General features: G+C 37.4%; 9 protein-coding genes and 1 long non-coding RNA gene across 15 annotated transcripts; 3 read left to right on the top strand and 7 right to left on the bottom strand.

Moving 5' to 3' along the window:
* Positions 1-63,922: 63,922 nt before the first annotated feature.
* On the bottom strand, positions 63,923-122,537 carry LOC140138419 (uncharacterized). The gene is given in 20 exon segments (XM_072160317.1): positions 63,923-64,456; positions 85,441-85,561; positions 89,609-89,717; positions 90,800-90,934; positions 101,065-101,183; positions 101,971-102,062; positions 102,065-102,113; positions 102,115-102,195; positions 107,799-107,885; positions 108,397-108,578; positions 110,071-110,296; positions 111,857-112,006; positions 114,284-114,423; positions 114,857-114,937; positions 115,201-115,387; positions 119,539-119,660; positions 120,126-120,252; positions 121,063-121,194; positions 121,927-122,034; positions 122,511-122,537. Coding segments are annotated over 20 exon segments (2,508 nt in total). The 3' UTR covers positions 63,923-64,223.
* A 2,398-nt stretch (positions 122,538-124,935) lies between these two features.
* LOC140135459 (uncharacterized) lies at positions 124,936-129,817 on the bottom strand. Its single transcript, XR_011856517.1, has 3 exons — positions 129,614-129,817; positions 126,846-126,999; positions 124,936-125,028 (listed from the first exon to the last, which is right to left on the bottom strand). It is a non-coding gene; the product is annotated as an uncharacterized lncRNA (long non-coding RNA).
* A 116-nt stretch (positions 129,818-129,933) lies between these two features.
* On the top strand, positions 129,934-146,841 carry LOC140145925 (protein PAXX-like). 5 transcript variants are annotated; one of them, XM_072167653.1, is made up of 9 exons: positions 129,934-130,022; positions 133,904-134,318; positions 137,627-137,751; positions 138,420-138,480; positions 139,915-139,964; positions 143,489-143,679; positions 144,254-144,322; positions 145,017-145,101; positions 146,331-146,841. In XM_072167653.1, the coding sequence occupies exons 2-9, from the start codon at positions 133,908-133,910 to the stop codon at positions 146,362-146,364; spliced, it is 1,026 nt and encodes a 341-aa protein (XP_072023754.1). In that variant the 5' UTR covers positions 129,934-130,022; positions 133,904-133,907; the 3' UTR covers positions 146,365-146,841. The 5 variants fall into 5 exon arrangements, with proteins under 5 accessions (XP_072023754.1, XP_072023758.1, XP_072023757.1 ...); XM_072167654.1 differs by lacking the exon at positions 129,934-130,022 and adding an exon at positions 131,166-131,733; XM_072167655.1 differs by lacking the exon at positions 129,934-130,022 and adding an exon at positions 132,181-132,423.
* A 9,535-nt stretch (positions 146,842-156,376) lies between these two features.
* Positions 156,377-164,259, top strand: LOC140145924 (uncharacterized). The gene is made up of 3 exons (XM_072167652.1): positions 156,377-156,455; positions 161,540-161,818; positions 163,578-164,259. Exons 2-3 carry the CDS (start codon positions 161,593-161,595, stop codon positions 163,700-163,702), a joined length of 351 nt encoding a protein of 116 aa, XP_072023753.1. The 5' UTR covers positions 156,377-156,455; positions 161,540-161,592; the 3' UTR covers positions 163,703-164,259.
* Positions 164,260-171,399: 7,140 nt separating this feature from the next.
* LOC140145921 (vitellogenin-like) lies at positions 171,400-181,613 on the bottom strand. Its single transcript, XM_072167650.1, has 10 exons — positions 181,547-181,613; positions 180,833-181,026; positions 179,864-180,046; positions 179,295-179,423; positions 178,697-178,859; positions 178,068-178,336; positions 176,715-176,907; positions 175,366-175,500; positions 174,555-174,745; positions 171,400-173,660 (listed from the first exon to the last, which is right to left on the bottom strand). The coding sequence occupies exons 2-10, from the start codon at positions 180,893-180,895 to the stop codon at positions 173,496-173,498; spliced, it is 1,491 nt and encodes a 496-aa protein (XP_072023751.1). The 5' UTR covers positions 180,896-181,026; positions 181,547-181,613; the 3' UTR covers positions 171,400-173,495.
* Positions 181,614-187,057: 5,444 nt separating this feature from the next.
* Positions 187,058-234,683, bottom strand: LOC140145920 (vitellogenin-like). 2 transcript variants are annotated; one of them, XM_072167648.1, is made up of 14 exons: positions 234,578-234,683; positions 231,354-231,454; positions 206,530-206,729; positions 205,613-205,777; positions 198,779-198,895; positions 197,467-197,649; positions 196,630-196,778; positions 195,831-195,966; positions 195,306-195,463; positions 193,543-193,711; positions 192,004-192,327; positions 188,723-188,812; positions 188,027-188,245; positions 187,058-187,149 (listed from the first exon to the last, which is right to left on the bottom strand). In XM_072167648.1, exons 3-13 carry the CDS (start codon positions 206,617-206,619, stop codon positions 188,102-188,104), a joined length of 1,725 nt encoding a protein of 574 aa, XP_072023749.1. In that variant the 5' UTR covers positions 206,620-206,729; positions 231,354-231,454; positions 234,578-234,683; the 3' UTR covers positions 187,058-187,149; positions 188,027-188,101. The 2 variants fall into 2 exon arrangements, with proteins under 2 accessions (XP_072023749.1, XP_072023750.1); XM_072167649.1 differs by lacking the exons at positions 198,779-198,895; positions 205,613-205,777; positions 206,530-206,729; positions 231,354-231,454; positions 234,578-234,683 and adding an exon at positions 198,446-198,505.
* LOC140135456 (uncharacterized) lies at positions 222,167-226,810 on the top strand. The gene is made up of 3 exons (XM_072156954.1): positions 222,167-222,386; positions 223,495-223,770; positions 225,932-226,810. Exons 2-3 carry the CDS (start codon positions 223,501-223,503, stop codon positions 226,535-226,537), a joined length of 876 nt encoding a protein of 291 aa, XP_072013055.1. The 5' UTR covers positions 222,167-222,386; positions 223,495-223,500; the 3' UTR covers positions 226,538-226,810.
* A 3,580-nt stretch (positions 234,684-238,263) lies between the features above and the next one.
* LOC140171279 (vitellogenin-like) lies at positions 238,264-243,717 on the bottom strand. The gene is made up of 5 exons (XM_072194512.1): positions 243,706-243,717; positions 242,991-243,189; positions 240,950-241,084; positions 240,493-240,683; positions 238,264-239,417 (listed from the first exon to the last, which is right to left on the bottom strand). The coding sequence occupies exons 1-5, from the start codon at positions 243,715-243,717 to the stop codon at positions 239,256-239,258; spliced, it is 699 nt and encodes a 232-aa protein (XP_072050613.1). The 3' UTR covers positions 238,264-239,255.
* LOC140145923 (uncharacterized) lies at positions 243,058-248,019 on the bottom strand. The gene is made up of 7 exons (XM_072167651.1): positions 247,819-248,019; positions 247,425-247,622; positions 246,272-246,454; positions 245,765-245,893; positions 245,456-245,618; positions 244,136-244,403; positions 243,058-243,189 (listed from the first exon to the last, which is right to left on the bottom strand). Exons 1-6 carry the CDS (start codon positions 248,017-248,019, stop codon positions 244,174-244,176), a joined length of 1,104 nt encoding a protein of 367 aa, XP_072023752.1. The 3' UTR covers positions 243,058-243,189; positions 244,136-244,173.
* Positions 247,889-281,505, bottom strand: LOC140145919 (vitellogenin-like). The gene is made up of 19 exons (XM_072167647.1): positions 281,261-281,505; positions 280,185-280,342; positions 278,309-278,473; positions 272,474-272,590; positions 271,325-271,501; positions 270,396-270,547; positions 269,432-269,567; positions 268,453-268,610; positions 267,969-268,140; positions 266,879-267,208; positions 263,722-264,038; positions 260,549-260,640; positions 258,811-258,935; positions 258,360-258,521; positions 257,649-257,838; positions 254,462-254,636; positions 253,245-253,433; positions 249,785-249,891; positions 247,889-248,025 (listed from the first exon to the last, which is right to left on the bottom strand). Exons 1-18 carry the CDS (start codon positions 281,325-281,327, stop codon positions 249,852-249,854), a joined length of 2,922 nt encoding a protein of 973 aa, XP_072023748.1. The 5' UTR covers positions 281,328-281,505; the 3' UTR covers positions 247,889-248,025; positions 249,785-249,851.
* Between the last annotated feature and the right edge of the window lie 6,853 nt (positions 281,506-288,358).

Here is a 288,358-nt window from a genome sequence, read left to right as displayed (position 1 = left end):
ACGCCAGACAACTTGTTACAAAAGGAAGGATACAGACATCAACATAGGAGGCGGACGCCAAAAATATCAAAATTGGCGCCAAAATAGAGAGAATAGCAGGAATTGTATCGTCTGTCAAAAACTTAAACACCTGGTGTCCATTTTGATGAAGGCTATTGTGCTGATCTGTAAATGGGTCTGGATAAAAAAGAAACTAACCTTGAAAACGCACTTTTTCGTCAACATTTTTTCAATCTTCTTTCAATAAACTGAACTCCGCTTAGTTTTTTCGCTGTTTAGTGTAGTTACTTTTTAGTTCAGTAAACATCTTATCAAAAGTAGAATTAATTACATAACTGTATCAACAACGTACTTTGTCAATGGCACGGACTTAGTATCACCCCAACCAAAAACAACAAACAAACAAATAATGTGACAATTATGAAGTTGCGATTTGCACAAAATCCATAATTTGATCCAGACATAAGCGCTGAGTATACGAATTTGTGTCCAGCTCCAGACGAAGTTTTTTTTCCTTAAATTCATTACAGGCATGAAAGGTTCATCTACCTCTTTTTACCAGGAAATAAGCTGATCTCTCATTGGCTAACTTAAAGTAAGTAGGAAATAAGGTGTTACCTGATTGGCCAGTGACCTTGGAAGGAAGAGGCGATACAGACCAATTAGGAGAGGTGTCTATACCGACTGGATTTCATCCGCTCTTAAGTTGCGGCTGCATGCGTGAGTGCAAAACACTGACCCGCAACATTAATGGTTACATTCATGTTTGCGGTTCTATATGCTCGAATTCAAAACTATGACCCATAATATTAATGATTATATTATACCCCCAGACGCTTGATCTTTTGAGGTTTCAGAGACAGAGTTCAATTAACAAAGTGCAAGCACCCCTCTACCCTAACCATGCCAATTCAAACCTTATGATGTGCGCTTATTCTGTAAACATCGTTACAGCAACATAAGATTTAATGTAACCTGCTAAATTGATGTTGTAGTTCCCGAACCCAGGAAAGTATAACAAAGTGCCTATAAAGAAACACAAAGAACCCACACAATGTGCTAAATTCTATAAAATGGCACAAATTACCAGAATTAATATGCGACAATTTGCCAATGAGGAAGAATGTCGCAACAAATTCCCAAGCCTTGCATTCCTTTATAATGTTTATTAGAAACAATGTTTTTCCTTCATGGAAATATTTCAACTTTGGCATGATCCTTGACATTTGTTTCCTTACTATATTTTAATTGTTATGTTTTGTTTTATGTACATTTGTATGTATTTTAATGCCCCAAGAAATAAAGAAACTAAGAAAGAAAGAAAGATGGTTTAGCAATGTTTCACTATGTCTAATAAATTGTCACTATATGTCTAATAAATTGTCACAAGGTGCAACAATGTTCTACATCGTGCAACAAAGAGCTGTAGATCACCAGAACGTGCCAGAATATTCCAGAAATCGTAGAAATGTGCAACAAGGTGCAACAAAACCTCACAGACCACCAGAACGTGCCAGAATATTCCAGAAATCGTAGAAATGTGCAACAAGATGCACCAAAACCTCACAAACCATCAGACCGTGAGAGAATGTTCCAGGAATCGTAGAAATGTGCAACATGATACAACAAAACCTCACAGACCACCAGAACGTTCCAGAATATTCCAGAAATCGTAGAAATGTGCAACAAGATGTAACAAACCCTCACAGACCATCAGACCGTGAGAGAATGTTCCAGGAATCGTAGAAATGTGCAACAAGATGCAACAAAACCTCACAGATCACCAGAACGTGACAGAATGTTCCAGAAATCGTAGTAATGTACAACAAGATGCAACAAACCCTCACAGACCATCAGACCGTGAGAGAATGTTCCAGGAATCGTAGAAATGTGCAACAAGATGCAACAAAACCTCACAGATCACCAGAACGTGACAGAATGTTCCAGAAATCGTAGTAATGTACAACAAGATGCAACAAACCCTCACAGACCATCAGACCGTGAGAGAATGTTCCAGGAATCGTAGAAATGTGCAACAAGATGCAACAAAACCTCACAGACCACCAGACCGTGAGAGAATGTTCCAGAAATCGTAAAAATGTGCAAGAAGGTGCAACAAAACCTCATAGATCACCAGAACGTGACAAAATGTTCCATAAATCGTAGAAATGTGCAAGAAGATGCAACAAAACCTCACAGATCACCAGAACATGACATACTGTTCCAGAAATCGTAGAAATGTGCAAGAAGATGCAACAAGACCTCACAGGTCACCAGAACGTGCCAGAATGTTCCAGAAATCGTAGTAATGTGCAACAAGATGCAACAACCCTCACAGACCATCAGACCGTGAGAGAATGTTCCAGACATCGTAAAAATATGCAAGAAGGTGCAACAAAACCTCACAGATCACCAGAACGTGACAGAATGTTCCAGAAATCGTCAAAATGTGCAAGAAGATGCAACAAAACCTCACAGATCACCAGAACGTGACAGAATGTTCCAGAAATCAATGTGCATCAAGATGCAACAAACCCTCACAGACCACCAGACCGTAAGAGAATGTTCCAGAAATCGTAGAAATGTGCAACAAGATACAACAAAACCTCACAGACCACCAGAACGTGACCGAATGTTCCAGAAATCGTAGAAATGTGCAGCAAGATGCAACAAAACCTCACAGACCACCAGACCGTAAGAGAATGTTCCAGAAATCGTAGAAATGTGCAACAAGATACAACAAAACCTCACAGACCACCAGACCGTGAGAGAATGTTCCAGAAATCGTAAAAATGTGCAACAAGATACAACAAAACCTCACAGATCACCAGAACGTAACAGAATGTTCCAGAAATCGTAGAAATGTGCAACAAGATGCAACAAGACCTCACAGATCACCAGAACGTGACAGAATGTTCCAGAAATCGTAGAAATGTGCAGCAAGATGCAACAAACCCTCACAGACCACCAGACCGTGAGAGAATGTTCCAGAAATCGTAGAAATGTGCAAGAAGATGCAACAAGACCTCACAGATCATCAGAACGTGACCGAATGTTTCAGAAATCGTAGAAATGTGCAACAAGATGCAACAAACCCTCACAGATCACCAGAACGTAACAGAATGTTCCAGAAATCGTAGAAATGTGCAACAAGATGCAACAAGACCTCACAGATCACCAGAACGTGACAGAATGTTCCAGAAATCGTAGAAATGTGCAGCAAGATGCAACAAACCCTCACAGACCACCAGACCGTGAGAGAATGTTCCAGAAATCGTAGAAATGTGCAAGAAGATGCAACAAGACCTCACAGATCATCAGAACGTGACCAAATGTTTCAGAAATCGTAGAAATGTGCAACAAGATGCAACAAACCCTCACAGATCACCAGAACGTAACAGAATGTTCCAGAAATCGTAGAAATGTGCAACAAGATGCAACAAGACCTCACAGATCACCAGAACGTGACAGAATGTTCCAGAAATCGTAGAAATGTGCAGCAAGATACAACAAACCCTCACAGACCACCAGACCGTGAGAGAATGTTCCAGAAATCGTAGAAATGTGCAGCAAGATGCAACACACCCTCACAGGTCACCAGAACGTGCCAGAATGTTCCAGAAATCGTAGTAATGTGCAACAAGATGCAACAACCCTCACAGACCATCAGACCGTGAGAGAATGTTCCAGACATCGTAAAAATATGCAAGAAGGTGCAACAAAACCTCACAGATCACCAGAACGTGACAGAATGTTCCAGAAATCGTCAAAATGTGCAAGAAGATGCAACAAAACCTCACAGATCACCAGAACGTGACAGAATGTTCCAGAAATCAATGTGCATCAAGATGCAACAAACCCTCACAGACCACCAGACCGTAAGAGAATGTTCCAGAAATCGTAGAAATGTGCAACAAGATACAACAAAACCTCACAGACCACCAGACCGTGACATAATGTTCCAGAAATCGTAGAAATGTGCAGCAAGATGCAACAAACCCTCACAGACCACCAGACCGTGACATAATGTTCCAGAAATCGTAGAAATGTGCAGCAAGATGCAACAAACCCTCACAGACCACCAGACCGTGAGAGAATGTTCCAGAAATCGTAAAAATGTGCAACAAGATGCAACAAAACTTCACAGACCACCAGAACGTGACAGAATGTTTCAGAAATCTTAGAAATGTGCACCAAGATGCAACAAGACCTCACAGATCACCAGAACGTGACAGAATGTTCCAGAAATCGTAGAAATGTGCAACAAAATACAACAAAACCTCACAGACCACCAGAACGTGCCAGAAAGTGCAGAAATGTGCAAATAGGTGCATCAAAGAACTATTGAGTTCCAAAAAGTGCAATAATGTGCCACAAAGATTTTTTAAATGTGAAATAAAGTTCCAGAAGGCACAAAAATGTATGTGCAATAAAGTACTACCACTACCAGTGTATCAGATGGTACATCAATATGTCATTAAGTGCTAGAGGTATAACAATGTACACAATAAAGAGTTTCATTTGTAGGATTGTTTCAAACGATTAATGATTTTTTGGTAGGCAAATCCAGTAAAATAGTACTCACTTTCTGAGCTTTCGATGACCGGTTATGTCATCTTGATCACAGATGATCAAGAACCTGTGGGAATGAGACTACCAAGTCCCACGGCGGGAAGTGCAGTGAGCCTGGACATCTGTGATCAAGATGACATAACCGGTCATCGAAAGCTCAGAAAGTGAGTACTATTTTACTGGATTTGCCTACCAAAAAATCATTAATAATGTACACAATGTTGCAACAACGAACCATCCAGTGCTACAGGGTGCAAAAATGTGCCACATGCCAATTCGATGGAATTATGATAAAAATTTCTTCTCAATATTACTCTTTTTCGAAATTACAGTGGCCCTTCGGATTAACCTTCGACAATACTGTCGTGTGAACGTGTACGGATTCGACATTATCAAACGCTTCAACAACAACGGTGCCTGTTACTTTTGTAAGAAATAGTACATACTTTAGTGTTAACTTGTTGGTTTCCAGGTACATTCTAATGGCATATGAAATAAGTACATTGCATACAGTTTTTCAATATAGAGTTTTAACCAATGTTTGACCATGCATATTGATTTATCTATTCTACGTTCTCGTTTATCTGGTCATGGTGTCCTGTTTTAGTTTGTTTACCGCTTCCTACTGCATTTTATTCGTCGTAAAAACCAGGTCTTCTTCATGTTCTTTGAAAAGTACCTGCCGATTGGCCAAAAAGAAGTTTTCATTATCAATTGGACCAATCAGCAACATTGTTAGAATAATTTCACTACGCAAAAAAATTAGGGTGAATTATTTGCAAAGCTCCATTCTGATTGGTGATTAAAGTGAAGATATCATGTAGTTGACCAATCAGAGGCAATATTAGATCGGCAGGTAGTGCTCAGGGGGTTAAGTAAAAGAAACGTTTGATTTCTCAGACCATGTCATGACAGTGCTGAAATTATGACGCCACATCGAGCTAGGACCTCATTATATGGTATGACAGGTCTTGTTATGATGGTATCACCGCTTTGTACCATGTTCTCTCGCAATAACATCATTTTCTCCAGTGATAAATATGTCGTATCAACACAATTCACTCTTCCGATTTACTAAGCGCATTGCTTTGCTGCATTAGTGATGGAGCGATTAGCGTAGTGCCCGCTGTCCAAGGGTCGAGCCATAGCTCTTCCCAGGTTCTGCTGGCCTGGGTACTCCGGTTTCCTTTTGCATCTGAACTGGGCTTTATTCACTGAGTATTTAGTGTTCCGCTGATGAAATAAAACCTTATTACGTAATTTGTCTGAGTTTGTCTGAGTAACAGATAAACCAATAAAACCAAGCATCAACCCCAATCCGTGCGCCTTCAGTGGTCCTTAACCACTTGAGCACTACCTGCCGACCTAACATCCCCTCTGATTGTTTAGTTACATGATATCTTCATTTTAATTACGAATCAGAATGGAGCTTTGCAAATAATTCACCCCAAATGTTTTACGTAGTGAATTTATTCTAATAATGTTGCTGATTGGTCCAATTGATAATTAAAGCCTCTTTTTGACCAATAGGCAGGTAGTTCTCATGGGGTTAATACATACTTGCTCAGAGTGTTCTTCCTTCAGCATCTTCATTGGATGTTGTTTCTTTGAGATATTACACTGATCCCGACTACATACCAAAATTACATTCTCCTTTTATTTGCCAATCTCTACCTTTTCTGCGACAGAGTGAAAAGAGTAGGGACGTTATTTTTGTCTGGTTGTCAATTACTCTAAGCATGCATGCTAAAAGATATGAGAAAACTGTAGATTGGACTGAAATGTCATCGCCAGAAAATTAAAGTTTTCTCTCCGCACTGCTCCTAGTACTCCAAAACGAGTGGTTTCTCATTCTTATGCATTTCTCGCTTCAAATAAAACATCTTAGCACAACTCGGGCAATTATCATTTATTTTAGCTTCTGAAAAAAGCACAACTCGGGCAATTATCATTTATTTTAGCTTCTGAAAAAAACCCACATAATTTCCTTTCTTGTCATTGCTCTTTGATCATGTGAATTTGGATATTGCCTCAAATAAGTATATAAGTAAGCAAAATATGCCTATACTGACCATACCGATGCATGACATTCAATAGAAACCATTTTATTGCACATAATTATCAAGCAAAATCAGTCTGAAGTCGGGCATATTCAATTTTCCTTTTTTACATGATTTTATAAAACATTTGCAAAACTACATTTTGCAGAAAACCCCATTAAGGGTAGACGAGCTATAGACGAATCCAACGAGCCAAGACATGGGCAGGATTTGGTCGGCCATTACTGGGTCCCCGCAGCACCAAACTGGTGTTGTGACTGCCCAATTGGGTGGATTAAAGCCGCTTAAAATTCGATGTTAGATTCTTTTGTGTTGTAAATTGTCATCATTCTTTTGTCTACGTGTAACACGGGTGATAGAATGCAGTTTAAAATACCCTCCAAGGCCGCATCATTTCACATTTTACTGTTTTAGGTGAGATGGAGCCGACGGGGACCCAGCTATGGCTGCCATCGAGGTGTAGGAATGCGTGAAATTGGATTCGTCTATTGTTGGTCAAAACAGATTTTCATTATCTAAATCAATAACACTTTGATATTTGTTTACAAAGGTTCACTCTACAAATCATATACTTAAAAAAATTGCTTGCTATATTGCTGTGAATGAGTTTTACAAAAGTGTTGTTGTTTCAGCCCTCTTAAGAACATAACTCAAGAACCACAGGACCTACAAAAGTATATCTGTGATATTTGAATTCTTCTACATGTTCTACACATTCGCTATAAAATGATCAATGCAATTTTTGCCAAAGTTTAAAATAGTTATAATCTTAAATTGAACATTTAGTTCCAAAGATATGAACAGTTGAAGTGTTTCCAAAACAATATGCAACAAAAGAAATTACTGTCTTTGTTTGGCTTGTTTATCTTGATCACATCACAGTTATACATGTAAACACCATAATGAATATGATATTCTTGTTGAACAGTAAGAGAACGCACTTTTCGTAAAGGTGCGACCCTGCAACATTTTCATTTATAGGTGTAACACTTTGATTTTGGATTACATATATTTGCCATATTGGCATGTGTTGATGGTTGGGTATACATTTTCGACAGATTTTCGACAGATAACACTCTTCTAACTAAACCTCATATGATCAGTGGAAATGCATATTAATTTGAGATATTATTACTTTTTTTAAAGTAAATAAATCGGCGGATATCCAAGTCATTCTAAAAGAACACCAAATAAGGCGTGACATGAAGTGATGAATGTTTCAATCAAGTTTGTTGAATTGATGAATAGAATTAAAAGCTTTTTGATCGCAAAGGCAAAATCAGTAGAGATCCATTCATTTTATTTTCGCTCAGTATTCTTATAATAGGACTATAACATGTTTGTTTATTTGTTTAAATGGTCGCTCTGTATGGAGACAGAAATGTGGATATCTAATTAGTATGCCCCGCAGGGCTACATAGAACCACTAACCACTTTCGTTATCGACAGCCCGTCAACCAGTAGAGGCAATCCGTCACCCTAAGATTGCTTTTGCCTTCTTGCCCTGCGGGGCCTTTATGTTAAGGTTCCACTTGGAGCATTTAGTAGTCGTATGGGAGTCATGTATTACTCATGTTCAGTGGCGGCGCCAGGAATTTCTTCGGGAGGGAGAGTGGCATGGAGCAAAGTGATTTCGGTGGAAATCAACAAATTTTGATCAAAATACCGAAAAAAGTTGGAAATTTAAGGTTTTTACTGGGGAGAAACTGGGGACATTTGGCCCCCATGCCCCCACTCCAACCCGCACTGCTCATACTGCCTAGAATTACCCCCACCCCGTGTTGCATCGATGAGCAGAGAATTTCTCCATCTCATCTTGTACGTGATTTCTGCATCCGCTTACTCTATGAAGTCTAGACGCTCAAACCACTGGCCAGTGTTGCACACATTGCGATTTTGAAGCCTAGTTGGGCTACCTTTGGTGGGTTCATGCTTCGTTCTTAAAGCGTTTGCGCCTCAAAAGCAAGTTAAATTAGGTAAAATTAGTTGCGTTATGTTGTTTCTAGAGTGGAATCCTTCCTGTCACCAATGCTGAGCCTCATAGAAATATACAGCGATTTATTGTGTGCAATAATTGTATGGACTCACTCGATGCATCGATGGCACATCATTCGTATATAGTTGAACTCATATCGACATGACCATGCAGCTTCAACCATAATTATAAGCTTAGGGCATGTTTTTTGACCAAGATAGATGTTGCTGAAATAAGGAGATAAGCTTTTGTACATTGCTAGACTTTTATTGCCACTGTTTAAGTTACAAATATTGTAGTTACTCGTCCGTAACATCGCTAAAAGCAATGGTTTGACAAACTTGTAAGACTTCAAAGAATAAGTTATTTTTGTGGTATTCTGCTTTGTGTCTTGTTTTTCATAACATCTTCCCACATTGTCTAGTCTTCAGAGATTATTTTTGTGTCAAATAATAAGTTGAAGATCTTGTCAATTTGAACAGTTAAAATAAAACGGAAACTATTCATTTTGATCAGATTGTCGGTTTAAAGTAATAACATAATACCATGTACTAGTATACCTAATCAAACTGAACAGTATATCTCATCAAAAGGAATAGTTACGGAATCAAAAACAAATGAGTAGGGATTCTATTTAAAAAAAATGAATAGTACGAAATTAGAGTGTGGATGCACCTACACTCATATTAGGGATGACCAATGAACCATCAACTTGATTAGAACACTCCCATAGACATGCAGGGAGCTCAACTGTGCACTGCTTGCACATACATTTCTAAATTGATCTCATTCTTTTATTTTTCAATATTTTTCTGTACAATTTGGGGAAGTTACTGCCAATTATATTTTGTAACTATCTTGCAAATTACAGCAACATAACTTATTTTGTTTTTCTGTAAGTGCGAGTCAAAATTGGTCCATCGCCACAGTGCGCTTAATTGCCAGTGGCTGAGTTTAGCACTGCTCAAGAATGGCACAAAATATTCAAATCAGTAAGATCAGGTGAAAAACGTGGCCTACTGAGCTGTAATTTGGCAGAGTTACCAGTAATACCTCTATCATACCCTCTGTAAAAAGGTTAAAAGATTGAACAAGTAGATCTCGAGTTACAAATTAAATCACCAGCTTCCCTTTGGAATTTTTATATTCCTTTCAAATCATGTTAAGAAGACACCTTTCTGAACATAAATGTGAAGTTTCGTGCTCATTCGATGTATTGTTCACCTGATCTTAACCCTAAACGTTTTCTTATATTTAGGCCTATAACATCTACAACTTGCTGCTGGCTATACCTTGTTTAGGACTTTCAAAAGAAGTACCTGAATGTGCAACCATAACTGTTTCAAAATAGCCCGCGATAGTCATGCAGGTAACTCCGAGGTCAAGCATTGAATTGGTTTGAACAAAGATACTCATAATGTATTGAGTGCTACTTTGGTTTGAATGAGGAATACTACAGGAATACACATGAGCATGATGAGGATAATCTCTATTGCTGTGAATGAGTCAATGACCTTCAAAACTTAAGATTTTGTTTACATACACCTACTAATTGGTCATATTAAACCCAATAACATTGAAATTCTTGGTTGTGAAAAAAAGTTCACCTACTTAGTGCAATTTTGATTTTGTGCCATATCGGCTATCTTGGATGATTTTTGGCAAATGTCCTCTAAATGCATGATTTCAATGCCTTGGTTTGAAAAAATAAGTTATGCCAGTGACTAGTTAAGTGCCATTTCATAAGAAACCCCTTTGATACTTTCACAATATGCTTGTTTCATGTTTGCAAATATGTTAAAATAAAGAAATATATAAAGGTAAATATATGCTTATGCCAATTTTGCTCCCAACTGCTATTTTTGGACCTTGTCATTTTATTTCGTTCCAATGACCGGTCAGAATGGGAAACTTTGATAATTCATAATTCGAAAAGTTTTGACCGATTTTGACCATTTAACCACCAAAATACTTCTGTTGATTAGTTCTACTCAGAAAACAATATTTTGTAGCAATAGGGTCAACATGAAATTTTGATGGTTATCCCTACTCATATAAATGACTTGTTCGCCTTGTTGGCGCAATTCAAAAGGAGTAAGTTTGGACAACTCAAAAATAGTGTAAAAGTTGCCAAAACAAAATTCATTTTAGTTATCCGAACTTAAAAATGCTGAAAAAGCTGAAAAAGTTCCGTCAACTAATCAACTTTGTTGGCATTACTTAAAAAGTTGATGTAAGTCGTTGCGTCAACTTTTTAAGTAATGCCAACTTCTGAATTCAAGTTCAGGGAACTTAGAAAAATAAACAAGGTTAGTTGTAACTCAACATGTAAGTTGATGTAACTCGTTCATATTAAGTTACTGGTACTTATTGTTTTGAGTTATTCCAATTTGGTACTTTGTTACTTAATTCACGTAATTGGATCATTTTCTGCACAATTAGCAGTATTCAAATATTTATTTTTTGTAATCAGTGCAAAATTTTGTATACTATAGCACACCAAAATTATGCTAACCTAGGCTAGTTTCATTTTCTGAGTAATGAGTTGTAACAACTCAATAAAGTAAGTGCAAATGAGTGCGACCAACATAATGATATCGAGTCAGCGTTACTCAAAAATCAACTTACTGAGTAATGCCAACGAACAATTTCTATGAGTGTACCATGCCTACTCATGTTACTATCTCTGTCTGAGCATTTTCCTGGGAAATGGGGAATTGCAATGTGTGGCTTTAAACACAAAAATCACTCTTCAGGCCTTAGGTTAGTGCTTTAATATGTCACACTTGTAATATTCTGGCGGAAAAGGCATCATAAACAGCTTCTTAATGTGATCCCTATTACTGCTCAGCTTTCATCTAATCCATGCGTTGATATAAGCTTAGAGCCAGTCAGTCCGTAAGTCAGTCCGTAAGTCAGTCCGTCCGTCAGTCAGTCAGTTAGTCGGTCAATGAGTCAGTAACTTCTCACTTAAGGTTACGGAGGGTGAAAATTCCACTCAACTTGTCTTTTATTTTTTAATTTTTATTTATGAAGTATATATATATATTAAACATCTCAGAGATGTAGATTGAAAAAATTGTATCAACAAAGTATTTTTTAAATTATTTTTGTGTATCAATATTTGCTCTAGATATCCCACAGCACTAATTCTTTTTTAAAGACAGTTCTTGTTTTAAGGGGACACTACACTAAATCCTTCCGCATTTGGTGTAACTCATGGAAGAAAGAGAAGGTGTGAGGGCTATCATTTTCTTTGGAAGGGGAATCCCAAATATACATGGGGCCCGTGGGTTAGATTTTAAAAGGTATGCCAACATTTCCTGTCATCCTCCCCTGGCCCTGCTCTCGGCCAGCCTAACTTTGCCAATGTGGAAACTTTAAATGGCCTAGATATTATGATGCAGATTTGAATGTTTCTGTAGTGTTTCCTAAGCCTTATAAAGATGCACTGTAAATGTTTGCCAAAACTGCTCCCCCTCCCCATTCTACCCTCCCCAGGACTCATAATTATTATGCACCTAGTTACTTTATTGTATTTTCACATGTATTTCAATGGGACATTTATTTAGTGATGTGCCCCCTTATAGTGATTATTATTCCAGTGCATGAACTGGCAACCCTATCATTTTCATTTGATTGCTAAAATCACTGAAGCATATGCACAGTGGAGCATGAGTATTCAACCAGCACTATACTAGACAAAATCAATAAAATAAGTACTATCACCTTGGCCCTGGCAACACTAACTAGCATTGTAAACAAGTTAGCACATGGTTTGAACATGATAATAGATAGTGTGGAAGTTTTGGCAGAAATTTGTCAATTTCTGCAAGTTTTGTGAAAATCAATTGATACTTCCCATGCAGTAAGGATTATCAGTAGTAATACAGGAGCACTGCACCTGGAATATTATGGGATTGTGAATTGATACTGTGAAATAGCAGAAAATGTGAGTACTTGAAACTAAATGTGTGGATATCTCAGAACTCCATTTTGGACCATTTGGCCTGATATGCTGAGATGAAGTAAATTATTTTTAATGTTTCCCGTAGCTGATTCATAAAATTTTGATATGCATGTGTTAGCTGATACTTCACAGAAATAATGTAGGGAATAATTGTGTCAATATATTGGCACACTAAATTAATATTGTTGTTGCAAAAAAGACGACATTTACCCCATCATTTTCATTGACATTCTGTGAACATGTAAGCTTACTGTTTTAAATCAGGAGGACCTATCGAAAGAATAAATAGGTACATTATTTCATTGGTTTGTTTGTAACACATATGCGAAATCGCAATGAAATCGGACCCTCTCCCCATATTTTCCTGGCCTCTTTCCCAAAAAACCTCATGCTCATGAAATTGAACACAAATTGAAACACTTACAAAGTACATTTGTGTATGAGCTATGACGTTAAAAGTATTACAATAATAATCATTAGAGTGTCAACTTTAAGATGAAGTATGATTTTTAGGCCTGCCATGTTTATTTTTTGAAAAACAAAATATTTTAGGTGGCTACGTGCAGCCAATTTGCCTACACAAAAGTTCAAAATCCTGTATAACCTTAACGCACTTTAATATACGGTATGCTCTCCTGGAAAGCTAGACTGGAAATACCCTCTTTTTGGATTTGGCAGCTCCAAACGACCCCCTAAATTTGACCAAAATAAAGCTCCGAAAGTTACAGCTCCTAAAGACCCATAAATTGCTCATTCCGCGCATTTCTGTTTTTTTTCATTTTCAAGTGATAACCAAAAAACCAAGAAAGACCCTTGATTTTGACTGCTCGCAACTCCAAAAGACCCTATTTTACCAGTAGGCCATCAGCTCCCAAAGACCCACCACTTCAAAATTCCAGGGAACCATACCCACCAAAATGTATGATGTGCCCCCCCCCCCCCGGGGTCACAAGAAATTTACTAACATGTGGCAAGATGTACCGACCGACGAACGGAGGGACATACCCCGCGGCCCCATTTCCCTACGCCACAGTGCCCGGAGCCCTTAATAAACAACGACCAAAATTAAACAAAAACCTGACATCACAATGGCAATTTGATTGTAACTCCATCTGTCAAATAATGGGTTGTATAGAAAGGACCAATGTTTCTTTAGAAAATGGTAAGAAATAAATGTCCATATTATTCTGATTTCAATATTATTATTGCATTTTGAAAATACTGACACACATATCGCATAATGCATACAGAGGTATGACAGAGACAGCGAGGCTTATAATGTGGTTAAAATGTACTCAAATGTGCCAACCTCGCTTGGATACCCGAGCTTCCTGAATGTGTCCCGGATGTTATTTGGGGTTATTGGTTTTATTCGAGCAACTTCTTGTGCACAGTTCTGATATCGCAAATTGGTTGGTTTCGTTCCCAGAATGCTTTGCGGTACTCTGTAAGCTATGCCATTTTGAATCTCATTATTCTCATCTGTATCGGAATGGCGCCGGCGTAAAAAACAATATTACTCAAAACAAGTTGTTCAAAGTTGCCCCGCAGGGTTTCGGAAAAACAATTCGGTCGATTTAGTAATACGATGCGCCTCCAGCGTTTGCTGGGGGAGAGGTCAAAATACGCAGTGCATAATGTGAAAATGTCGACATCCAAAGCCCGCGTTATACGAATACAACACAGGAATGTCATTGTGTGTTTAAATGTCAATATAATGATGTTACACGCGAATATGCAGCAGAACAGTAATTTACAATTATAGTATAGCCATTTTCTATCTATTGATCACACGGAATCCTTCGTGGAGCTGTTTTCAACATTATTATATTATCACACTCGCGTGAAAATTCAATGTGGCTAGAACGGCGATGTCAACCCTGAAGGTCAAAAATTGGACTCGCAAGAGCAACCGCTGGCGGCGCATCGTATTGTGAATCGTCAGAATTTTGTTCCAAAACAATAGCAAACAAGCTTAAACTATACATTAGCCCCAGATAGAGGGTAGGACTTGAAGAATGAGGGAAAGCAAGGGGCAAAAGTTAAAATATTAATATCAAAAGTAGAATACATTAAGGTTACTGTTGGTCAATGTTACATTGCATACTACAATGTTACAATGTTTTTTGTTGGTACTGATTTTTTGTTGATCAGTATCAACAAAAAACATCAAGGCCGCAGCCCCGGCAGGCCCGAGGCCGGAGTTATGATGGTAAAAAATTATTTTGAAATATTTGGGAAGAAACAGGGATTTTCGGAAGATGCGGCAAAGCTTTCATTTGGTTTGTATTCACTAACTAAGGACGCCCAAGGATTTGAAGCAAGTCTATTGAGTTCTTAGCCTTGATAAAGGATTCCCCTTACCTATTGCGATGGGTTTTGGTCTACTTATTTCCTCACAGCGTTGCAGAATAAAAATAAAATAATCGTGCTGTCTATGTAATCAGGAAACTACAGAGGCGATAGTGTACATTTAAATTTGTCATTACTACTACTTCATGTTGATATTCAAACAGTGCTATAAAGTTGTCTTACCAAGGAATGTGTTTGTATTAAAAGAAATAATTGTTTTACAACTTGGATGAACTATATAGAATTACTTTTATGCAAATCCGAAAATTGCAACAGATATTTTTCATTTTTTTTAAGATTTAGCGGTATTGCCCGATTGTACGTACAGTTGGGCTACATTAATAGCCTCATTATAGTTTTATTCTCTATTTATGCCATGTACAGGACCCATGTATAATCAAGTGGTAATGGTATATCATATACTGGTCCGAGGGCTCCCTCAGATTTTAGTCAGGTCAGTTTTTTTGTGTAGGACGAGGCAGCGTGCCTAGTGGTCATTTTGCTCAAACACTACATACCATTGCAGTGCTCAGTACGCAAAGGGGTACTAAGTATAAGAGAGTCCAAGCAAGCCTAGCAGTCAAATGTCAAAAAGATTTTTAAAATGTTAAAGTTATGATGGTAAATATTATCATTTTGAAAGAATAACTTCAAAATATCGGAAAGAAACAGGAATTTTGGAAGATGCGGCAAAGCTTCATGTGGTTTGTAATCACTAACTAAGGACACCCAAAGACTTGAAGCAAGTCTGTTGAGTTCTTTACTACTGGAGTTACAATATAGAAGGGCCCCGCAAGGCAAGAAAGCACGACTGAGTTCATTAACCCATGAGAACTACCTGCCGATTGGCCAAAATGAATATTGGGTCCAATTTAGAACCACGGAGGGTATCAATAATCAAATAGGGTATTAATAAGATCATCTGCAAATGCAAGTTTGACCATAAATAGTTTGAAGGCTAGTCATAATTGGCAATTGAAATGTGCATTTCAACTTCAAGTTATCAACCAATCAGAAATGCTGTTAGATGACAGGTAGTGTCCAGGGGGTTAAGTAAAACTTTCGATAGAGTGTCGCAATGCATTATGGGACATATTAAGTTCAATCCATGATCATGATGATTTTGATATCAAATTCATTATCAGTTGTTCAATGCCGGAGTTTAGTGATTTGGAACTTTCCTTCTTCTCTCCAGGGACAGGTCCTGGAAACCACACATGCGTAGTAGCAACCGATCACCGCCATTTTATCCGGGGCTATTGAGAAGCTTGATGACCCCTCAGGGTAAGGGGAAGAAAGGACGGGCGGAATTCCGTAGTCTGGGGGAGACTTTCACCACATTGCACTGAATATATTCTGTGTACAACGCGATAAAGCACTAAAATAAATCTCTTACAAATTCATTGTTACAACTAGAGTCAATGTTCATAAAATGTTAAATTTCTTGAAGTATCTTACCGGAAGTTATTAAGTCGTACTCAATTTCAAACTTACATCCCTGCGGTTTAAAATTGTCACTATTTTTGAGAAACTTTGAGCCCTCCTTTGAGATGGTTAGTTGAAGAGGTTTGAGAAGTTAGAAATTTTGAAGCCGAGCAGACACCCGCAAAAAAGACGGGGAAACATAGGAACAATTTTTAAATTGTTCCTATGTTAAAACCTCGCAAACGACAAGGGCTATTTCTCATTAATCACTGAATCAAAATGCACACATTATTTTGTGGGTAGTGGCACGCGTTGGCATAGAGGTGGGGGAGGGGGCAAGGGGGGCAAGTCAACTTTCAAGGGGAAAAACTCTGACGAACATGGTCAAAAATGGGCCAAAAAGTACAAAAAAAACCTAAAATTGGTCAATATCAGGGCGGCCAGCATTCCACAAAGGGGGCAAGGGGGGGGGGGCTTCTCACGCTAGGCAACTGCCCCCCCCCCCTGCCTCACTTGGCTACGCCACTGGCGTACTAATTATGAAAAGGGTCAAGTTTTTTTTTTTTTTAACATAAGTATCCACACACATAATATTACAGCCAGTAAGAAATCCATTGATCATCCAGGATTTGATCCTGGGACCATATTGTGTACCAGTTGCAAAACATTAACTATTATATCAGCTGCAGTACCAGTATTTTTCATGGAGGCACGAAGTGAAATATGGCGGTGCACATTTGGCATTTTTGCCCAAAATGATGCAATTTTGATCCCGGGGCTGCAATTTTCAGTGATTTTTGTTGTGGAAAAGGCAAACCCAAGGTTGGGAACCCCAACCCCCTCTCACCACACACCCCGTGGCGCGGCTCGCGGCCACTGCCTGCTGTAATCAAGACAGATCTAGAAATTCCGAATTAAAAAACTTTGAGGGAAATTGTAAACCTTATTGAACAAATGAGTTGCTGCTACTGAGCCCTGGTATTGAGCGCATGGAGCGGGTTAGCGTGACGTTACACTTGAAGACAGCAGTAATTTCCCGGTAGCTTCCTTCGAGTTCTCCCTGACAGTTATGGCTCATAATTTGACTGTTTTGGGCGCCCTTACGGCGAGAAATCGGCGCTATTCACGGGCTATTAACGGATATGATCAGCAAAGGTGGTTTACAACTAAGTCTTGTAATTAAAACTGACAAATATCAATTAGTTGATGCGGTTATAATTATTAAAATAACTAAAACCGTGTTAACGGTCATAATTAAAACAAAGCAAGCAAACAGGACAAACAAATAAACAAGAATCGCACTGCTCACGAGGGTATTTGGCAAAAAGAACGTAACTTCCATTGTTTTCATTTGTGGTTTCATCCCTACTTCCCCTACCCTGAACTGTACCCGGGCTGCTCACATATCTGTGCTAGGTCTACTAAGTACGAGGGTTGGTCAATCCCGCAACGATTATTTATCTCCGCTTGGAAAATCACTAAATAACACTTCTTCAGATTGTTTGTCCTTGTCTTCTTTACTGATGCAGTCAATCATAAGAAATTTATAAATACCCCTGTTTGGAAAACAATCCATAAGAATTAAATATGCAAACCTATATTCTGAATAAAATAATTCTGCTCCAACAATTACCCCACCCCCATCATAAACTATTTCCTAAAAAATGGTAACCTGATGCAGTCTATCATAAGAAATAAAAGCGGTTTTACAACAATCCATAAGGATAAAATATGTAAACCTATATTCTGAATAAAACAATTTTGCTCCGCATGATCTACCATTTCCTAACAATAGTAACCGAAATGGTAACCTGAGCTTTATTCCTTTTTATTTGAAACCTATCCTCTTACCATGCTTACATCCCATGCAAACGATTTTACACCTCTCCCACTGCAATAAATAGCTTTACATTTCCAAATCTTTCTTTGATATTACATTATTGTTTTAAAGAAAAAAGTATCCAAACAGCATGAAAGCTCCGTTGGGCGCCCCATTCCTTTTTTAAAGGAATTTTTATTAATAATCAGGAGATACCCAATCAAACCATTATGTAAAGAACAATGGGTGATAAAGCCTACTCAAAATTGGAGATATTCAACACGATCCCTTATCTTTAATAAAAATGTAGGTCTAAAAAGAGTACAGAATGATTTCTATATTATTGGTCTACAAAATCGCAAAAACCGCACCAGATTCCATACTTTTATTCTCTAGATATTTGGAATTATGTAACAATACCTCCATTTGGCGCGAGATTTTCTTGACTACTTTTCACCATAAATCAGGCAGTGTCCATACGCTATTGTGTTTATGCTAATGTCATTACGTAATCAAGTATTCAACATCGCTAATACATATTTTGTTTGGAAAGACAAAAGTACAAACTTGTGTTTAGCGTAAGTAACAGTCATCCAAGTGATGCATGAGCGGAGATACACCATTGTTGCGGGAACTTATTGACCAGCCCTCGTATAAACCTATGGGCCGCTTGCTCGGATGACAATCGCCAGAACACCGCACGGTCACCCTTTTAGGATCATCGCATAGCCTATTTTTTCAATTTCCGACTACTCACAAAGTTCAAATTATTTTTCAATAAAAATTCCTTTAAAAAAGGAATGGGGCGCCCAAATTATGTGAGCTTGGACGTGATATGGTGAATTCCATGGCATGGTGTTTAGATTTGGTCCCGGGGATTTGGTATCATAATGATTTTTTCTAGGGAAGAGTAGAAGATGATCAAATGCAAGACAAATGTGTTTGATTGGGGAAGGTGTATCACAGGACCGTTTTGGATGAAATAAATTGAATTGGAATGAAGCTGTCGTGTCAATTTGCGATTATGTGAGGTGGGGGAGTTCAATTTTGGGGCATATTGTAGTGATGATATTGCTTTGGATATTGAATATTGTTGAATTTCGTTATGCAGGGGGTATATGATGGATAGTATAGAAGAGGATCTACCCCTATGTTGACCAAAAGAAAAGTTTTTATGAATGTATAACGTCTGTGATACATATACATCATAACGTCTGTGATACATATACATCATCTACTTGCTAATACACTGAAAATCTAATAGAGATGAAGGATAAAAGACAATTACAGAACATTCATTCTTCAAAAGTAGCTATATGGGTATACAATGTTTACAAGATAAGAACGTTAATGTTTTGTACATGAACGTAACATCTTTGATACATAGTTGTTAACACACTGAAAATCTGACTAGAGATTTACAATTTGATGATATCCAAAAGAATACTTACTAACTTAGCATTGAAGAATTAAAATAATTACAGAACTTTCATTTGTTAACATACACGTAGCAATGATTAACAATGTTGAAAATACAAACGTAACGTTTTGTTCATAAACATAACATCCTCGACACATCTAGGATCCGCATAATTTGTTGATTAATGTCATAAACAGTCACAAAAGATTTATGGTCTGATCATTTTATCATTTTAAGGGGGACCCGATATTGCATTTGGAAGAACCAGGCTTTTCAATTACTATCAAAACTGCTGGGTACCAAACTTTTTGATACAGCTTGTATAGTAATTTGTTCTAATTTCCATGCAAAAGGAGCCAGTTGTTTCATCCTTAAAACAAATAGGCTACACCATAATTTCCAATTACCCCATGCAGATAGATAAGACCTTGGTAAGATAAGCGTGTTAATTGTTATGTCACTATCACTATCTTGATCTTGATAAGATGCCTGACTTTGAAACTTTGGGTACAAAAACTCATACTCTGCAAGTTAGGTCAAATTTTGCACTATGATTGTTTATTTGAGCTTATTGGACTATGCCATTCGGATTAGGCTATTGTAATCCAAAGTGTTGGTCACCGTCTATCGGGTTCTAAGAGGCGGTAAACTGGTTACAAAGGTCAAAGTGGTTACAAAGGTCAAAGGTCTCGATTTATTTGGTGTTTTTACAAATCCATTAATTTTGTCTTTTAAACAAAGAATATACGCACACCATTTTATCCTGTGCATAACAGAAAACAATAATAAAATAAAATCCAAGCATATTGTGGATTTATTTCTGAGCAAGGGCATAATTTTAGCAAAATAGCACAACAATTGCGGAGTAAATCTAGTAAGACTGAAATTAGAAGCTACTCACAAGTACATGCCAATATTGTGGGACGCCTCCGTAGAGGGCGCCCCAAAAACATGGATTTTGCGAAGAAAGTAGATCTTTTAAGATCATACCATGTGAAGTTGAGTTGATGATACCCCCTCGCCCAACCACTATCACCTCTCAAATAGTTCAGTGATTAGTGTCCAAAGCAGTCGGGTTATTATGGTGTCTGTAGTCATGGAAGAAAGAGATCTCTTTCTTCCATGCTGTAGTGTAGAGGTTTAATTGACAAAAATATTTCCACGTAAAGTGACAGTCATTTCACGGTTGATAAACTTGTAAGGATGCCGATAGTGCTTGTTAATTAATTACTTCTTGATTACCTTAAAACACCATTAGCAGGTCATCGGATGGTCATCATACAGGTAATTTAACTACAGAAGATTAGTGAACACAACGGTGACACGCTTATTATTTTGACATTGATTTTGTGACGTTTTCAGAAGAACTTGCGAATATTTTCAAATTTCAGAGAAGAGCATGTCAGACAACCGTTTTTAGAACAGATATATATCATTATTTGCATTGTGCATAAAGTTCCGTTTTCTCTCGCCACCTGTCTATATTCTCACACTTTCTCTCTCCCTTCCTCCCCCTCCCTCCGCCCCTCGCTCTCAGTCTCTCGTCCATGATCACTCTCCCATTTACCCTCGCGTCACTCTTTCTCCCTAAACATGCTAAAGCCCCCGTCTATATTAGACTATGAAAGTCGATTCCCAGTTGCCCGTTAGACGACTAAAAAACCCGGTTCTACGGGCGAAAGAACCTTTTGGTTGGTCGGTCTTCTTTTTTCTTTTTTTATGACCAAAAAATCACCAAAATCTGTCAATATTTTGCAATTTGGGAAAATACCAAAGGCATGTCCTTCATATTGATTTTTTCAAATTAGCGATAATACTAGTAATACAAATTTTATGGCAAATTATTAAAATTTACTATTTTTGATCTTTAACAGTCCTCGAAGTAAACTTAGAGAGTATGTAACTGGGATGAATACCAATTGAAAATTTCGACCTTTCATATATCAAATATTGTGGACTTTGAGATGTTTCATCAATATTAAAAGCCAAGTCGATAGTAGTTAACAGCGATTCCCCGAAGTGGATTTGTTTTTGTTTTGACGGTTGATATGCTTTGATCGCTACCTGAAACTTGCAAAAACAATCATTTTCCTACACACCAGATAACTATTATGCTAAGTACGTGCTCTATCGTTTTTAATCAAGCGAGAATGGTTTTATATTGGCAGTTGAGGTGAAAATGCAATTGGCGCACCGTACCTTTACGTGTTTACGACCCCAATTGGCGAAACGTGTTTATTATACCGTATAGACAGAGTTTTAAGCACGTCGTCTGAGACCGTATATATACTAGTCTCGTTCCCAACTGACTTGTGCTCCTTCGCCACTAAAACATAATATAATGACGAAGAAGCGCAAGCAGGCTGGGATCGAGACAATGTACGGTACATTCCCCATAAGGGTGGTGTTTATGCGCAGCGAGCAAAATCTGACAATCCGATTATCAGAAGCGCATAAGCTCTCTAATGCTTTCAAGATTCACGAACATACGGTACCGCTCCAATCCTCTGGTGGCAATGCGAGCCTTTCATTTATAGATACCACAAGAATCCTCTAAAATTTATTTCTAATGACAACTTTAATGACGTATCCTTCACTTTTAAGTAATTTACCCAATTTTATTTCATTTTATGCAAATAAATATTATAAGGAATTTGGTAAGTATATGAGTGTTTTCCAGGATTTATCATATTTATGCGTTATACTTGTATTCAAAAGTAACGATATACATATAATTATTTAAGAAAACTTTGCAAAACAGAGCAAATCATGGCAATGGACCAAAATTACCACGGTCAAATATCAAGTACTGTGCTTTAATTCCACAAGTATTTACATTGTTAAAAGGCATTGCAAATTAGTATACTAATCAATTTAATAGTCATCCCTTGTTTAATTAGTTCGACATAACAAATTAATTGGTTTCAAAGCTTATAATTACAAGGTATCACAAACTGCGTGAAATTGACACTTCATCAAAACAATCTATAAGCCACTTTGGAGTCAAACGTTTTAATAGGATCAGATAGAATCTTATTATTACATCATCAATGTCATTAACACAGGAAAGCCGTACTGTCAAAATGGCCAACTTTAAGACCAGTTATCTGATGCTTTCCTGCTTATAAACCACTCGGAGCCAAGGTTCGTTATTGTCAAAGTTGTGATAGACGCTGGGCAAGTTTCTAAAACTTAGAAAAAAATTTGTAAATAAATTTGTTCTATGTTCTGTTTGGTTCAGCCACTAAGGGTATCAATTTCTGTGTTTTTAATTTACAAGCAATACAATCTAGGTAACAATAAGTGAACGAAATAGCAATATGAAATATTTATTGCAGACGAAAATCCGAAACTTTTGTATAAGTTCTAGAAATACTACGAACTCATAATAATTATGACTGGGTACAAAAACCGCGCAAATTAAGTTATCATTTAGCAAAGATTCACTTACTATTAAGCTTACTATTCCTAAGCTTATATCAACACGTGGATTAGGGGGAAACTGAGCAATAGTAGGGATCACATTAAGAAGCTGTTTATGATGCCTTTTCCGCTAGAATATTACTGGTGTCGCTTTCTGCACGAACTTAACACCTGAAGAGTGATTGTGTTTAACAGAATCCCCATGGAATCGCGTGAACGCGAAGCTAAATATTTTTGCCGTAACGCGGTACTAATACGGAAATTGCACTGAAAGCAGCACCTATACTCATTAATACATAGGGTAAATGTATGTGGGTTTTTTCCATGGAAATTAATCACCTACGTCGGTAGCTTTATTAATTTAAAGATTTAAAGTTTTTAATCATTGTTAATTGAATTTAGTTTTGTACATTATTTGAAAGAAACATTTTTTATTGCAATATTTCGAAACCACAAACCCAAACTCGGTGCAATGTCGTGACGAAATTGGGCTACGAGTACGAATACGTCAGTACATGTTGCCAAGTTGGGAATTTGCTTTATTTGAATATGCATTGCTTTTTTTGCGGCGGCCTTGAAGATGAACATTTTCCGTGGTAAGTATAGGCCAAAAAATAATAGTTTTGTCTCATGTTCCCTACGCGCATTTGATTTATGCTGCGCGTTTGCTCGAGCAAAATTGCAGAAGTTAAATTTTATTTAGTATATTATTTCTTTACATTTTAACGCAATTTGGCCGAAAATCGGCTGTAAAATCAATGTTCAATTTCAATTTTGTTTCTGTTCGCACCGGTACCGCAACTTCGAAATAGTAAAGCTAGATGTAGCCTGTATTCCAGTTAAACATAGCCATTATAGAATTGCATTTACATATATTTTGATATTATAAAATACCCAAAAATGGCGTTGTTCAAAATAAAATACAAAACCGCATATTTAGATGGGACATGAGACAAAACTGTTATTTTGTTTGGCCAAAGCACATTTAAATATATAGAAACTAAAACATTAAATTATACTAAGATTGAGTATAACATATAAATGTAGTTATTCTATCTTTTATTAACATAACACAAATCTTTTGAATACATTTATAGGCATAAAGTACTAGCAGCAACAGGAAGTTATATACCGTATTGGGCTGGCATACCAATTTCCAAGTAAATAAGTCAATTGAGAATGATTCTTGAAAGTAATGCAAAGTTTTATTTTAGTTGATCCCTCCAGTGATTTTCACAATCATCACAAAGAGGCTCTAGATATTACACTTTCATGGACTGGATGGAGTGTACTCCCCTGTTGAGTTTGAAGAGTAAAAATAAACTTGTACTTCAACTCTAATGCTTGTTTCTGTCTATTTAGCAGACATTTTTGTAAAATAAGTTCAAGACTCAAAATTAAAATACTCTTTCATGGTATTCCCAGTATGTCCTTGTTAATATTTACTACTACCAGTATTTATAGTGTAAATAACCTAAAGCATTGAATATCTTAATCCGTTGCTTTGCCTTTTTAAAAGACAGTTCTTGTCACCAGTAAAAAAAGGGATTCCAAAACAAAGTAGCTGTACTTAAAAAATATGAACCCGTTACTCCTTATACAATTTTCTCTTTTTTCTTTCCTGTTTTCTTTACTTTTCTTTCTTTCTTTCTTTCTTTCTTTCTTTCTTTCTTCCGTTCTTTCTTTCTTTCTTTCTTTCTTTCTTTCTTTCTTTCTTTCTTTCTTTCTTTCTTTCTTTCTTTCTTTCTTTCTTTCTTTCTTTCTTTCTTTCTTTCTTTCTTTCTTTCTTTCTTTCTCTTTTCTTTCATCTCATCTTATCTTATCTTATCTTATCTTATCTTATCTTATATTATCTTATATTATCTTATGATATTTTATTTTATTTCGTTTATTTTGATTTACTTATTATTTATTTATTTATTTATTTATTTATTTATTTATTTATTTATTTATTTATTTATTTATTTATTTATTTATTTATTTATTTATTTATTTATTTATTTATTTATTTATTTATTTATTTATTTATTTATTTATTTATTTATTTATTTATTTATTTATCGTTCTCAAACATGTTATGAAATGTTCAGCATATAGTTGAGTCGCAATGATGACTAATTTTCTTTTACTGAATATCAAATTATCGTTAAATTCGCTTGCATGTATAATATTCCCTATGCGACTATACATAAGGGACCCGGCAAGGCAAGAACGGAAATTTAACCAAATTAAAAATTTCCATGTACATAACCATTAATAATAAGTATCCACTGATTACTCTCGACTGAACATAATGCACGGGCTCACGAAAACTCTTATTTTTGCTAAATTCAAAGTTTTTTGTAATCTCCTCAAGAAATGAAGAATCTCTAAACAAATGAGACAATCCTAGTAGGTATATTTATATTCCTTATACATTACCGGGTATTAGTGAGAAATTTGAATAATAATGTTATTTTATAATAAGTTTTTATATTATAACAATTTATTACTTTTACAACATAGTATCAACTTTTAATGGGTTAACATGTCCAATGGAAATAGAGGCGCCGATCTGCAGAGGAAACTTGGTTAAACTTGACACTTGAAGCCTAACCGTTTATCTGGGAGATTAGTTCTCGTATATGACACGATACAACCTAATTATTAAGAAGAATTTGCGCTATTATTTTAGTTTTGACATTATTGTTGTTATTATTTGATTAAGCAATCAAGATAGGCGTAAATTTAATATTTAAAAAGATTGCGTTATTAAATATACAACCGAATACATTGATCAGACCATCTGGAGGATAGCCTGATCAAAAACATTAATAAATGGTATCAAATGCTCAATATTTGGTATCATTTATTAGAATAATTCTGGTATATCCTGCGCACAAGTATAACTCTACCCTAACCCTAAAAAAAAGGGTGCGCAGGGTAAACCAGAATTGTACCAAAACCAAAAGCAATTGACGGAATCAATTGTCGAGATATCGTTAATTTGATCGACGGTATCTAAAGACTATGCCTTAAATGGCGGTAACTCGCCTAAGGCTCGCGGAGGAAACTCGTAGGCGCGCTACTTGGCGCTACGGTCGGTATCTCACCAAGTATTATGTGACAATGTTTCTCCAAAGGTTCGATTGTCACAACTGAGATTCTCGAGTTTCTTGGTTCGCGTAGTCCGACGGGTAGGACCTGATTTTTTTAGCCATAGACCATCTTCATTGCTCTGTAAAGATGAACCGCAAAAGTCCAGCAACCGCGAAAGTCCAGCAACCGCGAGCTTTTTGTACGGGTTTCGCGGTTGGTGGACTTTCGCGGTTGGTGGACTTTCGCGGTTGGCATGGTTGGTGGACTTTATTTAGTGGTTCATCTTTATTGCAATGAGATTATCTGTGGCTGAAAATGCTAAGTTCTACTCGTCGGGCTAGATTCGCGGAGGCCAGGCCCATATTATTGAAGCACAGACCACTAGAAAGGGGCTATCTATAGTAGGGTTAGTAATAATTTTGATCAGCATCATGTTGATACCCTATTGGTTTATTTGAAATTCCTAACCGGCAACATGGAATCCTTGGTCATCCAACTCAGTGTTGATCATCGTATTAACACCGAAGCCATTGATACCTCTCACCGATGACTAGGACACCCAGAGGACAACATCAAGCCGTCCCATGGTGCATTTGCGACTTTATTTTAAACCATACCATAATTGGAACCTCTAGCTTACCAAGATAGGAGGGAACGAGGCAACGAACCCGCAGAAGTTCAAACGTTTCATATGATGGTCGGCTTTTCCTCCCAGCTACATACACTTTGAGAACATATCATTAGATTTAAAACTTTTAATATTTTACTACAAAATTTTTATTATTTATATCGCGAATTTTAAAGTATCAAAATTATTTGATATCAGAAGGTCATTCCTCGTATTCAAAATGCGATTCGGTGTATCAGATATGCTCTTAGATCCCACAAAAGTAATGTGCAAAGGTGGGTGACCCCTGGAAACAATCACAGCTATACGCCATTGACACAGATGAACCATTAAGAACATCAAACCAACCAACTTATCTTTTCAAAATTAAGTGTTATGCCCTATAATAGTCCTGTTAGATTGTATTAATAGGGCATGCCGGGAAGGAAGGTCCCAGCTCCTGTGATATGAGTATCGCCTTATGTTGTGATTTCATCTTATAATAACCAATGATAACATTTTGCCGAATCATTCTTGCAGGTGTGAGGAAGAAAAATGGCGCGAAAATGTAAAGGAAGCGAGTTTTGTCATCAGAATGACGAAGGAGTTAGGTTGAGTTGGTGATAGGGGATCCATACCGAGGAACTAAATAAACACACTTCACACAAAAAAATAGTTATAAAAAAAAACGGACAAAAAAAGTAAATCAGGTATAAGAAACCAGCAGTTTGCAATTTAGGTATTATCTCAGACAAGAATAGTTATTCCTGTCAATTCATTCCAATTTGTCTGTTTCTTTGTTTCATGTAACTTTCATTCGTTCTTTCTTTCGTATATTTTGTTTCTTCTGTTCTTTCTTTTCTTTCTTTCTTTCTTTCTTTCTTTCTTTCTTTCTTTCTTTCTTTCTTTCTTTCTTTCTTTCTTTCTTTCTTTCTTTTTTTCTCTCTGTTTGGCCGTCTGTCTGTCTTTATTTTTCTGTTCTTTAAGTAAATTTGTTAAATTATGTTTTATTTTAGTTTGTCATTATCTCTTTTTGTTCTCGCTTTGTTTGTGTGGTATGTTCTTTTTATCAAGGAAAGTTAAAGGGGCATATCGTAATTCATAGCCCCCCCCGCTTTTCTTAAAAAAGTTCAGATTTTTATATCACTCACTGGAAACCTCTGGCTATAATCATACATAACTGACTCGCAATTCGCAAACGCAAAATCGGCATTAACTGAAATTTGGGGAATAAGCTTACTTCGTGGATATCTACTGAAAAATGTCATGAAAAGAGGATGCTAGAATCACAAAATTTTAACAATATACTAGTAGCCTATGTGATGTGATAAAGCAAAATCAGTCGGAACTCGGAAATATTGTAAATGTTCTAAAAATATGAGCAATTAAAGAGTTTCCAAAACAACAGGAAACAAAAGGAAATATTTCCATATTATGGCGATATCTCAAAATCAATATTTCCGAGTTCCGACTGATTTTGCTTGATCGCATCACATATTTAAATACCAAAATTGTGTTCAAATTCAAAATACAAATACTTACAATATTGATATGACTACCTCAACAAGGGCATGATAATTATGATAATTATGATGAGTTAATTACTATTACCGCGTTCCTATGATGAGATTGATGATACAGGGTGACTGGCCTATCAAGCAGCTTTCCGCCGGTTCCCATCTATTTATTTAATGAATCCGATCCGTTGACTGACCAGCTTAGCAAGATTATATTGTTTTGAAGTACAGTCCGGTTGCTTACTAAATAATAATCATACTAATAAAAAGAAATGTGATCATTTTAGGCCCAATCTCTTGTAAGATGAATTGAGCTAGCTTGAAATTTACAAAACAAAACAAGCTACCGAATAACCTTGAACAACCTTGTTGAACAAGTACAACAGACAAAAACATGATGCACTTCTTCTACCCATGGCAAAAGATGCCTAATATTGACGCATTCCCCTTAAAGACATTAGAGATTGCTTAGAGAAATTTACGTGAAACGTGATACGGGAACGCCAACGGCAAGCTACATTAGTCGAAAATCAGTTAGTATGCCCTCTAGAGGGTGAAATCTATTGTGAATTGGTCAATCGTGGAATTACCGTAAGGCGATCACGTTGCGGTTGGTAGCAAAAAATGATGTTCCAAAATGACAAAAAAAACGCATTATAAAATGCAGAAAAATGTTATGTTTGTCGTCTTATGAAGCAAATCAAAGTATCCAAATAGAACAAGTAAAGTCCGACATGTAATATAATCCATTTTGGGGGTTACAATTTGACCTAGTATAGACAAGAAGAAGTGAATAAATTTAAATTTTTTTGGCGCGATTTCGAACGGTAAGATTGCCTATTCATTTGTGTGTGGAAAATGCCGTCCAAAAATCAGCTTGCGAAGAGGTGTTTTAGGCAAGATCGTGACGTCTTACGACATAATGCGGAAGAATTGTTTGTTTTGGACGGGTGACAGCAGTTCGTGCAACGTCATTTTTCGCCATTGCTATTTCGTTGCATTAAACAGCTGTCAAAGTGTTTTGCTTATGGATACTATTCAGCAAACACCAAAATGTTTTTAAAACATGATAATGCATTATGTTTTTGGTTTTAGTTTTAGTTTAAACAGTTTGATAACATATCAATATCGGTTTATATAAAAATCTTTTTTAAAACGTGTTATACTGAAAAAAAGATAATACAACATTTTTAACCAAAATTCGAAATGCTATAGTAAAATATCATTTGGCAAACATTTTGTGTACTTAGGTCTATTGTGTTAGAATGTTTTACAGCAAGTTTTGAACAAAATGTTTTTTGAATGTTATTAAAACCTTTTTATACCCTTGACCCTCACATACCCTTTAAGCCGACATTTAACGTTTTCTGTAATATATTTGTGTTTGCTGGGTAGTGATCGAACTAGCTACATTATATTACTAGTATCTATTTTCATTTTGCTTTAAAAGTAAACAGGATACTATTTATATGATAATGGAGTTTGTTTCTTGTTATTCCAATATATACACCATGGCGACTTCCTAGGCATCCAACCATACTGCAGTTACTGTCCGTTTTCCTATACACAATACACAGTGCTCTTACCATTGACGCGTAAACTCTACAAATAGCGTATGTTAGAAGTATGGGTAATTGCCTAGTTAACGTCGCTGTGTGAAAAATAACCGGCCAATGTCAAAAGTACTCTTCTAAAATTCTAGAAAATATAGTTTTGTAACATGTCCTAAATTTTTAGCTAATTTAGATGTTTGGAAATATTCGTACTTTGGTGTTTTAGAGTATGTTATAGGTAATAGTACATTGCCTAGTTAACGTCGCTGTGTGAAAAATAACCGGCCAGTATTAAAAGTACTCTTCTAAAATTCTAGAAAATATGGTTTTGTAACATGTCCTAAATTTTTAGCTAATTTAGATGTTTGGAAATATTCGTACTTTGGTGTTTTAGGAAGGATATTTAAACGACAGATAACACCAAAAAATATGAAGAAATTATTTCCAAAACGTGTTAAGTCTGCAAACCACCATGCTTCTCATTTTCAAGAACGCTGGTTAACAATAAGCAGAGTATTGTCTCATTTCGTAAACAAAAGCCCACACAGAATTGTTCTCTAGCGTTCGCTTTATAATCGTTCACCCAACTGAAACTATAATACCAGCTCATTGCTCCATTGTACATGTAAAGCAGAAACATATGTTGTGTGTATTTAACCAGAGAAGATGATTTAATCAGTTGAGGGTTTAAGTCCTGCAAAGGTCGTGGTGAATTCTACTGTAGACATGACTGCATTATGCACCAAACTCTGTTTAGGTTATTTAGACAAATAGCATACACGTGTTAACATAGGCCTATACTCATTTTCCAATAGCCCTCAAAACTCAAATATCGCTAATCTGGACTGAATGCTCAGAGCAATTATAGATACAGCCAGTCGTATTTACATATCAATACTACTGGTTTGATGAGAGAAGATAATCTTGCAGCTATCACGAACATACTAGGAACGACGAGCGTTAGGACCGACACAAACTGGCTGTGTAGGAGGCTAGTTTGGATGTGAACGGCATTATCACGTTCTACCGCATAATGCCGTAATCCGTAACCCGTATTGCGTTTGCAGTGAACGCCTCTTCGCAATCTCTCTATTATCTTAAAAGTCACGCTTTTTGCGGACGTTCAACACCTAGTTTAAGTTTAACTTCTCTAAGAGGCAAGGAAATAAAGAAACATCAATTTGGCCACTGGAGTGCACATGCCTTCCTTACAGTGAGTGTGATGTGGAGGTCTCCAAATTTTGACCTGGCCCAGGGCCCCCAAAAAGGTAATCCGGCCCTGACAGCGTACATTTAAATCAATGTAACCCAAGATTGGAAAGTTGCAGTAAATTGTATTGATTTTGTATTCAGTAATAATGGAAGGAAATCTGTGTAATGATAAGTGCAACTTTCAAATCTGGACCTCACTACATTAAATTGACCGGTGTTTTATTGTTTTCTGGGCTATCGTATCAAATGAGGTGTCAAAATGCGCAGAAAAAAATGCTGCTTCCAACGCATATTACAGATTTGTAATACAATAGCCCCTTTTGAATAATGGCCATTATTTAAGGGGCCTTTACAATCAACTTGCAACCAAACATATACAGTTACTCCTACAAACAAACGAATTTACGAACAAATAGATAAACACATGTACAAACAAAGACACACAAACGCAGAACACTGCAGAAGTGTACCCAAGATTTTTAGGTTAAGTATGTTAAGTAAAGGGGTCTATTTTGAATACCCCTTCAGATAAGATAAGGTACAAAAAATATACCCTTTCAACAAAATGAAAACCCTGACATACAGACAAATAAACATGATATACTGTATATGATATTATGGCACTTCTACCCACCAAACTATGGGGTCATGGTAGGAGCGTCCGCACCAATAGTTCACGCGGCCCTGGATAACCAACCAATCCTGCCACCACCAAGCGCAACTTATCATCTAGAAGCTTTCCATTATGCCCAGAATCGCCAAAGGAAGTCCAAGCAGACCTTTTCTAAGGCCTGCTTTGACAGTTACATCACTGAATGTCGAAGGATTCTCTACCGCCAAGCAAAATATCATCAGCAGAAGACAAGGAGCAAAGTTTGTTCACGAAACAACATTTGAACAAGCTCACTGGATCCAGATGGGGAGCTCGACCAGACACTCTCAGATCAACAGCCTTGGCCTTATGCTACTCTAATGCTGAATATGCCTGCCCAGTGTGGGGAAGATCAACTCATGCCAAGAAGGTGGAACCAGCACTCAACTCATGCTGTCGACTTATCACTGGATGCCTCCGATCAACACCAACGGAGAGCCTCTACACCTTAGCTGCTATAGCCCCTCCAGATGTACGTCGACAAGTGACCAGCATGCAAGAGCGTGAGCGTCAGACCACTGATATGAAGCACCCCATGTTCAACCAGACTGCTGCACCCAAACGCCTTACATCCAGGTGAAGCTTCCTAAGCAAAGTTCATCCTCTTGGGACAGTCTCCAAGGAAGCGGAAAGACTCAACCTGTGGAAAGAGAGATCTCCCAATTCACCAGCTATGGTACTGCAACCCAGTGAGCAGCTACCATCTGGAGCTGATTCCACATGGCCTGAGTGGCGGTGTCTCAACAGACTAAGATCAGGGGTCGGAAGGTGCAAGGTCGCTTTGCAGAAATGGGGCTACCTACCAGAAGGACAAAACACTACATGTGAGTGTGGAACGGTTCCACAGACTATGGAACACCTGTTGGTCTGTCCACAGATGGGGCAACACTGCACACATGAGGACCTATAGCTGAGTTCAACGGTTCTGCTCGTCACTGCGCTTGGACACGCTAACATGGCTAAGAAGACCCACCAAACCAAAAGATGCCCAATCTGAGAGCATTATGTGCAATATACATCAGGGGCACAAACAAACATGATTATCATGGCACTTCTACCCAGTATGCCCAAAAGATACCCAATCTTTTTTATTCATAGCATTCGACCGAAGCAAGGCAAAGCCCAATAGCCTCCCAATAGTGCTCTCAGAGGCTACTAAATTAAAGGGATGCCAACCGAATGACGGGATAGGGATACGGGAACAGGTCCGATTTTAGACGCAGATGGAAAACCAGAGCACGCTGACAAAAACCTGCGATGACGAGCATGGATCGGCAACCAAGCTCACAAGTGGCAACGCGGGGAATTTGAACCCGGACCGCAGTTGGTGAGAAGCGAGTGAGAAGACCACTACACTAACTGTACCCGTCCTCTGGACTGGAATCATAGGCCTATATACAAACAAACATGACACTCTACCCATCAAGCCCAAAGCTGCCCAATCTGAAAGCATAATAATTGTCTCGGAATCAAACCAATTTAAAGACAAATAGGCCTAACAAGTGCAGTTTACGGTTTCCATATTCAAAAAGATTGTCCTTAAAAGTCATAACATTTTGGTGACGTTCAACACCAAGTTTATATTTGAAAACTCTTCTGTGAAACAAGGATATAAAGACACATTAATTTTCATAAGCATTTCGTACAAAATAAGTTCTCAAGTTGTTTTTGTCAGGGACGGGTCACATTGCCTTATTTTTCATTCATTTAATGGTACTTTCAAAGCAGGAAACCGTGCAAAAAATGTTATAAAAACGTGACCACAAATTTTCCCCATTTCGATGTATTCCCCGACTGATTGACTCAAAAGGGCTATAATGGCCCCTTTTGATATTATTTTAATAAAGGCACTTTTATTAAATATCAGCATATTAATGGTATATATTATTATAGGCCTAGCCGCGGCGCCTATATACATGAGGGCAAACTGATCCCTATACCCTCCTAAAAAGAACCTCAAATGGTTCTTTCTGGCCTTTACAGAGCAGGGGCGTAGCAATAGCCTCAAGGGCCCATGGACAAGTAGCAGTGCGGGCCTTTTTAAGATCTCCATTGTCAGCCCTTATTTCATTTTCGCTTTTGCTTGGGGCCCAGTAACCCGCGGGGCCCATGGACTTCGTCCACCCTGTCCATCCGCTTGCTACAGAGCCTTTTTTCATGTATACAATGGTTCTTTCTGGCCTCCACATGACATATTAAGTTCTTTGTAGAACTATAGGTTCTACTTGGAACTTCTTTCGCTATGATTAAATCACATTTAAATAAAGATAATTATCACTCAGAAGACCCGGTAGTCGGAAGACCCGCTATTCAGAAAACCCACTATTTAGAAGGCCCGCTAATCGTGGGTACCATGTACATTTGTAATTATAAATCTAGTTATAAATTTTGTTTGACGGATTTGACACAGGGGAAGGGAAATAATTGATAAAATTAACCTCAACTTAATAAAGTTTCAACTTAAATAGTGCATCCACGACGCAGGTGCGAAGCATTTTATAGTGCCACTATTCTGGATTGTGATTCATAAAAAAGTAAAAATTCTACGACCGACCAATCAAATTATGCCTGGATTATAATAACTTAATCATAATTTTTCCGGGGGGGGGGGGTATAATTTTGTTTGATCATAAGAAGAAAAAAAAGAAGCCGGAAAACGACATCTAACTTGTCGTATATCATAACAAATTACGTGCCGAACGAATGAATGAATGAATGAATGAATGAATGAATGAATAAAAACAAACAAATAAATAAATAAATAAATAAATAAATAAATAAATAAATAAATAAATAAATAAATAAATAAATAAATAAATAAATAAATAAATAAATAAATAAATAAATAAATAAATAAATAAATAAATAAATGTACACAAAACTACATAAAGAAACAAATAAATAAACAATTAAATGAATAAATAAGAATTACGTGTCGTTAAAACAGAGTAAACTTGAAAGCGCGTATCATCATGGACATTGGTGACTCCAAAATAATTTGCAGGTGGGTGCCCCCGTATAATTCTACATAGTGACGTATTCACATACAAGCCAATCATATTTCAGTCAGGATGATGTAATCTTAATATCGGTATTTCTTTTGAAGTTTTCTTGGTACAGCTCATCAAATCGAAATAATTAACCTTGTCATTTTATGCCATTTTGGGGAAACTATTGATTAGCTTAACTAGTACATGGGCCCCTCAACATGATGCACTTATAAAACGGATCGAACTGAATTAATTTAGGAATTTCACGAATTGGGTTATAAAACGTTTTGTAGACTACTTGAGCAATGAGCATGGTATATGTGGTTGAGAACATGCGCATACGCATTGCCAAATATTAAGATATAGGCCTAGATGCGTACGTTTCATATTACGCGTTAAATTACAGAGACAGACATCATCACTTTTGTGCGGCATGTTGGTCTGACATCATCACTTTTGTGCGGCATGTTGGTCTAACTTTTAATTGTATTTAATTTAGAGTAATTTACCGCGATACTTTTGATACTCTGCTCTGATTTTCTCAAACTATCAAGAGCTATCTCAAGAATCACTTGAACAATACTAGGCTTGTTTGTACTTATTTTGATGCAATTTTCATGCTGATTCCAAATATGGTAATAAAAATTTGACATTTTTGAAAAAGCAAATGAAACTTGTCGTCTGTAGTCAACACCAGTGTGGGGAACAGGGTTAATTCTATGATACTCTTCATGCTCTTGTTCTTTTCATTTCTGTATTTTCGACGAGTGTTGTTAACTGCCAGATTTTTAAAGTTGAAGTGTTGAAAATGCGGGTTTTTTACACTTTTCCTGCCCATAATACAGAGTTGCTATCGATTGCTAGTCATGATAGTATTTTCAGACCGTGATCAGCGTAAACCAGATTGAAACAGGATTAAAACTGGAGCACAGTATAAAGTTGAGCTTCCGAGGGCTTCCGATGATATTAACATTGCAAAAACGGAAGCAAAGCTTAGAGTGCCGAGCCAAACAGGCATGTCAAATATGGCACTAGTAACTTGCCCCGTGAATTTGTTTAGGGGATTTAGAGGAAAATAAGGGGATAGTTAAGGAAGGTTTCAGATGAGGGGAAATCATAGATTATAGACTGTTGTGACAAGGATTATGTTATAACCTCTCTACACGCCAGGGACCTGAACCATATCAAGAATTTCACAAGAATTTTACACTATTTATGTATTGAAATTAAATCGGAACAAAATATTAATATAACAATAGGCTAGGTACAAACATGACCAGTAATATGGGTGTAGTTCTTGAAAGGGCTTGTAGCGTGAAGTTAAGGTGGTCTTAACCCTGGAAATATGGAAACTTTCGGGCCTTATATCTGCTTAAGTATATAAAAGTATACATATTTAGAATGTCAAAGACTTGGTAAACTCATCTGTGAGGTCAAATTTGGGCAAAAATGCTAATTTTTGGCCCAAAACCCCCCAAACGGGTTTTTGGCCCACTTCTTTTTCGTTAAACATAACAAACAAAAAATTGGGCCTGATGTTTTTTTATTAATTAAAAAAAATAGATAGGCCTAAATAGGAGCCGGTTTTTTTTATCCACTTCCACCCAAAATATTAATGTGAAATTTGGGCATTTTTATGATTGTTTTGAAAATTAAGCATTTTTTGACCATTTTTGATGCAGATTTCTCAAATTTATGAATTCGCGGAGTTGTATACTCGTATTGCCTTAGAACGCGGGAACAATATTCATCTGCAAGTATCAATGCCATATCCGAATATCAAAAGATTCTGCTTCAAAAGACTAGGCATGTTTACTCTCTTAATATTCCACGCACGCTGACTTTAGAATATAAATTTAGTTATTGAATCAGCTTCCAACATTTTTAAATAGTCTGTATCAATAACCTGTACAAAATTTCAGAATTGTACATTTTGATGACCATATTTGGAATCAGCTTGAAAAATGCATTAAAATAAGTACAAACATGCCTAGTATTGGTTCAGTGCTTCTTAAGATAGCTCTTGATATTATCTTGAGTAGGCCTAAATATCTCAAAACTTGGGGGACTTTTTATGTTGAAGCCTATGGCTAGCAAGCAGAGCAGTCTGCGCATTGAAATGGCTAAGGAAACGAAGGCGGTATACTATAATTATACTAATAGTGATCCGGCCACTGATTTGCGATATATGATTTTGATACGCATTTTATGGCAAATGATTAAAAATTTATACCTTTGAAATTTAATAGTCCTCGATGTAAAGTATAAATCTAATGATATGTACCACAAATGTATGTAGCTGGGATGAGAAGCCGACGATCAATTGAAAAGTTTGACCTTTCGTATTGAAGATATAGATTTTTTTTCCTAAAAAACTGAATTTTTTTTAGGTCTTTCGGGAAACAAATCTATATCGTCAATGAAAGGTCAACATTTTTAATTGATCGTCGTCTTTTCATCCAAGCCACATACAATCCTCATATTGGTTTAGTGGTTCTTGAGATAGCTCTTGATATTTTGAGAAAATATTTAAAAACTTGGAGTTTTTATGTTGAAATTTATGGCTAGCATGCAGAGTATTTAACCACGTTAATAAAATTGAGGTTATATTATATCGCGTGCAGCATTTCCAGTAGTCAGCGCGATGGGTTCCAAGTACGTAGTGGTGGGTAGGATTTATTCCCAACTATAAACTGGAAATGGACATCAGTTCCAATTTTCTTTGGCTAATATAATGGAAGAAAAGCACGCGATTTCGCTGAAGAGCTGGGAGATTAATATAAAATATTGAGGGGAATTTAAATTGAGGGATGGGACGAGTTCGAAAGTTGCAAAATCATACTGTTCTAGAGGTAGAAAACAACCAAAATAAACAAATAAAAAGTAAAATATATAACTTATAACGGAACATACATAATCCTGCACCATAATCTCAACATGAAAAGCTTGCAATCAATTAACCTGTTAATAACCCCAACCCAGATCATAACTGTACGCCTGTAAGAAAGAAAGAAAGAAAGAAAGAAAGAAAGAAAGAAAGAAAGAAAGAAAAGAAAGAAAGAAAGAAAGAAAGAAAGAAAGAAAGAAAGAAAGAAAGAAAGAAAGAAAGAAAGAAAGAAAGAAAGAAAGAAAGAAAGAAAGAAGTGAAGGAAAGAAAAGAAAGGAAAGGAAAGGAAAAGAAAAGAAAAGAAAAGAAAAGAAAAGAAAAGAAAAGAAAAGAAAAGAAAAGAAAAGAAAAGAAAAGAAAAGAAAAGAAAAGAAAAAAAAAAAAAGAAAAAAAAAAAAAAAAAAAAGAAAAAAAAAGAAAAGAAAAGAAAAGAAAAGAAAAGAAAAGAAAAGAAAAAAAAAAAAAGAAAGAAAGAAAGAAAGAAAGAGGAGCATGATCTAATACACTTAAAAATATGGAGACAAATAAAGCTGACACACCGTCAAGAGCCCCATTCCTTTTTAAAGGAATTTTTATTTTGTTCAACATGGAGCTATATAAAATATGGCTAATGTGAGTAATGTCATCTCATTCGCCGAAGGTTGGCAAGTATTAATCAATGATCTTCTATCCTTGACCTTCTATACAGCGGCGTAGCTGGGATTTTTTCCAGGGGGGGGGGGACCTGTATGGGACGGGGGACCAAACTGGGGGGGGGGGGGCGGGGGCCCAAATAGACAATGTTGCCAGGCTTATTGATAATAATCGTATAAGGTATTGCATATCGTATGGATTCCCCACATCTCTTTCCCTCCTCTCCCTCTCTCTCTCTCTCTTTTTTCCTCTCTCTCCCTCCTTTTCCTCTTTTTCCTTGCACTAGGGGCGGGGCCCAAATAGGCAATTTTGCCAGGGGGCGATCGCCCCCCTGCCCTCCAACAGCTACGCCACTGCTTCTATAGCATGAATTATCACACATTTTTATAAATATATATTGAGTAACACAATGGCCATTCTCAATATTCTGTAATCGCCGAAAAAGAGCGCCTTTTAATGTTCAACTAAAAGAGCTAAGACAAAATACCTATGTAGGTAAACACCTCAAATAAAGAAAGTCCGCACTTTAATGTAACCCGTCCTACACCAAAACCTGATCTTGTTATGACAATTTGATTGATAAGGTCGTGTGCAGAATCTCGTAACTTCTATTTGATACCAACTTTTCTACCAAACACTCTAAATTGACAAAGATTGATATCAATATCTGAAAGTTGGTGCATTTTCAAAAGTTGCAAATCAAAGCGATTTCATATCAATTTGTAAGAGAATTGGCCATTGCTCATTAAAACGAAGCTAGTATATGGACAATAATCACAACATAAGTGTGCTCTTTCATTTAATGACATAAATTTGAAGTTGATATCAACAGATTTACCACATTCGCCTTGCTTTAAACATTGAATTGCGTCATCTGTTGACCTAATGAAAAAAGTCTGCTTGGATGAATGGAACATTTGACGTTTCGACAAAAACCAATCACATTATGCCTATTTTCCAGCTATAAGCTCATACAGCTCTTATGATATGCACTCATCCATGTAGAGCAAACCCAGACTGTGTTCTCTACAAGGTACTGCTACTTGGACGAAATTGTGTGCTCAGGTGTATCGAGGTGGAAACTGTGCAGGGGTGCGTTTATAAAGGAATCGTTTGTTTTAAACCTTTCATGCAGTGTTTCACGAGGAATGAGCTGAAGAGTGAAGACCGTTGACAACGTTGATGACAGATAAAGGAAGCAGCAATATGTCAACAGAATTTATAAAATGTTGCTTAGCATCACCGTCACTTACATGACTTAGGCTTAGATATGATGTTAGGTTCAGTGTAAACGTATTATTATGATGATATCAAAGTCTAGTTGTGCGGGTATAGACCACTTGACATCACTGTTTATCAACAAAGGCGAGGGATTCGTCTATCGATATGCTCGAACGAGCCGCTACACTGTTCAATGGCTTTCCTGTACTATATGAAATGTGGCGGGCGATTTAAAATACACGTGCCCTTAGCAGACTACGATGCGTACGCACACTGCAGGGCAAAGAACAATTGAAATTACCATAATGCGCGCGCATACTGCCGGGCAATGACGTCAGATGCCAAGTGGTCTATAGATTTAAAGGAGTATGTTGCGATTCTAGCATCCACTTTTTTTCAGTAGATATTCACGAAAAAGTAAACACGGAACAAGGGCACACGCCACAAGGGAACAGCCTATGGATACGAGGCCTAAGAGAATCGTTTTTGTATAGAAACCTTTCCATATGAACGGCATGTGCCCCCAATCAGACCAAATGCCCCCTAAACATGCCCCCCCCCCCCCAATATGATGACCCACGCTAAGCCACTGCTGAGTGGCCCGGCCCTACTTTATGGATTGTCACCAGAAGATTTCGACCGGGACAATTTCCATATTCGTGACACCTCTTCAGAAATAATACCATTGTCGTTCTATTTCTCACTTTTCCTCATTTTGTATACCGTTATTTCTTTCAGTATGGCCTCTTCAACAAGGTGTTGTGATAGCAGCACACAGCACATCCTGCATGTCTTATAGATACGCCCAGCCCACCATTTTCACGCTTTTCAAAGTCACAATGCATAGCACAGATATACACAACAAATATAGCCTCTAGAGAAAATATCATCCGTTCTGGGAAATGGTCGTTAGTATCATAGGGCATTCTTTCTCAGCCATATGTACATGTAACTTCTACTTTATCAATAATAATAAATTGGTTTCGAACATTTTACAACAGGCTACGCTACGAAAAGTGGTTTTTTTTCTTCTTCTTTTTTTTCGAATCGGGAAAAGTCAGGGAGTTACGGCCGTCTACAAACGTCTATCCCGACCCCCAACATCCTGTTGGGATACTAACTTGTGTGTAATTGCTCAGGAAGTGGCCAGATAAAATGCAAGCTAAAATCAGTGCACGAGAAACGCGCGTTTTTAAAAATACCTGAGCGACGCGGCTTATCCGCCGGAAATTACGGTATGATTGGCTGCACCTGAGCGACGCGGCTTATTCGCCGGAAAATACGGTATGATCTTTCACGGAGCATTATCGGCACAATTTGCGTCAAGCACGGGATGTTAGTTTCTCTTCGCCTCAGTATCATTTTGGTTAACCCAGACATTGTGTAGTAAATACGCGTCTTCCCTCTGTTCCTTCAACATATTAAATTCTTTACCCGGAGTGAGAATTATACTCTTTTCCTACCCCTATGGCAGTACTAAGTTCTTGTCATCAGTAAATCCAGACCTACCATAAGCTGATAGTATCATCCTGTGGTGCTCGGTATCTCCAGATAAATTCGGTTTGGGAAACTGCCATGTCTGACCAGTTTTTAATTTGTAGAGAAGTCTCTTGTAGCCAGTGATGATGGAAGATGCAGTGCTGACTGCATCTTCCGTTTGCTCATCCAGGGATGTGGTTGCTTGTCAGATGCATGCTTAGTAACGAGGTCTTTGTTTTTGTCATTGTACCGTAAAAAATCGTTAATAAGCATACGTTCCTATTAATTAACGAATTTTTACGGTGAGGGGCTTGAGGTTTGCGTCAAGTTGGGAGGAGGCACTCAACACGTAATATGACTAAATGTGTATGCTCCCCGGTAAGACCCCTGTTTTTGGACCGCGCAGCTCCGGAAGACCCCTGAATTTTACCAAAACAGCCTAAAGCGCTAAAAGACCCTTGATTTTGATAATATCAGCTCTAAAAGACCCTAAATTGCTTACTCATAACATTTCTGCTTTTTTTTTTCAGACGATTTTCAACAAGAAAGATAAGCTCCAAAACACTCCCTTTTATCGGTACACCGTCAACTCCCAAAGCTGACACCTCAAAATTCCCTCATACCCACCAAAAACAATGATGTGCGCCCCGGTATGTGTGTCATGGAATTCAAATCATAGTGTACTTTTCTATACTACTAGGCGGTTACCCATATTTGGCGGTTCTCGGCTGGGCGCGATTACCTGGCTGATGGTGACTGTACCCACCAAGTTTCAAGCCCATATGACAGTTTTTACTAATTTGACCTCAGATGACCCCAAAATTACCTTCCAAAAATTTGGCTCTAAATGTTAACTGTATCCACCAAGTTTCATGCACATATGACAGTTTTTACTATTTTGACCTCAGATGACCCATGGGTGACCTCGGATGACCCCAAAATGACCTTCCAAAATTTTGGCTCTAAATGTTGTCTGTACCCACCAAGTTTCATGCCCATACGACAGTGTTTACTAATTTGGCCTCAGATGACCCCTGGGTGACCTCGGATGACCCAAAAATGACCTTCCAAAATTTTGGCTCTAAATATTGTCTGTACCCACCAAGTTTCATGCCCATACGTCACTTTCTAGTAATTTGACCTCAGATGACCCCTGGGTGACCTCGGATGACCCCAAAATTACCTTCCAAAATTTTGGCTCCAAATGTTGACTGTACGTACCAAGTTTCATGCCCATACGACAGTTTTAGTAATTTGACCTCAGATGACCCCTGGGGGGGCCGGGGTCAGATGACTTAACGAACATGAGCTTCATCTTGCCAGGACAGAACAACAACCACCCACATAGTTTTGGCCCCGTACAACCTACGACGGCCTCACACGACAGTTTTAGTAATTTGACCTCAGATGACCCCTGGGAGAGGGCCCCGGGGTCAGATGACTTAACAAACATAAACTTCTTCTTGCCAGGACAGAACTTCACCCACCCACCGAGTTTGGGCCCCGTACGACCTATGACGGCCTCACATTAGCAGTCACAGACAGACAGACAGACAAACAGACAGAGAGACAGAGAGACAGAGAATAGCGTATTATTATATAGATTTCGCTATATACGTAGGCCTAATACCTGGGCTCGTATGCGAAAATGCGTTATGACGAGGATTTTCTTAGGTACGGCTTGTAATTAGGTACGTATAAGAAGGATGGGAGTTTGATGCCTTCATCCTATCGTGTTTGTCTTACCCTCGAGTTCTTAGTCAACAGAAAGTTTCAATACCAGGGCCCATTAAACATCAAAGACCATATAAAACAGTTTCATGGCGATATAATTCCATGTGATTTTTGCTGTAGGGATGTCATTTTTGGAGTCATGACAACTTTTCACGTTATTGAGGAAATACTGCAGATCACTGATCATAGTCTCTCTAGGGATTTAACTCTCCACGCGGGTGTCGACTGCAAAACGATAAGTTTCATTTTTTTTTGTAAAAATTCAAAAAATTTAGAATTGTAAATTTTCATGACCATATTTGGTATCAGCGTGAAAAATGCATAAAATGAGTACAAACAAGCCTAGTATTGGCTCAGTGATTCTTGAAATAGCTGTTGATATTTTGAGAAAATATCTCAAAACTTGGGCTTTTTATGTTGAAGCCTATGCATGGCACGCAGGGCATTAACTAAACCTCTACAGCTCGATACAGGAAACTGAAGATATAGATACAAATCTTGTCAAATGTTATGACTGCATGTACATTGCCAAACTATCACAAACAGTATTGGCGGGTATTCAACAATGAGGACAAAGTTTTATCTAGGTGCACAATGTGATGTTCGTCTAACGAGACGTGACCACCTTTTCTCACTTTCTGACAAGAATAGAGCCAAGGCAACACTAGGATTTTGCAGGGAGCAAAATATATTTCAGGGGGAGGAAGGCCTCAGAGGATACAATGCCTCTAATATGGCATTTCTTTGTGCAAATGGTGGAATTTGTATGGTCTATTGCTTTGACGATAGCCGGGGGCTATTGGGGGCAGAATCCAAGTTAGTGGATGGGACAATCCCCTCCTCCTGGTGAAGCCACCATCATAGAGCATTAGAGAACTGAGCTTTGCATTGAAAATGCGACTCTTTATTCACAAATCAATTAGCATTGCTTTTTTTAAAAGACCTTCCTGGTAGGAATATAATAGGCGTCATTTCAGGCGTTTGCAGTCGATCCTTCTTTGTGAATACATATTCACGTTTTTGCATGAGAATTTTGAAGACTGATAAAAATTCAGCCCAGGTGTATTAATAATCTGTGAGAAATCTCCACTATTCCAGAATGTTCAATGTTGCCTAATGTTAACTGGGAAAACAAAACCTCATTTGCTAAAAAAGCTGAATGTGACAGAATGGTTTATAATAGTATAAAAGGTGAAAGCAGCTGGGTTTGCTCTTTACAGAATATGAAGAGAGTTTGTAAGCTCTCAAATGTGTTGGTCGTCGTTGTGCTTCAAAAAGGGGTACATTTGAACCAATTTGCATAGCCAATAATGTGGTATTTTGAGATTTTGAGTAAACGAAGGTGTTCCTCCTCCCCAAAGGATTCAAGATCTTCTGTCGACTTGCTGGAGCCTGATTTATAAAACAACACATATTTCGTTGTATTATGCATTTCCATAGTTTATTATATATGTATTATTCCTTATATCTTTATAATGTATTACTAGTATTCTTATGTATTATTCTTGTATCATGTAATGAGTGAAAAGATAATAATAAATCTAATCTAATCATATGTTAATAAGTACAGAAAGAAGCATGTTTCCTGGAGAAAAAGAGTCTTTTGGTGAAAGAGATTGTCAAGGATTTGAAGTTGGAGAAAGCAGCACCATTTCTGTGCGATGATTTTATACACAAAGGATATATAAATACAAGTGTGCAGTGGAATTCGATGAATAGTGATTTTCGCAGGACAAGTGATCAAGGATACATACAGCCGATACATACATCAGCCATCCAGAACATTGCAGCAGAACTCTATATAATCAACAAGAAGAAGACTGCCTGATAGGTAGTAATTAGTTAAAAGAGTGACTATATTGTATGTGCATTTGTTGTCACGTATATTTTGCTTTCAATTAACATGATTAAAGACTTAGATTTTGTTAACTTAATCAAACAGTGTATTGTGTATTCGTGTGAATTTGGGTGATTTTGGCCTGAGTCATTGCGGCTGGTAACACTTGTACAAAGACTAATTTCAAGTTATGATTCTGATTTTTGGAAAACATACTTTCTTAATCTTTTTCATAACCAATTATCAAAAATAACAAATATTAAAATTATGAGCAAACTCTTTGCCTGTAGGCTTCGTACTCAAGATTTAGAATGCTTAGATCTCTGTCAAACCTTGGAATTTTGTGACTACAATAATAATTATATGTTTTTGCATGTTTTTGACCCATTTCCCCTCAAATTGGCAGTTAGAACTAACTTGAGGATAGGATTTAGCTGTGTTTCATTTGGCAAATTGAACAAGATAATATTTATAGTGCTGTGTTTTTCTGGAACCAGTAGTAGATTTGTTCATTATGTATGGGAAACACAATCAGACTTGTATTGCTGCAAAGGGATTTAAGTCTTCCACTTGATTTAGGAAGATTAGTGTATATTTTGGGCGTCTCGACGATGTTTCAATTTTAGGCATACATCAGCAAACTTCAAGTCATGATTCGTTGCTTCTCTGCACACACTATGGACTACAATGGCCTCATCCCAATGGCATAGTTCAAAAACTTCAATTAAACAATCATAGTGCAAAATTTGACCTCAAGTTGCAGAGTATGAGTTTTTGTATCCACATTTTCAAAGGTCATTCAATGAATGTACAAATGTATTGGGGTTAAAGAATTGTGCCCTGATAGAGGAGCATGTTGTGGATCCTAGTGACATATTTTTATTAACAACGAGACAGACATATTAATAAGATGTTGATCCAGTATACAGAATGACACCCATGTACCCAGTGGCGCAACCTTCGCATCCATACGGGCCAGCAAGGCGGGAAATAACATGTTCAAGGAGGCGACGTTGATTGGGACGTTTACCATAATTGTATAAACTGTTGGATCATTGGAAAGAAGTGGAAGGGTTCTGATCCCGGTTCTGATTGAAGGGGAAATCCCGGGGGAAATGCCCCCTGATGTCTGCCATGGTGCAGGATCGTAACAAGAGCCTCGGGCCCATTGACAAGGAGCAGGGTGGGGCACTTTTAACATCTTCTTTATCCGCCGTTATTTCACTTCGTCCACTCTGCTCACCCGTCATATCTTGCGAATGGTAGTGAGCTTTGGCAAAAATTGCATTGATCATTTCATAGCGAGTGGGTATATAGAAGAATTTAAATATCACAGATATATTTTATAAAGTCTTGTAATTCTTGAGTTATGTTATAACATGTATAAAGAGGGCTGAAACAACAACACTTTTGTAAAACGTACATAACTCATTACCAACAATAAATCAACCAAGTTTTCAAAGTACATGATTTGTAGAATGAACTTTCGCAAAACATCAAAGTGTTATTTTTCAATAATATTTTGATTTAGATAATGAAAATTGTTTTTTTTTTTGGTTGCTTCGACCAATAATACCTCGTCTACCTTAAGGGATCCAAAATGAGCGTTTATTGCGTTTCGACAGTATTGGGACATGAGAGCACCTCAGACCTATCGAATTGCATTCTGAATACGAAGCATGTCTTTCTGATATCAAAATTTTTCATTTTTAAAAATCACAATATAATACAAATTTTATGACAAATTATAAAAATTGATATTTTCAAATTTTTGATATATAACAGTCCTCGAAGTAAATTATATGAATCTAATGATATATTCTTAAAGTGTATGTAGCAGGGAAAAAAAGCAAACGGTCAATTGAACATTTTGACCTTTCGTATTGAAGATATGGATTTTTTTCCCAAAAAGACCTAATATTTTTGGGTGTTTTGGAGAAAAAATCCATATCTTCAATACGAAAGGTCAAAATTTTCAATTGATCATCGGCTTTTCATCCCACCTACATACACTTTAAGTATAAATCATCAGATTTATAAAGTTTACTTCAAGTACTGTTTTAACAGTATATCAAAAATATCAATTTTTAATGATTTGCCATAAAATGTGTATTAAATTGCGAATTTCAAAAAATCAAAATCATTTGATATCAGAATGACATTCTTCGTATTCAGAATGCAATTCGATATGTCTGATGTGCTCTAATGTCGCAAAATAAATACTGTCCAAACGTTCATACCCCAGCCCTTAATGGAAGTTGTCCATGTTCAGTGATGTTGACTGAAATACCAAAAAGAACCAGTTCCACCGTCAATGACTGAACATTGTTGCTAACGAGCTCTCCCAGAGGACATGAAACCGTCTTGTTGATCATGTCACAGAAACCCAATAATTCAGATTGTATGTTGCTACAATTTGCAGGATATTACTCGGGATATTACTATGTCTTGCATCGCCTGTTTAGTTTCATTTCTCAACAAATTCGATGCGTCTTATAAAACCCGAATCTTCCGTCAAATTTTGATTTAATTTATATTTGATACACTTTGAAACTATTCAAACCAGAAAATCACTTATTCAAAACATATTTTATAAAGCACAGAAATAACATCTGTATGTGGAGACTCAATGACACAGTATTGACTTCATTTGTCAAACAGTTTCTTGTATCTATCAAGACTTGATCCTTCCGTCCATTTTTGAATTCAATTTATTTGATACTCTTGCTCTCATTCAAAACAGATTTTCTTAATGTGTGTGTTTGTACCGACTGTTAAACTTCACATCCCATGCATGCATATTGCACAGTAGATCGTTTTTGTGCGCTAATTCCGCGTAAATTTGACGGTATTTAACATAATTCCCGGGCATAAATCGTATTATTGAAATTTTACTGTCCCGGAAATGTGCTTCATAAAAATACGGTCTATGACGTCAACTTTTTATACGATCTCCGTTGACACTGACCAGAGCAAGTAAAAATTGAGCGTTTACAGATCACTGCCGACGGATCGTCATGAATTCGGCAGACAGCCGAATCCGTATTCGTAAGAGATCAGCGATTTCAAGAGGGCAGCATATCAATTTTTAACGGTGATCCAGGTCGACCGTACTGCGCTGCACCGTTAGCTAACCTAGTATGCCACTCTCATTCGCTTACATATGAAGGTGAACACTGTTAAAAATTGATATGCTGCCATCTAGAACTAAAGCGCTCGATTCCTTGATCTGTAATTAAAATTAATTTACGCGTAACATGAATAATTATCCAAAAGGTGAATCCGGATTCGGCTGTCTACCGAATTCATAACGAATTATGTGACAAATACAAACACACCTGCAAAACTTATGCCAACCGTGGACATTTTGACCAGAAAATACCCAACCATCCGTGGACTCCACGGATCGAAATTAACCGCCAAACTGAGGGTGCCCGCCGAACACATACATACTACATATTACGTGGACAGGGCCTTAAAAATCCGTAGCAGAAAGACAAGCGAAAAAACCAAAATCGCTGGTCATTATATCCGTCATCTTAATCTTTAACCAGTCAATAGCACACTAGCACCAAACCCTATTGGGGTTTTCCGCTGGCCTTTCTGCTACAGTTTTTTAAGCCATTGTCCACGTAATGAACCCAAGCCCCATATACCCTGACAAATGCAGACATTGGTTTAACGGAAAAGCAAACGTCTGCTTTGTATTTTGGCTTATTCCAACAACCGTGGACGTCCTCGGTCGCTGGTGTTCCGGCGGTAAAAAATCAGAACAAAATCCACATTGGCAGGTCTTTACATAGACATAGACATCTACCCCGGGATCTACACACCGTCAGCCTACACTCATACATCGAGTCAAAATGCATTGAAATTTGAATTGAATTGAAATTTATTTTGGGTGATTTTCATTTCAATGCATTGGGATTGAATTGGAATAAAAATGACTTGGTTTGGGCATGAATTGAATTGAATTGTAGGCTAATTGAAATAATTGTGAGCAATGAAGAATTGAATTGGATTGGAATTGAAATAGATTTTCTGGAGTGAAATAACTTTACTCAAAATTCATACCGGGTTTTCCCACCATGATCCATGCCATATTGGTGCCAGCACATCTTTCATATGTATCTCTCACTAACAAGACATATTGGAACACATCTTTCACAGAGAGATACAGAGATTCTTTAAGCCTGTAATAGGAAATGTGTCATATATGTGCTACAAACATGACAAAAGTAGATCAAGTAGACAGCATAAAGACTGATACAGTTCTGACTGACCCAGTTACGGTATCATCAGGTTATGTTGGATTGCTCGCGGGTTTTCAAAGCTAGAAATAGTTCTGGAAAGCCCGCAAAAATCAGTTCGTCTGTGAAGGTCGTAACTTTTAATTTCCAATTTGGAAAGGTCAAAACTTTATAACTGAAAGTTAATACGAGACTTCAGATGTAGACCCAGAGGCCAAATGAATCTCATCAGATTATATCTTGCAGTATTTGATACTTTTGATTCAAACCTCGCTGAATTGATTCAAAACTCATTTTGAAGAGACCACTTGAAGCTTTGTGATCAAAATCTGATCGCTGCTATAATCAGGATTTGCCATGACGATGAGCTACGTTGGCGATCGCGGGCACGCTGCTTCGGGATCATTTAAGAACCTAAAAATATGGTTTAGTTTTAGTCGGGGAAGGGGTGCAAGGCTGTTGGTGCAGTGGTGCTAGCTCCTATATCTATACTCTTTAGAGTGAAAAAAACAGCACCGTTAAGGATTGGCAGGCCTACAGCAAAGTGGGTTAACACCCTATTCTTTATTACCTAAATGCTCTTTGCAAATTTGAGACCGACGGAGTACCCTCAATATTTACCGACTGCAGAACGACAAGTTCCAAATTTTCTTTAAAATTTCAGTGGTTCTTAAGATAGCTCTTGATATACATGTAGTAGAAAATATATCTCAAAACTGACTTGACTTTTCATGTTGAATGGCTAGCATGCATGCAACTGTGACCTATTTGCATATGACGGTGTGTAGATGCCTATGTAAAGACCTGCAAATGTGGACCAAATAGATCAGACTCTTTTGAGTTTTTACCGCCTAAATGGGGCACCTGGAACCGAGGACGTCCACGGCTGTTGGAATCAGCCAAATGCAAAGCAGCGTGAGCTTTTCCGTTACACCAATGTCCATGTTTGTCAGGGTATATCATGTATATGGGAGATTGGGATCATGTGGACAGTGCCCGAAAAAACTAGCATAAAGGCCAACGAAAAAACCAATAGGGTTTGATGCTATTGTGCTGTTGACAGGTGAAAGAATAGGATGACCGATATAATGACCAGCGTTTTTGGTTTATATCGCTTTTCTTTCTGCTACGGATTTTTAAGACGCTGTCCACGTAATGTATAATAGGTATGTGTTCGGTGGGTGCCCCTGGATGGGGCCGACCGACAGAGTACCTGGGCGGAGTACACAGGGAGAGTGACATACAAATGTTATCAATCACAATTTGGTTTCTTGATGCGCCATTTATACTAAGTTTACGCCTATAAAATTGCAGAGAGAATGAAGACAGAAATTTGCTACGGCATTTTCCTAAACAGAATAAGTGCCACTAAATCGTGATTTCATAATAAAGTGCCACTAAATCGTGATTTCACAAATATATTGCACAAGCCTCTACAAGGGTATACATCTTGTGTTTCTAGCTCAACATTATCTATGGACGCATGGAAGGATTACGTCTAAACCACAAATTGTGATAATTCCATTTTATTTCTCTTAAAATAGCCTTAAATGTTGAATTAACACCATACCATAGCTACGAGCGCGGAGTTGCTACATTTCCGATGATGTTATGTTTGACTTGCGTGTCCAATGGGTGACGTGGGTTGATAACAGATCACCAGTGTTCAATAGCCTCCTTCACAACTACACAGTTCAGTAATCTCCAAGTAACAATCATAACTCAAACATTTCACCTCAAGTTAAGAGGGTGAGTTTTCGTATCCGATTAAAGGTCATTCAATGAATGTGTACACATATTGGGGTTAAAGAACTGTGTACTGATAGATGAGGATGTTTGATGTGTGATCCATGATTGAGCCACGAGACATGAACAGACGTCATTGTTTTAGTCTTGCATGAAGGATCCAGGTGCGATGTGATCAAACTGATCCAAGCTACTATTCAAGTTGAAAATAATTGCATGAGCTTAACTTTACAGATTTGCAGTTGTGATATTAAAAGGAGGAACACCAATGTGGCAGCGGTTTAAGGTTTTTGACTCTTGTGCAAAACAAGTGCTCATGAGTTCGATCCTGATGAAGGTAAAGCTGATAAACACACATCAAACATACAGTTTTGGTAGCGAGGAACACCAACGTGGTACAGCGGTTTAATGTTTTTGACTCTTGTGCAAAACAAGAGGTCCTGGGTTTGATCCTTATGAAGGCAAAACTCATAATGGTCACACACATCAAATATGCAGTTTGGTACTGCAGAAAAGGAGAGGAACACCACAAAGTGGCACAGCGGTTTTGGTGTTTGCCTGTTGTACAAGACAGGTCCTGGGTTCGATTCTGATGAAGACTAACCTCATAGGTCCAATTTCTCGAAGCATGGTTAGTGTTCAGGCTTGCTATGCCAACAGAATAGCCCTACCAATGTGGATCCATTTGATTGATTTATCTTTCTAGGTGATGTATGATGTGAAATTGTAAGTATATATTATAGGACTAATTGGGCTTAAGCCTGATGATTTAGGTAGCCTGACCACTATCCATGATTCGAGAAACCGGCCCCATAATGATCACACACATCACACATGCAGAGGGCCATGTAAGACCCGATGTCACAGGGGAAATTGCCCCAAATTTGGCAAAATTGTCAAAATTCAACACAGTTGCATTACGTTGCCTAAACATTTTGCAAAGTTGCGCAAACTTGCCCAAAACTTTTCATAAAGTTGCATAGGATTGCATAAATTTACTTGAGGTTAATGCAAAGTTGCACATAATTGCAAAAAAAATAACAAAGGCGAATGACAACTTTGTGCAGTTTAGAACAATTTAGTGCACTTTTGCACAATATTTGTCAATGTTGACAATTTTGGACAACTTTGGGCAATTTCCCTGTGCCATGGGGCCTCATGTACAAGGTCTTTTGGAGCTGCAAAATCAAGGGTCTTTCTTGGTTTTGTTTTGGTTGAAAATCACTTGAATATAAAACAGAAATGTGAGGAATGAGCAATTTAGGGGTTAGAGCAGAAATGATCAAAATCAAGGATCTTTCAGAGCTCTGTTTTGCTCAAATTCAGGGGTCCAAAAACGGGGGTGTTTCCGGAGGAGCATACCCATATGGTCATTTGTGTTGAGCCCCCCCCATGATAACAGAGGATCCTTATACTAGTATATAAAGGGTGTTCTGTCCTGTGAGGTTGGACTGTATATGAAGGCAATAATGTGTTTCCCTGTCATTTTGGCCCCCTCAATTCATAGTGTATGATATATAGAAGTAGTGATGTAACAGGATTATTTACCATATCAATAGATTAAAACACTATAAGTAGAATGCACTCATCACCTGTCGTGTATGTGTGCAAACATAGATTGAATACAATACTGCTCTTTTCAAAGACACTTATCGTACAGGTGTGAGTGAAACATGCATGGACTCTACATAATGTGAAATGTCCATAAAATTATGATCCAAGTCTTTATGTCTGGCTATTAAGGGTACATGCCACAAAATAGCTTTCCATAGACTTTATGTGCAAAATAGGGGTCACGTTTTAGGCTATAAGTCGAGTTATGTCTTACTTTGAAATATGTATTTGATATCATCTTAATCAGAACAAAATTCTGCATAACATATCTGAAAATGACACCATATTTTAAGTCTACTTTTTGAGAAAAATAGCGCTATATAAAAAGACCCGATTTTCCTGTGTTTACGTCCGACTGTTAACCGCGTTTTGACCTTGTGTGTTCATGCGGTCATCATCGTAAACATCACTCAAATTTTCGCGTTTTCTGTTCAAATTAGTAGAGATCACATTCACAAGTTCTAGCAAAACACGATTTGCAACACTAAAGTTGTTGATATTGTACCAATTTTGCACATTTTTTATGCAAAGTTGGGACTATAGTCGTGATTAACTTTTACCGGAAACCGCTTCACAGACGGATTTAGTGGTATGAACCCTTAATGTGTATGTCTAGTGCAGGGCAATACATTCAAAAATTGTTTTCACTTATCGATATAGTAATTAATCCTGTTACATCACTACTTCTACACTCTAAGAAATAAAGGTTCTAAATAGAACCTTTTTTGTCCTCTTAGGAGAACCCTCCCTCTTGAATCTCTAAAAAGGGTTCTTCAATTTGTGTGAACCCTAAAGAAACGAAAATGGTTCTGTATCACATTTTTGGGGTCATTTTCGATAGTTTTGGAACCATTTTTGGTTCTTTTTAGAACCTCTAAGGGTTCTCCTGATGAGAGGACAATTAGAACCTTTATTTCTTAGAGTGTACAGCAAATAAGAACAATATTAACGGAATACATCACCTGGCCGGCCAGTGATACATTTTAACACTATACACAACACAGTAAACAACACTTAATACACTATAAATACCATAGACTTAAATCGAGTTTCCTTTCATTTTAGCCTTCAATTCATAGAGTATAGAATAATACTGAATACATCACCTGGCCGGCCAGTGAGTATTACTTACTATTAATACACACATACCATATCATATATAAACAACACTAAGGTAAACTATAAATATCAGAGACTTTAAATTTAATCCCTATAGGACTTCAGTTTATAAATATATGTTTTCTTGCTAAAAATAAAAACCATACTCTAACTCTATATTTCCTATAACACACACATCAACAGCAAATGTTTTATACATTCTATATAATTGGTAATGATCAGAGATATGAAGAGATATGATGTCATTGATCAATGACATCATTGATGTCATATTAGGCCACATAAAATTAAACATTTGTTTCATGTCCCCACCCTATTGGAAAAGTGAGGAGGGAGGGAGGTGTATTTTTTTTAAAGTTTCCTAAATTAACAAAATACAGCAGTTTTCATGTAAAAATTGACATTGCTAGCAGTTTTCAGCATCTGCCAGGAAAACAATCAAGTCTTGTTTTATTTAAGATTACTAGCGGGATACCCGCGCTTCGCGCGGGTCCCCGCTAGATGAGTAAATGGGAGCGTTCAGTATAACAGGAAGAATTACTAAACAGATAGAATCATTGAAAAGGTACATTATTTTTATTTATCTAAATCTGTCTCTTCTATACATTTTCTTTTTTAGTTTCTTCTGCTTAGCTTGTGATTTTCCGTTTCCATGTTATTTATTTATTTAACCTGTTCCCATTATTTTCTAAATCTGTTCTTGCTTACATTTCCCTTTTAGCATCTTTTTTTATTTGCTGCTTGTGATTTCCCGTTTCCATGTTTTTTTACTTAATTCTGTTCTCATTATTTTTTTCTTACATTTCCTGATTAGTTTCTTTCCTTCTTTGTTTTGTTCCCGTTTCATTTAGTTAATTTAACCCGTTGGCCTAATTACTCGTACCCCTTTTCTCCTCATTTTAATTTAATTTTTCTTTATAGTACCGCTTCATGTTGTTTATACATTACAACACACATCTTTTCCCCGTATTTATTATATCCTCTCATAGCGTGTCTGCGGACGTGTTCACCCGGTATCCCGTGACCCGTCCATGTACCTTTTTGTCCTTTATTTTTCCTTCTTTCCGTATTATCATGTCCACTGGTCTCTGGGTCGCAAGTGTGGCTCTGCGCCGTTTGCGCGCGCATTGGCGTAATGCGCATTACGCACGCGGCGCCGACGCGCTGCCGGCCAGCTGCAGTGACGCGTAGGCTGGTAACCGATTTTCATAACAAAATACCCGTTTTTACCCATATTTTTACTGTTTTTGCAGCCAATTCTTGACCGTTTCCAACCAAATTTTCGCATAACCGTCTAGGGAAGTTCCTCGATCTCCCGTATGAATTTGGCGACATTTGGATCGAAACTGACGGAGCCTTTATACACGATACATGATACATACATAGATACATACAACATTCCCCTATTTATAGTAAGACTAGCGGGACACCCGCGCTTCGCGCGGGTCCCCGCTAGATGAGTAAATGGAAGCGTTCACTCAAACAGGAGGAATTACTGTACAGGTAGACTCACTGAAAATTAGGCCTACCATTTTGTGTCCTTCTTTTTCTTTTTCCCCTCCCGTACCCTTACAATTTATGTCTTCGTAGGCCTAATCTCATTATCCCGTATCGCCATAACCCCGTGCGAAAGTTGGCTATACACGCCACACCCGTGCGTGCAAGTCAAGCGGCGCGCGTCGTGTACGCCGACGCGCTAACGGCGCGGTTTATGCTAGACACGTGGACGCGTTGGTTGGCATTGGCCGTAAACAAACTACCGCTATAAATTTGCCCGAAAAACTCACTTTTTTACTTATTTTGAGGCCAATTCTTGACCGTTTTCAACCAAATTAATAACAGGACATTCTCGTATATTCCTCGATCTCCCGTATGAATTTGGCGACATTTGGATCCAAACTGACGGAGCCTTTCGATCTTCATACATAGATAGATAGATAGATAGATAGATAGTCACAACATTCCCCTATTTATAGTAAGATGAGGAGAGGTTAGACCCCTTAAATTTCGATTCAGCGTGATGCAATGCTGTGATGCTTTTAAAACATCACAGCACCGCGGGATGAAATGAAAATGTACATTTTAATTTCATCGCGCGATGCTGTGATCAGTAGCGTTGAGTGCCCCTGACAAAAAATTAAAGAAAAAAGTGCCCCTTTGACAAAAAATGAAAGAGAGAATCTGGAGGGCAAAGGAAAAGAAAAGGGGCAAGGGCACCCCGATCATGGGCCAAAATAGTGTAAAATACTAATTTTTTGCGTGCTGCGTACATCGTCACAATAAAGCCTTATTTAGAAGCTCGAAGACATGTAGTCTCTCTAAAAAACAAAACCGGTATATGTATTGTATGATGCAACTGCAATTTTCTTCGTCTGTGCCCCAACAAATTTATTTTGCCCCCTCTGACCAAGGAAGCTGACTATGCCCCTGACTGTGATGTTTTAAAAGCATGTAGGGTCTGTACCTTCCTTTTTGGTCATTCTGCCAAATTTGATTTTCCAGCAGCCAATCACAACCGTGCACGGCTGCGATATCGTAGCAAGATGCGATAAAGTTGAATAAAACCCATAGCGGACCGAATTTTCCACCACACGATGAGAATTTTCGCCGCCAAGCTTGTAAAAACCCAGGCTCAGATTTCAGTTTTTATAGCATCGCACCGTGCTGCTATGTGGAGTCATGATTCATGCTAAATAAACTTATTTATGGACATGGACATAACATTTTACTAAAGTATTAAAACTGATCCCAGAAATTGAGGACAAAGAGAAAGGTGAAACTATTTTTTTTAATTTGGCCTAGACTAATATTACTTGCCCCTCAAAAGTTCATGAAATCAAAACTTTAGGAACAGCCCATAATTAGTACAAAGGGTCATTAGTGCGAAAAGGGTTAACTTAGGGTTTACGGCATGTTAGGTAAGGATTAGCGCTAAGGTTACGGTTTGCAGGGTATAGTGTTAGGGATAGGGTTATGGTTAGAGTTGGGATTAGTGTCAAGGTTATGTTTAGGGTAGATAGGGATATGGCAAAGGTTAAGGTTATAGCAGGGTACAGTGTTTGGGATAGGGTTAGGCTATAGGGTTATGATTAGAGTTGGGATTAGTGTCAAGGTTATGTTTAGGGTTAAGGTTAGGATTAGGATAGGGATATGGCAAAGGTTAAGGTTAGCAGGGTACAGTGTTTGGGATAGGGTATAGGCTATAGTTGGGATTAGTGTCAGGGTTGTGTTTAAGATTAGGATTAGCAGGGTACAGTAGGGATTGGATTAAGTTATAGGGTTATGGTTAGATTTCGGATTAGTGTCAGGGTTATGTTTAGGATTAAGATTATAATTAGGATTTGGACATAGCTTAGGCTTAGGGAGAAGTTAGGGTGAGGATAAGATTATAACTAAGTTGTTGAGTTTTGGGACTAATAACCCATGGGAATATGGATATGTAACCAATACTTGGTCACATACACACAACTAATTTTCAGCTTCAAAACAAGAGGTTTTTAAACTATTCTTGGTGTCAAATCGTCTATCATGACTGATTTACTTCTTGATCATCATTATTCCAGTTCAACTTTGACCTAAAGAATTGTGACTAAACTTCCTTTAAACTCTAATAGCAAATTCCAATATTACATGCATTTGGTAAAATGAATTTCACAATGCACAATATTCATAGGCTGTATACCTTCCTCGAGTCAGTAAAGTAAAATCAAATTTTGAGATTGTCACAGAAACTGTTATTTTTTGCAGGAATCTGTTGTGCTAGTTGGATTCCTTGTGTTATTTTCTTCCTGCAAATGTATACTTTTATATACTTATTATCGTTATATTTAGAGATATAATAAAAAACAATATCTAAATTACTGACTCGAGGAAGGAATACAGACTATAGTATGTTAGGCACCACATCCAATTTAGTCCTATAGAACTATCGGTGCCCGGTTAGCGACCATCGCTCACTGGAGATGTATTACATTGTATCAAGCATAATAATGACCATTTGCATAGTGTTATTGTTATTGAATGCACTGTACAAACATTCAGGGTACGATAAAAGTGCCATTGGTACCTCATCAGGCACAGATAGCGCTATAGGACCAAAAAAGATGGTTTGCCTTATGTACTAGTTATTCTGTGGTAAAAAAGAACATGATATACATTCACATATAAAACATCACACTTCTATAATAACTTATCCTAGCAGTGATGGTGCCAGGGGGCATGGGGTGATTCTAAAAAAACCACCCAATCTTGCCCCCCCACACACACACTCAAAATACAAAATATATAAAATATATACAATATGGACGGAGTCAACATTCATGGACGGATCATAATTGGGACAGAAATCAGGAGTGAACCCAATCTGCTCAAGGCTTGTATTGCTGTTGGTACATAGGGGCATAGTTGGGGGTGGGGGTGGGGTCCACTTTGCGAGCGACAAAAATCCATCCCATGTTTTTTATCCTTTTTCGGTCAAAAAAGGTCCAAGTCAGTGTGTGCTCATTTGAGAACGTAGCAAGCAAAACAATTAGAAAGAAAAAAAGCAAGGTACACCAACTTGACATGGGGGAACAAGTAAAATACAGACTAGACAGTACTTGGGGGGGGGCAAAATAGGCATTAGAAGAAAAAGAGTACTAGAACAAGTGATGAAAATCACTGAGCACATAAGTAGACAAAAACCAAACAACCAATGTAGGCCTAAAAACAGGCAAAGTTAGGTGCCGAGTTCCAAAGTTTAATGGCCAAAAATTGCCAATTCCAGAACCCACGGAGGTGTCAGGAAAACAGTACAAAAGTACACTGGAGTGATGAAAATCACTGTGCACATAGTAGACAAACAAAACCTAACAGACAAAAAAATCAACCGACGTTTCGAGCAGATAAACTGCTCTTCTTCAGGGACAGACGACAAAATATTAAATTAAACAACAAAAACTCCATGCTGTAGTTTAAAAACAAGTACAAGACAAAAACTGAAGGCAAGTTGAAAGGTAGCAAATAAGACAAGCCCAGAGCAACTATAAGCTGTGTCTTTACTGTAAGAAAGCATGTTCGAACATGTGTTTTGTGTCCTCGTCCGTTGGATTTACCATTACACACTTTTTCAAAACAATTAGGTTCTTTATGCTTTCTTGGTCAAAAAAATCCAAAATTTTGGGAAAAAGACCCACTTTGGGGGAAAAAGTCCACTTTTTCAAAATCCTCCCCAAAATAAATCCTGGCTACACCCCTATAAAATATATGCTACATTATTAAAAGTACATAATGTAGAATATGTACATTCATAGATTTTACATGCACCAGTGGCAAAACACATGCAAATGTTGAACTATATACAGGGTCTCAGGGGAGCCAGCCTGCTAGACCAGGCCTATATACAGGGTTTTAGGCCAGGGGAGCTCATCATAGAGTCAGGCTGCTAGCCCCGGCTTATATACAAGGTCTTAGGCCCAGGGAGCACATCATTGAGTCAGCCTGATATATACAGGGTCTTAGGCTAGGGAGCTCATCATAGAGTGAGCCTGCTAGACCCTGCCTATATACAAGATCTATAGAGTCAGGCTGCTAGACCCGGCCTATATAAAGGGTCTTAGGCCAGGAGACCACATCATAGAGCCAGCCTGCTAAACCCAGCCTATATACAGGGTCTTAGGCCAGGGGAGCACAGCCAGCCCACGAAACCGGCCTATATACAGGGTCTCAGGCCAGGGGAGCACATCATCGAGTCAGCCTGCTAGGCCTGGCCTATATACAGGGTCTTAGGCCAGGGGAGCATGGGGGCACATCAGATTTAAAATGTCAGGATGTGGATATTTTATCCTTTTATCCTCTTTTATACTTTTGCCTTTCAATCTCTCATTTATTATATTAGTTAACTTAGGAATTGATCTTTTGAGTTGTTTTCAAAAACATATAACTATTTTCAGTTGAAATTGACCCATGGTGAAAACCAGTAGAGCACCCCTGGCTTAGGACATGGAGGATATGATCAGACAAATGGCTTAATGAATACTATGTTTGTGATGCAAAAACAACTTTTACACCATGATTAACATTTTTAAATACATTTTCAACATCAGAGTATAAAAATATTCTATTTACCAATTTTAAGAAATCACACACTTAAATGACAGTGGCTTAACTACAGTGGCGTAACTAGGGGGCAGGGGCAAGGGATGGCAACATGCCCCGGGTGCTACCACTAGGGGGGTGCCAAATCGGCCACACTTAAAAAAATATGCCGATGCCATTCCCACACCCCCACGTCTAAGATATTTTCCGGTGGGGTAGGGACGCCAATTTTATTTCTTGCCCTGGGTGCTACCAACCCTAGTTATGCCAATGTTAAATGGCTCCTTGAGAGCAAAAGCAAAGCCTACAAGAGTACCGATTCATAATTAAAATGTAGATATTTATATAGCGCTTTATGCCGTAAACAGCCTCAAAGCGCTTTACATTTATTCCGCCGTTATTAGAATATGTCGGAACCACGTTTGCTGCCTACAAATGGCGAGGGTTCATCAGTACAACGACTGTGACTACCCCTAACAGCTTCCCATTGCACCTGGGTGGGGTGAGGCAAGCGTGACAAAGCGCCTTGCCCAAGGGCGCAACACGGTGGCGGGACGGGGACTCGAACCCATGCACGTCAAGCAAGCTCTCAGATTATGAGTCCAAGGCCGTAACCACTGAGCCACCGTGCCCATAATTGCCTTGGGCATAATACTATGATAAATTTACCATATTGGCTTGTCAAGTATGGAGACCAAAGTACATATCTGTAAAATATCAAACAATAATTTGTGTCTTTAAGCTTGAGAGTTACAAAAGTTTTGAATTAATTGATTACAAATGATTATCAACACAATAAACTACTCACACAACAACAAAAAGCACACACTTCAAATAAAAGTTTACTGGGTGTATGGTAAATAATCCAGACGCACACTATTTTACCCTCCATTATGACTAGTCTTTGTCAAAGACTACTCGCTATTGAGTTGCAAACTGCGATGGCCCACGAATAGCAAGTGGTTCCCAAAGATGAGTTGACCTCAATGTTTATCAACAAAGGCAAGGGACTGGTATATCGGATATGCTTGAATGAACCCCATGCAACCACTACACTGTTCAATAGCCTTATTGTGATGTGGCGGGAGTTTTAAAAACACAAGCCCTGAACAAAATAATGATGCGCGCGCATACTGCCAGGCAAAAAACAATGGAAATTGTGATGATGCGTGCGCATACTGCCAGGCATTGACGTCAGAAGTCAACTCATCTATATGTGATATCATTGCGATTATGCTATCTTTACATGGCATATATGCAAGCATATTATGCTGTGATTACAGAGCTGCCAACATTTGAATCTTGAAAAAAGGGAGATTTCCTGTTGCAATCAGGAAGATTTGTCAAAATGTGTACATCTTAATGGGCAAAACCATTTCCTTTTCAGGGAGATGACCAAAAATTAAGGGTTCTGAAGGGTTAAAAGTAGGGAGTCTCCTGCAAAAAGAGGGAGAGTTGGCAGCTCTGTGATTATGATGTGTATTCCGAGAACAGCATGCATGTTTGAGGCTACACAGAATGCGTACACAGTGACATCACTCCAATCTTGAGGTGAGAAGAACTGCATACCTCAAGTGACTTTCTCACTCAGTGCAATGTAACCTATATAAGGTGTGGCCCACATAAACACACACCTGTGAACTGATGTACTAGAGGAAATTAAGGTTGACAATCAATAAGCACATAGCATCACCTATTAGTGATACATATGTCACAACTTACATTGTTAAGTACGACACATGCTTTGCCTTTTTGATAAGGCCAAGAAAAAAAAGTTGTTTGGTTGTCCGCTGGGGAGGCTACTCAAGTTTCACAGTGTACACATGCATGACCAGAGATTTACAAAACATACCATCAGCAGGATTTACTCTTTTGAGCAAAAAAACACCCCTAAACATGAATTTAGTACGGTTTTGCAACAAATTTTCCCTCTAAAAAGGATTGTACCTAAAAGATACCCCTAACCAGGATTTTATCTGAAAGGTACCATTACAAGTTTGTGATAAAATAAACCCTTACTATGTAACGATCATATATTTCTTGAAAACAGGTGTTTTGATCGCCTAAACAGGATTCAAGTGATTCACAGCATTCTCTGAAAAGGACCCTTAATATGTGTCTTTCTGGTCTCACATGTGTACACTTTGAAACTTGTGTGCCTTCCCCTGGTTGTCCTAAATTACCATGTAGAAGGCACGAGTCGGTCAGTTGTTTTTTATTTTTTTTTAGCCATAGCCAAAATTTACTTAAATAAATAAGGACTAAATTATGATCTTTCATTACTGTATGAATTCATTCATGTTTTAAAACAGTTTGAAGTGTAAAGAAACTGTTTAAATATCTTTTCCGGATGGCAAAATTTCTGCAAGAAAAAAAATTTCTCATATTTCCAAAATTAGGATTGGTATACTTTTGAACAGCAAAAATATTTGGATGAGGACAACCAAACAACCTTTTTTTTTGGCCTAAGGCCAAGCAAAGTTAAACACTCTCATCCATAATCATCTCATTAAATATTCATTTGACAATGCACCAATAACAGCTGGCCTTTCAGCTGCCCATGTCTTTGAACTGCATGGTGTACTACGCATAGTACGCGGAGTGCGCACCCGTGCATTTAGACACAATCAATGCATGGTTCCCATTTTTCTAACGCTTGATCTGATTGGTTATCGCTATCTAAGTATATGAATACTAGAATGTTGTCCAGTGTTGGTGTAATGGTTCTATACTTTATAAGCTTTTATACTTTACCTCAAGTTCAGAAGTGATGTCAATACTTTCCATAGGTCCACTGCAAGCGTACCGACAAACTGCCTTTGTAGGTGTATGTGCATGCTCTGTGCAATTAACTTTACAGGTGCGACTCGATACTGTGACCAAGGAAATACACACCTACGTCACTATCAAATTAGTTTTCATGAAATTTGGTAGTAACATAGGTACGTGTCACATCACTACTCAACTTGGGGTTACCCAAAGTTTAAATTCCAAAAACAAGGACTTGATCTCCAAAGTCTCCACCCATGAAGAACCATATGTGTGAAACATACACAAGGACATTTCTCAAATATGCTCATCTATGCCGACACAATCATTTAACCCCAATAGTCTTTACATGTGTTAAGACAAAAACTAGTACCCCATAACTTGAGGTCAAATTTGGAGCTATGCTTGTTACATGAACTGATGAACCATGTCCTTGAAAATGAGGCTGTTGTTGCACCTATAATATGTAATCCCTATCTGATTTGATAATCTCCTCTACAACAAGCATATCATTCTGCTGAATTGGCACATATTGTTTATCCTGACATTTTTGCCAATTCACCGTGACATAAAAAAAATCCTTCTACGCCTTGTATGCCTACAATTATGGTTCACAATTTCCAGTAATTGTAGTATTTTTGTGACAATTATCATGTCAAGAATAAATGCATTTATGTATACAACATTCTCAGGTGAAAGACATCTTGGACAGTGGACACAAGGAGCAATCAATATTTGTTCTATGAGCTTTGAAATGTTTACCTTATGGGTAACTCATTCTATTCCTCAAGTTCATCATTATACTGCCCCGTTTTTGTACATGACAGCCTAATGATACTTATATAAAGCAAAAATGTGCGATTTCAAGAAAGAATATATATTCTAAATTGTTTTCCACAAAATGTTAGTTTTCTCTGATCACATTTATATGTCCTCTTTTAATTTTGAGCCAACAAATGAGGTAAAACAAAGAAATTTCATTCCAGTACCTATACATGTACAGTCCTTATTGAGCTATATGCAGCTAGGACATATAGGGTCCACAACTTCCCCCCTAATACTTTTTTAAATAAGTCGAAAAATATTTCACAAAATGTAAAAAGGTATGTATAGCCCTATTTGTTTTACACATGTGGACCAATTTATAGCATGAGTTCAGATGCAATGGTTAATTGTGTAAGAAAAGATGCAGTTTTAAAAGTTGCATCTGAGTCCATAGCAATCAGGTTTTCTTTAACAATCACATGAATAAACCTGTCCAACTGTATTGTTTGAGAGTTAACTCCTATGGACTCAGATGCAACTTTTAAGACTGTTTAAATTGGTCTTTTTTTTGACATAATGAACCATTGTGACTGAACGCAATGACGTGTGACGCTGTAATTTGATCCATATGTGTAAAACAAATAAGGCTACCCATATCTTTTTACATGTTCACATTTCGTCAAATATTTTTCGATTTATTCTAAAAAGTATTTAGGGGGAACTTATAAGTTGTGGACGCTACATAAGACAAAAAGCGATATACACACAGTTTATATGTCACTGATTCAATGATACACATGCAGAGACATGTCAGCCATCCCTTTATCGGCGAACTCGAAATAAAACCGGAGATCTCCGCATTTATTATAAAAACTTTAATTTTACAGTAATTAAAGCACTTCAGGCTTAGACTTCGCATGGTATTTTTGTACACCATTGGGTATTACAATCATGCAAAAAATTGAGTTCATCTCTGTGGAGAAAATCACACATTATGGCTTTAACAATGGACGGATATTGTATAAGGTACAACAAAATTTATGTGTTTGTAGCAATGCAGAATGATGGTTGCGATGAGGCCCTTTTCAGGAAATTCTTGTTTGCAAAATGATGTACAGAAATTACCTTACATGTGACACAATCTAGTCCATGGGGCCAAAATGCAAATTTGAAATTGAGCTAAAGGCAAAAATATGAAGGCAAAAAACAATAAAATACATAAGAAAATAGACATCACAGAACTTCCTAACTTTCGAACCAAGTGTTCTAGACCTTTAGTGTTTTCAGTATACGACCGCCTAATGTTTGTAGAAGGTAATGATTACAGTAACTAACATTTCAAACATGCCTCCTTTGGCCCCCATGGACCAGATTGTGTCATCATTTTGTTAACAAGAATTTCCTGAAAAGAGCCTCATCCCAACCAACATTCTATATACATTGTACACTGTTACAAGCAACTTATTACATCAAAACTGCTCTGTAGTAATCATGATCTCATCAGGATTTGCCATGAAGCTTTCAGCAAACTTGACGATTTCTTCACCATGTATCTCCCTTGTAGACTTCTTTGGCATCAGTATAAACTCTTCCACAGACGGGTAAAAAGCTGCATGTCTATGGTCCTCTTCATGGATGATACAGAGACGAGGGTACACATACAGAGAAGGCAGCAGGTCTTCTGTGATGGAATTGGAGTTTTCTGCAGTGACAACAATGAAAGTGATTTAAAGAGGAATTCTTGTAAGTTAAATAGACAAAAGTAATTTTAATTTTGAACTGAACAATTGAGGTAAAAGCAAAGAAAATTGGAATTTACTACCAGCACTGATGTCGCCAATGTGTGTCACTCCTTCAGTCATGCTACATGTAGGTTAAGGTCCTTTGATGTGTGTTTGAGTGGCCTGCACGCTATGAACGTACTGTGTTATGAACATTGTGTACATATTTGACTAGCATAAGGTCAAACAAAAAATAGGTTTGTCTCAAAGCTTGCACGCGCATTTTAGTATGGTCGTTGGACATTTTGACCCGGAAAAAATTGGTAAAAAGCTGATTTTTGCACCAGATAAGCAGAATATATCATAGAACATCATATCCAAAATCCCAAGAAATCCTCCTTGGGGAATTCGTTTTATCCAAGATGGCCGCCAAAATGGCCGCCACAACATATAATTAGCTGTATCTTAGCTTCTAAAGCAGATATGATGATGATTTTAGTGTCTTTGAATAGGTTTAAGAGGTCAGAGAATTCAAATTTGTACAAATCTAACACACTGATGTCTTCAATCACACTGAAATCCAAGATGGCCACCACAATGGCCGCCACAACATATAATTAGCTGTATCTTAGCTTCTAAAGCAGATATGATGATGATTTTAGTGTCTTTGAATAGGTTTAAGAGGTCAGAGAATTCAAATTTGTACAAATCTAACACACTGATGTCTTCAATCACACTGAAATCCAAGATGGCCGCCACAATGGCCGCCACAACATATAATTAGCTGTATCTTAGCTTCTAAAGCAGATATGATGATGATTTTAGTGTCTTTGAATAGGTTTAAGAGGTCAGAGAATTCAAATTTGTACAAATCTAACACACTGATGTCTTCAATCACACTGAAATCCAAGATGGCCGCCACAATGGCCGCCACAACATATAATTAGCTGTATCTTAGCTTCTAAAGCAGATATGATGATGATTTTAGTGTCTTTGAATAGGTTTAAGAGGTCAGAGAATTCAAATTTGTACAAATCTAACATACTGATGTCTTCAATCACACTGAAATTCAAGATGACCACCAAAATGGCCACCACCACATATGATTAGATATATCTCCGCTTCTGAAGCAGATATGACGATGATTTTAGTGTCCTTGAATATATTTCAGAGGTCAAAGAATTCCAATTTGTACGTATCTAAAACACTGAAGCCTTCATTCACACTTGAACCCAAGATGGTCGCCAAAATGGCCACCACCACCACCACCACCACGTGTTATGTTTAGGTATATTTTGGCTTATGAAGCAGATATGATAATGATTATAGTGTCTTTGAATATGTTTTAGGTGACGCAGAAGTCAATTTTGTATTTATCTAAAGTACTAAGTCAATTCTTCACTCACACTGTAATCTAAGATGATCCTCAATATGGCTAAAATCAAACATGCTTAACTGTACTATATCTCAGCTTCTGAAACCAATATAATGATGATTTTAATCTTTGAATAGGCTTTTAAGAGAATGTAGGTTTTAGGGGTTGCAGATTTCAATGTTGCAATTACTTAAAACACGGAAGTAAGTGCTCAGTAACAATAGAATCCAAAACAGCTGCCACCACATGATTTTCTATATCTCAGTTTCTGAAGCAAAAGTAGCTATCTTCGACTTCATCTGCAAGTATAATCGCCTCAGCGTTTTGGCAATTTTCTCCTCTACAATCTCCACAAGCTGTGACACATTTAAATCGCTTTTTGCGACAGGAACATCCGTTATTTCCACAAGGACTCCTGGAGGATAGTTTACATTTGTATCGTACAAACTTAAGCAAGCCTTGTGGTGCTGAATCTACATCCGTAAGGACCGGTGCTAGTACGGTGTCAGAGAGTTTCCAATCCCATTGATTTGGATCCAAGTTATTGTTTGTGAGCTTTCTCCAAAATATGACCTGCAAAAGAACACTCAGACTGTGAAAATACGCTGCTCTTTTTAACTAGGTGGAAGCTTTTGTGGATCAAGTGATGCTTTATTTGATGATACAATCGCCATGAATTAAGCGAACCGCAGACTGTTTAAAGAATATTCTTCTCTGCCACCACATAAGACAACAAATACTCTGATGCCATTTGTATCTGTTCTAATGTCGCCTCAGGATCGCTCATCTAGGATGATAAGCTATGATATCTGCTGCAATTCTTCTTATCTTCTGCAACAAACTTGTCTTTCCATGTCCAAATGTTGCATAAGTGGAGTCACAACCAACCACTCCATGCATGGATAAACAGGACCTGAGATGGAATGTCAATACTTCACCAACGTTGTTAATAAGGTCTTGAACTTTCCAACCCACTGATATCAGCTATATTCTGGTCCCCAGTGGCACTTCTCTTCCTTGTCTTGAACATTGAAGGAGTCTTGAAGGGTACATTCCACTATCAATGTGTCAGCATCTCCGGTACTATTGTGCACCATCCATCGACTCAGCGCAAAATAAACTGGGATTTGTTCTTATCATATTCAGCTCACAGAATCTATGAAGGTTCTCACCATGACCAGCAGACCTTCCTCTCGAATGAGAAGAACAACAGTCAGTTTATCTCGCTGCTGAGTCGATACTTGGAAACCAATGGTCAGATCGTGCCCAATAGTACTGGAGATGCTGACACTTTGATAGTGGAATATACCCTTCAATTTGCAAGACAAGGAAGAGTAGTAGCAGATGACACAGATATACATTTGATGTACCACTGAGACCAGACTATGGCTGCAGCGCTGATATCTACTTGGAAAGGGTTGGTGGTTTGGAAAGTTCAAGACCTTGTTAACAAAGCTGGTGAAGTAGTGACATCCCATCTCTTGTTTATCCATGCATGGAGTGGTTGCGACTGAACTTCTGCAACATTTGGACATAGAAAGACAAGTTTGTTGCAGAAGATAAAAGAATTGCAGCAGATATCATCCTAGATGAGCGATCCTGAGGCGACATTAGAACAGATTGGTACAGGTGGCATCAGATTATTTGTTGTCTTATATGGTGGCAGAGATGAAGATTCTTTAAACGGTCTACGGTTTGCTTAATCCATGGCGATGGTATCATCAAATAAAGCATCATTTGATCCACAGCTATCTACAAAAGCTTTCACCTACTGAAAGAGCAGCATATTTTCATAGTCTGCGGATTGTTTTACAGGTCATACTTTGGAGAAAGCTAACAAACAATGACTTGAATCCAATTTAAAGCAATGGGGCTGGAAACACTCTGACATCGACTAGCACCGGTCCTTACGAATTTAGATGCAGCACCACATAGCTTGTTAAGCTGGTACTATACAATTGTAAACATTCCTCCAGGAATTCTTGTGTAAATAACGGATGATCCTGTCGCAAAAATGGACTTAAATGTGTCACAGCTTGTGAAGATTACACAGGAGAACATTGCCAAAACGCTGAGGCGATTATACCTGTAGATGAGAACGAAGACAGCTACTTTTGCTTCAGAAGCTGAGATATATATTCACATGTGGTGGCAGCTATTTGGGATTCTATTGCGACTTGCACTTCAGTGTTATAAGCCCGGGTTTAAGTAATTGCAACAATTCTCTGACCCTTAAAACCTACATTCTCTTAAAAACCTATTCAAAGATTAAAATCACCATTATATTGGCTTCAGAAGCTGATATATTTAGCTAATCATGTTTGATTTTAGCAATATTGAGGGCCATGTTGGATTGCAGTGTCAGTAAAGACATATACTTATGAAGATAAATACAAAATTGACTTCTGCGGCACCTAAAACCTATTCAAAGACACTAAAATCATTATCATATCTGCTTTATAAGCCAAAATATACCTAAACATAACACGTGGTGGTGGCGACCATTTTGGCGGCCATCTTGGATTCCAGTATGAATGAAGACTTCAGTGTTTTAGATACGTACAAATTTGAATTATTTGCCTCTGAAATATATTCAAGGACACTAAAATCATCATCATATCTGCTTCAGAAGCGGAGATATATCTAATCATATGTGGTGGTGGGATTTTGGTGGTCATCTTGAATTTCAGTGTGATTGAAGACATCAGTATGTTAGATTTGTACAAATTTGAATTCTCTGACCTCTTAAACCTATTCAAAGACACTAAAATCATCATCATATCTGCTTTAGAAGCTAAGATACAGCTAATTATAGAAGCTTGGATTTCATGTGATTGAAGACATCAGTGTGTTAGATTTGTACAAATTTGAATTCTCTGACCTCTTAAACCTATTCAAAGACACTAAAATCATCATCATATCTGCTTTAGAAGCTAAGATACAGCTAATTATATGTTGTGGCGGCCATTGTGGTGGCCATCTTGGATTTCAGTGTGATTGAAGACATCAGTGTGTTAGATTTGTACAAATTTGAATTCTCTGACCTCTAAAACCTATTCAAGGACACTAAAATCATCATCATAATTGCTTTAGAAGCTAAGATACAGCTAATTATATGTTGTGTCGGCCATTTTGGTGGCCATCTTGGATAAAACGAATTCCCCAAGGAGGATTTCTTGGGATTTTGGATATGATGTTCTATGATATATTCTGCTTGTCTGGTGCAAAAATCAGCTTTTTACCAATTTTTTCCTGGTAGCCACTGTTTTTCCTCTTCAACGACCACACTAAGAAATGCAGACAATTTTTTTATATAAAAAAAAAAAATTTTATAGTTTTTTCCGGAAAAATTTGGCGAAAATCAGACTTTTTTCTCAAAATACCATAAAAATACCTTGGGAATAATAATAATAAAACTTTTAAAAAAAATTGCATTTCGCATTTGTTTTCAAACCACTTGTGAGCTTTGAGACGAACCTTTTTTTTGTTTGGCCTTTTGGTTTTTTTTTTGCTTACTCACTTACTTACTAACTGACTAACCTTTTGGTCTGAAATGACCATATCTCAAAATGCCACGAAGGTAAGACCCCCCAGTAAAGTAAAGTATATTATAAAATATTTCTCCACCCAGGGTGACACTCATCATAAGACATAGGTCAATTTGATATTTGTCCTTTTCATATCTCCAAAGGCCAAGAAGGTATGACCACCCAAGTGGTTTCAAGTGAAACTGGAATTACGCGGTTTGTAATTAAGGTGACCCCCCACACAAAGGTGTGTAAATAACAAAGGTTTGTAAATACAAATAATATGCAAACAAGCTCAATAATATTAAGAAATTGAAAAATCACACCAAAAGAGACATACATGGAGAGGTTACAGATATGAAAAACCCCTAGCTCCAGGTGAATCATACTATTAGTTATTAGGTGAGGTTTGGGGGTGTTACGGATTATATCACTCCTAAACCGAATCTAATAATGATTTTATCATACCGTACAAATAATCTCACATAACGAAAAAATATATTCATGGGTGTAATTCTTGCCTGGAACAATTTTACTCATTATTATGTTTTGATGAATCCAAGTGTGTGAAAATATTGGATCCAACTCATAATAATGATAAAATTGATGCTTTACTAATATTTATTGGTTCGCTATGAGTTTTAAAATATTGGACTCGACTCACGCCTTATCCAATATTTTAAAACTCATAGCTCAATTCAATAGATATGGGCTCAATTGATCCAATTTTATATCAAAACCGTCTACACAATAAACTTCATAAAGTAGGCCTAATTCTCCAAAAAAGCTTGAGAGCTCAACCAGCACGGTCATCTTCCACACTCAACTCTGCTTAGATCACTGAAACCTGCTTTTTGTGCAAATTTCCTTCAACAAAGCTCTTTGTATTATTTGGAGTGGCAAATCTCAGTGAAATCCATGTTTCAATACAGACACACCATCATTGCATCCTATTATTGAAGCGCCATGATTGTTATGTAACAATTCTTTGCTGTGGAGTTGTCATGCAGAGCCGCGCATGCGTATGTCCTTACTAACATGATACCGTGAGTTGAGACGTGCATGTGACGCGCTCAGCAGGTATGATACCAGATCTATCATGCCAGTAAATTAAAAAGGTACAGGATGCAAGATCCTGCTTATTGCGTTGGAGCTGCACAGTGGATTAATGAATTTGCTCCCACCCACAAAACCAGCCAAACAAACAAACAAACAACCAGGCAGGCAAACGGGAAACCATCTGGATGATAATATAAGCCCCACATATGTGTGGGGGCCAAAAAGTAAAAAATATATTAAAAAGTGACACTCCTCATAAAATAATTTCCCCACTGGGCGTAACACTCCCAGGCAAATAGAAGGGGAAAAGAAAAGCACAACAAAGTAGCTAACATCGTAACTTCAATAAAATTTCATTTTTCAAACACTTGGCAGAATGAAAAAGTTGTCTGTTTCTTGATATCAACTACTAAATCTCACTTAATGAAAAGTAGTCTTTTTAAGATAGATTTCACTGGAATGGTTCACAAAAAACAGACTTTGCACTTAAGTAAAATCTTTCAAGGATGAACTGTAAAATTGTGAAATGTTTGTGTGTAAGAACATTTCACGAATTTTGCGCGTGTATGAACATTTCACTAATTTTGCGTGTGTATGAACATTTCACGAATTTTGCGTGTGTATGAACATTTCACAAATTTTGTGAGTGTATCAACATTTCATGAATTTTGCAAGTGTATGAACATTTCATGAATTTTATGCGTGTATGAACATTTCATTTAATTTTGCGTGTGTATGAACATTTCACGAATTTTGCGCGTGTATGAACATTTCACGAATTTTGCATGTGTATGAACATTTCACGAATTTTGCGTGTGTATGAACATTTCACAAAGTTTGCGAGTGTATGAACATTTCACGAATTTTGCACGTGTATGAACATTTCACTTAATTTTATGCGTGTATGAACATTTCATGAATTTTATGCGTGTGTATGAACATTTCACTTAATTTTTGAGTGTATGAACATTTCACTTAATTTTGCGTGTGTATGAACATTTCACAAATTTTGCGATTGTATGAACATTTCACACATTTTGCGCGTGTATGAACATTTCACAAATTTTGCGTGTGTATGAACATTTCACAAATTTTGTATGTGTATGAAATTTTGCGCGTGTATGAACATTTCACAAATTTTGCATGTGTATGAAATTTTGCGCGTGTATGAACATTTCACAAATTTTGCGTGTGTATGAACATTTTACACATTTGGCGAGTGTATGAACATTTCATGAATTTTATGAGTGACACAAATTAATGAAATTTGCTCGATTGTTTGGGAAAATAGCTCAATTTTGTCTAACTGTTGCCAAAAATTTTGATATTTCTTAAATTTTTGGGGAAAATTTGGAAAAAGTAAGACAATTTGTGTTAAATTTGGCTAAAAATTTTGAGTTTGCGAGTGTATGAACATTTCACGAATTTTGCACGTGTATGAACATTTCACGAATTTTGCGCGTGTATGAACATTTCATGAATTTTGCGTGTGTATGAACATTTCACGAATTTTGCGAGTGTATGAACATTTCACGAATTTTGCGTGTGTATGAACATTTCACAAATTTTGCGATTGTATGAACATTTCACACATTTTGCGTGTGTATGAACATTTCACAAATTTTGCGTGTGTATGAACATTTCACAAATTTTGCATGTGTATGAAATTTTGCGCGTGTATGAACATTTCACAAATTTTGCATGTGTATGAAATTTTGCGCGTGTATGAACATTTCACAAATTTTGCGTGTGTATGAACATTTCACACATTTGGCGAGTGTATGAACATTTCATGAATTTTGCGAGTGACACAAATTAATGAAATTTGCTCGATTGTTTGGGAAAATAGCTCAATTTTGTCTAACTGTTGCCAACAATTTTGATATTTCTTAAATTTTTGGGGAAAATTTGGAAAAAGTAAGACAATTTGTGTTAAATTTGGCTAAAAATTTTGACTCAGTGTTGGTATATCGATGGGTCCAAATTTCTAAAAAAATTGGTATTATATTGATGGGTTCACTTTCAAATCTGGACGGCTCACTAAACCAAACTTGAGTACCCCTCCCCCGGGTTCCAACGAGTGAAGTAAGTCTAAAGAGTTAGACACTTTTAAAGGACTATTAAGGAAAAATCATCAACATTCAGAAAATGTGCATAGACAAAATGGGACATTTTACATAAAATCTAATATCTCTACTTAAGGGTGGTATTAACCCTGGAATTATGGAAACCTGTGGGCCTTACTTCTAAATTGTTGGTCATAAGTATATAAAAGTATACCGTATTTAGAATAGAAATGACAAATTTTGGCAAAAATGCTCAAATGCATTTTTTTGCCCAAATTTTTCGGTCATCGTAACAAAAAATTCTTACGTGAGGCCTACAAAAAAATTTTAGGATCGCTTTTTTTATTTTTTTAATTTTTTTTTTGACCAACTTTGTCAAAAATATTTGAAATTTCAGGTTTTTTATGATTTTTTTGCAAAATTTAGCATTTTTCAACAATTTTTTTGTGAAAATTGTCATAACTCATACTCAACAACGTGAGGTCCAAATTGCGAGCTATGAATGTTGAATGGAGTCATTGAACTTTGCCATTGGAAATGAGAGTATTATGGCTTGCATGTGTTGCCATGATTTGCTTTTCGGGGTTCAGAGCAAAAAAGGTCTATCTGTAATAGCTGCCAGGTGTCATATGTGTACAATATAGAATGCACTAAGGCCAAAAAAAAAAGTTGTTTGCTTGCCCTCGTCCGACCGACCGTCTCGGCAGTCCCGACCATAGAACTTTTTTGTTTTGAAAAAAGGTGTTTTTTTGCGATTTTTCCCAAAAATGGCATGTATTTTTCGTCTGAAAAACCGATGATTTAAAAGAAATGTTGTAAAATACCATATCCTGCATGTCCTGCTTGAACCATTAATTGCATTCGCCGATTCGGTATTCGCCATGTCTGTTTCTGGGAAACGGAAAAAAAACAAAACAAAAAACTTTTCCCGACCGACCGACCCAATTTTTAAAATCCATTCGAGGGCAAGCAAACATTTTTTTTTTTTTCTTGGCCTAATGGTCAAATTGTTTATCTAGGATGTAAATGGGCAACATAATCATTTCCTGAAAATCCATGTGGTCCTTGGACAGGTGGGCGAGGGTTTACATGCAGTATTGAACATTTAGCGGGTTTGTCCGAGGCATAGGCTGCAGGGTATCACTCCCTTCCTAAAATTTTTTTTGTCTATTTTTATAACGAATTATCATCATCCAATTCCGGAAATACATTTCCAGATTTTTTTTCTGGCCAAATTTCCGTAATTCAGATAATTGGCGGAAGATTTACATCCCTGTATAGGGCAGCTATTGCAGATAGGCCTTTCTTGCAACAAACTCCTGATTTAATGAAACCAAAGTGTCTAATAGCTCCTATAACCATATGGGTTTGATTTGGTACACAGCTATAGTGGCAGGATAAGAGGGCGGGTTGCAATTATCAAACTTTCCCATTTAATTTCCTGAAATAACACAAAATCTAAATTACAGAAAAAAAGGGGCTTGAACAAGCATTTGTGAGGTATTCATGACTTTGTATAATACAAACTCCATGTTACTCTATTGCAGGCCTGTATGCGTGATTGTTGACCTTTTTGGACCAAAAAAGAATAAAAAACAAATTGGGATTTTTGGGGGCATTTTTATACAAATTGGAGGCAGGCACCCTCCACCATACGGGCCCAGCCTGACTCTTGTGTGTTTTGTTCTGGCACTTAAATTTGATCACTGTTTAAATATGCAGCGTAAGACATTTTTTATGCATAGCATTATCAGCCCGGGATTATCAGCTTGCACTACTTGATTTTTGTTACATTTGCATACTTCATTCACTGTATAAGTCTATGGCATAAAATTACTACACATTTCCAAAATTGTGTAGCAAAGTGATCAAAGCAGTCAAGTTAGCTCAATAGCAGTCAAGTTAGCTCTACTAAGGTGCGAGAATTTGCAGGTTCGAACCCAGGCGGTGCCTAGTATGCTCTCATGGAAAAAATGAGTTAGCTCGAAATTCCCCTGGATAAGGAACTTACTGCTAATTTGTCTTGTTGTAACCGTACGAAACTCAGGGAGCTGATCCTGGTTGCGAAGGTTATTTGTGGAATGTCTAGGGTGTGCGCTCTTGAAGTGGCAATGTCCCCGAATTTGATCACAATTGTTAGGATCAAGTTTGTTAGGAACAATAAAAGGTAAAACTTACAATATGTTTTATGGCAAAATTAAGGTGGTACTACGTACACCCCCTGATCAATTTTGTGGGTAATTTTGCATTTTTCTCAAAAAAATAACTCTGGATCCGCCACTGGCCAGCAGGGGGTGGGGGCAGAGTGCTCCCCCTGAAAAAAAATGAAAGACAAAAGTGCCCCTCTGTCAAAATGAAAGGGAAAATCTGGAGGGCAAAGGAAAAGAAAAGGGGCAGGGAGATCCTTTTCCACCAAAATTCACCCCAATAATGACCAAAAATAGTGTAAAATACACATTTTTTTGCGTGCTGCGTGCGCACATCGTCTCAATAAAGCCTTTTTGACTGCTATTTTTTCCATCTGTGCCCCCTGTGAAATTTCATTTTGCGCCCCCCTGACCAAAAAAGCTGGCTACGTCCCTGATGTGCTGTCATGATAAAACAGCACGTATTCCAACACTTTACTTGGAAACCCATTTCTTGTCCTTCATACAATGCTGCTTTACTTGGAATACAAGCTACAAGAGCTACAATGTACTAGTACTCAAAATATCTTAATATCATTTTGTTTTGATCAAAATTAATAGTTTGAGCCAAATGGTTCAAAATGGTCTCAAAAACAAATGACCTGCACAATACCAAATGAATACTTATTTTTTAAATGCTTTATTCTCAAGCAGCTAAATATGCATGTAGGCCTGCTGGCTATGCAACAACAAAAGGTTCTTTTGGTCTGCAATTAAAATGTTCAGGCGTTCTTGTACAAGGTATTACAATCATGCACATCTCACAATAGGCACATCAAATTGCAATTCATCCTAATCATCAAAATCAATAAATACATCTTAAAATATAAATAGGAATACTTAAATTACTTTTCAACAATTTATTGGTAAACAAATAATGAATTTTCTAACAAATTAACCATTGATAACTTGAAAATTATAATAATAATTGCAACACAAAATTGAACTCTGTACTATTAATTGCCAATAATTAATCGGAAAGAGTGATTTGGGAGGTTTTGTGGTACTCTATGCATTTACATGCAATGTACATGTTGCTGTTAAATTTGTCAACAATCAATCAGAACACAAGATATTGTACCAAATGAAAAATAAGCAAAGTTTGAATTGAAATTATGAAATTTGAGAATTAAATCTAGAAACATTTATTTTACCTATTTTTCAGTAGGCAAAATAAAATTACCAGGATATAAAATACAGTAATTTACCAATTTAGAACACTGGGTCCTTTTTCCATAACAGGGCTGTGGTGTTATTGCTTTTGCCTCTGCAGTGGACAACTGCAAACAGTTTTTGTGAAAATGCACTAACTAAATCAAAATATCATACAAGAAATCTCCCAATTTATGCTCTTGCTACGCCCCTGATAAGACCAAATTGTTAATGGACACAAATGATCCCCCACCAACGACACACCCCCCGACAGAGGATGATGGACACACAACTTATGATGCCATAAGGTCTTTCCTTTTAGACAACCTTATAATGAGTAAGTCTAATTTGTATCATGTATTTTCAGCCTCATATTCAATTCACAGGAATATGATCTTCAAAACATCGAGTGTCCTAACAATTTTCACATAAGATTGTGTGTACCAAGGGCGGATTTAGAGGGGGACACATGCGCCCCCTCTAATTTTTGCAGAGCAGCGCCTGATTCTGTGTATTTTTGCAGAGCGGCGCCGGGAGCGGCGCCTGGATCCGCCCCTGGGTACAATTGCCCCAAAACTAACTTTCATGAAAGACTCGTGTACAACCTAAAGCCACCACTCTGACACACATGAGTTGATATAATACGATTGACACAAATTTGCTGTCAAATAAAATAGACTATATAAACCAAAAGAATGAATAAATTGTTGATATCCTTGCAAGGCGCACTGATGTGTGTCATAAGACGTAGTACACTAGTGTGTCTGATGACGGGTGCACATCATAATCATATGAATCACTAATTCAACATAAATTAGTGACAAGAACAAGACACACAGTTTGTGTAATATCTGTCACAATGCATTGTATCAAATTCCTAAACAGGTTTTTTGCACACCCTGGTATATGACAGCTCAAAAAATGAAGGGTTCACACTGGTCCCGGTGGGGGCATGATAAAAATGTTCCTTTTTAGAGAATTATCACGAATCGTGCAAATCATGTTTGGGGTGGGTCAAAATGCCTTTTTCTAGCAAAATGATTGTTTTTAAACTTCTACTTGGTGTGTTTAAGGTTGTTTATGTTGGTGTGTTTATATAAGAACCCTAAGACAATGGGCAACACGTTTATATATATGTCACGTTGCAGCTGAAAGAAAGAAGAAGACATACAAAAGTATGCATATCATTCTTGTGCTTGTTAATTACACACCATGTAAGAAGCCATTGATGAGAAATTATACAAAGAGAGTGTCAAGACACACAGCGGGGCAAAATCTGTAGGCGAGACTTAAAGCCATAAAGTATGATCTTTTGTAATGAATTTGGTCAATTTTTTTCAACCTAATTTATGGCATATTTGTAATGTTTACACATGTCCTAACTTAGACCTAATTGCATTCCACCAAATTCATTGTATTGTTAGAACAATAGTCTCAATAGAGCAAGTTTGAATTCCAGTCCTGGATCCCAGTGTTATTAAAGTCATATTTTGACTTTAACATCCTAAACAGACCACCACCGTTAAACGGCGAAGATAATAACTAAGTTTCCTTTCATTTTACCTCATTAGCTTGGCTTAAACTGACCAGAAAACTTTCCTGACAGTTGTTACTAATAATATTTTATAATATTAGGCAAAGAAAAGCCAAATTAAAATTTGGCCAAAATTGTATTAAGACTTTTACTCAAGAAAAAAGTGAAAAAGGTGCTTTTTTGATCAGGCATGTAACCTGTGTTAGGTTGTAAAGTAAAACATTTTGAGAGCGTGCACAGCGTAAACACAGGAGTAGGGTTCTGATTGGCTGATTCAACTGTCTGAAAATCATAACAACAGACGCTCATTAACAGGGCGCTCGCGTCATTCTGAGCAAGGGACTGCCATTCTTCTCTGCAACTGAGTGTAGATGGCATGGTGAAACTTGTTTAGGGTTTGTTAAAAAACAATAGTCACACATGTGTAGGCCTAGGCCTACCCTATCATACTTGCATGGCACGGGGGGACTACAAAACTGATGGAGCTACAAAACAGATATTCCACAAACATATCGAAGGTTTAGTGTAACAAAGGGCTTTCTGCATTTTTGGCTATAGAGGTTTTGGTACCAAAATAATCCTGAGAACACTGTTAATATTCTGGACACAAAAGGCTATCTGCATTTGCATTTGTATTTAAATTACATGGATTTCAAAATCAGACTTCATGAGCAAAAGTGCCAGGGCTATCTGCAAAGCTTCCATAGAGTTTGTGTATGCTATGCAGAGGGTCGGGGCTATCTGACAACGTTTTTGCTCATATCTCGAAATGCCCAATTTGTAGATAGCCCTTTGTTGCACTCGATGTGTTGATGTGATCAAGCTGAATGAGTCATTTGTCGCTAATAATTAGCGTAGTAATATTGATTTTGAGGTACATCCAATAATAGTGTTCAACTTCCCTTGTGTTTTATTCCAATTGTAATCCTGGTAATGAAGTTTTCATCAATGCTCTGAAAATGGAATATTCAAGGAACTTAAAAAAAATGATTTTTTAAAATCTTTCTTATCAAAAGACTAATTTTGCACAGTACATCCCCCAGGGCCGTAGCAAGCGGGTGTTAGGTTTTTCTTTTATATCTCTATTTCAATTTGGGCATATATTTGTAATTTGGCCGCCAAACATTTGTGATGGCTGCTGCACAGTTTTCAACCTTGTCACGGCCCTGATATCCCCCACCTGGGGGTGTAATTAAAAGATGTGAAGTAAAAACAGAAAAGTGACAACCAATAGTTGTAGTGCTTCATCATTTTTGTAGTGCTTCCCATTAATTTTATGAGAACTTTACACCTGGAGCACTAAACACATTGTGAGGCAAGCAACATGTAACATCTAGACCTTCACCCTTTCCATGCAGGCAGACTACAAGTTTCAAAGTTTCTTTAAAAATACAAAAAATTCAGAATTGTACATTTTAATGACCATATTTGGAATCAGCATGATAAATGCATTAAAATGAGTACAAACAAGCCCAGTATTGGTTCAGTCATTGTTGAGATAGCTCTTAATATTTTGAGAAAATATGTCATAACATGGACTCTGTACATTATGTTGAAGCCTATGGTTAGCACGCAGAGAATATATTACACCTTTGAAGATGTGAGGAAAGTAGAAACAAATAGATGATTTGTATGGTTTCAACATAATTCATAATCATATTCCAACACATCTTGCTCATGGAATGTATGGAATGATAATAATCATTTACAGTGCTTTAATGGGTATTAACCAGTAGTAGTTCTTTTGTCGCCAAAAGGTGCTGGATTCACTATAGATACTTCCAAGACAATTTTGCTAACCACATCCCCCCACCTCCCAATGTCAAAAAGAAATCTACGCCACTGTTCCAGGGACACATTCCAGATCTTAAGACTCATCAGCCCCCCGTGTCGCCTAGTGCAGCGAGGGTGTTGACACGCTTACAAACCCAAACAGCATGAACAATGCCTGCCCCTCATTTATTATGTTTCCCCCACTTCCCCCCAAATGAAAATGTCTAGTTACGCCACTGGGTCAGAACAAATGGAACAAAATTCAACTCCACTTTTGCCAACAAGCAAAACTAAGTTAACAACATAGAATAAAACGGGATCCGTGGAATTGATCTAGAACAGGCATCCGCAAATAGCGGTTTCCGGATTGGAGCGCGGCACTCTTTAAAAAAAAAAAAAAAGATTTGATAATTTTTAAACTTGTATTTAGCTGTAATATTATGTCTGTTGAAATACTAGTAGTTGAAAACATGAACGAAAACATGAACAAAAACATGCCAAACAGGCCCTCCAATACCATTTTCAATGGCCAAAACCCATGAGCTTTGGGGGGCTCCGACCTCTGGACCCCTGCCAGAAACTTGCCCCTGGCCCCAACCATGTGCCCTTAAAGGCAGGACCCATCAATGAGATGTTATATGCTCTATTTGATCAGTGGCTCTTTAAGTTATTTCATTTTTTATGCGGCACTTAATTCACAGAATCTATTTGAGAATGTCTGATCTAGAACAAAAAATAAGCCGAGGTGTTTAGGGGAGGTGATCTAAAACAAGAGTAAAAAAATTGCTATAGTAAACTTGTCTCCATGATTACATCATTGATGAACATTATCCTGGTTTTTTTTTTCTTTCAATAATTTCATTCGCACAAGGTATTCTGTCTTTTCTTTCTAGGGTATGTGTTCACATAACACACAGACATTATGTTAGTTCACTACCAACATGGAACAACAGAGGGCTCAATTCCTATTATATATCAGCATGATGTTGTCCTTAGCTATTTTTGGTTGGGATTTCCCATCCCAGTCTGGCATGGTCTCAGTTCGTAACACGGAGGGGGGGGGGAAGTGGTTTTTGTCCCCCTCAGTCAGAGCCTGATCCCACAAATTAACTGGTAGTTTCGTTTTTTTACATTGTTTGTCTAGGGATATTTCACTTGAACCCCTCTTTTTTAAATTTAAAATCATAGGGAGGATGACCACCTAACCTAAGCCCATTTTGTGCCTCCATCTGTGGGGGATGTACTCAACATAATAGTATACGTGACACGATCTAGTCCATGGAAGCCAAAGGAGGCATTTTTGAAAATTAAGTAACTATAATTATTACCTTATAAAACATAAGGCTATCATTTACTGAAAACATCAAAGGTCAGGCATACTTGAATCTATGAAGTTTTGTCATGTTTATTTTCTTATGTATTTTATTGTTTATTTATTCCATATTTTTGCCTTTATCTTACCATCAAATTTGTCGCGTTTGGCCTCCATAGACCAAATTGTGTCACATATACACAAGCTTGACAAACTGTTTTACAAATGTGACCCGGCATCACAAATGAGCCGTAAATTCCCTAAATTGTATTCTTAGTTACGGTGTAAAATGTATACGAAGGTCGTATTCATCGGTAACTTAAGCTGGCCCGACATCTATCTCATTTTGATAGTCAAAAACTAACCAATAATCCTATTGTTGAAGTGGATAATAAGCTTCTACCTTAGATGGCTATAGAACTTTTAATAGCTCTGGTCTTTGTTTGCTTTTGCTAAATCCTGTTCAAGTGGTGGGTTACCAGGTATTGTATTTTGTACAGGTATGCATAACCAACAATTAACAATGAGAGAACTTTCTTAAACCTCGTTGACTTGGGGATGATTTGAAATGACCGCCAATTATGACTGTTTGATATTTATTGCCAGCAATGTGGAAAAAGAGACACATGTAAAAACGTAAAAAGCTATAATTTTGTTGAAGGAGCAAAGTTTAACAAACCATAACCCCACTTCTGGATATTGTTTGAAGTCAAATGATATACCATTTTTAAGTTTATGATGTTTATTTATTAAACACAAAATAAAACAAAATTGAGCGGGGGAGGAATTTACGGCTCATTCGCCGTGAACGGTCACAAATCACTCTTCAACAAGTTTTGATCTTTTCATCAAAAATAACCAGATTTAGTGCAAGTTTTGCACCACTGAAATTTGACCAGTATAAACAAGTTTGAACCTTATTGCGAAACAGATTTACACATTCATCTAGCTTGTAAAAATCAAAAGTTTTCAGGAATTTTTTTTTCAATTTTTAACAAAAATTGATGTTTGAAGACCCCTAAATTCTTTCAATAAAATATTATCATCTTCAAGTATTTTTTAAGTGTCTGAAATAACTCCAAATCTATAACTAGTTTAGAATTTAGCCAAGCCGCAGGGTTATTTCTGGTTATTTGAAGTCCCGCTGTGTTCTGACTGTGAGTTTTCAAACAAAGCCAGGTTTCATTGTTTACATATTGTCATATTATAGGCTCATCTTTATCTAAATCAACTCAGTAATAGTGTTAATGGTGTCATGGCAACAAGGTGGTATATATCACTATAGTTGTACTGGCTGCATGGTAGTGATAGAAACCTGGCATACAATTTACAAAATATGTAACCGATTCCGGGACACATTGCTCACGAAACATAGTTGTGTTAATTCTACATTTCCATTTGGCTATCTTTTAGAATACCCTAGTACCATTTTTTACATTCACAGTGTATGTGTTTGGGTCTTTCATAAAAGACCCCCATTGAAAATCTACAGTGGTAGGGTATTCTAAAAGAAATCCTTCCATTTATATATTAGCCCCCTCCCACCCCCGAAATTTTTTTGTTTGTTAGCCCTCCACCGACTGATCCAAAATCAGGGTCGGCCCTTTTTAAAAAAATTTTTTAAGTTTATAATTAGATGGTTTTTATTCCTTTTTCTGTGTGTAAATTTCATTTCAAAGCTAAATTTGGCCAACAACATTGCAGCTCTGAAAGAACCTGAATTTTATAACAGAGCTCTAAAACAACTCTAAATAGCTCATTCCTCACATTTGCTTTTTTCCCAGGCGATTTTCAACCAAAGAGTCAAGAAAGACCCTTAATTTTGACTGTTTGCAGCTCCAAAAGACCCCTTTTACTTGTTCGCAGCTCCCAAAGACCCCCCTTTTACCTGTACGCCGTCAACTCCCAAAGACCCACCACCTCAAAATTCCAGGGGAGTATACCCACTAAAGATTTGAAGTTGCACACAATGAAAGTCACTGACTTCACACACAATAAAAGTCACTGACTTCATTTGGCAAAAAGCATATGTAATGTTTACATAATACTGCCAAATATCACAACTATTCAAATTATACTTGTAACTGAATCAATCTACCCAAGCAGCCTCCAGTCAATAAGTATACTAGATATTAAGCAAACATATTAATAGCTACTTTCAATATCAATATCAATATTTAGGTGTAATATGACTATAGCAGGAGATATGATATTCTTGACCGGGTGCATGGCCGTGAAAGTACTCAGTTTATATTAATTAGGCTATTCCAGAAATTATTGGCAACCCCCCTAAAGAAGACATGTCAATTTCAAAATAAGTTTTTGGGAATTCCCAGACCAAAATTTTATCCAAAAAAGAAAAACAAATTGTAATTTTCATTTTGAAATATAAAAAAATGGTAATTCCTATTTCCCTAAAGAAGATAGGCAAGTTTTAGCCCACATTTTTGGGAATTCTCAAGGGGTTTTTTTCTTGGGAATTCCCATAATGCTGCGAGCCTGGTTTTTACAGTTACACACAGAGCTGACATATTTCCAAAATCTTCCACAGGGATAGTGTGGATTTTAAATGGAATAGCTCATTTTCCTTGGTATAAACATAAATGGTTGTACTGTGAATAGGTAATAGATAACCTTCTCCTACAGGACCAAGATTTGGTGCACATAGGAAGGGGGCTGATTTAGAACTGGTTCAAATTCTTCATGGGGAGGAGTACATGTAAGCGTGCACAACTCTGAAGCGGCTCCCCTACACACTGAACAAGTGCTATATTGATTTGCCTGTTGCGCACACCCCCTACACAAGGAGTATGAACTTCAAAAAAAAATTTTTCCTATTTTATTCATTTTGTTTTTAAACAGGACAAAAGACGAAAATCCTTAAGAAAAAAAATAAAAGATAGAAAGAAGAAGAGCAACATACACAACACAAATACAAAACCATTTCTTGCTTTATAATATAGACTTAGTTCTAGTACAATATATTGTTCATATTTTTAAATTAGTTTAAATTACTTGTTTGTCCATGGGTACATGAAAAAGACAATAATATGTGATGCGATCTAGCAAAATCAGCCGGAACTCGGAAATATTAAATTTTCAGTTCCTTATAGAATAGTAAAAGCATTTACAAAGCTGGATTTGGCAGAAAACCCCATTGAAATTGAACAGCCAGTTCCAAGGACATGAGCGATTGAAGAGTTTCCAAAACAGCAGGAAACAAAGAAAATATTTCATTTGTTTGGCTATATCTCATAATCAATATTTCTGAGTATTTTGCTTGATCGTATCACATTAAATTTATATATATTTACTTTGTTTAGATACATTTCTTACACAAAACCTTCCCAGTTCATATATGAAAGATGTTCAATTTATTTTTTCTCTGAAAATTTCAAGTGAGGTTACACACCCCCTATGTGTGAGATTAAAGATATGTCTTTTTAGGGGGTGTATGGATTTCAAATGGACTAGCCGATTTGGGTTTGGGAGGAAATGAGGGGCTGGATTTCTAAAAACTTATACAAAATATAGCATGTTTAATAAGGAAGTGATGCCAAAACATATTGTATTATACTTTGATTTATGTTCAAGGTGAAGCTAAATTTAAAAAAATTTAGGTAAAAAATTAAATTTTGTAACAAAACAATGAAAAATGACTACATTTTCCAGAAATAGCAGCTATCATGGCCATATCTGAGAATCTCAAAATGCTCTTCTCAATTTCTTTTCAGTGGTGACTACATATATTTTTGAGATATGTAAGGGTGTCTCTGAAAGAATGTTTTTTTAAAATTTTAACACTGATGACCATGATGGCAATCATATATGTGACGAGTCACAAGGAAAGGTACCTCTTGCAGGGGTGTGAATGGAGCTTTCCCAAAAACGCAGAAAAACACAGAAAAAACAACAAGTATCCATAGTGTATTCTAAGCACGCAGAGTAAGCTTACCTACCAATCTATTCAATGGCTATCCCGTATTCGTGCGTATTTCATCATAAAATATTAGAAGATTTTAAGCTTGTATTTCATTGCATAAATGTGAGTGTTGCACGACAAAATTACAATCCTGGTAGCCATGATATATCCTCTCTTAATTCCCTGTGATTTTTAGTAAACATGTCATCACATTTTGGGTGGATGGATTGGATTAAAATATCAATTCAGTTTCACTTCAGTTCGCTACACAAGGGAATCCTGGTCGCCGCCATGTTATATCATTCCGATGGGCACAGTTCAATGAGTACGGACAAGGATTCAAAGAATAAGTGAACTTCGCAACAATATGTAGGATATGTATCACATGTTTCCTACTCTCATCTCCAGCATCATAATACGTGTTTGTAGTGTGTTCTACATAGAGCTATGGGTTTCTTTCTTTACTGGAGTTGAGGATGTTGAGAAAAAGAATTCCTTTAAAAGGAATACGGTGACCAATTACCAAAATCATGGATTCGAGAAATTGAAAAAACACGGAAATGCATGAATTTAAACAGATTTGGGAATATTAAAACGTGGATTTCAAGCGTTAACGCGGAGATTTCACACCCCTGCTCTTGTCGGTTCCTACATATATCTCATTTTGGTAGTGTCAGTCAAACACCTTTTTAAGTTTAACCTTTCTATAATCCTAATGTATAATAGGATAGGATGTCTATAGAATTTTTGTTTCCTTTGGATAAACCCTGCTCAAGTGATGGACAACAAAGCGTTGCAATTTGTATAGGTACGCTGATTAGCCAACCGTTAACAATGGGAGGATATTCCTGAACCCTTGTTGTCTTGGGGATGATTTAAACTGACTGCCAATTATGATGGTCTGATGATTATTGATTTTTTCCTTGGATTGTTGAAAAAAAGATGCACGGAGCAATAACCAAGAAGTACCTTTCGTTGTGACTCGTCACATATATAGGTAAACACCTTTGTGGGACTGACTGCCATTTCCCATAATGTTTATTCCCTGGTTTAACTCACCAAATATCTGTCTACTATATCCCTGTGGTACAAAATGAGATGCCCACTGAGGGAACTCGTCAACATTGAGGGCGACAAACACCACCTTGTTATAGAGTTGGTAAGCTGAGTATGTAAGAGCCTGTATGAGAGGAAATAATTTACAAGAAATTAAAATTTGGGAAATTCAGGTTGCTACGGCATCAAACTTGACTTGGAACCAGCCTTTTGACCACTATTGGAATGGACAGTGTCAATGTCTAATTAAAGTCCAACAGGCAAGATTTTTCCACCCCGATCCTGATGTTCGCTGGCCAAGCATAATAAACAAATTTTTCACCAGGTTCGCAAACAATTAAGGAGGCAGAGAAGAAAAAGTGATCCCACCTGGGAATCGAACCTAGGACCTCAAGTTTGCGTTTAGTGCAGGAAAATATATTACAAAATGGTAATTGATCTTGTTGCATCACTACTTCTAATGGCAATTTGGCAAAGAATAATATGCTGGCAGCAAGCAAACTGATTTTAGACTCTTGTAATTTTTTATATTTGCTTACTTAGAGTCTTGGTTTAGCAGTGATGTCGCTTGTGACACCATCATGGCATCCTAGCCCTCTCCACACAGGTGTCGTCTACAGATGACAAGTTCAAATTTTTTTTAATTCAAAAATTTCAGAATTGTAAATTTTTATGACCATATTTGAAATCAGCATGATAAATGCATTACAATGAATGGTTCAGTCGTTCTTGAGATAGCTCTTGATATTTTGAGAAAATATCTCAGAACTTGGACTTTTTATATTGAAGCCACTTAGTGTTTACAATCCTCATCAGCAGAGAAGATTACCACAGCTCTGTCACCAAAAGGTGCTGGATTCACTTCAAGAACTTTTTTCCAACACCACCCCCCCCCATGTCAAAAAGAAATCTATGCCACTGACCATAAACTTATTCTGTCACCAAAAGGTGCTGGATTCACTTCAAGAACTTTTTTCCAATCACATCCCCCCATGTCAAAAAGAAATCTACGCCACTGGCCATAAACTTATTCTGTCACCAAAAGGTGCTGGATTCACTTCAAGAATTTTTTTCCAATCACACCCCCCCATGTCAAAAAGAAATCTACGCCACTGGCCATAAACTTATTCTGTCACCAAAAGGTGCTGGATTCACTTCAAGAATTTTTTTCCAATCCCATCCCCCCATGTCAAAAGAAATCTACGCCACTGACCATAAACTTATTCTGTCACCAAAAGGTGCTGGATTCACTTCAAGAACTTTTTTCCAACCCCACCCCCCCATGTCAAAAAGAAATCTACGCCACTGGCCATAAACTTATTCTGTCACCAAAAGGTGCTAGATTCACTTCAAGAATTTTTTCCAACCCCACCCCCCCATGTCAAAAAGAAATCTACGGCACTGACCATAAACTTATTCTGTCACCAAAAGGTGCTGGATTCACTTCAAGAACTTTTTTCCAATCCCATCCCCCTATGTCAAAAAGAAATCTACACCACTAACCATAAACTTATTCTGTCACCAAAAGGTGCTAGATTCACTTCAAGAATTTTTTCCAACCCTACCCCCCCATGTCAAAAAGAAATCTACGGCACTGACCATAAACTTATTCTGTCACCAAAAGGTGCTGGATTCACTTCAAGAACTTTTTTTCCAACCCCACCCCCCCCATGTCAAAAAAAGAAATCTACGCCACTGACCATAAACTTATTCTGTCACCAAAAGGTGCTGGATTCACTTCAAGAATTTTTTTCCAATCACATCCCCCCATGTCAAAAAAGAAATCTACGCCACTGACCTTAAACTTATTCTGTCACCAAAAGGTGCTGGATTCACTTCAAGAACTTTTTTCCAACCCCACCCCCCATGTCAAAAAGAAATCTACGCCACTGGCCATAAACTTATTCTGTCACCAAAAGGTGCTAGATTCACTTCAAGAATTTTTTCCAACCCCACCCCCCCATGTCAAAAAGAAATCTACGGCACTGACCATAAACTTATTCTGTCACCAAAAGGTGCTGGATTCACTTCAAGAACTTTTTTCCAATCCCATCCCCTATGTCAGAAAGAAATCTACACCACTAACCATAAACTTATTCTGTCACCAAAAGGTGCTAGATTCACTTCTAGAATTTTTTCCAACCCTACCCCCCATGTCAAAAAGAAATCTACGGCACTGACCATAAACTTATTCTGTCACCAAAAGGTGCTGGATTCACTTCAAGAACTTTTTTCCAATACCACCCCCCCATGTCAAAAAAGAAATCTACGCCACTGACCATAAACTGATTCTGTCGCCAAAAGGACTAGACCCCCATGTGCCTGGAGGATTGTAAAATATTCGCTGAATGATGCCATAAACTGGTCTATCAAAACTAAGTCACTGCTACACTAAGACTCTGAAAAAGGTACCGACAATTTTAAGCAAAATAATATGCTGTAACATGGACAATAGAATATTAACTGCTTGCTAATTAGTTAACTTCTCAACCCATCATGGAAACCCTACTGAGAGAATTGTTGATTTGTAACCATGGTAACACTATATCATGCAGAGTCGTACTGACTAATTAGCAAACCCTATCTTGTCAAATTCTGTATGTAATTAGTGTATTTGACCTAACTAGAATTACCCCAGAGGCACTTATGTCATCTGAAGGGTACGTCATATTGGAAAGTGAAACTGGACATTTTTCATGTTGTCGAAGCAATATTTTATGCTCTGCGTGCTAGCCATGCCCTTCAAAAGAAAAAGTTGAAGTTTTGAAATATTTTCTCAAAATATCAAGAGCTATCTTAAGGGCTGGGGTATGAATGTTTGGACAGTATTTATTGTGGGACATTAGAGCACATCAGACATGTCGAATTGCATTCTGAATACGAAGAATGTCATTCTGATATCAATAATTTTGATTTTTGAAATTGCAATTTAATACACATTTTATGGCAAATCATTAAAATTGATATTTTTGATATTTAACAGTACTTGAAGTAAACTTTATAAATCTGATGATTTATACTTATAGTATGTAGGTGGGTTGAAAAGCCCGACGATCAATTGAAATTTTGACCTTTCGTATTGAAGATATGGATTTTTTTCCCAAAACACCAAAAAAATTAGGTCTTTTGGGGAAAAAATTCATATCTTCAATATGAAAGGTCAACATTTTCAATTGACCGTCGGCTTTTCCTCCCTGCTACATACACTTTAAGAATATATCATTAGATTTATATAATTTACTCGAGGACTGTTATATATCAAAAATTTGAAAAATATCAAATTTTTATAATTTGTCATCAAATTTGTATTATATTGTGATTTTCAAAAATGAAAATTATTTGATATCAGAAAGACATGTTTCAGATTCAGAATGCAATTCGATAGGTCTGAGGTGCTCTCATGTCCCACAAAAATACTGTCAAAACGCATAATAAACGCTCATTTTAGATCCCTTAAGAACTACTGAACCAATACTAGGCTTTTTGTACTTATTTTAATGCATTTTTCATGCTGTTTCCAAATATGGTCATGAAAATTTACATTTCTGAAATTTTTGACTTTGACAAACTTAAAGATCAACATATTTGCTGTATTTGGATCAAAAGTTTAATAAATCTTCAATCATTAATAATATCAACTGCACATGTTTCTAAAGTGACTTTTCCCAAATTGCAATGTAATATAATACTGTTTAATGTTGATTTGAAATCAAATACACTCTTTTGGTATGGAGGGTCTGTGATATGCATAATTCCTCAGTTCCAAGAGCAACAATATAATCAGAGCCGTAGCTAGGGGTGCACCCCCCACCCAATTTGCAAAAGTACACAAAAAGTCCCAAAATGCATGAATTTACAAGCGTAGCAAGCTAAAAAAATCAGATTTTTAAAGCTTTTTTTAGTCAAAAAAGGTCCAAATTTGGGGAAGAGAGTCCACTTTTCACAAAATTACTGCCCCTTGGAAAAAAATCCACTTTTTCGAAATCAGCACCCCCCAACAAAAAATCCTGGCTACGGGCCTGAATATAATGTTAGACTTCTCACAATACTCTCAAAGCAAACTGATGAGTAGTGTCTATTAGGATCCTCCCTAATTGGCCATTTTAAAAGTATGTAATTACATAAAATAAAATACAATTTTTTTTCATTACATTTTTTTCTTGGCTCTTACCTGCATGAGTGGTGCGGTGTCTTCCAAGTCGTTATCATGTGCCAATGCTATCAATACTGGATGTCCATGGGAGTGTATGGAGCCTTCACTATGGATGTCAAAATTAGGACTGGAATACAAACAGACTGACAAATTAACCCTAACAAGGAACATGCTTTTTTGCTATCGGAAGGCAGAGAAGGAACGAAAAAGGAGAGAAGATGAAGAAAGATTTCACTTGGAACCCCCGGGAATTGACCCTGGGACCCCTCTGGTGCCACGCACAAGATCACCGACCTCATGCCACGGGGGAGTCGCTTGCCCGGCCAGCGGTTTGGTGCTCATAAAAGACTTGAGGTGATTGCGCAATGGCATCACATGGAATGCATGCATGCGCAGTGGTTTTCCTTGTAAGATTTTGTCAGATTTATATGTGTTAGGGTTAATACAATTAGGACACAAAAATATCCAAGTTGCAAATAAATCTGTACCATATTCAATACTTGTTCAGTTCATTCACTACACCTGTGCAACACCCCTACATTATTAAAATGTCATTAGGAGATATGTGACCAGTTCCAACAAAACCCAGAACAAGTCACCAGACATGTTTTTGAGTTATAGGCATATGACATTCCCATAAAAAAGTAAAATTTTGGAATTCTTAATTTCATGGTATTTGACTGTGTGGTCTAAGTGGACTTTCAAATCCTTGAAAGTACTTATGAAAAAGAAATTTAATCAATAAATACCAGTTGAACTATGACAATCCCTATTCAATCCTGTGTAAGGTAGGAAACTACTTGGCCCATTACTCAGAATAGCAATTTGGCAAATATATCAGGTATCATTTACAAAATTATCCATATCTTCAAAAGTATTGATGCTATTTGTATAATTTTGGTATCATTTTAAAGCTTATTGTCTAGTGCTTACATTCTCAAATCTCAAAAATGCAACTTATTCCTGGTTTTGTCAGAGCGGGTCACATATACCCTTAGCCCCTATGTATTTGGAGCCCTGATGTGTGATATTAAATTGCATGGTTTACACAAATTTTTTGGTCAAGCTACGAGTTTTAAAATATTGGACGAGACATAGACATCCAATTTTATCATTATTATGTTTTCAAAATCTTTTCTTGGTCAAAAATGTGATGTTTTGGTCAAAAACGTGATTGTGTGTATTTGGGCTCTGGGCTGAGTAACTCACCTTCCATGTGTGTGAAAAGATGCCAGGGTGATGCGTGTAACTGGCAATCGACTATGGTCTCTCACAAAAGCTGCTATTAGATCCGTACACATGATATGATCATCCTCACACCGCTGACTGGGACGGAGGTTGTATCTGTAAAAAATATGCACATATTGCATTTATGTATTAAAATGTGTAATAATAATACTGACATTTTATGGAGCACATAATTCCAATTTGTATTAGAATCACAAAGTAATATATCCTGTCTAAATTATTGATTTGTCACATATTTTAAGTCTTTGGGGGAAAAATGTCTATCTCAGAAAGGTCAAAATTTTCAAATGATGGTCGGCTTTTCCTCCCAGCTACATTCACTTTAAGTACACATCATTAAATTTATAAAGTTTACTTCAAGGACTGTTAAATGTCAAAAATATCAATTTTAATATTTTACCATAAAATATGTATTATATCGTGAATTTCAAAAACTACAAATTATTTGATATCAGAAGGACATTCTTCGTATTCAGAATGCAATTTGGTATGTCTTATGTGCTCTCATCTCCCACAGAAAATATGGTGCAAACTTTGCTATCCAATCCCTTAACATGACACAAACTATAATCTATTCAGTACAAAAGTTGATCATAATCTATACCTTCTACAAAGTTACAAGTTCATTGGAAATTGTGTGTAAGCTGCAGAGTGGATTACTACAATTTTAGGCAAAAGATGCAAATAAGCTCATAAAAATTCATAAATATGCAAATATCCTAATACAACTGTACAGCACTAAAAGTGATCATACTCTATTATCCTACAAAGTTAGAAGTGAATGTTATTGTGTGTAGGCTGCAGAGTAGATGAATAAAATTTCAGGCCAAATATGCAAATTAACCTAATTAATATTCATAAATATGCAAATAACTGACACAAAACTAAACTCTATCATCTTTTGTTGTGTGTAGGGTGAAGAGTGTATTAATGGAATTTCAGGCCAATATATTTGCATTGAATGTATATCTATTGTTTTTTATACCTTTTAGGTTGTAATATTGAAAAGGTACTCCAACGCCAAAAATCTCCCCTTATGATCTGTAGAAATGCTTCCTCTTAAGTGGCCCACTGTGTAGCAGCTAAAATATTGCTACAATCCTAGAAAAAAAACTTGGCACACTTTGCCTGTCTTTTGGTATACCTCTACCCCTATTCCACTATTTAATGTTGGACCAAGCCATGTTGTCAACAGGTCTGTGAGACCCTCCAACATTGAAAGATGGGGAGTGTGGAAGAGTGAGATACAGGGGGAGTCTGTGCTTCACATAAAGTGTGCACAACTTATAAGTTCCCCCCTAAATACTTTTTAAAATAAATCAAAAATATTTGACGAAATGCAAACTTGTAAAAGACATGTATAGCCTTATTTGTTTTACACCTATGGAACAAATTATAGCGTCACACGTCATTGCGTTCAGTCACAATGATTCATTATAAAAAAAGAGACCGTTTTAAGCTGTGTTAAAAGTTGTATCTGAGTCATTAGGAATCAACTCTCAAACAATACAGCAGGCCAGGCCTATTCATGTGTTTGTTAAAGAAAACCTGACTGCTATGGGCTCAGGTGCAACTTTTAAAACAAGAGCACCAATGGTGCTGTAGCTCAATTGTTTCTGGATACAGGCATGTCATTGGAACTAATATAGAATTATGTTATTGGTATCATGGTATTGTAGGTGCATAATATCACAACTTATTGTCGGTTACCATATTCAGCATTATTATTATGGACTGCGCAAATTGAAATTGGAAGTATGAGGTAGAGTTATTTGAAAAACAGCTTTCTTGAAGAGAATTGGACAAAGCTCCACCATCTGACAGCCATAAGGAACTGTCGGTAGGAAAAGCTCTACCACCTTAAAGCCCCATTTAAGGAATTGAATACCTGAGTGGAAGAAGGGCCCAACTCCATCAAAACTGTTTTTGAGATATTAAGAAAAAACTTAATATTTTGAAAAGTTTTATAGACAGAGTATTTTCATCTTCAGGGGACCTTCCAATACATGAACATACAATATTACATACATTCGAAATTATATATGATGTTTCCATGGCAACGGTACAGGTCTTAATACGAGCTGGAGTTGGGCCCTTCTTCCACTAATATACTGCAAGTACCAGTTCCGTAAGCAGATGTGTTATAAATAGCTACAGAAATCCATTAATTGTACAAGTAGAAGCACGTAATATGTTAGCAAGAAAGTTTATTGTAGTGAACATGGTGAAAAGCAGATTTAACGGATGAACAAAATTCCTCTTTAACCCAATATTTGTGGAAGAAGGGCCCAACTCCATGGAGTTGGGCCTTTCTTCTATGAAAACCATGATTAAGTGTACATGGAAGACTATTTAGAGCGTGGATTTTGGCTCATCTTTCACACACAAGGAAGAACAGTCTGCTGGCAATAAATGATGGGTCTAACTCATTTTTGTAAAAAATTGGAGTTGGGCCCTTCTTCCACTCAGGTATTCAATTGTAAGTGAGAAATGGAGGATTTATCAAAGAAGGTTGAAGGAAAATGTCAACATTAAAGCCAGGCTCATGACCTTGAAAACTGACCAACGTACATATGAACTGCATCATGGGATGAACCTTTTTAAAACACCGCTTTTCTGAAAAAAATGGACAGAGCGCTGCTGTCTGACAGCCCCATTTTTAAGAACTGTCAGTAGGAACTAAGTCCATATGGAGGAAAAACATGAAAAGGTTGGAAGTAAAGGCATCAACTTTGAAGGTTCATACCATGAAAACTGAGCCACCTGCATACATATGATCTGCATCATGAGATAGAGCTATCTAAAATAAAGCTTTCCTAAAAGAAAATGCTGAGCTCTGCCTTTAGACAGCTTCATTTAAGGATCTTTCCAAGTGGAAGATTTTTGAAAGAAGGTTGGAGTAAAACTCAAGGCTCATAACTTCAACAGCTATGTATGTATAGCCATGTATGACCATATAGCCATGCACAGTTATGTATAGCATTGCATAGCTATGTATAGACAAGTATAGCTATGTATAGCAACATATCACTATGTATAGCCAATTAGCCATGTATTATTATATATAGTGCCATGTATTGCTATGTATAGCCATGCATAGCTATGTATAGCTATGCATAGCTATGTATAGCCATGCATGGCTATCTATAGCCATGAATAGCTATGTATGGCTATGTATAGGGGGCACACCACTAAATCAATGCACCATTTGTGTAACCCTAATTAGTTCCGGTAAAATACAGAAACTTTTTGAGGTATTTTGGGCTGGTCTTTAGGCTAATTAATCAGAAAGAGTGGCGAATTATATAGCTTAAATAAAAGTGTAAAGCCTATGCATAAATTTGAGTCGCCAAAAAAGTCGATTTTATAATTATGTAGAAAATAGGTCCATGAATTAAAAAAAATGACAGAAACAGGTTTACAGTCTTGAGAGCATGTCAAAAACACTGTTCGCGGCCTCGTAGCGGGAAAACGAGGTGGAAGGACCCCCATACATTGAAACATTGAAACTTTCATCGATTTGCAATCAACTGGTTATCATAAAATATTTTAAAAAGAGCCCAAAAGGCCTCAAAAAGAGCAAAGAAAACCGGTGTTTTTACACATATTTCAATGGGGCCATTATTTAGTGGTGTGCGCCCTATAGCTATGTATAGCCATATGTATGTAACCATGTATAGCTATGTATTGCCATGTATAGCTGTGTATACAGGGCTACCAACTTTGAAAAACACATTTCAGTATTCTCAAACCTTAAAATCAGTATTTTCCATACAAAATCAGCATTTTGAAAATATACGGTATTTTAGGGTTGCTCAAAACAATTAAATACAAAGTAAGTTGAAAGCGCTCACAGGCTATATCTCAAAGTTAATATTCCTGAGAAACAACTTATTTGGCTTGATCACAGCACTATGGTGCTAGGATTAAATGTGTTTAAATTGAAAAAAAAAACTCACAAGAACTCCGCCGTTGTGGGTGCTTTTGCAGAGATGCCACTAGGTGCATGTAAAAAAGGAGGAAAATACCAGAGGGTCTGGTATACCCAGTGGGTTGTTCATACTGGGTATACCAGACCATGCACAAAGCATTTTCAAAACTTTTGCACTGGCTTTATTACATGACCTATGCATCTGATTTACACATATGTGAAGCACAATTTAAAACTTATAATTCATTGATTCAAGTGGACCACCCACCAGAAGCCAACCACCCCCACCTGAAGGGTCATATGTTTTTTCTCACATGGTTTTGTTCATCATTTCCAAAACTGAAATTAACAGTTGAGTGCCAATGTCAATTAGAAGATATTGGCTATGTATGTATAGCAGTTGAAATGCATGAAAAGGTTGAAGTAAAAGTGTCAACTTTGAAGGCTCATAACTTGAAAACTGAGCCACCTTCATACACATGAACTGCATCATTTCGCTTTAATTTAAATAGGCCTATTTTTTCATTTTTATCACCTCTGAGTGTGCATGAAAAGTCCAGGTTCCCGACAATTTTAAGGCTATACGGTGGCTATAAAATACCAATTGCAAGTGATTACTTAGCCAATTACATCCTGGTAGAGGGCCTAGCGATAGCGTATTATAATACCGCCACATTTAAGGTTATACGATGGAAAGCGTGGAGATGCTAACTTTCCTATTTTGTCTACTACCGAATCGGAATTCCTATTTTTTAAAGATTTTCTCACCAAAAGTTTTTAAAAGTAGGCCTAAATAATTTTCAAAGTCTGTATACAAATGTTTTCAGCTGTTGTTTTTTGTCTTTTCCTATAGAGAGAGACATGTAGAGCATAAGCATAAATAAATTTACATGTAATAGGCGTACCTTTTATATTTTTCACCTTGGTATAGATTTATATCTTTCTATAGGAAAAGACTGAAATCAGCAGCTGAACATATAATTTGTATTGAAAAGATAAATTATCTAAAACTCTGAACTTCCCACAATATCGCCTTAAATGTGCTGGACAAAGCATTTGTTTACATAAGGGCTGTTATCTTTTCAGCTAATCATGATTTGAGGTCAGACCTCATTACCAATGATATAAACAAAGTGTTGCTACAATGGTTCTGAATAAAATTGGGAGGATTTGAGACATTGCTTACTCATGACTGGTGCATGGCTAAGTAAGGGCCTATAGACAGCACAAGTCCAATTGGTGCTTTATCTATTGACTTGCCAAATGTGTGGCAAAGCAACACTGAAAAGCAAACATTGAAGCCGCACTGAAGCAATAAAATTCAACATCTCTTTTACAAAATGGCCAGATCAAGGAGTTTGAACAGCATGGCTCGAAAAAGTGGGGAATTGGGGAAGCTCATTCCCAGGAAATGTTGGTGTTTGGAGGGAAATTCTGGTATTTGGAGGGAAATTGTGTCTTTTTTGTATATAAAACATGCTATAAATTGTGGGAAATTTAGCTTGCTTCCCGGGAAATTAACATTTTTTCGAGCCCTGTTGAACAGTGTTTGTAATATGATCAGCACGACAAACAGTCTGCAAAGGAGACTATTCTCTGAAATTTTGTAAAAAATTTTGTAACGAAATGCTCCAAAAATCACACTTTGCGTCCGAATTTTCCTAGCTAAGGGAGTGTTCATAAATACTCTGGTGGGGGGCTGGAAAATATGTAGGGGGGTCAAAAATTTTAGGAGTTCTGAATAGGGGGTTAAAAAGTTTTGGGTGTATGAACAGGGGGGTTAAAAAGTTTTTCGGCATGTAGAGGGGGGTGTAAAATTCTCAAGGCTATGCCAGCAAATGTTCCCGTATTAATCCAGAACATTTGATCCAGTGTTAAAAATTGTCGTCTATAACTTAATTTTGAGGTTTGTGTCAGTTCTTTCTGGTCAGCTCTTTAAATCACTAAAAGCTGCATATCTTTGCTCTTCTTTAGTGTTGACAATTTTTACAATAATGTTTCATGTAGTACAGATTATTCATTTATTATCACTAATATATACAACTAAATCATGTTGCATTACAATTATTGCTTGTTGCAGGAAGCTTGGAGAAACGGGTACACGCCCTCCCTCTAATTTTTTTTTCCATGGGGGACATCCCTAAAAATCCTTCAAGAAGAAAAAATAAAGCAATAATAATAATAATTGCCATGTGCAACTTTTTTTAGCACATCGAAAAGCACCATGTTTTGGGCCATGGGCCCAAATAGGGTAAAATTGCACAATTTTGAGCTATGCGAACTGGCCCATCAATTTAAGAGCAAAACACACCATTTCGGCAGTAGTGTAGACAGGGGTGGAAGGGCCCCTGACAAAAAATGAAAGAGAAAAGTGCCCCTCTGACAAAAAAGGAGATTAGCATGGACAAATGAAAATTATACGATGCAACAAGCAATGCAATGCTATAGGGCCTAGACAATATTCCATATAAATTCAACCCGATCATGGGCCAAAATAGTGTAAAATACAAAATGTTTGCACGCTGTGTGCCCACATTATCACAATAAAGGCATTTTCATCCCATCATGGGCTTAAATACACAATTTTTGCACGTATTATCCCAATAAAGCCTTTTTTGAAGCTCAAATACATGTACAGTCTCTCTAAAAAACAAAACCGGTAAAATTATGTATTTGCAACTGCAATTTATTTTCTCGTCTGTGTCCCCGAAATTTTATTCACCCCCGACCAAGAAAACTTGCTACGCCCCTGTATTTTGGGCTAAAATACATAGGCGTAGTAAACATAAAGGCGTAGATCCCGGGGGATGGCACATTCAACCATCTCCCCAATGTTGACGCTTGTATGTGTTTCTGACCAAATTAAGCTCATATTTGGCCATTTTAGCCCCCAAAGTACAAATTTTTGCGCGCTTCGCGCTATATGTTATCCACTTTTACATCAAATTTCATTCGTTTAGCTTCCACATTTCCACATCAATGACATGCGTACAATTTTATTGCACTTGAATACAAATTTTAATACCATTAATGCCATTTGAATGGTAGTAGAATTGAATTAGTAGAATGGTACATTATGATGGGGGGGTCAAAATAGTTTTGAACCTATATGAGGGGGGGGTCAAAAAGTTTTAGGTCCATTAAGAGGGGGGGTCAAGGGGGGGGTTAAAAAAATTTGACATGAAAAAAAAAAATTTCCAGCCCCCCCCACCAAAGTATTTATGAACACTCCCTAATTAAGTAACAATCATGAATGATTATGCAAAGATCGCTCCCTCAAATTACCAGCTCCATTGCTCAAACGATGTAGCAAGAGAAAGTAAAAAACATAGAGAAATCCGGATCATGCCTATAGCTACAATTGCTGGCAATTGAGCTAACAACCTCTTTTCTTACACAATTAACCATTGTGACTAAATGTGTAATGCTAAAAATTGGTCCACAGGGGTAAAACATATAGGGCTATACATATCTTTTTATATTTATACATTTCGTAAAATATTTTTCGACTTATTTTTAAAAAGTATTAGGGATTAGGGGAACTAAGTTGTGCACAGTGTATATGGCATGCATGTTTCACTTGCCCCTCCAATTTTGATAGGGCTCATATTTCAATTGTTTAGTACAAGTGCCCCAACTATTTTTTTTCAGGATTGTAACTAACTTTGTATTTACACTTATTTTTTATTGTACCTCCCCTGAAGACCACATGCATGTGACCCTCATTTTGTTTTCGCTGATTGGAAGCCCTAAGAGTGGTTTCGGTACCATGTGCATTACCGGCACATGCCACATTCAAGTGAAGCCACTGCGGGTGTTGAATTTGGTTGGATTCACCAGAGTTATATGGTTTTACAAAAATACCTGTGAGGTTAATTTAGGAATGTCTCTTTTCAAACATAATAATGGAAGCCAAGGAATCCAAGGTTTGATCAAGGTTTGCCTTTGCTTGATTTCATTATAGCATTATGATTATTGGGTACAATGTGAGTTACCCTCACATGTCACATTCAAGTGAAGCCACTGCGGGTGTTGGATTTGGTTGGCTTCACCAAAGTTATATGGTTTACTAATACCTGTGAGGTTAATTTAGGAATGTCGTCACACATAATAATGGAATGAAGCCAAGGAATCCAAGGTTTGATTCACACATAATGATGGAAGTCAAGGAATCCAAGGTTTGATTCACACATAATAATGGAAGTCAAGGAATCCAAGTTGGTCAAGGTTTGTCTTTGCTAGGTTTCATAACAGCATTATGATCAACTATCTCATTATCCACCCAGCTAAGGTTAACTAATTAGGGTTAACTAATACCTTTGAGGTTTAGACAAAAATATGAATCAAATACTGGACTCGCCAACGATTTTTTTCAGTAACGTTGCGACCCGTTCACCGGGTCTTCATCAGACTGCGCAGAGACTTGACTGATGGTTTGGTCACGTGATGGTAATCGTGATGGTAATCGTTGGTGACGTGATGGTAATCGTTGGTCACCTGATGGTAATCGTTGGTGAGTCCAGTATTTGATTCATATTTTTGTCTATTTTACACTACTGGATGACTCAAAACATTCATAACCTTTGAGGTTTGTTCAGAAATGTATTGTTTTTCACACAAGGGGAGCTAAGGAATCCAAGTTGGTCAAGGTTTGCCTTTGTTTGGTTTCATTATTATGGAAGCCAACAAGGAATTCAAGTTGGTAAAATGCTAATTAAACCAGCATTTGCCAGGCTTCAATATGGCTAATGCTCTGCATGCTAGCCATAGGCTTCATTATAAAAAGTCCAAGTTTTGAGATATTTCCTCAAAATATCAATATCTATCTTAAGAAGCACAGAACCAATACTAAGCTTGTTTGTACTCATTTCAATGCATTTTTCATGCTGATTCCATATACGATCATGAAAATGTACAATTCTGAAATTTTTGAATTAACAAAAAATGAGACATGTCATCTGCAGTCGACACCAGCGTGGAGAGAGTTAACTAACACCTGTGAGGTTTGATCAGAAATGTCTCTTTTTTTCACACATAATGATGGAAGCCAAGGAATCCAAGTTGGTCAAGGTTTGCCTTTGTTTGGTTTCCTTATTATGGAAGCCAACAAGGAATTCAAGTTGGTAAAATGCTAATTAAACCAGCATTTGCCAGGCTTCAATATGGTTATAGTTTGGTCAGCTCATAATAGACGGGAAATGTAAGGCTTTTACCATTACGCCGAAAAGTAGACCCAAGTTAACAGTGCTATTAGTTGACCTGTCTGGTCTATATTTTGTGTGTTAAAGAAAGAAGACAAAGTATAGGACTTAATATGTAGTTATGATTATGGCAAGATGTCACAAGATAAATCTCCAAATAATCATTTTGATATTAATCCGCGATGTTATAAGGCCTGCCGATTACGAGCTGATCAAAGTATAATGCTCTGTGTGCTGGTCATAGATTTGAACATAATAAGTCCCAAGTTTTGAGATATTTTCTCAAAATATCAAGAGCTACCCTAACCCTAACCGCCTAAGGGCTTTTTGGCGACGGGAAGGGAAAGAAGGAAGGAATAAAGAGAGAAAAGAAGGAAAGAAGTTGCTTGCTCTGGGTGGGATTCGAACCCGAGACCCTCGCATGCCAGGCACTGGGTCGGCGACACTTTGCCATGGGTCTTGGGCTTCGCTGGCCAGGGAAACCGTGCCTATATATCACTTACGGCGATTGCGTCATCACACCATCGGGATGCATGCACGAACAGCTATATATATCAAGTAGTATTTTGTAGATATACCGTCCTGTTAGGGTTAAGGAAGCCTATACTGAGTTTCGATAGTGGTAACCTAACCCTAACCGCCTAAGGGCTTTTTGGCGACGGGAAGGGAAAGAAGGAAGGAATAAAGAGAGAAAAGAAGGAAAGAAGTTGTTTGCTCTGGGTAGGATTCGAACCCGAGACCCCTCGCATGCCAGGCACTGGGTCGGCGACACTTTGCCACGGGTCTTGGGCTTCGCTGGCCAGCGAAACCGTGCCTATATATCACTTACGGCGATTGCGTCATCACACCACGTGGGATGCATGCACGAACAGCGCATATATCAAGTAGTATTTTGTAGTATACCATCCTGTTAGGGTTAAGAACCACTGAACCAATACTAGGCTTGTTTCAATTTTCAATTATTTTCAGTTTCAATTAAGAAAGTTTTAAAGAAAATTTGGAACTTGTCATCTGCAACTTTCTGCAACTTTTTGTCTGCAGTCGACATCCGTCTGCAGTCGACATCCGTCTGCAGTCAAGAATGTATGTCTCACCTGTGAGGAGTATGATACAGGTGGAGTTGCTTGTCTGATTCGTCTTGTAAAGTTTTCTTCATAGTTTTACCAAGACTGAACACCATGCTTTGAACACCATCTCTTCTAAACATTTCAACCTGAAAAAAAAGCCCAAAAGTCAAGTCATAATTGTGCAGGAAACACCTAATCCAATGTATAATTCGGCAATTCCATTTGGTATCTCCCATACCCCTGTGGAAGATTTAAGAAACATCACCTACAGAGGGAGTATGTTTTTCAAATGGAACTGACTATTAAAGGTTAATTATTTTGAAATCCATACTCCTCCTGTATATATGGTTCTACCTATAGCTTTCACAACAGGAGTGAGTATTTCAAATGGAAGTTACCCAATTGCCTATACTATTTGAAACTCCCTCTGTGAAAGACTTTAGCTAAATTTTCCACAGGGGAGTATGGGTTTCAAAAAGAATAACCCATTGCACTTGTTGTGTAGGATTGATTACTAGTAATTGCTCATTATTTTCTGACAATTTCAGTAAATATTTTGTTATAAAATAACAAATATCAATAGATTTCTTTCTTGTATGTAAAATACCGTATATCCTCGAATAGTCGCCACCCGGGGCGCTGCATCTTCCAAAAGGGGGACATTTATTAGAGGTCATTTTAGAATGATAATTCCCGTTAAAATCATTAGGTAAGCTTCAAACTTATGCTGAAATGACGACCTATGAACTTAGGACCAATGACTTCCGGTTCACTTCCGGGTTTACAATCAGACTTTCTGCAACTACCGATGCCATTAGTGATTGTGTGTGTGCACCTTGGTTAGCTTACTTCTTGGCAGCGTTTAACTGAAGGGGGCGACTATTCAAGGATATACGGTAGGTTAAACACTGTATAGTACTTTTTTATACATACCTGAGTTACTACCATCCTTTGTTCTTCTTGGCTATACTCCAAATCTCTTTTCTGCAGATTTTTAGTTAAAGCTGCATAACAGGTTGCCTTGCATATATCTCTCTTGACGCCGCCACACGATAACACTCATATGGATACCACTTAATCCGGACCAGATATAATAGGAAGATATTGGCGAGCTATGGAATGGGGATACAAAGTAGCTAGAAGAACCACATCGAGTATCTGAAATGATAAAAACCGAACACACACAAACGCAGTGATATAGTGTGCTACACACAGCATTACTCGTTGATGGTCGATAAACGTCCCAATAAATCGGACTTAGTCACCGGTCAGTTCTACAGCATAGATATCCATGGCTAACGATGGTTAACTGTGGAAACATGTTAAAGGACATCAAGAAAATTTTCTAAGTTATTTATTTTGAGCTCTTTCGAGACGAGTAATGGATATATTCTGTAGATTTAGGTTTTGTCTGTGACTGCTAATGTGAGGCCGTCGCCTGGGCCGTCGTGAGGTCGTGACGGGCTCAAACTCGGTGGGTGGGTGTAGTTCTGTCCTGGCAAGAAGAAGTTTATGTTCGTTAAGTCATCCGACCCCGGGCCCCTCCAAGGGGTCATTTGAGGTCAAATGACTAAAAATTGCCATATGGGCATGAAACTAGGTCCCACGGGACTCAAACTCGGTGGGTGGGTGTAGTTCTGTCCTGGCAAGAAGATGTTCATGTTCGTTAAGTCATCCGACCCCGGGCCCCCTCCCAGGGGTCATTTGAGGTAAAATGACTAAAAACTGTCATATGGGCATGAAACTAGGTCGACGGGCTCAAACTCGGTGGGTGGGTGTAGTTCTGTCCTGTCAAGAAGATGTTTATGTTCGTTTTAAAGTCATCTGACACCGGGTCCGCTCCCAGGGGTCATCTGAGGTCAAATTACTAAAAAGTGTCGTATGGGCATGAAACTTGGTAGGTACAGTCAACATTTAAAACAACATTTTTTGAAGGTCATTTTGGGGTCATCCAAGGTCACTACGGGTCATCTGAGGTCAAATTAGTAAAAACTCATATATGGGCATGAAACTTGGTGGGTACAGTCAACATTTAGAATTATAAGTTTAGATCATTTTGGGGTCATCCAAGGTCACCCAGGGGTCATCTGAGGTCAAATTACTAAAACTGTCGTATGGGCATGAAACTTGGTGGGTACAGTCAACATTTAGAGCCAAATTTTTGGAAGGTCATTTTGGGGTCGCCAGGGTCATCTGAGGTCAAATTTGTAAAAACTGTCATATGGACATGTCACCATCAGCCTGGTAATCGCGCCCAGCCGAGAACCGCCAAATATGGTAACCGCCTAGTCTATTTTAAAACTGTTCATCATGTCATTATTGTATCATTCTCACATACATTAGGAAATGAATTTGGAGAATAGAGGCCTTGCATGTGACATATCATCCCGTAAATATGGCGGACTACTCAAATGCATTCAACAAAAGCATGATTGCAATCAAATAGGTTGATGACAACATTTGATTGAATGGACTGCACTCCGCCATAACTACGGTGAAGGACACGCTCAAATCCTTTGTTTGGAGCCAATCGATAATTTCATGCAGGGCCTCTATACTTTCTGTTAATAAAATACTATGCTGACCTCACACTCCAGTAATTTCAGATCATTGAGCTCAGTAATACATCAAAGAATGTCTTCCAATTCATGAAAACAAATAGATAGTCTGCATATCGGATTAAAAGCTTGAGGCATTTCAATTGAATACCTGAGTGGAAGAAGGGCCCAACTCCATCAAAACGGTTTTTGAGATATTAAGAAAAATAAACTTAATATTTGGAAAAGTTTTATAGACAGAATGTTTTCGTCTTCAGGGGACCTTTAATACATGAACATACAATATTACATACATTCGAAATTATGCATGATGTTTCCATGGTAACGGTACAGGTCTTAATACTGAGCTGGAGTTGGGCCCTTCTTCCACTAATATACTGCAAGTGCCAGTTCTGTGTTATAAATATCTACAGAAATTAGTTAATCACCATTATGCACAAGTAGAACTCATGTAATATGTTAGCAAGAAAGTTTATTGTTGTGAAAAGCAGATTTCATGGATGAACAAAATTCCCCTTTCACCCTATATTTGTGGAAGAAGGGCCCAACTCCATGGAGTCGATTTTGGCTCATCTTTCACACACAAGGAAGAACAGTCTGCTGGCAATAAAATGCTGGGTCTAACTCATTTTTGTAAAAAAATGGAGTTGGGCCCTTCTTCCACTCAGGTATTCAATTGCAAGGCCCATTACTTATACACCAACAACAACATAGGCCTACAAGTGTATATAATGTAGCATGTGCACACATTATCATGTTGTGGATGGTGAATCAAGCTGCAGTGCCTACCCATTCCCAAATAAATGCAGTGACCAACCGGTGTTCACTCATGATTGACTTACTGATCATTATGTATGATTTAAACTCATAGGTTTTGGCAATTTGGGAGGGGGTGGGTTCAAAATGACCCCATAGGATTATACGGAAGTAAAAATGTCAAATTGCTCAAATACCCCTTTCAAATATATCAAATTATTTAAATAAATGAATGAATGAATGAATGAATGAATGAATGAATGAATGAATGAATGAATAAATAAATAAATGAAAAAAAATTGAACAAATTGTAGCGTAGCATTAAAATCATAATAACCATTGCTGGCAGGCGGATTCGAACCAACGATATTGACATTACAAGTCTGATGCTCTAACACTGAGCTATGCCATCATCTAGTAATGAGGGTCAAGTTTTTAGCGTATACAGCGTTTGTCTGTGAAAATGCCGCCTTGTGAAATAAATAAATATAAAGTCTCAATTTTTAATTTAAATTTATTTGATAATTTTCTAACCTATATTTTCTTTAGAGCAGGGACAAATATTTCCCTTTTATCCAATTTGGCCGCTAAATAAGAATCTACTTCTTTTATTACTGATTTAATTCGCGATTTGTTCCATTCAGCAATATCAAAGATTAATGTCAAGCATCTCACGACCGATATTTAGTTGGCTTAGTGGTTTTGCACAGTGCTTTTTAACCGGGAGGTACCGAGATCGATTCCCACCTCTGCCTGCAATTTTTTTTCAATCCTGGGAAATATTAACCTGACATTCGCCGCTGACATTCGTACTGCAGAAGCGGAGTTGTAACTTGTTAAACTTTGCTCCTTCCGTAAAAGGGTACATTATTTTGGCACTACATTATTTCTTTTTTTCCACATTGCTGGTAGGCCCCTATTAAATATCAAATGGTCATAATTGGCGGTCACTTCAAATCATCGCCAACTGAACGAGGTTCAGGAATGTACTCTCATTGTTAATTGTTGGTTAATCCACCACTTGAACAGGACTTAACCAAAGCAAACAAAGACTTAAGCTTTTTTTACGAATGCTATACATAAGTATAAGCTTATTATCCTCTTCAACAATAGGATTAAAGATTGGTGCTTGACTGGAATTACGTGCTAGTGTCATTGGTTATTGTTAAAAGGCAATAAGGTGTGTAATTGCAATATTTCCTCTGAATAGGAAAGACTCTCTACATCGAACCATGGATGCTGGTGGTTCGAATTAAGCCCGATCCTGACTCCACTTACGCAGTAGTATGCGATGCTGCGATGCTTTTCAAACATCTCAGCATCCCGCGATGAAATTAAAATGTACAGGTGGAGTCAGTATCGGGCTTTAGGAATAAAAACTCAATTGAAATGATGCGCTTGAGAATTCAACAATATAAATAATGGTAGCTCTATTATAATACACATTAATGATAAAATTCCAAAATATAATACGTTTTCTGTCTTTGCTTGTCACGTGGTAGCGATTATATTTTTAAATAACTTTCAAATTAAATAACAACAAGACAAGTGGTCGAGTGGTCTAAGGCGCTAGGCTCATAGAGTACTAAGCGTTGCGCCGTGAGTTCGAACCCCGCCTCTGCCAAACTTTAAAAGAAGTAAATTAAAATTTGACTTTTTTTAATTTCATATTTGGGAAATGGGACTGGGAGAATTTATGTATGGTGTGGAGTGGTGTGATAGGGCATGTACTTTAACTGGCCGGCGCGGTCCGGTGACTAAGTCTTTATTGGGCGTTTTATCGGCAGTCAACGAGTAATGGGCACAACGCCTAGACGTTGATCCTCAAGCCTCAACACACTTTACAGGTTGTCGATGATTACTATATGGCCCCACATCATTCCATAAGGCACACCATCTTAGTTGGTCCTATAGTACTATCAAAGTGCCCGAACAAATAAGTAAAAAAAAAAGAAAAAAAAAGCGCAGTGATTTATAGTGCGCTACGCACAGGCACAACGCCTAGACGTTGATCCATAAGCCTCAGCACACTTTACAGGTTTTCGCTGACCACTACGGCCCACATCATTCCACAAACCATTAAACAACATTTCAGGGACTTTGCTGCTTCAAGAGCGCACACCCTAGGCATTCCACAAATAACCATCGCAACCAGGATCAGCTCCCCGAGTTTCAGACGGGTTACAACGAGACAAATTAGCAGTAGTTCCTTGTCCAGGGAATTTCAAGCTAACTCAATTTTTCCACGAGAGCGTACTAGGCACCGCCAGGGTTCGAACCCGCAACCTCTCGCACCATAGTCGAACGCCTTATCGATTGAGCTAACTTGACTGCTTAGGTACCAATGGCTCTTTCTATCATACCCTGAATATTTGCACAGTGTTTTTGTTTTTCATTTAAACAAAACACATGAACACTATGCAAATGTAAATTATTATGCTTGATGCAATTTATTATATCTCCAGGGTATGAAAAAGAGTCATTGGTACCTAACCGGACACCGGTAGTGTAGTGCTATAGGACCAAATAAGACATGGTGCCTAAACCATCAAACAACAACATATAGTGACTTGCAGCTAAGAAGCGCACACCCTAGACATTAAATATTACAGAATTGACTCCTCAATGGGTTACAATGAGACAATTAGCAGTAAGTTCCTTGTCCAGGGGAATATCAAGCTAACTAAATTTTTACACAAAAGCGTACTAACCACCGCCAGGGTTCGAACCTGCAACCTCTCACACCATAGTCAAACACCTTATCGCTTGAGCTTATTTGACTTGACAAGAACAAGTGTCTTGGATAATTCATTTTGCTATATTACAACTAGCAGGTATTGGGCTATTCCATTTGAAATCCACACTACTCCTGTGGAAGATTTAGCTAAAGTCTTCCACAGAGGGAGTATAGGTTTTGAATAGAATAGAAAATTGAAATACTCACACCAGTTGTAGAAGATATAAGTCAAGCCATAATACACAGGGAGTATGGGTTTCAAAACTCTGACAGATTACATTTGACAAACATACTCTCCCTTAGGAAGATATTCCAAAATCTTCCACAGGAGGGTGGATGTCAACAGGAATAGTCCATTATAGGTATAACACATGGATTCTTACATGGCTACCAATCCAGGAGTGCACCCTATTTGTTTTAAAGAACATTGCCTCATCGTATCTCACAGCACACTATCAGCACAAGTCAATATGAAGTAGATCTGACACTATCTACTTGTAGAATATCAAATTTATCCCTGGAATCTCAAATATGCTACATTTTGGAATATTTGACTGCCAATGGAAACTTCTTTTGACTTACTGATTTCCTTTGCTTGGACGACCATGTCTGTTTTCTTGTGAGGATTCCAATCATTGCATATTACTCAAGGTGTGGCCCCACTGGGACATGTCTCAAATGAGAAAACTCATTATACAATGCTGACATACCTGTTTCTTGTCTTCAAACTCTGCTAATGGGATTTTGTGTACTGCTGCTACAGTTAACTGTGAAAACCAATCTAGGATGTGAGCCTCCTGTTATAACAAAATATTAAAAGTGCAAAAAACAGCATAATTATGGCATAATTAATCGTGTCTGCAATTAGAAGAGCAGGACTAGCACAACTAGTTTAATGTTCTTTCATGCTGGCCAAAGGCTTCAAAATAAAAATCCTAAGTTTTGAAATATTTTCTCAAAATATCAAGAGCTATCTCAAGAACCATTGAACCAATACTAGGCTTGTACTCATTGTAATGCATTTTTCATGCTGATTCCAAATATGGTCATAACAATGTACAATTCTGAAATTTTTCAAATTTTTCAAGAAAATATTAAACTGAATTGTCGTCTGCAGTCGACTAGAGTGGAGAGGGTTAATAATGTGGGTGATCCGATTGCATCACACAATGTTCTACCTCACATAGAGGCCTCACATAGACACACATCTTTTCAAAAACACCAAATAACGAACATGGAACAACAATTTTGATACCGCCTGTATTAGAGTTGTGAAACCATGAATCTCCAATAGATCTAGGCACATACCTCTATGACTCCATGATAATCCATTCTCATATACTGTGACTGTTGTTCCATTGACACACATCTCTTGCTAGCTACCTGACCATACCCACGGAATGCTATTAGAGTTGGGAAACCATGAATGTTCAATCGTTGGCAGGTCTTTGGGTCTGATGTACAGTTGTGTAGGTATGTGGATGCTCCCTCTGTAATTTAAAATACATTAAAATGAAAATTATTTTTCAAATGTCAATCAGATGTGATTGTGGTGTCATTCTACTCCGTAGATATACACATTGCTGTGATACCAATATTTCAATGTTGGGCTATTCCATTTAAAATCCATACTCCCCCTGTTGAAGATATAAGTCTTCCACAGAGGGGGGTATGAGTTTTAAATGGAACAGACAGTTGGGTAACTTCTATTTGAAATACTCACTCCGGTTGTGGAAGATATAGGTAAAGCCATAATACAGAGGGAGTTTGGGTTTCAAAACTATTAACCCTGACCAATTACATTTGAAATTCATACTTCCCTGTGGAAGATATTTCCAAAATCTTCCACAGAGGTAGTGTGGATTTCAATAAGAATAGCCCATTTACTCTGCTGGCTCATGTATGCATTTATTCCCTTGCGCCTGTGTGATAGATGACCTACATTTATCTGATGCATGGTCACTATAATCTTGGCCAAAATTAAAAAGACTAATTTGCGTCTGATGTCACTATTAAGCTCAGTCAATCAAACTCACCATGACCCTTGATTGGTTATTAGCGCCTCAAAGGCAGGCTGATTCTTCTGGTGCCGTTCGGAAAATAGGAATCACAGAAAATGTAGAAAAATTTACGGTACTTTTGCAGGGCAAGAAGCAAATTTTCTAGGCATTTTTGATATGGTATCTTCATCAGGAGAGAAAATTTCCTATTACTAAGACCTAACTTTTGAGACAGTTTGGAGTATATGTGACATGATCAAGAGGAATGAGTCACATGTCGACCCTGGTCGAAAATGAGTTTTGCATGTGTTTCTAAAGAGGGCATTTAGAGCTTTCAGAAACTGAAAATCCCAAGTTTATACGACTTTTCTTTGTGAAGTTACATCAATTTATCAATCGCTGAAAACAATATAAAACAAAAGAATTTTAATGCTTTTTTTGCCAGTATCTCAAAATCAATATTAGCAACATCCGACTCATTCCCCTTGATCGTGTCACATATTTGAAGATTCAAAATTAAATTTAAAGCTGCAAAATTATAACACTATTTTACCACTGCATTTGTCAAAAACCCACTCATCATGACACTTAAAAATCCTGCCTGAGTTTGATTGGCAGATGACGTCAGACGCAAACTAATCTTTTTAATTCTGTCTTTGATTATAGCCAATAACTCATCCACAGATTACTACAGACCAATCGCAACCAGTCAAAGTCCCTGTGTTTTGTATTCTGTAAATTCTTGCATATTCGTGCGGGCTGATTGTTCCATCGTGCCATGTCTAACAATCTTCGCTTATATGCGATAGAGCTGTATGTGTCTTTGCGTTTATGTGAAAGACCGTAAAAAAAAGTGCGGTACTTGCGTAGGAGTTTAACCTGTCGCATTTCTTGGAACAATCGGTTCTCATTATCGGGTGATGCTGAGATTTTGACTGGTTGCGATTGGTCTGTTATCTTTTTCAGGTTTTTTTTAACTCACCAATAAAAGAAATCCACTCTGCCAATTTTTCAAACAATCCCATCTTTCTGTCACAGCTCCCACAGCCATCTTGAATGAACACAACCAGGATTGTGGGTGTCACATCACCTCTCCATACCTCTTGAGTAAGTTGATGTAAACTCTTAGTCCGTGTTTGAGACTGTTCTACTATGCGATACCACGTAGCATCAGTCACTCTTGATAGAACAGACTTCTTGTAGAGTACCTATTAAAAAAGCACATTGTCAGTTCAAACAGGTTCTGTTCATCTTTTATCATGTCACCTTATCAGTCTTCTATGATAGTTGTATTTCTTGAGATAAAATTTGCCACTTTGTATCCACTCATGGAAGCCAGATCTAAACCTATAGTTAAGCTGTTAAGATCCCAAATTTGGTACAATTGTGTACTTTCCGATAGAAGCATTAAGTTTCCACACATGATGTACTTGGTCCAGAGATTATTTTAAGATGGGGAGGCATTTTGGATTTGACCGCTAGTGACCCCTAGGTCATGAAAGGTCATACAGGAGTAAAATTAAAATAATTCTCAAATCTTGTTGAATGATACACACAATTATTTGCCTATGTATAGTTTGTGCTAAGTATCGGTATAACTTAGTTAGTTATACAAAAAAACCTCATTTTTGGGTCAACACATCACAGGGGTAAAAATTTCAACTTGGCAAAATAGTTCTTGATTTTGGCTGATAGATTCGATCGTTTCATCAAGGATAACAAAGTCCTTGACACTGAATTACAAAAAGCTTTCAGTGGGACAAATGTGTTGTCTCTGAAATTATGCGTCACGCCAGACTTGCTGAGAAAACAGTTCACCTTACCTGGTTTGATCTCAAGGATACTTTTGGGTCTGTTAAAAATGGCAGAAATTATTTGGAATTTATCACTGTGTGCATCAATAAAGTCCCACTTTCCACACATGTAAATTCACATAAATATGTGCCACGCATTGTGCAAAGGGTATCTAGCATAGGTGCTGCGCCCAACTGCGTGCATGCCATTTTATATAAATCCATGTTGTTATGAGCCTTAGGCCTTAAAAAAATTGTTTGATTGGCGTAACCCGAAAGACCCTAAAATAAGTCTGACCCTAGACTTTTTTCTTATTTTTTTGCAAAAATTAATTTAAAAAAAATCAAATTAAAAAAAAAGAAACGAAAAAGTTCCAAGGCCTTTATCATACACAATTTACAGCCTTAAATGTGTGTGTAAAAAGATAATAATTAAAAAAATCCCGACCGATCTACCCTAATTTTTTTATATGTTACGCCCATCAAACAATTTCTTTAGGCCTTTAATTACTGTAGTGATAGAGGATAATGGATTAATAAGACACTAATAACTGTGCATTGCTTTGAGGTCGTTGCATTGCAATCGGACGGGTTTGTTTTGGGCTGAGGTAATTTTCCAAGGCCCAACAAATAGATGGTGCAAGGTTATTCATTACCGCCATTTTACACATTTGTTTCATGAAAAAAACACAATTTTTTGCTTAAAAGACAAATGAACATATATCTTCCGTTCACTGTTTTAATGTCTGCTAATATGTGATCAATAAGTATGCAGGTTTACTTACAGTGTTACACATGCTTGTTTGCGTGTTAAGAAACTATACGCAAACACGGGAACAGGTACAATTACGCACTTTGCGGTCAATTGTAAGATATTGATGACATCTATTTGCGTTCATGATTTTACAAATACTAAAATATGATTGGATCACATGCATTGTATATATTCATGACATTATGAATGATAAATAATACCTTCTTTGTATTCAGTGTTGCAACATCACCATCACTCCCTTGGTTGGCATCAGTTACCATGGCGATATGACGATCTTGCTGACATAGTGATCCATTGATGGCACCTGTTATACAAGGCATTGAAGACCATAGAGAGAACCCATGCGACAGCTGTAGGAACAAAACAGAAAAATGCTTACTAATCTTACAAAATGCTCTGTGTGCTGGCCATAGGCTCCAACATAAAATGTCCCAAGTTTTGAGATATATTCTCAAAATATCAAGAGCTATCATAATAATTCAAGGAAATCCCGCCTATTTTTTTCAGGCGCACCACTGCAACGACAATTCACGTGTCACTGTAACGGCAGTGTAATTTTCGAATTTCGATTTTTACATGTATAATCTATATCACCATTTCACAAACACAACTAATCTATTACCATCACTGTACACACAACTACTACTGCCCTGGAACCTAGGGGAAGGGGGTACAGATACCAGAACCGGGGGGTGATCCCCTACTCTTTCCGAATAGCTCTGACACTTTTACGTGCACAGGGATGATCAAGAGCCCTCCTATACACGGGACCAACGGCTTTACGTGACTTCCGAACCACGGACGAAGCACATACACTACCTATATCTGCACGTGATAAGCAGTGTATGGGGGCGAGAAGAAATTCTTCAATTAAGTTCTGAAATTAAATTTCTGAACTGAATTGAAGGATTCCTGACCATATAGGAACTTTTTGGGAGGGAAGAGAATTTTCACCTGAGGCAAGCCCAAGGCTCGAACCCTCGTCGATCGTATCTCCCGGCCGGCAGCGCAACGCCTTCGGCCATCTCGCCCTCTATCTTAAGAACCACAAAATCAATACCAATTTCTCCTGCCAATTCCTGGCCAACCAAGGGAGAACAGTGCCAGTGTATTGATTGGTCACACCAGGTTAAATGATAAATAAATAAATAAATTTGGTCATGAATTATGATAATGTACAATTCTGAAATTTTTGAATGTTTAAAGAAAATTTGAAATGTGTCGTTTGCAGTCGATACCCTTGTGGGGAGGGTTAAATATGGATGATCTGATTGCATCACACAATGTTCCACCTCACATACATGTAGACACCTATCAACCAAACATTCTTATCTCATTAGCTACCCAAAAGGTGAGCTAATTTAGCTGTTTGAGAATAAAGATCTGTTCAATATTCTTATCTCAAATTCTGATTTATATTGGGCTATTCCATTTAAAATCCACACTACCCTGCGGAAGATTTTGAAAATATCTTCTGCAGGGGGGGCATGAATATCAAATGGAATGAACACAATAAGCAGCTCCATTTGAATTTCATACACCCTCTGAAAAAGATTCAACCTGACGCTTCCACTGAAGGAGGGTATGTTTCAAATGGAACTGCTAATGTGATCATTTCCTTTGAAGTTCATACTCCCCCTGTGGTAGATATTTTCAAAATCTTCCACAGGGGTAGTGTAGATTTTGAATGGAATAGCCCATTGCTATAACAGCAGTTTGGATTGTGGAAGCACAATTTTGTGCATCACCGTGGCCCATAGAACAGTAACTGCAGATGATTTCCATAGTTGTACATCACCAAACTATCTCAGGCCTAATAATTTCACTAGGGTTATGAGAAAAAAATGAGCTTTCATCTAATACCAAAATCTACATTTTGATTGGGTAAAGTGGGTGGAAGAGGTTGACCATCAGGTCATATACCTTAACTTATATAGTACCAGTTTATATTTGGCAAAGGTGTTATCAAATCACTTTATTTATAGGTTAATAAACGTGTATCATTTATTGGGAGTGAAATTGTAGAGCAACAATTTTCTAGAACAAATTTCTAGAGCAACAAGTGATACGCATTTATTAACTTATTTCATACATGACTAAAAAATCCTGTGATTTTTGCAATTTTTATAACAAAATTGTCACTAAAAATGTTGGAAAATGCAAACAAAATATAAATGCATCCACCCACAAGAAAAATGAACGTGTCCGAAAGCACTGCGCGTACTACACGGAGTGCGCGCCTGTGCAATTTTTATGTACGGCTAGTAATTTACTAACGCTTGCTCTGATTGGTTCTCACTATCTAGGAGTGTATGAATTGTAATCAATATAAGTCCTAATGCTAATGACTGTTAAATTCTTATTTATTGTATTCACCATGTACCACCATATTTTGTTCATGCCTGAACAAAGATATACCATTTTTCACCCTGATGCACATTTCATTGGGCACAGCTTCAAATTGCTAGCACTTGCTTAAAGTGCTGGCATACGCATGCGATAAAAGATGCTGCATAGATGCACAAGCGATACAGCTTCCTCAATTTATTGACGTCCCTGCCACACTAGGGTGACAAATGGTACGTAGCAACTCCTGAGTCATCTTTATTTCTGGCACTTCCACTTACCATATTACCTTCCCATGGGGTATATTTGATGATATTCCCATATTTATCTTGGAGTGGCACCCCTGCATCTTCCATAAACTCAGCTACATTCCATGGAGTAGGGATGGCCTTGGTGATCAACCTTTGATGTAGCTTGGGTTCTATTGTAAAAATTGTCACAGATTAACACACAAAGATTTGCACCATCATATTATGTTAACTGTTAATTAGTAGGCGTAGTTAGCTTTCTTGGTCGAGAGGGGGCAAAATACAAATTTCGGGGAAAAAGACAGGAATAAAAATTCCTGGTTGCATCATTTTGACCCAGTACTATCGGTAGGTATAGGCCTATACATGTACTGCTTTTTTAGAGAGACTGTACAAAGTCATGTAAAAATTTTGCATTTTACATTATTTTGGCCCATGATTGGAGTGAATTTTGGTGAAAAACAGGTTTCTTGTCCTTTTGCTTTTCCTTCCCATGCAATTTTCTCTTTCATTTTTTGAGAAAAAGGTCATTTTTTCTTTCAGTTTTTGTTCGAAAGCTCAAGTCATGTGAGTAAAAATATTTTTCAAACAAATGCCATTCCTTACCTTGATCGGCTTTCTCCCACCAGAATAACACAGAGAATGGTACATCTTTGGCATAAGTAGCATTGACATAGCGAGACACAACTGGAAGAAAAATCATATCAAAGAGTTACAAGGCCCTATAGTTGCTATATAGACATATAACAGAATATAACACAATAAGCTGAACCCATCATTAAAATAATGTTCTCACTGCAGAGGACACATTATTTGGGTGTAAAGGATAGGGCAGCTACCTTTATTTCTAGTTTTTAACGCAAAAATTGTGCTATTTAAGAGAATATCTATTTAAGTGCATATCACAAATAAATTTATTATTATGCTACACTCTCACAGTATAAACATACCTTCATGTTGACTTGTCAAATCTACACTCCCATATCTAAGTATAGCTCCAAGCTCCTCAAATGTGTTTGCAGATCTTTGTATAGCGCTGATGTATGCTGGGACATCATTACCCCATATGGCATAAAAACATATTAATATGGGAGGCAGGTTTGCATTGAAGGTCATGACTTCTGATTGGAAGGTATCCTGTATATTGTAAAGCAAATAAAAAAAACATGCTTGAGTTAACTAGAATTACGTGGTTCGTAATTAAGGTGGTCCCCACAAAACTATACAACACATGAGGCTATCATATACTATCACAATAGCAAGTTTGAAGTTGATCAGTGATTGCGTTTAAGCTGGAGAGTGGATTAATAGAAATGAAGGCAAAATATGCAAATGAGCTCATTAATATTCATGAATATTCAAATAAAATGACACAAAACTATTCAGCACAAAAGGCCACCATATCCTATCACCATACCAAGTTTGAAGTTGATCGGTGATTGCATTTAAGCCCAAAAGTGTCTCCTTTTCGATATACCACCTCACATAAAATGATAGACTCAAAGCCCTTGGCAGTTTCACAAACGAATGTAGAATGCAGTTTTGTTTTCAAGATTTTTTGGGTTTTTGTTAAGATTTTTTTAAACTTAATTTTGAATTAAGATGTCAATTGTGAGTATTCAAAAGTACACATAGTAAGTATTAGCCCCATCTGTTCACAACTTTTTCCAGTATTCAAATGGACCCCAATGGAAGTAAGCTTCAAAAGAGGCTCACGTGGGATATCCAGGGTTGTCAAAAACATGAACAAATCAAAAACAGTGAAATTTGTATTCAATTTGTTGTTTTGTTTAGAATGTTTAGAACATTTAGAATTCCTATGTGTCATTCAATTTCCAATTTCTAGTTAGCAGAAAATCTTAACAAAAACCCAAAAAATTTCTAGTTAGCAGAAAATCTTAACAAAAACCCACAAAATCTTGAAAACTGACTACAATTCACCTGTGTACATATAATGTGAGAACGTTGAAAGATGAAGAAAAGCTGGAGAACCTAATGGAAGATCTAGAGGGTTTCAAGTGGAATGTTATTGGTCTGGCAGAAACAAGACGGGAAGGCGAAGGACTAACACAACTAAAGGGAGGCGCATGGTTTTTCAACCATGGCAAAACAGAGGACAACGTAAATGCAAGAGAGTGGGTTTCCTCATCCACCCCAATTTCAAAGATTATATAAAGGAAATTAAAAGCTATTCAAACAGGGTGGTAGCTTTGAATATTCAGCTTGCCAGAAAGGACCAGATGTGCGTAATACAGGTTTAAGCCCCTACCACTGACTATGAAGACGTAGAAGTAGAGGAGTTCTATGAAGACATTGATAAAGCCATTAAAGACAACAAAGGCAAATACACCATTGTTATGGGTGATCTCAACGCCAAGGTTGGAGAATGTAAAAATGGAGAAGAATCAATCTTGGGCAAATTTGGAGTGGGAGAAAGGAATAGGCGAGGAGAAATGCTCCTTGAGTTTGCTGCAGAACAGAAACTCATAATAGCCAATACATTCTTCAAAAAAGAAAAAAGAGGTACTGGACATGGGAAAGTCCAAATGGAGTAACCAGGAACCAGATAGATTTTATATTATGCAGCCAAAAAGGAATTGTGAATAACTGTGAAGTTATCACCAAGGTAACATTGCTAGTGACCATAGAATGGTCAGGGCAACAATTTGCATCAACACTAAGCTTGCAAGGCTTAAATTCATCAATAATAAAAAGAAGAAAAGAATTGACATTCTAAAGTTGAAAGAGAGGAAAGAGGAATTCCAACTGAAGTTGAAGAACCGCTTTGTGGGTCTGGAGATACAGGACATAGATATGGATACTAGATGCGACCACCTAACTACATCATTGTTAGAGGAAGCAGCAAGTATAGCACCATCAAAGAAAGAGGATGAAAGCAAATCTGAGGAGGATAAAGCAATTGAAGACCTCGATACAAGAAGGAAAGCTCTTAGAAAAATAACAATCAAATCAAGAGCTGAGAAGATCGAATATGCTGAAATTGTTAAAACAGTAAGGAAGAAGAGAAGACAACGAACAAGAAAGAGAAAACATGCAAGCATACTCAAGATTTTGCAAAGTGGAAAAGGCCCGAAAACTATCATAAAACAAGACCGCAAAAAGTCAAGAATTAATAAATTAAAGCACAAAGATGGAACTGTTACATCAGACAGGTCAGAAATTCTGCGAATATGTGCAGAGTTCTACCAAGACCTGTATACTTCAACAAAAACTCAAGAGAAAGGCAAACCAAAAGACACCAATACAAGCGTTGAAACAACAGAGGTACCTCCAATTCTACACAATGAGGTAGAAGAGGCCTTAAGACAAATGAAGGACAACAAGGCACCAGGCATTGATGATGTTACAAGTGACATAATCAAAGCCGGGGGAGAAGAGGCTATATACTACAGCTAACAAAACTTTACAATCAAATACTGGAAACAAAGAAGATACCAAAGAAATGGAAAGAAGCTAAAATTATTTTACTTCAAAAAAAGGAGGACAAGGCAGATATCAAAAACTACCGCCCAATCAGCCTTCTTTCTCATGTATACAAGATATTCACAAAAATCATCCAAAGCAGATTAAAAGCTACATTAGACCAAAATCAACTCAGAGAGCAAGCCGGTTTTAGGGGAAGATTCTCAACCACAGATCACCTACAGGCGATAAATCAACTGATTGAAAAATCAAATGAATACCAGCTTGATTTATGTCTTGGTTTTATAGATTACCAGAAAGCATTTGACTCCATAGAGCATACGGATATGTTTGATGCACTGAGGCGGATCGGAATAAATGAAAACTACATCTGCATCCTAGAAGATATATACACAGATGCCATCGCCAAAATACACATAGATAATGATGTTTCCAAGGAGGTGAGAATAGAGAGAGGAGTGAGACAGGGAGATACAATATCACCAAAGATTTTCACAGCAGCACTGGAAGAGGTTTTCAAAAAGTCTAACCTAGAGAGAAAAAAAATCAACATCGACGGGGAGATGTTAACAGATCTTAGATTTGCAGATGACGTTGCACTAACAACAACATCGGTGAAGGATATGGAAGACCAACTGAACAGCTTGTGCAAAGAAAGTATACATGTGGGACTACAAATGCACAAAGGAAAAACACAGTTTATGACAAACTTTGAGACAAAAGAAACAATCACAATAGCAAATCACCAGATCAAGAAAGTTGACAACTATAAGTACCTAGGACAGACCTTGAGAATGGATACCAACACAGCTGAAGAGATCCTAATCCGTGTAAAGGCAGGTTGGAGATGCTTTGGTATGCATAAAGAACTGTTGATAGATAAAAACATACCACTGTCACTGAGGCGAAGAGTTTATGACCAGTGTGTGCTAACAACTATGACCTATGGTGCAGAGACTTGGTCCACAACAAAAGAAATGGAACAGAAATTGGTAACAGCACAGAGAGCTATGGAAAGGAAAATGCTCCACCTCTCATTGCGTGATAGAGTCAGACATACAGACATCAGAAAAGTAACCCAAGTCAAAGACATCTTGCAAAAGATTAAAGAAACTAAATGGAGATGGGCAGGTCACTTATCAAGAACAGACGATAACAGGTGGACGAAGAGACTTACAGAATGGCAGCCAAGGACTGGAAAGAGGAGAAGAGGAAGGCAAAAAAGACGATGGAGAGATGACATCACCACCTTCATGAGTACAACAGCTTGGGCATCAGCGGCTAGGAACAGAAGGAGATGGAAAATGCTGGAGGAGGGCTTCACACAGCAGTGGGTGAAACAGCCTGATGAGTGAGAGAGTGAGTGAGAACATATTTTTCACCCTGAATATGATATTTTAATAGATTACTAGCTAGGTGTCAGTCCCCACAAGACATGAAAATTCAATTACGGGGGCTGTCATTTTCTTCGGAATTGGGTCATGAATATATACTGGGCGTCATTTTATACTAAAATAGTTAGGTTCATAATATTTTTATACCAAAATTAAGGGGGTTATAAAATTATTAAGGGCTGGTGCACGCTACTCACACATTCTTTTAACTTACAATTAAAATGTGTGCACAATCTTTTGTTATGTAACAAAAAAATGGGTATGCTCTCCAACAAGAAATATTTTGTTTTGAGTCTGTGTCAGCCTGCAATAAGGGGGTCATAAAAAGTTGACTCTGGTCACCGACATATATTCATGACCTCCCATTCTGAAGAAAATTACATCCCCATAATGTGTCAATTTTCACCAAGATTTTATTATAATGTTGATACCAAGCCAATCAAGACCTACCAGGTTTAGTATACTTATTGATGACAAGTACAGGGTGATAAATGTCTCCATGTTGGTTATTATTGGCCCTTCAAATATCTCCAAAACTTTCTCATCTGTCGATCTACTCCTTTCGCTCCTTTCTGTGATATGATACAAATTTGACATGTAAATGTACTAATTGTGTTAACTCATTCCACGCAGGTATCGACTGCAGACGACAAGTTTCAATTTTTTTTTAATTAAAAGAATTTCAGCATTGTAAATGTTCATGACCATATTTGTAATCAGCATGAAAATTGCATTAAAATGAGTACAAATGTATCTTATTTTTTGGAATTTTTGATAAAAAAAATAACACAAAAATGTGCACATGGTCTTATTGAGGTGGGGGACTCTCACTGAAACTCCTGGTGAAAACTAGTCCTGTTGTTAGGGGTAGGTTTTTTATAGAAATCTGGTCCCGCAAGGGGCATGTTTTTATAGAAATCTGGTCCCGCTGAGGGTATATTTTTACTTAAAAACTAGTCCCAGTAATCCTAGATCTAGCATGGATACCCAGAAATCCTTGAGAACCCCACTCTCTCAGGTCAAGGGAGATACATTACCTTTGCTGTGAATAAATATTACTGCAGGTTGTCTTGTGACTTGAAATCTCACCGCTAATGTTGATGTTTCTGCTGTCCCAGCATGCACTAGCAAAATCAGTAGGTGTTCCCTGAATGTCTCTTGAAGCTGAAAATCACAACAAAAAATAATTGAAGACCAAATTAAAAAGTCAAGGCAAAGGTGCAGCGTGATTGGTTGCTGGTCTGCGCATTACAGTATTTTTTGGTCTGGTTGACTGGACGTCATACACAAACTAGTCTTTCTAATTTTGTCTTTAATTAAAGTTGTTAACCCTCTCCACACAGGTGGCGACTGCAGACAACAAGTTTAAATGTTTTTAAAAAAATTCAAAAATGTCAAAATTGTACATATGACCATATTTGGAATCAGCATGAGTACAAACAAATTTGGTATACTTAAACACTTTATGATTAATACTTTTATTTGAATTGAAGTGTTTAAGAATGAGAATAAAGATGTCGTTTTAGCTGCTGTCATAACATAAAACAACTCTACTTCAAATAATGCACAACAGCAGCTAAAAACGATCCCTTATTTTGCACTTTAAAGATCTATGTATCTGACAATCACCAATAATTTGAAGCATCCCAACCCATGAAAGTAAAGGTAAAGTAGTTGAACCTGTATTTTTTACAGGACTGAGTGCGCATCTCTCTTTCCTTAGTGTGGTTAGGCCAGACTCTGCCCATGTGAAATGTTTTCTGTGGGGGATTGCCACACCTCCTCCACAGCGAGTCTGTCACCTTCCCAGTATTTATGAATGTTGGTACCCATCTATACACCTGGGTGGGGAGAAGCAATCGAGTTATTTAGAGTGTCTTACTCAAGGGCCTCAACACGATGGCTTCGCCAGGGCTCAAACCCATTAGCTTTCGGATCCCCTTCCGCTCGGTCACCCTGCAACCCATGACTCACCTGTATAAGGTCTGATTCAATATCAAGATGATCTCCCTGCTCAAGAAATACAACAGCAGTAAGTGTCAATGAATAAGAAGAAATGACAGCATCAATGGTGGCAGGGTCAGCTTCTAAAAGACGCCTTTGGTTCTGTACAAACAAAGAAGTAAACAAACTAATTACCTATGCAAATAAATTCATCAGGATTGTCCATAATTCATAATTTGTAAAAGTTCTTGTGGTACAATTCTGGTTTACCCTAGCTGCGCACCCTGTATTCCTATATGGTACGATTTTGGTTTACCCCGCACACCTTGTGTTTAAGGGTTAGGGTTACATTGTGCACAGAGTAAACCAGAATTATTCGGTTACAAATACAAAAGTATTTCGGTATAAAGATGTTAAACATTATTCAATGTAGTTTCGTACTACATTGTGGTACTTTTTCAATCCACTGATCAATTCTCTCTACCCCATATCTACCGTATTTCCTCAAATAAACGCCTCCGGGGTGTTTCATTTTCCAAACGGGGGCATTTATTTAAGGTCATTTTTAGAACGATAATTCCTGTTAAAATCATTAGGTAAGCTTAAAACTCACACTGAAATGACAAACTATGAACTAGAAACACTGACTTCGGGTTCACTTCTGGGTTTCCGATCAGATTTTTGCCGATTATTGACGCTATTATGGACCATGTGGGCAACTTGGTAAGCTTACTACACAAGATAGCATGGAAATATCAGCATTTTTTGGTTGAAAAAAGTGGTGGGGGTGTTTATTTGGGGGGGGGGGTTGACTATTCGAGGAAATACAGTATGACCAGTTACTCCACTCCAAAACTATAAAAAAATAACTTCCAACAGTGCATAATAACATACCAATTGCTCTAAAAATTTATGAAGATTCCTGATGTCAAATTTGCCATTATAATCTTCTTTTTTGGCTGGTCCCAAGTAACATCTTAGTAATGGTACTGTCACTGATAGCTGTAAATGAGAGAAAGAGAAGGGAGAACTTGATATTAATAGAAAACATACAAAATCACAGAAAATCCCTGTTTTTGGGTTAAAATTCAGGTTGAGTTAAGGCTTATTCAGTGATCACAGCTAAAGTGTAAACAAATTAAAATTTGTATCATTACGTTTTGTTACCTGGAGAGATTTGATTATGTCTCACCTCCTTTTTCAACCAAATCGACGGTAATAACTCTTGTGGTGTCAACACTTAAACCACAAATTGCCTCAGGCAAAACTCACTTCCTGGGAACCAAATACCACACAAGGTCATTTTTTATGTAACTCATTGACTCATTTGTGTTATATACTGCATAGTTATAATGACATCCTTGTGATCTGGTCAACTCATTGACAGATACGATCCTCTGGAGGGAATTCAATTTTTGATCAATTCTCTCCAGTTAGTGAAACGTAATGTAAATTGCATTACTGGCTCTGTAACCTACCTTTATACAGTATTTATTGTGGGACATTAGAGCACATCAGACATATCGAATTGCATTCTGAATACGTACATGTAGAATGTCCTTTTGATATCAAATAATTTAGATTTTCTGAAATTCACAATATAATACAAATTCTATGGCAAATTATTAAAAACGATATTTCTGATATTTAACAGTCCTCGAAATAAACTTTATAAATCTAATGGTACGTACCGTAACCACCCGGGTATAAGCCCACCCCCCTAGATGGGTGATTTCACTCAAAAAATGGGGTGGGCTTATACCCGAGGAAAGGGCTAGTATTTATGATTTTTTTTTTTTTTTTTATTTGTATAATATTTATGCCCGATTTTTTAATTAAAAAAAGGTGATCATAATAAAGTTATCAAGTCAAGCAAAGCATGCACAGTGTCATTGTATCAACAGTCATACACAGACCACAACCCCCCCCCACGCCAGTATCAAAAGCTAAAACCCGGCTCAAGTTTGTGCTATGCATGTACCAGTACATGTACAATAAAATGTTTTCAATTATGCTCCCTAGACCACTTTTTCCCAGACCCGAGAATGCCCCTGTAGAAAGACCACGAGGCCCGGGTATAAATGCCCAGGGTTTAGCTAATGCCACGTGCTTAGACCATGCAGCCCAGCCAATCAACACTCGGGTGGATTACTGACGTTTTAGTGGGTGGAGCATAGTGATTGACAAGAAGCACATATTCACGTGCTCAGACCATGCAGCCAAGCTATTCAGCCAATCAATAGGCCTACTCGGGAGGGTCACTGGGCGGAGCATAGAAGCATGCTGTAAATCAGTAGCCAATTAGAGCATCAGTCATTGATATGCAAAACATTTGATTGAACATCGAAGCAATAACAAAACATTGCCAATTGATAATGGAGCAAATCCAGGTGCATGACCTTTCATGGTTGTGTTTTAACATGTTACGATATTTTATTATGAAATGCATGAATGGGGTTGTTAAAACAAATTCAATTGGGATGCTATTAGAGTTAAACAAACACACCCGGGCAAACACAGGAACAGACGTTTTTCTTGCTAACATTCTTTTCAGTAAAAAGGATAATTAAAAAAAGACCTGCTACCGTCATAAATATTTTTGTGTACTTTTTGCTTTTTTGGTCAAACAAAAATGGAAAAATGGAAAAATGACTAAAATTAAAAAATTTAATCAGACGGTACAGGACAACCTTGCAATGCTATCAATTTATTTTGATGCAATCTAGCGCAATGACTTGGTTTTCGTAATTTATCAAACATGTTCTTGTTGGTGTTTTGTTTACTTACAAAGTGATTAAATTTTAATGCCAATTTCAGCAAGTGGGCAAGGCTTAAGGATGTTATAAACTGTCCAAAGACGTGTCTACTGGGCGGGGCTTAAGGGCATATCTGGAGCATCGAGCGTGTGGTCTAGTTAAGATCGCAAGTTCCAGCAAGCTGAAACCAGTTTGGGTGATTTGGGAAATACCCTAGCTGCTCACATATCATTATCGTAACTGCGTTCACTGTAGCTCACTGTTGTTTATAAATTTGAGCATAAATTGGCTTAATAAAACCTCAAAATAAAGAGGAAAAACAAAATTAAAATGAAATTATTCAACAAGATTTGTTCAAGAGATGTCATATTTATTCATTCACCATTGATTTGATGGTAGTATTTGGTCAAAATTAGTACTGGGCTTATACCCGAGTGCACCCTAGTTTCTCAAATATTTTGAAAAATAGGGGGTGGGCTTATAACCGAGAGTGGGCTTATACCCGCGTGGTTACGGTACTTAAAGGATTACAGATTCATGTAAAATGTGCTAAAATCTGAATTTTGATGATTTTTATGATCCTCCAGATGAGAATAGGCCTTAAAGTCACTGGAGCTAAGCCTATTTTCAGGTCAAGTATGAGCGAGTTTTGTTAATGTAAAATTTCAAAGGGTCGAGTAACATTCATTTATAATATGAGTCATCATAACTTAAATCCTTACACAATTAATACACTTCTAGCATTTTGCTAACATTTACTCTAATTGGTTCTCGATATCTAGGACGTATGAAACATTCATGTCTTTTGCTGTGGATTTTGTTCATTTTGAACAATTCCTATGAAAAATGATGATTTATTGCTCACATTTAGCGATGTTTCACCACCTCGTTAGTGGTCATCTAAATTCATAAGACTGGCAACTCACAACCATCACATCAGACTTTTATGGGCAACAGGAGCCATCGTAGAGGGCATGATATATGAGCTGGCCTCTCGATCGATGGATTCACGATCGATAACTCTCTAAACAAGGATGAGGGGCCCTACACACTCAACAACAAAATGAACAAAATCCATATTTGAAATTAACATTCCTATTGAACTTGTTCAAAGATTCACATCTAATTTATCTCACACATACCGTTGCAGACACAGCTCTTAGAATCCATTCAGAAAATGCATCATCGTTTGTCACTTCTTCCCAAAACTGAATAAGTTGTTGTTCAATGCTTGAATTAACTATAAAAGAGAGAAAAAAAATGTGTCCAAAATGTATCGTATTATTATGCATAGTCTTGTAGAAACTGACATTTCTAAAGTGGGGGATATTTTAGGTTCTCATATTGAAAGTGGACAGTCCAAATTAACCGTAGAAACTAGTATTGTAACACGATTAATTACCATAGAGATGGGTTTGCACTATTTTTTGATGTATTGCCCCCTGCACTAGCTCGAGATACTCTAGCTAAAATACAGGTTTTACATTTACTATCTTGGACCGCTACTATTCCTTGTAAAAATAAATGATCTCCCTGACAACATAAATTCCACAGTCTGTCTCTTTGCAGATGACTGTGTGTTATATAGAGAAATACAAAATCAGTTTGATGCAGATGCACTACAACAAGACCTGAACACACTCATAAAATGGGAAAAAGACTGGCAAATGCATTTCAACCCAGAGAAGTGTTTTATTATGAGACTCACACATAAAAGATCTGTGTTCCATTTTGACTACACACTGGGAAATTCTATCTTTAACAGACAACAAATAGCCACCCATATCTCGGCGTAACAATCACTGATAAACTCACCTGGAATAAACACATTGATAACATAACAGCATCCGCAAACCGCACCTTGGGCTTTATATGTAGAAATTTATATTCATGTCCCCAACGTGTGAAAGAGTCGGCCTACAAGACACTGGTTCGACCTTTGGTGGAATATTCATCCTAGCCTACATGGGATCCGTATACACAAGTGCTCAACAACAAGCATGAAATGGTTCAAAGGAGAGTGGCCCGTTTTGTAAGTGGGGATTACAAGTCTAAATCACATGCAGGGTTGCATGACAGAGCTACTTCGACAGCTAGATTGGGAGTCGCTGCAGTCCAGAAGGAAGTGTAGAAGACTGACCATACTTCAAAAAGCCATCACTGGTCACCTATCCCTACCTGTCGGAAATGGTTCAAAGGAGAGTGGCCCGAAATGGTTCAAAGGAGAGTGGCCCGTTTTGTAAGTGGGGATTACAAGTCTAAATCACAGGGTTGCATGACAGAGCTACTTCGACAGCTAGATTGGGAGTCGCTGCAGTCCAGAAGGAAGTGTAGATCGAAGACCATACTTCAAAAAGCCATCACTGGTCACCTATCCCTACCTTTTGAAAACGCCCACGACGCCACGGCATACTAACTCACAAGCCTTTTACAACATTAGCAGCCACGAAGACTGCTACAAGAACTCTTACCTGCCCAGAACAATCAGAGACTGGAATTCTATTCCAGAATCAATAGCCAACATACAAGAACCAAATACCTACAAAGCAGCTATAGCAAGCCACATCTACAAGCAAGACTAAGCATAACATCAAGCGCACACTTTTCCTGACCGTGTGATTCCTGCAGGGAACGTTGGCCAGTATCCAGTCAAAGTCAAAGTCAATGTCTTACATTATCTTGCTGCACTTGATGTTACGCCATTCCTCTGCATTGCACACAGATTATCAATGAACAGGAATAAAGACCTAGATCGTAATTCAATTTTCACGTCATGCTGTTCACTTGCACCCCATTTATGGTCGTTAAAAAGAGTGGTATTGTAGTCAATATATCATTGCACACATACACAAGACATTGGGGACTAGCCAGCCAGCCGTGCAGGCCGTGATTTACGCGGCCACATTCGAAATAACATGGCCAATTTTACACGGCTAAAATTGAGTTCTAACCTCCGTACTTCCAAACGTTGCACTAGATAGAAAATCAGTACAGAAAATTGAAATGAAAGAATTGCATTGTGGGAAGTGCAAGATACCTTCTCTGGCACAGACCTACCTTTCTGTTTATGAAAAACACACACACTGGTTGATGGCTGATTTCTTTATCAAATAATATAACACTTCTGGCTGTACTGTGTATAAACTTATTGTATCAGCTACTGAAGTTTCTTCTGAATATCCGCCAAACTCGTAAGGCTCAAAATTTGTTTCTACAATTAAAAATTAAAATAATGTTTTATTAGCATGAAAGTTTTATTTGCGGACCCCTGGTCTAACAGTATTAGCATAAAATCAACAGACTAGGGACACTGCCAAATCACACACAAAAAGGTGGGCCTTTTAAGGATACGATACACGATTTAGCGACAAGTGACTCATTTCGAATGCGATCATGAATTTTGAAGAAAAAAAAAGTTCCCATTAGGCTTCGAGGGGACTCAAACCAACGATTCGACGCGTCGTTGATTATCAGTCCCAATCTTTACCGCTCTGCCACGGAGGCAGATGAACAGATGAGTGTAATAATAAAAGATAAATCTCATAATGCTATCTTTAGCCTTTTGTTTACATTAAAATGACGCATTTTGTAAAGATAGATTGGCCGCTTTATGTATTTAATAGCACGAACATTTGGAAAAGGCCTCAAACAAATAATAAAGACACTGATAGGATGATGAAATTGCACAAGTCGGGGAATATCTGCGTCGCAATGTTTTGTTTTGATTTTAGAAATTTGACCTTAAAATTTATGACGTTAAGACATTATCATTCAAAATCAACAAAAGATATTTCAGCAGTATATGGCAAAATTCTTTCTCTAGAGTGTTTTAAACATGTATGTGAAATAGCTTCAACAATGATTCGCTGCATAATGGTAAAAACAGCCTTGACCTGAAAAAGGGCGAGAGGTGCCATATTTACGGATTCAGGCTAAATTCAAAATTTGTATAAAACGTTTGGTTTTTGATCGATTACAAAAATTCATTTTTGTCATTAAAAGAAATTGTATCTAGCGTGAATTACACTACAATTTTTATTCCTAGGGCTCTTTGATTTCTTTAAATATTTTTTTATAATGATAGAGTGAATCCACTGGCCCTCTATAATTACGCACAAAAGACCGCCTCCCCTTAAATTACAGCGAAGACACATGTTTATAATGTCCGAGAACAGCAACAGTACACGGTGCATATGTCTAGTTTTGGGCAGGAGTAAACACTAGATCCTGGGTCTGCTTTTGGTAAAATATGAGACTTGTCATTATACTAGGTTGGAAATTGGACATCTTTGAACATATTTGCATAATTAATTAGCATTTATACAAATGAGTTCATTAATTATGCAAATATGCAAATTAGAGGGCGGCTTCACTATGTAATAAATTAGAACATATTAGAAACACTTTGACCAAGTTTCAGGGCAAAAGTATGCAAAATAAAAGTACCCTGAACATTTATGCATTGATTTTTAGCAAAATATTGGCAAAAATTACATATTAATGAGCCTTTCCAGTCCATTTTAATAGCTCATTAACTATATTGATTGTTGACAAAAACAATAGGATACAAAGAAAATATAAATTGATGTATTATGGAGACCGTATGTCTGATTTGCTCCAAACAAAAGGCAGAGATATTGATCAGTGTACTTTACCCTATTTAATTAATCTGTTTAAAACATGCTCAAAGCATTTCCTAATTTCTAGAAAATGCCTCCAATACCACCTTAACACAGAATTGTAATTTAACGCGTTTGAAAATTGTGTCATGATTAAGTGACTGTAGTTATCGTTCCACACTCTAACTACTGATCCACACAGTAACTATCGATTTGTCATGGATATTAGATAGATTTCACGAGGAGTAGGACTAGCATGATAAAGTAGTGGAGTACAATGCATGGTGTAGTGTCATAGGGGCACGAGGCACATAACCACCCCCCCCATCGATCTGAATTTTTTTAAATTGTCAAAAGCGGCTTGTACCCCCCATCAAACTCGGTGCCCCATATGATGACCCACACGCACTACGCCACACTTTATAGAGACTTTTTACTTCCACAATTGGATGGTGCTACTGACGAGAAAAGAGGGATATGTTGATACTACTTTGCGTATACAGCATGTAAACAGTGCACACAGGGATAAGGAAAGTTGGGATATTGAGACTGCTAGTCAAATAATATATACAGGTATGTAAGCCACCATTCCGGCTGCCATTAGCCTGCCATCGCTTTTTAATAAAATTACCCGTAAAAATCATGGCTTGCTGCATCCAAGGTTAGACTTTTTCAAGCCTGCTATAATGTATTTTTTTCAAATGTTGGACAGCTATTTTTAATATTCTAATGACATTTTTACCACATCCATGAACTAATTTTTATTAAAAACATCCAATCGACCAACAATCCCACTATCCGGGCCAAGATATACAAGAAAACACTGTTTTCAAACATGAATAATTAACCATAAATATACGCATACACATAAGACTTAGCGATAGTCTATTTAGATCATCATTGTCAAGCTCGAGCTGATTGACCCCGATGATTGACAGTTGGGAATGCGTACTGTACGCAAAGCCATGGTAGCGGGGGGTGCTACCGGACGCACTGTTGGCACCCCGGACGTGCTGTTACCCCGTTAGCACCCCATGGCGCGGCGGCCCCATACGTGTGTCAAATTTTGTGATTCGCGGCGACATCTGTACATCATCCCAAAGCATGCAAATTTGGCTAATCCGCGTTTCACGGTCAGCCCCCTGGTGCACAGTGCTGAGTCTCTGCTCAGTCAGTGTAACTAGTGTAAGCCCCGTGTAAGCTTACCAGATTTGTCCAATTCTGTTGCAATTGTAGTGAAATGCAGAAAATAAATGCAACAAGTGAGAAGAATTAATGTCATTGAATCCATTTTATCAATCAGCTTGGTCTGCCCATTTTAGCTTTGATCTAAAAATTACAAAATCATTACAAAATCTAGACTCTTCTACTTGTATTTTTTAGTTTCTACAACAACTGCTAAATATAGCCGTCGCCAATTAATTATGGTGCCCGGTTGATATTTAGCTTCGTTGGACTGTTGCTTTCCAATAACTCCCAGTAAAAACAGAAGCCAGCGACGCTACTTCCCGTTCCCGCGACGAGCTTTCAATACCAAAGGAAAGTGGCAGTTCAACTTTGTAAACAATTTCTTATAATAATATTTCTAGAATTTTTGCGACTTCCGTTCACTTTGGTAAGTTAAAAACGTTGGATGATATTCCAGCCATTTAGCTAAATATAGATACCCGCTGTATGTGTGTGATTACAACCGCTGGTATTTTTTGCTGTGTAATATGCAGTAGTTTCAATTTTAAGCTTGAATCATGTGTAATACTTTTACAATTGCATGCTTATTTAAAAGGGCATTTCGTGATCCACAGCCTCATCCCCCCACTTTTCTCAAAAAAAGTTGAGATTTTTATATCACTGGAAACCCTCTGGCTACATAATGTTTATGTACAAAATATTTCTTGCGTAACTTTGCTACGGAAAGTGCTATGACAAAAAGGTTTTCAGTGTTGGCTTTCTTTACTCAAGGGCTTTAATTTGATATATAAAATGATGCAGTTTGATGGCAAATTTGAATTCACCTGGCATACCTACGTGTTGTCCATGTGTCTATGGAGCAGTGTAATACACATAATCATGCATAACTCGCAAAACGCAATATCGGAATCAACTGAAATTTTGGGAATATGCTTTTTTGTGGATATGTACTGGAAAATGTCATAAAAAGAGGATGCTACATGTAGGATCACGAAATACTCCTTCAAATAGAAAGGCATGTGGCAAAATCCCATTCACCGCGATCGTTAAAATGTCCACAGCCTCGGTTTCCTTTTTTCAAATCCGTCTGAAAGTTACGTCCACTGGCTGTCGACTAGTGCCGTACTATCAATACGCTGTCTTTCCTATTCGGCGAGGATGACAATTATTTTGACCTCCTCGCCTGTTTACAAACAGAGTGAGAGAGGTAGACAAAAGACGGTCCACAATAACATGAATAGGGATTAAAAAGCTGTCAAGTAGAACCATGTGCTTCTTTTGTCCAATATGCCATCAAGATTTCATATGGAAACAGTTCAGACCCAGAACACGATCATGTCAGAAATTAATATTTTGTTCTGGGACTGAGTATTCGGACTAGCTGTCGACGTCTGATGCAGATTCACCCTAGTATAGCTGAGACCAGCTCTTAAGGATTACCTAACCAAGAACCAAGTCATCGACTCATCACTGTCATCGGGAAAGATCGCTGTAGAAGGATACATCAAAACACCAAGCGTTGCACATATATTAAGACGTCGACTGATCATATTACGCACACAAAGCTTTGTCAGCTTGCCTAGAAAGGTCAAATTTTGCCAAATTTAATCACTGTGCAATCCTATGCAAGTCCCACATCATCACATCGTGATCGGCGATAGTATTTTTGTTCTGAAGTTTGGCTAATTCCCCACAAGCGCCATACATGTGACACAGCTAAAATAATAGACCGGGAATCAGGGATCATTAATGTCAACCAATTTCAAAATACGGAATTCAGTAAACTTAATGGCGTGCGGTCTGAATTTTGAGCTATACAAGTTTACGTGGTGAACTGGAGGGAAATCCCTTATTTTATGTTTTTTTGGCTATTTTGCCTATACTGATTCGGAGAACAAAAACTGTTCAAGAGTCTTGCCCCACTCGGTAATGTACCAGCGTTCAGGTCACATCAGAAAAAATGCGATTGAAGTACTCTTAATTTAGTACTGTCAAACACAAGTCGGCCATCTTATAAATTCACTCATAACTGGTCGCATGTCTTGTCTTCCGAGATTCATAGCAAATGGGCAGCAATTGAGCCCTCAAGTCTGGCCAAATTTGGTACTGAAAGATTGTTAAAATTATCCTTCTAGAAGGTGAGTAAACTAGCTTTTCTAACTATGGTAACAGTATTTAGTTAATATAATAGAGTATTTTGTGATCCTACATGTAGCTAGAGAAGCATCGATCAGCCTCTGCTGCCCGATTACCGATTATGTTGCTAAGTGATCGGCCGATTCAGAACCAGAACCAGATTATTACAATAACATGCATGACTTCTGAATTCGGAGGCATGCATGCCACTGTGCTGGTTACTTCGGCCTTTCGGTAGACTGATTTAGTATTGTTCTTGTGCCAATACGAACACATTAATTCATACTTGCATCAGCGATGACCATTTATGCCCATAATTTAATTCATTATGCTCTCAGAATGGATATATATATTATGCAAGGATCACACTCTTAAAATGACATTTTGTTTGGCTTCGAGGCCACATGGGCATGCTGGTTTCCGGGGTCTGCGCTGCTCAATTAAATTGGAACGATTGCCACACATAGTACTATGACAGGAGCGCCGAAGTTGGTTGGGATTTCCCCAGGTCCGGGCCCAAGGTCACACCAGCAAAACAGCGACCAAAACAACAATAAACCAACACAAGCGTGAGAACTGTCTAGCGCATTGTGATCATGTGCATGTAATTCACCCCGGAATTCACCTTGGTTTTTGTTAAATAACTTACATTTTAGGGACCAGGAGTAAGGAATTATATCCATCTGTACAAAGTATGTACAATGTATGATTTGTGAGCTTGAAAAATAATGCTGGCCAAAGTAGGCTGGTGCAGCTGCTGGTGTGATCGGTAGCAATAATCGGTAATGTTCACTTTTTTACCGGTCCCGATTCAGAACTATAGGTGCGTCTCTAATCCTAGCATCGACACCTTTTTTTGACATTTTTCAATTGATATTCACAAAAAGAGCTGAATTAAGTTCTGGTACACCAGAACGTAATTCAAATTTGGCGATATTTTTGCTAAACAAATTGATCTGCAAGAAATGATTTTTATATAAACATTATGTATAGCCAGAGGTTTCCAGTGGTATAACAATCTAAACTTCTTTGGAGAAAAGTGGGGGGATGAGGATGTGGATTTAATACGAAATCACCTTATAATATTTATTAGCTGAAATGTAAAATAATGTTGAAATCAGAAAGCATGCTTTTCTACGGGCTTAATGGGTTATCCCGGCTTGTCTTTTTTCATTTGTTTTTGTATTGTAATGATTAATACTGAATAAAAAACAAACAAGCAAACAAACAAACAAAAGTTGAAAGAAATTGATTGATGCGATATGGATTTTGTTTGATCCGGAAAGTGCATGTCCACACACTGACAATATATAGAATGCATGACAAAACAACTACATGAAATTTGGTCATAAATGCTTTGTATTTATTCTTTCAAACTATCAGGGTTTTTTTAATATGTCTAGATTTATAAGGCCAAATAAAAAAATAAACATGTTTCACGTCCCCTCCCGCTTCCTTTTTTGAGGTTTCCTCAGATTTATTTTTATTTTTCGAAATTCGGTTATAACTTTTCAAAAAATATGTCATATGAAGTTGGGATGCTTTCTATAGCTTTGTTAAGATACAAGAAACATTTTAAGAAGGTTTTGTGATCATTAGAGGGGTGTAACTCTCAGAACAACAAATAAAAAAGGGCCTCCTCCTTTTTCCAGACATTATTGTATACGCTAAAACAGCTCTAAGTATGGGTATTTACACCAATTTTGCGATAAAAAATAGAAAATCTTCCTCCTTTTTTTCGAAAACCGGACGTGAAACATGTTTTATTTTTTACTTGGCCTAATCACTTAATATTATGATGTGATGTACTTTCAAAATTAGGATGATTTTGGGTTGAAAATTGCCATCACCAAGGCAAAAAATAAGCTGTCTGCTAACCAGTAGTCACATGATCGTAATCAGGCTTCCTGATTGGCTGACATTTATACTTTGTGAAAACATTGATCAACTGGTTGATTGGGAGTACAATGACAGTACCGTAACATTATTATTAAAATAACTTTATTTATTTATTTACTTATTTATTTTTTTGCATATTTATTTTTGTACTTGTTATAAAGAAGCATTTTTTTTTTTTTTAAAAAAATAAAATATATGGACTTCTTTTCCTTCTTTCTGTTTTTCTTGTTTGTATTTGTTTTTAAAATTTGTTTTTCAATTTTTCTGTTTCAGATATATGGGGAAGAAGAATACCAGGAAGCCACCTCCCCCCAAAAAAACAGGTTTAAATCATCAGCATCTGATTGACTTTTACCAATCACCACCAGATGATGGCAAACTAAAGAATGGCCATGTTTTGTTCATTTACTGTCAGAATGGAAAATCTGTTGCTAAGACAGTCCGTGCTGTGTGCCCCATACTTCCACCTGCCTGTACGACCAATGCAAATCATGTCAGAACTCTAGGGACGAATTATGAACGTTTTAAAAAACCATCGCAAGAAACTGAAAGGAGAAATTTTGTACATTTTTGTGATAGACAATTCAACTTTATACAAGCTACTGTAGCTTCTTGTCCATTGGAGGGAGTTGAGCAACCTGCGTCTTCATCAGAAGAACACGATGTGCAATGTCTCCTACAACCCAATGTCTGTGTTACCTTACTGTTATCAATTTGTAATTAATATGACCAATTCCTTTCAATTTCTTCATGCTAATATTGTAATCCCAATAGAGGCCGTCAGCGTGATCGTCATATGCCGCCATCTTGTGGGTACACGCTCACGATGGTCGGTCGATCTCCATGCCTGATGATGCGTGATAACAGCTGCGTGCAAGCTGTGCCCTGTGCGTAGTGCCCGACGCATGAACACGCGAATCATTTGTACCCACAAGATGGCGAAAGGCTGACGGCCTCTATACTCATAGTGGATGGATTTATTCTTACTAGTGTCTATAGGCCTACCAAATTTGAACTTATTGGTATCTGATCGGTATCTGAAAAAGTCTTAGCATTTATTGATTTCCTGTACTGATTTCAATATTGTTGTAGTGTGACTCAAATCTGTTAAAAATACATTATTACTGATCATCAGAAGCCAAGAATAAATTAAAGTTGACATCATCAGACAACATTTTATCAGCATGGATTAAATGTTTTTCCTAACTTACTAATTGAGTCAATTTCCTTGATGTTGGCATTTTATTTGATCTTCTAGCATTGTATCAAAATGGGGAATACCCTGTCTAATCATGATCATCACACACCCCACCGCGCTGTGTGTGTAATTGATCCATGCGATGTGATGTAATGTAGTAGGCCTACTCGATCATTATTTTCCATTATTATTATTCAATGTCTTAATTGTGTACTGTTCCACATGATAAAATAATCCCAGTTCAGTTATAGTGTAACTGTTAGTGTATCCTTATATGAGTTTTATGTAATCAATATTTATCGATACATTCCATCATTCCGGCATTGAGAAAGGCGCATGATCTAGGGTAGGCCTATGGTGTTGTTGTCTGGTATTGATATTCATACAATGTCAATATTTGGACATGGGTAGAAAACCAATATATCCTGTTATTTTTGGTCTCTATAAAAACCTATCGGTAGATTTGCACTTGAATATATGTGTTGAAAGAATATGGTAAGCTCCTCTCTGTGTATTGAACTTCCAGTCTGTGTATTGAAAACAAAAACTGACAAAAAAAAAAGAATTTTCTTGAGTAAGGTGCGTAATTAGATGCGCAATGAGTCCTTTATGCTTTTGAGTGGCAGTGGCGCATTGCATACATGTGGGACATATTTATTATACTTAGCCTATGTCTATTAAACACGGTGGAACAAAATCGCCATGCATGGCTGTTGAAGAACTTGTGGATTCAATCATGAAGATTTAGGGATGATGAAATTAAATGTATCATCTTATAATACTAATAACACATAACACTGGGTATTGATAAAAATCGAACAAACTTTAAAAGCCATAACCTGGCGGCGAGTGGCATGATAAACATATACACCAGGCACAAAAAGAAACTTGTCAGTTATATTCATCCTTGCTGTTCAATAACTTGATAATTTTGGGTTTTTAAAGTTGCATTTTCAACGATTTTCAATGGGAACGCATCGTTGTATTGCACACAAGCATCAATAAAGCACACAGTGTAACAGGCACAATTGAATCGTTAAAATTGCAACTTTTCATTTTGGGGTTTGAGAGTTTGGAGGCACATATCTTGGTCAATTCTTGCTCAATGTTCACGAAGAGGGTGTCAAATGAGAAAGAAAAGTCCAATTAACAAAATGTATATTTCAGAATAATCCAAAATTATCAAGTTATTGAACAGCAAGGATGAATATAACTGACGAGTTTCTTTTTGTGCCTGGTGTAGACAGCAAAACTGCTCAGTTGTATGGCACATGTTTTTTGAGTAATAAAAGAGAAGCTTAGTTTACTCGGTGAAGAACCTGGTGTCTCAATCAAAAGTTCTGATTTATTGATCCAAAAAGCTGGTTTGTCAATCAAGGAACCAGAGAATGGGGCCTACATGTAGCTTTCTCAATGGACTAGGCAATTTCTCTATATGAAAATGTATCAATCAATCAATACAAAGGAACAATATCATAAGGCCTACATGATATAGAAGTATCACATCATCTGTATCTAGTTTTACTTAAGAATGCATTTTCATAAATGCAGTTGTGCACAACTTACCAAAATGATTCACTTGTCAGCAGCTACATGTTTCTTTTTTTACATATAGCTAGAAATAAATACCAGAATGATCTCAAGTGGCAATCACTTAAAATCATCTCATTGCAATATCATTGCTGAGGTAGAAATTTTAGCCAGTGAGATAAAACTCCTTTTGCTGTGTTGGGAAAAGTGAGCTACCTTATTTGTCAAATATCAATCGCATATCACTCAGCGACGGAGTATAAAATCAGCTTATTTTGTATATTGCGTCTCGCGGTGTAGATAGCAGAGCCATGTGATTCGCTGCAGGGCGTATTTTTATTGGTTAGATTACCACCTGTACAAAGTTGCTAACCTTAAAGATGCTATGAACTACCAAATCGCAAAAAAGTTGCTAACCTTAAAGGAATTAAAGCCATATTATAACATTTGCTGAGCAGAACGCCCTCAAAAAAAATTTAAATTCAGGTTTTTACACGATTGTAATGTACTTTAGTAAACAAAGATTCTCTGCAAAAATCAAGACTTTAGGTCAGGGCTCCGCAAATAGCGGCGCACGCGCCACATGTGGCGCGTAGTGGCTTCCCGAGTGGCGCGCGGCGCCGCTTAGATTTAAAAATAAATAAATAAACAATGCGATTCCCATGTTATCCCTGTAAAGACAGGCTAAAATAGTACAAAATGTTGCACCAAATGGCGTCATTTGCACCTCAAATTAAAAAAAATCAATAGCTTCACAGGGGGGAAACCCCCCTCTGACTCCCCCCGCAAATTGAGTGGCGCTTTGCAGGTTTTTTTAAATTTCATGTGGCGCTTCAACAAATCTATTTGAGGAAGCCTGCTTTAGGTGCTGTAGTTTAGTCAAAATCCGAGATTTTGAATAAACCGCCTGAATCAGCGTTTTATTATTATGACAGAAATATTAGTCGAACGCGTATGCGATGTCAACACACCCCTACGTACACGGCGTGCGGGACACACACACACACGCCAGAGGGTCGTACCATAGTACAACCGCCGGAGTAACATGCATTGGCGCTAGTTGTAAATTCCGATTTTCTTGGCTTTACCTCACTTGTTCGGCTCAAAATTAAAAGGGGACATATCTGACAGTAAATGCTAATATTTTATTGAAAATGAATACTAATCTATTTTTAAAGAAATGTTATAATATGGCTTTAATTAATTTCATTTGAATAGATCGTATATTATGTCTATTTACATTTCTTTATAATGCATTTTAAATGTAGATCATGAGTTCAGGGAAGGACCTTGCTGTTGAGGGTCGAGTTGACCGCCTACACCTGACCGTGATTGGAGGAGCTGGCAAATTTCTTTGCTTCACTGTTTGTGTTCAAGACAGCTGGATTATACAGTAAGGGCTATTCAATTAATTGAGAAAGGTTCTTTTTTAGATCCAATAAAGTGATCATCAGATTCTAAAGGGTGCTTAAAGGCCTATTCAGTACTTTGCTCATCCGGAGGATCGTATAAAAATCATCAAAATTCAGATTTTGGCACCTTTGTTAGCGTCATAGATGTGCTAACATACAATGTAGCCTGCTAGTGGTTAAGCCGATGCTCTGTGTATTAAAGACAAAATGAGACATTTAACATGTATCGTAATTTCTATACTGAAGTTGAGAATGGGCTTCAACTATGTCAATACTGCAGCTGTTTTCCTTGTTTTTTGCCAAATGTTTTGAAGCAAAAATACCCAGACCTTTATTTCTGAAAAATGCAGGAGCTTTGTTAATTACTCTCCTGATGTTTGTGAGGAGCTTAATAAGGAGCTCGTATTTTTCAAACCCGTCATAAAACACAGGATTTCAAATATTAAGGGGCTCTACAAATCACACTCTTATAATGCTGTTAAGGATACCCAATGACAAATTTAATGTCTTTGGCTGCACTCTTGATTTTTTTAACACTTTCGCTGAGATCACTGAACACTGAACAGGCCTTTAAATACAACCTTCTACTATATAGGATATGCCAGAGGATATGTACAAATCTGTATAAAATGGTTTCTCTATTTTGTAGTGTTACAGATGGTATTGATGTGTGGAAAGTTGATCTGGATGCTACAAGCCTTAATGCACATGTGAGTAGTAAAAATAAGTAGGTATACATATTTTAGAGTGATCGGCTCCAGTATATGAAGAGCTTTGTTTCAAACCCCTTACATCCACTTGAGCAATTTTGAGAACACATCAAAAATCAGCAAAAAAATCACTGATATATGGGGGTTTGCAACAAAAGCAGTTTTTGGTGGGATGCTTGGGTAGGATGCCCATCATGCTAAAAACTGCTTTTGTTGAAAATTCCCATATATCAGTAATTATTTTGCTGATTTTTTGATGTGTTCTCTTCATATCTGTTTTTAATTTCAACAGTGCTGTATATAGTGTCTGGAAAATGTGAAAAATAACAAATATTTAATGTTACACTTTGGTTGAAAGACTCTCAGATCCTCCAAAATTGATATAAATAGTTGGAAGGTGGCTTCCCATGCACCTGAATGATGTATTTCTAACCTATTTCTTTGTAAAGTCCCTAGTAAACAAATTTTGTTGTTCCCAAAATGAAATATTGCCCCATGGGTGGGGGAAAGGTCATTAAACTTTATATAGGGTCAAATTTCAAACTTCATCAAATTACTTATGTATTCCCCTTGTCATAAGGATTCAGAAAATTTATATAGTTTTACCTATCTAGGTAAGGGTGCATCACTGCATGGGAAGCCACCCTTCCAACCCCACTAATTTAGAAATCAATTTAGAATAGAGCTCAATAAATCAGCTATGGAATAAACCATTGTGATTGAGTCCTAGTATTATGTTTCTTTCTTTACCTTAGAATTCAATCCAACTTCCAAGCATGACTCTAAATGAGTGTTTGTTTGTTTTTTGAGCAACTATATATGTATTACGGATACAGGCAGCTGTACAAACATGTATTTTTGTAACACCAATATTTTTGTGGGGATATCTGCCTTTCTTCTCTTTCATAAGAAAAACCCCTAGTATTGCCTATTTTGTTACAGGTGGGGTGGAAGGGGCTGTCGGATCAGCTTTGTTATGTGCTATTCCAGTTGAAATCCTCACACCCCCTATGGAAGACATGAGCTTGATCTTTTATTACTCAGGGAGTGTTAACTTCAAATGCAGGTACCTGACTGGGTGACTCCATTTGAAACCTACACTCCCTGTGTGGAAGATAAAGGTCATAGGGGTTATGGATTTCAACTAGAATAGCCCCAATGAAATTATTTAGACTTGACAGAAATAAGGGCTCATATTGAAATACCCTACCACGTTTTCACACAGAAAGAAGGCAGGATTCCCCTCGCTAAGCGTGCGCCTCAGGAAAGCTCGGTCATAAACGGATGGATTATATGCATCAGTGATACACCCTGCCCAGGATTTTAACAAAGAAGGCTAGCACAGGAAAGCTGCAGGATGGCGCACACCTTCCTGTGTAAGGGAATTTCAATATGAGCCCTAACATTGATTGATATGAATGTGATTATTTTCAGAGAGAGTTGAGTGAGGTTACCAGTTATGAAGCATATTTCGCAAGATTCAGGTATGTGTCTAATAATTTGTCAAAATTTGAATCCCTCTCTTGATTGTCAGTGAGAAGATTGTATGCAAGATATGGCTATAGGCCAAGAAAAAAATGTTTATTTCCCCTTTGGTGAAAAATATCAGGAGCGTCGGTAGGTTGATCTTTTTTTAAATATGATGTAAACAGCGGACGTTTTAAGTCCCACATTTGTGTCAAAAACAAAACACAAACAATGAAAAATGAGAACAGTCATGGAAACATGGTAACATGGTATCATTTGGGAAGGTAACATGTTTTATTTTTCTTGATAACACAGCTTGTTTCTATCAGGTTTTTAAAATCCACAGCCTCATCAACTTGTACATGTACAGGATATGCTGCAGATTCAGAACATGCAACACATTAGATCGGTTAACTTGTGTTAACCAATCAAGGATCGTAATTTACAGTGACATCAGACGCGATAAATTCTTTTTATCTCTGTCTTTAATTATAGTCGTGAAGGGCAAACAAACAATTTATTTTGCCTTATGTTCATACGACTGTTAATAGACTCTCTCCCAGTACATAAATATCTGCCTCAGTTTGAAAAAAAATTGTATCATAAGACAATTATGACTCACTTGGCTGATTTCTTTCTGGGTGCCTGTCCAATAAGTTGCTGGGGATAGAGCCTTTCAGTGGCAGCTCCACACAAGAGCACCGTTACTCTTGAATCATTCAAACTATGCTTAAAACATTATCTTTTTTCTATAATACAGGGTGTCCCATAAAAACTAGGCCCGACAAATGTTGTGATATTTTAAAATGTGTTTGCACCAATCATTCAGACGTTCACATACAGGGTGGGCCATTAAAAAGTTCACACTTTTTCGATGGCTTATTTCTCAGAAATGAAAACACATATTGAAATAAGTTGAACATATTTGTAAACCTCTATGTCTGGACTGTCATTGCTGAAAAGGGCATTAACATCCATGGTCTAATTACAAAATGGCGACCATTTAAAGCAGAGAAGTCAAAAACCACTTTGCACACACGTAAGACTATAGACAATGATCATGCATATTAAGTTTTTAGGCTTAAGCAAGTTTTTAAAAAGTTTGATGACTCTATATGCATTTACTTGAGTGTCATTGTCTGGGTCATCGGACTCATGCGTGTATGAGTTGTTTACTGTTTGAAAATCATTCACCTGTGAAATTGACACAAAAAGCTGATTGGACGCCCTCATTTACATAACAAATACACTAGTTTTGGAGGAACTTCAAATTTAAAATGCCTTATGCGTATGCGTTCTTGTCATTCATGTTAGAGATACCTGTGTAAGTACTTTGAGGTGAATCTTGCTGTTCAAAATGCGGCAGTTTACAAAGGAGGAACGAATTTTCATCGAGGAGGAAATTTCAAGAACCGGAAAGGTGCGCTTTATCCTGAATGCATGGCCGAACCAGTTTCCGAATACCAGACTTCCTAGTCGCCGACACATCTATAATATTAAACAAAAGTTTCACTTACATGGAACTGTTCTCAATCGGAACAAATCTAACAGTGGGAGACCACGAACAGGAAGATCAGCCAATCACATTGCCGATGTTAGAAGGATTTGCAAGCTAACCCAAGATTGAGTACTCGACGGAACAATTGTCCCCATATTCCAAGGACAACGTTCAGACGAATCATCACTCATGATATCGAATGGCACCCTTACAAGATCCTTAAGTGTCATGGACTGCAACCAGGAGATTCAAATCGGCGACTTCAGTTTTGTAACTGGTTAGTTAACAGAGCACGTCGCTTTCTTGATACCGCTGTTGTTGTTGACGAGGCAAACTCTCAAATGGACGGGTCTGTCTCTTCTCAAAACGTACGGATGTATGCACCGAAAGGCAATCCTCTGAGAGACTTTGCTTTTAACGTTCCACATGACAAACGCAAAGTTAGTGTTCTCGCAGCCGTCACAGGAAACAACCGGTTGATAGGACCGATATTCGCTGACCAGAACATAAATGGAAACGCGTTTACCTCGACATAATCAATGATCAACTAGAGCCTCAACTGGTCCAAATATTTGGACAGCAAGCAACCAGGGCCATCCGCAGGGCGTGGTTCTTTCAAGACGGAGCACCAGCCCACCGTCTTATCGCTGTTAGAGACAGATTGCAGGAGTTTCCACATCGTGTTGTCGGCCTCGGACATCATGTGGAGTGGCCTCCGGGGAGTCCTGATCTGACACCTTTGGACTTCTGGCTTTGGGGTGATGTCAATGCGTCTGTGTATGCCGAAGGTCCGCCAAGGAATTTGCGGGAGCTGAGGAGACGTATTACAGATGCGTTCACAAGGATCCGACGCACCAGGGTTACTTCAAGAGCAGTTCACCATATGTACGATCGTAGCGATGATTTGTATTCATGAGCAAGGAGGCCACGTTGAAGGACGATAAGAACACTTTAAAGACAGAAGCATTTTCACTGTGGCATGCATAAATACGTGACTTTATGGAACCATGATAAGCAGTAATGAAGAACAGAACTATTTTTATCAGAGTCAAAATATGATTTTACTTGTATTCTTACTTTTCTAGTGCAATATTTTTAATTTCATGACAATTTGAGACAAATAACTTCGTTTCCATTGAAGCACTGCTACGGTTTACATGTGTCTATATGAAGAAATAATTTCCGAAGAGAAGGAGAGACATTCCTGACACCTATTTATAAATTTATCTTGTTATATCTCTATATAAGATTTATGTTATTGTGCAATAACCATCATGAAGACTCGGGTATAAAATTATGCACATAATCTAGAATGCGACTGCAAACAAACGTTAACTGCGCAGATTATTTAAAGCTACTGTTACATATTCTGTTCAACTGGAAGGCAACATATTCTGTTTGAGAAAGAAATATTTATTTAAATATGGTTAATTTACAAGAGAAATATTGACAGAACTTTCATGCGTACTGTTATTTTTCTTCCTTTGTTCCTAATCCATTGTGGTGTGAACCAGCGACCACCATATATCGCGTGATCATCCGCTCCATTTGACTTACGTGTGTGCAAAGTGGTTTTTGACCCCTTGCTTCAAATGGCCGCCATTTTGTAATTAGACCATGGATGTTAATGCCCTTTTCAGCAATGACAGTCCAGACATAGAGGTTTACAAATATGTTCAACTTATTTCAATATGTGTTTGCACTTTTGAGAAATAAGCCATCAAAAAAGTGTGAACTTTTTAATGGCCCACCCTGTATGTTAGCTATCATTTGATAAAAAACTGAGTTTATTAGTCTTTTGAACAAAAAAAAACAGTTCTGAAGATATGATCTCGAAGGCAAAATGGTAGCAGGACCAATTTTTCAATTTTCATGCAATTTTCGGGTTACATGCCTCCATCCATAGATCAATGTTCTGTTTTTATCAAAAATCTGAATATTTTTGGACCAAGTGATTCTAAGAATCACAGTGGCGTACTAGACACTAATTATACTTCGTCCATCGTTATTGTAATCTTAATTTTTGTATGTTTTACTTTGCAGGCATGCTTTTAGTATTGGTGATGTAGTGGTCACAAAACAAGCTCACAAATTATGCATAGATGTAGGTACAGGGAGTACAGCTCTCAAATATGACCTTTATGAATGTACCGCTAGTGAGAGGAAGGGTGCACTGCAGAGGGCGCTATTCTGGCTTGCAGAAATAGCTGCTACGACTGGTAAAAAGTTAACTGGTAGGTCAACTTTTTTTAATTAAAAAAAATTTGCAAAAAAAAAAAAAGAAAAGAAAATAAGTCTAGGGTTGGGCCTATTTTTACCATCAATTGTAAAAAATGCACCTTCGGTTACTGTTTTTAAACAGCACATGAAAAAACATCTCCTTGAAAAATATCTGCCAAGTGATTCGTAATTTCCATCAAGTTTCATTGCTATGCTGCCAATGGTCTCTATCGTATTTTGGTGTCATCTCAGCATTTGTTGTCGGGACCCCCATTTTTGGTACATTAAACAGTATACCTATTAGTTTTATATTTTCATTTATGTATCATTCCACTGTAAAAAATGTATGCCCAGTGGACATGGACAGCATTTTGGGCAAAAATGTCAGAATTGTAAATTTTATTACCACATTTGGAATCAGTATGAAAAATGCATTGAAATGAATACAAACACACCTAGTATTGGTTCAGTGGTTCTTATAGTTCTTGATATTTTGAGAAAATATCTGAAAACGTGTATTTTTTATGTTGAAACCACATCGCAGAGCATTGATATCGGATTTGTTTTATTTTTATGGTCACACTTTAGAATGTGAAGATGAACTGGCAACTCTAAGGAAACAAAAAGGAACAGCTTCTGTGTCAGCCATGATGCCTGGTAAATAGAAACATTTTTGTTTATTTGGCATTAAGTTAATTCATTTTGTAGCACAGTTTGTGTACCTTTTTCCCTTTTACTTGCAATATTTTTATGCCCATGTTCGAACATGAGTATTATTATTATTTGGTGTGTGTATAAGGAACCCCATCTAGTGGGCCTGCATGCCTGTTCGGGGTTGCCATTTTGCACCACACACAGCATTTTGATATTTTCATGTGCAATGAAGGTAGTAAACTAAACTAAACTAAACTAAACTACACTCTTTATCACTAGCCCTGTCAGCAAACTAATAAAAATTAACAACTGTATACTTACAAACAACATAACAAGTAAAGTCGGCACGCAACCACCAACACAATGAATTTCAATTCCTGACCATAACCAATAAATAGAAATGTGCTTTAATAATAACACAAATGAGCTACAGCACCATTGGTGCTCTTGTTATTTCTTGTGCTTTTCTACCAACGTGAAGTGCAAAGTGTACACGTAATTAAAGCATGCATTTCGGTTTCACAGACATATGCACACGCAACATGCACTTTGCGGGTATAACCTCATTTTGAGGTGACCGTGCGATCAGCGAATAGGCCTATATGGCCAGCATGGAAAGCATTAATGCATCAAAACACAGGTATTTGTTAAATTCATCAGAGTTCAGATTTCCAAGTTTCTTTTCTATTCCTGACAGATCTGGATTTGCAGAAGCGTTCTGGATCGCAAGTTAAAATTCAAAAACAGCAAGGACATAGTATAGTGAATCCAAGCAGTAAAAAGTAAGATTATATATGACACAATCGTGTCCATGGAGGCCAAAGTCAGCAAATTTGAAATAGAGTTAAAGGCAATTATGGAGTAAAAAAAAAGCAATACAATACATATGAAAATAGACACCACAAAACTTCAGAACTTTAGAACCAAATATGCTAGACCTTTTGTGTTTTCAGTATTAATGTTGGGGGTACTACACCACTGCCCAATTTTGTACCTATTTTTGCATTTTTCTCAAAAATCATAGCGTATTGGGGACAAGTAAGGACTACAACCACTGCACTGGAAATTTTATTTCAGCACAGACAACAGTTGTGGAGTTATAGTCAAAAATAAGGGAAAACCAATATTTAATCAATAAATCAATAACTACTTACTTTGAGTTGCTGAATTTTCAGCACAGAAGTTGCAGTCCTTGCCCCTATAATATACATATCTTACTTGTCACCAATATGCTATAATTTTTGAGAAAATGCAAAAATAGGCACAAAATTGGGCAGGGGTGTAGTACCCCTTAACCAAATTAATTTTCAAAAATGTCTCCTTTTGCCTCCATGGAATAGATCATCAGATATTAAATTGTGACATGGAAAGGCAATAAATGCAGCAAATTTCTATTTTAATATTTTGCCACCATGGAAGACATGACCTAAATTTTCCACACAGCCAGTGTGTGTTAATTTCAAATGTGTTTACCTGAATGGGTGACTCCATTTGAAACCTACGCCCCCTGTGTGGAAGATTAAGTTCATGCCTTTCATAGGGGTGTATGAAAAGTATATAAAACTAAACATTTTGGAATGGAAACGAGTCGGGAATTATATAGGAAAGGTCAGATTTGAACAAAATGCTCAGTTTTTGAAAAAAATCACAAAAACACCTTTCTGCCCATTTTTGAGACAACATACAAACAAATAAGTTCACAGTAAGATTTTTTTTCAGTTAGCTTTTTCATAAAGTAGAGATGTAAAATTAGGGTATGTTTTTCTATTTTTTGGAAATTTTCCTCTAAAAAAACATGAAAAAATCACTCTATTCAGTACAAAATTGCACATAATGTTGTATATTAAAACAAATATTTTGTAAAAATAAGAAAATCTTCCCTTGACTTTGATGTGCTGTAAACGATATATATACGCCTCGTCCTAAATTTGCAGCAGCCAAAAAATGCCACCACAAATTTTCTTTAAACTTCTGAAAAAAAAAAAACTTGTTTTCTTTGTTGTTTTTGCAGGAGGAAAGTGGCCAAAGGGGTTGAATTTGAATAGTAGGTTCCAGTTCCTCGTGTGGGGTGCAGCAGCCAACCATGAAGCAGACATCAACTCACGCAGTAGCCCCAGGGGATAGTCGGTACAAATGACCATATGGGGACATGCCGCAAACATGAAATGGGAAGCATTTTTGGCCTTTTGGTACATCAATGCACCCTTTTTCTAGGCCAATTTTGGTATATGGATGGTCCTTTTTTAAAAATTTGCTCAATTTTTTTCGGAAGATAGCTCAATTTTGCGGCTTCATTTTAGCCAAAATGTTTGAAATTTCCCCATAATTTGGGGAAAAAGTTGTAAAAACTACAACAATTTGTGTTAAATTTGGATGAAAATTTTGACATTTGATATACCGATGAGTCCAAATTTCTTGTAATATTGGTATATTGATTGGTACACTTTCAAATTCTTCGCGGCACACCCCATCCAAACCAAACTTGAGTCCCCCCCCCCCCCGGCAGCAGCGACCATTGGAGCTACTGTCTGTTCAATTAGCTTAGATTCTTGAATTTTTAAGATATTTGAAAAAATAAAAAATTGTGGTCAAAGTCATCAAAGAAAAGTGTTAACACAGCCTTAGACCCAACGTGATTTGTACTTTTCAAATTCCAAAGTTCAATTTGAAACCCCATTTCTTTTCAATTTTTGTCTTTTCCCGCGATATTTTTATAAAAAGCCGAATAACGTCGGGTACCACAAACTTTTTGGAATCAGTCCATTTAGTGAAATAGGGATGATTGTCAGAATAATTAGATGCGCTGAGATAGTACAATACTCGACCATCCGCATCACGAAGTATTGTCTAGCAAAATAAATGCCAGTCATGCGTGTTGAAAACCCACTGTTAAAACCTTATTTTAAAAATGTGAGGATGAAGGTTTCAGAATAGGCCCAGCTTATATACATTCCTTGCGCATTTATAATGTTCGGAATAAGGTTATGCATAATTAAAAAACCGTTGTAGCTCATAGTAGGCCTACCATCATCACTTACAATGTATAAATAGACCCTATCCAATAACTGGAACGGTATAACAATTGAAATTGCAGGACAGATTGGTGGACAGATTCGGTCTGAGACGAAGGTCTATGTCCTAAGTTGAGAATGGACCGTCCCACTCGATTTGTGAAAAGGTCGCGAACCCTTTTGGTGGACCCATGTAACTGCCTAAAATGAGGCAAAATTGAAAAGAAATGGGGTTTTAAATTGAACTTTGGAATTTGAAAAGTATAAATCACGTTGGGTCTAAGGCTGTGCTAACGCTTTTCTTTGATGACTTTGACCACATTTTTAAATTTTTTATTTATCTTAAAAATTCAAGAATCTATGCTAATTGAACAGACAGTAGTGTTAAGTTTGAATAACATGTACATCAGACGAGCACATTCCTCAGAAACAACTGAAGATAAAACTAAGATGAAGATTGGAACCATGTTGAAACTGACTTTTGAACTATATAAATATTATGTGTATATATAACGGCATCAATACATACTAGGTATATATTATAGCTAGAACTATAAATATAAGGCAGGGGATCTCAACAGATGGCCTGTGGGCCAAATCCGGCCCGCGAATTACAGGTACTAGGCGGTTACCTGTATTTGGCGGTTCTCGGCTGTCGCGATTACCTGGCTGATGGTGACTGTACTCGCCAAGTTTCATGCCCATATGACAGTTTTTCGTAATTTGACCTTGGATGACCCCAAAATGACCTTCCAAAAATTTGACTATAAAAGTTGACTGTACCCACCAAGTTTCATGCCCATACGATAGTTTTTACTAATTTGACCTCAGATGACCCCTGGATGACCTCGGGTGATCTTGGCCCACTAACTGAAACAAACTTGTTCTGTCTGAGGTCCAGATGCACCCATCCACCAAGTTTGAAGAATGTGCGACCCCTAGTCTCCGAGAAAATAGGCAGAAAACAGTTTTTACTAATTTGACCTCAGATGACCCCTGGGTGACCTTGACCCACTAATCAATACAAACTTGTTCTGTCCTAGGTCAAGATGCACCTACCCACCAAGTTTCATGCCCATATGACAGTTTTTACTAATTTGACCCCTAGATGACCTCTGGTGACCTTGACCCACTAACCAATACAAACTTGTTCTGTCCCGGGTCAAGACGCACACACCAATCAAGTTTGAGGAACGTCGACCCCAGTCTCCGAGAAAAACAGTTTTTACTAATTTGACCCCTGTATGACCTTGAGTGACCTTGACCTACTAACCAATATAAACTCGTTCTTCCTCATACCAAGCTGCACCCACCCACCAAGTTTGAGGAACGCGCGACCCCCGGTCTCCGAGAAAAGAGGCGGACAGACAAACAGATACACAAACACACAAACAAACAGATTCTGGTGAATTATAGTAGGATACACAAACACACAAACAAACAGATTCTGGTGAATTATAGTAGGATTTGGCTCTTGGATGCATTTGGGTGTATTTCTAATTCATTTGGGTGTATTTCTAATACATTTGGGTGTATTTCTAATACATTTGGGTGTATTCCTAATACATTTGGGTGTCTTTCTAATACATTTGGATGTATTCCTAATACATTTTGGTGATTTTCTAATGCATTTGGGTGTATTTCTAATACATTTAGGTGTATTTCTAATACATTTGGGTGTATTCCTAATACATTTGGGTGTATTCCTAATACATTTGGGTGTATTCCTAATACATTTGGGTGTATTCCTAATACATTTGGGTGTATTCCTAATACATTTGGGTGCATTTCTAATACATTTGGGTGCAGAGCTGAGAGGTTAGATTTGCTGACATAGGGGATGACACCACCTTCCCTCTATTCACCTTTACCACTAGAGTGTTCAAAGAACTTTCAAAGTTACAACGTATGCAAAACGCCGCTGCAAGAGTGGTTGCTCGCATCCGTAAATATGATCACATAACACCGATAATGCGGGAACTTCATTGGCTACCGGTGCATTAGAGAATTGAGTATAAAATCTTGCTTCTGACATTTAAGTCACTCTCTGATGCAGCTCCCATTTACATCTCAGAACTCATCAACCGGTATGAACCAAAAGCGTCGCCTCAGATCTTCTACTCAATATTTGCTTGAGGAAAAGCCGTCCCGCACAAAAACGTCACGGCAATAGGAGATTTGCAGTGTGCGCGCCAAAACTCTGGAACTGTCTTCCACTTCATATCAGGAACGCAAGCAACATCGGACAATTCAAATCTCAATTAAAGACTCATTTATTCACATGTGCTTATGCTACTGACTAGTTTATCATATTTATGCTGCTTTTGTTGTTAATTGATCAGTATTACCATTCTTGTTTTTGTTAAAGGCAGCGGTTGGCTGATGGAGTTGTTCTCTCCTGGTTTGGTGTTTGTCGGTCTCGTTGGAGGGGCCGTTGGCCTGCCGTTCCCTTGACTTACATGTTTTGTTTTGGGTGGCGAGTGGATGGATGGATGGCTTTCTTTTGTTTTCTCGTGCGTTTTGTCATAACCATCCACTTGCCGTGCGGCACTGCCTTGCAATATTGTGTTTATGCGCATACGACGGGTGGATGGTTTGGCTCTTGGTTTTCCATCGTATGCGTTTTGCCATAGCCACCCACTTGTCGTGCCCTTTATTATATTTTGTTGCATGCTTTTATTATGTTTCTTGTGTAGGTTTTTAATCTATATATTTTTGCCTATAATATTTGCTTTTGTTTTTATGTTTTTAATGCTTTGTACAGCGCTTCGAGATTAATTTTGTAAGCGCTTAATAAATATGTGCATATTATTATTAGAGTAGCTCTCGTCTACATAATGGTGGCTCAGCTCAGTGTATATCAGTCCGATACTTTGATCAACTCGTAATAAAGGGGCCTATAACATCGCAGATTAATATCAATATATTTTATTTCAAGAATTGAATTGTTACATCACACAAGAAGCAACACAAATTATTAATTCAAGTCGGATTCTTTGTCTACTTTCTTTAACACACAAAAGATAGACCAGACATGTCAACTATGACACTCTTTATGTGGGTCTACTTTTTGGCTAGTAGTAAAAGCCTAACCATTCCTGCCGATTACGAGCTGATCAAACTACGGGTAAAGTACTCCAGATGCAAGAATAATACAGCACTAATATTGTCTAATTATTATTAAAGAAAATATTACCAAGTTTTGCCAAATGAAACATAGCAATTAAATCAGAATCCTTTATATGTAAAAGTTTAAAACAAGTCTTCAACGCACACTTTTTTTGTTCCATAGTAATTGGAGAAACCATCAGCGGAATGTTGACTGTGGATCTTCTACCAATGTGGACGTTGGTAGCAGACCCTGCTACTAATAATGTTTTGGTAGTGTCCTTGGTATTTCCAGTAGTCTGGAGAGCATCATAAATTCATGATAGTTCATGGCCCCCATCCCTGGCTTGTTTAGTGTGGTTTCACTGTCATCTGTAGAAAAGACAAGTTTGTTCAGCTCAAAGTGAGGGAGGCTATTTGCATAATGCAGGTGACCAACCCCGCCCAAAACTGGAATGGGGCCGTGAACTCCCACAAATTTCTGATTCTCTACTGGAGATACCTAGGACATGGCCAACATTCAGATTGGCTAGAGGATCAATCCGGGGATCAACATAGCTACCACCCACTGATGATGAAAAAGGCTTTCTCAGGTTTTCTTGTACGTTTCTCCGAAATATACAGAACAAAAAAACAAGTGTTGAAGACTTGTTTTATATGTTTACATCTATAACAAATTACCGAGTTGCAAAACTTTTCGTGATAAAAACTCGAACGGTGGTGATGCAACTGCAAATTTCACTTTTGCAAACCTAATCATTCACCGAGTTACGCTGCATATTCACCTCATTTTTTAAAATCTTAGTGATTAAAGTCTAAAAATGAGCAAAAATACCTTTAAAAATATCCAGGGACCTCGAAATAGTGAGCATCCGTTACCATGTCCGCCTAACAACTACATCGCGTCAAACAAAAAAATCTTGCGTCTTCGCGTATCAACACGCCGCGTCAAACAAAAACAACGCGTATCATTTAACTCGCGTCGTCTCGCCACATCGCGTATCAACACGCTGCCTCTGACGCAAATGGGAATAATAAACACGGGAAAATCAAAATGAGTGAGGAGGGTGCCATGGGTGCCATGGGTTGGCCATGATACTACGGACAGATAAGAGGCAGAGCGGAGAAGAGGATGTGAGCTAAGGGGAACACTAACAGTGGAAAGAACGGGAGGATAGGGGACAACACGGGGGGGGCAACAAAGAAGTTGATTAAAATGAAAGAAATAAAACGACTGATCAATCGGTAATAGGAAGTTGATAAAATTATTCGCAATAAAATTAAAACTTGGAGGGTGGTGATGCATTTTGTAAAATTGTATTTATTTACGAACCGCGAAAGACGGGTGACCGCTAGTAGTATGTCTATTACCAACATGTATAAGAGTATTTATTCCAGTATCCTTTAGTTGGACCAAACTAGCAATAAGTCGGATATTAATATTGGGCCAATTTTTTTGGAATAAGCATCTTAAACATGGATTTTTAAGGTGTCTTTGTACGCGGTGACAATCAAGCCTAAAGCTCTTGTACAATTTCAGTCTATGCATTCTGATTGTTTGTAAAGTGCTTCATATTCTCTTTTGTATTCTGTTATTGAAATAAAGACAAAAAAGTGAATAAGAAGTGATTTTAGCCTGTTGTGAGACCTGTTGCCATAAATTGCGAGGAAAGTTGCAAATTTTAATTTTGAGTTATGCCAAATTCATATCTCTTGAAAGTAACCTGTCAGGGTTTCTCCCTCATCTAGCTTTCAAAAGTCATTATTTCAATGAATAATTCTTTTGTTTTCTGACATGTTCAATGAACCATATCTCTTTTTTCCCTGGCGACTTTCCACTCATTTTGTGAGAACAGTGGGGTGTTTGACTACGTGTTACTTTGTCATAATGCGACGAAAACAAGTAATGCGCACAAAAATTGTGACTTTCATTGCTTGATGGCGCAGAATCGATGCTGAATTGGCCAGTTCGGCACCCCCTAAAGATGGCAGTCGCCATGCCAGTGCCACCAAATGGCTTCAGTTCGGGACTTTCACTAGGCCTGTGCATAAAGAGGCTCCCTTTTCGCTTCTGCTTTAGGCTAAACACCGAGCACTTTATGTTTAAAGCAATAATTTATATATAATAGTGAAAATTGGCTGGGCTGTCATTTCACCGTCATTTTCGGCTTTTTCAAAGTAAGGGACACACCCAGTGGTGTGCGCAGCACATTGAAAGTGGGGCCAGGTTGTTCAGTTCCCGAATGGAGTCTGATTAGGAGTGTAAACGAGCGGAATGACTGATTTCCCCAAATGACCAACAAGCGTGGGGGCATGTGCCCCATGCCCCCCCCTTTGCATTAGATTCTCATGGGTGGCCGTAGGAAGTTTTTGAAAAAAAAAAATTCCACCCACTACAAAAAAAAACCTTTCTCCACAACCACTAAAAAAAAACTTTCCCCACCTAACTCACAGTGTACCGGTATAAATGCATGAAAATAAAATTTAAAAAATTGCCGCCTTTGGCTGCGAAAAAAAACCCAACCTCGCCTGAAATTTTTGTTTTGTTTGTAAATTGCCGCCTTTGGCTGCTGAAAAAAAAATGCCCCACCCCAACTTCCTACCCCCTGGGAATCTAATAAAGGCCCCTAAAATCTTACACAATAGTGCCAAAATGTGCTGCCAAATGGCTTCAATTATGTCTTCATTTTAGTTATACCCCTGGTTCGCCGGTCATTTCAGGGGTCAGGTGATTTTTGGCAGGTCGAAAGGGGGAAAGTGATTTTTAATAATTCTGTCCAGGTGTTCAACAGTATCCCACGCCAATCCCAAAAGTTGATAGCCCTGCTCCCCCCCCCAGCCTTCAAAGAAATCTTTGCCCCACCCAGCCCCACTTTGCACATGCCAAATTTTTGGGATCCCAATTTGCAAACCTTACATGGTCTAAATACATGTTGCGAGCGCAGCGATCAGGAAAGTTTGTATATTTAAACGATTCCGTATTGTTTTCCTAGCTTTTGAAAAGGCGCCCATGAATGTGCCAAAAAATGCTTGTCCCCCCCTCCCTCAGCTTGCCTCCCCCCCCATTTTACCCTCCCACCAGGGCTCATAATTAGGGGCTGTGCAATAATTATGAGCCCCGGGGGTAAAATTTCAAGCGGCTTGCCAAAAATTGCTTGACCCCCTCTGCCCACCAAAAATCGCTTGCCCCCCCCTCTCGGCCCACCAAAAATCTTTGCCCCCCCTTGCCCCCCAATTTGCAAACCTTAAATGGTCTATATACCAGGTAGGCCTACATGTTGCGCCACTGAGCGCAGCAAGCAGGAAAGTGTTTCTGTATGGTTTTCCGAAGCCTTATTTAAAAGGCGCCTCAAGAATGTGTGCCAAAATTGATTGCCCCCCCTCTCGTCTTGCCAAAATTGCTTGCCCCCCCCCTTCGGCTCGCTAAAAATTTCTTGGCCCCCCAATTTTACCCTCCCCAGGGCTCATAATTATTGCGCAGCCCCGTATTGCACAGCCCTTTAGCAGAGATGCCAATCTTCCGATTTAAATCGGAATTCCGATTTTTTGTATTTTTCCAAAAATATCAGATTTTCTAAAAAAAAAAAAAAAATTTTTTTAATTTTCAAAAATATTTTTGGTTAAAAAGCAAGTTATAGACCTAAATTACTTGTTATTCAAGGTTGAAACCATAGAAATACTGCTATTTCAACAACAAAAAGTGCCAATTTTATTTTACAAAGTTGGATAAAGTTGTACATTTTGAATACTTTTGCTTCTATTGAACAGTCAGGAACACATTGAATTAATATACATTGCTAGCTGTTCAGTAGAAGTAAAAGTAATTAAAATGTACAACTTTATCCAACTTGTAAAATAAAATTGGCAATTTTGTTGTTGTTGAAGTAAGCAGTATTTATATGGTTTCCAACATTAAATAACAAGTAATTTAAGGAATATAACTTGCTTTATTGGCAAAAAATATTTTTTTGAAAATTTAACCAAAAAATAGGGGGGGGGGTCAAAAATTTGATGAATCATCGTTTTTATATTACGCATTATATATATCCATATCAGCCATGTAGGCCATGTTATTAGGCCAAAAAATACTTTGGAAAATGGTCTCTCATGTACAAAAGTATAGGAAACTGAACATTTAAAACCACTTTTTTGGGATGAAGGAAGCATTTTTTTCAAAAAAGTCTAAAACTGGTTTTTATGTTAAAAATGGCCTTTTGGGGTGCTAATTCTGCTAAAATTGCCTGGGCTTAGGTACCTAATTTGCATATTTTATGGTATAATTTTGAGAAAACAAGCCTTGAAGAATATTACATGTATAATAGATAGTCTTCAATACTGCTATCTAGGCTTGTTTTCTCAAAATAACCTTATTTTTTAATCCATTTGAATGTAATTTTACCCTCAGAAATGGTGTCTCCTGCAGTGTAAAATGTGTAGAAACCCTCTGGCTTTGGGGGGCCCCCTCAACCCCAACCGGGGCTTTGCCCCTGGACCCCACCAGGGGCCCTTAAGCGGGCCCTTGGACCCCCGGCCGTGGGGGCGAGACTTCGGTCGCTTCGCTCCCTACGTTCGCAATTTTCAGATTTTTTTTTTCATAACCCATTGGCATCTCTGCTTTAGGGAGGGGATCCCAAATATGGCGGTGACCGGAGTCAATTTTTTAATGACCCCCCCTATAAAATTAAAAATTTTATTATTAGTGTAAAGAAGGCGCACAAAGCGTGTAAAATTTTTGCATAGATTGTATGCACATTTCAATTGTGAAGTTAAAGAATGCGTGCGCATAGCGCGCAACTTAATAATTCTATAACCCCCCCTATTTTTGGTGTTAAAAAAATTATAACCCCCCCCTACTTTGGGTCTGAAATTTCTATGACCCCCTGTATTTTTGTGACCCCCACCCCACCCCCCGAAGAAAAAGCCAGCCCCCTTATGATTATTGGCTTTGCACAGCCCCTTTTTTTTAGAAGATCCCTAATTCTTAGTCAGTGGGAGTGGTCTAGTTTGTAGACACATTTTTTTTTTTTTTTCGCTAGATTTCGGGTGCCGTTTATTAGGCTGTAGACGATCCCACTTCATCATGCGTCTTGATAATGCCTTACACGCTTGTAGAGTGCATGCGTATGTATTGCGCTGTAATGCGTGAGACTAGTGCGGAATACGCTGACGCGCTAGCAGCACGCCGCAACAGAATACGTGAAGTTGTAAACAAGTTTCGTTCATTTTATAATGAGGGGAGTTTTTATGACGGTAACTTAGTTTTTGCTTTAAAAAAATTGTTTACAGTTAAAGCAATATTATAACATTATCATACAAAATAGATTAGCATTTCTTTGACATAAAATGTTAGTTTTACTGTCAGATATATCCCCTTTATTTTTGAGCCGAACAACTACGTCAAAGCAAAGAAAATTGGAATTTACTACCAGCGCAGTATGTCGCCAATACGTACCACTCCTTCGGTCATGTTATGGTACGACCCTTTGTTGTGTAGATCACCGTCCGCACTGTGTGTTATGAACATCGTGCATGCGTTCGACTAATAATTCCATCGTAATAATAAGACGCCGGTTCCGGCGCTTTATTCAAAATCTCGGATTTTGACAAAACTACAGCACCTAGAGTCTTGATTTTTGCAGGTCAGTATATTGGTTTAATAAAGTACAATATAATTGTGTAAAAAAATGAATTTTAAAAAATCAGTGAGGGCGTCCTCAACAGCAAATGTTATAATATGGCTTTAACTGACTATTAAAGAATGAGAATTAAACGATAGGACTTTTTATTTTGCCTATCCTCTACCTATGATAGACGACAGGCAGGTCCAATATTTTTATTACTACATCCACTACTCAAAATATTGGACCTGCCTGTCGTCTATCACACGGTAGAGGATAGGCAAAATAAAAATTCTATCGTTTATTCTCTAAAATGTGATATGTGGTGCTTCATCAAAAAGTGGGATCCAATCTGATGGAACCGCCCATTTCGGAAATCGCAGGATTTTCAGTAACCTTGTAAGATTTGTTTTCGTCTTTAAATGTACTTTAATTTATATAAAATTGTAATTGTGCTTCTCTGTTACCAATTGAGGGGTCAAATGAGAATAAATCAAACAAAGAAACGGGCGGAAACGTCGTTTCAGCGACACAAAGAAAGTGCATGATGAGTGTATATGGATGGTGTAAACAGTAAGCTTATCATCATCATGCAATTGCAATGCATGCTTTATAGAACGTTTGAAGGTGAATTCAAATTTACAATCAAACTGCATCATTTTATATATCAAATTAAAGCCCTTGAGTAAAGAAAGTCAAAATTGAAAACCGTTTTGTCATCATAGCACTTTCCGTAGCAAAGTTACATTTTGTCGACAAAGTCTTGACTTTCATCAAAAATATTCAATGCCAACATTTCAATGCATCAATTAAAAAACAAAACATGTACATCATCATGATCATGGATAGTGGGGATTATGCACTTTCAGTTTCCCACACGTTTGAATGGGAATTGAATTGCATACTTTCTCATAGTGCCGTACTACTCCGCCGATCTTGGTAGGTCGCGAACAGGACAATTTCGACCTCCTGGTTTGTTTACAAACAGAGAGGTAGACAAAAGACCGTTCCGCTTGTCCAAACACTCAAGTATCAGAAGGATGGTCCACAATAGCGTGATTCACGTAACATGAAACAATGTCAATCCATATTCATTTGTTGCCACAGTTCACTGCATAAATTTAGTTTCTAAATTGGAATGTGTTAAATTAAAAGTTGTTTGTGGAGTGCTTGTTGCCACACCAGTGTACATTGGACTAATAACGCAGAATGTGGAACCTCATATTGCTGACTCCCAGGTGGCTTCTGTAAGTTTCCCAGGCTTGGTCAACCACTCGGCTTACCACCTCAACCTGTAAATTTTAAAGGAAAAAGAATAAAATATTTTTATTGTTTAAAATCAAACAATTTTTTTGGTAAATTGAAAATGATACACTGTGACTGGTCACATACTGGTTGCAGATCAGGTGGACTGTAGGTACATTTTTATAGCTAGTCAAACTTTAAAATTACCCTCCCAACATTTGGTTTACTCAGTGGCATTCATTTGTAAACTTAAATTGTTTCCCAATTTTGGAAAAATCTCAGTAGGTCAGCCCCATAGAACAGGGTTTTATTTTTTCGTCACCTATTTTAAAATCAAACCTCCCTTTGGCCTACCAAAAAAACTTTGCCCCCCCCCCCCAATTCACCACCCTGCGGTACATAGGGGCTGTGCAATAATTATGAGCCCTGGAGGGTAAAATTGGGGGTGCTAGGAATTTTTGGCACACATTCATGTGGCGCCTTTTAAATAAAACGCTCTAAAAAGGCTTAGGAAAACAGTACGGAAATGCTTAAATACGCAAAAATTCCTGCTTCCTGCGCCCGCAACATGTATCTTGTAAATTAGGATCCCAAAAATTTGGCATGCGGCCATGCGCAAGGGGGGCAAATAATTTTGGCAGGTTGAGAGAGGTGGGGCAAGCAATTTTTAGCGAAACGTTCGAAATTTTACCCTCCCCGGCTCATAATTATTGCACAACCCCTAATTATTGCACGGAAGGTCATCAGTTCAAATCATCCTCCAGACATGCTCCAGAAGACATGCAAATGCATTTGCATGTCTTCTGAGCGCCAAATCTGGAGGTCAGTGGAGGATGATTTGAACTAATGACCTCCATGCAAGCACCTTACACCCATCGAATGTGTGTCATCGGCCCTCAGACTGTAGGATTCAATTCATGTAAAGCACCTAGTATAAGGGGCTGGCATTTTCTCAAATTTTCCCAAATATGTCAGTGACCAGAGTCAATTTTTATGACCCCCCTATCGTGGCCAAAACTTTTTAACCACCCCTTATCTTGGGTCAAAATTTTATGACCAACCCCACCCCCACCCCTTCCACCTACACGCACTCAAGACAAAACATTCATTGCCGGAACTCAAGCGGAGTGCGCCAAAGGCTAAGAGCGATGAAGACGCGGGAAGTGCATACAAAAATTGCATTATATAGCTATAGATTGTATGCACATTTTGATTGTGAAGAAGAATCAAAGACGCATGCTGCGTGAAAATTTTAGTCGCCAGCCCTTAATAATTCTACAAACCCCTATTTTGGGTGTTTAAAAAAATTTTAACCCCCCCCATTTTTTGGTTTAAAAATTGTTTTCCCCCCCCCCCCCAAGTATATTTGAGACCCACCCCCTTCCGAAGAAAATGCCAGCCACCTAATTATTTAATTAAATATAAATATACTCACGTCACTTTTAAGCTTTCTTAGATCAGAACAAAACTGCCCTGTCTCTGTCGCGAGCGTGCTTCAGATGTCTGCCGCGCCGGTGACGGTAAATGCATACAAATTGTATCCATAAAGTGTCACTCGGATCGCCACACAGCATTTTAATTATACTTTCTTTTGTTCATGTTTAACACCTTGTTTGTTTACATAAAATCCTCGTAAACAAACGTACACAGTTCCCGGGAAATCACCCCGTAATACACTGCAGCCAGCTTACGAACGGCTTCCCGGGTTAAATTACGTCATGGTATCTTGACCAATTGCGAACGATGTTATATCAATTGCGTGACTTGACACTCAGAATCGACTGTCCAATCACAATCACGTAGATCCTTCAGTTTCCCAGACTGTATGTTCGTGATAGCCACATACAGTCTGGCCGCGAGACTAATATAGTATAGGAAAGTATAGGAAACTGAACATTTAAAACCACTTTTTAGGATGAAGGAAGCATTTTTTCAAAAAAATCTAAAACAGGTTTTAATGTCAAAAATGGTTTCTTTTGGGGTGCTATATTGGCTAAAAGGTTTGTCGTCCTGAAACTAAAAGCACACTGACCATCAAGGCCCAGGATGGGGTGCCGGTTGGTGGGGATGGGTGGTGTGGGGTGGGGCAGGCAGTGGATGCCAAGCACAAATGGTTAATTATTGCTTTATTTTTCTGCTTCACATATCAACATCAGCCATATATTGGTCTTGTAATAAAGCCAAAAAACATTTTTTAAGAGTGTCTCTTGTGCATAAAAGTATAGGAAACTCGAATCTTTTATATAAAGCATGTTTTCTGGAAGAAGGAAGCACTTTTTATTAAAAGTGTAGAACAAGCCAGGAGCTTTGATTATGTTCTTTTTACCCTCTGAAATGGCCTTTCCTGTGGTGCTAAACATGCAGAAACCATCTGGCTTCGCCCCCGGACCCCCCGGCCGTGCTGGGTGAGAGCTCCGCTCGCTTTGCTCGCTAAGCTCCGCAAGTTCAGGATTTTTTTGGGTCAGCCTGTGACATCTCTGTAGTTCAGAGCCCCACAAATATGTTGAAATTTCAGTTCATCAAGCCCCCCGGGTCTCATTATAGTGGAACTGCTATCACAATCCCTCTAAAATTCCATGTGCGATTGTCTCATCTCATCACAAAAAATGGAAATTTTATTTCAGCACAGACAACAGTTGTGGTGTTACAGTCAAAAATGAGGGAAAACCAATATTTGATCAATAAATCAATTTAACTACTTGCCTTGAGTTGCTGAATTTTCAGTGCAATAGTTGTAGTCTTTGCCCCTATAATATACATATCTTACCTGTCACCAATGCGCTATAATTTCTGAGAAAAATGCAAAAGTAGGCACAAAATTGGCCAGGGGTGTACATGTAGTACCCCCTTAAATTTCTATGTAAATATGTATTGTGTTTGGGCCCCGGTGTAGGGCAATTTGGCTGACTAGCAAATATGTTAACTGCCATGGTTTGCCTCTCATACCTATATATAATATACAGCATGACAGGTTTTACGTTTTACTATCTTAAAGTTAAAGTTACATATCTTCAGGGTGGAATTTCGGCGGGAGTCCGAGAGTCGACTCTCGCAGAGACTCCCGTAAAAGTCCTATTGCGAGAGTCCATGTGGACTCCCGCTGGAAATGATCGGCTCAGCGAACTTACGTTTAAGTTCAACACGCCTTAAAACTCAAAGCCTCCAAAATATAAAGGAAAAGTCGCCAAAGATACAATGACATATATGGAGGTGAGAGTATGATCGACACATATATTAAAAACTTAACTTTGTTATTTTATTTGTTTGTTTGTTTGAATGCATTTTACGTAGGCCTACATATAATACCTTTTGGACTCCCGCAAGATTGTACAACGAGAATCCATTTACGGGAATCCATGGACTCTCGCAAAACTCTCTTGCGAGAATCCACTTGGACTCCTGTGGCACTTTACGAAATTCCACCCCTGTATCTTGCTGCATGGCTGTATTGCAGCTAGAGCGCCATAGGTAGAAAACACAGATTTTTTCTGAGAACAATACAAACATGTGAACATGACAGTGCGAGTCCTTGGTTGGACCGCCTAAACCGGTCTACCATGCATAGGCCCTATATACCTAGGCCTATCTCGCAGCATGGTGGAGTTTTCTTGTAATCTTAAACCAATCAATGAACAAAAAATCTGAATGAAGGATATAAAACAAATACTGCCTTCATTCGAGGTTCTGGTTAAAACTATGGTCCCTCACTGAGATCAATAGTACCGTACTATTTTTCATTTGGGGCTGCGCAGGTTTTGTCTAGGGTCCATTGAAATTGTGTGGCTAATGGAAAATTATACACATTTTGTTTCCACCGTAGCACGATAGAAACCCATATGATGAAGGACGAAGGTGGGATGTTTTTCACTAGTCCGACATGCCGCTAGTCCAACTACACAAATTTCCTATACTTAGGGGTGCATCAGGAAAGCTGAAGTTCTCGAGTAAATTGCGGACGATTTGAGATAACAGACAGCTCTCTTCTCTATCCATCACTGGTTTATCAGTGGCTTGGATTGAGGATAGATTTCTTGATCAAACAAGTCTTCAATGCAGTCTGAATGGAGGATTCAAAATACACAGAACAAAATTCTCCATCTATTGATTACTTAATTTGATGAATTAGGTTTAGTGTCTTTGAAATATTGCTTTTGTTTCAAGTGTTCTGATACTTATTGTGCGCAGTATATTACATTTATTCACTGATAAATTCTTGACTTTTTTTTCTCTTCATCCAGATCTAACATCTCCTAACATACATACACAAGCAAATAAAAGCTGTAGATCCAAAATGCCTGGTGATAAAGCACTTTCTGAGCTTAGCAAGTGGTGGGAGGAACAAAGAAAGCAGGCTGAAGAGAATACCATCGATCTCTCAGATGGTAAAGTTAGACTTGGTTGCGGGATTTTAGGCATAGCTAGTGGAGGATATCTGTTCTTTCAAGGAGGGAGATTGTCCAAAGAAAAAGGGGCGTGGTGGAAAGGAAGACCACTGAGTTGCTTTGCTATGGCAACTGGTAAGTACATACTAAATTGGGTTATTCCATTTAAAATCCACACTACCCCTGTGGAAGATTTAACTAAAGCTTTCCACAGAGGGGTATGAGTTTTGGATAGAATAGACAATTGGGTAATTTCCATTTGAAATACTCACTCCAGTTGTGGAAGATTTAGGTAGAGCCATTATACAGAGGGAGTATGGATTTCAAAATGATTAATTCTGACCCCGGATTCTGACCAATTACATGTACATTTGAAAAACATACTCCTTCTGTGGTAGATATTTCCAAAATTTTCCACATGAGTAGTGTGGATTACATCTGGAATAGAAAACAAAATTAAACTTCTTTTAAATTAAAACGCTTTCACAGGGTCAACCAGCGTCTTTAGTAACTGTTCTTGCTCTGAAGATTTGCTGCTAGTGATGTTGTTGAGACACTTCCGATGTTGTCACAGGTGTAGATGATGTCAAACAAGATGTTGTGGTGCCCTCTTGGTTCGTGTGTGGGGGGGCAGTCAGGAGGTTTTCCCAGACATGGGGAGAAGGGTCAAAGGAATCATGCAGGGGCTTACAAATTTGAAACCGCTCTGTTTTGAAATCAACACCCGGCCCTGTGTGTGAGAGATTAAAGTTAATGTCCTCCATAGGGGGTGTATAGATTTCAACTTAAAAAGCCCAATTCAAGAACCACTGTTATTCGCATATATATATATGTGGCCATCCACCACGAACCTCTTGTGAAGTCGGCAAATTTGATTTTGAGTTGCAGGTCAAAATGTGCATCAAAGTCATATTCGTAATGTACTTAAAGTGCAAAGATAAACCAACCGTAACTCCATTTCTGCATATTGTATAAAGTTACAGCAGCTGACAAGAGTATCCGATCATGCTTTGCGGTACCATGATAGAATTGCATATGACATTTAGGGCTCATATTGAAATACCCTACCACGCTTTTGACACAGAAAGAAGGCAGGATTCCCCGCTAAGCGCGCCTCAGGAAAGCTTCGGTCATAAAAGCGGATGGATTATATGCATCAGTGATACACCCTGCCCAGGATTTTAACAAAGAAGGCTAGCACAGGAAAGCTGCAGGATGGCGCACACCTTCCTGTGTAAAGGGAATTTCAATATGAGCCCTAAAATGTAAACAAAATCCCTCAACTTCAAATTACTCACTTAAGGGCTCGGATAGCAATGTTAGCACTTTTTTTTTTTGTGGGACATGATTGCACACCAGACATATCGAATTGCATTCTGAATACGAAGAAGGTCCTTCTGATATCAAATAATTTTGGTGTGTTTTTTAATTAGCGATATAATACACATGTTATGGCAAGTTATCAAAAATTGATATTTTGAAGTAATACTATGATATTATGATATTTATTATTTAGCTGAGAGGAAAAGCCGACGATCATTTGAACATTATCGTATTGATTAAAGATATGCATTTTTTTCCAAAAAGACCTAAAAAGTATTGTGAAACTATTCATAGGTGTCATTGCAGCTCAGCTGCTCCTACTTATATATTTTACGCTAACAAACAGGTCCACTGCAATACATGATGGGATAGCCCCTTCAGCTGCTGCGGTATGAAGTGAAATGATATACCATTTTAAAGCTTATAACGTCTAGTTTTTAAATATGAAACAAAGCAAAATTGACTTAGGGGCAGACTATACAAAAGGTTTGTGGTGGACGGTTACATTATCACATGATGTTTTTTTGCTTTTATGAAAATAAACTTGGTTATTGATTTGATTCTCTTGCAGTTTTGATGGGCTTATCATCTCTTCATCTCATGAGCACATACGTACTTATGACAGAGCCTGAGGTCAAAAGAGACTCCAAGGGTACCACAGAACTGTCTCAAACACAATCAAACATAGATAGGTAACACATGTGGATTGATATAGTAGGTTTATGCAAGGACTTGGACTTGGTACTTGCCTGTTGGCATTGGAACTGTATCTGTCTATGAGTGAGATGGTCAAAATGTGAAAGGTGGATTGAGCGAATGGAGACTGGAATGGAACAGGACATCTTTCACTGAGTGATTATGTTTCGACCATGACTCAAATTGAAGACAGTAAATAATTGTTTAATTTGGTATCACTTGTACATAAATTCTGTTGCTTCAAAATACTATTATTGGTAGTAAATATATTTTTTCATCAATATGTTTTGCCGTGACTTCATCACATTTGGGATCCAACTCATAAACTAAATCGTCAAGGCTAAGAGGCAGGGTACCGTACACCCTAGTCCACACATCGCGCTCTACGGTGATGCTAAAAACTATCGCACAGAGGCTGATGGTAAAAATGATAACATGGTCATCAAGCAATGAATGTGACTAGAATTTATGTATGAGTGATATAGAACCATATCAAACACAACCAAATATTCTTTGGTTCACCTCAAATTTGCTAGTGACATATGTGCGAATCATAATAATAATAATAATAATAATAATTTATTCTTATATAGCGCATTACAACAAATCTCAATGCGCTTTACAAAGCATACATAAAAGCATAAACACATGGCAACAATATTTAAATATACAGAATTTAAAAGATACGAACTAACATTTTAAAATAAACAAAAAATAAATAAGCTGATGTATATTGCACAGTTACGTCAGGGGCGAGCAAAGGGGGGACAGTAGCATGTGAAATATACAACAATAAACATGCAAAATCAAAGCCAAAAGAACACAAGATGCATATTTCACACAAGGACCAAATCAAAAGAAGGCACACGCAGAATCAGCAAAAAATGGAAATGTGAAATAGGCACCAGTGCAAGAGGCAAGAAATTGGAAAAGCATATACAATGCATATTGCACAGAAATGGAGTGCTTTAAAAGCACAAAAGAACAAAACAGCAAACGTGGAATACGCATCGTAGGCTTTGACAGAGGAAATTCACAAATTTAACCTATACGAAAAACAACAAAATCAAGTGAATCATTAAAATTAATTACTTGCATGCAAAAATAGTAAAAGCTGGTTTTCATAGCGCTTTACCACAGAAACACAAAACAACATAAGAGCATAAACACATGGCAGCAATATCTAATATACATACCGTAAACGTTCGCCTAATGGCGCTTTTGGATTCTTAGATATGTGAGAGCGCCATCCTTGTAAAATCTCAACAGCATTAAGGATACGTGTATGTTAAATTGAGCAACCTGGACATAAAGCCTCTGAAAAAAATATCATGACATGACCCAATACATTAGGTCACTAGGTTAGTTGCTAGAGCAGCAAATGTTTTGGGGTTTCTACAAGTATGCATGTATAGTTAATCGCGCAGACCATACACACACACACATACAAGGGCGGTTTGTCGGCATGCTTGCTGCGCAATCACAAAAAAGCAATGATGTCGCTTCCAAATTTGAAGTGAACCAATGTATAGTTTGGTTAAAATGCAAAGTTGTGTAACTGAACAGACCGTAAAAGAATTAAGGTACCAGTTATGTTCTGTATATCCTAAATAAAGACAAATATGTGATGCGATCTAGCAAAATCAGTCGGAACTCGTAAATATTGATTTTGAGATATACCCAAACAAAGGGAATATATCCTTTTGTTTTGGAAACTCTTTTAACTGCTCATATCTTTGGAACTGGTTGTTCAATTTCAATGGGGTTTTCTGCAAAATGCAGCTTTGCAAATACTTTTTACTATCTTATAAAAACAGAAAATTTAATATTTCAGAGTTCCGACATTATGCTTGATCGCATCACATACATGTATGTCAAAACTAAAACAAGCATACTTTAGCCCTGATTTAAGACCTCATTTGTTTAAATAGAGGCCGTCAGCCTTTCGCCATCTTGTGGGTACAAATGATACGCGCGTTCATGCGTCTGATACTACGCGCAGGTCGCAGCTTGCCACGCAGTTGTTACCACGCATCAACGCGATGATTTTACTGTTCACGCATGGAGATCGAACGACCATCGCAGCGTGTACCCATAAGATGGCGGCATATGACGTCACGCTGACGGCCTCTATTGGTAAAGAATGAAGAACCAGTGATCTAAAACTCAAGGAAGGGACAAAATCAAAAGTTGCATTTTATGTTCAAATCAATGAAAGCACAGTGCTAGTTTTAATGTGCGAATCAATGGAAAGCATGGCGCTAGTTCTCTTTTTCGAGAATGCTTTGTGTTCAAATCAATAGGGCATGGAATGGCGCAAACTGCAACTTTTGAATTTACATCTTCCTTATGTTTTAGGATCAGCGTGTCATATATGAGGTTTTAAATCCGAGCTAAAAGATGAAGATGCAGCTATTGGCTGCTGGTTTTAATTATGACATACCTGTCTTTGTTTAAGGTGGTACTACACCCCTTGATAAATTTTTGACTATTTTTGCATTTTTCTCAAAAACGAATAAAACACTGGTAACAAAAGTTATGTATATTATAGGGCAAGGAATCCAGTTACTACACTGGAATTTCAGTGACTCAAGACAAGTAGTTATTGATTTATTGATCAAATATTAGTTTTCCCTCATTTTTGACTGTAACTCCACAACTGTTGTCTGTGCTGAAATAAAAGTTTCAGTGCAGTAGTTGTAGTCCTTGCCCCTATAATATACGTATCTTACTTGTCACCAATGCGCTATAATTTTTGAGAAAAATGCAAAAATAGGCACAAAATTGGCCAGGGGTGTAGTACCACTTAATACAAGGGTAAAAAGTAACTGGTACCTTAATTATTTTGCGGTCTATTTTTTTTGCACACAGCTGATATTGGCCGATTCAAAAGTTTGCATAATCTCAAAACACTCAGGGATTTGAGTAAATTACCAGGTGGGATATTTCAAGACTTGATAAAGTTGCAGTGTAGATCTCGGTGGTAGCCGTATCACTGATAAACAGACAATCTGTGTGTGTGTATAATAAACAAATGGGCCATTCCAGTTGAAATCCGCACTATGCAGAGTCAATATACGGGTGAATGGATGACGATACAACGACTATTTGGCTCCCTCTAGAGAGTAAGGTCAGTGTGTGCATTGACTTACAGAACTGACGTCCTTAAATGTGCGATCAAAGGTGGTACATTCTGTACATGCAGAATCGCCTCTTGATTACATGAGACTATTCAGCATCGAAGTGGTTACGTAATTCTCTTGGTTGCGGATCACGCTACTTTGGTATGCCTTCGAGTGCCATATACTTTATGTGGTGATCATTTCGATCGTGGTTCATTACTCTAGCGCTAGCGTGATCCCGTTGACATAGTAACATTACGTAACTTTGATACTGAATTAGCAATGAACTGATGAGAGATTCAGATAATTGCATGATTTGGGATTGCGCCGGATAAATAGTATATATCCATTTGGAGTTTGCTGCCTGTAACCGCCAAATAGTGCTACTTCTAGGACTTAGCTTTGGTACAGTGGGCTATTCCATTTGAACCACACCCTCCTTAAGGCGACAGGAAAACAACAACCCTGTTTTATGGGCGGATGGACTTTTCAAGTAGGGTCGGCCAGTGAGGATTTTTTTTCTTTTTTTTTTCTGAAATGACCCTAAAATATCACAGAAAGTTTGCAAACATTTTGATTTTTTTTGCAAATATTTGATGAATATTTTGCAAACATATGTTTTGATTTTTTTTTTAAAAAAGTTTCAGTTAAAATCAATAAACTTTGGCCCAAAAGCGGCTGATTGTACATTCTCCCAAAATGCAAAATTGGGCCCTAAAGACTGGTTGTGTTTTTTTTCTTCTTTTTGTCGCCTAATGAAGATTTTGGAATTCCAACCAAATTCAACCGTTTCAGACATTTCTAATAAATCCAGCCATTTTCAATCCCCAAAACAGTGGAAGATTGTGGAATCCCAAACAAATGTTCCCAATTATGGCCAAAATTGTGGTGAAACCCAGCTGTGGATTTCATCATTTTCTATTTTTTCTGCTTGGTTTGAATTGACCTTAAAGTGCAACTGGAATATAGCAGTTAGATGGGTGTAGGTTTCAAAGGGAATAGCCCAATTCCAAAAATAATCCTTCTCATGTAAATATTACATTGTAAAATTGTAATGTATATTGTAACATTAGGATAACTAATTGCCGTTTTGAGGGGAAAGAGACTATATACAGAAACATAGTTATGTTCCTTTACCATATTTCCTGTAATAAGGCGACAAAAACCAAAGCCTGTTCTACGGGCAGACGGACTTTTCAAGTAACTTTATCATATTTTTCCATAAGTGCACTTGCAAATGCAATTTTTTTAGTGATGTTCCAATAATCGCAGTGTTTACGTCAGCCCCGCCAACCATTTTGAACAGTGAGCGTATTTTGCCCGGATATAAAGCTTACAACACTTTCATTAAAATTTTCCCTCAAATAAAACTCAAGCAAACACAAAAATGTTTAAAACATTATAAAAATGTTTTGGTTTTAAGGGATCAGTTTGCACAGTATTTTTTGTGGGACATGAGAGCACATCAAACACATCAAAATCAAATTGCATTCTGAATATGAGGAATGTCTATTTGACATCAAATAATTTTAGTGTGAAATTTGCCATGTAATACATTTTTTATGGCAAATTATAAACCTTGATATTTTTCACATTTAACAGTCCTAAAAGTAAACTTTATCAATCTAATGATATAGGCCTATACTTAAAGTGTATGTAGCTGGGAGGAAAAACCGACATCAATTGTAAATTTTGACCTTTCATATTGAAGATTTTTTTCCTAGAAGACCTAAAATTTGTAGGTGTTTTGGGGAAAAAGTATATCTTGAATCTGAAAGGTCAAAATTTTCAACTGATTTATTTTTCTCCCAGCAACATACACTTAAATATCTAACATAAAAATATCAATTTCTTATAATTTGCCATATAATTTGCATTATTTCATAAATTTCAAAAAAATCAAACTATTTGATATCATCAGGACATTCCTCATATTCAGAATGCAATTTGAAGTGTCTGATTTGCTCTTAGAAAAAAAAAAAAAAAAACTGTGCAAAGGTAGGTGACCGACCCCTTAATAACATTTGAATGTCTGGATATATAAAGGTCATGAAAACATTTTCAAAATGTTTTTTTTATAAAAAAACACAATGACATTTTTAAAATGTTGTCAAAATGTTATAGCAAAATATTTTGTCAGAATGTTTTGCAACAAGTTTTCAAAAATGTTTTTTGAATATTATTAAAACATTTGATACCCTTTATATAACAGGCAATTGAAACGTTTTGTGTTTGCTGGATGCCTCCCTTTTCAAAACTTGGCATGCATACAGGAAATACGGTATTTCAAACATTCACCTGTAACCTCCAAATATGTGACCTTGTTTAACGGGCGGATCGACTTTTCAAGTAGGTCGGTCGCAAACATTTTGTAAATGTTCTGATTTTTTTTCCAAGTTTCTCAAATCATTCAAGTGTGGCTAAAAAATGGCTGAATTTACATATTTTTAGCAAAATTTTTTTTTAAAAGTCTCCTAAAATGCAAAATCTGGGCCGGTCTGGCCGAAAAACGGTGTTTGTTTTATCGTCACCTTATGGGGTAATTGTTTTTATGAGAAAATCATGCCTTCTGATAAAAGCTGTTATCAAATAGAGAGCAAATTTATGAATAAAATTTAAAAAAAATAGTTTGGGTTTGCCTGTGCATTAATCAATGTTGTCTTTATGTTATACTTGAGGTAATTTAGACTAAAAGGGCTTATAGGAAAAAAATAGTTGGGAGCATGAAAATTTCACAAACCTATGTCAAAATCATTGCGGTTCGTTTTCATTAGAAGCCGATGCCACCTTAGAACTTGACCCAAAACATACCCCCCTGATTACTCAAGATCACCACAGTAGAGATGGTGCATAGTTATTTTCCAAATATTCAAGTCCTGAGGAGTTTTTGGTCAGAAATTTACATATGGTGATACAAAATTTCATGGCTGGAAAATGTAATTTTTTTTTCAAAGCTGGATAAAGTTGTATATATTTGAATTACTTTTGCTTTTATTGAACATCCCAAGGACACAATAATTAGTATGCATTGCTAGCTGGTCAATAGAACTACATTAATAAAATGCACAACTTTCTCCAGCTTTGAAATAAAAAACCTTTTTAGTAGCAGTATTTCTCCAATTTCCAACCTTGAATAACAAGTAATTTAGAGTCTTTTCAATTTGAAAAAAAAAAAAATCCTCAGGAATTTCATTCCTGTATTCACGTTTTTTCCGCCGTGTGAAATTTCGTAATGGAAAGGTGTGTAGAGATTTGGGTATAACTTTCACGCTCTTGGCATTAGCTTATGGGTTGCAAATGTTAGACAGATTGGGTATTTTCCATTTTCTCAAAACAATCTTGAAAAGTGCTTATTTTTTATTGAGTTAAAGGCTCGGATAGCGATGTTTGCACAGTACTTTTGTGGGACCTGAGAGCACATCAGACACACCAATTGCATTCTGAATACAAGAAATATCCTGATAATTTTTTTGAAATCTGTGTTATACAATTTTATGAAAAATTATATTTTTGACATTTAACACTAGACAGTCCTCGAAGTAAACTTGAAATCTAATGATATGTACTTTAATAATGTGTATGTAGCTGGGATGAAAAGCCGTCCATATGAAAATTTTGACCTTTCATATTGAAGATTTTATTGTGTATCTTCAATACGAAAGGTTTTTCATTTGATGGATAGCTTTTCCTCCCAGCTATACACTTTAAGTACGGTACATTACTTCCAGGACTGTTAAATATAAAACAAAAAATATAAAAATACTAATTTTTAATAATTTGCCATAAAATTTCAAATTTCAAAAAAATCAAAATTATTTTGTGTGTATCTGGTGTGCTCTCAGGTCCCACAATACATATGACATGTGTATGCCCGGGTGTGTATGAGCCCAGGCTTGAACCAGTAACCAATTAACAAGCACTCCGTCAGTGAATTTCCATTATATATTGTTTGAAGTCTATAAGCATGTTTATAGTTTGAACAGTTTTCAAAATAAAAGCTTTGATTGTTTTCTTCTGATATGGTCTGAAACTCATTTCCCCATTTGCACGATTGTGTCCTTGTTAAAGGGAATCAAAACATTATGCCTTATATGTTAGAAAATAATTATCAAGCATGAATCACATGATTTTATTTAAAACAAACTCATATTGAATAATGAATAAAAACAGTCAGCTCTCAACACGTGATATTCAAATGTCCCGCGCCAAAATTGTCTAAGTGCAATGACGTCTTTGCACTCGACAATTTCAACGCCCGGGGATTTTGAATATTGCATGTTGAGAGACGACATGTTTTTACTTGGGTTTTTTTATGGTCAATATGAGTTTGTTTTAAATCAACCATGTGATTCATGCTTGATAATTATTTATCTTATATATAAGGCATAATGTTTTGATTGTCGGAGACTTCCTTTCAGGACATATCAAACACTGTCCTTGCTAAGGGTAGGCCTATGTATTTTAAAGATGGCCTTGTAAAGGGTGTGTTTAACCAAACAAAATCCTTGTTAAGGGTCACTTTTTCATCCTTTTGAAAACCCTAGCTAAGGGTAAATTAGTTGATGAAAGTGCATTCATAAGCATGGATGACCAGACTATGATGCTGCTGGATTTTATGGAAGAGGGTCTAAAACTTACATGACCCTCCCATTAAAAAAACATAATTGTACTCATCAAATTATATGCTTGCTTGCTTTTAAAAAGCCAAGCCATTTATTTGAGCCATTCTGATCAACATGTTGTTATTGATATTGATCACTTTGCTGATGGTGATCTCTTTACTTGACAAGCAGGTCCATTGTACTATTCCAGTTGAAATACATACACCCCATGGACATGCCCTTAATCTCCAACACAGGGAGTGTGAATTACAAATAGAGTTACCTGAATGGATGACTCCATTTGAAATCCACACCCCCTGTGTGCAAGATTAAGGTAATATCTTCCAGAGTGTAAGTATCTCATCTGAAATAACCCATTATCATTTTCCCTGACAACTATGTGTAATAATTTCTTGTACTTGACTGATAATATTGGACACTTTTAAATCCAACTTATTCAGAACAATAACATTTCATATAATCATTCTACATTGTTCCAGCTATGGTGATACCTTGTGATGTCATGCTGGACAAATTCCATTCACTGTCAGAGGATGTTTGTGGGTGTGAATGAAATTGAGCAGATAAATCTGCAAAAAATGCAAAAAATGCAGCATTAATTTGCTTAGAATTGAACAGGGCACATCTCATCAAATCACTGTAATACCTCTTTGAAAGTGACACAGGTGTCATCGAAGTTGGAGCTGATATTAATTGATTAAAAATATCCAATATTAATCAATTTAAAGTATGCTTCCCTACTCTAGGTATATGGTCTTGATCAATGTAAACACATATAACACATCTATAACAACAAGTATAAAAATATGTAAAACCTAAACTTTTGTGAAAGTAAAATAAAATTTAATAAAAACATCTTACTCTACATTATGGGAATATATCTTTAATATTATGTGTATAATGGTGGGTTACATAAGAACTAAGAGTTTTATAGTTATTCACAACATCTATATCGATGTGTCAGTGGTACAAAGAAGCAAGTCAATTAGCTGCCATATGTATGAGTACATCGATATAACCTACTAGCCCAGCAGCACAAAGATGTATGCCCATTAGCTGTCATATGCATGAGTGCATCTACATAGCCTAGGGCTCAGCGGCAAAAAGACGTATGTCCATTAGCTGCCATATGGCATGAGTGCATCTACATAGCCTAGTGCTCAGGATCTAGATAGCCCAGGGCCCAGCATCACAAAGATGTATGTCCATAGCTGCTGTATGAGTTAATGCATCTACATAGCCTAGGGCTCAGCGACACAAAGACGTATGTCCATTAGCTGCCATATGGCATGAGTGCATCTACATAGCCTAGTGCTCAGGATCTAGATAGCCCAGGGCCCAGCATCACAAAGATGTATGTCCATAGCTGCTGTATGAATTAATGCATCTACATAGCCTAGGGCTCAGCGACACAAAGACGTATGTCCATTAGCTGCCATATGGCATGAGTGCATCTACATAGCCTAGTGCTCAGGATCTAGATAGCCCAGGGCCCAGCATCACAAAGATGTATGTCCATAGCTGCTGTATGAATTAATGCATCTACATAGCCTAGGGCTCAGCGACACAAAGACGTATGTCTGTCCATTAGCATGTATTAAACATGTGCTTAGTGGAACAAATATATAAAACAATAATTGTTGATGAAAATGAATCCTTCAAGAACACACACAACAACTACTGGACATACGTCTTTGTGCTGCTGACTCCTCCGCTATCTCAATGCCATCATTTAAACAGCAGCTAATGACTATTATAATTTGTGCTTCTGATTCATCGACATAGACTGACTATACATATGAACATATTTGCAGTTGACATGACACAAAACTACCAGATTGATTCAGTCATCTTAAATCCCAACATAATCTTTTCCAATCGCAGTCTAACCATAATCCAAATTGGCTCAGCTCAGCTATCGTTGTTCTTAACTTAATAGTTACCAAAAAATTAAAGAAGTTACTTTACAATACAAAATAAAACAAGTTTCAAATAAAGTTCTGAATAATCAACGCAGGTTTTTAATCGTAGTCAGAGGGTGTCGGTCGTCTACCATTTTGTCTTTGACTCAGTGAGGCATGTGTTTTGACAGTGGCACTTGTGTGGTACTTCGATTTCTTTGACAATGTCGACAGTTTTAGTGTTGTAGACCATGTCTTCCATCTTATTGTATTGTACTAGTGGATCACTTGTTCTGAGACAGGAGAATCCAACCTGTACACATAGAAGAAAAACCAAAAATGTTACATTTGCGACAAAAATGTGGCCTAAATGGTTAGAGTATTTGCCTTTAGTGCATGAGGTCCCGGGTTCAATTCCTGGTGGTGGAGATTTGCTGGGATATTGACTTGGAGAAAAATATTGAAAATTAACTGGCAACCTCTGTAGATTAAATTCAGACTTCCGCTCTCCGCATGGTTCATTTAGAATTAAATGAATCAGGAGAGTACTCCATCCTTTGGAGGGGACGTTAAGCCGTTAGTCCTGTGCACATTTAAATTTAAAGAACTGCTACTACTGACACACAGCCTTATCCGAAACAGCAGCATCTCCAAATTGCCAAGAGCGGGAGTGAGGGTGTGCAGGTGTGTGATGCTCCCCCCTCCCCCCATTGACAATCTGACTGAAAAGGTTTACTTGTTTATATGAAAGTAAGGAAAAATTCATAAAGCATCTTCACTTTTTAGCCCCTAAACTCCCTAAAAATAAATCTTAACCCTATTCATGTGGGTGTTGACTGCAAATGACAAGTTTCAAATTCTGTTTAAAATGTCAGAATTGTACATTTTCATGACCATATTTGGAATCAGCATGAAAAATGCATAAATATGAGTACAAACAAGCCTAGTATTGGTTCCGTGGTTTGTGAGATAGCTCTTGTTATTTTGAGGAAATATCGCAGGACTTTTTATGTTGAAGCCAATGACCTCATCCCAATGGCATAGTTCAATAACCTCAATAAAACAATAATAGTGCAAAATTTGACCTCAAGTTGTAGAGTATAAGTTTTTGTACTCAAATTTCCAAAGGTCATTCAATGAATGTACAAATGTATACGGGTTAAAGAACTGTACCCGGATAGATGAGCATGTTGTGCACTCAACCTACCTCTACTGCAATCTTCTCAGCTTCATATCGGGAGCCTGGGAATACATCAACCCTGGGGATTGGCTCACATTCCTTGGGACAGTAGAATACTGGTTCAACACTGAAGCATGCAGCCTTCTTGGTGCCGATCAAAATGGGCTCATCGGTGATCAGGTTGATGGGTAAGGACACATACTTCTTGAGGTTGCATCCTGAGGATGAGAATAGAAGAAATGAGATGAGTTATGAACCACAAATTATGGGTTTGATACTTGATAGTGGGTGGCATCTGACAGTGTCGGGTGGTAATCTTATATAGGCATGTGCTGCGGTGACAACCACCTTTTACAGGTACCTCTATTGCTCCAGATTTTTTTCTGAAATTTTCATCATCTTATGCTCTATTTGCACTGAATTTGAGCTGTGAAGACCCAGTGTTTTAAACAAATCAGCTTCCAGGCCCTACCTTTGAGAATCTACATGTCACATATCTACTAAAAATGAATAACCCCTAGTTTTGATGGCCTGCTTATCATCTTTCTCGTTTTTTATGAAATTGGTCCCTCTCTAGACTCTCTAATTACTATTTAAAATATCTTTGCCCCCAAAAAAAAAAAAAAAAGATCAGCAAAACACCCACTATTTTACCAATTCTTTGGCAGACTTTTGCACCCTTCCCATCGCCACCCCACCCCCCCAAATCTGAATTCCTGGGACAAAATTACCAAATCTAAGGCAAATTTCAGATTTGTGCCTCCCCTTGAATTCAGTTTAGCCACTCCCCTCCCCCTTTGGAACAAAATGATGATGCCCCTACTGCCCCCCTTCTTACCCTGATCCAGACAGTCATCTCCCTGCACAAGCCAGCTGAGGCCAAATTTGGTGGCATTGGTGACATGAGTTGGTTGTTTTGACCATGGAGTACGGAATTCACTGGTCTTCTCTCCATCATTGTTGCCACACAGACCTGTAAAACAAGAGCAATAATTCCCAAAGATATAAGCGTAAGGGCGCGACAACTTATGCTCTATATGGAAAGAAGTTTGGGCAAGACCAAAACACTAATTGGTGCACTTATAAAAAGCACAAACATTCCTTTGAAAGGGGAGGGAGGTTGGATAGGAATGTGCAGCTGGGATTTGAAAACATATCCCAAACATGTGCAAAATTTTACAAAAAAGACCCCCAAAATATACTTATTTTTGATATTTTTGTTCAAAATTATGGTAATTTGCAGAATTCTGGACAAATTTTGGAGAAATTTTGAGAAAAGAAAAAGCACCCCATCTCTAAACCAGTTTTCTGAAAGTTTTGACCCAAATCTGCTGCACATTGGGCTATTCCATTTAAAATCCACACTACCCCTGTGGAAGATTTAACTAAAGTCTTCCACAGGGGGAGTATGAGTTTTGATTAGAATAGACAAATTGGGTAACTTCCATTTGAAATACTTGCTCCATTTATAGTAGAGGATATAGGTAGCCATAATACAGGGGGAGATATAATGGGTTTCAAATCATTAACCCTGACCATAGTTCATTTGAAAAACATACTCCCACTGTGGAAGATATTTCCAAAATCTTCCACAGGGGTAGTGTGGGTTTCAACTGGAATAGCCTATTCCTTTCCACTAAGGACCCCAGGGTTGTGAGGTCAATATGTTGGACACAGACCAATGATGGTTTCAAAGGCGGGGTGAAAGAGGCAGTTAACATTTTCAACTGACAACCCTGATCTTAAATAACATCTTACATTTTTATAGACACTATTACAAAATTTACTGTGAAAATGGGCAATTTGACCGGGGTACTCAAGTTTGGTTTTGGTAGGGACGTGCGCTGAGAATTTGAAAGTGGACCCATAAATATACCAATTTTTCAAGAAATTTGGACCCATTGATATACCAAAAGTCAACATTTTTGGCGAATTTAACCTAAATTGTCCTAGTTTTTACAAATTTTCCCAAAATTTTGGGGAAATTTGGAAAATTTTGGCTAAATTAACGAAAAATTGGGCTATTTTCCGAAAAAAATTGAGAAAATTTTGAAAAAGGACCCATTCATATACCAAAATAGGCTTTGAAAAAGGGGTCATTGATATACCAAGAGGCTGAAAATGCTACCCATATTTATGCACGTCCCGTATGGTCATTTGTACTGAGTACCCCGGAATTTGACTTACCGCATGTTGTGTTCCAGTGGCGGTGAGTTACATTAACAAGGAGTTCATCTGCTGACATGATGACAGTAAGACCTTGTCCGCTAAGGAGCGTGATGTGTGTGGCATTACGTTTGATGGTGGTGTTGGTGTCCTCAATCTCAATTTCTGGCTTAGGAATATATTTCCAGTTTTCAAGAACTTTCTGGCCATTTACCTGAAAGTTGGATAGAAAATGTGATCCCATCATATTTCATTCATTTGTAAGTACATTGGTTAATGATTTTTTTATTTGACCCTTGGTATTTATTCATATTTTGACTGCCAAAAAGTGTCACAGTTGCAACTATACTGTTGCTGACCTGTCGTGGAACCTTACTTTAACTCTCTCCATGTGGGTGTTGACTGTAGACGACAAGTTTCAAATTTTGTTTTAAAAATTCAAACATTGCAGAAATTTTCATGACCATATTTTGAATCAGCATGAAAAATGCATTAAAACAAGTAAAAACAAGCCTAGTATTGGTTCAATGGTGTTTAAGATATAGCTCTTGATATTTATAGAGAAAATATCTCAAAATTTGGACTTTTTACGTTGAAACCTATGGCTAGCATGCAGGGTCGGACTTTTATAAAAAAAAAACTATCATTGTGGATGGTGCTCCTGCAAAAAAGGGAATTATACTATTACTACCGCCTAATGGTCATGCCCATCATGCCCATGAAACATTGCGTTGTCAAGATTTATTGGAAAATATTGCAATCTGTAAGTTCATTTTGATGCAAGTAATTTGTGATTTAAATAATTCTATAAACAACAATTGTGAATAAAGACGAATTTTTTCGTTCTAGTCCAATAAACCAGCACTTACTGTGGACGTTTCGAAATCTGTCAGATTTCTTTATCAACACTGGTGTTGTAAATATTGAATTTGAATCCAAAATAATCATTGTGATTTCACTGTTGATTTTTTAAGATAATTACCTCAACATTTTTTTTTGAAAAGTCCAATGGGAATCAAGAAACCGCATTAGACATCAAAAAGCAACATTTCTTGGAACAAATAACACAACCACTCAAAAGTCCGACCCTTACCTTTATGATTTTTGTCAAATTTAAATGTTGAAGTTACCTAATATGGTGAAATAATATTAGAAATAACTGCTGGGAAGGGTTTCTGTCCATTTTCAAGATAAATAAGAGGTTTGAAAAACAACAAATTTCCTATTATTAAAGATCTTACATTATGGCCATTATTTAACTGCAGTGTCAATCTAATATTGTGAATATCAAGATACAAAATAAATAGATATGGTGGACTCCAATCCAGTTTTTTACATATTCAAAACATTCCTACAAGTACATTAATAACCTACCTTAATTTCCAATTTCTTGGTCGTCAAATCACTCTCCAACTTGGTTTCGAGCTCAACTTTGGTCTTCAGGACATAGACGATGGACTTAAGTCCAGTCTTGACGGTGTCATACTCTTCGCGAAGGGTGACATTCTGGAGGAGTACAGTGAAGCGTTCGTCTGTGGAGCAGTCTCTTGCAACAACATGTGGGCAGGTTCCTGGCATGGTGTAATTAAAGCGGACTGCGTCGAAGGTTGTGAAGAGACCTTTGCTGGTGATGTTACAAACAGCTGAAAGAAAAAATAGAGAAATGGTGTTAAAGTGCTGAGATTTGATTTGATTTTCACCTAAAGACTAGACAAGGAATTTATCTATTACTAGGTATAGCGCTGATGCTTGATGGGTTAACCAAGATAGCAGTGGATGAGGATTTTTGTAGACAGGGAGTTTGCTGACCTTTTTTTTCTTCAAAAAATTAAATTAAAAAAAATTAAATTAAATTAAATTAAAAAAACAAAGAAGGAAAAAAGTTCCAAGGCCTTTATCAAAAACAATTTACAGCTTTAAAAGTAAAAAAAACACCCTTCCCTAATTTTATTTTTATTTTACGCCAATCAAACAATTATTTTTTTAGGTCTTATTATACTCACTTGGTTTAGGAATGAGTGTGATGTTAGGCTTGAGCCATGATCTAACAATAGTAGGCAATGGTTTCTTCAAGAAAGTGGTATTTACTGGTAGAGGAATGTCTGTGACTTTGAGCTCCTGGTCTTGCATGACAATGAAAAAGTCTACTGTGTCATTGGTCTTAGTCTAATAAACAAAGAGAATACAAATTAATGTTAGGCTTGATCTACAATCCTCGAGAAGGCTTGATCTACAATCCTCGAAAAATGTCTTGTAATATTTTGTTGTCTTTAGGGGAAAATGAATCCCCTGTGCAATGTTAAGATGTGCAAATGTGACTCGCTCTGACAAAACCAGGAACAAATCGCATTTTTGACATTTCATGATTTGAATAAAAATGTAAGCACTAGACAATAAGCTTTAAAGTGATACCAAAATTATATTATATAAATTGCATCAATTTTATTCAAGATATGAATAACTTTGTAAATGATACCTTGATATTTTTGCCAAATTGCTATTCTGAGTATTCTGTTCTAGCTGCTTTAAACTGCAAAACTGTAAAAAAACTAACCCACAAAAATAATTACGATAAACAAAAATCAGTCAAACTTAACTCACCTTCATGCACATTTGGTATGAGTTTTCAATCCAGTTCTTCTTTGGCTCAAGAGTGACTTCCCATGGTGTGGCGGTCTTCACAAACCAGTATTTAACCATTGGCATGTACTTCAAATATGTCCTTCCAACCTGTAAAAACATGATCAGAATCATTAAACCTGTATCTAATCCATAGGAAAAGAGATACAGAGGACACAGGGAGTGGGAAAAGTATGAGGAAAAGAGTGACTTCCCATGGTGTGGTTAAAAAAAATTAGTCCTTGGATGCGGCCTTTTGATGAATTTTTTGAAAAATGTTTTTTTATATAGATTTTTAGGCCTTTTTTAACCATATTTGTAAACTTTTTATTCCCCTACCACCCCCACCCCACCCCCGAAAGATACACATTTTTTTCCCAAAAAGACCTAAAAATTCTAAATTATTTGATATCAGAACGACATTCCTCATGCAATTTGGGGTCTGATGTACTCTCAGGTCCCATAAAAATATATGCAAATGTTGCTATTTGATCCCTTAAATAGGAAGTGAAAAAAAAACCCCAGACAAACATAAACCATGCCATACTCACCGTGCTTAGCCATTGTGGTACTTCTTCCCACAGAATAGTCATATTGTGGACAGTAGTGTTGGGCAGGATCCATCTGTCGCTGATGAACTTCATGTAGTACTCACGGCTGACCATAACCTGGGTATTGTTCACGAGGATGTTACGTTGGTTTTCCTTGCCCCATTCGCATTCTAGCTCAACATCCTATATTGATCAGTAATCAATAAATCAATAGATTAATCAATCATTCCATCAATCAAAACTAATAACGGGCTGTTCCATTTAAATTCTACACTCCCTCTGTGGAAGATTTTGGAATTATCTTACACAGGGAGAGCAAGTATGGAATGGACATATTTAGCAGCTTCATTTGAATTTCATACTCAAAGATTCAATCAGAATCTTCCACAGAGGGAGGTGAGTTTCAAATAGAGTTGGTTAGTGTGCTAATTGTGTTTGAAATTCATACTCACTCTGTGGAAGACATCTGAAATCTTCCACATGGGTATAGCCGATTTCAAATGAAACGACTCAATAGAAACTCTCAATACATTGTGGGGTTAATGAAATAAAATTGTATCTGCATTTTGTTGTCATTTTGCAAGAGAAGCAATTGTTGACATTAACCTCCTCCCCATTCCCAAAGTTCTATTTGGTTGACAATTTCCCCTTCAGGGTTCTTTTAATCAGTGAACACAACCTCTAGTATGAGATATCATGCCTAATCCATGAACAACCCGCTCCTCCCCTCCCAATGTGGTTGACACACTCCTTCAGGGTACTATACACTGGTGATCTCAGCTCTCCAGTTAGAGATATCATGCCTAATCTTTGTACCACTCCTCCCAAAGTGGTTAACACACGCCTTCAGGGTATTCAAAAGTGACAGCCAGCCCTACAGTTGGCGTGTATATCATTCCTTATCCTTAATTAACACCCCTTCCAGCTCTTTTCCATCCCTCCTCCACTCCCAATGTGGTTGACACTTACCCCTTCTGGGTTCTGTTCACCAGTAATCACAGCTCTCCAGTTAGACATATCAGTCCTTAGCATTGTAGCACTAATAAGTGTTCTGCCGGTCGCGCCTGCTTGGTGAGAACGAGTCTTGCGGTCGATGATCGCTCTACAAAGGTGGGTCTCTCGCTTGGCTTCTCAACGGCGAATCGGATCTTGGCCTCCATTTCCTGATAAAGATCAAAGGAAAATGAAAAGGGAAGGATAGCAATTATTTTATTAGCCAAAAATAAAAGCCCAAGCCTAAAATCGGGTAGGTCAGCCAGCCAGCACCATCTTTTTAGCAAGTGTGAGGGATCCGGGAATAGGCTAGGCTAGGGGGTATCACCCTTAAATTATTATTATTTTATTTCTTTGCACTTTTTTATGATGAAAAAATTATTTGTTAATTTTTTTTCAATTAATTTTTTTTTTTTTAAATGGTCCAACAGGGCAATAGTGGAGGGCAATAGACTATGGTGTATGAGGGTACAAGTTTGAGCTCCGACAGTGTCACAATTTTGTTCTAGTGAAACAATTGTTTCTTTCAACAAATTTTAAAGAATAATATCTTGAAATTTGGTTCAGTGAAGAGTTAAAAAATGACGGTTATGAATATGGCTAAGAACTTTGATCAGTTATATATGTCTGGCATATGGTTGGTATTCAAAGATAATCTTGTCTGGGTTGAAGGCTAAGAAAGCCTCTTACCTTGACTCTCTCCCAGTCATCCAAGTTCAATGGTTGGTACTTAAAGAAAATCTTGTCTGGGTTGAAGACTAAGAAAGCCTCTTACCTTGACTCTCTCCCAGTCATCCAGGTTCAATGGTTGGTACTCAAAGATAATCTTGTCTGGGTTGAAGGTACCCTTCTTTGCAAACACCTCAATCTTAGATGGAGCACGCAGGGCATTCCAGACTGGGCCGGTCCTGTATGTCTTCTTGAAGGTGGTGTAGTTCATGCACAGGAGGGCGCAGTCCTCGTATGCTTGGAAGCACATTGTATTCTAAAATCAAAGCAGATTGGAATCATATTGAGACTCAAACCAAATCAAACTTGTAATTTTATGAAAATATGATTATATATCTGATCCTAATCAAGACTTGACTTGATTGCAACAGGCAAATTTTGGCGTGAAAATTGCACTGCAATATGGCTTATTGCAAACACTGCAACTAGATTGCTGCCCTCAGTCGTCAACCGCCTGGATTGACGACTGAGAAAACTACGTGGAAAAAAAGTGACGGATTTTGCAACAGGATTCCTGTGGCATAGAGCATGCGCAGTTGTGTCCAAATTGACCTTTTGACCGAGTTTGTTGTTTTTAGAAGTTCAGAGCGCGATCTTGTCACAGCAGCGCTTGGTACAGTGACGCTGATGCTGGCGCCGCTAGTCAGTCGCGCTACAACGCACAACTGAAGTCGCATTGAATAGTTTTCAGAAGTCCGTCATGATATTGGCTGTAAGATAATCAGTCGTCACTACGAAGCATACACAGTACATGCGAAGTGTAGACGGCTGATTGGAATTAGTCTACACTGCAACTATGTACTTTTCCCTTCCCTATTTCTCCTGCCCTGCCATCTTTGACCCCAAAACTTACATTGACTGGAGTGCCAGTTTGGGTTCCATTGATGACGGTGATGTTCTTCTTGAAGACCTGGTGCTTGCCGCACATAGTCTTCTCGTGGATGAGGGATACATTGTGTCTATATCATTCAATATAAAAAGGAAACAAAATAAAATGTAAATAAACACCAAGTTGCAATATTGTTCAATTGTCTCTTTGCTTGTAAAAGTATAAATCTTTAAACACAACTCAATTTCTTACAGGCTAATTTCAGTTTTCGGAAGTGTGCTTAATCCCCTGGACACTACTGGTCATCTAACAGCATTTCTGATTGGTTGATAACTTGAAATGCTCATTTCAATTGCCAATTATGACTAGGCTTTAAACAATTTATGGTCAAACTTGTATTTGCAGATGATCTTATTAATACCCTCCATGATTGGTAGCTATTGGTTCAAAATTGAACACAATATTCATTTTGGCCAATCGGAAGGTAGTTCTCATGGGGTTAAAGTGTGCTGCTGAAAGCTTGTGAGGCAATTGTCTGTGCGTAGCGCACTATAAATCACTCTCTCGTCTCCTTCATTTGTTTTTCTAAATAAGGCAATATGTTGCGTTGCCCACAGCGACTGACCCTTAATTCTGAAAAACCAGGTAGGTTCAAAAAGTTCAAAAAATCAATGTTTTTCACAAATTAATATCTTATTGAAAGACTAGACTTAAATTGATTATCTAACAAGTATCCAGTAGTCAAAATTGACAAATGTCCCTATTAGAAAAAGCATTATTTAATATTTGTGTGGAATTTTAAAACTGAAGGTTTAAAAAAAATTGACCGACCCAACCTTCCAATATTTCCCACTTGAGGGCAACTCAACAATTTTTTTTTGCCTAAGGATAGTTTAGAGTACATTGTTATTTGGTATTATTGAAACATTGGGCTGTTCCAATTAAATTAATCCACATTACCCACAGGGGTAGTGTGGATTTTAAATGGAATGGCCCATTGAACTCCTAATTTGTACTTACTTGATTGTGAGCACATCAACTCTGTCTCGCTTCAGGTGGTCAAATTCCAAGCTGTATTTCTTAGTCTGGTAATCAACTACAACCTTGGTGGTCAGCGGTAGGGTAAAGTTGATGGTGTTGTTGGATTCTGAGACCAGCTTATTTACAGGGGTGTGGCAGCCAAAACTCTGCATGCTGATGAACATGATTCTAACGAGGCGGGAAAAAAATCAAATATGTTTGGAGATTATTCTTTTATTTGATGCACAATCCACCTTTTCTAGCTTATTAGCAACCGGAGGGAGGGAGGGACTCAACTGGAAGATATTCCAGTTTGGTTTGACTTTGGAGGTGCCACAGAGAATCTGTTTTATTTAGGAACTTGCTACTTAAGTGTCAGAAAACATACACTGTAGCAAACAGATTAGCATTGGAAACATAACCTGATATTTTAACAGAGCAGCATACGATTAATATGAAAAGTCAGCCTTTTGGGCTCTAAAAATTGAAATTTCAGTAAATTAACTCAGGGGTGACATTAGCAACATATTTGAATATACAGAAAATCACAGTAATTTATTAGAGAATCAAGTTACTTACTCAGGAGTGACATTGACCTTGGCAACCAGATCAACATGTTTGGAATCTTGAAGACTTGGTGTAGCAGCGAAGGTGGTATTGATCTGTGTTCTGATGATGGCGCTGTTGGTCATATTGTAAGCGAGTGGAAGACCAACGATGGTTGCGAATTGCTGGTTGACCTCAGACATGATAGCTGTGAAAAAACAAAAACAAATTGGTTTTTTTGTTTTTTTACATCAAGGCTAAAATGCAAATCCTGGTTTGAAGCTACATCTTCTGGCAGGGCATTCCAAATTGGCTATCCCCTGTGGCAGATTTTGGAAATATCTTCTGCAGAGGTAGTATGTTTTTCAAATGCAGTTGGTCAGAGTTAAATCATTTTGAGATCCATACTCCCCCTGTATTGTGGCTTTACCTATATCTTCCACAACTGGAGTGAATATTTTAAATGGAAGTTACCCAATTGTTTATTCTATTCAAAACCCATACTCCCTCTGTGGAAGACTTTAGCTAAATCTTCCACAGGGGTTTCCACAGGGGTAGTGTGGATTTCAAATGGAATAGCCCATTCCTGCAGAGTATGGGAGAAATCAAGTTGAACATTTTCACGGTAAGGTCGTGCAATCGAACAAATTTAGTTCTGGTGCCTTAAAAATCTGCCCCAGCCAGCCAAAACTTTACACTTGGTGAAATTGAATGTTTGTGGTTTCATAAATTCCATCTCAACATTGATTAATTAGTGCTGAGTTTCCCCAACATCCATCAATTCCTCAAAAAAGGTATCACATTTGACCTTTGACCTTAAAATAGACCCATAGATTCCTGGAAGTATGTATCGATCTGCCCCATCCAACACTTACCCTTGGTGGTGTTGACTCTCTGTGGTTTCATCAATTCTATTTCAGCATCAATCATCTTGGTGCTAAGTTTGCCAACATCCATAAGCTCCTCAAAGAAGGTATCATCAAGCTGGTTATACCACATATCTGTGCCAAACATCTTGAACTGGGCACTGGCATGACGTTTGGTGAGCTTGCTGTATGGGGAAACCTGTGTAAAAAAAAAAAAACCCAGATATATGATATCAGAGATTGACCCACTGGGAAGTGATCAACAAATAAGATATGGAAATAAATAAACAACAAGTTGTCACAACATTTAAATGGTAGTGCGGACTTTTTACTTGTGCATATTGCATATTTTGTCATATCAACCACAAATGCAGTAAACAAATCGATGATGAATTCAACTACTTTATAGCTTTCCATGAAATTTTCGCAGTTATGTTAGTATTTGGTTGGTTTTGGTGCGGATATCTGGCGCTTTTAACATGATTTTTAACATAAAAATATAGTTGTATTAGTGGACTTTTGGTTTTCAATAGTCGTAGTCACGACTACAAGTAATAGTCATGACTAATGACTATTGGTGACTTAGTCGTGAATCCATTTGAAATATTCACCCCCTGTGTAGGAGATTAAGGTCATGTCTTCCATAGGGGGTATATGGATGTCAACTGGAATAGCCCATTTACCTTAAGCTTAAGTTTTGAAAGCTCATCCTTGGTGTAGTCAACGGTCTCTGTGAATCGTTTCTCATTCAACATATCAAAGATACTCTTGCGCTTGGGCCATGATCCACTTGTGCCAAAGACACGGTCAAGAACATCATTCAGGCTGTCTGTGTGGATGTTCATCTGTAAATTTAAAAAAAAACATAAAATAATTACACAATAAAACAAATAGATTTGTAAAAAAAAGCAAGAAAAAAAAACCAAGCTAATAATTGAAATTAACATGTGATCAAATTCTGTATGGGATAATGTCAGGGGAAGCAAGTTTTCTTGGTGGGGGGGGGGCAAAATCAATTTTTCATTTGTTTTGGTATGGGGTTCAAATATGAACAAATGTGCTGGTGTGCATCAGGGCTGTCAACTTTTTGGAAATGCTTGCCATGAGATATCTAAAATGATAAAGTTGATTAGAAATTTGTATTTGGCGCATTAGCCCTGCCCATCATACTTGCATAACGCATGTGAGGGGGATGTGCCCTTTTTAGCCATGGAAAAATTTCCACAATGAAAGTCCAAATGAAGCTATTTGGTGCCCCATTTTTACACTGTCATTGGTTATTGTCACATAATATTTTGATGATGTGTGAGATTTGACTACTCATTTAGCAGCTCTTGGTGTGAGATTTACTACCTTGGCAAGATTTTACTACCTTGGCTAAAAATTCTTCATCAAGGTGTCGAATTCAACAGTTTTTTCTCATGATTTCAGCAAATTTTTCTTTCAAAAACATGTTTTGATTTTTTGTAAATATCTGATAGGATTGCGCAGATGTCTAGCATTCCACTGGTCTCTTTTAACTAAATCATGGGGTATATGAGTTTTTGGAATCAAGCCACAAAGCATTATAGATATACCATTCACCGATTAGAAGGAACCTACCTCAAACAGGTCCCAGTATTGTCTATGCCGCAAATCACATTTAGCGCTGACTCTGCGTGGAATAATGTTCTGTTTGCCGAATATGGTGTCAAGTTCACATTTAACACCAGCCATCTTGTCCTCTGGAACAAAAATTCAAAAACAAACGATCAAAATTTACTTACTGTCTATATTGACAACTGGAAACAGGTAGGTTTCAAGTATTTTAAGTTGCACAGTTTAGCCTTTATTAGTCAATGACCGGTAAATATGTAATATATCATTATAAAGCTTATATGAGGATAATTTACCTGTCCAATACCTCAAAAACTTTAACGTTACAGCCTATTTGGGGTGTACGGTCACTTATATCAATTTCAACATCATTTGCAGAAATAAATAACAATTTGAATTACTATTTTAGCTGCAGTTTATGCAATAAATATGTAAATATTTCCGTTGAGAACATAATTATAGACAGTGCTCCCAACATAAAGCAAGGAATTATTTGAGTTGCAAAAATTATTATTATCAGAGCCAAACCACCTTCATGTAGTGGACAAAGATAATGGGTTATTATCATTTTCATAAGTCTATTACATCATTTATCAATCAAACTCTGCTACATACCGGTAAAGAACTCCACACGCCTGTTTTGTGACACTTTGGAAGTGATATTGAATGGTCTGACAAAGAGGATGGCATATCTTGCTGCCTTGGCACTGTAAGTAAACATAAAGTAAGCTTTCAAATGTGTTATAAACCCAGGAGTACTCAAGTTTGATTTGGGTTTTTGATAATTTGAAAGTGGACCCATCAATAGACCTATTTTCAAGAAATTTGGACCCATCGATATACCAAAAGTCAAAATTTTCAGCACAAATGTCTTTGTTTTTTCCAAATTTTCCTCCAAATTTTGGGGAAATTTCAAAAATGTTGACTACAGTGAGGCAAAATTGGGCTATTTTTAAAAAAAGAACCCATCCATATACCAAAATTGGCCTAGAAAAGAGGGTCATTGATTATACCAAAATGCTGAAAATGCTACCCATATTTGCGGCTCGTCCCCAGTGTCGGCGCTTACTGGGGGGGCAAGGGGAATTTGGCCCCAAATGTTTTTCTTGCCCGCCAAGTTTGCCCTCCCCCACTTTTGAGGCAAACCCCAAAATTATGTGAATTTCCATTTTTGCAGCAATTTTGCATAAAATTTGTTGATTTCCCCCACCCCCACCTGAAATTCACTTTACCCACCCCCCCCCCCCCAAAAAAATCAGTGCACAGGACTAGACAACTTTCTATTCTTGGCTGGTAAATGACATTTGCCAGTCATTTGAATGGGCTATTCCAATTGAAATCCATATACCCCTTATGGATGACATAACCTTAATGTTCCACACAAGGGGTGTGAATTTCAAATGGAGTCAATTAACCCCATTTACAATTCACATTCCCTGTGTGGGAGATTAAGGTCAAGTCTTCCATAGCATGTATAAGGATTTCACAAAAGCACCCAAAGTTGCCCAAATTGGGTGCTTATAAGGGCACAAATTGAGGTATGCACATTATATAGGAAAAAGAAGAACAAAAACATGGACTTACAGGTCCTTCTCCCACGGGTTCTGAGACTTGGCCAGATTCTTCAGGTGGGTCAAGACAAAGGTTCGGACCTCTGGGTTAGTCCACTTGTTGACATCCTTTGTGATGAGGGTCATCATAGCGGGGGGTTGGGTTGCATTCCAGGGTGGTACGCCAGCAGACAATGCGGAGTTCTGGGTCTTCAGTTGGATTCCTCAGGATTGGTAGAAGGATGGTCATAACCTGTAATAAGAGATAACATTGGGTTCATTCATTTAACATACACACTCCCCCTGTGGAAGATTTAGTTTAAGTCTTCCACACAGGGCTTGAAACTAGCTATGTAGTGTTGAAAATGGTTTTTTTTCACTGATAAAATTTAACCTTTTTATTGCACAAATTCTAAGAATATAAATTTCTTAATAGAACAAACATTTAAGTCTCTCCCCGGGGTGTCGATTGCAGACGGAAATTTCCAAATTTTTATCGAAATTCAAAAATATCAGAATTGTACATTTTCAAGACCAAATTTGGAATCAGCATAAAAATGAGTACAAACAAGGCTTGTATATTGATTCAGTGGTTCTTAAGATAGCTCTTGATATTTTCAGAAAGTATCTCAAAACTTTTTATGTTGAAGCCTATGGCGAACATGCAGAGCAGTATTATACTGCTTTGCATGTTCGCCATAGGCTTCAACATAAAAAGTACTTTATTTACCTTTCTTGGGATTTCCTTGGCAATACGACGCAGGGCAGTAACAGCAGCAATGCGATGATCAATGGGCCGAGTGTCATCCAAAATGGTCTCCTGGTAAAAAGAAAATAAACATTTGTTAACCACCTGAGCACTACCTGCTGATCTAACATTGCCTCTGATTGGTCAATTACATGATATTTTCATTTTAATCACCAATCAGAATGGAGCTTTGCAAATAATTCACCCTAATTTTTTTTTGCATGGTGAAATTATTCTAACAATGTTGCTGATTGGGCCATTGATAATGAAAACTTCTTTTTGGCCAATCAGCAGGTAGTTCTTATGCGGAACATGACATATATTCACACATAAAGGTATAAACATAAAGACATTTTTCATTCAATCATCTTAATTAACTAAATAAACAAATTTGAACATAAACTGCTCAGTGCCAGATGTGGATAAGTGAAAATAGCTGCTCTATCAATTTGGCAATTTACACACAGAACATTGTACTTATCTAACACATGGCAGCTACACATGGCAGCTATTGCGCTTAACCACCTCCCAAGAACAGCTGTCAGAGATCCATACCGATCTCAGGCAAGTGAAAACACAATTACAAACACATGCATAGTATCAATGATCAGATTTGACTAACATATTCGATCGTACAAATTGAACGTCAAATCCATCTTTTTATTTAAAAACTCAGATTTTGTCACAAATATGACACCTAAGACCTTGATATTTGCAGGGTATGTTAGCTCATTAAAAGCATCACAATCAGAATTTTGAAAACAAAAATGATAGCATCCTCCACAGCAAATATTACAATATGGCTTTAGTGAGCTGAGTTTAATACCAAACATTTGAACTGTCCGGCTATAGTCCGTATACCTTCCTCAAGTCAGTTAAGTAAAATACAAATTTGGAGATTTTCTAAAAAACTGTTAATTTTTGCAGTAATCTGTTTATGCTAGTTCCTTGCATCATTTCCTTTCTGAAAATGTATATGTTTATATACTTCTCATCATTACATTTAGAGATACAATAAATAAAAATTCCTTTAAAAGGAATACGGCGAGCAAATGAATTGTCAAGATAAAGGTGTAGTTCCATATTGATAAGTCCAAGTAAAATAAAAAACATGTTTCACGTCCAGGTTTTTGAAAAAAAAGGAGGAGGAGGGCCCTTTTTATTTTGTATCGCAGAATCGATGTAAATACCCATATTTAGAGCTATTTTAGCGTGCACAATAATGCCTGCAAAAAGAAGGAGGAATCTTTTTATTTGTTGTTCTGAGGGGTAGGCCCCCTCTAATGATCTCAAAACCTTCCAAATTGTTTCTTGTATATTGGGAAGGCTATAGAAAGTATCTCAACTTCCTAGACATAATTTTTAAAAAGTTATAACTGAATTTCAAAATATAAAAATATAATTGAAGAAACCTCCAAAAAGGAAGCGGGAGGGGATGTGAAACATGTTTATTTTTTTATTTGGCCTAATGCAGTAGGCCTATTACTTCGATTTTCACTTGTCATCATTATAATTTTTAGACCCTGTATTTAGCGTATAAAAATGCCTGAAAAAAGAAGGAGGCTTTTTCTTAAATTCTATTCTTCTGGTAGATATAACTCTTGGTATATACCTCTAATGATCACAGAACCTTCAAGAAATGTTTTCAAAATGAATAAAGTTATGACTCAATTTAAAAACAATACAAATTAATTAATTAATAGAAAATATCCTCGACATCTTTTTTCAAAATTTTAATAAATAGAAATAAAGTTATAACTGAATTTTATAAATAAAAATTAATTTGAAGCGGCCTCAAAAAAGGAAGCGGAAGGGGACAAGTAACATGTTTTATTTTTTATTCGGCCTTATCATATCAACTAATGCTATTGCAATAACAAACGGTGTGAGTCATATTGGATTTTAAAAAAGAGGATTTTAATTTTTCATCAAAAAATAAGTGCGAAAGGTATTTAAAGGAAGTGTCCGCAATCACAACATTAGGTCTTATATGTTAGAAAATAATTATCAAGAATGAATCACATGGTTTTATTTCAATCAAACTCATATTAATTATAAAAACGAATAAAAACAGCCGGCTCTCAACACGCGATATTCAAAATTCCCGCGCCGAAATGTTCTAGAGCAGTGACGTCATGGTTAGTTGTGCTCATTTGTCGACAGGCTTCATTGAACTATTGGGACGTCACTGCTCTAGACAATTTCGGGCGCGGGAATTTTGAATATCGCGTGTTGAGAGATGGCTGTTTTATTCGCTTATGGTTAATATGAGTTTGTTTGAAATAAAACCATGTGATTCGTGCTTGATAATTATTTTTCTAACAAATAAGGCTTAATGTTGTGATTACCGGACACTTCCTTTAAAAAAATTTAAATAAATTTGAAGCGGCCTCAAAAAAGGACGCAGTTTTTGTATTCTTCTGATAGGTATTTAAAAAAAAATAAGAATAAATTTGAAGCGGTCTCAAAAAGGAAGCGGGAGGGAATGAGAAACATGTTTTATTGTTTACTCGGGCTTATCATATTTACTGATGATATTAACAACAGAGTCATGGATTGTTTGGATTTGTGAATAGACAAAATGTTTTTAAGGGTAGGCCTGCATAACTGTTGCATCAATTGACACTTCTATCGCGGGTTGCCTTTCCAGACGTTCTGTTTGTTTGTGTAATACACAACCATAACATTCATGCACCCTTAACCCAGCGCAAACATTATAAACTTTATCAAGTGGTAATTGTGTTTGCATGCGATCTCAAAAAAGGACTGTGTTGACATAAATTAATTGACTGTGTGGTTATAGTATCATTAACAGATTTTATACGCTATAGTAGAACAGCAAGCACATACAAGCAAGTATTTTGCCAGTATTAATAAAACTATAATGAGGCTATTAATGTAGCCCAACTGTACGTAAAATCTGTCAATACCGCTAAATCTTAAAGAAATGAAAATATCTGTTGCAATTTTCGGATTTGCATAAAAGTAATTCTAGTTCATCCAAGTTGTAAAAAACAATTATTTCTTTTAATACAAACACATTCCTTGGTAAGACAACTTTATAACACTGTTTGAATATCAACATGAAGTAGTAATGACAAATTTAAATGTACACTTTCGCCTCTGTAGTTTCCTGATTACATAGACAGCACGATTATTTTCTGCAACGCTGTGAGGAATAAGTAGGCCAAAACCCATCGCAATAGCGCGAGAACAATACTTAAATTACTGACTCGGGGAAGGTATACAGACTATAAGCCTACCTTGAGGAGTTCTGTGTGGTCTGGGAGTCCAGCATTACCCATAGCCTCGATACAATGCATCTTGACAACATCTTCACGGAGCTCCAGCAACATCTTGTGCGTAACCTTGGTAATCTTAGCGGTAGACAGCTTGGAGTTCTCCCATGACTTGCGACAATCAGTCAAGGAACGTGCAATGGTACTTGGGACAAAGCGCTCATTCTTCTTGAAGCGGTAGATCATATCACCGAAGCTTAACCAGCATGCACGGCGGGTACGTAGTGTTGTGGTTACGTTCTCGCGAGTGACATCGACGATTGGTTCTTTCAGAAGTTCACATGTATCCTGTTATTAGAAAGGAGAATCATGTCTCAAAAGTGTTGTATGCTTTCTCTACTTTGGCTGTTATACTTGTTTCAGCTTATTTTTCAAATAATATGTTTGATCAAAAAATCATGAAGAACCCACATTTGTTAATAATGAGCCCTAGATGAACTTTCACCCCCCCCCCCCCAACAAATTCTGGAATGTTGTTGACTGTGGTCAGAGACAGTGCATCGCACTGAAAAAACAAATTTCAATACATGTCAAAACTGACACATGCTCTTGGCCTGGCATGGTGTCCAAAACAAGTGTACAGGCCTGGGCATAAGGCTGGCCAGCGCTATGACTGTACGCAAGTTTTGAGCACCAGTACTGGGCTGGGTGTATGTGGCAGTCAAAACATGTTACATTCACAAGGCATATGGACCCTCAGTATTAGCATGGCAAATCATCACTCCACAGTACTAATCAATGGGCTTTTTCAGTTGAAATCCATATGCACCCCTATGGAAGACATGACCTTAAAGGAAGTCTCTGGCAATCATAACATAAGGGCGATATTAAAAATTCCCAGGCAACAAAACTGTCTGGCGCAATGACGTCCCAGTAATACAATGAAGACTGACGACATTTGAGCACAAATAGTCATTACGTCATTGTCCTAGACAATTTTGGTGCGGGAAATTTGAAAATCGGCTGTTTTTATTCAATTTTATGGTAGTATGAGTTTGTTTTAAATAAGACCATGTGATTTGTGCTTGATAATTACTTTGCGAACCTATAATGTTATGATTGCCAGACAGGGGATGTACATTTCAAATGGACCCATTGGTAATTCATACTGTTGAAGATTAAGGTTATGTCTTCCATAAGGGATGTATAAATTTCAATTGGAATAGCCCAATTGGACAACAAAACAGTTCCCTAATACACTTAGGTGGGGTGAGGCATGTGAGATAAAGTGCTTTCCAACATATTTGACACCATGAGAATTCAAGATTCAATTCAAGATTAAGGACATATCTTCCACAGGGAGAGTATTCATTTCAAATGAAATTAGCTCTTTGAAACTCACCCTCCCTCTCTGGAAAATTCAGGTTGAATCTTTATCAGAGGGAGTATGAAATTCAAGTTGAGCTTGCCTAATGTTCATTCCATTTATAATTCATACTCCCCCTGTGGAAGACATGGAATTTAAATAGATTAGCCCACTGTTACTTAAAAGGGTAGACTCACCTTAATGTCCTGGATCATCTTGATGGTTGGTTTCTGGGTATTTCCGAGACCAAGGAGGAGATCTTCCCCATGTCTGGTGATGTTGATGGTACGGTTGAAGAACATCTCCTTCACGAGTAGAGTCATGTCAGTCTTGTTCACATATGGGAGGGCCTTGACGATCCAGTCCCTAGAAAGATTCAAAATAGTAGACAAATAATTATAGATGAACATTTCATACCTTTCATGTGAATATTGGCTAATCTATTTAAAATCCATACTCCCCTGTGAAAGATTTGGGAAACATTGTCCACAGGGGGATTATGAATTTCCATATTTGAATTTCATACACTCTCTAAGAAAGATCCGACAGAGGGAGGGTGAGTTTCAAAGAGAGTTGGTCAATATGCTAATTTCATTTGAAATTCATACTCCCCTGCAGAAGATATTTCCTAAATCTTCCAAAGAGGATGGACTTTAACTGGAATAGTCCATTGGCACACACAGCATAAAACTTTTGTAAGAGTGAAAAAAGAGTGATCTTGCCATGACTTGGTTGTTTTTATGTAATAAAACTGGCATGTGCAGCAGCAAGAGCCACTGTAATCTTGTACATGGCATCATCAATCCGCTACTTTTTTTTTTATGTATTCCCTCATTAACTGAAGGGGGAAATTTGAGATTTCCGTGTTTATGTTAGTCAGAATAAAAGCCATCCCCGCATAGACCTACTCGCTAAATCGGATTTCACTTAGCAATGCATGCAGGTTTCTGAGACAAACCTCTTTTTTCTCCGGTAAAGTTACTCGCTCATAAATCTTACTCTCTGGTATTCTAATTACTAGCACAGATACCTTTGATTTGATAATTGAGTACTATGACTCCTTTTATAACTCTTACTCTTATCTCTTGTGTACATAGTCTTCTCAGTCCTGTTTCTCATAATGTCACTCTCACAAACATTCCTGACTTAAGGTGGTATGAAAGGCAAAATCAAGTTGCTCTGATTGAGATTAAAATAGACTTGTTGCAGAGAGATATGCAAAATAATCTTAATTCTAAAATTTGAGCCAAATCGGACAAACGGTTTTTGTGTTATTGTTGTTGAAAGATTCTTTGTATTCTATTGTTTTTGCCAATATATTGATGAAGTTAATGAAGAAAATTGGCAAAATGTGCTCATTAATATAAATTTTTGCCAATATTTTGCCAATATTTTATGAATAAACCTTCATACTACTTTTACCTTTAAAATTTTGACCTGAAACTTTGCCAATGTGTCTCTATGACCTAAACCTTTAACATGTGATTTTCCCGCAAATCTAATTTTCATATTTGCATAATTAATTAGCCTTAAGTATAATGCTAATTAATTATGCAATTAGATGGGCGGGAAAATCACATGGTAATGTTTTAGGCCATAGAAACACATTGGCAAAGTTTCATGTCAAAATCATATAAAATAAAAGTAGTATGAAGGTTTATTCATAAGATATTGGTATAATATTGGCAAACATGAATATTCATGAGCACATTATGCCAATTTTCCTCATTAACTTCATCAATATATTGGCAAAAACAATAGAATACAAAGAAACTAAAAACATGCATATCTTGACAACCGTATGTCCGATTTCCTTCAAACAAAAACTATTTTGCTCAGTGTATTTAGCTTAACTTATTCAATCTATTCAAATGGTTCTAAATTCAGTTTCTGTTTTCCAGAAACATTGTTTCGAACCCCCTTAATATTAGAGTAATATGACTCCTTTTATCCCTCTTACCTCTTGTACATAGTCTTCTCAGTCCAGTTCCAGACTTGTCTTAGCTGAGTAATATTGCATTCCCTCAAGCTTCTGACCAAATGAATGAAATGACTTGGCGTATCCAAGGTGAAGTTGGTGAAGCTCTGGTTGCTAAGCATGTTGACAAAGAATTCAACCTGAAAAAAAAAAAGAGATCTTGAAGTTGATTTCTTGAACTTAATTACACATTTTCATGATACCTAATTCCATAACATGCCATAATGTTTCTGAAGCTGACGTAAAGAAAAAGTCTTGAATTGTTTTTCATTTTTGTTGTACAATTACGTGTTCTTTTACAAATTTTCTGAAGAGTATTGTGAATAAATCGTCCTTGTTCTAGTAAACAAGAAACCCTCCTACAGCTGGGTGCATGGCCTACAGTGGTGTGAGGTCACACATCAAATGAAACAATACACAGACTATGTGAGGAAAATATCTTTTAAACCAAGAAAAAAGCTGACAAATTTAACTTGATTTTCAAGAAGATAAACTTGGTTTACCTACCTTCTTAAGGGTGACGTTATATTTGTCCTCATCATTGACAAGCTCTGGGAAGATGAATCTGATGTTACCACGTTGGGTCAATTCTGGAAGAGGCTTGATCTTCCTGGACTTGACTTCCTTCAGAACAAGGCTCTGACTGCAATATTAAAAGGAACATTGTCAACACTACTTCACACTTACTTTTTAATAGGGCTATTCTAGTTGAAATCCATACACCCCCTGTGGAAAACATGACCTTAATCTCCTACACAGTGGGCTTAGATTTCAAATGGAGTCACCCATTCAGGTATCCCCATTTGAAATTCACACTCCCTGTGTGGGAGCTTAAGGTCATGTCTTCCATAGGGGGTGTAAGGATTTCAACTGGAATAGCCCATTAGTTGAATATAATTCTCATGGAATTTGTTTGTCACATAACGTGAACCATTTTGCCGCAGGCAATCTTGGCAACAGACTTACCATAGATTTGATGAGAAAAATCAAAGTAAGGCCTAAACAAATTGCACATTCAACTTTTCTTGCATTCAAATGTGACCAGATCTGATCCAATCAGGCTAAAGTCGGAAATAATGAAACTGAGATATACGCTAAAAGTGAGGTGACAAAACAATAAAAAACATAAGAAAATTGACATTTAAAAGGTTCATAACTTTGACACCAAGTGTTAAAGAGACCTGGGGATTCAACATCAGGAAGTGTATGTACTGAGCAAGTTAGTAATGGTAGTAACTCAACTTTTTCAACATTTCCAACTTTGGAATAAATGGATCAGCTGGCTCACAAATGATGATATACCTACTTTTGCATGACCATAAAGGAGCCATCATCCATATCCATAGTTGGTGTCATCACATATCTAGCCCAAGATTTGCAGGATTCGATGAAGGCATTGCTGCGTTCCCCTGTCACGTTGCATTTGAATGTGGCAATAGCCTTGATGGGCTGAGTCTGAAAAAAATATACAAAATTTATACAAAATCATGATTTCCCCATACTGACAAATATCAGATAATTAGAAACCATCCCTTAACACTTTCTGCGTTGGTGTCGACTGCAGACGATAAGTTTCAATTTTGTTTTTTAATTCAAAAATTTCAGAAATGTAAATTTGCATGACCATATTTGGAATCAGCATGAAAAATGCATCAAAATGAGTACAAACAAGCCTAGTATTGGTTCAGTGGTTCTTGAGATAGCTCTTGATATTTTGAGAAAATATCCCAAAACTTATTTTATGTTGAAGCCTATGCTAGCATGATTAATTCCAAATATAATAGTCCAGGGAACTAGAGCTCCACCTGTTAATACCTCATTGTGTATCATGCAATCCACATAGACACATGCTATTTATTTGTGGTCGTACCAATTTCTAGGTATTAGTTTGGCAAACTCCACAGGGGGAGTGTAGATTTCTCTAAGAACAACTTTGATTAGTTACAAAGAGGATTATATATATATCATGTATTGAGTCAATCAAAGATATGGTAAGAATGGTCAGTAGCGCTGACAGGGGATAAAGTACCAAGTGATCTATAAGCTCTGTTTTGATTGGTTACTGAGATGATTATATCATGTAATTAACCAATCAGGGGCTCTGTAAGCCAGCCAGTAGTGCCCATGGGGTTAATTAGCTTACCATCTCCTTGTCGCATTCCTTGCATTCTTTAGTCTTCAGATCGTTGGTCTTCCACATTAAATATGGTGTGTCGGTACAATTGGTCAAATCCCGCACTTTGGTGATGTTGAAAACCTTGAAGTTATCCTCTGTGCGTCTTTCCTTGATATTGTACACAGTCTCGCATGTCCCTGAAATTCCTTCCTATAAAAGAGCAAATAAATTCATTTGATTAAAGTGCCTGACCTGATGTGACATTGTTTAAATTGATATGTTTAATTGCCTGGATTTTATTCAAATAGTGAAGCATCTGAGAGCATTCCATACACATTCACCCAAATACAACAAAACTCACATACCAAAACACACAGAACATCACACACACACCCCCCTACAGGTGTTCACCATCAAACATGGACACAGTTTAGGAATATGCAAATGAAGATATCTGAAAGCGCATTCAATCAACAAACCGTGGATGTTTTTCACCATTTTTTGTGTGTATTTGTATGAGATGCCATTTCACGATAGAGGTCGTATATCTCGCAAATGCATTATATATGCAATTTTGATCTTTTGCAGACCTCCAAAACAGAGGACGGTCCCCTTTGCAGAGTGATCCACGGTCTAAATGTGAAATGTCATTTGTATGTCCTCGTTTATCGGTAAACACATATGCACCATGCAATGCCCCACACACAGACATGGAAACAAAATATGCTCATTTTGAGTTTTTATCTCCTTACTTTGGACATAAACATTTGAATTCCTCTCTGCCCCCCCCCCAGCCCATCCACATGGTTTTAAAAGTTTTGAGAATGTGCCTCTTTCTTTGTGAAGATGACATATTTCTAATGTAGTATCAGCATGTTGATGATACATTTCTTCAGATTTTCACTCCTCCCACAGTCTCCCCTTCCCCCCGCCCTTCCCTCCCTGTCCAACCTGTCACCCCCCCCTCCCTCGCCCCCCTCCCCATGTGTAAATATTGAGGCCCTACCTCTTTCTTTGTGAAGACATCTTCATTTGCCATCTGTAGTGTCAGCATGTTGATGATACCCTTCTTCAGGCTTACACTCCTCCCATAGCCCCCTTCCCTTCCTGTCCCACCTGTCACCCCTCTCTTCCCCTAGCCCCCTCCCCATGTGTAAATATTGAGGCCCTACCTCTTTCTTTGTGAAGACATCTTCATTTGCCATCTGTAGTGTCAGCATGTTGATGATACCCTTCTTCAGGCTTACACTCCTCCCATAGCCCCCTTCCCTCCCCTGTCCCACCTGTCACCCCTCTCTTCCCCTAGCCCCCTCCCCATGTGTAAATATTGAGGCCCTACCTCTTTCTTTGTGAAGACATCCTCATTTTCCATCTGAAGTGTCAGCATGTTCATGATACCCTTCTTGATGTTCACAACCCATTCCGGATCAGTCTTGTTGGCAAAAACTTTCTTGATCTGCAGAAGAGGTCAAATGAAAAGGATGACATGTTTTAGTATGACATTTACATATGTTACCTCCTGCTAACAAAGGCATGGAAAATCAGTTATTGTGGTATGAACACAACATGGAGAGCACTAGGAGGGTTGCGAGTACGAGCCCCGGCGGTGCCATCGTGTTGTGCATTTGGGTAAGGCACTTTACCTCACTTGCCTCACTCTACCCAGGGGTGAAATAGGGAGCTGTTAGGAATATTGTCCATTGAGTGCCGCCCAAAGGTATGAGCATGCCTTGGGCATTGTATGGCAGCTGACATATTCTAATGATAGCGGAATAAATGTAAAAGGCTTTGATACATGCGAAAGACGCTGTATAAATAAAATGTCAACACTTTATGGTAACCACCACAGAAGTTGTGTATTATTCTATGGACCAACAGCATACACATTTTTGCTTCTACAATCCAAATCACTGGAGCAATTTAATCTCAAAACTTGTAATAAAACTGTTTGGGTGATGGGCCTCAATGTAAGAATTCACCGATCGCACAGTCATCTCAAATTGATTACCATGAACGCGTTAAAAAATACTTCTGGTGCTTGCTAGAAAAGCATGAGAAACATAAATGCACATAACAAAAGTAGGTACTTTCAAAAATAAATTGATTTATCACCGATAAATCTATTTATCACATGGTACACCACAGAGAAACAACACTGTTTGTTTACAGGGGAAAGAAGAAGCATCACACACTAGTACAATTAAACATGAAATTACAAATGGAAACATGACATACAAAGGCTGATATACCATAGGGAGTTCTTATTTCCATGCCGGGATACAGTGGCTTTTGTCTACGTGCAGGGGGGTTATCAAGCCTGCTCTCATCTGATTGTGGGGTTGCTAAACTTTTGGAACCAGTTCAAACTGGTGCTCATGATGATAAATTTATTAAATAAATCAGGGCCATAAAGAGAATATACCATAATTGCTGTAGTTGCAGCCTGACACTTGAAAAAGTAGCACAATTTCAGACTCACATTTTGGACTGGCACTTACAAAAGTAACCCAATTTTGGACTGACACTTCCAAAAGACCCCAATTTGGACTGACATTTCCAAAAGTAACCCAATTTTGGACCGGCACTTTCTAAAGTAGTCCAATTTTGGACTAACACTTCCAAAAGAAGCCCAATTTTGGGCCAACACTTCCAAAAGAAACCCAATTTGGGAATGACACTTCCAAAAGTAACCTAATTTTGGACAGACACTTCCAAAAGTAGCCCAATTTTGGACTGACACTTCCAAAAGCAGCCAAATTTTGGACTGACACTTCTAAAAGTAGTCCAATTTTGGACTGATACTTCCAAAAGTAGCCCAATTTTGGACTGCCAATTCCAAAAGTAACCCTTCAAAACACTTCCAAAAGTAGCCAATTTTGGACGGACAACTCCAAAGGTAGCCCAATTTTGGACTGACACTTCTAAAAGTAGCCCACTTTTGGACTGACACTTCCAAAAGTACCCCAATTTTGGACTGACAGTTCCAAAAGTAGCCCAATTTTGGACTGACACTTCCTAAAGTAGTCCAATTTTGGATTGACACTTCACACTTCCAAAAGTAGCCCAATATTTGAAATCATACTTGCAAAAGTAACCCAACTTTGGACTAGTTAGGCCTACTTTTCCAAGTAGCCCAAATTGGCCCTTAATCAACTGTATTGGCAACATAACTCAGATTTTAAAATCACCTGATGTGTTATATAATCAGACATAAAATCTCATCAAATGATACAATAAATACAAGAAATTGGACTTTGATATTACAAGATATACATTGATAACTCTTGAAACAGATTCATCAGAACCTTTATCAATCAAAAAAAAATACACTGATAACCTCTGACTTCCAAGGTGCCAAACAATCCCAACTAATGCCAAAAAAAGGGCATATCTCAAAGTTTGCCAAGATTTTTAAATCCCATTGTCTTCAGACTCAAACCTTAATACTGTCAAATCTAACAAAATCCAAAAAGGACAACCACTGTGCATGCCTGGGCGCATGCATGTATCCCACGTGGCCATGATGCAATCACCCCAGTCATGCACGAAATTGCTGGCTGGGCCAGCGAACCCCCCCGTGGCTACCGGTCGGTGGTCATGTGGTTTGTTGGTACAAGAGGGGTCTTGAGAGTCATATATAAGCACTGAATTGCTGGCTGGGCCAGCAAAACCCTCATGGCTACCAGTCGGTTGTCCTGTGGTTGGCGCGTGAGTTTTTTTTTCTTTGTTCATCTTCTCTCCTCTTTTGTTTCTTCTTTCCCTTTTGATAGCAAAAACCCAATGGGGTGTTAGGTTTAAGTAAGTTTGAGATGCTCAAAAGTTTTGTAACTTATATTCTTATACAAATACTGAAATTTTTTCCTGAAAGTGTTAATAATGCAATTCTTCCAACTAATGTTTTTAACATATTCTTTGGCCTAATCTTTAGTATTAACAAAAACACAAGGACTTTGCAACTTCAAGAGTGCATACCCTAGACATTCCACAAATGACCATTGCAACCAGGATTAGCTCTCCGAGTTTCGTAAGGGTTACAACGAGACAGGGAATTTCAAGCTAACTCAATGTTGCCACAAGAGCATACTAAATCACTGCCAGGATTCAAACCCACAACCTCTCGCACCATAGTCGAATGCCTTATAGATTGAACTAACCTGACTGCTATTCCACCACCCTGGTCTAAGCACGAGGACAAAGTTACGTACAACACCTGATTTCGTCTGATTTCAAGGGTTATTAAACTATTGAAACCAGTTCAAACCTCTGCTCATGATAAATTCAATCAATTATTTTTGTAGCCAATCAGCACGCTAGTTTTATGTGGCGTGATTTTCAGGAGTTCCCCCCTCATTTGCTAAAATGATACGATGCAATAGAGTCATGTAACACTCCACAATTTCATATGTCTCCATTTGTGGACTTTGTGCTGAAGATAATTTGATGAAATCATGTGCTATCTTTTGTTAAATACATTAATTACATTATTTATGATTTTTTATCTTATCATAAATACATTAATTATATTATTTATGACAGGAGGAGTACATGGTCAAGTTTATATAATAGCTAAACAATTAAAAAACAATTACATGCAATAAAATAAAATAATGGTTTTATCTTCTGATGAATACATTGATTACATTCGTTGTGATAAAAAATCACACAAGGTCAAGTTTAATTGATAAATAAATAATACAAAGATTTATTCAAATTTGATTAATGGCCTGATGAGCTTTCGATTCTATCAGGATCTTTATCAACAGCAGAGTGACAAGACAACACACAAACATATATTTATATACCAAACATAGACAAAGGGCAGGAAATGAAATGAGAGATATTCTGAAATGATCAATGGATACTTAATTAGTGGACTTCTTGGTATAGAGGGTCTGAAATACGACAAACTCATGACAGAGTCATCCTCATTTAAATAAAATTCTGGCCTCCATAACTTAGGTGCCACTATGCGCATGATAATAAATTATGAATGGTTGTGGAATCGAACTAGAGACTTGTCTCTCGCTCTCATCTTGCATAGTTGCATACTCTGACTATACCTATAAACCCTGATTTGTACACAATGAATAGCTTTTCCACATCCGATCTTTTCAGTGCCCATACTACCTCTGGCTAACCTGTTTTGCAAGCTTCCCGAGTGAACTACAAGGTTTGTTTTATTTGCAGTTAGCTGATTTGTGTTGTCCTCAATTGAGAACGTTCAGTGTGATCCAGAATCTGTCCTAACAAATTATCAAATTAACACTGTCGATGCAGAAGTTGACTGCAGATGGTTTTAAATCTTTTTACAAATTCAAAAATTTAAGAAGTGTACATTTTCATGACCATATTTGGAATCAGCATGAAAAATGCATTAGAATGAGTACTAACAAGCCTGGTATTGGTCCCGGGGGAGTCACTCGCATACCAAAGTGGTATGCATGCTCGTCCCAGCACCTTATAAATGGACCCTAAATGGCGTAATCAGTGTGGCAAAATTTCACCCCTTATTGGCGTAAGGCTCTGTAAATTTAACCCCTAAAATATGGCGTAATTGTGTAAGAAACTAAAATGGACCCTAAATGGCGTAAATTCTAAAACAAACCCACCTAAAATATACCCTAAATGTCGAAACTTTACCTGAAAAGCACCCTTTTCTCTCAAAACGTCGACGCCGCCACAAGGCCAAAAATCAACCCCTTTTCGACGTTTTTGGGGACGAGCATGCGTACCACTTTGGTATGCGAGTGATCCCCCCGGGGTATTGGTTCAGTTGTTCTTAAAATATAGCTCTAGATATTTTGAGAAAATATCTCAAAACGTGAGCTTTTTATGTTTAAGTCTATGGCTAGCATGCAGAGCATATTATCAACATTTTATGGAATCTCAGGGGTTCAACTCACAGTGACAAGTATGACAAAATCTGTTGGTTTATTTTTACAAAGTTTCTTATCCCCAGGGTTCTTATCAAAAGTACAATGTCGTGAATAGCGTATTATCAATACCACAAACAAATTTCAACTTGTAATCATACATTATTATCAATTATTATCAATGTAAGGTGACCTTACTAAGGTCACTAATCTTGCAATCACGTCACCTAATTATAGATTTAATGATCATAATAATCACATCTCAATTGCAGATAACAATCTGATGAGTCGGGTCGTCTTTACTAAACCAATATTTTGCCCAAACAATTATGTCTGGAAGTCACGTCTGGACTGAATGATTGGCGCTTGCTCGTCATAATAAAACAATGGTAAATTAACAAAGTCTGGACGTGATCAGCCGTCTTAATTACTTACGTAATGTTTGATTTACAGTACATTGATCTTGACCTCTTGACCCCAGCCTCAAGGTAAATCAAGACTTTGATACCAAATTGACCTTTTCGGTAAATTCCATAAGCCTTTGCGAGTACACCTGAGATGTCGTCATTTGATCCCATTTAAAATCCACACTACCCCTGTGGAAGACTTAGCCACAGTCTTCCACAGAGGGAGTATGAGTTTTGATTAGAATAGACAAATTGGGTAAATTCCATTTGAAATACTTACTCCAGTTGTGGAAATATAGGTTAAGCCATAATACAGGGGGAGTATGGGTTTCAAAATGATTAATCCTGATTAAATGCATTTGAAAAACATACTCCCCCTGTGGAAGATATTTCTAAAATCTTCCACAGGGGTAGTGTGGATTTCAACTGGAATAACCCAATGTGTTATAAACATCCTGTAGATATATGCATTGGCATATAAATAAGATGTAGGCCTATAACGTAAAGAATGAACCTCCATATCAATGATTCATGCAAGTAATAAATTATTTCAGTTAAGTTTGACTTATTCATCTTATAAATAAAACATCACAAATACAGTACATAAGGCCTTGATTTTTGAAGAGTATGTTAGTTCGTTTCAGTATATGTGATGCGATCAAGCAAAATCAGTCGGAATTCGGAAATATTGATTTTGAGATATAGCCAAACAAAGGAAATATTTCCTTTTGTTTTGGAAAGTCTTTAATGGCTCATATCTTTGGAAGTGGTTGTTCAATTTCAATCGGGTTTTCTGCAAAATGCAGCTTTGTAAATGCTTGTTACTACCCTATAAGAAACTGATGCTTGATCGCATCACATATTACAGTTGTGTAAAGATTAGAACTTTGAAAAACTTGAAATGTAACAATGTACTTAAATGTAACCAGTTTGGTGCAGATGTATTTGCTTCAGGTATCACATAAGCTAGAAGTTAACCGTGATAAATATTGATTCTTAAACTGGACTAATCTGGTTCAGATCTAGTTTAATCCAGATCTAAACCACAGCAACTGGTCCAAAGAAGCTAAATCTTGATCTAGTTGATCTACGAGTTTTGTTAGTATTTTTCTAGTTCTTGTATTATTTTTTTTTTCATTGAAAATAAATAAATTTTGATTTGATTAAGTAATGTTAAGAATCACCATTCATAAAATTCATATGAAAATACAGACAAAACTTGATCTTGTGTTTTGTACCCCACATTGAGGCCTGGACAAAAAATAATCTGATTCCCAAGTTTTGATCTAAATTGCACTTGCGGTTTTGATATTAGAATATTAGTTTCACAATGGCTCATAGAACAATAGGGGTGGTGACCATGGGGGATGACTCCAGTACCTTTTCGTTCATGACACTTGAATGGTATATACATAATCATTTCAGGCCTAAAATTTCACTGAGATTATGACAAACTTATGAGCTTTCTTCTGATGCCAAAATTCCCATTTTAATAGGATAAAGTGGGGGATGAGGAAATCGATCTGATCACATCCTTTTAAGGAAAGCAGCAAAAAACAAGAAGTTATTCTCTTGGATAGGACCCAAGATCGTACCTTGAGGAACCCCTACTGCAAAGATAAGCCATCTATATTCTTAACAAGCACTTAACATATTTGGAATATGACAGGGTCCCTGAGAGCTGTGGTATTCTTAGCGGGTACATTAAGTAAGTCTATCTTGGATGGGCCACAAGATTGGACCTTGAGGAACCCTCTATTGAAAAGAACAGTAATCTATCTTACCATGCCAGAGGCATGGTTTAATTCTTGGTGTGTACGTAAAGTAATTGCCTCTTGCATGGGACCAAGGATTGAACCTTGAGGAACCCCCTATTAAAAATAACTCTCTTACCTTGCCATTGACATACTGGAATGTGACAGGATTCCTGAGAGCGACGGTGTAGTTCTTAGTGAGTGAGGAGTTCCATACACTGATGTTGACTGGGTAAAGGAAGCCCATTTCTTTCAGTGTTGAATTGTAGGTCCCATTTACCTCTTGCACCGTGATGTTTGTAAGCTGTGAGAAATCAAATCAAATATAAATTAGATTTACTTATAAATACTGCATGTTAAAGGAGTATTTCATAATTATAGAATCCTCTTTTATGGTGTTTCAATAGATATCCATAAAAAAAGCTTATATCCAAAATATCTGATGTGTGGTGAAAATATACCTCCTTTTCAACATTTTTCTAGGACAATGGTGTGAAGCAAGATACGTGGTGGATGACACCCCCTCCCATATGGCAACAGCATTCTCTGGATTTGTCCACAACTTTTTGAAATACCATAGAATTCCATCTATAAATATATATACCTCTAAACTAGGGGTGTCCTTCACAATTCATTACAACAGATTAGTCTAATAATATTACATGTTTGTACAGCCACCTGTATCAGTAATATAGTTGCTTAAACTGCAAATAATGTTTTTGTGGAGGGTGTTAGCCTTTCATCAATTTTGTCCAAAAAATCCCACATTTAGAGGCATGTATACTTGTAGATGGATCTACAAAAATCCACATTTAGAGGCATATAGCTTGTAGATGGAATTTTACGGTATTACATTATATCTCAGGATACAACTAGAATTACGTGGTTCGTAATTAAGGTGGCCCCCACAACAAAGGTTGGAAAATATAAAGAATACTATCACAAGACCAAGTTTGAAATTGATCGGTGATTGCGTTTAAGCTGGAGAGTGGATTAATGGAAAGGTAGACAAAATATGCAAATGAACTCATTAATATTCATAAATATTGTACTTACGTTCATGTGCATGATTTCAGCAGTGAGGACATTCAACTCCACATCACAGAGGATCTTCTGTCCAACAAACTCTAGCCCAGTTTGCGGCATGGAGGTGTTGATAAATGCCTCATACTTGTAGATGAAAGACTTGCCGACATCTTGGTATGTGTGTGGGTCTGTGTAGTCCTTCACAATTGGGGTGATCTGGATGGTGGCATCTGAAAGATATAAAGATTCAAATATTTTATGAGTACTACCTGCTGATCACTGGTTAGAAGAAGACTAGTATGATTAATTGAGCCAATCAAAAACATGGTAAGTATGGTGGTAGGACTGAAAAAGGCTTAATCCCATGAGTACCACCTGCTGATTGGTTTCAAGAAGACCATTATGATTTATTGAGCCAATCAGAAGAATTGTAAGAATGGTGGTAGGACTGAAGTGGCTTAACCCCATGAGTACTACCTGCTGATTGGTTACAAGAAAACTAGTGTGATTAATTGAGCCAATCAGCAACATGGTAAGAATGGTAGTAGGACTGAAGAATTAATGTTGGAATTGATGTTCGAGATCGGATTAGTCTCCAGGGCTGGGCAGGTTAGGCTTACCATAAAGTGCAATAGGTACTACGAAGTTACTCAAAGAAATTTATTTGGAGGAAGATCATATCTTTGGTAACATTCTTCTTTGCCTTATGGAATGGGCAAGTCCAGTTAAAATCCATATACCCCCTATGGAAGACATGACCTTAATCATCTACCCCCAGTTTCATTTAGGTATATACCAAAAACTTTGTCCAGAAGAAAATATCAAAACAGTTCAATGGAGTTTTTACACTAGTCTAACTCTCAGGTGTCAACTGCAAACAACAATTTCAGTTTAAATTGTTGTTAAAAATTCAAAATTTCATAATTGTAAATTTTCATGGCCATATTTAGAATCAGCATGAAAAATCCATTAAAATGAGCACAAACAAGCCTAGTATTGGTTCAGTGGTTCTTAAGATAGCTCTTGATATTTTGAGAAAATATCTCAAAACTTGAGATTTTTTATGTTGATGCCTATAGCTATCACGCAGAGCATTAATTAAGCTCATGTACTGACTGACTATGCTAAAGCAAAACAAAGATAATATAATAAGAAAGATCATAAACAACTTACGTGCCACCGCCAGTCCCAAAATGAAGATTAGAAGTTTCATGATGTTAGTTTTGTTGTTGCTTTTTACCAATACCGTCTTTGTAAATCAGGTATGGTTTGTGACAAGTTGACAAGCTACCCCACTTTATATACTCACCGTTTTCCCTATACCTATCATGCACATTCTCTAAGCTCTTTTCTCATTCGCTACAATAAACCTAACAGAGCAACACTAATTTAGTAGCTCGTTTCTGATTGGTTGAAAAGTTATAAGCTAGTAGTTTATCTGTTTTCTGATTGGTTAATCATTTATGGGGTGATCTATTGTGACTGAGAGGTGAATGTTTACTCTTTGATCATGTAGAAATTGACCTTCATATCCTCATGGTCACGTTCTATTGTAAAGGTTCATAAACCTTGATTGTTTCTTAATCAATAATTGAATAATCAAAATTAATTTGCTTTGTAAGCACAAATAATTTTGTGTATGTCAATGACCCAGTTTTGCACTTTTCAGGTACCGCATATGTTTAGATGTTTCAGACGGTACTAGAATCTTTTTCTGCAAAAAGCGGGGTTTTTTTGTCAGCACACTGAATTTGTTTGATGCTGATATTTTAATTTTATTACTGCGCATGTCTTTGAACAAACATTCTAGCACCCTCTAATTAGGGTATGGTTAAATAGATATCCACCAAAAAAAAGCTTATTTCCAAAATTTCCTTTGGTGCGAACATTGAATATGTGAGCTACGCATCCTTAGGGGCTGTGCAATAATTATGAGCCCTGGGAGGGTAAAATTGGGGGGGCAAGAAATTTTTGGCAAGCAAAGGGGCAGGCAAGCAATTTTAGCAAGCCGAGAGGGGGCAAGCGATTTTTTGGCGAGGCATTTGAAAATTTTACCCCCCGGGGGGTCATAATTATTGCACAGCCCCTTATGTATTACAATGCACAAGCCACTGTGTTTATATTTCCAGGCTGTCAACAGCCCGAATATACCAATTCCACTTGATGAACAGCAACATAATTTATTCAAATACAGTTTTTATCCTGGCATATTACAGGATTGGAACGACCTCCCTTCGATCTTACAATGGATAACTCTCAATGAGCTATTCCATTTAAAATCCACACTACCCTGTAGAAGATTTAGCTAAAGTCTTCCACAGAGGGAGTATGCATTTTCAATAGAGACAATTGGGAAACTTACATTTGAAATATTAACTCCAGGTGTAGACGATATAGATAAAGTCACAATATAGGGGGTTTCAAAATGATTAATCCTGCCCTATTACATTTGAAAAACATACTCCCTCAGCGGAAGATATTTCCCAAATCTTCCACAGAGGGAGTGTGGATTTTAAATGGAATAGCCCAATGTGACCATCTGGTTATCAGGTGGTGGCCGCATTACATTCTCTAAATTCAGTAAATTTTCATCGTCAACCGTGTAATTGAATGGGATTATTTTAAAATTTTAAAACGCTTGAAATATCACAAACAAATAGGCCTATGTTAATAAATAATATAAATACAAGCTAAACCCGTTGCAGTTCGATAATGAACCCCACAAAACTAACCGAGTATATGGAAAATGCCATACGGCCGGGAAGTTTCACAAGCTGCCGGCTCGATCATGCCACTCCCCGCCTGCTGGTTATCAAATTTTTAGTTTTCGTCTACCAAAATCCTGAAGCACATGTGGCGAAGTGCCTACAGCACAGATCTTGCCAACCAAAGGATCTGGGTTTGATTCCTTTTCCTGTTTCCTCCTTACATATAAAATGGCAAAACTATTGAAATCTTATGAATTATGCTAATTTGTCAACAACATCTTTACATGTATTTACTTACTGGTGGTGCAACAGGAAGGCATTCCCCACACAAAAACTTGGGCTTTCCTCACCACAACCACAATGAATTCCCAGTGGCAGCACCATGGGGGAATTATTTTGGGTGAAAATGCTACAATTTAGCCAAATTTTCAGATTTTTGACCCCCAAACATGCAGACACTTCATTTATTTACCTTGGTCCACAAATGTCATAAAAGGCTGCTTACAAAATGGTGTGGTTAAAATTATATCAATATTATGATTAAATTTGGTTTAGAGGAAAAGATAATTTACTCAGATAAACCAGAAATTGATTGCATTTGCTAAATAGAGACTGGTAAATAACTGTATTGGTTTTTGCATCTCAACAGCAGTGTGGCACACTAGTTAGGGTTGTTTACCTTTGGTGTGAGAGGTCCCGGGATCAAATGTCCGTACAACCCAGGGGTGTGAGAGGCCACAGACCAAAAACGAGGAAAATTGCAACAAAATCAAAAAATGGTGATGTTTCAAATTTCATATGGAACCAGCTTATTTGAAGCAGTATGATCTCCTGAGCATTTTGGCACCTTTTTTCATCCAAATTTGCCAAAATTTTAGTTGTTGCCACCAAATATGTTGCCAGTTCACCAGGGGAGGGGAGGTCTGTAGTGGGGTCTGAAAATCAATACTTTCAACAACAATCATTATAATATGCCGGATTCTGTTAAAGATTGTGTTGATTTTTGATGTCTAGTTTTCCATTTTTGAAAGTCAGAGACATTTTCTAGACTTATGCTGAGCGGAATAATTAGGTTAACTTTCCAACAACATTTAAGTATTTTCAATTTTGACCTCTGTATAAACTTTGACTCTCCATATCTCCAAATGCTCAATGCTTCAATGCTAACAGAGGTCCAGTAAACTTATTTTTGAAATGTATGGTCTTGAGAAGCAAAATCAACCAAAAATTGATTGTTGCCATATCAACTGGTTCACAATAATTATCTGTATTCGGAACTATGATCAAAATGATCACAACACAAAGTCAATGGGTTGTTAACACAGGTAAACCAAGCATGAACCAGTAACAAAGGTATGACCAGGGTGTTAGATATAGCCACCCATCCACCCATCATTTTGGACAGGCAATTTGCACCTGGGACAGGCAAAATTAATGCCTGTGAAAATTAATGCATGAATAAGTTTTGAGAACCAAACAAGACCAGACACACAAATTAAGGCTATAGCAATAGCAATTTGAACCAATTGAATCCCCAGAAGGGGCAGAGGTCTGGTTTTTGTTTTCAGGGTCAGGTTTTGGACAGGCAGTTTTAAGTGAAAATGATGGGCACTTGTCAAATCCTAGCAAAGACCCTGGGTATGACATATTCACTATGGCGGTGAACAGCATTGGGTCTGAGTTGCTGCATTATCACAACCAAGTCAACAAGTGTACATGCTCTGTAAGGTAGTGTAACTGTAAATTTACTTGTCAAGATGATCAATATATTCATTCAGATAAGCAAGAAATTGTTTTTCTGTGATTAGCAGAAAATCAGTACAAGTATTACTCTTTTGTTTCTTGTATCCAAATAACAACTCCAAAATAAATACAACTTTTGAATTATCTTTTGGGGTGGAAATACTTTACGTAAGGTCCAAAATAAAGTAAAAAGACAAACAAGATGATACAAAAAATATATATTTTCATATTATGATTTCTTATTCAACCTGGGTGAATTATTCAATGTCTCACACTCACTAAATACATTCATCAGGTTTGTTGGTAAACAATATAAAAGATTTCTTTAAACTAAACAAAACCCCAGGTTTTGTCATCAAAAATGTTTGTACATGGATATGCCACACAGACTTTCGGATGCTGACTTTCTCTGTACTTACATACTTTTTGCTGTTTTTGCCACCCATCAGTATACCAATTTTTCACCAAAAACACCCAAAAAGCATCAAAATTTGCCTTAATTGGGCACTTTTAGGGGCACTTTTGCCCAAATGCACCCCAAAACTGTGGCACATCCCTGTATACCTTCAACCATGGAGAACCCCCTCCGGGAACAAAACTATAAACTCAATCACAATTGACGGTTTCGCCTGTCATGGTCGGTAGGCATCATGATTGTAGATCCTTACTTCCGGTTGGATGTATCCCAACTGAAGAAGGTGTATTATCAGCCAGGAGAGGATCATACACATGACTTAGGAAGTGGGCCCCTCGTCTCTGTTCATGATGTTACGATCTCGTCTCCTGATCCAAATGGATTCTTTGATTCTTCTTGTGTTAGCATCGTTCTCCTTACAAAGAATTTTAGCATTGTTCCAGTTGATGACATGATGATGCCTACCGACCATGATAGTGAGTTTACGTTTGTTTTGTTTCAAGAAATCATTTATAATGTCACACACTGTTCTCCCACAGTGCCCATGTTGGGCGTTCAGACACCCAGGCATTACCCTGATCCAAACTGACTGTGAGGTCTTTGTTATTTACTGCATCTGCCCTACAATTCAAATGCAGTAATGGTGAGAGCAGATCATACATTTTTTGATACTTCCTCCACCAGGTATTGAACCAAGAATTGAACCAGGGATCTCTTGTACTAAAGGTAAAGACCTTAACCCAGGAAAGGAAAGGACTTTGGTTTACAGGACATCATCAAACTTTTGGTTTGTTCCCTGAGGGCCAAATAGCATTAAACCAGAATACTTTGATTAAACAAATATGTACAAGCATTTCTACATGTGTAAGTATGATTGCTAATTAGTTGATAAGGTATCAATCCCAAGTGGTCAATGCTTTCTGTTTTATTTGTGTAACTGAAATAATTGGGCTAATTATCTTACAATGCAAACTAATGCAAGGAAATAATGTCATATGTCTGACGACTGACAGTCAAACTTTGCTACTCCAACCCTGGACAAAAGGGTTGGAATGAAATATTAGTACCGTATTGCAAATGAGCCCCTGTTCCCCCGATCAATGTTGAATCCTGACATTTTCATGTGTGCTCAGTAGTACCCAACATTGATTGGTGGGGCAGGGGGAGGTATTGGGGCGAGGGTTATGTTTACTATAGCGCCATTTCATCACTCTAAAAATAATGAAAATATGGCCATTACAAGGTGCATATTCTATTTTTTATTGCAACTAATTTTGTGCATGCAGCATTGAAGGTTTACGATGGTAAAGGACATACTGGAAGAATATGAGCTATTCTATTTATAATACATACACCCCCTATGGAAGACACAAAAGGAGTGTAGATTTTAAATGGAATCACCCATTTCACCCCATTTGAATTTGAATTTCACACTCCCTGTGTGGATGATTAAGGTCATGTCTTCCAGGGCAGGCCCGTACGCAGGATTTCATTTGGGGGGTGCTGATTTTGAAAAAGTGGACTTTTTTTCCAGGGGGGGGGGGCGATTTTGTGGAAAAAAAGCGTAAACAAACTGATTTTTTTGATCGCTATGCTCGCAAATTCTCAAATTTTGGGACTTTTTGTATACTTTTCCCCCTGCGTACGGGCCTGTTCCAGGGGGTGTATGGATTTCATCTGAAATAGCCATACATATGCTAACAGTGGCATACTAGACAGAGTGCCCCTCAGACAGCTCTAATTGTCAAAGGTGTCAAACCGACTTCATCAGCAATCCATGCATGCTTTAATGCTCACCTGTAGTGTGAGTCTGAAGTTTTAGTGAAGTGTTATCAGTGGACCAGTGTAACATTTAAAATTTGTGAGTTTGGGCCTTTTTTTGAAAGCAATAATAGCGTATAAATGATGTACCAAATGCCTTCAACTTGCAACATTTTTTCCACAAGGGGGGAACATTCTCCCATACAGCCCCTGCGTATCAATATACAAGTGGCCGCTTTTACTTGTTTTAGACACTCACACTTTTTGTAGGTTTAAAGCAATAGTTCTTTACAATACAATAATAGTGAAAAATGCAAGAATAGCTTCAATTGGGCCTTTTAATACTTTCTACATTTTTCCAACTAGAATTTTATAGTGTCAAAAACAATCCACCAAATGGCTTCAATAATTGGGCTTTAATTGGAAATTTTCCAACTTCTAAGGGAGAACACTTGAATGGCCTGTTTGAAAATGGTCTTACAGAGCGTTTGAGTTCAGGTTTTAAAGGCCCAAAATGGGCTGAACAAAATAAAAATGCATAAATCAGCTGATAAATCTGCCTAACAAAATAGCCTGAGTTTAGGCCAAAGCCTAATCATCCTCATGCCTGTAAAAACCAGGTAGGACCTGACCCACTATTTTGTGGTGTGATATCTTATATAAGGTCATCTAAGGTTGCAGCCTCCTAGCCACCTTGAGGACAAATCTTGAAATCTAGCAATTTGATTGTCTGAATCACTTTAAAGATATCAAGCATGTACATGTGATGCATGATGCTTTTTTAATTTTGAGGCAAATGGTATGATATCTCATATAAGGTCATCTACGGTTGCAGTCTCCCAAGCCACCTTGAGCAAATCTTGAATTCCAACAATTTGATTGTCTGAATCGGATAGCAACCTTTGCACAGTATTTTTTGTGGGACCTGAGAGCACATGGGACATATTGAATTGCATTCTGAATACAAGGAATGTCCTTCTGATATCAAATAAATTTGATTTTTTGAAATTTGCGATATAATACAAATTTTATGGCAAATTTGATATCAAAAGAACATTCCTCATATCCAAAATGCAATTAGATATGCCTGATGTGCTCTCAGATCCCACAAAAAATATGTGAAAACATCGCTATCTGAGCCCTTAAGATATCAAGCATGTACATGTGATGCATATTTAATTTAGGCGAGTGGAATGGCAGGAGCCACATGAGTACCTAGTGCTTGGCCGGCAAGGGGTGTCAGGTTCGAATCCTACCCAGAGCAAGCAACTTCTTTGTTTGTTTTCTCTCTTTATTCCTTGCTTCTTTCCCTTCCATTCGCCAAAAAGCCCTTTGGGCATTACGGTTAAGTAACCACTATCACAACTCCATATAGCCTTAATTAATCCTAAGATGATGGAGTACATACTACAAAATACTACAAATATGCATGCATCCCACGGATGTGATGACGCAATCACCCTAAGTGATATATAGGCACGCTTTCATTGGCCCAGCCAGCAAAAGACCCATGGCTTAGTGTCGGTGACCTAGTGCTTGGCATGTGAGGGGTCTTGGGTTCGAAACCCACCCAAAGCAAGCAACTTTTTTGTTAGTTTTCTCTCTTGATTCCTTCCTGCTTTCCCTTCCACTTGCCAAAAAGCCCTTCAGGCATTAAATTGATGTTATAGTAACCCAAGGAACACAATACTTGCACTTATATTTCCATGGGTCTTGCTGTAGTGATAACGCCAATAATATATCAAAAGAAAAGTTTTGGGTATTCTCTCCCTCCTGAAAAAGATCATGAGCATGGGGTGGCAATGACACCTCTTATATCAATCAAGTCTTGGGATCTCCTTCATAGAACCTATATCTCTTGTGTGTCAGCTTTATTTGTCTCGATATTTGAGCACAAACTACAATTGGTCATGCTCCCCACCGATCCACCTTAAGAGTTTAACGATTCTCTTGAAGATATCAAGCCCAAGGAATGGTTTCTTTACTTGTTATCTTTTATTTGCAAATCAACAACACCAAGGCAAATTGAGGTCACAGATCGTCATATCTGGGTAAATCTAGCTCAAACAGCCTTTACCTGGGCATTCTATGTACCATGGTGTCACAACAATGAACTAGAATGACACAGTTCATAATTAAGGTGGCCTCACACCAAAGGTTTGTAACTACAATGAAAACAATAAAGGATTTATGAAAATGAAGGCAAAATATTCAAATTAGCTCATTAATATTCATAAATATGCAAATAACATGACACAAAACTATACAGCACAAGAGGCTACCATACTATCACAATACCAAGTTAGAAGTTGATCTGTTATTGCGATTAAGCTGCAGAGTGGATTAATGAAAATTAAGGTAAAATGTGCAAATAAGCTCATTAATATTCATAAATATGCAAATAACATGACACAAAACTATACAGCACATCAGGCCACCATATCGATCAGGGTTATAGCTAGGCAAATTTTAGTGCCAGGTGAAATTTATATGAAATGGTAAAAAAAATGACATTTTGATCAGAATTGCTAATTTTTATACTGATTGTTCATTGATTTTGAAACATTTGAGACTGGAGTGCTGGGTATTTGAGCCCAAAATTAACTTGCTTGCCGGGTGGAAATTAAGAGCGCCACCGCTGATCAGTTATTGCGTTGGAGCTGCACAGTGGATTAATGAATTTGCTTTTGCCCAGACAGCCAAACAAAGAATGAAACAAACAACCAAACAACCATTTGGATGAAAACATAAGCCCCACATATGTGTGGGGGTCAACAATAATATCGTATTCAATCCAATAAGCGCCCAGGGCACTTTACAAAGTCATTTTGGTTTGGGCAATTATTTTTACCCTGGTTTACCTAATTTTTTTGTAAGGGCTGTTTATAATAGAAACAAATTTAGCTACGTTGTAATAGGGTCCCAAGACATTCTAGTAGCTTTTCTGATGTAGTGAATGTATTGCAAGTTTACACAGGACTTCAAATCCTCAAGCTATTTCACTGTATCAATGTCTATCAGTCACTTCAACATCAATGGTACCCTTTAGCAAATTGAAAATACCCTGGGTAGGCGCTTAATGGGGTATGGGCGCTTATTGGAATGAATACAGTAATAATCAATTTTTTTTAATTAAAAAAAGATCCAACTCAAAAGTTTTAACAAAAATTTCACTCACTCTGCAAACAGTATAATATCTGCAATACCATTGTTATGATTTATTGGAGATGTGTCGAAGTATAGGCCTAATTATAACTGTTCAAATTTGAAAACTTGCACGTTTTAGCAACAGAATAAGTTTATGGTACAAATGCGCACAAAGCGAGTGAAAAATTTTGCCATATTAAAGCTAAACTGATGAAATATGGCGCAAAAGTGGAATAACACACATTGTAGGTGCTGGAATGAAATATCAATTTTCTTTGTTTTACCTCATTTGCTTTGCTCAAAATTAAAAGGGGATAATGTAATCAGCAGCTATCAGTGAAAACTAACATTTAAATCAGAATCAATTCTTTATGCAAATCACACATTATTGCTTTAAGTAACAAGTTGAATGATCCCTTCATGCATGGCCTACGTGCTACCATGTGTGCATTAATTTGTTGACTTGTTTGTCTGCGTCATGATCAACATACATGATCGTATGATCTATATTGTTTACACAATAATGATTTTGCCTGCCAAGTTTGACGTAGTACCTTCAAGAAGATTGTTGTTGATTCATTTGTGTTACAGGCCATTATCAAGCAGAGGAGATATTTTACACTTCCCATAATGCATTTCTCTCATTTCAATTTTCTGTACTGATAGCTACTAGTACTAGTGCAATATGGATAGATGGGTCGTTAGTGAGGAAACAGTGGCGTGTCCAGGGGGGCTTTGGGTGCTGAAGCCCCTGCACTTTGTTAAAAATCATGTAAAATCAGACGTTTTTTTGGCGATTTTAACCATTAAGCCCCCCACATAACTCTGAAAGCCCCTCTGAGCCCTCCGTAGGAAAAGATCCTGGACACGCCAGTGGGAAATGTACCTCAACGAACAGAGGACATCCAGATTAACAAAATATGTTTATTTCTTGACTATCAACCCATGTTTAGTTAGTATATTCCCAAAATGAAAACAAACACAGCCTGTACAAATAAGGGGGGGGGTGTCATTTGATGAAATAGGGATGATGTATCATGTTGCAAAGGATTCTGGGAAGGGTAAGATATCATCTCTGATCATTGGGTTACTGCAAACAAAAGCTTCTTAGTCTAGTGCATGACTAACATAGCTGCTTCATACAATGTCCAGACCATTTGTGAAAAAAGAGGAAAATGCTTTAAAAAAGAAGAAAATAGCGCAAATTCATGCTAAAAAAGCTCAAATTGGGAAAATAACAAATAATGCGTAAATTTCAGGAATAAAAAAGAGGAAATCAGCTAAAAAGAGGAAAAGTTTCAGGTCTGAATATCTATCAGTCTAATTAAATAGCTGTCACAGTTTGTGAGGCAATGACCTGGCTTTACTACAATCCGGGGGGAAAAGGTTGGCACACTTTTATATTAAACAATTTAAATGCACGCCTTATCAACATTGGAGAGGTGAGTGACACATACATGCAGTATAAAGCACAGACCCCCATCTCACCCTTCCCCACTCCCCATCTTTTAATGTTAGAGGGCCTCATGGACAAGATAACATGGCTTTGTCCAACACTGAATTACAGGGAGGGGCAGAGAGACACCAAAAGATCTTTAATTTTTTCTTTTCCTTCTTTTATTCCTAACAAAATCCAAAAATTAAATTGAAGATATTTTAATATTAAGCTACATGTATTCCCCATAAACAGGATGATAATAATATGCAATAAGTTATGTAAGTACCAACAAGTTCCTTCTCCGCAGTACTAACCTCCATAGTTAGACCAGGTCTAAAGTTAGACCTGATCTAACTTGTTTTGTGCATATCCTTTATAGGGTCTAATATTTTAGGCTAAGATAGATCATTCAAGAAGATCATTCCCAGGACTACACATAACACTTAGAACGATGCTAACCACCCTCTATTGTTATGCATAAGGCCAAACAAACAAATTTGTTTGCTTGCCCTCCATCATCCGACCCAAAATTGACCAAAATCAGGGTCGACCCTTTAAAAAAATTCTGGGATACACATTTTTGCTTTGAAATTAACATTAATTTTCACCTTTTTCAGTAATGTCAGATAAAACCATAGTGCTTGGATACTTGGGCATGAAATTGTGTCTTTTAGTGTAGAATTTCTGATTTTCACAGACCCGAACTTGGCCCATGAGCTTTTTTACGGGATAACTTTTTAGCATTTCAAAATAATATAGTTTGATAAAAAAAATTCCCAACACTATAAGGCACATCATACTTTTCATTTGGCCTAGAACATAAATCTTTAAGTGAAAAGGTGTAGCTGACAATTTTGGTCATTTCAACATCAAATTTGATTGGTTCCTGAGTGCCTTAGTGAACCTTGTATAACAATAGTCAGGGAGTGACTAGTGTTCTGAGTGATAATATCATAAACATCAGTGAACATTGCACCTTTATAATCAGTATATAGAAAGCCCTTGGATGTACTGTAAACAAATGTCTGGCATCAAAACTGAGTCAGGGAACAATCCAAAATATCAATGAAGCTGCCCATGAACTAGTTTTGTTGGGTAGGGTGGCATCTTTAAATGTTGCTCGCATTTCTCTACAGAATACATGTACATTATTTTTTTTTTAAATACTTGTACACTTGTTGGTTCTTTTAACACAGGGAGGAAGGTGTTTACTTTGTAGCGTAAATCCTAGTTTCCAAGCTTTGATAAACTTTGTGAGAATGAAACATAATACAGAATAATAATAAGGTCAAAGGTAAAGGCAAACATTTAAGAAATTTACATTTGACCTTAATGAGGATTGAGGTAACTTTGCCTGCCAATAATCTGTTTTTATTTTCTTATATTTTTAAATATTTGTTTTGTGTTGTTTTTGTTCATTTTGTTTTGTGCTTTTTGATGATAAAAAAATAAATCATAAAATCAGCCATCTTTTATATTTGAAAATTTTTGAAAAAGTCATAGCCAGTAACACCATGGCTGTCGAAAGATTAAAAAAAAAACACTTTGAAGCGAAACTAGTTAGATTTAAAAACAATATTTTGGTTTGTTTCCTTAACTCTAATGCCCAGTTGCTTTTTGGTGAGAGGGAAGGAAAGAAGGAAGGAAGAACAAAAGAAGAAGAAGAGCAAACTTTTCCCACGGGTGCGGTTTTGAACCACTGACCCCTTACCTTACCCCAATCCTTAGCTTCACACTAACCCTAACCTAAAACCTAAGCCCTAAACCTAACCCTAAAGTAACACTGCAAAAACAGCAGAGCAACACTTAATAAACACGGAAAAACAGTGGCATGATCGACAGGAATTATATAAAAAAACATTATTTTTCATCAGGTTCGCCGTCCCAAATAATAAAGGAGACAAGTAGAAAAAGTGATCCCGCCTGGGAATCAAACCCAGGACCTCAGGTTTACGAGACCTACGCCTTAACCACTTGGCCACGGGAGCTTCATGATTAGGCTGGTTGAAATTCAAACCCATAAGCGGTCACTTAAACTTATCTCCTCCCCTCAAATAGCCCATAGTAGCTAGGGCCGTAAATGCAAGAAATAAATTGCCATCCTCCCTGTGAGGAAATATAACACGGAAAAACACAGAAAAACAGTGGAATTATATCATTCCTGTCGATCATTTTTATGTATTTTAGTGTTTATAAATTAACACCACCTATACCTTCACTGTACAAACCATAGCTATTAAAGTGTTCAAGTGTTTATTAAGTGTTGCTCTGCCATTTTTGCAGTGTAACCCTAACCCAAAACCATTATTCTAATCCTAACACTTACCCTAACACTAATCCTAACCCTGGATTCTAACACTGACCAAAAATGTCTTAAACCCAAATTTTCACCCTTTTCAGATTAATTAATAACCCAATTCGTATATTTTTAATCCATTTGTCTATTTCAACCCCAGCTTTTACACCACCATTGTTAAAACTTTCAGTCCACAAACAAATTTATTTAAAAAATACAATAATAATACAACTTAAGGTGGTACTACACCCCCCTGATATATTTTGTGACTAATTTTGCATTTTTCTCAAAAAATAACTATACACACTGGTAACAAAATTTATGTATATAGGGGCAAGGAATCCAATTACTTCACTGAAATTTCAGTGATTCAAGACAAGTGGTTCATTATATATGTATAGAAATGAGGTACATTCTAGTGGTACTTCTTTTCTTATCATAAATAAGGTACCGGTTGTCTTGAGTCACTGAAATTTCAGTGTAGTAACTGGATTCCATGCCCCTGTAATATACATACCTTTTGTTACGAGTATGTTATTATTTTGTGAGAAAATAGCAAAAATTGTCACAAATTTATCAAGAGGTGTAGTACCACCTTAAATTGGGGGAAAAAGAACAAAAGCTAACAAAAAGAGGAAAATAGTCTGTCTGGCTCCTGGCCAGAACCAACCACTTTCAAGTGGGACACCAAAAACAAGGAAGACAATAAAAAGGAAATCTAAAACTGATAAATAAATATTAAAAATACATTTTTTTCTGTGAGACAAAGAGGTTGTGCAAGTTGGAAACAATTTAGATATAGAAAATCATGAACTAGATTCTAGGAAATTCTACCAAAATAAATTTGGAAAATACATCGGTGTAACTGTGATAAGATTCCAGAATCAATGCTGCCTCCCAGGTGCTGGCTACCTGCCATGGGTTTAATAGGAGTATTGCGCAAGCCTGTAACCAAGGGAGCTAGGGCAAGGCAAGGGGAAGATGCACCCAAAAAAAAAAAAATTGCCAAAGGCCCGAAAAGTCCCCATTTTTACCCAAAAAGTCCCCTTTTTGATGCAAAAAGTCCTATTTGTGAGCATAGCGAGCAAAAAAAATTGAGGTTCTTTATGCCTTTTTAGTCAAAAAAGTCCACATTTTGAAAAAAGTCCACTTTTTCAAAATCCCCCTCTCGAGTCCACTTGCTCAAAATCAGGCCCATCCCCCCCATAAAAAAAAAAATCCTGTTTACAGACCTGGTATTGCGTTTGATATTCAATAATATGCATGTAACTAACATAAATGTTCATTTGAATAAGTATTTTGTGATTCTATAGCATCCTATTTTTATGGTATGTTTGAGTAGATATCCTAAAAAGTTTATTCCTAGAATTTCAGTCGATTCTGATTTTTGCATTTGCGAGTTATGCATGATTTTGTATATGAAGAGCTTTGTTCCACAATCACTTACATCCACTTGAGCAATTTTGAGAAAACATTAAAAAATCATCAAAAAAATCACTGATATATGGGGGTTTGCAAAAGAAGCAGTTTTTGGTGGGATGCTTGGGTAGGATGAGCATCCCGTCAAAAACTGCTTTTGTTGAAAACCCCTTATTTCAGTGATTTTTTGATGTGTTCTCAAAATTGCAAATGTGGATGTAAGGGCTTTTGCAGCAAAGCTTTTCATATTACATTGCTCCATAGGCTACTGTGCTGTAACATAAATACAAATTTAACTATAATTTTTGCTAAGCATATGAATCTGCATGAATTTTTTGCACACAAACATTATGTAGCCAGAGGTTTCCAGTAGAGTATATACTTTTTTGAGAAGTGGGTCATGAGGCTGTGGATCACAAAATGCCCCTTTAATATTTTATTCCCCGATGACTCGGAAAGTTCCAGTCTGCAGTCCTCTGCACATTCTATGAATCAAAAAATAGAAAACAGCACAGAGTCATTCTTAGAATTTGGGACATATCATGAACATAGATTTTCCAAGTCTAGACATTTTATTAGTTTCATTCCCAGGGTTTCATTTAACCATTCTTAGAATATGGGTCATACCCTCGGAGGTTTTCCATGTCTACACATTCTTAGAATGACATGCAATATTTATTTAATCTCTAAACTTATAAACAACACTCAAGACAGGCCTAGCCTATATAAAAGGGTAGAATTTACTTGTTGATGCCAAGTTCAAGCTCAGGCAGACATTAGCTACTACACTGTACAATTGGCACTTTCAATTACAACATTTGGCAAGCACATTGCATACCAGCTTTTATCCAAGAGCATTATGTAATTTCATTCAACGGAAGGTAGGATTTGAGAGAATAACAAAGAAATCTGCTTTCTATCATTCTGCAGCTTCGCTACAATACCTACAATCAATTCAAGGTAAGAATTTATGGCGTAGCCCATTTGAATGGTCCAAATGTAATACCGTAAATGTTCGCCTAATGGCGCTATGGGCTCCCTTGATATAACTGTTATTTTAGACACAAACTAAAAGTGCCCTCCCACAAAAATCCAACCAGCAAATAAGGGCACATATCCTTAATTTTTGTTGGGATTTTTAGAAGAAGGGGCTCTCTATTTGTACATGACATTTCCTCCATGGCAAAGGAGCCCAGGTGTGCCATTAGGTGAATGTTTACTGTATTGTATGATTGATTTCCAGAAAAACTGCACCTACATTTTATCATGCATTTTATCATTTTATCTCTCACTAAGAGATATGCACCCTTGTAATTTTGAGCCAAACAAATAAGGTTAAATGACAAAAAATAGGTATTTCATTCCAGCGCCTAATCATAAATGGATGCATCAGACTTAATCCGATTAAGTCTCAAGATCAAGATTTTTTTAAAGTATTTTACCCATGGATGGTGTGGCTCACCAAAATATGTTAATACATGGCAACTGGCAGTGGCATTAAGTGCCCCAGTAGTGTAGCCAGAATTTTAGTGTGAGGGGGCAAAGCCAAATTTGCATACCCATTTGTCAATTTTTTGTCGCATTTTTAGTAATTTTAAGGACACCTTTCTGTATGCCAACCCATTTTGTCCTCTTTCCCCCAATGATGCGACCCTGATATTTAAGATTTGTATGCCTTTTTTGTATTTTTTAGCCCATTTTTTATAATTTAGTAGTGTAGCCAGTGGGGGTCGGCTCCCGTTCATCATGGCTGTCTAAGGCCATTGGTACATGAGGGTGCTGGTACAAATTTTTTTTGATATGAACCCCCCAACCAATTTTTGAGATTCTTGATCGCACTGGGCAAAAACAAATTGGGGCAACATTTCACAACTTCTATTGGCAAAAAAATATTTCTGTCAGTATATTTACAACTTGTGCCCCCCATTCTGAAAAACATAGCTACGCCACTGACCCTCCTTGAAAGTTGCCTTGCCCCCCCCTGAAAAAAAAAAAGTCCTGGCTATGCCACTGGCAACTGGTCCTCGCTACTTGTCACAACTAACTTTGTTCTCCCATTACTTCACAGATAATAATGGATTTCCAAGCACTCATAATCTTACAACTGACCCTGTTACTGGCTACCAACACATACTGTCAAACTCTTTCTCCTCCTGACACAGACCAAGCTTGTAATTGTTTACATGGACGCAATGGAAACAATGGATTACCGGGCCGAGACGGTATTTCCGGAAGAGATGGGCGGGATGGAATGAGGGGAGATCCCGGACGAGATGGGCTGAAGGGAGATCCCGGAAGCAAAGGAGAAAAGGGAGACATTGGAATTGGAGAACCAGGACCACAGGTATCTATTTATACAATGCATATATCAGGGGCATATCCAGGGGGTGCAGTGGGTGTACTAAGGGGAGATACCAGAAGCAAAGGACAAAAGGGAGACATTTGAATTAGAGAACCAGAACCACAGGAATCTATTTATACAATGCATATATCAGGGGCATATCCAGGGGGTGCAGTGGGTGTACTAAGGGGAGATACCGGAAGCAAAGGAGAAAAGGGAGACATTGGAATTAGAGAACCAGAACCACAGGAATCTATTTATACAATGCATATATCAGGGGCATATATATGGGGTGCACCTCATGAGGGTCTATGCCTACACTACAAGGCTACTACCACTTCTACTACTGAGTACCCTAGCCCTTTGTGGCCGACGTTGATACCACACCAAAGTACCAGCATCGGCCACCATACTGTAGATAACCCCGTAGCAAAGTACTTACATCGATACTCCACCATGCGTCACCTAAGAGTCAACTGCAATGTACCAAGTAGGTGACTCATTTTGTAAAATATTTCCAAGTTGTAAGGGGGAACATCCCCCTGCGAAGTTTTTTTTATATTTCAATGTTTATAATTTTTATTCATTTCAGCAAACAAATTAAGAATCCCCCTGCGAAGTTGATACACAAATGGTCACTTTCACTTTTGCTTTCGACATTTGCCAATATATGTTTAACACAATGGACTGCTCATTTCACAGATTTTACACATTAATAGTACCAAAATGGTCCACCAAATTGCTTCAATTAGGTCTTCATTTTGCAAAAGTTTCTTACTTCTCAGTGGGCATTTTTTACATTTTATTATTTTCTTCTAAAATTGCCCCGCCCTCTTCTGACTCCTATCCTCTAGATCCGCCACTGCTCCAAAAACACACACATTGTTAAAAATGGCTTCAAAAATAATATTATAAAAATACGCCTTGGGGCATGTTTTGGACCCCTTCAGAGGAAAAATTCACGATTGAAAGGGTCCAAAAAACTTTTTTTGACCTTTGCATTTAAATCTTTAAAATTTGCTAGCTACTTTAGGAAGGAAATAAGAGTAAAGAACCATTCCTAGTGGAACTAAATTCTGCTTAGACCAGGTCTAACTTTAGACCCGGTCTAATTTTTTTGTGCATACAGACCTAACGGTTTTAGCTTGTATTTATATTATTTATTAACATAGGCCTATTTGTTTGTGATATTTCAAGCATTTTAAAATTTCTAAATAATCCCATTCAATTACACGGTTGACGATGGAAATTTACTGAATTTAGAGAATGCACGGCGCATACCACCTGGTCAAATATAAAAGTAAAACAAGAATTTTGCGTTTCTCGGGTTGCACGGTTCTCGGTGGTGCAGTACTGTTCTCGGTGGTTGCTATCATTATATTCACAGAATATTGGTCAGCTGCTTTTACTTTAAGATGATCCCATCCTCACCAAATTTATGTCCACCAATTTTGAGCCCAATAGGAACATTTTAAATTTGACCCCAGCATGACCTTTGATGTCAAATGACCTCCGCTTGATTTTTAACATGTCCCTTACTCTTCAAGTTTATGTCCTCCAAGTTTGGGCCAAATCAGAGCAATTTAAATATTTGACCCCATATGACCTTTGACTTTGAATGGCCTCTGCTTAATTTACAACCAGGGTCCAACGATTTTTGCGGTGTGAAATTGTGTAACGCGTCGCAAAATTTTCCTTTCCTTGCTATCTTTTTCCATGCAAATCATTTGTCCCTGTTTGTAACATGTTCCCTACCTCATGATTTATATAGACTTAAAATCTCATAGTTCGTATCTTGGCGCATTCATGAAAATATTCTTGTGCGACTTTAATTGTGCACCATAGTGTGACTGCCTATCGGTGCCCATGTACCACACTGTTGTGACAAGATCATGATCTGAATTTCTAAAGATATGATGTTCAAAAACAAATTTGTATCTTTCATAATTTTAATAAGTGCCCTCGACTTAAGTGGCCCAGAGCATTAACAAAAAAAACACACATGCATACCTAGAAATTCTATAGCCCCTTCACCAATTTTTGGCAGGCGCTATTCAATAAAGGAATTTTAAAGAATCATTGACATCCCACAAAATCTGTGAATGTCCTTTGTGAGTTTCGAATGCTCAACTGAAAGTTACAACTTTCTGTTTCTGTGATACAGGGACCAATAGGATTAACTGGGGACAGAGGAGATCCGGGCCAAGACGGATTAAGAGGATTGCCGGGAAAAGTAGGTCCAGTAGGGCCTTCTGGCCCTCGGGGCCCACCTGGCCCTACCGGTGAAGTCGGCATTGCCGGTCCGATTGGATTGACCGGAGTAGGGGAGAAAGGAGAGAAAGGCTCCAATGGAGAACCCGGACGGATCAGAAAATCAGCTTTTAATGTGTATAAGACATCAAGTCAGGTAGCATCCGCTGATAATGAAATTGTAGCATTTGAGGCAGCTCGTGTCAACATTGGCAGCCATTTTGATCTGACCACAAATCGCTTCACATGCCAGATTCCAGGTGTTTACTTCTTCTCATACAGTTTTCATGTTACAGAAACAGATACAAGTAAAAATCCTGATATTTACTTGATGCAGGATAACAACATTGTGGCATCTGCCAGAGTGGAGAGTGTGGATAAGGTTCAAATTGGTAGCAGTGTGCTGCTTGAATTAGATACAGGATCGCAGGTGTGGTTAAAGTTTAATGTTGCTGGGGAAGGAATGGAGTGTACCGCTGGCAAATGCCAATTCTCTGGCTTTCTTCTATATGAAGATTGAATTCCCCACTTATGAGGTTTACCAGACAATAAAATCCTAAGATTTTTCAAATTATACAAGTCTAGAGCCAGCAAACACAAAACCATTGTTTAAAACCTTTTTAAAAGTTTTGTTGTTGTTGTTTTGGTCAATAAACCTTATAAGATCATAAAAACATTTTAAGAGAGATTTTCTGAGAAATACCGATGATATGGGAAAAAGGCGGAAGATGGGGGTCAGCAAATTTCAACCATATTTTGGCAATTTAGTAAGTTTGGATAAGTGTTCACAGTAATCAGGTTTAAAAATCTGGTATGCCCCTCCTAGGAAATATGGGACCCCTAAAATATGCCCCTAACACATATTTCCCTGACTTGTAAAATACCGTTTTATACCATTTTTGAGCAATATTTTGGCGCCTAAGACGACCATTAATGAAAATAAATTTTTATACACAAAATCTTTCATCCTTCGTCTTCTTGAAAAAATATAAAACAACAAATATTTATATCGGGATGTTCCATTTATTTACAGGGGAGGAGGCCCATATTTCACATTTTACAAACTTGAAAAAAAGTGAAATATCCCTCTACTTGGTGACGTCATTGTAGGAGTTCCTCAATCTTTTTCAAATTGTTCATTACAGGAGAGAAGCTCTGTACATAGGTTATTCATATAATGCAATAAAAATCATGGAGACTTCTTTACTTTTCAGAAAACACAAACATGTATTTCCCTAATATATGGCATTGGTATAATGATGCTGTATATTACACCAACATCAAACGTATGATCTTTTCACTGTATCAGTCCCTTATTTTGAGTCAATAGTCTGCAGTTATTGCTTTGAAGAGGTGATCACCACATTTAAGAATACAAACCAAGTATATGGGTGCTTCTCTTTTACAGCACATTGGTAAAATCGCCAGTAAATAATGCTCCATGAACTCCCAAACGCGTATTTCCTTGACTTGTAAAATGCGGGTTTATACCATTTTTGAACAATATTTTTGCACCTAAGACGAGCATTTATGACAGTAAATTTTTGTACACAAAATCTTTCATCCTTTGTCTTCTTGAAAAAATATAAAACAACAAATATTTATATCGGGATGTTCCATTTATTTACAGGGAGGGGCCATATTTCACATTTTACAACTTTTGAAAAAAGAAGTGAAATATCCCTCTACTTTGTGACGTCATTGTAAGAGTTACCCATTTTTTTTTTCATATTGTTCATTACAGGAGAGAAGCTCTGTACATAGGTTATTTATATCATGCAATAAAAATAATGGAGACTTCTTTACTTTTCAGAAAACACAAACATATATTTTCCCCATATATGGCATTGGTATAATGATGCTGTATATTACACCAACATCGAACGTATGATTTCTTCACTGATTGATCAGTCCCTTATCTCGAGTCCGTTATCTTGAGTCAGTTATTGCTTTGATGAGTTGAGCACCACATTTAAAAAAAAAACATACCAAGTAGGCCTACATGGTTCCAATATCTGTGATGGCTGCTTCTTATTTACAGCATATTGGTAAAATCACCAGTAAATAATGCTCCATGAACATATAGGCCTATATGTATAGCGTTATCACGATTATTATGATGATCACAAGCTCCTATTCTGACTTTTAATCATTTTACATGTATCAGCACTTTGGGTATAGGAACTCGGCCTACAAAGGGCCCATGCAACAAAAGTTAAGTACAAAATCCTATTAACCTTGGGAGGGGGCGGGGGGATAATCACAATACTAGTAGTGGGCTTTAATTGATCATGGGTCCATTTCACTAAACTTTACGAAGCTTCGTAAGTCTTGAAATCATTCGTAACTTACGACGAGTTGTAAGTTCCATTTCACTAAACTTACTTACGAACGGTACCCTTAGTAAGTAATAGGGATTTACTACAGGGACCCTTCAGAAAGTTACGCCTAGTATTGGGTATTCAGTAATTTTACTTAACGGTTACTTGAGTTACTTAAGGGTTAAAGGTTTAGTGAAATAGACCCCATGTTTTGCTTTTCTTAGGGCGGGGTGTGTGCGTGTATGTCTTTTATTTGACTTAGGCCTATCTCAACATGAAATGGAAAAGATTGTCTGGGGTCCACAAAAAGGGTGGGCCTACCAGGCAAAAATCCATTTTGACCAAATTTACCCTTTTTTTACTCTAGACTTTGAACCATGCCCGTAAACCTCATATAGAAAAAAGCTAGACAACAGTTTAAAAATTACATAACAATATTGATATTAATGATGAAATAGCAAAATAACATACTGTTAAAAATTAAACATGTAGATAAATTGTTTGCTCTTTGTTTTACATTTTATATTTTGGTTTATTCTATATTTTTGATATACAGTGTAAGGTATTCGGATAATTCAAAGGGAAGGCAGTTTCCATGGCAACAGCCATTTATACTCATTCAGTCATTTTTAAGCGAATTTCCCCCGTAACATTTGGTAAATTTTCTTTCCAAAAAATTGCCCTTTGATATAAATGGTTGTTGCCATGGAAACTGGAAACTGCCACAGGCGCAGGCATAATCTACTTTTCGATAGTGACCTGGTTATCATGAGTGCCATGTGGTCATGGTGGTCCCTGCCAAATTTCATCTCCTGTACCAGCGCGCATCAGGTGATCCACTCGGAAGGTTCCATCCACATTATCATCAAGTTAAACCCACTATGCCATCTTTTGTTGCCTCCCTTATTCCAGATGACAGCAACAATATTTTTCTGTGGCCTATGACCTCTTGAAAAATGTGTGACTATTTTTGCATTTTTCTCAAAAACTAATAAAACACTGGTAATAAAAGTTATGTATTTGTAGGGGCAAGGAATCCAGTTACTACACTGGAATTTCAGTGACTCAAGATAAGTAGTTATTGATTTATTGATCAAATATTGGTTTTCCTCATTTTTGACTAACTCCACAACTGTTGGCTGTGCTGAAATAAAATTTTCAGTGCAGTAGTTGTACTCCTTGCCCGTATGATTATACATATCTTACTTGTCACCAATGCACTATAATCTGTGAGAAAAATGCAAAAATAGGCACAAAATTGGCCAGGGGTGTAGTACCACCTTAAAGCCGACGATCAATTGAAAATGTTGACCTTAATCTGATATAGATTTTTTTCCCAAAACACCAAAGCAGGTTAGGTCTTTTGGGGGAAAATCCGAGCCCTTAATTGAAAATGTATTCTTTATTTAATACAACTAGAAAGGATGTAAAAATTGAAAAATATTACCATGCATGGTAGAAAATGCCACTTTAAAATGTTGATTTTTACATGCTTTGCAATATGATGGAGCATGGAGAGAGAGAGGAGGGGAGAGAGAGGAGGAGGAGGAGAGAGAGAGCACTCATAGGAACCTCAATACAAATCCCAAAATCAATTGAATGTCAGCAGCATGATTGGTATTTCAAAAATAAGGAATCATAGACAGATAAGCATTTTTATGTTTATCATAATAACACCCTTACTTGATGAATGTATCATTCCAATATTACTATTGTCGTTGTTGTTCACTACATGTGATAGAAAATAATTGTAGGCTCTATCTAAAGAGATAATATTCATTTGAGGATGCATATAAGCATGATGGCATTTTAAAATCAAAACAGAGGGAATTTTAGTACTGACACGGGGTATTGACACCCAACAAATAATGGAATAGTCCTTTTCTAAGCATTTCTACAGCAAAATTTAGGCCCCAAACTTATTATGCAACAGCATTGTTGATGTTGTTTACCTCTAATATGCTCACTTTTTATCCAATTTCTTTTCAAACATGGAAAATCACCGAACATGAGTTTAAAGCTTAGAAATGTCACGGTTGCATTTTCTGAAAAAGGGCATGAAATAAGATGTGCTCATTTTAAAACAGAAAAAGTCTCCATGATTTTTATTTGCTCAATTGTTTGGCCTATATTTACTTTATCCAACATATCAATAACTTTTACAAAAATATTGGGGAACTCTCACAATCATCTTGTAAACTTGGCTTCAAAATCAGGGATTTTTAACATTTATAAAATTGCTGAAAAGGCCATTACACCCCTCTCTGAAAATGGAACAATCCAAACTTTTTTTAAAGAATTTGTAATTGCTCTGTCGAGACAAAATGTGCATAATTACTGTGAAGTACAAATAAATTGTCTGTAAATTGGTGTTATTACGTGGCTCTAGTCGAAAGTTAGCGCATATTTCGAAGTTTTTGGGTCTGAGAAGACAATCATAGGGGTTCATTTTGAGGGGGGTCCAGTATCTCCCATTGGGGGGTCCTCAAAATTTTTTAATACCTCCACTGTAAATACTCATGGACACATGTTTGATTGACAAAATATGAACAAAATTTGCTGACCCCCATCTTGCCACCTACCATCTGAGTATATCGGATAAACTCTCTTAAAATGTTTTATAGGAACAATAATACAACAAGGTTGTTGAAATGTCATCAATACTTTTTGTTCCCATCATATTGAGAATTCTTTTTTAGCCTGTTTAAACTCAATTGGGTGTACTTTTGACCTTGAACTCTGGTATGATCTGTTAGACTCACACGATCGAACGATCAGCTCTCGTGAATATGTGAGAATTCATAGCATACGAACCACAGGGACTTTGGATGTTGGTGAACAATCTGTATATTTTCTAGTCTATGCAAACACCGTTAGCCTTTTTGAGATATGGTGGACACAATAGGATGGCGCTACACAAAATGGGTAAAGTCTTTTGAATTTGCCGGGTTTTACCCATATTGAATACTGCCCTCCTATTGTGTATGCCATATCTCGAAAAGCTAATTGGCTTACCTCATACATGTGTGAGTCTAATGCATTTGGGTTATGCTAGTCCTCTGACGGATGATGGGGTCGTAGTTCGCCATATTGGTAGCCAGTCAGATCCTCTAGTCCTATTAATGAAAAAAATAAGTTTTCCACTGATTTATTAAGTTTCTTCATCTTGTGTTCCCCTTTTACTTATATATTATTTTTCATCTTTTCCCTGAGAAAAAATAGTATGCTCCATAAACTCCTAAATTTTTATCTATAGTACAAATTGGATGAACACTGCTTAAATTCTGCTATAGTTTTTTGTCCTTCAGCTATGTACCCAGCAAATTTGAATTCAGAGTGCCTGGTTGTTTGCATTCGGCAATAACATGCCAACAAGGCAGGCATCCTTAGCTCTGAGTGCATAAATCTTCGGGTACGTACTGGTGATCGGTGATTGTGTAGAAGAGGCAAGGTATCCTCCCCTGATCTTCCCCGGGGCACTCAACTTAAATTTTGGTAGGAACTTTGGGAACTAAGAACTGATTTTCGGGCAAAATAGGGGCTTGAAGAACTGAAATTTGGGCCAAATTATAGGCTGTTGAGCTAAAAATTTCTAAATTTTTTCCAAATTTGAGCTTAAAGAGCTACAATTGTCAGAGTTTGAGGCTCAAAGAACTGGAGCAGATTCAAATGTGGGGCTTAAGGAACTGCCGGAGAGCCTGAAAAAGGGACCCTTGACCGCCGCACATACCCGTACCACCTTAACATGTGAGTGCCCCCCGGGATCTTCCCTTCTATGATCGTTGATCAGCTATTCAACAACCCTTCCTATACTTTTGTACAGGAGCCAACCGTTGTTAATCCATGATGAATCCACACTTTTACAGTAAGCGTATACACGAACGCCAACGCACATCCGTGTTACGGGTGAGCACGTAAAATTTGTCATGTCTGAAATCTGTGTGCGTATCACACTTACAAGTTGAATTCAGTATTTTGGAAGAATCGGATAAAGATTGCCGTTTTATACAGTTTTATTGCTGATATCAACAGAAATCCCCGATCGTTTTGTAAGGCTGACTGTCAATGATTAACTGACATTCCTCATGATATAATCATGTGAATTATACGATCTTTAGCTTGTTTTCGTTGTTGAAAGGATTCAATCATGTTTCACCGTTGTTCATCACCGATTAACAACTCACAGCGGGCGCGCGTCTGGCGTGGTTTACTTCGCGATGAGCGGACGTATCATTGTTAATCGGTGATGAACAATGGTGAAACCCTAAATCAATGTGATTGTTTATCACTTCTGCATTCATGCTTGTATCAGTTAACACAGAGCACACATCACAGAATAAAAAAATTACTTTATTTTGTGTTTTTTTAAAGTATTTACAAAAGCTTTGGTGTTTGCATGAAATTGTAAATAGGCAGTACTCAAATGCATGTAATTTTTTTCTTTCCCTCTAGTAGGCCATGGAAGAAAAAAAAATCATCCTCAACCAGGATTTGAACCTGGGACCCGGGGTATCTGGAGCAGCATTCTTACCACTGAGCCACAAGGAAGCCACAATTGATAAAATATTATTTCTCCTTAATGCTTGTTGCTAGAGATGTGCAGCGATATGATTTGAAACTTTGGGCCTATAGACAAGTAGTACACTATAACGCTTTGATGCCATTGGCTTCCTTGATAGCTCAGTGGTAAGAGCACTGATCTAGATACCCATGGGTCCCAGGTTCAAATCCTAGTCAAGGATGCACTTTCTTCGTTGGCCTACTCAAGAGAAAGAATAAATCATGTACGTAAATATGCATGTTGTGTATGTTATCATTTATGCATGGTCATTAAAAATATTATAATGTTCCTGTTGGACTAAAAAAATTACTTATTGATTTCCTGTAGGGTACATGCATTGGACAATTCCAGTTAAAATCCATACACCCGGTATGGAATACACAATCTTAATCTCCCACACAGGGGGTGAAGATTTCAAATGGAGTCACCCATTCAGGTACATGTAACCCCATTTGAAATTCACACTCCCTGTGTGGGAGATTATGGCCATGATTTCAACTGGAATAGCCCATTTTGGAGTAGACGGCACTGAACACTGAACAACCACTGAACCAATACTAGGCTTGTTTGCACTCATTTTAATAAATTTTTCTTGCTGATTCCAAATATGGTCATAAAAGTTTACATATCTGAAATGTTTGAATTTTTAAAACAAAATTTGAAACTTGTCGACTGCAGTCGACACCCACAGAGACTTAACTTTATTTGCAGGCACATATTGTCAATTAAATGCATGTTGATTAAAATTTATGATACAATAAAACAAACTTTTAACTTGCAAATGATTTCTCTTCCTTTGCCTCACTTGCCTCACAAAAAATAGCTAGTGTGGGCTTATGCCATGGTCTGTGAAACCCCGGGGTCACTTGCATTTCAAGTTGTATATCTCCTAAATATAAAAAATGCATGTAAAAATGGTCTTTTTTCACAGCCGGGTGCGATACAGGAGTATTTCGTTTAGGGTATCAAAAACAGCAAAAATGGGATAAAAGGGTACCTTAATCGCACAGATGTTACTAAAAAATGGTAGCTAAATTTGCATCAAGATGCCGACAAAAAACAGCTGAAAAAAAGGTTAAAGTCTGCATAAAATTGCGCTAAAAAAATCTTCTCAAAACGTGTGCTTTTTCATTGGATTTTCTTCAGGCCTCTTGCCTCTTGCTGGATTGATAGCAGTGATTTTAGGTGTGTCCATCACGACTCATAAAAGCTAAATACTTGCGTAGGGTAAGAAAACAATCACATAGTACTGCTTTGGGTCCATGATACTTATTCGCCATATAAGATATAAGTGATGTAATAAATCAGATTAACTACCATAGCAATAGATGAATACAATTTTGACTCTATCACCCTGTACTATAAGCAGGTTGCACACATCACCTGTGTATGTATGCAATCATAGATTCTACCACTGAGCTACACAGACTGTCCCTGATACAATACCGCTCTTACCAAAGATACTAATCTTACAGGTGCGGGTGATCAGCATGATATGGTTCAATGCATAGGTACCGTGTGAACCTTGTATTGCAGGGCAATATAGTCAAAAATTGTAATCATCTATTGCTACGGTAGTTAATCGGATTATTACGTCACTTCTACAGGGAATTGCCTTAGGTCCTCGTACAACTTGAAATACAAGCCCCCGTGTGAACCAGATAGGTATGAAACTTACCCGTTACCATGGCATAGCAGTTTCCTTGCTATCATCTTTGGCTATTTTATCTCGGATGAATCAGGCCAATAAGACTTTGGGGTCTTGTCTGCTTTGCCATCTATGGGGCTGTATATATTGTATTAGAGAAAACACACCCGTACATATTAGCTAATTATCACATCTTAAAACCCTGGCCCCCCACTTTGTGTATCCATGGGTACTGGTAGGCATGCTCGTCAGCGACGAAGTTTGATTTAAAAGTACCCTTTTCGCCTCTCATTTTGCAACGTTTTCAGGGGAAAAACACCCCTTGTTTAGCATTTTCATAAAATTGTTTAACGTTGCCCTTCAACAATGCCCCTTTTCCAAAAGTTATGTACCGTATTCATTCCATTAACCGCCCAAGCCCTATAAGTGCCCACCCAATAACTTTACAATAAACTGCCCATCCCAATCTGATCATGGCCCGAAACATATGGCACACTGAGGATGATGGTTGAATATTTAGGGCCATTTATTATGTATTCAACAATGTAAAAAATAAGCGCCCACCCAAAATGATTCTGTTAAGCAACCTGGGCAGTTAATGGAATGCATATGGTATGTGGTTCGTAAATGAAGAACCAGGTGTAACACATCCTATTTTTCCCACTTTTGTATACAAGTGGGGTTTGCAACATTACCTCTTTTTTTGGAGTTTCTTCATTTGAAAAGAACCCCTTACTTTGTCAAATTTCCAACAAGTATTCCTACCTACAGATACACGGAGTGCGGGCCGGGCTTAAAACATGTTTTTCTATATGAAGATCTCAAGACCAGATACCCAGCAAACACAAAAATGGTTTTAAAACATGATAGACGTATTATTATCGTTATTAAGAAGGATTTTAACACAAGTCTCCACATATATAAATGACAGCCAGTGAAAAAATTCACTGACCATCCAGAATTTGAACCTGGGACCTTCAGATCACCAGACCGATGCTCTGCCAACTGAGCAAACATGTCAGATGGAGAAGAGCAGTGATGTTATTATCTATAATTTCTATATAGGCCTACAGTTCAATAATCATGCTTTGGTTTTAGTCAAAATGATTTGATAACATTTAAATGTCAGATTATATAAAAGTCCTGAAAACATTTTAAATATGAAAAACAACATAAGAACATTTTTAAATGTCAGATTGATTGGGGGCTCGAAAACTGGCATTAGCGGGATTGAACCCCGGTCGCTGAATCCAGCCACCGGGTTCAACCCCGCTGAGTCCTGATTTTTTCTCTCTCAATATGTTCATATGCCAGTTTGCTCGAGCCCCAATCACACCATTTAAATTATAATTTCTCGAGCTTGCATCATTTATTTCCGATCCTCGCATATATTAATTTGTGTTTCGCATTGTCTTACGACCTGCTAGGTTGAAGCATATAGGCCGCCTCCTTCTTCATTATTTAACATTTTTAAATGTTGTTAATTAAAATGTTATTGCAAAATATACTTATGCAAATTGCAAACATTTTTGCTAAAACTTGCCAACACTTAAATAACATTATGTTAGAATATTTTGCAGCAAGTTTTCAATAATGCTTTTTTGAGTGTTCCTTATTTTCTGTACAATGTTTTCTGTTTGATGGGTAAAAGAGATCCGTAAAAAAAAGGGAGATATAAGCTGTCTTTGCAACAGATATCGCACATATCAGCACGGTATTTCATGCTTGAAGGATACTGGTCCATTATTAGTGATTCATTGATTGATGACGACTTGGGGAAAGATTAGACAATAATAACTGCACACCATCTATTTCGAGGTAATAGATGGTGCAAAGTTATTATTGTCATTCATTACTGTCGTATCTGATATTTTAAACAAATCAAAATGGTATTTCATGTTATTTTATGCCATAAAACGGTGTTAATATAAACAGTTTTAATTATTGTTTTAACCTCTATACTAAAAAAATCAACCAGGCGAACTTGACATTAGTGCAGACAACAAGAGCTACCAATCACAGAAGCATGACGACGTATGGGCGTGTGTTGCCATAACGCTTAGTGTATACACGTACACGCGCACAGAAGTCATCACGAGTTATTAATGACCGTGCAATAAGTGCGCGGTCAGGCAATCAATTTCTTTTGATTGGATCACAGGCTTCGCATTTATTCATGAGGTTATGAATCTATAATAGGGTGCGGGTTAGGGAACACATCAAACAATTGATGATGTTCTATAAACGAATGTGTTTTCATTTAGGGGGCTATCATTTTCTTTGGAGGGGGGTCCTAAATTTACAAAAGTCAGCATCAATAAAATTGCAACCCCCTATTTCAGCAACAAAAATTTTATGACCCCCACCACCTATACACATTACCCCCTAAACAGGCCAAAATTGTATTGAATTTATATATTGTTTTTGAATGAAATACACACACTATCTGTGGTCATCTTGTGACTCCCTACATTTGGTCATCAACAATTTGACGACGCCCCTATTTTTCTTTCCCAAAATTATGACCCCTCCCAGTATATTTGGGACCCCCCTTCCAAAGAAAATGATAGCCCCTTAGGAGGCTTCCCTCTCCCTCCATCCTTAAAACATAAGTGTAAAATATTGAAAATTCTAACCAGGAAGATAAACTTTGACCAACATTTTAACTACAGTAGAAATTTCATTTGAATGAACAGCTTCAACAGCTGTATGTGATCCAACCGCGATCATATATTGCATATTTCAAAATACAATGCGAATGCACGACCTTAGGTACAATAATTAAAATACCAACCAATCACAAGTGAGTGAATCAGCATGGTTGGACTCACTTCGGCATTGCGCAAGCACAGTCTCACACACGGGCATTCATCACACAGTGTACGCAAACAATCGTCACAATGTTGGCAGCTGTGTTCATTCAAATGAAATTTCTACTGTAGTTTTTTACAAACACAATCAGACTTTTTGACCCTCCCCCTAAAGAAAGGAATTTCATTTATAGGATATAATTGCACCTTTGGTTTGTTCCCTTCAGGATATGTGACACAATCTTGTCCACTCAAACCATTTTGAAAGTCTGACATTTTGAAAATTGAGGTTTTACTATTACTAACTTACTCAGAACCTAAACTTACTGATGTTGAAGTCCCTAGCCTGATATACTTAGTTTCAAAGTTATTAACTTGTGCGTTCTTCCATTTTTTTTTTGCTCCTTATTTTTGCCTATAACTCAATTTCAATATTGCCCACTTTGGTTTGATTGGATCAGATCACGTCACATAAGGGTTACTGTAAGAAGGCCTACTCTGTAATAGCTGCCCTATATACATTTGACAATTTCTGTATTCTATATTGTACACATTTACAAACATATGCCACCTGGCAGCTATTACACAGATGGGTCCTTCATGCACTGACCCCTTGATAAGTTAATGGTGCAAAGGGTATAACAACTGCTCAGTGCCAGAAGTGGGTAAGTGCAATAGCTGCTATATGTAGCATTGTAGCTGCCATGAATACAATATACTGTTGTAAATTGCCAAATGTTCACAGGGCAGCTATTGCACAACTTACTTCTGGCACTGAGCAGTCGAAAATGGAATTATTTTCAACTTAAACACCAAAATATAACATCATTAAATAATAACAACACAATGACAAAATATTAAAAAATTAGTAAACACAAACCAATTTTAAAATATGTTATGTTTTTTATTGAATACAAAACGCAGATTTCTCACTGCTAAACATGCAGGAAATGATTTCACAATGTTAGACACAAACTTGACAAAGAAGACCACATTATGTTAATACAGGCATGCATAGTATTAGTAATATTAGTTACAACAACAAAATCAGACTTTTACAAATCTGCTAAATTTGTTTGAATATTCAGTACAGTTTGGTGTGAAAAAAAACCTTTTTGTTTTTATTAAAGTTCATGGATGATGAATAGCCCTGTAGATCTTACTTGGCTTGTTAGTTCTTGTAAAACAACATAAAAATAAAAACTGTGAATACTATTAATATTACAAATCTTTCTACAGTTACCATTGTAACAAAATGGCAGCACTTTTCTCTTGTGCCAAAGTTTAGAGTTGATTTTAACAGGCTATTCGATGTCAGAAAGTTCAATTAATCTTTGTCCCCCTTTTAATCTGTTCTTTTCAAAGACCATACTGATGTATGGTAACAAATGTTATCCACCTAGTTACTATGTGTTATGGTTTTTTGTATACACTGGTAGTTATCAAACTAATGATATAGATAGAGTGGTATGTTTTACAATTAATTTAGACTAAAGAAGACGGGAGTAACATAAAACTACTAGATAGTGCAAACTATTCACAAAAATATGGGTAATAATTAATATACAAGCTGACAGCTGACTTGTTCATTTACACAACTATAGACAAAGGAATGCATAAGAATAAGCAAAAATAAAAATGTCCGACATTAAAAGTACATACAAAATCACAGCAATTGATAGGTCTTCCTTGAATACCTCATATACCAAGTTCTTAATCATTTTTTCAGAGCCTGATATCACTGTTTATCTCATACCCCTGCATTTTTGGTTTTGCATTCTTTGTTCTTGCTTGTTACGTTCAAGTTACAAAAAATATCACACAAAAAAAATAAGCTATAGAAATCGCTTAGGCAGGAATCGTAGTCGTAATAATTACACGGATTGAGGGCGCTTCAACTACCAGCGTCTGGAAGCATTGATGCAGGTCTGACGACAGTTGCATTTCTGCGGTACCTCGACCTCTCTGAAGATGTCTGCAGGTTTGTTGGTGAAGGTCTGGCCTCCCACTCTTTGGTAAGCGGTTGCTGGGTCACTTGTCTTGATACAGGAGAAACCAATCTGAAGGGAAATATTATATATGTGGCTTCTGTTAGTAAAATTGACAAAATTGGCTATTCCGTTTAAAATCCACACTACTCCTGAGGAAGAATTTAGAAATATGTTCCACAGGGGGAGTATGAATTTCAATTGGAATGAACACATTACGCAGCGCTATTTGAATTTCATACATCCTCTGGTAAAGAGTCAACCAAATCTTCGACAGAGGGAGGTTGAGCTGCCTAATGTGTTCATTCCATTTAAAATTCATACTCCCTTGTGGAACATATTTCCAAAATCTTCCACAGGGGTGTGTGGATTTTAGATCGAATAGCCCAATATGTCTAGCATTATGAAAATTCCTAACACAAGTATTGCAGTCATAAAACCATATGATGTCATGAATATATATAAGAAACAATAAGTTTGTGAAGACTAACATATTCTATTGGTATCATAAAACTAATCAACTGGACTCATGTTTTTGAGAGACTACGGTATTGGACCTTACCCTAGGTGCGTCTTCAGGGCGTCTGTTGATCTGGCGGCAATTGGTCATCAATATGAGACAAGGTGGTGTTGCCGGAGGTCGTTAATTTTGAGTCAATCTTCTTAGGAATGTTAGAAATCAACAGATGGTCTGAATTTGATATATTTCAAATGGGATAGACTCCATTTGAAATTGACACCCAATGTGTGGGAGGTTAAGGTCATGTCTTTCATAGGGGGAGTGGGGATTTTAAATGGAATTGCCAATTACTACCCCAAGATCAATATAACATCACTAAACAGAGTCAACGACATTGAGCTATTCAATTTGACATCTGCCCTTTACACCTACGGACAATTTTAGACCAGAAAAGTCTTCCACAGAGGGAGTATGTCTTTCAAATGGAATTGGCTAGAGTTAATTATTTTGAAACCCACACTCCCTCTGTATATGGCATTACCTATATCTTCCACAATTGGAGTGAGCATTTCCAATGGAAGTTACCCAATTGTCTATCCTATTTGAACACATATACCCTCGATCTGTGAAAGACTCTAGCTAAATCTTCCACAGAGGGAGTGTGAATTTCAAATGGAATATAATTACCTTGACAGCCTTCTTCTTTGGTTCATAGTTAGAGTTGAGGAAGACGTCCCTCATTGGGACTGGGGTGCAGTCCTCAGGACAGTAGAAGACTGGTTCATTGCTGAAGCAAGCCGCCTTGCTCTCACCAATCATGACTTCCTCAGACTCGATGCGGGAAAGCGGGAAGGAGACAAACTTCTTCAGTTTGCATTCTGTAAGAAAAATATGAAAACAAATTAGGCTTAACATAAAAAGTCCAAGTTTTGAGATATTTTCTCAAAATATCAACAGCTATCTCAAGAACCACCAAACCAATACTAGGCTTGTTTGTACTCATTTTAATGCATTTTTCATGCTGATTCCATATATGGTCATGTATATTTACAATTCTGAAATTTTTAAATTTTTTGATATTTTAAACTTGTTGTCTGCAGTCGACACCAGTGTGGAGAGAGTTGAGTTTTTGGCTACACTTTACCTGGATCCTGGCAGTCATCTCCTTGCACCACCCAGCTAATACCAAATTTGGTGTCATTGGTCACATGGGTTGGTTGCTGTGTGAATGGGGTGCGGAATTCCCACTCCTTGAGGCCATCGTTGTTACCGCACAGTCCTGTATTGATGAAAAGAAGTAGCATGAATGGATAATCAAAACATCAGGGATAATCATGTGACCATGTCACATGTAGCAATTGAACCAAATGAACTACAGTGTGCAAAAGAATGAAGGTACCAGTTATGTTCACCCCCTGTATATCCTAAACAAAAACAGATGTGTTATAATTGGTACCAGCAGCCAATAGCTGCATCGTTTAGCTAGATTTTAAGACCTCATTTGTTGAAATTGTTCAAGATATAAAGACACCCCAATCCAAAAACGCAAGGAAGATGCAAATTCAAAATTGCAGTTTGCTCCATTGCATGCCCTATTCATTTGTAAACAAAGCGTACCTCGAACAAGAGACATTGACACACTACACATCACCATGGTGAAACCTGGTCCTTTGGTGAAACTGTCTAATGTAAGCTTAAAAAACTGTATAGACCACTTGGCATCTGACGTCATTGCCCGGCAGTATGCGCATGCATTATGGCAATTTCAATTGTTCTTTGCCCTGCAGTGTGTGTACGCATCGTAGTCTGCTAAGGGCATGTGCATTTTAAATCACCCGCCACATTTCATATAGTACAGGAAAGCCATTGAACAGTGTAGCGGCTCGTTCGAGCATATCGATAGACGAGTCCCTCGCCTTTGTTGATAAACAGTGATGTCAAGTGGTCTATACTCACCACAAGTTGTGTTCCAGTGGCGCTGGGACACATTTACACACTAAAAACTACGGGGTTATATTTTCCGTGGTCATTTTGAATTGACCACGTTTGGGGTTATTTTGATCCTTCAAGGGGGTTGTACTGTTTTAATTTGACCACATTCACGAGGTCATTTTAGCCACGACGAACGTGGTCAAAAACTTAGTGGTCATTTTGCCGATACCGTCACAAGCATTGATATCAGTTTCAATCTTCCGCTTTGAAAATCTCAATTCATAAATGAGTTTAAACATGAGCTGCAATTAATGTTTGTTGATTAATAAATAAAACTCATTTTTGACCGAAGTTACCCAATTTGTCAACTTTATAATGACTTGCATTTCGAACTATTTGCACACACGGTGTGCATCGCTCACGTGGTCACATCAGCGCCATATTTGTTCTGATTGTGCAGCTCAGCGGATTGTCGTGGTGTGCTTGTAATTGTCTGCATGATGGAATATGAAAAGTTAGTTGAAAAGTGAGACTGCAAGGATGCATAGACCCTTGTCTATGCACGCAGATTCATTCCAATTTCATGCTGTCGTGGCTGGTGTCTTGGCTGCAGTTGTTAAGCTTATATCATGTAAGCTTATAATACGTGAACTGTCATAGGCGATGACTGACTGTGTGTGAGTGTGATACACAGATGCATTTTGCAGTTTGCTGTTTATGTAATGCTTTCTCTGTGCAGAAACACACTTATGTCCTGGTGGGACCAGCATGACCATAGCCTACTAAAAAAATCCAAACAACCCCTAAATGTGGTTATTGAGTAACCCTATAAAACAACCCTTTCAAATGGGTCATTTCATTTGACCCCGAAATGAGGTCATTAAGTAACCCAATAAGGCAACCCTTTTGAAGGGGTCATTTCATTTGACCCCGAAATGTGGTAATATTTTGACCCCAATGGGGTTACTATTTGACCCAAATACGTAGTCATTGCAATGACCTCACCAATGGGGTCAAAATGACCCCGTTAGTGGTATGGTGTTTAGTTGATAACTATGTTGGGGTCAAAAATGACCCCGCTTGGGTCATTTTTTGACCCCGTAGTTTTAAGTGTGTACATGAACACTATGGACGCACATGACTAAATGTATACCAGTGGCGCTGTGAGACTATGACACAATACACATCACCATGGTGAAACCTGGTCCTTTGGAGGGACTGATCAATGTAAGCTTAAAAAACTGTATACTCACCACAAGTTGTGTTCCAGTGGCGCTGTGACACATTTACATGAACACTATGGACGCACATGACGACAGTGAATCCTTGTCCAGAGATGAGGCTTATGTGGGTTGCGTTACGTTTCAACGTTACATTGGTGTTCTCAACTTTGTGTTCAACCTCTGGGGTGTTATCTCTTTCATAGTTCTCAAATATCTTCCTTCCATTATCCTGGGGACAAAAAGATTATTTTAGTGATTTAGTAAATAGTGAACTTGCCTTCATTGAGTGAAAACACAGCTTATTTTGCTCTGAGCTTGTTGTCTTGTTTGCTACTGAGTTCAACAATTTGAACTTGCCATTAGTTTTTACCTGAGTTTGTTCTTAAATTATATACAGCATGTGGTTTTTGCTGTACTATAATATTTTGTTTTGTCCCTGAAGAGGATATCAAGCAATAATTGACCTTTTCGGTAAATCCCATAAGCCTTTGCGAGTACACTAAGGTCCGTATGCACAGAAGAGTTAGACCGGGTCTAAAGTTAGACCTGGTCTAAGTGGAATTTAGTCCCAGGAGAAAGGACCTTTTCCTATACATTTGCCTAAGTCATTTTGTATTATTTTTGAACTTTACATTTAAATCTTTAGAATTTGCCACCTACTCTATGCAGAAAATAATTGTAAAGGACCATTCCTGGTGGAACTAAATTTCGCTTAGACCAGGTCTAACTTTAGACCCGGTCTAACTCTTTTGTGCATACCGACCTAAAGGTTTATAAATATAAATAATATGCAAATAAGCTCATTAATATTCATAAACTATACAGCACATCAGTCCATTATATCCAATCCCTACCTCCGCATAAACAACCGCTTATGAAAATATATGAATGAACCCCTAATGTACCCATGAAAACTTGCCAAAATCAAATATCAATCAATTAAAGCATAATTTCAACCCCATGAGTACTACCTGCCGATTAGCCAAAAAGAAGTTTTCATTATCAATTGGACCAATCAGCAACATTGTTAGAATAATTACACCATACAAAAAAATTGGGGTGAATTATTTGCAAAGCTCTATTCTGATTGGTGATTAAAATGAAGATATCATGTAATTGACCAATCAGAAGCAATGTTAGATCGGCAGGTAGTGCTCAGGGGGTTAACAACCTACCTTAACTATCAATTCCCTGGTTGTGTAATCCCTGGTGTTCAATCCGTGACAAATTCAAACTTGTGCTTGTCAACATACACAATAGATTTGAGACCAGACTTGACGGTGTCAGCTTCCTCACGCAGGGTGATGTTCTGGACAAGGACGGTGAAGCGCTCATCGGAGGAGCAGTCTTTTACGAGGATATGTGGGCAAGTGCTGGGCATAGTGTAGTTGACGGTGACGTTGTCAAAGGTCATGACTTTGCTGCTGTGCATGTGGCACGTCTCTGAAAATGAGAAAATAACATGTCATATGAGTGCAAGAGATTCGTCACTGGGCGGGGAAAACCTCATATGTACTTTTTGCCCTTGAACATGATGGCTGAAGCAAACCATTCAATATAAAGTCTACACCTACAAGGCTTTATCCATTGTCAAGTGCGAAAACTAAATGAGGTGTTTCCTGTATGTACTTTTGGCCCTTGAACATGGATGAAGCAACCTCTTCAATATAAAGTCTACACCTACAAGGCTTTATCCATGTTCAAGGGCCAAAAGTACATATGAGGTTTTCCGTCCAGTGACATTACATGTTGAATGGTTGCTTTATGTTACATTTTGAAACTGCATGTATAGAGGAATCAAATAACCTGACAAATATATTGATCTTTAGGGCACTTCATCCCTTTGTTGTTTTTGCCTGGATTTGGCTGTACTCCATCTTGTACCCTCAGTTATAAGAAAAGGACACCTGTAAAGTGTGCTGAGATTTGTGGATCAACGTCTAGGCATTGTGCCTGTGCGTAGCGCACTTTAAATCACAGCATTGGTTTTTTTTATTTTACCATTGCACTCAATGGGGAAAATCATAAAACATGTCATAAAATAAATACCACTTGGTAAAACAATTCAAAAAGTTACGAATTCTTATCAGGGGAACAAACTCCCAATAATTACAAAAGGAAAAGCAAATTGTTGTTCTCTACATGGAGCAAATTGGCTGGAACTGAAAGGCCCTGTACAAACCAATAGAGATTTTGCAAAAGTGTCCCCTTTGACAAACGTGAGGGGTGAGCACAATGGATGGAACAACCCCGATGGAGAGAATTGGAAGCGCTTCAAATATTGCCTCAAAATATCAAAAGCTATCTTACAAACCCCTGAACTAATACTAGGCTTGTTTGTACTCATTGTAATGCATTTTTCATGCTAATTCCAAATATGGTCATGAAAATTTACATTTCTAACATTTTTGAATTGAAATGTAAAAAAAAAAACCCTGAAAGATGTCAACTGTAGACATTTTTGTACAATAATCCAAAATTATTTCATTACTTACTTGGTGGAGGAATGATGGTGATGTTTGGCCTAATGATAGAGTTCACAATTGTTGGTAGAGGGCGCTTCAGGAATTGGGTATGGACTGGTGATGTCATGTTGGTGATGGTAATCTCCTGGTATGGCATGACAAAGATCAGATCCATAGTGTCGTTGCTCTTGGTCTGAAAATAAATTTTAACAAGATACAAAAAAAAATATCAATTCACCTGTTTTATCCAATGAAAAACATTGTTGGGTTACTTTGTCAACAGCATTGGGCTATTCCAGTTGAAAGCCATACACCCTCTATGGAAAACATAGACCTTACCTTCAAGCACACAGTGTAGGAGTTCTCAATCCAGCTCTGTTTGGGCTCAACCATAAGATCCCATGGGGTCATATTCCAAACAATCATTTTCTTGACCATTGGTGCCCAGGTCTTGTAGGTCTGTCCAACCTGTTGATTTAAAGAAAAAGGTCATAGTTCAAATGTTTGAATTTTGAATTATAACAATGTTGAACTATGCAAGAAAAATGAATAACTGGTTTTCACAAAAAAAACAAAAAACTAAACATAAGGTATGTTTTTCACAGAAAATCCCTAGATGTGGGTCTCTGTTTTGAAAATTCATCCAAAAATGGCAAAAAAGATTTTTTACAAAACTATGGGGTCAAGGGGTCCATGTTTTGAAAGAATTACCCTAACAGAACACAATTTTGATATTTTTTTGGTGAAAATGACTGTTAGAAATGGGGTAGGGTTTACAGCTGCCTTGGGCTGCACAAACCATCAAAAAAATACAAGTACCCTCCCCCCCACTGGGTCAACACTTACAGTTCTCAACCACTCTGGTACATCAGCCCATAGGAGAGTCATATTGTGTACAGTCTGGGTTGGTAGGATCCAGCGATCGCTGACAAATTTGACAAAGTATTCACGTTGGAGACTCTTCTCTGTCTGGTTCACAGTCTTCCTATGCTCCTTTGGCATTCCCCATTGGCATTCAACATCAATGTTCTGAAAAGCAAATGATAGAATATACTTAATGCTCTGCATGCCAGCAATAGGCTTCAACATAAAATGGCCCAAGTTCTGAGATATTTTCTCAAAATATCAAGAGATATCTCAAGAACCACTGAACCAAATGCAATTTTCATGCAGATTCCAAATATTTTTGAATTTTAAAAGAAAATGTGAAATTTGTCGTCTACAGTCAACACCCGCGTAGAATTAATATATTCGTGTGCATTAGGTGAAGAAAAAACACTGTTCTATTTGCTATTGGTTGGTCTAAAGTACATAAATGTACTATACATATTTAGAATGGCAAGAACTTGATGAATCCATCTGTGAGGTCAAATTTGGGCAAAAATGCAAGTTTTGGAGAAAATCCCTCAAAAACATTGAAATTTCATCCAAAATCAGGCTTTTCAAAGATTTTTTTTGCAAAATTGAGCATTTTTCAACAAAATTGTCAAAGTTGGTCAAAATTCAAAAAATGGAAAAACTAAATATTTATGTGTAGTTTTTAAAACTTAAAAAATCCTGTTTTGGGGGATTTTCTCCAAAACTGAGCATTTTTGGCCAAATTTGACATCACAGATGGATTTATCAAATCATTGCCATTCTAAATATGTATACTTTAATATACTGCACTTTAGATCAACAATTAAGAAATTATGAGGCCCAAAAGTTTCCAAAATTCCAGTGTTAAGACCACCCTTAACCTGGGTAAATTATTCAATATCAGACACTGTTCTCCCATGATGCCCAGTATGGAATGTACAGACAGTCAAGTGTTACTATCATAGGAACTGGCTGTGAGGTCTTTGTCATTCACCGCAACATGCCCCACAATTAAAATGCAGTAATGGAAAGAACGTAAAATAAATTTAGGATATTTGCCTCCACTGGGAATTGAACCAGAATTACACCAGAGTCAAAGACTTCAACCTCTGGGTCACACTGCTCTCTCAGGCCTACTTACTTCAGTGGCCATCTGGAATCCACGACACTTGGCACGCCACGCTGGGATGTCGCTACGCTTCATGGTGGAGGTAAAAGTTTTGAGATTCTCGGTGGGGTAAACAACTGGTGTGTGATCCTCCAGTTCAATATCGGCTGTAAAAACGCGCTCAATAAAGTCGGTTTTGTCACTGACGAATCGGAGCTTCACTAAACCTTGCTGGATATAATATGAGAAAAAATATGTTGAAACTGTTGAAAATATGCCATGGTATATATTTAGTTCATTTTAGAAATCTCATGGGATATATTCCTGTACGGAGTGCTGTGCATACCACACTATAAATCACATCGCTTTTTTTTACAGATTTATTTGCAAGTAGGAATCAAAATGGCCGACTAAAGCCTATACTTACCATAACTCCATCTGACCATCTACTCAATTCTTTTGGTTCATATTCTAACTCAATTTTGTCTGGAGTGTAGGTTCCCTTCTTGGCGAAGACTTCCAGGAGCATTGGGCCACGGAAAGCAAGGCTTGGGCTGGTACGCTTGGCCTTGAAGGTGGTGATGTTCAGGCAGAGTTTAGCACTGTCCGTGTATGGTTGGAAACACATGGTGTACTAATACAGTATGGAAGAAAGAAAAAAAGAAATTAAAATTATACACGGTTCAATGAATTGACCGTTGAAAAAGTATGAAACCAAGCTTTCATCAGGAATTATAGCTCTGACTTCTTCGGGATAAAACATCATTGTTTTTTGCATGTAGCCTACCCCTTGTCTATAGAGTATCATATAGGATATAATTAATATACAAGTAGATTGCCAATGGTTGCTCTGAAAAGAGTCATTTTAAGAAGATGCCCCTTTCCCACTATAATGATTCGATGGCTCATATGGAAAAGTTTAGTGCATTTGCTCAGCGATTATCATGCATGCTGCTTAACCACAGGAAATCATGGGTGAATTCCCCCTCTGCTGTTCTATCTACCGATGCTGCTCATGCACGCCCGAATTAGCATGTTAAAAGTATCTTTATCGATAAAAATCTCACTTCAAAAATTTCTGATGATGAGAACAGGGTGTCTTTTTAACTTTAAAACTAATTATTTCGCTCAAAATTCTGTGCTTTTTTTTTTTTTTTACTCACGTCAAATGTAACAGCCAATTAAAGTGATGAGACTTTTTCTAAGAACACGGCTGGTTTATTGACCTACTTGAGCTAAGGATTCTTGTGATATAAAACTTGTTTTGATTGGATAAGGGTAACAGGGTGACATTTTGCCCTAAAATATGTCAATGAATCAGCCGATATCTACTATCGAGAATGGCGAACCCGGATGCCTATTGACCGGGGTCATCGATCGTCAATAAACTCCCTATGCATGACGTGCGTGCATGCATGCATGACGATAGGTCATTATTGTGTATGCTCATAGCACAGATAACTGGTCAAATCTTTTCTTCCCGGAAGTGGGCTTAACTTTTCCATAATTATGCTACAAAACATTTCCCTGAGCTGCTAAGGTGGCAATGTTGTCCATGTGCTATACATAAAACTATTGTATTTCTGGTTTACATATGCAACATGACTGACCTGTGATGCAACACCAACAATGAGCTATTCTGGTTGAAATCCATACACCCCCTATGGAAGGCAGGACCTTAATCTCTTACAGAGGCTGAGGGTGTAGAATTCAAATGGAGTGACCCATTCAGGTAACCATTTTGAAATTCACACCTCCTTTTAAATTGACACTCCATATGTTGCCTATTTAGGTCTTCCACAGGGGGTGTATGGATTTCAAATGGAACAGCCCAATCTATAATATGACTATAAAGTGTCACAGATAGTGAACCAATTTGACGATACTATTTTTTAGGGCTCAACCGATATGGCATTTGTCTACCGATCTATCATCACACATCGATTTTATAATATCGCCCGATATCCGATCCGATATTGGTAAAAGAAAATTTTTAAAAATTTGAATTTTTTCAAAGTTTTGCGGTAACCACCGGGCCTATTCTGAAGTGCTAGGATCATTAGGATAATTCACAGTTAATTGAAAAAAAATTGGAAAAAAAGTATGAAAAGATTACAGTTTGTTATCCTTCATCTATCACATATACATAGAAAACCAATGCATTTATTTTCACCCAATACACAAATTTATTGGTCTCGCTATGAGTCTCATCCAATATTTTAAAACTCATAGCTCGACCAATAAATTTGTGTATTGGGTTCAAACCATCCAATTTTATATCAACACTTTAAGATGCAAATTGCACTGCGATAGAGCTTATTTAGAGCACTGCAGTTATGTACTTTTCCATTCCCTGTTTCTCCCTCCCTGTCACCTTTGACCCCAAGACTTACATTGACTGGAGTGCCAGTTTGGGTTCCATTGATGACAGTGATGTTCTTCTTGAAGATCTGGTTCTTGTCAGCACATGGTCTTCTCATGAATGAGAGAAACATTATGTCTGGAAAACAATATAAAATATATCAGACTGTAGTTTAGAGCCAACAGCAAAAGCAGGGGTGATCAGTCCTAATAGGTAGGACATACATTTTTGTTTTTTAATTTTTACTATACCAGTACTCCTATAACTGGAATTACACGGTTCATAGTGTCAGCATCAGAAACGGCAGAATGAGGAGAAAGCTGAAGTACTTTGTCAGGAACCATGGAGGTGTAGAAAAACAAATTTTGCAAGGAGCCATGGAAGGCTGATGAGGAAGGGGACGTCCACCAACATCTTGGACTAATGACGTGAAGCTGGTTACAAACCAAGGAATGCAAGGTGCAACACACTTGGCATCAGATCGAGTGAGATGGCATACTCTTGTGAAGACCACAGCAATACTACATAGTGCCACCTGCTAGAGAGAGAGAATTAAGGTGGGCCCCACCAGTAGCATATACAAAGGGAGCTGGAGGCGCATGCTCTAGGTGCCACCTTAGGGGGCGCTGCATTGACCAATTCAGCACCGATTCTGCACCTCTTCCAAGCGAAGAAAGTCAAAATTTTCACGCTTTTATGTTGCTGTATTTCAAGTTGCTTGATCTTTCATTTTGATTTGCACATTTTGTGTAAATTTTGAATATTTATGATGTTTGTGTACATACATTCTAAAACCAAACTAGAAAGATGAGACAGCCACAGAGTATGACAACTCTGATAGAAGTGTTTTCAACATAAATCCATTCACATTTGGCTATTCTAGGGTGTATTCTAGATGGGTGCCAGATCCTTCATGCACAAAATTGATACCAGTTGACATAATCAGGTCCACACCATCTATACACTTAGAATGAGGACGAGACTAGTTTCATTTATATTTGACTAATGGAGATAAGACATACATTGATCACTAGAATTATTATGAGTGCATTCAGTGGAAGCACCTGGATCTCCCACCCCTAAGAAGATCATCACTCGGTCGCCATTTAGTGGAAGGTCTTCATTGCTGTTTTCTGAGATTCAGGGAGAGTCTTGATGACAGACATTTGCCAAATGAAAGTACAATCATAAGCATTGACACAAGCCATCAAGTAAAGAAGGTTGATGGCAGGAATGGGACTGTTCTCGGATTGTGTCCTGTACGCTATTCTCAGTTTGTCAAGCTATCATTCACAACAGAGGGGTCAGTTAACTAAAGCATCCATATTGTGGTCCAGGCATGGCATACAGTTAGTGAAACCTATTTTAGAATTTTAAGTCCTTCCTTCTTAATATCAGGTTTGCTGGTGATCAATCCCGATGAGCCTTCACTGAAGAGTGTCTCATGGACCAATCAGAAGACTTCCATTTTGGTGCATAAAAAGGTTTCAAGAAAAATTGGGTGCATTAATGCAGTGACCATGTTCAAGAGTGAGACAGAAAGAATTTGGCAAGTATTCTTTCAAGTTATTGACAATCGTACTTCTGGTATGTACAGGTGTGTGTTAAACCCGGGGGGATATTATAGGTGTAGGGCTGGCACTTTCGCACTAAGGGGCATTCGGTGAGAGCAAAATGTAAAAAATATGGGGTCATTGGGTGAGAGCATGATTTTTGGCATTCGGTGAGAGCAAAATGTAAAAAATACGGGGTCATTGGGTGAGAACATGACCTTTTTTTAAAAGGAATCTTTGGGAGAGAGCCGAAAAAGCGCCACAGAAACCTCGAAAATTGAATTTCTAGTTCTAAATGGCTTCAAATTTCTTTGTTTTTTCAAAATAAGTAACAAAATCAGTGATAAAGGAAAGATGCTGTTCAAATTGAACTTGTAAGGGTCTTTGGTGACAGATCAAATGGAAAAATATGGGGGTCTTCAGGTGACAGAGCATGTGTTCGTAAAAAAAAACATGGGGTCTTTGATGCTGAAAAAGGGGTCTTAATAGACTGGCCCCCAGTCTCGGTTCGGTTCCATCTCTGGATAATGTAACAATAAATAATTACGTAATGCCCTATGAAAAAAAATGCCAACTCCCCCCTTATTTTCTTCAATGCCAAAACCCATTCCTCTTCATCCACAAATCGACGCCACTAATTACACCCACCACAGTCAACCATGCAGCAATATAGAAATATACTCAGTATTATAAGTGAACGCGAAAGTCCATTGAGCGCTGATTCCGAGACTGGTCCAATCTGTTAGAGATCTCACTTCCAAATATTCGTTCAACGGCACGGTGATTCCGATGTCAATTACGTAAAGCCCCGCCCCAGTTTCAATTCAAATATGGTAGCACAAAGCTATGCGCGGGATGTGACGCAAGATCGGATGGGACACTTGTCAACAACTGAGAGGTATTGATCTGGACGTTGCCCGCGTCTGAAAGACCCATGGACGCGCAATAATAAAAGGCAACCACTCGACCGGACTTAGGCCTATTGTCCATCTTGCGTATATTATCGCGTGCGGTTTGCAAATGTTTGCACATTATTTAGCTAGGAAGCCTTTTCAAATATCCCCGCAAGCTGCGTTGATTGGTCGGATACAATATCGTTGTTTAGTCGCTACACAAACGTTAATGTAGTGAAAACATGGACGTGGTATATAGAAAGATTGCGTGACTCCAAATCCAGAAAAGTGAACTTCCAGCAGTTTGTGGGAGCTGGAAGTCAAATTGCCTACAGACTGGGAGGGTCCGTGTATTGGGTTGATTTTTAATGCTATGTAATCTACATTACCAGTCGTTCTCCACGGACCCGAGGGAGGGTCTAGGGTCTTAACAGCCCTACATACGCGCCACCTCCAAAGTTGGAGTGCCCCCCCAGGCGTTAAACAAAGAACATCAATTTAGCAGCCAGGATGTCTCGAAACTACCAACTTGAGACTTAACACTGATTTTGTGCTAGCAGGTCACATATGGGTCCATGGAGGCCAAACGAGGCATTTTTGAAAATTGAGTTACACAATTATTACCTTATAAAACATTAGGCTATCATATACTGAAAACACCAAAGGTCTAGCATACTTGGTCTTAAAATTATGAAGCTTTGTAATGTCTACTTTCTTAAGCATTTTATTGTTTTTTTACTCCATATTTTTGCTTCGCCTCAATTTCAAATTTGCCGATTTGGCCTCTATGAACCAGATCGTGTCACACATCTTCACTGGGCGGGAAAAACATCATATGTACCTTTTGCCCTTGAACATGGATGAAGCAAACCATTTGATATAAAGTCTACACCTATGAGGCTTTATCCATTCTCAAGGGCCAAAAGTAAATATGAGATGTTTCCTGCATTTACTTTTGGCCCTTAAACATGGATGAAGCAACCTCTTCAATATAAAGTCTACACCTACAAGGCTTTATCCATGTTCAAGGGATTAGACAACTTACTTGACATTGAGGACATCAACTCTATCTCTCTTCAGATGGTCAATTTCAAATTTGTATTTCTTCATGTCATAGTCGATTTTCAGCTTAGTGACAAGAGGCATGGTGAAGTTGCCGGTATTATTGGATTCGGCGACGAGTTTGTTGAGAGGGGTGTGGCATCCAAAGCTGCGAGTGCCGATGAAAATCACCCTGAGAATTGAAAAAGAGACAAGAAAATGTGGACACGCTCATTCACAGTTATATGGGTTATTTCCATTTAAAATCCACACTACCCCTGTGAAAGATTTTGGAAATATCTTCCACAGGGGAGTATGAATTTCAAATGGAATGAACATATACCCAGTTCCATTTGAATTTCATACACCCTCTGAGAAAGATTCAATCTGAATCTTCCACAGAGGGAGGGCAAATTTCAAATGGAACTGCCTAATGTGTTTGAAATGCATTTAAAATTCATACTCTCCCTGTGGAAGATATTTCCAAAATCATCCTCAGGGGTAGTGTGGATTTTAAATGGAATAGCCCAATAAATAGAAATAACTTACAAATTATAGTGAGCATTCCATCTACCATACAGGGTGTCCCTGAAAGATTTGTTTTGATGTAAACTTTTTTCGGTATTTTATCAATTCTTAAAATATTAGAAGTTTACAAAAATACCTCATTTTCAAACCGTTATATGGATTCAAATATTGATCAGTGATCTGAGAAAGATTCAACCTGAATCTTCCACAGAGAAAGGGTGAGTTTTAAGGGTCACACCGACTCAGATTTTGCCTTTTGGGAGAATTTAAAAATCAGCCGGTTTTTTTTGGCTCAAATTGATTGTTTTGACTGAATTTTTTTTTGAAAAAAATTAGAACATTGTTCAAAATATGTTTTCAGAAGATCATCAAATTTTCCTGATTTTTCTAGTTTGTAGTGATATTTTAGGGTCACTTTAGCCTTCAGAAAAAATAAAATAAAAACAAAAATGACCAATCGAAAGTCTGTTCGCCCGCAAAACAAGGTGTTTTTTTTTGGTTGCCTAAGGGGCTCAAATGAACATTTCTGCTTATTTCCGACACTGCTCACAGTTGCAATGAACTAAGGAACCACATAGTGTGGCTAGGTGACATCCTGAAATTTGTAAGGGCAAAGGAGAAGACAAATTGACATCTTTTCATTTAAAGGAAGTCTGGTTTTTGGTACATAAATTAAAGAATCAAAGTACTTACTCAGGGGTGACATTGACCTTAGCAACCAAATCCGTTTGCTTGACATCCTGAAGACTTGGCTCGGCAGTGAAGGTGGTGTTGACTATAACCCTCATGAGGGTACCAATAGTCGTATTCACGGAGATTGGCCAACCCATCATGGTGGGGAATTGACGAGTATACTCGATAAAGTTTGCTGCAGAAAAAAATGGAACATTTCATGCCAACATTCAGAGAGATATTGTTCAAAATTGTTTACCTAACAGCCCAGTCAGCACACTCAGTATATTCATGGGTAGGGGTGCTTGTATGCAAACTTTGAAAACACCCCCTTTTGTTAAGTCTAAAGATATGCCAGTGGGGTCTGTCAAAATTTCCTATACATCTGTAGAAATTGTGAAAAAATACAATTTGTAAGTGCTCTTTAGCAAATTCATAGTTCATTGAATTTACAACCATATGACAAAACAGGCAAAAATAGCAACTTTTTGCACAAGATTTGCAATTTAAAGAGAATTGCCCATTGCTCATTGAAATGAAGCTAGTATATATGTGAGCCATCACATCGAAAGGGACCTCTTAGAGGGGAAAATAAAAATTGAGTTATTCATACAAGATGAAAGCCGATTATCTTAGCTTTAAAATGACACCATTTTTATGGCTATCGGATGTGCCATTCTTGAAAAATTATCAAATAATCAAATAGAAACATGCCCAAACTTGAAAATGTTTTTGAGAAAAACCGGTTTTAAAATAAAGGTTTACATAAGAAGTGAATTGACACGGGTAATTTATTCTTACATTTGTGCAAATTTTATTAATATTCTGGGTATTTCATATTGATTTTCTTAAAATATCCACTTCAAAGTTTATGTTTATGTAGAAATTGAAAAATCAACATCGGACATGATTTTGAGTATATAAACTTCAACGGCCTGTATCTCAAAATGCCCAGTGCCTTGAAGAGGTCCTTTTGACAATATGGACAATATAAGTGTTGTCAATAAACCATTGTCAATAAATCGGCCATCACAGACCATGTGCAGGAGAACGACCATATTATAGACTGGGAAGAGGCTAAGGTAGTAGGTAAAGAGGCAGATAGATACAAGCGGTGGATCAAGGAGGCGATAGAGATCAGAAAACAAGAGACCATCATGAACAGGGACGAGGGGCAATACAACCTCAGTCACATGTTTGACGATCTTCTTGGAAAAAGGACTGGCAACCACATCGTTAAATAACCATCAGCATCAGTGGTAAACAGTAGAACATCGCAACAACAATAGTGTAGAAAAAGATGTCTGGTAGACATCGAAACATCCACAGTGAGTATTGTTTATTGGACTAGAAATAAGAAAATTCTACTATAAACCTTTTCAAATTGAAGTTCTGAAGTTTCTGAAGTTTATTATGGATGACCCCGTTTACAATTCCGGGTCATCGACGTTAACGCAAACACAACTATTACTTCTGAACGCAAATCTGCGTGAAAGACACAGTCAAGCATTGGGTATGGCTTGTGCAAGAGATTGATATTTATATTTTGCGAAGGCCACACGAAGACCAAATCATATGTGCCGCAGACGACAAACATTTGCATTTTCTCTCATTTACTGTCACATTGTGAAGTGCCAAATAGTGGAAGTATTAGTTCAATACCTTTAGAAAATATTTCCCTGTGATGACTCATGTTGATTTTGGCTAACATCGTTGTATTTTCACTCAAAAGGGTACATGATTCTGCTTGATACATTGTGCACCAATTTGACCCCCTAGCTTATTGAATAAATACTGCGGTTTTCCGATCTTATAATGATGTATATTCATACGTAGCGGTAAAAAAGGAAGCAAGTAAGACTTTCGCTACTCAAATTTCACTCACCAGGCGCTTTCACGGGTCAACCGGCGTCTACAACTGATGAAGACGCCGGTTGACCCGGTGAAAGCGCTCCGGTGAGTGAAATTTGAGTAGAAGTCTTAAATTGCTTCCTATTTTCCGATCTTGATTTAAAAATGTCTATTATAATATAAGTGTGCTCTTTCATTTAAGGGATCTGGAATGAGCGTTTTGAGCGTTTTGAGCGTTTTGACAGTATTTTTTGTGGGACATGAGAACACATCAGACATATCGAATTGCATTCTGATATCAAATAATTTTCATTTTTTGAAATTCACAAATTTTATGACAAATTATTAAAATTTGATATTTTTCACATTTTTGATATATAACAGTCCTCGAGGTAAATTTTATAAATCTAATGATATTCTTAAAGTGTATGTAGCTGGGAGGGAAAGCCGACGGTCAATTGCAAATTTTCACCTTTCATATTGAAGATATGGATTTTTCTTCCCCAAAAGACCTGATTTTTTTTTGGTGTTTTGGGAAAAAATCCATATCATCAATACGAAAGGTCAAAATTTGCAATTGATCGTCGGTTTTTCATCCCACCTACATACACTTGAAGTATAAATCATCAGATTTGTAAAGTTTACTTCGAGTACTGTTAAATATCAAAAATATCAATTTTTAATCATTTGCCATAAAATGTGTATTACATTGCCAATTTCAAAAAATATTATTTGATATCTGAAGGACATTCTTCGTATTCAGAATGCAATTCAATATGTCTGATGTGCTCTAATGTCCCACAATAAATACTGTCCAAACGTTCATACCCCATCCCTTAATGACATAAAATTTGAAAAATATTGTAAGGAACACTTGAGGTTTTGACTTTCAAAACCTATATCTTGATCAAAAATTGTGCTTCAATAGGTCGTTTTCAACAAATTTTTCACATTCGCATTGCTATTAACATTGAATTGCATCATCTGTTGACAGAATGGAAAAAAAGTGTTTTTAGCGGGAAGTGTTAGCTTTCGTTTGATATAAAAAAAATTCTGATTGGATGAAGGGAACATTCAAGATTTTGACAAAAACCAATCACAGATGCCATATTTTCCACTAGTCACCAGCTAGATCTCACAAAGCTCTTATGATGCTATGCACTCAAAACTGGAGAACACGCTACGGCATTGGTAAAGGCATTACACCTTGTCATTTTTTTTCCTTCACATTTCCGGAATTTTGTCTTAATGTCCAATTTAGGGAATTCAATAAATTTCAGAACACCGACATCTCTACAAAGCAAATTTTTCATACTCTCTACTTGAAAACTTGACAACATTTATAAAAAATTCTTACCCTTGGTGAAGTTAATTCTCTGTGGTTTCATCAATTCCGCCTCAACGTCAATCATCTTGGTGCTTAGTTTGCCAACATCCATCAGTTCCTCAAAGAAGGTATCATCGATCTTAGTAAACGCTGTCTCAGTGCCAAACATCTTGAGCTGGCTGCTGCCATGACGAGAAGTCTGCTTGATGTATGGCTTAACCTGAAATAAGATAAAAATTGGGTATTATCAAAAATGAATATTGACTGCTCAGTGCCAAAAGTGGGTAAGTGCAATAGCTGCCTTGGCAATTTACACACAGTATACTGTACTCATCTACCCATGCCAGCTACATGTGGCAGCTATTGCACTTACCCACTTCCGGCACTGAGCAGTTGATATTATAAAGTCAACTAATGCAACATCAATTTGAAGCTTGAACCTACCCACCTCAAGCCTCAGTAAATTATCAATGTCGTTTCAAAAAGTATGACCTCAATCATTGACATCGAATCGACGTCCATAATATGTCGAGGCTTGAGGTGGGTAGGTCCAAGCTTCAAAATCGACGATTGCATAAACAAACAGCGTTCCATCTGTTCGCTACTATAAGGTCTAGGTTAAGGGCATGATTCATGCCTACGAAAGCCGGAGTGCACATTCAATTATCTGATAAAATGTCAATCAATCAACTAATCAATCAACAGATCAATAAACCAATCAATCAATCAATTTCATCTTACCTTCTGATTAATCTTAGTCAATTCCAGCTTGGTATAGTCAACTGTTTCTGTTGTCCTCTTCTCATTCAAGAGATCAAAGATACTCTTTCTATTTTTCCATGATCCGTAATTGCCAAAGATACGATCAACGACATCATTAAGACTATCGGTGTGCACGTTCCACTATACACGAACAAAAATAGGAATACAAAATAAGTATCAGGATCAATTCAGAATTGGATCTGATTAAATTGAATCCATATAAAGTTTTCAGTATAAAGTACTACATGCCGATCTAACATTCTCTCTGATTGGTCAATTACATGATATCTTCATTTTAATCACCAATCAGAATGGAGCTTTGCAAATAATTTACCCCAATTTTTTTGTGTGGTGAAGTTATTCTAACAATGTTGCTGATTCATCCAAATATTTGGTGTTATGAACTCTGAAGGTATGACCTTTGACCTACCTCAAAAAGGTTAACAGCCTGTCCATTAACTGCCACGTCACACTTGGTGTTGATCTTGCGTGGGATGATATTCTGGGTGTCAAACACAGTGCTGAGTTCACACTTGCCTCCCAATTTCTTGTTGTCTGCAAAAAATGTGCCGATTGTATGATTTATCAATTTGTCGTCTGCATCACATACTGATGTATCTTAAAAAGCTGCCTGATGTGAATTTCATTATTACAAGCCTGCCTTTGGAAGGCCGGCTTGTATTGTTTTTCAACAATTTCTTTACAAAACGGCCTTAAAATGGTGTCTTGTTCTGGCTTCTTCATGTTCTTCTTTCTTTCTTCTGTCAACCACATTCGTGCATATAGCTCAGCCGTGGCTTGATGGATTTTGACTAAACTTAGTCAGGATGACCACTGACCTTCCAATCCCCACACATACGATATGACTTTGACCAGCCTTTGACCTTTGACCCAGATATAGGGGTCAAAAATGTGATTTTGCTGATGTATCTTAAAAACCTGCCTTATGTGAATTTTATTATCATTATTGAATTTCATGTTGTAATTTTATATTTCAACATGCTTTCTTGTATGAATTAACATCAGGTTGTGATATTGTGATAGTACTTCAAATTTAATATAAAAGTCAATTTTACTGTGTATATCATTACAATTAGATGACAATAAAAAAATTGCACAAGGCAGCCTTTTGAGGTACGCCAGTATGTGATGCAGATGACAAAATTGAATAATTCCTTTACATTCTGTTGGTTGTCTTTGCGGGAGAGGAAAACTTATAAGGAGGGTTATGTCACTGACTGGACATCTCATATCCCATTCAGCAAAAAACATAACAGACTTTCATAACATGCTCAATACGAGGATTTAGGGTTTCTCTACCGGAAGTCAATTTGTGCCGAAATTCCTTCCCACAATGCAATATGCGTATTGCATAACAAAGAATATTGATTAACCTCCAAACTGTATGTATTGTTATGCAAAAAGCTTATTGCATTTTGGGAAGGAATTTCGGCACAAATTGACTTCCGGTAGAGAAACACTAAATCCGTGTATTGGAGGCTATTGACGGACGTGTTGATACTACACTTTATTCCGTACAGCGCGCGTAATGTTATAGTGGGTCATAGTACGAGCTGTTATTGCATTGTAATGTACAAAAAGTAGCCTGGGTTGGGAACAGTAACCTCAGATCATGCACTGTCTACAGACTTTTCATATTTGAAAATTGACTGACATGATAATGATTTAACCTCAGGGTTACCAATTTGGCAGCCCAAATTGGGTGACTTTCATTATTGTCACCATGAACTTTGACTATTTCCTGTCCCATAAGACCAACGGTTAAGAAAAATATTGGGTGACTTTTCAACATTGGTTCCACAAAGTTTGGTAGTTTCCTATGCATCACATAGAAATCAGTGGATAAAAAAACATAGGGTGATGTTATATGGCGATTATGATATGGGCTGGAGATTTTGTTAAGGCTCTTTTTTAACCATAGGATTCAACATTAAAGGTCAAAGTTTTGAGATACTTTCTCAAAATATCAAGAGCTATCTTAAGAACCACTGAACCAATACTAGGCTTGTTTGTACTCATTTTAATACATTTTTCACGCTGATTCCAAATATGGTCATGAAAATGTACATTTCTTAAATTTTCAAATAAAAATTTGAAACTTGTCGTCTGCAGTCGACATGCGCATGGAGAGAGAGGGTTAAGCTTACCTGAGAAGAATTCCATACGTCTGTATTGTGATTGCCTGAATGTGACGTTGCATGGACGAAGGAAGAGGATGGCATATCTTGCTGCCATGGCCCTACACGTGGAGATTGAAAAAGGTGAAAAATAATAGAATTCAATCCTTAATTATTCATCAATTTTTTTTTATCTAATTAAGATGCAAAACTGGTGCACGATTCAAATTCTTAGACATGGTAGCAATAATATTTGGAATGAGTATAGGCATAGGGACCTAAAATAAGGCACAAAAAAATATTGTTTGCTTTTTAGAATTGGGTCAGTCGGTCAGGATTTTTTATTTTTTAATATTTATTTTTTAAAGGTCATGGCCAAAACATGACAGTATGCCTTAAATGAGCTTAATAAATAGCCCAAAAAGTTGTGAATTGGGATATTTTTCTACTCTATACCACTTCATTCATGTTTTTATGACAGTTTAGAAGTGTGTAGAAACTGTAAAAAAACTTTTCAGGATGTCAAAAATCTTTTTCAAAGGGTGTATAAAATTCAAAAGGAGCTGCTTAAGGGCAGAGTAATGGGAGAGAACATGGCCCTTTTCGAGCATCATTATTTCTGAATTGTATCTCCAAAGTACATAAAACTATACATTTTTGGAAAGGAAATGAGTCAAGGAATCCCATGGTGACGTCAGATTTTTTCAAAAATCTCGAGTTTTTGATAAAATCACAAAAAATCACTTTTTTACCCCAATTTTTTTGTGACAACTTAAAAAAAAATCAGTTCGGAGTAAAAAAAAATCAGTTAGCTTTTAATGAAGAAGAGACATGAACTTAGGGAAGGTTTTTTTTTTTTTTTGAAATTTGTCTCTTTTTTGAAATATTGAAAAAACATGTGAAAAAAGCAATTTTGTCATTCTATTCAGCTAAAATTGCACATAATGGTGTATATTTTTGTTTAAAACAAATATTTTGAAAAAATGAGAAAACCTTCCCTAGACTTTGATGTACTCTAAGCGATAGTGCAAAAAGTTTACCTTTTGCTTGCATATTTTTCGAGTTATCTTGTCACAAAAATCGTGCAATATTGTCAAAAGTGAACTATGAGAAATCGACGTTTTAGTAAAAAAATGTCAAAATTATGCACAAAATGTCCTTATATTTTAAAACGGCAAGATTTTCACGCTTGTAAAAGCTGTACCTGGTGCATGGTCTTAATATGCATCTTTTTGCAACAATGAATTTATAATGTCTGCTTTTAGTCCGCCAAAATTCAACATAATTAAAAAATCTAAGTGGCATTTTGACTGCAAATTTGTGTTTTGTTTACACCGCATTTGCCGGCGCTAAAAACATACCGAATGCGTCTTGACCGCGCTGGACATACGCGCAGAGTTGCGCCAGCGTCACGCCACGCCATGAATCGCTAGCGTAATCACAATATTTCGCGATTCAGCGCATTTCTGACTCATTATTTCCGCCATTTACTAAGCTCTCTTGAGCCATGTGACTTTTTAGAGTTGAAAAGAGTGAAATAAATCAAGCAAAAATACGTGTAAATATTAACAAGTTGTATTTTATCAGTTTCAAGTGAAAGAATACATCTTAGTGTTGATAAAAATCAAGAAATCTCAAATTCGGGCGTGGACGAATGTGTCTTCCATTACTCTGGCCTAAGTGCTCATTACACAGCCGTGACGTTAGTCACGGCTGTGTCTTTTTTTCTTACAGGTTCTTCTTTCTTTCTTCTTCTTCTTCTGTCAACCATTACATTTGCTCTAGCACTCACATGCTTACATCGATTTTGACCTAACTTGGTCACAATGATCATTGACCGTGCCCCTACATGTCACATGAAACTTGTGGGGTCAAAGGTCATGCAGGGGTCACAGGGTCAAAACGTGATTTCAACTAAAAATGCATCTTCTCCCACAACTTACGTTGGACAGTGACCCCGCTTGCACACATGCATTGTTATTACCCAGTGTCTATGTGGTGTACACAGATTTGGGGTCAAAGGTCATTATGGGGTCATTTCCGGTATAAAACGAAAAACCTTCAACATTTTTTATATAGCACAGTAACGGTATGTTCACATATGATCTGCAGTCACCCAATGTATATGTGGTATTTTTTTTTATTTGGGGTCAAAGCTCATTAAGGGGTCACTTCCGGTATAAAAAGAAATACCTTTAAAATGCATCTTCTTCCACAGATTATGTATGACAGTGACGCCTCTTGCACACATGCATTGTTATTACCCAGTGTCTATGGGGTGTACACAGATTTGGGGTCAAAGGTCATTAAGGGGTCACTTCCGGTATAAAACGAAAAACCTTCAAAAATTTGTATTAGCTAAGTAAAACATAGGACAGTAACGGTATGTTCACACATGATCTGCAGTCACTCAATGTATATGTGGTATTTTTTATTTGGGGTCAAATCTCATTAAGGGGTCACTTCGTATAAAACGAAATACCTTTAAAATGCATCTTCTTCCACAGATTATGTAGGACAGTGACGCCACTTGCACACATGCATTGTTATTACCCAGTGTCTATGGGGTGTACACAGATTTGGGGTCAAAGGTCATTAAGGGGTCACTTCCGGTATAAAACGAAAAACCTTCAAAACTTGTTATTTGCTAAGAAAAACATAGGACAGTGACGGTATGTTCACACATGAATTGTTGTTACCCAATTCATATGTGGTATTTTTTTGTTTGGGGTCAAATGTCATTAAGGGGTCACTTCCGGTCTGAGACGAAAAACCTTCAAAATGCCCCTTCTGCCACGAGTAACATAGCAAAGTGGTGCCACGTGCACCCATGCATTGACATTAGCCAATGTCTATTGGCGTTTTCATATATTTTGGGGTCAAAGGTCATTTAAGGGGCCACAACACGGCTGTGTTCGTGGTCTTAGACCACAGCTAAGTCTAGTTCCATTTAAAATTCATACTCCTGAGGAAGATATTTCCAAAATCTTCCACAGTGTGGATTTTAAATGGAATAGCACATTGCATTTCATTTTTAATATATAGCACCAAACAGTGGTGGTACCAGGGGGGGCATTTTTGGGGCAACAAAAACCAAATTTTAGACAAATATTTTGATCCCCCCCCCCACCCCTCTTAAATTCATTTTACCACCCAATTCACCCAAACACTGCTGTCTAAGTTGTACATTTTTAGTTACTTACAATTTCTTCTCTGTTGGATCTGTAGATTTAGCCAAGTTCTTCAGGTGAGTTGACACAAATGATTTGACCTCTCGGTTTGTCCACTTGTTGACCTCTTCGGTGATGAGGGTCAACATGGCTGGAGTTGGCTCGCATTCGATCATGGTCAGGTAAGATACGATACGTGCCTCAACATCCTCAGTTGGGTCCTTCAGGATTGGCAGGAGTGAGCTTAGCACCTTCTTTGGAAGTTCCTTGCAGACATGGCGAAGAGCGGTGATGGCAGCGAGACGGACGTCGATGGGGATGACCTCAGTTGTCTTTTGCTTGATGGTTTCCTGTTGATGTCAAAACGATACCAATACAATGTGCTATTCCATTTAAAATCCACACTACCCCTGTAGAAGATTTTGGAAATATCCTCCACAGGGGGAGTATGAATATCAAATGGAATGATCACATTAGCAGCTCCATTTGAAACTCACCCTCACTTCGTGGAAGATTCAGGTTGAATCTTTCTCAGAGGTTGTATAAAGTTCAAATGGAGCTGCCTAATATGTTCATTACACAGCCGTGACGTTAGTCACGGCTGTGTCTTTTTTCTTACAGGTTCTTTCTTCTTCTTCTTCTTCTTCTGTCAATTTTTACATTGCTCTAGCACTCACATGCTTACATCGATTTTGACCTAACTTAGTCACAATGATCATTCACCGTGCACCTACAAGTTACATGAAACTCACGGGGTCAAAGGTCACGAGAGGTCATAGGGGTCAAAACGTGATTTCAACTAAAATGCATCTTCTCCCACAACTTACGTGGGACAGCGACGCCACTAGCACACATGCATTGATATTACCCAGTGTCTATGTGGTGTACACAGATTTGGGGTCAAAGGTCATTTAGGGGTCACTTCCGTATAAAAGCGAAATACCTTCAAAAAACTTTTATTAGCTAAACAAACTATAGGGCAGTAACGGTATGTTCACATCTGAGTTGCAGTTACCTAGTGTATATGTGATTTTTTTTTTATATGGGTCAAAGGTCATTAAGGGGTCACTTCCGGTATAAAAGCGAAATAACCTTTAAAATGCATCTTCTCCCACAAATTACGTGAGGACAGTGGCCACTTGCACACATGTATTGTAATTACCTAGTGTCTATAGGGTGTACACAGATTTGGAGTCAAAGGTCATTAAGGGGTCACTTCCGGTATAAAACGAAATATCTTCAACAATTTTTATAAGCTAAGAAAAACGTAGGACAGTAACGGTATATGCACACATAAATTGTGGTTGCCCAGTGTATATGTGGTATTTTTTAATTTGGGGTCAAAGGTCATTATGGGGTCACTTCCGGTATAAAACAAAATACTTATAAAATGCATCTTCTTCCACAAATTACGTAGGACAGTGATACCACTTGCACACATGCATTGGTGTTACCCAGTGTATATGGGGTGTACACAGATTTGGGGTCAAAAGGTCATTAAGGGGTCACTTCGGTATAAAGCGAAATATCTTCAAAAAATTTTATTAGCTAAGAAAAACGGAGGACAGTAACGGTATATGCACACATAAATTGTGGTTGCCCAGTGTATATGTGGTATTTTTAATTTGGGGTCAAAAGGTCATTAAGGGGTCACTTCGGTATAAAGCGAAATACTTATAAAATGCATCTTCTTCCACAAATTACGTAGGACAGTGATACCACTTGCACACATGCATTGGTGTTACCCAGTGTATATGGGGTGTACACAGATTTGGGGTCAAAGGTCATTAAGGGGTCATTTCCGGTATAAAACGAAATATCTTCAAAAAATTTTATTAGCTAAGAAAACGGAGGACAGTAACGGTATATGCACACATAAATTGTGGTTACCCAGTGTATATGTGGTATTTTTTAATTTGGGGTCAAAGGTCATTAAGGGGTCACTTCGGTATAAAACGAAATACTTATAAAATGCATCTTCTTCCACAAACAAAGCAGAACAGTGATACCACTTGCACACATGCATTGGTATTACCCAGTGTATATGGGGTGTACACAGATTTGGGGTCAAAGGTCATTAAGGGATCACTTCCGGTATAAAACGAAATACCTTCAAAAAATTTTATTAGCTAAGAAAAACAAAGGACAGTAACGGTATGTTCATATATGAATTGTGGTTACCCAGTGTATATGTGGTATTTTGTTATTTTGGGTCAAAGGTCATCAAGGGGTCACTTCCGGTCTGAGACGAAAAACCATCAAAATGCCCCTACTGCCATAAGTAACATGGCATAGCGATGCCACATGCAAATGTACATTGACACTAGCCAATGTCTATGGGACTTTCATATATTTTGGGGTCAAAGGTCAATAAGGGGTCACAGCACGGCTGTGTTCGTGGTCTTAGACCACAGCTAAGTCTAGTTCCATTTGAAATTCATACTCTGCCTGTGAAAGATATTTTCAAAATCTTCCACAGGGGTAGATAAATGGAATAGCTCAATTTTATTTGTGCAATACATTTGTGAAGGTTTTCATTCAACAGACATTGGTACAAACACATGTACCAGTAGAAACGTGCTGGCAATTCCACACCATATGCATTTGGAAAGCACAAAATCACACCTTCAACACCAAAGATGTTGTCATTTCATACATAAGATGTTTGTTTGAAATTTCAGAGGCGGTTTAAAACATAAGCTATTAACATAACTGCATAAAATGAGTTAACCTGATTTGTGATTTTGGCCGTCACCAAAATTACACATAACTTTGTCAATCTGTCAACACATTGTCCTCCCCAGGGTGTCACTCAAGTATGATAGTGTACACATGCATGACCAAATTTTTAAAATACCCCCTAAATGAGTTTTACCCTACCAGCAAATTTAGCCCCTTAATAATGTATTTTAATATAGAATTTACCTCCTAATGAATTTTTGGCTAGTAAAAATGAAGAAAATGTACCCTTTTTGGATTTGTAATTTACCAAAAATTTGAAAAGGTACCCCAAACAAGTTGTTCAGTTTCAGAAAACTACCCTTATTCTTTAAAATCAGTGTTTTTAAAAACCTAAATGTGTCACATGCGTAACTTGCCTTGCCTAAAACTACCCCTTTTTTACTTGTTATTTTGGTCACGCATGCATACAGACCATTTATGTGAGTGGGCCCCTGGGTTGTCCTCATACCTTATGTGTGTCAACATGGTCTGGGAGTCCAGCGTTACCCCTGGCTTCTATGCATTGCAGTTTCACATCATCCTTGCGGAATTCCATCAGCATTTTGTAGGTTCCCTTGTTGATAGTAGGTGCATTCAAATAGATGTTCACCCAATTGTCTTCGCAGTTTGTCAAAGATCGCACCAGGGAGCTTGGTACAAATTTCTCAACCTTCCTGAAACGCCTGATCAAGGAGCCAAGGCTTATGTAGCATGCACGGCGGAGTCGCAGAGTCCTGGTGACGTTCTCGCGAGGGAGGTCGGTGATTGGTTCGCGGAAGAGGGCCATCTCGCAAATGTCCTGAAACAAGGAAATATTACCCTTACAATACACCCTTTAGATACTTCCTAAATATATATCTTCAACAATCTAATTTTTTAGATATTTTATCAAAATATCAAGAGCTATCTCAAGAACCACTAAACCAATACTAGGCTTGTTTGTACTCATTTTAATGCATTTCTCATGCTGATTCCAAATATCATCATAAGAATTTATGATTCTGATTGTTCAAACCAAATTATACAGTGTTGTTAAGGGTAGATGAGGTATTGTTGGTCGAAGCAGCCAAAAAAAATCAATTTTCATTATCTAAATCAATAAATTATTGAAAAATAACACTTTGATGTTTTGCAAAAGTTCATTCTACAAATCATATACTTTGAAAACTTGCTTGAAAACTTGCTTGATTTATTGTTGTTAATGAGGTATGTACATTTTACAAAAGTGTTGTTGTTTCAGCCCTCTTTACAACATAACTCAAAAACCCCACAACATAGAAAAGTATATCTGTGATGTTTGAATTCTTCTACACACTCGCTATGAAATGATCAATGCAATTTCTGCCAAAGCTCACTACCATTCACAAGAAGCTGTGACCTATTGAATCGCAACAATTTAAAATAGTTGCTAACCTTAAGACTTGCACTTGAATTTTTATTTGCAATTCTTCCACATAACTTTAGTAATCAACGTAACATTGGCATCAAAAATTTGTTTAAAAAGTTAATTTCTGTATATAAATGTTGCTGCCAAGCAACTTGTTGCCATGGTAACTTACCCTGACATGTTGGATCGTCTTGAGAGTTGGTGCCTGTACGGATCCAAGACTGGTAAGAAGTTCTTCAGCATGCCATTTGGTCACGTTGATGGTACCGTTGGCAAACATCTCCTTCACAAGCAGGGTCATGGCGGTCTTGTTCACGTATGGGAGAGCCTTGACAATCCAGTCCCTAGAAAGATTATTAAAAAAAAGATTGAAAATCTGACTGAATGTATGAAATAGCTTGTGGCTTTTGAAATAGTATTATTTTCACATACACTCCTAAAACTAATATTAGAGTAATATGACTCTTTTATTACTCTTACTCCTACCACTTATACATAATCAGTCGATGTCCAGTTCAAGTCTTAGCTGAGTAATCTTGCATTCCCTCAAGCTCCTGAACAAATGAATGAAATGACTTGGAGTTTCTCAGATAATGTAACTCACAAACATTCCTGACTTAATATTAGAGTAATATGACTCCTTTTATCACTCTTACCTCTTGTACATAGTCTTCTCAGTCCAGTTCCAGACTTGTCTTAGTTGAGTAATGTTGCATTCCCTCAAGCTTCTGACCAAATGAATGAAGTGGCTTGGGGTATCCAGGGTGAAGTTGGTGAAGCTCTGGTTGCTAAGCATGTTGACAAAGAACTCAACCTGGAAATGAAGGACAGTTGCATCATTAGTAGTCTGTGTTACAGACCGTGCAGTTCAACTTAGTTTACAAGTAGTTTAACTTGGTTTACAAGTATATTAACATGGTTTACAAGTAGTTTAACTTGATTTACATATAGTTTAACTTGGTTTACAAGTAGTTTAACTTGGTTGACAAGTATATTAACTTGGTTTACAAGTAGTTTAACTTGGTTGACAAGTAGTTTAACTTGGTTGACAAGTAGTTTAACTTGGTTGACCAACCTTCTTGGGTGTTATGTTTTATTGGTCTACATCATTTAAAATCTCTGAGAAGATGAATTAATTTGGTGTTTACAACCAGTCCAACTTGGTTTACCTGACTTCTTGTGATAATCAATTTTATCTGTATCATTGACAATCTTTGGGAAGATGAATTAACTTGGTTTACAAGAAGTTCATCTTGGTTGCAAGTTAACTTGGTTTACCTATTTTCTCAAGTGTGACATTCAATTTATCCATATTATTGACAACCATTGGGAAGATGAATTAACTTGGTTTACAAGAAGTTCATCTTGGTTGCAAGTTAACTTGGTTTACCTATTTTCTCAAGTGTGACATTCAATTTATCCATATCATTGACAATCTTTGGGAAGATGAATTAACTTGGTTTACAAGAAGTTCATCTTGGTTGCAAGTTAACTTGGTTTACCTATTTTCTCAAGTGTGACATTCAATTTATCCATATCATTGACAACCGTTGGGAAGATGAATTAACTTGGTCTATAAGCAGTTTAACTTGGTTTACAAGTAGTTCAACTTGGTTTACAAGTAGGTTTACCTACCTTCTTGAGTGTCATGTTCCATCTATCCATATCATCAACCATCTCTGGGAAGATCATTTTGATTGATCCACGCTCCATCAGGTCCTCCTCAAGACGGATCTCCTTTGATCGGACTTCACACAAAGTCAAATTCTGGCTGTGTATTTGATAATAATACAAAAAATGGATATTACAGATAATTGAACTTGCTAAAGACAAAAGTACATTAGCACAAAAAGTTATACCTTATAACCATAGGCGTAGATCCCGGGGATGGGGGGATTTACCCCCCCCCCCAATATTTTGCCAGGGGGGGATGGTCCATACAATCACCCCCCCCCCAATGTTGACGCCTGATAATGGGTTTCTGACCAAATTAACCTCATATTTGCACATTTTAGCCCCAAAAGTGCGCATTTAATCTACTTTTACACCATATTTCATCAGTTTAGCTTCAAAATAGCAAAAATTTTCTCGCGCTTCGCTCACATGTATATCATAAACTAATTTTGTCGCCAAAGGGTGCTGCATTGACTATACTTCAAGATTTTTTTTTTTTTTCGTCCCCCCCCAATGTCAAAAAGAAATCTACGCCACTGCTTATAACCCTAATGCGAATGAATGAATGAATGAATGAACGAACGAACGAACGAACGAACGAACGAACGAACGAACGAACAAACGAATGAACGAATGAAGGGAAGGAGGGAGGGATGGATGTATGGGGAAGGAAGGCAGGAAAGAATGAAGGAAGGAAGGAAGGAAGGAAGGAAGGAAGGAAGGAAGGAAGGAAGGGAGGAAGGAAGGAAGGAAGGAAGGAAGGAAGGAATAAACAAAATGAATAAATGAATGAACAGACAAACAAACGAGGCAGGAAGGAATGAAGGAAGGATGAGAGGAAGGATAGAAGGATGGACGAAACAATTGAACAACTGAATAATTTCAGATCAAATAGTTTAAATCCGCAGAATTTATATCAACTTACGATTGGAAGACAGCGTATGATCCCTTGTCATAGTCTAGCTTGGGTGACATGACGTAGCTGGAATACGACTTCACGCTCTCAATGAAAAGTTTGTTGCGTTCGATGCCGGTGCCGTTGATTTCAAAGGTTGCAATGGCCTTAAGAGGCTCGGTCTATATATGACACAGAGGAATGTTAGGAATTGAAAAGCTTTTCATGCTATTATATTCATTTCATTTTTTCCGGCTACTTTCATACTTTTCCAAAATCCACCTCACAAAAAACTGAATCTACATCTGTGACATCATCGGAGGTGTCTCTACATCACTAGCAACAACAAATCTTCAGAGCAATAACATCCAGTGAAGATGCTGGTTGACCCAGTGAAAGTGATCAGGTGAATTTTCCAAATTTGAGTAGCGTAGAAATTTAATTTTGCTTTCTATTTAAACCCCCTGGACACTACTGGTCATCTAACAGAATTTCTGATTGATTGATAATTTGAAATGCTCATATCAATTGCCAATTATGATTAGGCTTTAAACTATTTATGGTCAAACTTGCATTTGCAGATGATCTTATTAATACCCTCCTTGATTGGTTCAAAATTGGACACAATATTCATTTAGGTAGTTCTCAATTGTCGCATACATTTACAAACTTACAAAATTTCTTTGTCTATTCTATATGAAACCCATACTCCCTCTGTGAAAGAATTTACTTAAATCTGTCAAAGGAGTGTGAATTTCAATTTGAATAGTCCGTTTATATCAAACTTACCATTTCTTGGTCACATTCCTTGCATTCTTTGAGATCTATAGTCTTTGTCTATTCTATATGAAACCCATACTCCCTCTGTGGAAGATTTCAGTTAAATCTTTCTAAGAAGGAGTGTGGCCGGGAGTGTGGATTTCAATTTGAATAGTCCATTTATATCAAATTTAACTTACCATTTCTTGGTCGCATTCCTTGCATTCTTTGAGATCCATTGTCTTTGTAAACAATCTTGGTGCATCGGTGCAGTTGTTCAAGTTGCTGACTTTGGTGATGTTGAATGTCTTGATGTTGTCCTTGTTGCGCATCTCACGAACATGGTAGACAGTCTCGCAGGCGCCAGCAATTCCTTCCTGTTAATACAACCAAATTGTAATGTATCAAACATTTGTGCCAACATGGATCACTGTTATGAGAAATTATGGTCAAAACGCCCACATCAGGTGCCAGATTCCAGCCCCTTAACAGTCATGCTTACTTGACTGCCCTCTCCTCCTCCCTCTCCTCCCTCTAGTCCCCCTCTCTAGACTAAGTCCTCTGTCATCTACAACTGTGCATGTACATGTGGCATATTTGTAGCGTCAACTGCAAAACTTAGGTGTTCATATCGTGTTGGACTCCTGAAAATATTTGTGTGTGACTTTGTGTGTGACTTTGGAGGTGAAACTCTCCTTAGTCCTTAGTCCGAAGGCTCCTTAATCTGAAGATTCGCTAGTCCAAAGGTTCGCTAGTCCGAACACATAATTTACCATTCAATAGTCCAAATTCTGAAAAAGGTTTGCTAGTCCGAATATCGGATTATCTAATCTGAGGGTTCACTAGTCCGAATAATAAATAAGATTCTATAGTCCGCATATACAATAAGGCTTGCTAACCCTAACCCTTATTCTATATCCAGACTAGAGAGAACCTTCGGATTAACAAACTTAATTTAGTTTTTGGACTTCGGACTAGAGAACCTTTGTACTAGCGACCATTCGGACTAGAGAGAAGTCACAGACTTTGGTTGTGTACCATTGTGCAACTTCCAATCGGCGTGGTGTCTTACTGCGACATTGTGACAGGATCGTGCTTTGTGACCAAATGTACAGTCTCAGTTCCCGGATTCTCGGGAAATATCCAACACTTTTTTAACACATAAATTCAATTCTCAGTCATCTACCTCGACGTTGACCTACTGAGGGTAGCAGTCTATCTCCTCTCCATTTTGAGACTGTATCTCTTTCTTTTTGTAAATAACCTTAGCCTAGTTCTCTCCTCTCCTCCCCAACTGTCACCCCTCTAATCCCCTAGCTCCTCCCCATGGGTAAATATTGAGGCCCTACCTCTTTCTTTGTAAAGATATCTTCATTTTCCAGCTGCAGTGTCAACATGTTGATGATACCCTTCTTCATGTTCACAACCCATTCTGGATCAGTCTTGTTGGCAAAAACTTTCACAATCTGTAGTAAAAATTAACAAAAAAGAAACAATCTTTTATAGCTATAAAATGAGTACAATGGGCAATCCATTTCAAATCCAAACTCCCCCTGTGGAAGATTTTGGAAATATCTGCCACAGAGGGAGTATGAATTTCAAATGGAATGAACACATTAGCAGCCCCATTTGATTTGAACTCACCCTCTCTGTGGAAAATTCAGGTTGAACTTTCTCAGAGGGTGTATGAAATTCAAGCGGAGCAGCCTGATGAGTTCATTCCATTTGAAATTCATACTCCCTCTGTGGTAGATATTTCATAAATTTTCCAGGTGGGTTGTGGATTTTAAATGGAACAGCCCAATTTAACTTAAGTAGGTTATAAATAATTGTATGGATTAACAATATACTGGGCACAGAAGTAGATGTCAAAAACACATAAAAAAATAAATAACCCTTTAGGGTTATTGAGGCCCATGGCCAATGAAAGGGGCAAATACCCCAGTCAGAACTCTTGACCCCTCCCCCCCCGTTGGCCCCTTCCTGTAAAACCCAAAATTACAAAAATTTCCACTTTTTGCTGAAATTTGCCCCCTCAATGCCCCCCGAAAAAAATTCCTGGCGCCGGCACTGACCAAAAAAGGAATCACTAGAAATTTGTTCAAAAACACCATGGATTGCATGTACAAAGTTTTTGGGCAATTTATATACCGTTGTACCTGGAGGTAACTATATACACACTAGTCACCTTTGACCCCTTCCTTCCCCCTCCCCTTCTAATGTGCACCATTACTAACTCCATCTCTTGTCTACACTCTGTAAGTACTTGTGTTAAAAAAATAAAATAAATGTAGATATTTATATAGCGCTTTATGCCGTAAACAGCCTCAAAGCGCTTTACATTTATTCTGCCGTTATTAGAATATGTCGGAACCACGTTTGCAGCCTACAATCGGGCGCAGGGTTCATCAGTACAACGACTGTGACTACCCCTAACAGCTTCCCATTACACCTGGGTGGGGTGAGGCAAGCGAGGCAAAGCGCCTTGCCAAAGGGCGCAACATGGTGGTGGGACGGGGACTCGAACCAACGCACATCGAGCAAGCTCTCAGATTATGAGTCCAAGGCCGTAACCACTGAGCCACCGTGTCCTCACGTAGTGATGACTGAATAACTTACAGTTAATAGCGCTTCAGACTTTCTCACACAACTTTGATTGTGCGCTATAGCACAACTGACTAGCGGTGCTTATGTACCATGCCATTGTACTGCACCATTGTGACAAGATCGTGCTATGAAGTGCTAAAACGACAAACTTGGTCAAAAGGTCAATTTGGACACAAGCACTGTGCACAGTCTCAGTGCAACCAAGGTCCGTCACTTTTTTCCCACATAGTTTTCTCAGTCATCAACCCGACTGTTGATGAATGAGGGGAGAAGATTAGAGCGCCATTAGGCAAATCTTTATGGTAATGCTACCAGGGTTGCCAAACCCGCAATTTAGTAGCCCAATTGGGCGACTTTTGAAGATTTTTTCCATGACTTTTAACAATTTCCTGTCCCATAGAAACCAATGGGTAAGAAAAAAATTGGGTGACTTTTCAATTATTTGACCCATGATTTGGGCTGACATTTTTTGAACACTCTGACTGCTACTAATAATGAAAATGTTATTCCTTTCTTCAAATATTATAAATCATATTGAACTTTGATGCTGGAAAACAAAGATTATCTATAACTATTATCAATATTTCATCTTTTATGACATGTTTATCTATCATTAATTATAAGCAAGCTAAATTCCACTCATAATCAGTTAATCAATACATTATCAACATTAATTACCCTTTTAAAACATCATTTGCATACAATTACTTCCTTATCGTCAAAGTCAATGTCAACTTCTAGCTTACCTGCCGATCTAACATTAACTCTGATTGGTCTATTGCGTGATATCTTCACTTTAATCACCAATCAGAATGGAGCTTTACAAATAATTCACCCCAATTTTTTGTGTGGTGAAATTATTCTAACAATGTTGCTGATTGGTCCATTTGATAATGAAAACTTCTTTTTGACCAATAGGCAGGTAGTTCTCATAGGGTTAAAGATGAGCCAGACATTTTGTTTTCATTCCCTACTCAGATCATCGACCCTACTAACTTGAACCCCGAATTGTCACAGTCAGCATTTTATCCCCCGACTGAAATTTCCCAGCCAGGACTGACCTAGTGGGATCCTTTCCAACCGGAAATCTTAGACATGTCCCAGCACCAAGAAAAGTATTTCTCACAAGTCAACTTTTACAATTGAAATAATACATTTCAGATTTGTCATGAAGTTTTCATGTTCCTTGTTCTGATTGTATGACTTTACAAGACTTGCAAATGGAATCACCCATTCACATTGTGTGGAATGTCATGTCTTCAATAGGGGTTGTATGGATTTCAACTGGAATTGGATATACAGCACAGTCTGGACAGGAAAAGGTCTGTGCCCTTAAAATAAATCACTACTGCAGTGAGGGATATAACCGTCCACAATAGTATATATACAAGAAGTAGGCCCAGCTGGCATGCATAGTCATTCCACTAAAGCATGATTTGCATTGATTTGAATCAAGAATAACACCTATTTATTTATTTATTTTAATTGAGGGGAATAAACTGATAAATAATTATAGCTCAAAACTTAGAAAGTTTAAGGCAACAAACCTGTCACGGCATGATATGAGCGTGATAGGCCAAATCATGATCATTCTGGATGCGATATAACCCTAAAAACTCTCATCTCTAGTGCCTCAGTTCACTAGTTTCCATTCAATAACCAAGGCTTGAAATTTGACCTCATAACCCCTTTGTGGAATCATGGATGATGTACTTGATCTTTGGTCGTATTATTTTTTAGTACAATAACAAGCTCAGACAAAGATTAGATTTGTTCTTATATCTGTCCTTTGTCATAACCTTTGTTTTGTTTGTAACAAAGACAGTAAAGCGGCATTAAAGGCACTAGATAGTGTGGCTTGTCTTTTAAAAAATGCTGTAGCGCCCTCTTGTTTGATTTCATCTACACCTGTGATGTCATCGATGGTGTCTCAACATCACTAGCAACAATAAATCTTCATAGCAATAACATTCACTGTTGGCCCGATGAAAGCGCTCCAGTGAGTGTACCAAATATAAGTAGCAAATTAAAGAAGTTAATTTTGCTTTCTATTAATGTTTACATACAGCAGTTATTACCCTATCCCCGGTCCTAACCCTAACCATTGACATATTAAATGGTACATAGCGCATCCATATCCTAAAACTTTTAAGTCAGTCCTTGTTGATGGGCTTAAGGTGATATGTCGAACAAGCAAAATGTTGGATAAGTGGAGGAATGAAAAAAAACACAGCAGTACTAAAAATGTGAAGCTTCAACTCTGCAGACGATGGTGGACGACATTATTCATGTGGCAACAGCCAAAAGCGTAAACAAAACAGACAATATGACAGCAACACTGCCTGGACGTTGGACGCAATTATTTTTTCCCGAGTCTGTGCGTTTTTAGCTTTATTGGCCCCATTACAGAAAAAAAATGCACAAAATATATTTCCCAGTGCAATGTATACATTTTCACATGAAAATAAATAATTTTAGATTCAAAGAAAAAAGAAGAAAAATTTTTAATCATCGTCGGGGTGGGAATCGATCTCGGGACCCTCTGCATGGGAGGCGAGATTCTTACCCCTACACTACGTAATCGCATTGGTATACATGGAGGGAAATTTTCAGTATATATCGTAACATATTGTGCGTTATTCATACAAAAATTCAAAAAAACAGTACTTACAATGAGGTTCATTGTCGAACCTCAACAGATTTAGACTGATAAAATAGTGCTTGATAACAAGCATACACTTTTGGAATTATTTGAGACATTTTTGTGTTTACGTGTAAAACCAATGATGACGTCAAAATTCAGTCAATCTTGGCCGGCCCCCCCTGCAACTGTGTGTAGATGTTATTGTAAGTGTCCATGAACCAACCCTAAAACTGCAAAAATGCACATTTTGGTGTGATTAATTTTTCGTGCTTTGCCAAGTTAAAAATGTTTCCCTTGTTTTTAAATTCATGATTTTAAGTTTCCTTACATTGACCTATAAACAAAAGGAATATATTTGCATGTTGTTATTTTCATGATAGCAGCTTGTAAAGCAAAAAGAGTGAAAATAAATGTAGCGCAAAAATTTCCACTTTTACAGTGTTGACTAACTTGTTAAATTCTACAATTTTTTTAATTTATTTAGAACAATTTTCTGATTTAGCGACAAAAACTTGCATAACAAGTGTACAAGTCAACTATAGTCTCAAATCATCTATAGAGGCCTTGCATGTGACGTATCATCCCGTAAATATGGCGGACTACTCAAATGCATTCAACAAAAGCATGATTGCAATCTACCGTGACAGTTCGTCTCACACACATAACCCTGCACTACCATCAAATAGGTTGATGACAACATTTGATTGAATGGACTGCACTCCGCCATAACTACGGTGAAGGATACCGGCTCAAATCCTTTGTTTGGAGCCAATCGATAATTTCATGCAGGGCCTCTATAGTTTTCAGCACAGGTCTCCAGCAGTCTGCCAATTTTGCGCAGTTTATGGCATTTACAGAAGTGGAGTTCTGATTGGATAATTTAATCACGTCATCATCGCATCGGCACCTCATTTGTTGGTCAAGCTGCGTAATAACGTGTGACCTAGTTGTTTTTACGTGGTAATCAGACAGAGCAGACGGACACCCCTGAAGTAATTGCTGAATAGTTTAGTAAATAATTATGGTCTAACGGTCTTTGCACTGATTGAACAAATATTGATAAAAACTGATTTTATTTGTATAAGGATATAATAGTCAGATAGTACCAATAGAGGTCAGATCGGGACATGATCGTAATAACTGATGACCACTTGACACAGACCATTTAGTCTCTAAATCGACAGATAACTTGTATCCACATGTTCAGCACTGATAATTTTGCCAGATCTGTTGTCTACTGCATCTGTCTAACTGGAATGAGTTCAAAGTCTAGCCACTGAGGGTGTTCACAATGCATGAAAAAAAACTGATAGTTTTAGATCATTGAACATGAACTCTGTTAAATTGTCTCCTGGACCCCAAAAATGAAAAGAGGCAGAGTTCAGGCAACATATCAAGGCAGTTACAATATTTTTATCGTAGTTGCTCAAAATATTAGACCTGCCTGTCGTCTATCGTAGAGCTAGGTTAGTAAAAACAAAAATACCTATCGTTTATTCTCTAATATCCACTTAGGACCTATAACTGTACCCTGAGGAATACACAATTGGGAAACAAACATTCGGTACTACATGTATCTTGCCATTGGCATACTGGAAATGGATGGGTTTCTATTTAGGACCTATGACTGGACCCCGAGGAACACCCAATTGGGTAATAACGCAAACTCTATCCTACATTGCCATTGGCATATTGGAAGTTGACGGGGTCCTATTAAGGACCTATGACTTGACCCTGAGGAACACACAATTGGGAAATACTACAAAATATGCCCTACCTTGCCATTGACATACTGGAAGGTAATGAGGTTCTTGAGTGCCTTGGTGTATTTCTGTGTAAGGGATGAGTTCCACATGCTGATATTGTCCATTTAGGACCTATGACTGAACCCTGAGGAACACACAATTGGGAAATACTACAAAATATGCCCTACCTTGCCATTGACATATTGGAAGGTAATGGGGTTCTTGAGTGCTTCAGTGTAGTTCTGTGTAAGAGATGAGTTCCACATGCTGACATTGATTGGGTATGTGATGTTCTTTTCCTTCAAAGTCCAGTTGAACGTTCCATTCACTTCCATAACCATGATATCGGTTAGCTGTGCAAAAGATAAGACAATTACTATAAAAATATGAATTCAAACTTACAATACCTTAATCTGAATCTTGCACAGTAGCAAGGGAAACATTATCATTGAAAAAGAAATGCAATAAGCTTACATCAAGTCCTTCAACAATTTCTACAAAGGGCCTAAGATTAGACTATTCCATTTAAAACCCACACTACACCTATGGAAGATTTAGCTAATGTCTTCCACAGATTCAAATATAACAGACAATTTGGTAACTTCCATTTGAAATACTCAATCCAGTTGTGGAAGATATACACCAATCCGAGAAGCGTTTACTGTATTTGGCCCTCTATTGACGGCAACACAGATGTACCAGAGCGGAGATTTAATTCGTAATTCAATACTCATGATTGTGTATTGAATATCACTGCGGTGTATAATTCCCGGGTGCAATTATGTATAGCACACAAGAAATAATGGATAGAACCCCCGACCTCGGGACACCGCAGTTTTACATCGGGGACACCGCAGTAATGGCGAAGTCGGATAGGTGTATAGGTAAAATCATAATACAGGGAGAGTATGGGTTTCAAAATGATTAAACCTGACCAATTACATTTGAAAAAGGTACTCCCCTGAGGAATATATTTCCAAAATCTTCCACACAGGTAGTGTAAATTTCAACTGGAATAGCTCATTGGACCTTGAGGGAACTTCCAATTTGCATTCTTGATTTTCACCACATTAAATCATCTGTGAACTGCGAGTCTCACCTATTGAACTATTTGGATTTATGTATGCACCATAATACTAAATCAAATGCATTCAACATGCATTTAAACTTGGAACTTGTACGATAAATTCCTACTTGCATACATCTGAAAGATTCCATTAGTGAGTATTTGGTTCACATACAAGTGAAATATGTTAAAGTGGTGACACACAACATATAAAAATCATAAAGGGACCTAAGATTGGATTTAGAGGAACACCTTCCTACTTACATGTGAAGGATAACAATGTTGAGTATTAGGCTTACATACACATGACATAAACTGCTCAAATAAAGAAAGTCCGCAGTCATGTAACCTGTCCTACACCAAAACCAGATCTTGTTATGACAATTTAATTGATACGGTCGTGTGCAGAATCTTGTTAGCTGCAATTTGATACCAAATTCCCAGAGATTGATACCAGTATATGAAATTTGGTGCATTTTCAAAAGTTGCAAATTAAAAGCGGACCACGCGGACCTCTAGAGGTGAACAGCAGAGCGCGACCATTGACATAGCCCGAGACAACCGCTAGGTCATATCGATCGCATCGTGCCCTAGTATTCATCAGTAAAGCACTGTAGCAATCCATGCGTTTTAAATTAACAATTGAATAAAGCGCGCACTTGGGATAGTCGACAAGGGCCCATGGGCAAACAAGCTTGACCAAATTACCATGCAAAGCAATTTCGACCGTGTGCATAGTGTTGATTTGCAACTTTTAAAATGCACCAAATACCATAAACTGGTATCAAACTTTGTCACTTTTGAGTGTTTGGTATCAAATTTGGTATCAAATTGAGCTAACAAGATTCGCCATACGACCGTATCAATTAAATTGTCATAACATGATCAGGTTTTGGTGTAGGACAGGTTACATGACTGCGTACTTTCTTTATTTGAGCAGTTTATATAAATCATAAAGAGGCCCAAGATTGGATCTTGAGGAACACCTTCGTACTTACATTCATGTGAAGGATTTCATTGGTAAGAACAGTCAACTCTACACCACATTTGATTTTCTGTCCAATAAACTCCAATCCAGATTGAGGGAAAGTGGTATTGAGGAAAGCTGTGTAGTTGTAGAGGAACATCTTCCCTACATCTTGGTAGGTGTGGGACACTGGTGATGAAAACGGAAACAAATACAAATATTGTGAGATTTTTGTTTAATATCTCGAATTTCTGATGAAATATGATCTTTCAAACATAACAGTTACACATGGTAATGTAAAGATAGATCATCAGTTCAGATATGATAGAGAGAGATTTTCAATGGTATAATCCTAGAAAAAAACTGAGAAGCATGATTTTCTGACCCAAGCGCTTTTTACACGATAATCAGGAATCGCCATCAGGTAGTGCAAAGGAACTTGCTGAATAGTATAAGGATAAGTAGTGTATAGCTTCTGAACTTGAATGATTATTCAATTTTACTTTTTATCTATCTCTGGTTTAGATCTATTAACTGTATAGTTAAGCTTTATTTCATACATGTCTTTGGGTCATTCAATATTCAGAAAACATAAGAAAACATAAAAATAAAAGATATTAAAGCCATATTGTAACATTTCCATACAAAATAGATTAGTATTTCTTTGCCATAAAAGTTAGCTTTTATTATCAGATATGTCCACTTCTAAGTTTGAGTCGAACAACTGAGGTAAAGCAAAGAAATTTGAATTTACTACCAGCGCCGATGTCGCCAATGCATGTCACTCCGTCAATTGTACTATGGCACCATCCTTTGATGTGTGTGCCACCGTCCCGCATGCCATGAACATACTGTGTTATGAACATCGCATATGCGTTCTACTAATATTTCCATCGTAATAACTAGACAACATTTCGGCCTCCATTTTATTCAAAATCTCGAATTTTGACCAAACTAAAGCACCTGGAGTCTTGATTTCTTCAGTGTATGTTAGTTTAATAAAGTACAATATAATCGTGTAAAAAAAATTGTGAAAAATATTGAGGGTGTCCTCCTCAGTTAATGTTACAATATGGCTTTAACTAATAAATAAAATAAAAAACTTACCAAATGTGTCCTTGAGTTTTGGGGTGATTGTGATTGTGGCACCTGTGAAAAAAAATATCAAAAACATGCAATTAACAAATTCAAGTTGATACTTTCTTTTCACACTTATCAACTACTGTTTGTTATCAACTATGATCTTTCACTATGGACCACAATAGCCTAATCCAAATCGCATAGTCCAATAACCTCAGTTACATAATCATACTGCAAAATTTGACCTCAAGTTGCAGAGTATGAGTTTTTGTACCCAAATCTACAAAGGTCATTCAATGAATGTACAAACGTATTGGGGTTTAAGAACTGTGCCCCTGATATATGAGCATGTTGTGGATCCTAGTGTTTGAGGTACTCTTGATTCCAGAAAAATTGTGGAAGCCATTTGAATAATTTTGATATCGAGACTGGAAGAATTATAAAATTGGATGCAAATTATGTTACACAATTTGGATTGTATGACATTTTCAATCGTTGTCAAATTTGTAAGCAAAGATCCCAAATGTTATACAACAGGAACAAACATACACATTGTAAAAGACTATAATCAAGTGCAAAACTTATTCACATGCCCATAGCCAAGATTTATTGTTGTTGGGGGAGGGTAACTGTGAGATAAAAGTGGACCTTTTGCAAATCTTTTCTTTAAAAGAGCCAACTTCAACATTTTTTACTGAAAAAAAAGTCCCATTCAGTGAAAGTATTAAAAATATAAAAAGAACGTATAAAAAGATTAAAATTGTGTAAAAATCACTTAAAAGTAAAGGATAAGTCATTAAAATTGTCATTAGGTATTTCTGAAATGAAAAATTTAGGCCAAAAAACAAGGAAACAGCATTATCGACAAAGTTGAAGCCCCATTGAAATACATGTTGCTAATTTATATACTATCAGTATATAAATTACAAATTCATGTAAGATGTCTGATTTTGTCTTAAATACATGTATCGGCTGAACTACTAGCCGGCTATGTTAGCACATCTATGACAATGACAAAGGTTCCAAAAATTTTATTTTGATGATTTTTATGAATTGCAAAGGTTGCATTGCAAATGTTGCACTGTGTAAACATGTCACTGATGTAAGGCCATGCATTGATATGGATAACCGAATTGGGCTATTCCAGTTGAAATCCATACACACCCTATGGAAAACATGACCTTATAATCTTCTTCGCTCTGAGTATAGATTTCAAATGGAGACTATGGAGTCACCCCTTCAGGTAACCTAGAGTCTGAAGTTTTCAGTTTTACGAAAAGCGGAAGAAAATCACGCTGAGAATCGGAGGTACAACACAGAAAATGACATTTTGTATGATGTGACAAGAATAGACAAAAAAAGATAAGAGAAATAAATGTTAAAAACAATCATGAGTTGTGTATATTTATGATAAAAATACTGTTTAATAATACCGAAATAAAGGTATATTACCCGTGCATGAACCCCCTATATCCCTCCAAACATTGTAACAATCGGCCTACTATCGTGAGAATATTCTGCATCAGAGCATATTGATCGTGATATTGAACACTTTATTGTGACATTAATATCATTGTTTAATGTTTATACATTTAAGCTTTATTCATGACACAGATTTACAAATTTTACAACACGGAAAATGGATTTTAGAAAACGGTAAACTTCGGACTCTAAGGTAACCCCAATTGAAATTCACACTCCCTGTATGAAAGATTAAGGTAATGTTTTTCATAGGGGGTATGGATTTCAACTGGAATAGTCTGTTAGGTCAAAAATAGACCAACAACCAAAGTTAAGAAAACTGGTTGAAAAATGATGCACAAAAGAAGACAACCCTAATTTTGAAGACAAAAAATTACAGAATTTGGTTCAGTAATCGATTTGGGAGAAGTGAAAACAAACAATACAAGCAAAAAAGCAATGAATATAAAGCTGAATTTATACTCGGTCGCTCTTGCAGAAAAGCGATTCTCATGCATGCTCAATGTTTACTTCCGTTTTTAGAGCGTCAAGCCGATCAATCGATACAAAACGATGTCGCTTATGCGAGCTGAAGAAATCTCAACTTTCGAGCGATATCGCTTGACACATGATTGCATCAACCAACCATTTGCAACCTACTGGATCTATTATTTTGCTAATTAATTTACCTTTCTCGATTATTAACTTTTGGCAATGAATTAATTTAAAGCAATAATTATTGACAGCAAAAAAAATGCTAAAAATGTATTTTGTGAAAACATTTTAATTTGTTTTGTAGCATGCTAATTCCAAATATGGTAATGAAAATATACAATTGAAACTTGTCATCTACATTTGACATCTGCGTGAAGAAAGTTACTTAAATTGTTACATAATGATAAAGAAAATGTATAGTTTTTACTTACTTGCCACAGCCAACCCCAGGATGAAGATTAAAAGCTTCATGTTTGTTGTTCAAGTTGTTCACCGATACCAAGTTAAAATTACCAGGTATGGTTATGATCTGTCAAATCTCTAAACATCCTTATATACCACCCATACAAGGTCCATACCTGCCACAACTATGAGAAAATGATCCTGATTGGCTAATAATTATAACACAATCAGTGTCAGTATCTCTGATTGGTTAATAGTTGCAATGGAATCAGTATTCAGTTTTCTTATTGGTTGATAGTTGTATGTGATCAACATCAAGTTCTCTGATTGGTATATTATTTATGAGGTGAGCTTTTGTTTGTAATGTTCATATCATATTGAAGAACATGAGGTCATAACATAACCAAAGCTGCCGTGTCACTAATTGCTTACCATTTCTTGCATTGGGATATGCAAGTTGAAATACATTCAACCCCTATGGAAAACATGACCTTAATCTTTCAAACAGGGTGTAGATTTCAAATGGAGTCACCCATTCAGGTATAAACCCCATTTGAAATTCACACTCCTTGTGTGGAAGAGTAAGATCATGTCTTCCATAGGGGCTGTATGGATTTCAAATGAAATAGCCCAATTTTTTTATTCCACACAGCTAATGTGAATACTCCCACGGTGGAAGATTTGGGAAAATCATTCCACAGGGGGAGTATGAATTTCAAATAGAATGGACACATTAGGCAGTTCAATTTTAATTTTATACCCCCTCTGAGAAAGATTCAACATGAATCTTCTTCACAGGGTGGGTTTCAAATAGAGTTGGTCAATGTGCTAATTCCATTTGAAATTCATACTCCCCTGTGGAAGGTATTTCAAAATCTTTCACAGGGGAGTAAGGATTTTTCAGTGGGTTAACCCAATATCACTGGGCTACTAAACTGACCAACGGCAGCTATAGCATGATTTAACCAGCGATGCAACAATGAACTGTCGGGCCTATCTCTTAGATGAATTTCATGGTCATGATTGATTACTAATTGTATTGATTTAATGATTATTTAATGATTATTTGTTATCACAAACTTGCCTAGCAAAGCATTGTCTGGCCTTGATTCAATTTGCAAATTTACTCCAGAACTTTACAGGGATAATCTGTGATTTTTAGATCACAGCACCCAAAAAATCATAAAAAGTCAGATTTGTGCAGTTTTAAGTCGAGCTTTCATGTAATAATTTTGTGAAAGCTAATCCTAACGCTAATCTTAACCCTAACCTCAAATACACTAACGTGCGGTAGACTCTATTCATGCTCATTCACCTGTGTAGAAACGGCCTTGAGCACATGAAATAGGGAGACGAGCATAGATTTTACAAGGACATTTGCGCAAAATGGGCAAAAAAATGTCAATTATAGACTATTTTAGCCCCAAATGAAGGTGAATTTTGCTATATAAAGGGCCAGGGTGCATGAAACTTGCAAAATTTTGCAATTTTACCCTATTTGGCCCAAAACAAGTTCGTTTTCGGGCTAAAAAGGAAGATGCACAGGGCAATTTTGGGGTATATTTCAGCATTATTTGAATTAAGTGTATAAATGGGGACATGTGTAAACATCACAAACTAATGCCAAAAAATCAGGTTTGAAATAAACCACATTCATTTAAAACGATTGTACATTTAGCCTGTGGCTTTAAATTAACCACATTTTTAGATTGTGCTATTAAAATTGCACTATCTAAAGGTAAATTATTTATTTTGGAAGACCTGGGTACAGACAATGTAAATTAAACAATTTCTGTAATATTTGAATAACCTTGTACATAAGGTTAAGGATACGGACTTATATATACTGTCTGGATATATAGCAATTAAACAAACTTGTTCTAATTTTTGTGAATTTACCAGGGACGTATCCAGGTTTATTTTCTTGCCACATACATGTATACCCTGGCCACGCTCCCTGGGTACACATATGCTTTGCTTACCTATGCCACTGGGGATTAGAAGTTGGGAGGGGGCTTTTAACAGCATGGCTGGATACCCATAGTTTTTGTCAAAGATCCCCTGTGATCATGGGCGTCAATCCCGGGAGGGACAGGGGGACGTGTCCCCCACCTTTCGGCAAAATGACCCACTTTTTGTTTTTTTTCAGCCACTTTTTGACAATTTTGGCCGATTGTCTCCCCCCCCCCCCCATATTTCAAGCCAGATTGGCGCTAATGCCTGTGATGCATACAGGCTGTATCAAAATGATTTGTACCCATCAGTTTTGTGTGGTTACAAGCTATCATCGCCAAATGGCCAAGATTGATAGTTTAATGACCTTTTATAGATAAGGATTAAGGTAGCTCCTGTGTTGCATTTTCAGGTGGTTGTCTTGTCCATAATCACAGGAGATGGGTACAAATCTTTTTGATACAGCCTGTACAAAAATTTTGAAATCCCAAACAAATTTGGCCGAAAAGTTTGTGTTAAATTTTGCAGAAAATTTTGACTTTTGGTATATCGATGGGTCCATATTTTTTTTGAAAAATTGGTATATTGATGGGTCCACTTTCAAATTCTCAGCAGCACACCCCTACCCAAACCAAACCTGAGAACTCACGTACAAAACATTCAAATTACATTACAGTGATTACACACTATAATGAAAGACAAAGATAAAGAGAATTTATCGCGTCTGGCGTCATCTGTCAATCAAACTCGAGCACGGTTTGTTTACAAGTGTCGTGATGACTTGCTGAACACGGATTTATAACCAGGCGCCTTATTGTTAATTTTGCACCTTTCGACATGCAAACCATCTCAAAAGTTAGGTCTTTATAGTAGGAAACTTTCATAACCGAAGGCACCATGTCCACAATGCCTAGAAAAGCTGCTTTTTGCCTTGCAAAAGTACGTAATTTTTTCGCCATTTGCTTCTATTCCTTTTCTCTGATCAGCACCAGATAGATCGGTCTTCCTTTTACGCGCTATTAACCTATGTAAACCAATCAAGGATCGTAATTGACAGTGATATCAGACGCGATAAATTCTTTTTATCTCTGTCTTTAATTATAGTGCTGAGATTTAAAACATGTGCACAAGTGTACATTCTTAGTCAGTGGCTGTGGTTGAGCTTGTAAGCACTCACTGGTTCTTGGATGACATCTAGCTGCATCATTGATGAACACGCTTGTTTAGGCATGCACTAGTTGATGAGTGTCTGTTGCATTTCATTCATGATAGAAACTAAGATAGAATGAGAATAAACTATGAATTTTAGTTCTTGCTACCCTCTGTGATATACGATAAGAGGGGGCTGCTACTGAAAATATTGGACACACTGCCCATCGTCAAGTACACTATACGGGATTGGAAAATCAAAATATCATTCTCTAGCTAATGTCATACAGGGTGTATCAAAATGATTGGTACCGAAGACTTCTCATTGTTTGCCGATTTTTTAAACTATTTTTTGTGCCAGTTTGGGGTTAATTGTTTAAATATTTGTACTTATAGTAGTTTTATCTTCTCTAAGAATTAAAGATAGCACATTCTATTCAGAAGTTACACGATTCTAAAGGAAAGTAGCTGTTTTTACACTTTTCATCGTAATGCTGGATCAGTAGCGCACCATTGTCAAAGCTCTATTTTACTGCAAATACCTTGTGAGGATGATATGTTGAAAATCATGGAAATAATTAATATTTTCCTTGCCTATTTCTTCATTCATAATAGGCCTACATATTTGTAATAATCAATATTTATTGCTTGAGAGTAATATTATTGACTTGAATACTTTAGGTGGGGTGAAAGAAGTTTGTGTATCAACACCATCCAGGGCGGTAATTTAAATTGTATTTTTGAGATTACTAAGTAGATGGTGTGGCAGAATGGCTATAGACTGTAGACAGTGTAGGTTAGTTTAGACCTGGTAAAAGTTATTGGAATGGCTCCAGAAGTATTCCACACTTCAGTGTGCATTCATAGTTAAAAATCACTGGTCGACACGAAGCTATGGAGAAGTGCAGAGACGATTTAGGAGACAGTTTTTAAGAGCAAGGCGTATCCCATGCAAACATGCTATAACTTGCATTGTTTCAAAATCTGGTATGGGCAGTTACAGAATGGACCCATCCCAGTTGTTAAGTTCTTTCAAGATAGGGCTTCACCTCACACTGCCAGAGTCGTAAGGCAGGGACTTCAGGAACTATCTTTCTAAAAGCATGTGTAAAGTAATTTTATGTTATGTATACTGTGGTGAGATATTGAAGAGTATGTATGCAATAAATAATTCAAGCAGTGAATCTATTCATCTTGTGTTGTGTAAGTCAAACCATGATTACGACAATCTTCGTTTAAATGGCAATAGCTCCCAGATGCATCAACCTATCAACTTCAGATTAATAGATCAATAAGTTAACATATGCCCCTTTCTATTTATAGTACAAAAACTATATTAATTAGCAATTTTATATTTTTGATATATTTTTGAAAATGTCACATAGCCCGGTACCAATCATTTTGATACACCCTGTACAAAAAGTCTGAAAACAGGTATGAAAAATTCTGAAATTTGGAAAGCACCTATACTTTTATATAGAGCAAAATAGAGAATATCTGAAAATAAAAATAAAAATCTGAATTCTGGCTGATTTAAATCTGAACTATCACATCTTTGCATGCTTTAAGGGTAGACAAGGTATTGTTGGTCAAAGCATTCAAAAAATCAATTTGTATTATCTTAATCAATAACACTTTGAAGTTTTGCAAAACTTCATTCTAATA

Source organism: Amphiura filiformis, chromosome 2, assembly GCF_039555335.1.
Source record: "Amphiura filiformis chromosome 2, Afil_fr2py, whole genome shotgun sequence".
NCBI classification, from domain to species: Eukaryota; Metazoa; Echinodermata; class Ophiuroidea; order Amphilepidida; family Amphiuridae; genus Amphiura; species Amphiura filiformis.
The sequence above is the reverse complement of the archived record's forward strand: the minus strand, read 5'-3'. Positions and strand labels throughout refer to the sequence as shown.

What these genes read in the sequence shown, in the direction of transcription:
- LOC140145925 (XM_072167653.1), top strand. Translation starts at nt 133,908, where the DNA reads ATGGGGAAGAAGAATACCAGGAAGCCACCTCCCCCCAAAAAAACAGGT. An exon ending in CAAGACAGCTGGATTATACA is followed by an intron (nt 137,752 to 138,419) that starts GTAAGGGCTATT and finishes TCTATTTTGTAG; the next exon opens with TGTTACAGATGGTATTGATG. An exon ending in GTGAATCCAAGCAGTAAAAA is followed by an intron (nt 145,102 to 146,330) that starts GTAAGATTATAT and finishes TTGTTTTTGCAG; the next exon opens with GAGGAAAGTGGCCAAAGGGG.
- LOC140145924 (XM_072167652.1), top strand. Translation starts at nt 161,593, where the DNA reads ATGCCTGGTGATAAAGCACTTTCTGAGCTTAGCAAGTGGTGGGAGGAA. An exon ending in TTGCTTTGCTATGGCAACTG is followed by an intron (nt 161,819 to 163,577) that starts GTAAGTACATAC and finishes ATTCTCTTGCAG; the next exon opens with TTTTGATGGGCTTATCATCT.
- LOC140145921 (XM_072167650.1), bottom strand. Translation starts at nt 180,895, where the DNA reads ATGCTAAGGACTGATATGTCTAACTGGAGAGCTGTGATTACTGGTGAA. An exon ending in GTGAACAGAACCCAGAAGGG is followed by an intron (nt 180,047 to 180,832) that starts GTAAGTGTCAAC and finishes TGATCAATATAG; the next exon opens with GATGTTGAGCTAGAATGCGA. An exon ending in CACACTCATTCCTAAACCAA is followed by an intron (nt 178,337 to 178,696) that starts GTGAGTATAATA and finishes TTTTTCTTTCAG; the next exon opens with CTGTTTGTAACATCACCAGC.
- LOC140145920 (XM_072167648.1), bottom strand. Translation starts at nt 206,619, where the DNA reads ATGCCGCAAACTGGGCTAGAGTTTGTTGGACAGAAGATCCTCTGTGAT. An exon ending in AGGAATGCGACAAGGAGATG is followed by an intron (nt 196,779 to 197,466) that starts GTAAGCTAATTA and finishes TATTTTTTTCAG; the next exon opens with ACTCAGCCCATCAAGGCTAT. An exon ending in GAGAAGACTATGTACAAGAG is followed by an intron (nt 193,712 to 195,305) that starts GTAAGAGGGATA and finishes GAATCTTTCTAG; the next exon opens with GGACTGGATCGTCAAGGCCC.
- LOC140135456 (XM_072156954.1), top strand. Translation starts at nt 223,501, where the DNA reads ATGGATTTCCAAGCACTCATAATCTTACAACTGACCCTGTTACTGGCT. An exon ending in TTGGAGAACCAGGACCACAG is followed by an intron (nt 223,771 to 225,931) that starts GTATCTATTTAT and finishes TCTGTGATACAG; the next exon opens with GGACCAATAGGATTAACTGG.
- LOC140171279 (XM_072194512.1), bottom strand. An exon ending in CCACTGGAACACAACTTGTG is followed by an intron (nt 241,085 to 242,990) that starts GTGAGTATACAG and finishes TCATCAATACAG; the next exon opens with GACTGTGCGGTAACAACGAT. An exon ending in CAAAGAAGAAGGCTGTCAAG is followed by an intron (nt 239,418 to 240,492) that starts GTAATTATATTC and finishes ATTTCCCTTCAG; the next exon opens with ATTGGTTTCTCCTGTATCAA.
- LOC140145923 (XM_072167651.1), bottom strand. Translation starts at nt 248,019, where the DNA reads ATGTGTTTCCAACCATACACGGACAGTGCTAAACTCTGCCTGAACATC. An exon ending in GATGGTCAGATGGAGTTATG is followed by an intron (nt 247,623 to 247,818) that starts GTAAGTATAGGC and finishes TATTATATCCAG; the next exon opens with CAAGGTTTAGTGAAGCTCCG. An exon ending in TACCAGAGTGGTTGAGAACT is followed by an intron (nt 245,894 to 246,271) that starts GTAAGTGTTGAC and finishes TTAAATCAACAG; the next exon opens with GTTGGACAGACCTACAAGAC.
- LOC140145919 (XM_072167647.1), bottom strand. Translation starts at nt 281,327, where the DNA reads ATGTTTTTGATATTTTTTTTCACAGGTGCCACAATCACAATCACCCCA. An exon ending in AAAACTCAAGGACACATTTG is followed by an intron (nt 280,343 to 281,260) that starts GTAAGTTTTTTA and finishes TTTCATCACCAG; the next exon opens with TGTCCCACACCTACCAAGAT. An exon ending in AGGAATGCGACCAAGAAATG is followed by an intron (nt 270,548 to 271,324) that starts GTAAGTTAAATT and finishes TGTCATATATAG; the next exon opens with ACCGAGCCTCTTAAGGCCAT.